This window comes from Pelodiscus sinensis, chromosome 1 (genome assembly GCF_052426305.1).
Source record: "Pelodiscus sinensis isolate ZL-2025 chromosome 1, ASM5242630v1, whole genome shotgun sequence".
NCBI classification, from domain to species: Eukaryota; Metazoa; Chordata; order Testudines; family Trionychidae; genus Pelodiscus; species Pelodiscus sinensis.
In genome coordinates this window covers 161,984,038-162,272,395 of record NC_143052.1, presented here as the reverse complement: position 1 = coordinate 162,272,395, position 288,358 = coordinate 161,984,038, and the positions used below count along the sequence as shown (strand labels likewise).

At 43.0% G+C, this 288,358-nt stretch overlaps 5 protein-coding genes and 1 long non-coding RNA gene across 14 annotated transcripts; 2 read left to right on the top strand and 4 right to left on the bottom strand.

The window, feature by feature from the left end:
* Positions 1 to 45,323: 45,323 nt before the first annotated feature.
* C1H3orf38 (chromosome 1 C3orf38 homolog) lies at positions 45,324 to 58,864 on the bottom strand. Its single transcript, XM_075908747.2, has 3 exons — positions 58,608 to 58,864; positions 52,077 to 52,297; positions 45,324 to 46,193 (listed from the first exon to the last, which is right to left on the bottom strand). Exons 1-3 carry the CDS (start codon positions 58,729 to 58,731, stop codon positions 45,588 to 45,590), a joined length of 951 nt encoding a protein of 316 aa, XP_075764862.1. The 5' UTR covers positions 58,732 to 58,864; the 3' UTR covers positions 45,324 to 45,587.
* Positions 58,865 to 64,704: 5,840 nt separating this feature from the next.
* On the bottom strand, positions 64,705 to 128,273 carry ZNF654 (zinc finger protein 654). 3 transcript variants are annotated; one of them, XM_075908696.2, is made up of 9 exons: positions 128,080 to 128,273; positions 110,279 to 110,424; positions 101,412 to 101,493; positions 98,150 to 98,285; positions 90,383 to 90,405; positions 89,468 to 89,607; positions 76,687 to 76,828; positions 71,151 to 73,452; positions 64,705 to 70,179 (listed from the first exon to the last, which is right to left on the bottom strand). In XM_075908696.2, the coding sequence occupies exons 1-9, from the start codon at positions 128,209 to 128,211 to the stop codon at positions 70,172 to 70,174; spliced, it is 3,111 nt and encodes a 1,036-aa protein (XP_075764811.1). In that variant the 5' UTR covers positions 128,212 to 128,273; the 3' UTR covers positions 64,705 to 70,171. The 3 variants fall into 3 exon arrangements, with proteins under 3 accessions (XP_075764811.1, XP_075764804.1, XP_089629279.1); XM_075908689.2 differs by having other exon boundaries at positions 90,383 to 90,585; positions 128,080 to 128,271; XM_089773153.1 differs by lacking the exons at positions 101,412 to 101,493; positions 128,080 to 128,273 and having other exon boundaries at positions 90,383 to 90,585; positions 110,279 to 110,416.
* A 373-nt stretch (positions 128,274 to 128,646) lies between these two features.
* On the top strand, positions 128,647 to 132,395 carry CGGBP1 (CGG triplet repeat binding protein 1). 3 transcript variants are annotated; one of them, XM_075908717.2, is made up of 2 exons: positions 128,647 to 128,844; positions 129,801 to 132,395. In XM_075908717.2, the coding sequence occupies exon 2, from the start codon at positions 129,812 to 129,814 to the stop codon at positions 130,313 to 130,315; it is 504 nt and encodes a 167-aa protein (XP_075764832.1). In that variant the 5' UTR covers positions 128,647 to 128,844; positions 129,801 to 129,811; the 3' UTR covers positions 130,316 to 132,395. The 3 variants fall into 3 exon arrangements, with proteins under 3 accessions (XP_075764832.1, XP_075764821.1, XP_075764843.1); XM_075908706.2 differs by having other exon boundaries at positions 128,649 to 128,844; positions 129,796 to 132,395; XM_075908728.2 differs by lacking the exon at positions 128,647 to 128,844 and adding an exon at positions 128,981 to 129,211 and having other exon boundaries at positions 129,796 to 132,395.
* A 354-nt stretch (positions 132,396 to 132,749) lies between these two features.
* On the bottom strand, positions 132,750 to 230,531 carry LOC142819906 (uncharacterized). The gene is made up of 3 exons (XR_012897589.2): positions 228,681 to 230,531; positions 217,006 to 217,077; positions 132,750 to 136,269 (listed from the first exon to the last, which is right to left on the bottom strand). It is a non-coding gene; the product is annotated as an uncharacterized LOC142819906 (long non-coding RNA).
* Positions 154,409 to 183,469, top strand: BTLA (B and T lymphocyte associated). 2 transcript variants are annotated; one of them, XM_075908675.2, is made up of 6 exons: positions 154,409 to 154,637; positions 168,128 to 168,448; positions 170,057 to 170,092; positions 173,758 to 173,901; positions 175,494 to 175,540; positions 177,620 to 183,469. In XM_075908675.2, exons 1-6 carry the CDS (start codon positions 154,550 to 154,552, stop codon positions 177,959 to 177,961), a joined length of 978 nt encoding a protein of 325 aa, XP_075764790.2. In that variant the 5' UTR covers positions 154,409 to 154,549; the 3' UTR covers positions 177,962 to 183,469. The 2 variants fall into 2 exon arrangements, with proteins under 2 accessions (XP_075764790.2, XP_075764785.2); XM_075908670.2 differs by having other exon boundaries at positions 173,746 to 173,901.
* Positions 230,532 to 243,439: 12,908 nt separating the features above from the next.
* LOC102461625 (OX-2 membrane glycoprotein-like) lies at positions 243,440 to 287,948 on the bottom strand. 4 transcript variants are annotated; one of them, XR_331600.5, is made up of 7 exons: positions 287,380 to 287,940; positions 277,387 to 277,468; positions 275,173 to 275,499; positions 274,283 to 274,549; positions 268,665 to 268,775; positions 266,811 to 267,021; positions 243,440 to 248,228 (listed from the first exon to the last, which is right to left on the bottom strand). XR_331600.5 is itself a non-coding variant. In XM_006116828.5 (6 exons), the coding sequence occupies exons 2-6, from the start codon at positions 277,442 to 277,444 to the stop codon at positions 248,212 to 248,214; spliced, it is 780 nt and encodes a 259-aa protein (XP_006116890.1). In that variant the 5' UTR covers positions 277,445 to 277,468; positions 287,380 to 287,948; the 3' UTR covers positions 243,440 to 248,211. The 4 variants fall into 4 exon arrangements, 3 of the variants coding, with proteins under 3 accessions (XP_006116890.1, XP_014425839.1, XP_075764746.1); XM_006116828.5 differs by lacking the exon at positions 266,811 to 267,021 and having other exon boundaries at positions 287,380 to 287,948; XM_014570353.4 differs by lacking the exon at positions 243,440 to 248,228 and having other exon boundaries at positions 266,406 to 267,021.
* Positions 287,949 to 288,358: the final 410 nt, after the last annotated feature.

The following is a 288,358-nucleotide window of genomic DNA, read 5'->3' as shown; positions in this document are numbered from 1 at the left end:
CATGTCAACACTACAGAAATAACCCCTAAAATAACAAAACCCAAATAGTGTGTCCCCACCATGGGGAAGCCTTAAAATTAGTCCCAAGGCAGGCTCGTTATTGTGGATGCGCTACCTTAGAGCCCACCCCCCAGAAGCACTGGGCAGTAATTACGTCAAATTACTCAGGGGAGTAGTTATTTCAAAATAGCAACAGTGGAGTATCTACACTAATGCTATTTTGAAATAAGCTTATTCCCCGAGGAAAGCAGGAGTACAGATTTCAAAATAACCAGCCCATTAGTTCGAAATAACCCCCCTTATTTCAAAATAATAAGTGGAGAATCCACACCACCAACCCCTTTTTTCTGAAACAACTTCCTAGTGTATATCAGGGATAAGTATATACCTTCATACTGTTTGATGTTTAGAGTTTTAAATCAAGAAACCAGAATATTTTTAAACACAAGATTTTGGTTTACAAACCTCAACTTCATAATAACTAATCATCTAACATTGTTTAGTTGTAAGTTCCTTTCAGGCCAAACTTCAACTGCCTTCGCTGTAAGCCACAACTAGGACTAAGAGTAGTGACCCATGGAAAATGCATGCTAGTTGATCTAATTATTTTAAATGATGTCTTGCTGACCCAATAATTTGCATCCTTATTAAGATTAAGAGCATCAATATAAAGCAGACTTACATTGCTATTAATATAGCATTTAACATAAAAAGGCACAAGGTCTCTCCCTTGAATAGCTAATGGTATGCAATTGCCTATTTAATTCCGCCTAGTAAATGAGGAACCTTTGATATCTTCATGTGTTAAGGCTTTAGCTGGAAATACTAAGAATTTGTTTTATTGTTCATTTAGCTAATATGTAGTAGAAGTGTCTTTAAAAATTCAGTGTTGAGATCTTTCATACTTCGGACATAAGTTATTTATCTTTGTATTTGTACCTGAATGTTACACTATCAACTGAAAAATACAAAAAGCTCAGTTTTTGGGGAACTTCCTGAAATAATTAGCTCCATTTGACTGGGACCTAGTCCCTGTATGAACCAACAGGGGAAAACAAAATTAAACATTACCATCGCCACACCATATATTCTTTTAACTAGTGTTGTCAAATTAACCTTAAATGCATAAACTTCGAGTAGGACAAGAAAATAAAATACTGTTTAAAAAATAGAAGTGGGAGATTTCAAACATTTTGACTAAAAAAATAAATAAAAAAAATCAGAAGATGAAACACTCAGGCAAGAAAGGTTAGCTATTCATATTTTTAAAGTGATGTGAAATGTGACAAGCTTATCAATCAATAGAAAAGACCGCATGCATCTTCCCTTGCATTCATCCTGTACTGCACGAGGATGAATACAGTTATACCAAGTCCATTATTTTTGATTATAGTAATGAAAAGTGTCCTATTTAATAAAGTGAACATCAGCATCCTGAAGAGGTTGCATGTACATGCAATCCACAGCTATCCGTCTTCCATCTTTAATTTTAATTAACAAAACAAATGGACAGTAAATTCAAAGCAAAGAATCAACATTAATCTCTAAATCAAAAGGATTTACATTGAGATTACAATTAATCATATGCATGAAATATCGTATTTAATAGGGTGATGCCCTCAGTTACTTTGTTAAATCACTAAAACAATTCAATTTCCAAAATTAGTATTTGGATCCTTTCCAAACATATCCCATTAAGATTATCAATTCAGTAAGAACACTGACACTGAACCTTTGAAAAATAAACTCTGCAAAAACTTTTTGCATTTGACTAATGTGCTAGCATAAAATATTTACAGCCACAATGGCCCTCAACAAAAACAGAACCTAAACACCTAATGGAGGAGCTGTCGTGACCTCAAGTAGCTCTGTTGTTGATGGCACATTAATAATCCCATTGGGCTGTCTCCTCAAACATCGGACACATTTTATAGGACTAAATGTATCCTTCATGGAAGCCAATAAATGCCATGAATATCAATGGAATTCTAGCTACTGAAACCAGCAGTGTATTTGGCCAATCAACTGATAGGATTCTGCCTGTCTATTTAGTGAAAAATTGGGTCCATCATTTACTAATGTGAACCATATTTTAGCTCCATGTGCTATGTAGAATATTACATTGAAAAAAATGACCCAGTTACACACACCTCAGTGACACTAGAATTTAAACCTTTCATGTATTCATACCACTGTAGCTATCTGGTGCTCTGTTATCTTGGGAGCATTTTATTTTAAACCTTCCTGTTTTCCTGTGATCTTATCATTCAAGCACAACTGGGAGCATAGCTTTCTATGCTCTTTTTCCTTGTGTTACAAAGGCTAGTGCAATATCCTCATGAACTCTATTCTGTTCAGCAGAGTGGTGAGCATGACAAATACATGGAAGGGGGCTGGCTTTACCAATTGCCAATACAGGCAATTACTTAAGTCCTTCATATGTAGCGGTGGCCCTGGATAGCAAGCACTCACAATGAAGTTTTAGTTTCTAAGGAAGATATTAAAATAAGTCATATTACACTCAATAATAGGATCCCTGACTTCACCCAAGTGCCCCATAACTTTCCATTGCATCAATGCAATATCGTAGAAGGTTCGCATTGGAAGATACCTCAACAGGTCTAAACCCCTACTTGAAGCAGGATCATGTCCTACCAGAGCATGAAATGCGCTTCTCTTTCAGCCTTTGTTACCCTGCCTACTTAGCTTGAGCTTATTTCTGAAAGTTACAATGCATGGTAGCTGTGACATTACACTCCATATTACTTATGAAAATATGCTTATCATATGGGTATGACATAACAGAGATCTTACGTAAGCCATCTTGCATAAGGTACATTAGAAAGGTTATGACTGAATGTGAGTATCCAATTTGCATGCCTGTGTCATTTCTGCATCTGAAGTTAGGAATATTGACTATGTATCTGTATTTCAGATGGGTTACTTTGGGTGTCACCCACAACTAACCCTTCAGGTACAACAAAGAAAAAACCAAGCAGGGCTGATAGCCCAGTAGCCCAGACAATGGACTGTGAAAGACCACAGTCTTCCTGTCGACTCTCCAGTCAGTCAGTGAGTAATGGCTGCCACAGTCCTGCAGAGACAGGGGACCAGGTCACCTGGTACTGGATATCCTTCTTCCCTTTTTGGAATATCAGTGTTTTTTCCACTAGAGGACAAAATACTCCAGCCTTACATAAGAGCTATACAAGGCAGGGGATGACATGATCTCTCCACCCAAAGAGACATTGGAAAGAACACCTGGAGAAAAGAAACCAAGAGTGGATCCAAAGCTAGAATGACATCTAGCTTAAGAGTAATAATATGTGAATTTTCAATCCGCAAGCCAATGTAGTGGTCTTTCAAGACTTTCTGTAATCTGCATGCACCAGCATCTAAGGCAAGGGTAGAGAACTGAAGTCCTTAGCTTGCCTGAGTCCAGTCCCTGATGCCCCGGGCTCCCTCCTCCACCACCAAGGGTCACATTAGTGAGGGCTTGGTTGCTTCTCACTTGTGTGCAGCCCCCAACTAATTTTTCTGCCAGTCAGTGCCCCACCTCCAACCCAAAAATAGCTTTCCTCCCCATGGTCTAGGGCAGAGCTACTCAACAAGCAGCCCGTGGGCCACATGCAGCTCGTAGCCCATTTGTTTGCAGCCTATTGGTGGGAGCCAAAACAAAAAAGTAGTCAGTATAGTGATCGTCTGTTGATCTGCACTTTAGTAGTTAAATTCCTGGACTGTCATGTGTGTGGAAATCAGGTAAATATTGCATTTTATTAGTATCAGCACAAATGATTTAAATGGAGCCTGCGTATTGTGTAGATTTGCCTTAATCTTTGTATTCATGCCTGTCAGTGTGAAAGAAGCTATTTGCATATATATTTGCATGTACTGGTAACCACACTTAAGTTGCGGCCCTCAGCATGTGCTGTGAGTATCATTGTGGCCTCCAAGGCTTCCAAAGTTGAGTAGCCCTGGTCTAGGGTGAGGAATTACTATTGGTAATCAAATTCCTTTAATGAATCGAGTTTAGTTTGTGAACTTTATTTCTATTTGCTACCATTGTAACCACTTAAAATCCACCTTTTGTAGTTTAGCTTATTCCTTTTTTATATTATAACCTTATTTGTGCAATTCTAATTGGGGATAGAGGAAGGGTATGCATCTATGCATACTGTCCTCCATACTGAGGGAAGAGGTGCATTTTACAATATACTTTCGGTCTGCACTCCAAGGAAGGAGCGGGAATCTGAGTGCTGGGACAAGTCCCTTAAGATGAGCCTTCACAAATCTCAGTGTCTGGGATTCTGCAGCTAGGTGTGGTCTTGCTTGTGTGTGCTGGTGAAGGTTTAACAGCCTGGTTCAGCAAGAGACAGGCAGAAGTGGCAGTCTGGGTACCCTAACAGGCAGGCTCAGTGGTATCTTAGAACACAGAGCATCCCAAGGGTGTAGCCTGACATGGTGGTCAAGGTTTTTCTGATCATTTACAATCTGTTATTGTACTCTTACCACCATGCCTTTTGTGATGTTGGACAGTGGATTTGTAGAGTTATGGTGGTGATACAACTTTACATTATCTGATTGAAATAGTGGTTTCACATTTAGACTTAAATTCAAACTATTTCTGCTGGAAAAGGTAAGTTTTTACTATCTGACAACTTGGGTAACGAAAGTTAGTTTTTTACTATAATTTATTCCTGTTTGGCTTGCAGAGTCTGCCACCTACCCTCCAACTCAGAAAAACTGAGCTGGATTCCACGCCCCCATGTATTCCATCAACAGCCTTCTTTGTTCAGTTCCAGTCAGTTACAAATTGCACCACGAGCAGCGGAGTGACATAGGCATCAACGCGCATAACATGAACACAGTGGGGTATAATGATGAGGGCATCATTTGGCTGGTAAAGCTTGGTATGTAAGTTATAAAGAATCCAGCTTGAAAACCCCCCTTGGAGAGTTTGTGGGAATCAGGAGGTTGACAATATGCCAACCTTTTCTCCTCTAGGTCACCATAGGACATAGCAAGTAACAGTTGTTACCTGGGTCATCTCTTTGAAGATACCCACAAAGAGTCTCAAGTGGATAAAGCAACACACACTGTTCTAGTTCAACTATTGGCAAATTCTCGGAGGCACAAGGATCTTGCACAAAAGGGCTTCTTTGTGCAAAACAGAAGCAGCTACACTGCTTCTTTTTGCCCAAAAACCCCTTGCGCAAAAAGCATCGGCAGAAAATATACTAAAGACATCACAACTCATGCGAATGAGTCTGTCATTAGCATACTCTCTGCTGCAAAAACTTGTAGTGTAGACATAGCCATAGAGTTTCTCTCTGAAACTTCAGTTTTTTCCAGTTGCTCATAAAAAAGGTAATTAAAGTATTGAAACCAAGGGCTTTTAATAACATCTATTCTGGAAGTTTTCAAAAGGCATATGAGAAATAAGATTAATTACTACTACTTGAGCTGAGCCATAGAAGTATTTAAATCCCCTGGGAAATTTGGGTTTTTGTTTTTCAATATTTTGACTGAATCCTGATTCAGGATGAAAGCTTTTAGTGGAATGCAAAGTTCTGAAAAATTTCAACTCAGAAGTGTTTTGTGTATCTGTGCTGCCATACAGGCATTGCAATTTCAGGTTCCCCAAATCCCCATTCTCTTCAGCAGGACTGTGCCTCACAAGGTTTTGTGAGGCTGATCTACCACAGTTCCTCACATGACAGGAAAATACAGTTCCCATGAGGCACCGTGAAGACAGATGGAGAGACTAGTGGCAGTTGGAAAAAATATATATTTCCTCCAGGGAAAATTCTGCCTAAAGTCTTTTTTTTTTTCTTTTTTTATTAACTGTAGACTACTTCAGTTTTTAAGAAGCCCTGTTTTCCAATTGGAAAATTAGAATTTTTTTGCCAGCCCTAATCATGATAGTAGTTACATAGATGCATCATATGCTCTGTGGGCATTGAACAAGTCAAATCACTTATGGGCACCTGAGAAGGACAAGTATCCACAATACCTTTCTTCCAAAGTACAATGGGCTTTATAGTCATCATCATAGCTGGCTAGCTTGTTATCAGGTACCCATACCACTTAAAGTTAGTTTTCATAATACCCCTTCTCCAGAGGTGTTTGCCACCGTGCCCATTACGCTAATACTTTGTTATTCTTTTTGCTACTGTATTTTGTCGCAGTGAAATAACCTAATGCTCTGTCTTCGTTCTGAAGTGTCAGCTGTTAATTAGAATGCAAGTGATCCAGTCATACGTTAAGTGGCATAACAAGGCCACTGCCTTGCTTTTACTCCCACACCATACACACAGGACGTATGGCAGTGCTCAAGGAGTTAATGTGAAAGCATCACTGCCAATGGAAGAGGAGGAAAGAATAAATGGGCTGGTCTTTTAAGTAAGACTATTCACGCTAGCTCTGCCGCTTGTCGCATAGAGGCATGAGCACAGCACTCTGGGGTGCCTTAGAAATCACAAATGAAACAGTTCAGAATCACTAGTTGCGTAGGAACAGCACAAGAGACATGAAATCAAGGCTCTGGTAACCCTTACTTTAAAGGGTCAGTGTGGTCTAGTGGGCACAGACCTGAGCTAGGTGTCACAAGGCCTTGGTCCTAGTCTTAGCCCTGCCATACAATGCTCTGCCAAACCTTTTTGTGCCTCCATTTCCCCTCCTAGCCTTTGCCTGCCTTTTGTGTTGATGCTATAAGCCTCTAGGCCAAAAGTAGCTCTCTCACTGTTTAGGTGCAGGGGCCTTCATTGTGAACTCTGCTAAAGAGAAATTATTCAAGTCCTCAATTGCCTTGCCATTCACTTTCACTCTAAGCAGTTTCATATGTTTGGAGTGTTGTATAATTTGATAAAAGAAGGAGCCTTTTCTTGCTAGCTTGAGGAAAGGAAAGAACAGCTCTTGCGCAAAAAGCTGGCACTAATTAATTATGCAAGTGAGGATCAGCAATATTCCATGCATAGCCACATTTGCATATTTCTTGTGTAAAATGGTGCAGTATAGACAGTCTTCATGTCCAAGGAATATGATCCTTCTTCAAAATGGAGGAGGCCCTGCCTAGAGTAGAACCTTGCTTAAGAAATTGAAAGGACCAATAGACAAGAACTAATCCACCCAACCTTTGCCAGGCAGCCTTATATATAGGGCCCTTCACATACTGAAGTAAATCTGCACACAGTTTACAATTCTCTTCTCCCTCCTCCCCCTTCCTGCCCCCCCCCCATCATACATTCCCTGCCTTTAAGGGAATTCCATTTCCCTCACACTTTTTGCCCCAGAGCAGCAGCTTTCCCATCTTCCACAGCTTCTAAAATCTGCAATAAAAAGGGACTCGCCCCAACACATGGGTACTCTCTTCCCAGATTGCCCCACAGTTAAGGACTCCAATTCAGTTCTTTCAGCTTCCGTGCATGGACTGAATGGTAGGATACATGTCAATGAATAGCATTTACTCCCTTGCCCCCACCTTTCATCACACCCACTCTTTTGACAGGAATCCAGCCTCTTTCTTACAGTCTCTCATCCCCCAACTTGTTCTCATTTCACAATGCCTTAGCCTATACCAGATGGCCCCCTCTGCCAGAATGCAAAGAGATGTGTTACAGGATCATTGCCATAAACTAAGGAATTAAGAATAAATAATCCATTAACATGCAAACCAACATTGTATGGTATTTAGAGAGCTGGAGAGATCATCCACTCCCACAGTTTTAGACTGAAGAAATTATGAAGTACTCGCAGAAGGTCAGGGGAATCCAGAGCATCAGAGAACAAAGAAAGACTTGAAGAGATCACAAGATACCCTCCATTTCACAGAAAAAGAGTATAATGAAGAAGCTGATGCAAAGTTTATGCCTTAAGGGTCTGTGAAGGCTGTACAGTGCAAAAACTGGAATAGAAATAGAGGGAAGATATTTCCCTTCCAGTAACATGTATTACATGATTATTGAATTGGTAGGATTTATTTTTAATGAATATTATACTTTTGTTTTTTAAATTGCTTTGGTGGGGAGAAGAAGAGAAGATGACCCTTTCACAAATACCTAAACTCATTCAAATCTGCCCTCAAAAACCCCATTCACTTCAATAAAACCTTCACACCACAGGAGCACGTATTCTCTCAAAACACACAAAATCATAATGGGGAAAAGATTTTGAAAAGACCTCAGTGGTGGCCTAATGTTGCTCATGTTGAAATCAATATGGCTACGAATACACTGGCCCCTTTTCCGAAAGGGGCATGCTAATTTTCAACTTCAGAATAGGGAAATCCGCGGGGGATTTAAATATCCCCCGCGGGATTTAAATAAAGATGTCCGCCACTTTTTTCCTACTTCAAAGTAGGAATAAGAGATCCTCCGGAATAGGGCTTTATTCCGGAGGATCGGACCAGTCTAGACGCTTTTTTCCGGCTTTTCCCCAAGCCGGAAAAAAGTGGCAGACATCTTTATTTAAATCCCGTGAGGGATATTTAAATCCCCCACGGATTTCCCTATTCTGAAGTTGAAAATTAGCATGCCCCTTTCGGAAAAGGGGCCAGTGTAGATGTAGCCTATAAGTATTACAAGAGGAGCAAAGGTAGGCCAAGATTAAGCACTGCAGAAAATACCACACTAGCGCAGTGTAGTTATGTACACAGTTTGTGGAATCTGTTTGGCATTAAAGTTTAACCTAACCTGAGTTGTTGGAGTTAAAAAAAAGAAGCCAAACAAAAAACCACGCCTGCCTTTTAATGTAAAGTTGCAATTTTTCCCATACCAACTCCCCTGTGTTGAATGATGTTCTAAAAATATACCAAGACAGTGCTAATGTTGAAGCATTTCCTTCCCCAGCTGGGCAGAGGTATGATCTGTTTCTCACGAAGGACTGACATATGGTGCTGATAACTCTGATTATGTCAACGTTTATTAGTTAAGTAAAAATCACAAGTCATCTTTAAAGAAAGGAACCCAGATGCCTGCAATTAATATTTCCCAATCCCACTGAAGAGACTGTAACTTAATTCCTAATGTCTTTACTTTAAAGGGCTCAAAACTCACAAATTATGTCATTAGGAACAGCAATGGCTAACAAGAGGGTTCAGTATGATGTATTTTTGTTAGCTGAGGCTAATTGGAGCCAAATGAATAGAACGGTGCTGTAAGGGCAGGCAGCAAAAAGATCCTTGGGTCTCTAGGAGCTGAAATAAATTAGGGCAATCAGCAATGTATGCAGAATTCAGCATGTTCAATTAATATTAACAGGCTAGCAGTCAACTGCAAAGCTCCACCATTACAGATGAGTTCTGCTGGGCAGCAGATGTTTTATTACATTGTATAAACACAAACAGCACGGCCAACTAAGTCAGATCAAATAGTAGGCAAAAGGCAACAGCACATAGGGGCTAATGACATGTATCACAGGGGGTCTTTGCAAAGCTGACTGGTATGCATTTGAAGAGCAGTATCATATTCTTTATTAAGTAGAGTTTGGGCAAAAGGGGGAAGGAGAGGTGAAGATAGTAAGGAGGACAGGAGGCAACTTTGTCACTTATGGTCAAGGCCAACAGTGTGTCTTTGGCAGCCTGTGTGCTTGAAAACTGCCACCTGAACATTCAGTTATTTGGTGGAGGATCTGATTCAACCTCTTCTTGCTGTGTATGCAGCATGACAAATTAACTGTTACAGTAACTAAAGTCACTGCATTTGGCAATTTTAGCTTTCAGATCTTTCTGAAGTATGAAGAAACAACTTGTCTTTCATCTCAATCGCCTCCAGAAGACTATTAAAGGTTTGGTGTTCAAAGCCCTCGTTTTTCTCCTCTGCTAGCAAAGGAACCAATGATTACATCATAGACAAATGCTAAGGAGGCTCTCTATAGAAGAACATGTTTTCACAAGGCAAAACTAATGTTAGTAGTTTAATATTAGGATTTAAGGGTTGTACATTGTTGCATAGATCATAATCCTGAGGTGCAAATGTGTGTCAAGTTCCCACTTCCTACAGTGTTTATTAAACAACTCTTTAATTGGAGGGAAATTTATACAAATTGCTAATATTATTTTGTGGAACTCAGCCCAAAGATTTGTATGAATGTTACCATGAGAAGAACAGCAACAAGACCTAATAGCCACTCTTGTGGATGGTGAGGTAATGTGGCTTTTATTCATACTCATTGATGACCAGTATATTTTAATAATTACTTGAGACAAAAGTTACAACCCTATCATTTGCTAGCTAAAGCATGGCTACACTACAAAAATTAAGTTCACCTAATTTACATAGACTTACTGCCACTGCAGTGATTAAACCACTTTTTGCATGCCCACACTACCCACCTCGTGCCAACAGTGCATATCCTCACAAGACATGCTTGCACCAATTTAGCAGGTCAATGAGGGCTATTATGGAATGGCTTCTGAAAGTCAACAATTGTCTAGACAGATGCTGCGCCAGCCTAACTTCATTGACCTACATTAGGTCTCTTGTGTAGGTGGAGATGAGTAAGTGAAGTAGGTGCTGCATTTTAATGTAGACACTAAGGCTGCATCTAGATTGGCATGATTTTCCAGAAATGCTTTTAATGGAAAAGTTTTCCATTAAAAGCATTTTCGGAACAGAGCGTCTAGATTGGGACGGATGCTTTTCCGCAAAAGCACTTTTTGCGGAAAAGCGTCCGTGCCAATCTAGACGCGCTTTTCTGCAAAAAAGCCCCGATCTCCATTTTCACAATCGGGGCTTTTTTGCAGAAAACAAATCTGAGCTGTCTACACTGACCCTTTTGCACAAAAGCTTTGCGCAAAAGGGACTTTTGCCTGAATGGGAGCAGAATAGTATTTCCGCAAGAAGCACTGATTTCTTACAGTAGGAAGTCAGTGCTTTTGCAGAAATTCAAGCGGACAGTGTAGACAGCTGGCAAGTTTTTCCGGAAAAACTAGCCAGTCTAGACACAGCCAAAGGATATGTCTAGACTGCATCCCTCTGTCGGCAGAGGGATGCAGATTAGGCAGGTTGACATTGCAAATGAGGCAGGGATTTAAATATCCCGTGCCTAATTTCCATACAAATGGCCACCACATTTTGCCAACTCAGCACTTTGTCCGCAAAAAGCTGCAGTCTAGAGGGGGATCTGTCTAGAAAGAAAGCCTTTTTTGACAGATCCTATAAACCTCCCTGCAGGAGGCATAAGGGATCTGTCGAAAACGGCTTTCTTTCTCGACAGATCCCCCTCTAGACTACCGCTTTTTGCCGACGAAGTGCTGAGTTGGCAAAATGCGGTGACAATTTTTATGCAAATTAGGCACGGGATACTTAAATCCCTGCCTCATTTGCAATGGCGACCTGCCTAATCTGCATCCCTCTGCCAACAGAGGGTTGGAGTCTAAACATACCCTTATAGAACTAGATGGACAGAACTCTGCAGTGTATGCCAGAGCTGAGTCTCTATTGTGAGTCAGCTTTGCTTTCCATCAATAATACCAGGATGGCTTCCGCCACCTTCTTTACTGACTGATGAAATCAGGATTCTTCAGATGAGAGAAGCAGCTGTAGGAGCAGGAAGACAGTTTTTTCCTGTGGGCAGTTACTAGTGTTCTTGCTCCAGCAGACGGCACATTACAACATGGAAAAAACATCATTCGGGATGGGAATAACTTTATCTGCCTCTTCTGCACAGGAAGATCTGTTACCGTAGCTTATTTTTTCCCCCACCCATTCCCAAGAAAAGGGGTAGACCATACCATCTTCCCCCTAGGCTCCGCCAACAGTCCAAGAAAAACAGTAGTTCTGCCACTTACTGTTTGTCAGTATAACCCAGAGGAGAACTGATGACTACATTAGTCTCTACCAGGATGATCTATCTTGTTTTGACATATTTTAAAATTTCCCTTAGAGGATACAGTGTATGATCATTTTCAACAGCATTAATGAACAAAAATCCCCAGAATTCCCTCCTTCCACTGCTTGGGCAATGTGTTGCTGCCAGGTCCAGACACAAGGAGCTCAGGTTGCAAACTTAAACCTTAGCTGAAGTACCTGGTTTGTTCTCGAGGTACTCGTAGCAGTGGTTTCTCACAGCATCACTGTTGGGTCTGAAGGGGGAAAGATGCCAGAGTATTCCAGAAATTATATATAATTAATGAGGTGATCAAGGCACCATAACACTTAACAATGAAGTGGCTGTGAGCTTGAGCGACATTATCATGTTCTTCAGCACTGATTCATGAAGCTAATTACATTACTGAACTCACTCTCTCCATTAACAGCACTACCTTGAAACCCATACAACGCCAAAGGTGGTGTTATATCGTGTAACAAACGTCTTTCGAGTAGCCATAAGACAGGTGAGGGAATACCTTTTAGCGGGCCAATTTCTGTCAGTGAGAAAGATAGGCTTTCCAATAAAAAAGCAAAAAAGAATTACTGTTCACCAGAGATGATTATCTGTTGTATGATTAGGAGGCAATCTGGATTTCAGTTTATATTTGCAAGCCACCATTTTCTTTCTTCCTACAAAGTGCTAGTCAACATTTTTTCAAATTGGGTAGTGAACCAACAGACCAAATCCAATCTCTCAGACCACAATGCAGATTTCAAGCCTCTTTTTGTACTAGGCTTCTCCCCCTTCCCCCGTCTCCCATCCCTGTCCCCGTTTCCCAAAGGGAACTCTGGGGAAAGCCAGACTCTGATCATCAATTTATACCACAGATTTCAGACATATTTGGATCCCAGGGTTGTAGCTATTCATTTCAGAGACATGAAGTTCAGTCCATCTTTTCTTAGCCTATGCATTGGGACAGTGATTATGAAAACTAGCATAGCACATTTTAAGGAAATACACTCATCTCATGTTAGTGAGAATCTAAAAGTACTTCGTTCTGCTTTACTCTTCAGTTAGCTGAAACATTTCAGAGTGGATTTAAGATTATACTTGTGTTACTAACAAATAGCATACCTATACCTCTCACAAGGAGAGGAGAGAGTCAGATTTCGTGAAGTCTACTGTTACCCAAGCTTTTGATTGTATGTAGAAAATGCTTAGGTATCATGACTGGCAGCAGTATAACCACCAACATGGATAATATGTTCCCAAACAAGACCTTTACAAAGTATTACCAAGCAACATAATATAATGGAAAAAGCTAATAGCAAGTTTGAACACAACATATCCATTCCATTTAAAACAACTCTACTCTTCAGCTCTTCCAGTTATGTAGCGTTTATACCATGCCGTGAAGGGCAAGTTCAGGCTATTTTGAACAAAGATAGACTCAAGGTAAATGCTCCCCTTTGTCCCATGTTTAGCCTGCTTAACTTTGAGGTGGAATGGGTGATATTTAAGCCAAATTTCAGGACCAGCTTTCATCCTTAACCAAATGGACCATCTCACATTGCAATAAAGTCACGCTTTATTAAATCTCAGAACCCACTACTGCCTCACTTTCCCTCCTTCCACAGGAAAGTAACTGGTGCTTTTGAGTTACTCCCCCAAACCATATTGTTACTCTTTAAAGTGCTGCATAGTCCTGTCTTTTGTTTCAGCAAGACCAGACTAACACGGCTACATCTCTGTTACTATTCCCCCAATGTGTGACTGGCTTAACATAAAAAAATTAGAATTTGAGCTTTCTATGGATTCATTACAGGCGTAGTGAACTGAAGGTTTTTAGAGCCATCTCCTCAATGCAGTTAGCTCTAGCCAGGCATATCCTTGTGGTCAAGGTGGAGAGGGTCCAGTCCACCTTGTCTCCCTATCCGGCAAAGCAGACTCATTTTTATGGACAGCCCTGTCCCTGCATTATCTTGTGATGCATGGTCACCCTCTCCAACCAAGGCAAAATAAATCCATTGCCATTGAGACATAACAAGGAAGAGGTGAGTTTGAGCCCACCTCTCCTTAAAAGGCCAGGCCAACTTGTGACACCTGCATGTATAGGGAGCATAGTGGGAATTCGTATAGCCTAACCTTCCCCCAGCCCCAAAGGAACAAACTATGTGGGGTGGAGACTCTGAAACTTGATGTGAGAGAGAAGTGAAGAGGATGTGCTGCAGAGAGACCAATTGTTGTTTTGTATTGTCATTTCCCTTAAAACCTATGGAATTTGCTGCACAAGTTAATGTGGGGTATTGCAACACTAAGGCTGTGTCTAGATTATATCCCTCTTTCGACAGAGGAATATAAATTAGACTCTTTGAAATTGCAAACAAAGCGGGGATTTAAGTATCCTGTGCTTCATTTGCCTAATTGCATCATGGCGCTTTTTCGAAAAAGCGCTATTTCAAAAGTGAAACCACAGTTTAGATGCAATTCTTTCGAAAACAGCAGGCTTTTTCGAAAGATCCTGTACTCCTTAAAATAGGAGGTTTTCATGATCTTTCAAAAAAGCCTGCCATTTTCGAAAGAACTGCGTATAGACCGCAGTTTCACTTTTGAAATTGCCCATGACGCAATTAGGCAAATGAAGCACAGGATATTTAAAGCCCCGCTTCATTTGCAATTTTAAAGGGTGTGTCTCAACTACAGGGGTTTTGTCGACAAAAGTGGCCTTTTGTCGACAAAACAATACCTGCGGCTCCACTACCCCCGAGTTCTGTCGACATAATGTCGACAGAACTCGGCAGTTTTGTCGATGGCGGTAAACCTCATTCTACAAGGAATAACGCCTTTTGTCAACAGAGTTCTGTCGACAGAAGGCGTTATTGGATCTACACTGTCCTTTGCGTCTACACTCTCATGCTGACAAAGCGACTTGCTTTGTCGACAGAACTGGATGTAGTCTAGATGCTCTTTGTTGACAGAAGCCTGTAGTCTAGACGTTCCCAAAGTGTCTAATTTATATCCCTCTGTCGAAAGGGGGATGTAGTCTAGACACAGCCTCACTCCTGAATTTCCTGCCTACCGACACTTGGGTTGCTAAGCGTCCAGTTTTCATCCAAAACCCCCAGTCAAAATGGGACCCTTGCGAGGCCAGTCAGCACAGTTGGCCAGGCTGTTAAAAGCCTGTGTAGTCCCCTTACTAAAGGGGCCTCTATTTTATTCTGAAAAGACTCTGTGTGCTACAATCCAGACTACAATTCCCATGAGCCCTTGGAAATAAACAGGAAGGAAGGACTCTGGGGAAAGAGAGGACTGCTCTCTCCAGCTGTGTCTACACTGGGCCACTTATTCCGGAAAATCAGCCGCTTTTCCGGAATAAGCTGCGAGCTGTCTACACTGGCCCTTGAATTTCCGGAAAAGCACCGACGCTGTACTGTACAAAATCAGCCGCTATTCCGGAAAAACTATTCTGCTCCCGCTCGGGCATAAGTCCTTATTCCGGAACACTGTTCCTGAAAAGGGCCAGTGTAGACAGCCCAGTAGTCTTTTCCGCAAAAAAGCCCCGATCGCGAAAATGACGACCGGGGCTCTTTTCCAGAAAAGCGCGTCTACACTGGCCACAGATGCTTTTCCAGAAAAGCAGCCTGCCAATGTAGACGCTCCTTTTCCGGAAAAACTGAAAACGGAATAGTATTCCGTTTTAAGCAGTTCCAGAAATTCATGCCAGTGTAGACACAGCCTCCATGTGCTTGAAGAAGAGGCCAAGCAGTCTGGGACTGCCTTGGAGTTTGGAACCAGAGGGGGAGCCAGGCTGCTGCCAAGGACATGGATCCAGTGCAGGGGCTATTGGAGTGCAGCTACTGGATGCCTGTTGGAACTGGGAGTTAGCAGGCTGCCTCCTATAGGCACAGCATGAGGCAGTAAGTTTGGGCCTTGCTGGAAGAGTGCTGCCTGGGACAGAGCTGCTGTTTAGCCTGGATCAAATCCTCACTACAGCTGCAACATCAGCGCGCCCACGCAAGCAAGTGTCTGGGACTGAGTCTAGGGGTGTGCACACTCTGGGGTGGAGTCACTGTTGTCTAGCTATATAAGCTTCAATTATTGATGTGTGTTTGTTAATACTATTCCTTGCTAATCTGTTAATCCCTATTTATTCAAATTAAGTAAAGATGGTTTATTTTAAAGTGTTCTATTAGATGTAAATGATTTGTAGTTGTTCTGGAATTAGATCCAGATTTATGTTGGAATGAGTATATTCCTGGAGGCTCTCAAAGCACCAGTGTGTGTACAAGGCCAGTCAGGTGGAGGCACCGCCATTTTACATTCATTGCCAGCAAGGGACTGCAGTAAGGGGGTGGATAGGGCTTTCCCCAACTAGACACCATCACCACTGGGGTGCTCAGGATCTCTTTTGGGTTAAAACACCAGGCGCCCAGGCACACCTGTGAGTGTGACCTGCTCCCCAGTAACCCGGGGAGGAAAAAGGGGGTTACACCTGGTTGGCTTCAGGAGAGTAGGCAGGATCCATGCCTGGCTCTGCTTAGCTCCCAGGAAGTGATCAGCCTGTCTCACCAGTTCCTGGATAGAGGACTGGCTGGGAGGACCGTGCTGCTCCTGTCTTCAGGCACCACCCTGGGAACAGTGGTCAGTGGGAGCTGCGGGGGGCAGCATCTGCAGGCAGGGGGCAATGCACAGAGCCACCCTTCCATCAAGGAGCTGGATGGACATGATGTCGCTTTCAGGAGTCACACAGACTTCCTTCCTCCCCAAGAAACGAAGGTGCTGCCTGAGGTCAGAGTCACTAGACCCAAACCCCTTGGGCCCAGCCAAGAGCAACCCTGCACCCCAAACCCTTTATCCCTTTCCTATGCCCCTCACCCTCTCCTGCACCATTCCTAGGCCCTCACCACATCCCAAGCCACTCATCCCCCCACCCATCCTAGAATCCACTCAGCCCCGACCCCTCCCACATTCCAACCCTCTGCCCCAGCTGGTGAAAATGAGCAAGTGATGGAAAGGGGGGGTGGAGCAGAAGTTCAGTTTTCTGCTATTAGGAAGTTGGCAACCCTACCTACCACCCTCCTTGAACGGGGTGAGGATGTAGGGGATAAGGTCAATTAACATCCCTGGCAGGGGATAGTCCTCCAGACTGATAGCCCAGGAAAATGAGACTTTAGGGACAAGAACCTAGTGCACTTTTGCAGAAATGAAACCCTCTCTTCCTTAGTTTAGACTCATTTTCCATAGCTGTCTCATCTACCATTGGGGGCAGGGAAGAAAGAGGGCTCTGTGCTTTAATTTCTGCTTAGCTTTCATGCCATGTTGCAGTTTGTCCAAGCTATTGATTAGACAGCCCTGAGTAGTGATGCATCATCTTAGGTAACAAGATACTAGTTATATTTTGGCCAGTTAGCACATTAAATACACACACCTTCATTTTATGCTGAAAAACACTCTACAAATATTAACAAGTTAATACTCAACATTCCTGCCCTTCCCTTCTGTAGCCCCCTTCCAACAGGCTTCCTCTTGGCTGTTTTTTTTTTCCTAGAAACCCACCAACACCTCCCTCCACCTCTGCCAGTCCTTTGTCTTCCTACATGTTTTGCTCAATCTCCCTGTTGCAGGCCGTTTTGTCTTCTCTCAAGATCATTCCTCCTACCTTCACCTTCAGTCATCTGTTTTTCATTACCCAACCCAGCTGGGGCAGCAGCAGGAACACTGAATATCCAGATGAGCAGGGGGAGGATTCAAAAAGGATATGGGGTGGGAGAAAGGTGAAAATGGGTATCCAGTGGGAGAAGGAAAGAGAACTGCAGTGGCACACAAAAATGAGGGCCAAGAGAAAAATATCATGAAAGAGCCAGGGGTCAGAAGAAGAGGACACACTATGCTAACTGGAAAACTTGTACTTTTTCTCCCCTTATCAGGAAGTTCCTGTGTGAGGCAGACTCTGCTTGTGGTTATGTGCAACTGAGCACTAACCATTGCAAAGAACAGCTAGAAGCAACCTCTCCATATTTCCTTGAAGATTTAAAAAAAAGATAGAAGTGATCAGTTTCTCCCCCCTCCCCTCCCTAAAAAAAAAGCTATTCTCATTGACCTTTCTTAAAAAAAGTGGACATTTAGGGCAAAATGCATCTTTTAAAAAGATATTTCAACCAGACCTGAAAAGGAAAATATCAGGTGCTCCCTCTTACTCTGCTCAATGGCAAAATGAAAATACATGCACAGCCACCACAAACAATCAGAAAAACACAAACTAAACATGTCCATATAACGGTTTGGAAAAAAAAAATTTTTTAAAAGAATTAACCCTTTCAGAACAGAGTGAAAATGTAGTAGTTCTCTCCTCTTCCCCCCCAAAAAAGTGTTGCCCCATCTCACACCAGCTGTACTTTTTACTATCAATACAAATGACAAAATATTTTTCTCTCTTAGAGGCCTTCTTTTCTCATTGTTTGTAAAATACAAGAACGCTATGGGAAGTTGGGTTCCTTATCTTTACAAGTACAAGGACTAGCAAGTCTGTCTTTGCATACTTCACAGCAATTGTGAACTTCTCCTACAGCCTAAGTTTCTTGACTTTGACTGGAAGGCTCACTGCCACATGCTGTGTGAACATACTGAGGCAATCTGTGTCATGGACCAGGACTCCATTATGCAATATGTTCTACAAACAGAACAAAAAAAACCCCCACACATCCACAGTCCCTGTCCCCAAGAGCCTACAAACCTTAATTTCTAATGTTATTATACCTCACAAAGCTGCTGCTTTAAAAGAAAAGAGAAGAAAGAAAAGAAAATTTGAAGGATTTTTTAAAAAATGGATCATGACTTTTTTTTAAAAGGTTTACAAACTCTGGGATGAGTTCCCCCATCCCTTCTTCTAACCACACTTAAGTAATAGTAAGAGGAAGGGAGTGAACAGAAAGCAAGAGGAAAAGGGGGGAAAGAAAGAGAAATAGAGAAGAAACTATAAGAAAAAAACCTACCAAGAAAAAAATACCTTTGAGAGTTCCTGGTTAACTGTCAGCATCACTCCAATAGCACCACTATGCACAGGGAGATCTCTGTCAAGAGAGTTGTTGTCCAGGAACAAGAATCAAGTCCATTTAAAATGAGATAGTTCAAACTCTGGGAGAGAGAAGGCAGGCCAGTAGAGACTCAGATCAAACACACTACTTTGGGAAATGGCTGAGAGGTGTAGGGAAATAGCTATCTTTTCTAAAGATAGAAACCAGACATTCAAATCCCCATGTAGTCTTAAGGGGAAGGGGTGCATGTGTGTAAAAATTGCCAGTCTTTGAGACTCTATGACCCTGGGTAACTAATTCACTATAATCTCCCCCTATCAGGGGACTCTCCTTATAAAGCTCTTTGTTTTAAGATTTCACCTACTGGTCATGTTCTGCCTCAGTTATCTCAATTCTTTCCACCTGTTTGGATGTCAGCAGCAGGAAGTAATCAAGGAATTAACTCCCTGCCCCCAGTGCTAGTATAAGACTTCTGCAGCCTCACACACACCCCTGCACCGGAGATGGCTCCCTGTTGAAAGATTTCCCAGGTGTCTTTCTGCACAGCTGACTTCTAGGGCCCACAGCACAGAGTATGGTCTGCATTCTGTCCGGATGCTGCCACTTTATTTCATGTTTATATTCTGATCACACACCGGCACTAATTACCAAAAAACCCCACAACCCAACACTGCTCCAATTCATGCAGGATATTCACATCAGCAGTGACAGAAAGGCTTTTATTATTATTATTATTGAGGACTGAAAAAAGTTATAGTTGGGAACCTGGATGCATGAATTATGTGTGGCAGAACTGAAGCGGGTGTGCTTTCTTGGCTGAACCTCTATATGGAGCAAGCTAGTGGACTCTGAGGCAGGGGATTATAAAATTAGTGGTTCTGATTTAAACAAAGAACTGATTATTTAGGTCAGAAGATCTCTGTCCTAGCCCCATCCCCCCATAATAAATATCTGCATGTTGCTGACTCATCACAGTGGCCAATATACAAACTCACACTTCCCTCCCTTTGTATTATACAGTGGTGTGCAAGTCCTTTGGGCTGGCCATGCACAAGCCAAGTTATCACTCTTCCTTAGCAATAATTCTCACATGAAAGGAATATCGTGATGAAAATGTGAGGTAGGAGGCATCAAGGTGAAAATTCTCCAGTGGTGAATTCTGCTTCCCCACGTGGAAGTTGTATAATTCAGCATTCAGAATTAATTGTCAGCTTCCTTTCCACAGCACCAGCACAACTAGGATTTTGCAGCAGGAGGAGGAACACCTTGTGAAAGTTAAATGAGCAGATGCCAGGCTGATACTTCAAGTAATCATTTTTCAATTTAACTTTCATTTAAGTAGTTGCACATCATGTTAGCCTGTAGGGTATAAGCACTGTCACAGGGAGATAGACCAGGTACTTAACAGTTATTCGATCTAGCAGAGAAAGGCATAAGATCCAGTGGCTAGAAGATGAAGCCAGACAAACTAGGACAAAAGACATTTTTTTAAAATGAGGGAGATTAACCATTGGAACAAACTTCCACAGGAAGTGGTAAGCTTCCCCTTTCTTGAGGTCTTCAAATCAGGGCTACATGTCATTCTGGAAGAGATGCCCTAGTCTAGTGCTTTCCAAATGGTGTTCCGTGGAACCCTGGGGTTCTGCAAAGTGAAAATAAGAGTTCTGCAAGAAAATTCTGTTACAATAACATTTTATGATTTTTAAAAAATAATTAATATTTAAGTATTTATGAATTTTATTGAAAACAATTTTCATGTGTTTGACACAATAAGTGTCCCTGTGTAATGCCAGCTTAGCTAGAGAGTGGGGACGATGATGTTGCTACTCAGCACTGTGTGCAGTCAGTCAGTGGTACGATCGCCTGTTAAGTGCCACAGTAAATCCCCGTACTCACTCTCAGGGAGCGTGGATCACGTGGGTGACTGAATATGAATATACCAGCACGAAGTAGGACAAAGCGGAAGCTTCAGCTGACAAACCAGCTGCTTGTATGGGAGTGCACAGGCAGTGCTCTCACGAATACTTTACTTCAGTATAGTCGTGTGATTTCTTGTATTTAAAAATTTAACCGTGACAAATATAAATTGATTCTGATAGATTAATCTATGTGCAATTAAACTAAATGTTGATCTCATGACCTTGTTTAGCATTGGTTTATTATTATCCTTACTTATTTGTGGTCTACTTTTTCAGCTCCATATATAAGACTGTTATTAGGGGTTCCACAAAATTCTTTCCAGTTTAACAGGATTCCATGGCCAAATAAAATTGGGAAACACTTCCTTAGTCAAACAAGTCAGTGGGATCAGTACAGGAATATCTGGGGATGTTCCATGGCCCTATGTTGTTCAGAAGGTCAGATGAGACTCTCTCATTCTCCCTTCTAGAGTTAACCTTTATCAAGCTATTGATCATTGTCTAGATAATGATAACAGGGTGCACACAGCCAAACCCTCTCCAAATAAGTCTCAGAAGGCTTTAGCATGGTGTAAAATCCATGTCCTTTATTCCTTCCCAATTTCCTTACCACCAGTGTCCAGATAGATACCATTTCACAGGGTTTTTCTCCATTCCCAGGCTAAGTCAATAACCAACAAGGAGGCTTCCTCCTGATTTCTCTCCAGTTGGCCCCTTACTGCTTTCTAGCTCCCTCCAAGCCTTTGCCAACACCTGCCACCCTGAGGAGCCAGAGGCTACAATCTTCAGGCAGGAATCAGGCTTTTTCACCTGCCCCAATCTGTTCCTCATGACTGCAGCCAAGTTACTGCTACCACAGTAACCAAAAATGGAAAAGAAGAGCATCCCCCCCAGGAGCTGTAGCCACAGAGAGAGTAAAGAATACCTTAGCAATATATGATTCTGTAAAAGAACAAGCCTCAATAACGCTAGAAATGTCACTAGTAGTATCCAATATGGACTCTTACTTGCCACTGTCTTCTCCACTGTTTTTATACATAGCCCCAATTGCTATCATTGGGTAAGTTATTATTATGTAAGATAACTAATTGTATCTGCTAAAATATACAGGCAGAAAAACATAGCAAGTCACCTTGGAGGCAATGTTACAGAGCAATTATGTACACATGCTAAAAGAGGTCATTCTGCAACTGGTTTGATTTGCTTGCTTTGGCTGGGTGGACAAAATCCTACAATTGGGCCTACCTAAAAGGTGTGTTCATCCACCTTCTTTCCACTCTCTCCAAAGGAGGACACCAGACAGTGCATTTTGCCATGTGCTGCTGGTATCATTCCAAATGCATTCTCCTCTGCTTACAGAAAACAGTGACTTAACAGCTCAGAGCATCAGGATGCATGAATACAAATAAATAGGAAGCATGGTAGGTGTGGAGTCAAACTCAACTGACAGATTATGTTGTGGGAGGAAGGGGAAGCTGCTGTAGGGAGAACTTTGAACCATGTTTCAACTAACCAGGTCAAGGGACAGTCAGAAGCAGTTACAAAAAACACAGTTGTACTTGTAGAACACAGGGAAGCTCAAATCTCATTTTTTGCCTTTCATGTTAAGCAGTGAAACAAATGTGATCAACAATCATAGATAGCAGTTATCTTTATCTCATTCTAGCAGTACTTATTGTGAGATCTCCTTAATTGAAAAAAAATCATTTCTTTTAGACTTCGTATGTTTTGTTTCATGGTCCTTTCTGTAGGCTGTTTGGATTTGTCAGCTGTCTCAGAGCCTAGCCCAATAGCCTTGAATGTGCTCCTCTAAACACAGCTGCAATACAAATAATAAAAGGATTAAATTCTGAGAGGTTCTGAGCACCTGCTGCGGAGCCACTAGCCCCTTCCAAAAAAATCAAAAAGATGGTCAGCGTCATTTAGAATTGGATCCAAAAGCCTTATACTGTTTGGACAAAATAAAGTGTAACATTCAGGACACATCAAGTCTGACATATTTCAAACATTCTTTAATTGCCTAATAAATTGTATCTTACTATAAATTTGAAAATGACTGTTAGAAAAATTGTAAAAAAGATGAATGTTCAAATGTTTGCTGTAAGAAGAAGGTAAAAACCTCAGAGGTGCATACAGTCACTTCAGTAAGATGCTGTATGCAAAGTGGTGTAGGGAATTTTGCCATGTAGCTCCCATGATTTTAATAGGAATCATATGGTTAAAAAAAACGTGCTTTGAAAACAGGAAGATTCTGAGGCCTGTTACCAAGGATGCCAAATGCACAAGCATATCTGTATTGCACACAGAGAAAAATCTAAGCCACACACAGAAAAAATGTGTGCCATATGCATTTATTAGTTTAAATAAGAAAAATAGAGCCCTTTCTTTACAGGCTGTGATATATTTGGCAGGGGAAAAAAAATCAGTGTGCCTAGTGACAGACCCTGGATTGTGTTGCAATAGCGCCACACAGTGCTTACAACAGAAATTATTTCTAAATTCCAAAGGCCATGCCAGTGTTTTCATTGCAAAGAGATAGTACTGGGCTCTAGGGCAGAAGAGGAATAGCATTCAGTTCTCTACATACACAATCGTCTGTTCAAGTGTTCATCCTAATAAGAACTACCAAGTCCTTCAGTATTTGTGTAGAATGCTCCAGATGCTATCAGAAACAACAGATCTACCTGCGTGGGAATTTCTTAGAGTACTTTTCACCAAGACCGTGAAAGCTTGAACAAAGCTGTAATGTAGTCCTCTGTCCTTTATTATCGCATCCTTCTCTTATCCTACACTATTTTCTGTTTTTCCTAGTTCCCACTCCACTATTCTACACCAATTTACAACAAAAAAAATCTCGCACACAAAATTGCTCATTTTTGTACAAGTCTAGCTGTAGTTTGCAATTCCTCTTTAGGAATTACAGCTTGCCATTTCACCATCAACCTTTATAATTCAAGTTGGTCCAATAAAAGATCTCACTCACCTTGATGAATATTATCTTACCATAAATGACACACAAGATACTTAGTCTGACCTCTGTTTAAACTATATTGAAAACTACTGTGTGAACCAGTGGTGGGCAGTCTGTGGCCCATGGGCTTCATGTGGCCTGTCAAAGTTCTACGTGCGGCCCACGAGATATTTTGTTTGCCATTGACAGACTCCGCTGGTTTCCATCTGCATGGTAATAGTGGTAGGAAAAAAACTAATGTGACCAATGTGGTAAAAGAAAGGGGACGTGAAGTGAGCTGTGTGCTGATTGTACACGTTGACTGACAGCCATGCACTTGCTCTGCATCCAAAAGTTTGCTAAAGGTTCAGTCAGCACATCCCACAAATGTTAGGTACACAACTGGCAAAATTCTTCTATCCCAACCCTACTGGTTATGACAAACTTGCTGTCACTGAAGTGAACCAGAGCCACTCAAGCAACCCACTCGCTAGCCTAAAGTTTCCCCATCACTCTCCTTTGCAGCTGTGTCATTCCATGTTTTTCATCCGTACAGTTATATCCAAGATGTGACATCATAAAAAGGGGGCTTGACAGGACAATATTCTTAATGCAAAAGAAATCTCACATCACTAAATACTTTCTCGGCCTTGTTTAGTAGTTGTGTCCCTCATTTTGTATCTTTGTCTGGTCATGAAAGTGAAGAAGAGTGATGTGGATATTCTGCTGATTAGCAGGTGTAAATACTCTGTTTATTCATAAAACACCTATGGACTTCATGGTCGTATGTAACACACATCAAAAATATCCCAGCATCCAATCCTGACTGTGTTAAAGGAATGTCTCTCATAATTGTAGTATGTCTAGAAGCCCAACAGCTATTGTCTGGCACTCACATCCACAACACTGCATACTTACATTATGTTTTAGAGATTTCAGCAAGTCTGTCAGGCAACCACTTGTGCAGGACACATTACATACATCAAATCAAAAGTCAGCACCATATTGCAAACAGGCAAAATCCCCCATTAAGGTCAATGGAGTTGTGCCCATTTATGTTGGCAGTCAGTATGGCCCATTCTGCTTAATACTAACTCCTTCCTCCCCCCCCCACACACACACACATCACTAGATGTTAAGGCATTCCTCTCCGCTACCTCCTCCTCTTTCAGGATAACAACACAACACACTCTTCTTACTCCTTCTTCATAGAGCTGCACACTTGTGTCATCTTGTTGCCTTCCATAGTTCCTTCCCTGTATGATCAGCTATTTTTAGGTTTCAAAAATAACAAACTCCCTAAACCAAGATCCCAGATAACTTTCAAACTTTAAGAAATAAAAAAGCTCAAATAGAAAAAGAAAGGTCAAATACGTCCAATGACTGAATTTTCCTCCCTTTCTCCTCCTCTCCCCACTGCAGTAAAATAAAACACAGCCTGGATGGCCACAACAAACCTCTACTGCCTGCTTAAAGACTAAACGAGGGACAGTAAGTTGATGAATTAGAGCAATGTCTCAAAGTGTAAAGACTCATGCTAAAAAAAGAACTTTAAGAACATGCAGAGTATTCTAATTCCATACCTGCACAAGCTTTAGTCTGCCATGCTAGTTGATTTTATTACATTGTTAGTGTTCATCTTGAATTTAGTTTTCCACATCCTGAAACACAGGAATGCTATTCGCAGATCTCGCTACAGCTGTATAGCAATTTGGCATTGACTAGGTAAATGGCTGAAATTGGGCCAGAGCTCTGATGTTTGACTTTTTAATATCTTTGAGAAACGGAATAGCTAGAAGAAAACACCATTTTCCTCAGCCAGTGCCATTGCCAGCTTACTCTCCAGGGTCTCTTCTGATGGTGGTCCAACATGTCCCAAGATGGTGAGGATGCTTTCCTATCCCTCCTCCTTATGGTCAGTCTTAGTGAGAGCCTCTTCCAGCTGTTTCTGAACCATTTTTCTGGCATCACTCCCTCCCCCTGCTTAGAAGTTAATGAGAAACTGAAGATCACAGATTGTATTGGAACTCTGCACCACTGAAATCAATTAGAGTTTTTCCATAGATTTCAGTGGGAGCAGGATGAGCACTAAAGTCTTCAGAGCCAATACTAGTCTTATTCCTCACTCTTGCAATCTTCATGTTGATAAAAGCACTTTACTACCATTAAAGTCTGTTTAAAGAAGGCAGATTTGAACATCCTCATTTAAAATGTACTTATATTAATCCTCTACATCAACAGTATGTGCAGAAAACCATTCTGAGTTGGGTCTTTGATCATGCTCGGGTGCATTAGTCTATTTTATTGATCAAATAATCACTATAACACAATTGTTTTTATAATTGAAGAATTTTCATTGATTTCTTTTTTTAAAGGGTAATAACCTTTAATTGTTATTATGGGTGAACTTCCCTGTTGTTTTCTCTCCATGGGATGTATCAGTTATTGGACACATTGCACCTCTTATCTGATTCTTGTCTCAAACGCTCCCTGTGTATGTCTCAGGCTTTGAGCCATCTACAGCTCTCAGGGTGCAATTGTGGCTATGTCTACACTCGCGGCTTCTTGCGCGAGTAATATGCAAATGAGGCTAAGCGTGGAATATTGCCGAGCCTCATTTGCATACCTAATGAGCTACCATTTTTTTTCAGAAGAGGCTCTTGCACAAGAAGGAGCATCTACACTGCCCCTCCTTGCACAAGAAAAACCCTCTTGCGCAATGCTGTTACACCTATTACTTGACAGGAAGAACGGCATTGCACAAGAGGGTTTTTCTTGCGCAAGAAAGGGCAGTGTAGACGCTCCTTCTTGCGCAAGAGCCTCTTCTGAAAAAAATGGTGGCTCATTAAGTATGCAAATGAGGCTCGGCGATATTCCACGCTTAGCCTCATTTGCATATTACTCATGCAAGAAGCCGTGAGTGTAGACATAGCCTATGTGTTTTTGTTTTTTTTTCATTTTCAGGCTGGGCTCTAGTTGCAGTCCTCTGGTACCAACCATGATTGCCTCAGCAGACAAAGGCTCAGACTCTTACTGCGCTTGCACAAATATAAATAGCAGCATAACCATGGTAGCACAAATTGAAGCAGAAGTGTGGCTGAGTCACAAGCTAAGTGTATGTGTGTATACAAGCAGTGGAATCATACTCCAATACGCATCTAAGAGAAACTAGACATGAGATTGTAAGAAAGGTGTCAGTAGGTATTAAAAGCAAGGAGCTTATCAGACTAATAATTTTGGGAGAGTGAGGGAAATAGAAAAGTGACTGGATTAATTTACTATTTAAATAAAACAAATGTGGCCTAGGGCTCTTACATAGACTGAAAGGATCAGAAAAGATGGATAACTTCACTTAACTTCTAAGACAGACATTGCCAGTACTACAGCTGGACCAAACTTATTTTCTGTCACTTCCAATGTCAGGGTTTTTGTACATCTCTGGCTGAAAAAGGTAGAAAGCTGTCAATAAACAATTTGGCATTGCATCTTGAGAACATTGTTTGGCAAACACCCATCAGTTCAAATATTCCACAGCATAAACATGTAGAAATTGGAAGAGTAGATTTAGACAAGAGAGTCAATAAGTGTAGGGGAACCTGGACTACACTGCCTGGCAACAGATGGTGATTCTGCCTTTGACACAGTGCGGCTCCCTAAAAAGCAAAATCCAGGTCTGTCTCAAGTCTGGTGCACATAAGCACGCAGGCATGGTTTGGGAGGGAGAAGTTTTGCGAGGCAGGAATGTTTTGAACAACAATGCAGATTAAGCATGGTATGTGAGATCACGTCAAGAACACATGATAAGCAGTCTTGTCCTGGCACTTCTGTTTCTGATAAGCAAACATTACAGATGCAGCCATATAACTGTCAACTACGCACATAGAAGCAACATCCTGAGTGACAGGATATACTCCAAATAGGGCATTGACGTATCTTACACAATACATTATCAACTGGTAAATATTATTAGAATGACCAAGTCTTGCTTTGCTATAAGATGGACATAGTAAGAACAATCGATGGGAGGGAATGGGCAGGACTGACTCACAGGTCCTGCTCGATGTAACTAGAAGTAAATAGGCCCTTTACACTGGCGACACAGTGCATGGAGTTCCATTGAGTGGGAAGAAAAGGAACCACAACCTCCTGCCTGGCACTGTAGGTAGCATACGAATGAAGTGTAAGTGAATTAGGCTTTATTATTGTATTATAGTAGATCTTTTATTAATTGTTTTTGCTTTGCTTTGCACTGTATTAATTGCTTTAGAATTTATATTATTTAAGGTTTAAATTGTATAGTACTTTTTTTAAGGCTTGTAAAACTTAAACAACTATTTTAACTGCTAAAAGCTTGCAATAAATAAGAAAGTGGTTAAGAATCCCTGGAGTGTCCTAGTTTCCCTTGAATCTAAAATAAATCGAACCACACAAGAAAAAAAACCAGATCCAAAACACAACAGCAAATTGCATAAATCAAAAAGCATGAAACCAAGAAAATAGATTTGAAATTAAGCCACACTAAATACTAACCAGTTGACATGAGTTTCGGCACTCTATTTCTAAAACAAGATTGCAACTTAAATAAAAAAGTTGACCATGAATAGTTAGCTGGAAAATTAGACTTTTTTTCAACAGCACTAAGCAAACTACTATGACTTGGAAAATGAAGCTTATACACCTATGCTTGATTCAGATGTTTATTCCAAAATTGCATGTGATTAGAAAAAAAACCCATTTGTGTTGCTTGTAAAAGTATATACCACAGCATGCACAATTTACTCTTTGTACCACTCCGCTTGAGTTTCTCAGTCTTTCCAGACACCCGTAACCTTTTCAGGAGTCTGATTTGTCTTAAGTAACCTTACATTTCACTTCACTTAAAAAGAATTTTTGTAAGTAACAGCACACTATTACTGAAAAATTGCTTACTTTCTCATTTTGACCATATAATTATAAAATCTAATGGATTGTAAATATTGTACTTACATTTCAGTGTATAATATATAGAGCAGTATGAACAAGTCATTGTCTGTGTGAAATTTTAGTTTGTCCTGATTTTGTTAGTAGGTTTTTTTATGTAGATTGTTGTAAAACTAGATAAATATCTAGATGAATTGACATACACCCCAGAAGAGAGGGTTACATTAATACCCTAGTTGAAAACCACTGCTTTAATGGAACTGGCAGAGTCCTTCTGACATGGTTCAGATTTTTCAGATCAGAAACTGTAAAATTTTCAAGAGTACTCACATGACTTGGAAAGTCACTGTTCAACTTTTATCTCTAGCCACATAGTTCTGTCTGTTTGTGTAATATGCCTCCGTATTTTTCATGTCTTGTGCCTGAGCAGTCCAGAAAAACAAAGTCATTTACTTATTGGACATTATATAGTAACCGAGATTAATGTTATGTAAAGGGCAGGGGAGAAGAAAGAACCCACCAAATCTGGCTGAAAATGAAAACACTAAAGATCTCAGCCCATACATACCTACAGTAGCAGAAAATGTGTGTGCATCTACAAGTGTTCAAATCAGATATATGCTCATGAACATAACTGGCCATATACTAATTCCAGTTAGTTAGCATGCACACAATTGCTGTGCATGCTAACTGAAAACCATGCCTATGGAACAATACTAATAATATAGCAAATAAATGCAACTGTCCACTACAGTTAAGAATCTCACTCTCTATCCAAGGTGTTACATGACAACCATTTTAGTACAGCTGAGTACCAGGGAATCAGAACTTAAGTAGACTCTGATTTTCACCTGCTCATAACTTTCTAAGTAATAACATTTAAAATAGAAATCTTTCAAACTCTCATTCAGCCCAGTGTTGATTTGAGAAAATTTGAGCAAAAACTTTGCACTTGATTATTAATTCTGTATTACTTTTACTGCAGCCCCTTTTCATTGTGGGTTAGTCCCTTTCATTGCCCCCGACCTCCAAGAAAAGCTTAGATAACTATTCCATATGCTTCAAATATCTGCTTTCAATAAAGTGGTTCTAACTTTCAGTAAAATTCAAGAATAGGTCTGCAGTATAAGCAGAGCAGCTGGTCACCTAGGCAAACAAAATATTAGAGGCAGCAAAGCAGAACATTACATGATTTTGTTAGAATGACTGCAGATGGGTTAGCGCACACACATTTGCTGATTTGCCTCAGTCCTCCTACTAATGCTTTAGCTATGGAACTCAAAACTCAATTCTAGGCTTGTAGGATTGAGATCTACAGTAGCTCTGAAGCAAATGTTTACCAAAAATATAACACAAACTTTAAAAAAACAGATTTCTGTGCAGGCACAACACTTCTAAATTTTCTTCTCATTTGTACCCATGTAGAAGAGTTAAAATAAAGAAGAAGGGAAGGCTCCCCCTCCTATACTCAAAACAGAGTGCAATTCTCTTGTCCTCTCTGGTTTAGGTTACCAGTACTTACTACATCTACCCCTTCTCTATGACAAGAACTTTCTCTTATATTTCAATCTAACAGCCATCCATGGAACTCAGAGCTAACTTTGGTAGATTTAATCCAATTTTACAGTGGAGTAAGAGGAAAATCAGATCCAGAGGTTCTAATGAAATTTTTATGTTTCTGCAGAGATTCTAACCTCTACTGCAAAGGGAGCCACCATCATAGGAATAAAAAGAAACAAAGAAAAAATAATAAGAATTCAGCCTACTCACCAGCTGAAAGCAGGAAGGCACAGTCCACAGTAATCAGATGGCACTATAGCTAAAACTACCTGTTGCTCCTAAATGTAAAAGGCTAGTAACTAGAAAGGGATGTTGGGAAAAGGTTTTAATAAGAATATGTAGGTAATTTGGGGAGTTTGGTACTTGGGGATGGGCTTGAATTAAAATTTTTCTGGAGCCTAAGTCTTTAGGTGTGAGATAAACAAGCTTTCACAACTGGAATGTGGGCAACAGCTTTGAATTTGAGTCTTCCTTTTAAATTTATGTTTCTGGAATAAAAGCTTAACTGATGTCTGGCCTTTCCACTGTTTGTTGTTCCCACAGTTTATTTCTCTCCTCTACTGTAGAGTCACTGGCATTTGTAAGCAGTGTGCCCCCTAAGTTGCAAGACAACCCAACTTCACAGGTGATTCATCAGCCCCACCTCCTCAGAGACTCAGGGTTCTGTGCAGGGAGCTGAGTGACTGGGTGGGGCTGATAAATCAGCTGGGAAACTGTGCTGCCTCCCAGCTTAGAGGGAACACTGCTTGTAAGCACTACTACTGCAAGAAGCAAACCCTTTGGCTGTGTCTAGACTGGCAAGTTTTTCTGCAAAAGCACTGACTTCCTACTGTCTGAAATCAGTGCTTCTTGCAGAAATACTGTGCTGCTCCTGTTCAGGCAAAAGTCCTTTTGCTCAAAGCTTTTGCCCAAAAGGGCCAGCGTAGACAGCTCAGATGTGTTTTGCACAAAAAAGCCCCGATTGCAAAAATGGCGATCGGGGCTTTCTTGCGCAAAACCGCATCTATATTGGCACGGACACTTTTCTGCAAAAAGTGCTTTTGTGGAAAAGTGTCCATGCCAATCTAGACGCTCTTTTCCGCAAATGCTTTTAACAGAAAACTTTTCCGTTAAAAGCATTTGCAGAAAATCATGCCAGTCTAGACGTAGCCTTTTTGTGTGTGTGTTAGAAGCTCTGGTACAGCTTTTTCATTTTAATGGCATGTAATCACCTTAAATCTAGACAGCCCATAATATTGGGACTATTCAAAGTAACATCACTGCATTGTCCTCTCTGACATGAAGAGGAAACCTGCCTGATACTATTCCCCAATGTGAACTCCCCTGGAAAGCAGAATCAGAGTATGCCCGGTGTCTGTCACTCTTGTGTCTCGTGATATTTGGTGTTTTTCTTGAAGTTAAAGGTCATGGAGTCAAAGGATTATGTGAGAATCTCAGCTTTGACATTGGTACCTGGAGACTCAAGAAGATGAAAGCAATGCTCTTATTATTAAATATGTTTTTAATTTTATCATTTTAAGAAATCTCATGATTATAAGACAATCTCATGATTTTCGGAAGCTGGAGGCTGTAATTGCCATAAGCCTCGTGCTTTGAAGTCACCAGTGCCCATCATCAAAAATGGAAGCAGCTATACAAGAAAGGCAGAGTTCCTGGACTTCCTATGAGGACAAAGGAGGATAAAGCTACCTGATCTTTAATTCTAAAACTTCTCTATTTGGATCCAACCAGAACTCATTTAAGGCATATCTGAGCATTCTGACGTGAGACATGCATAGCTGTCCAAAAACATTCTTTAGAAAACTGCAGTAACTCAAAGCAGCAGCATAGAAACTGTCACTAGCATTTCATTTGTATAGCTGCTTCCATTTTTTGATGATGTGCACTGGTGACTCTGAGGCCTGGTCTATACCCAGGCCCACTGACAGAGTGTGGAGGATGGGGAAGAAGCAAAGGGGGTAGCTGGCCTGGGGGGCCTAACAATTAAAAGGGACCCAGGGCTTCCCTGGGCCCTATAAATCTCCGTTGGAGTGCTGCACACGCCCTGTGGCTGAGGGCTAAGGCAGAGCATGCCACGCTCTGGGTCATGGCTGCCTTCCCTTCTCTGGGCTCTACCTGCAAACATTTCTTTTTGCTGTTTCTTTTCAAGGAGCTGTGAAAGCCAGATCTTCACTTCTCTCCCCTCAGAAGCTGAGGGAGTGGCACACAAACATAGGGACCTGTCCTGGAGATATTCTCTGCCCTTTTCCCAGTCAAGAAGCACAACTCAAGCAGAGATAACAAGAGCTCTGACTTGAATTCATATATTGAGTTTGCTGCTATCTGCAGCAGACTGATGAATGGGTGACAAGAATACACAGCAGTCCGATATTTTCAGAATAGGATTTGAAGGTATTCGGCCAATCTAACAACATTGTTACCCGTACTACTTGCCAAATGCAGATATCCATTCACACATCTTTATTGATAAGCTAGAGGCCAGCCAAATGGGGATGGTAATCTGTGCTCATTTCATCTGCTCTACAGATTGGCTTTACCGGAAGGAAAACCTTTGAGTCTTCTTTGGCTTCTTATTGGCAAAGGATTAATGTTGTCGCACAATAAGCAGGATATTTTGTCTGTACCCATTCTGAGCTTCACACAAGACCTTCCTGGCCTGCCTCTGACAAGCTGCACCGGTTCTGATACTGGTTGGGTTGCCCCAGCCTCTGTTGGGCTGCTGTGGCTCCAGGCCCCTTCCACCAGCCCTCTGTGTTCCCAGGCCAGCTGGGCTTCCAGATGCTGACCCACCTGCCCCAGGGCTCTCTTATCCAAGAACATTCATGGTCTTTCCAGGCTAAGGATGTTGCTGGACCAGAGAGTCCTTGTTAAGGGAGTGCAACCTGTATTCGTATTTGAGAAAGCTGGTGACTAAGCAGTCATGGGAACAACATCTTTTATTTCTTTTAGTCACACATAATTAGACTTTGTTGACAGTTGGGAGTTTTAGAATATTCCTATGAGTTCTAACATTGACTCTACTATACTAATGGTAGCCCTAGTGTCGACAAGATTTTTGTGGTTTATTTATCTGTATGTGTATGTGGGAGTGATTGTGGAATCCTATGAAGAGCCATGGCACTAAGAGTTGTACAAAGCTTACAGTACATTTCCCACTGTGTGAAGTAAATCTTCTCCTCTGTAGCAAGTCTCATTGCTGAAAATGGTGCAACATCTACCACCCAATCTAAATGGGGACACTCAACAGAACAAATGTTAGCAAACATATAAAACGTCTCAAATGTTTCCTTAGCACAGACAGGACTTCAAATAGAAGAGCTAGTCCAATCTCCATGGGCCCTTGAATGTTGATGGGGCATGGAGACTGACTTCTCTGTTCCATAGACATTCTCTGTTGAAATTGCCAACAAGTGAGGCAATTAGTGGTGATACATTTTTATAATCTACACATCTGTCCAATAGGAACAAGACTGGCCCCATTATCTTATCTCCCACAGAATATGATAGAGAGTGGAGACAACATATGATTTGTGGTTACAATCCACCTGCTTTGGATTCGAACCAACTATAATTGCCCACCATTGTCAAATCCAGAGCCCAGCCCAGCCCAAGAATTTAAAAGGGGCAGTACTCAGCATCCTATTGCAAATTCTACACATCAAAGGCCTGATGCTGAGTGATTTCCACTGCTATTGACTTCACCATGAATTTAAAGTGCCAAGATGCTCACAGGCTTGGAGACTTAATTACAACATTTGCTATTTTCATTTAAACTAGCTCCCTGGGAGGCATGCCATCAATTTCCTTGGAAATTATAACATATTACAATACTTCTGAAAAATGTTCTATTCATGTCAAGTAATTGTCTGACCCATGCCATGCCGTGTGAGTAACGCAAGACAGAAAGTCTATTTCAGTATTAAAGCTTTATTGTGAAAATGCAAGAATCAAACGGATTAAAGAAAATCCTGAAGTTCAAGGTAATGCATCACACTAAGCAGCAGAATAGGGTTTTCTCATCATTGATAGTGTCAGTACTTGAGGCATTGTGTAAATAGCTCTAACCGATAATTACTGAAAAGATGTTAGAGAAGACCAATCCATTACAATAAAAATCCAAACCATTGTAACTATTCTTTAATACCTGAAATCAGGGCCAGCAATAAATAATATTAATATGCCGAGAAAAGAAATTAACAGGTGAACAAGAACTGACATCCTGTCTCATGCCTATTGCAATTGCAGAAGAACTGGCAATTACTGTGTTTGAAATGAAATCCTATTGAGGAAACAGCTGGGGAGTGGGAATGAAGGCTATTGTTAAAATAAAAGATTTAGTTCAATATAGAGAGAGACTGAACTGAAGGGTAGGTCCAATTAATTAGTCTACCATCTGAGGATGTAATACAATTTTAACATATTAAGTGCCACAGATGGTTCACACCCAGAGTCAATGATTTTTAAGCAGAAGACATTGTACAGTACACAAACTTGAACGATGGGAAAAGAGCAGAAGCCAGTGATGGGGGAGGCTGGCTTAAAAGCTGGATCCCTCCAGCACCATCTCCACAATATGGGGGGCGAGGGAGACAGACAGAGGAGGCATAGGTGCAAGCGGGAACTGAAGCAGTCCCCACTCGTACCGGGTCCCGACTGCTGCACCTCTGCCTTTGAAATGCAGCAAGAGTCACCCCTTAGAAAGGAGTTCAACATTTCAAAGGCAAAGGCGAAATGGAAATAGTGAGCGCCCCCTCCCCTTTTATCAACAAATCAATTACCTACTCAATTGAAATGTAACATCCCTGATTCTGGGACAGGCTATGTTTAAACTACAAGGGACTCTAAGAAGTCAGCACTGCTCCCAGGACTCAGGCAGAAGACTACAAGACAGAAGAACTGCTTTCCAAGACTGTGCTTAGGGAAATAGACTGGGAAAGTATTCTGGACTCTGATCAGACTCCATACACTTAAAACACGCAGGGATCTAGCAACTGGATTCCCCTCACAGCATTCAAGGGGGAAGTCAGCTGGGGAATCCCAGATGCAGCTATGGCACCCACAGAATCATATAATCATAGCATTGTGGGCCTGGGAGGGACCTCAAGAGGTCTTTTAATTGAATCCCCTGCAATCAAGCCACACCTACATATTATTTACACCAACTCTCAAAGGAGTTTGTCTTCTAACATGCTGTTAAGAATCTCCAATGATGAAGCTTCCTCAGCCTTCCTTGGCAATTTAATTCAGTGCTTAATTACCATAAAGTTAGTTAGGAAGTTTGTTCTAATATCTCCAGTGATGGAAATTCTGCAACCTCCCTAGGCACTTTATTCCAGTGTTTAAGAAAAACTTTCTAACTGTCAGAGTCACTAATGTCCAACCTTAACCTCCCATGCTGCACTTTAAGCCTGTTGCTTCTTGTCCTAGCTTCAGCAATAAAGAACATTTTTTTGTCCCTTTTAGGTACTTGAAAACTGCTGTCTTACCCCATCGGTTTTCTCTTTTCCAGACCAAATAAACCCAATCTTCCCTCATAAGTCATGTTTTCTAGACCTTTAATAATTTGTTGCTCTTCTCTGGATTTTTTCCAATTTGTTCACCTCTTTCCCAAAATATGGCTCAGAACTGGACATAATGCTCTAGAGTTGAAGCCAATCAGTGCAGAGTAGAGCAAAATGACTTCAGGTCTTGCTTAAAACTCTCCCAATAATACCTCCCAGAATGATGTTTGTTTTTCTTGCAACAGTGTTATACTATTGACTCATATTTAGCTTATGAGCCACTATGACCCCCAGATACCTTTCCTCAGTATTCCTTCTGAGGCAATCATTTCCCATTTTGCATGTGTGCAATTGGTTGTTCTTTCCGAAATAGAGTAGTTTGCATTTGTCCTTACCGAATTTCATCCTATTTACTTCAGACCATTTCTCCAATTGCAACCCCTTCCAGCTTGGTATCGTCTGCAAACTTTATAACCGTGGTGTCCAACCCACTAGCCCCATCTCACATGTAGCTATTTTGGCCACTTGAGCGTGGCTAGTTCACTATAACAATCACTACTGCTTCAGAATTGATTGACCACCACAGCTTTATAAGGAAGATATGTCAAGAACTCCTTGGTAGCACATACCATAGAATTTCTCTTATATAAACTCACTGCAGATTGAGGAGTTCACCAAAAAAAGTTCATAAAATTGAACATCTCAAAATTACAGTGGGTATGGAGCCAAGGGTACAGTAGGGTGTTACACATCACCTTCTTGTCTTTCAAACCACTGCAAAGTAATTTTCAAAACATTGAAGGCATCTAAACATCAATGGAATTTCATCTACATCATTTCCCTTATGCTATTTCCTTTCCCTTCCTCAGTCAGAAAAAAATGGTTCCAATAACTGGTTATTTGTAATAACGTTCTACTGTGCAATTGCAGTGTCATGTAACCAAATCAAATTATAGTCATTACATGACAATTCAATAGTCTTCAGGGGCAGGGGCAGCAACCAGTACACTCCCGGCCCCACTCCTGAAGAGCCCTGACTCCCTTTTTATCTGAGGCAGCAGTGTGGGGTGGCAGGAGGAAGCCAGTCCATGTGGGGAGCCAGTTAAAAAAAAAAAATCAGCTTCCAACATAGATCAGCTCCTACCTTCCGCCCTGCACTGCTGCCTCTGCTACAGAGACAGCAATGCAGGGTGGCAGCAGCTCCTGCCCCCGAGGGGTCTAAGCTTCCAATGGACAGAGACTGCTCCATGGCAGCAGTCCCTGTCTGTGGGAAGTGTCAGCCGACGGTCAGGGCAGTGTGTGTGGGTATGTCTTTTAAGTCTTTAACTGCTAAGACACGAAGTCTCGTCGCAGCGGGCAGCCCAGAAGGCTGAAAGGAGCTTCGAGTGTTTAACGTCCGTGACTTTACTGCTAGGACCAAGGTCCCGTCGCAGAGGGTAGCCAAACAGGCTAACAGACGCCTCAGTGTGTAGGAAGAGCTTATTACACTTTAGATTTTAACTGCTAGAACACAAAAGTTCCTTCGCAGCGGGCAGCCTGGGAAAGGCTGGAAAGGTGCCCTAACGGATCTTGTCACCTGGGAGTGACACAGATCCAAACGCCCAAGCTCTCCTTATGTCTGTCCCTTTATGACCGGCTGAAGTTCTTTTAAATTGTGCTTGGTTCTATCACAGCAACTGAAGGAGTCAGGTTAAAAACTTAAACAGTTACAGGTTTATTAAAGGAACTTATAAATCATATGGTTACAATGGCTATTGCTCTATTTCTTAATTATTAGCAAAATATAGATCTTAAAATGGTTACAGGAAAAAGGTAAAGATAGAAAATAGAAAAATAATGGTACCAAGTGACAGCTTAATCTTTAAAGAGCTCTAACATTATGTATATATACTTAAACAAAGGACCACATCCAGGTACAATTTTTACCTTCTTCTGTGCCTCTCGACTCCAGCGTGTCAGGCCAGGGCCGGTCTCTCAATTCCTCGGAAAGACGAATACGAGGTGGGCGTCCCCTCTGGAACCTCGGGAGGTCAAACACCAAACCCGACCAGCAGATAGATGGTAGATTGACACACAAAGCAAATGTGCTGCTGGGCTCATCTTTATACCCCTGGGGGCCCGTATTCTCTTTCTTATCTTCAGAGGCCAAATTTTACTGGTCCATTTTGTGGTGCCAGTTCTTACAAGCAGGTTACAAGTTAATTTACACTTGTAAGAGAGGAAGATAACTAAATTAGGACTGCCGGATGTTCTGTTAGGCGGGAGATTCCTTCTCCCGTAGACAGGTATGTGTTCGTATCAATATAAGTTTCAGTCAAAGGCACAATGTACAGCCTCTTAGTCAACAATTAGTTCGACCACCCTCCTATCTCTGCTTACAGTTAGTCACGGTCACTGAGCCAGCATATCTAAACCTCCTGCTCCAAAGTTTTCAAAGAATATGCTGTTTTCCAGCTCTTATGTGCCCTGCATGGTTTTAAGCAGACAAAAATGGATGTTAAAATGAGGCTTTATGTCTAGCTACAGGAAGCTTCGACCCACTGTGGACAGGGGCTGCTTCACAGCAGCCTCTGCCGCTCCTCCCTCTCTCCCCCTGCTGCTGCCTCTAATAGGGCAGGCATCACCATGGAGCCAGTGCTGAAGGGAACCAGCTTTTAAGCTGGCTCCCCTCAGCATTAGCTCCTGCCTGCTTCCCCTGACTCTGTAGGAGTTTGCAAGGGGTGGGGGGAGAAGAGTAGCAGGCAGGTCCACAGAGCTGGCACATGTGGAGAACTGACTTAAAAGCTGGCTCCCCACCTATATTGGCTCCTGCCTGCCCCCCGTGCTACTGCCTCTGATAAGCAGCAGTGGGAGGGTCAGGGAGGCAGGCAAATCCAGTGCTCATGGGGAACTGACTTTTCGGCTCCCATTCCCCCCCACCTTGCTACCTCTGTATCAGAGGCAGCAAGAGGGGCAGGGAGAATCCATATACTCAGCAGGATTAACCACTATGCCCAGGTTTATTGGTTAATTGTGTAATTGTCTACAGGTTGACATCCCTATATTCTACTGCATGTCTTTTACTGGTAATTATTGTATTTAGTGACATTTTAAAATTCAGTAAAGGCAAGAAAGTATTTCAGAATAAAACTTATGCTGCAGGACAAGATCATTTTGAAGCACCAATACTAACATTGCTGCACACACCAGTCTGCTAGTTCCTCCTATATTTGATTGCTTAACACTTCCCATTATAATTATTTCAATGTTTTTTAGGAATTTCTAGACAGCCTCAGTCTTCCTTGATAGCTCATATTTTCTAGACCTTTAATCATTTCTCTTGCTCTTTTCTGGACCTTCTCTAATTTCTCCACATCTTTCTTGAAATATGGTGCCCAGAACTGGACATAATACTCCAACTGAGGCCTAATCAGTGGATAGTAGAGCAGAAGAATGACTTCTGGGTCTTGCTCACAGCACTCCACATAATGCAGCCCAGAATCATAGTTTTTGTTCTTTTTTTTTTTTTTTTTTTGCAACAGTGTCACACTGTTTTAGCTTGTGGTCCACCATAACCCCTAGATTCCTTTCTGCAGTACTCTTTCCTAGACAGTCACTTACCATTCTATATTTGTGAAACTGATTGTTCCTTCCTAAGTGGAAGACTTTGCATTTGTTCTTATTAAACACCATCCTACTTATCTCAGATCATTTCTCTAGTTTGTCTAGAACCTATCCTCCAAAGCAGTTGCAACCCTTCCCAGCTTGGTATCATCTGCAAACTTAATAAGCATATTGTTGATGCCATCACCTAAATTGTTGATGAATCAGTCCCAAAATGGACCCCATGGAATTCCACTTGTTATGCCCTTCCAGAATGACTGAGAACCATTAATAAATCTCTGAGAATAGTTATCCAGCCAATTATGCACCCAACTTATGGTAGCCCCATCTAGGTTGTATTTCCCTAGTTTATTGATAAGAAGGCCATGTGAGTCCATGTCAAATGCCTTACTAAAGTCTAGGGATACCACGTCCACCACTTCCCCCTTATCCACAAGGCTTGTTCTCTTATCAAAGATTCATTTGACATGACTTGTTCATTACAAATCCAATAGCTATCCTATTGCCACCATGGTTCTCTACATTCAGTCCTGACGCTGTAAACCTACCAGGAATCAGAGTTTAAGAAATGTATTTGTTACCATGTCAGTTGAAAAATTGTTGCCTGGCAGCACTGTCTTTGGCAGCTGTCACAGATAACATTTCCCTGCATGACCCTAACACCATGTTTCCAGCTTATCACAACTTCACTTCTTTGACCAGAAGAGAAGGGAAGGTTTTCAAAACAGTGAGACAGTGTTACGTTTTTTTAACCAACAGCAGACAGTTTGCCTCCAGACATTCTTTCTTAGTGGGATAGAAATATCAGACATTTGGATCTCTGACAAACTGAAAAGATAAAGCAGACTGTTGCTCGTACAAGGAGACCTAATCCTTTTCTTTTGATAAAGCCTAAACAGATCCTGTCCTCTTCCTTGCTTCCTCTTTAATGTCAGCACAGAGGATTTAAAGTGAGCCAGAAATACAAGCCGATACTGCAACTGCCACAAGGTGTCACCACGCTACCATTATACATATTGTAAACAGCTGAAGTTTCTATTATTCAAGCTTACTTGATCTCTGTTCAGAGTGGAGGAATGGTGAGTACAGCACAACTGTTATTTTTAGTTTACGTTAGGCCTATCTTGCTTAATAGTTCTGACATCTGAAAACTGAATAAAAATCTTTGGTAATAGAGCAGCCTAATATTCAGTAATTCATTGCCAATTCGTTTATAGATCAGACTGTAATTTAATTCAAGACCAATTAAATTAGTATAACTATCTTCAAATCCAGGTCAGTAACAATTTCAAAATGTTACAATCTTAGATGAGCTTCAGGAGACAACAGGCATTTTGTGGGCATAAATATTCCATCATTTAATCATTTCCCCCTTCCCTATAGGATAAGAACTATTGTAACAGCAGCACATTGATCCCTACCCTATTTCTCATGGTTGGTGGCATTTTAGTCTATCTATATAAAAACTGAAATATCAGATGTGCTCTTAATTAGAAAGTAACCTTCCTTGGCACATGAATGATCTCTATTTTATATCTTCACATCCATTTCCCCTGATGTTGCTGTTACTAGTCTGTGCTGTTCAGTGTCCTGCAACTCTGGGATCTGTTCAAGTCCAGCCACGTTTTCTAAGTGTTGATCATACAAGATAAAAAGAAAACAATTGTAACTCCATAGTTTGTACTAGTTATAAAATATATAGCATCCTCTTTGTTTGATGAAATCCATGCAAGTACGGTATGGAGAAAAGGTTCATTTTATCTAGTGCTTCAGCTTTATTATTCAAAACAAAAATTTGAAATCACAGCAAAGCACCTCTCCTCCCATCCGTCCAAACAACACAGCTCTTGAATGCTGTTAGTTTAGCATGAGCCACCAAGAGCTCTGATTCTGATATTTTCCCCTCTCAGTGGACAATGAGCTCTTTTCAGGATGTTTTCTCTCAAGAGAGCAGAATAACAGCTGTAAATTTGAAATATGAAGGGCCACTGTAAGTGTGAGATAGCCAATGCTACCATATGTGAATGGTAATGACAGCGCCCGGTAGAAGCGTGTATGACTGAAATGTGATGTCAGAATCAGGAAAAATGACTAACTCTTTCACTTTAGTTGAAAGGCTAAAGGAAAAAATGTTAACTGAATTGTGCACTTACAAAACCAGTGCTTTGGAGATAGCGCACTGACACACCAACAGTCCAGGAGCAAGCTCATACCAAGGCCCCTATGCCACACTGAACACTGACAAATGCACAGCTAGAAACCAGTCTGATTCACTTGTGCACTAATACAGGTTGCACCTCCCAGAACCGGCACTCTCTGCTCTGGTAGGACCGTGGATATTCATGGATCAAAGAACTGGTAGCCCAGGGGCAGGAGGGCTATCCAGAAGCGAAGCAGGCTGAAGCAGCAGGATGGGGAAGCGGCTGGCAGCAGCCCGATGAAGAGGGACTGAAGCCAGCAGCAAACCCTGGCAGCCTGTGGCAATGGGTCCAGATCAGCACACAGCAGCACAGTACCGGGCCGGACAGCCCATGGCAGTGTGGGGCCAGATCCAGAGCCCCAGGCAGCCCACAGAATTGGGGCTACAGATTGCAGGCTACCATTGCACAATAGGTCAAGCTCTTGGCAGCCTGCAAAAGTGGGGACAGGGCCAGCAGCAGTCCCCAGCAGCGTTATAGTCCATAGGAGCATGGAATCAGAGCCCATGGGCTGCTGTGGGGCCAGACACCGAGCCCTTGGCAACTGAGAGTGGAGCTAGCCACAGCCCCTAGTAACCCATGGCAGTGGGGCTGGAGCTGAGCTTGTGGCAGCCCATCAGTGCAGAAAGCCCGGAAGGCAGGCCAGCCAGAGCAGTGGCAGTAAGGCTAGCCAGGGCTGGGAGTAACGGGGGAGCTGGCAATGCTGATGGGCTGTGGCAGGGAACCTTCCCTGGTTCAGGACTGGTCAGGACCCAAGGGTGCAGGATCAGGGAAGTGAAACCTGTTTTGTTAAAACAAATGTTAATTTTATAAGAATGTGTGTTGCATTTGAGTTCTATGAAAAGTTGCTACATAGATTAATCTTTCTGATAAAAGATTACCTTACAACATGGGGAAACACGTTAGGTATTTGCCATGGAACTGGAAAGCTCCAGTCCGAAAAAAAAAGAAAACATTACAAGTGTGAAAGTTTGCCACCAAAAGTATTATTTTCTGCCCCAAAAGATCAGATCTCTACTGACAGACAAAACACTGTGGAACATGAGTGGTCAAAAGACTGTATGTGTAGCTTCCTTTTTCCCCCCACATGCCTACAAAGAGGGGATGAACACAAGCCCTCATCACATCAGTTTGAATTCTCAGGGGCGGAAGGAAGAAGAAAATACAATTACCTGATCTGCAGGAGCTGTATCACTGTAGTGCTTGGAATTTGGAAAGGGCATTATTATTAACCTGAAGCAGAAATCCCCAACCTGTTTAGCTTGGCATAACCCTGAAAGACAGGTCGAGCTTACATAATACAGCAGCTTCTATTACCTTTTAAAACCTATGACTATAATTCATTTGCATATAAACAATGAGTAGTCCTGTGGCACCTTAGGGCATGTCTACACAGCAAAGTTATTTCGGAATAGCAGCCATTATTCTGAAATAACTATGCGAGTGTCTACACAGCCATTCTATTATTTCAAAATAATTTTAAAATAACAGGCAGCTTATTCCGAAATCTCATTCTACGAGGAATAATACCTATTCTGAAATAGCTATTGTAAAATAAGATGCGTGTACATGCTCCACTGCTGCTATTTCAAAATAGCCCCTCACCAGGGCCATTTTAAGTTATTCCTCGAGATTCCATGTCTACATTAAGGAAGCCTGCCTCGGACTAATTTTGAGGCTTCCCTGCAGTGTAGATGTGCTATTTTGAAATAAGCTATTTCGGAATAACTATTCTGGAATAGCTTATTTTGAAATTCATGTGCCGTGTAGATGTAGATTTAGAGACTAACACATATATTAGGTCATGAGCTTTCATGGGTAAAACCCACTTCATCAGATGAGTTTAACCAGCTTTAAACTTGGAAATCCTTCTATTATTTTCTTTTCCCAGTTTATACATCTTTAGTTAATCACAGAATTGGCTATAAGCATTATCTCTGGTGAAAGATCGAAGGTACAGCAGATCCACAGTAAATGACTAGTCTTTACAGACTGGAGGTAACTCACTGTGATCTTGGAGTAAGGGACCATCTATCAAAGGCAGATTTACGTGCAGAGCAAGAGAGCCGGAGTGCCAAAGAGGACTGTCTGTTACTCCATCTTAAAGCTGTTAGAATGCTTGAAATTCACACTTGATACCTGGTTGTTTTCTATAATAAGACTTCACCAACCACTTTCGGTTTGTGACTTAGTTTCCAACTGTTTGTGCTTCGTTTTTACCCCATGGTCATGAGCCATTTGAGACAACCTACTTGTATCTCCACATTCACGTCAATTGTCTTTCCACAAGGTCTGCAAAAAGACGTCTAGCAAAGCTGAAACTAACAGCAGACAGACCTACGAAGAGAAAACGCAACATACTCGACCTAGGGACTGTTGTTCTCTGCTTTCCTCATTCCCTCTTCTTGGGAAAAGTCAAACACTAGAATAGGAGCACAAAATACTTCTAATGTTAAGTTCAGAACACTCTTCAATCACATTCTTGTTACAGGGCATTTCAACAAATTTAATTATTAAACATGAAACAAATAAAGACATCCCATAGTGCCGTATCCCTCTCATCTGAAGTAATTTGTGCATTGTCTGTAAATGTGAGTAAAGTCAGTTGATAAAGCATACATTTTGGCATAATTTTAATTTATCAAGGAGAACCCGTTGCATTTTGAATGTAATGTTAATAAAGTCATATTCATATTCATTAATACATATTTAGAAATTCAATGTATTTTACCAAGAAGCGAAGGTGAACACATATTTCCTATAGAAGTATACGGCACAAGAAGCTTGCTTTAGTTAATATTCAGAGAGGTAGCGGTTCTACATAAGTTGAAAAAGGCACTGTTGAGTCTTTGGTTTTCATGGTTATTTCCTTCTTTTCACTCCAAAAGCCAAAATCATAATCATGTAGAGTCTTCCCCTACCTTTGATAGATATGCATGTCACCCACATACTTCAAACTAGCAGATAACACACAAAAGGAAAGGAAACCATTTTACAGGAATTTAAGGAAAAGTAGCTTGCTTAGAAAGTCATCAGTATCTCAACAGTTTACTAGGAAACATTTCAAACACTGTCCTTTACTCATATAATCACATTCTTTTTAAACAAACGGTGAAAGGAAAACTAGAAATTAGTTAGCTCACAAAAGTGAGCTTGAGAGTTCTTTTTGGGCACCATATCTATCTCATGTCTCCCTGCTAATTTTTAGTTTTAATCACATTTAAGCATTTCTTTAAAGTGCGAGTTTCTGTCCCATGTTGTTTGAAAGACCAACCAAATAGGAAATTAGAAAAATAATGAAAACTGAGTAGATAAACAACTATCAAATACTGAAGGCAAGTAAACAGAGAAGATTTTATGTGGTCTTTTGTGTTACTTTTGAACACATTAACAGAGAAGCATAGTTATTAAAGTTACCCACATTCCCTTTAACCGCTGAATGGCTTGTGGGAGTGGAAGAGAGCTTATCTGGAAAAAACCTGACATATCCAGTTTAACACTTCTGCACTAACTGGATACAATTCTTGATTTTGAGAGGACAGGAATTACCACATGTAAACTATTACATTAAACACTCCTGTAAATTGTACACTATTACCTATCAAAGCATTTGCTTAATGTGATGTTTATACTGATTGACTAAATTCCTTGATACACACACATCCCACCCTCGTTCCGGAGAGTCGGTGCAAGAAATGGAAGCAATGGCAACCATCTAATTTTGGGAAGTGGGTGTTGTAGTTTTACACTGCAGAGGTGAGGGAAATGCTACTTGAAAATGAAAAGTAAGTGACAGCACTGGAAAATTAACTATTAATTCAGAACACTGGCAGCCGCACCTCTTTTATTACGTTCTCTATTTTTTAGTGAAGAAATCAATTTAATGACAAAGAGGCAAGAAAGTTCACTCCATACATTCAGTGTTAGTATGGAAGACGGATACCCAAAAGCAGTCGGTCTTTAAGTGAATTTCACTCAGTATTTTGGCTCGCGGTCAATTTAGCAAACTTGACTCAAGAAATAAACATCACCACAAGTCTGAAGTTATTCAAGTATGCACTAGAAGTGCTGTATTGGTTTTCAAACAGCTGTTATTCCCCCAATTCTGTAAACACATTGCTCAGAATTTGAGGTTCAATTAAGCTCAGTTCTTTCCCATCATATAGCTCTCTCAGTTCATTCGACTCATATTTTATGGAAGGCTTTTGCACTTGTGTCCCAGGCTCCAGAGCATTTTCTCCAACTATTTTAAGATTCACTAATTTTATTTTCCAGGTATTCTCTCTAACTGGACAGCGGATGAGTCCAAAGATTTGTTCAAAGATGCCCAAGCAAATGTTGCCTCTGTGTACTGTGCCAGCTACTGCCACCACTACTAACCCATGTGGAGAAATTACACACTTTAGTCCACCAGCACCCAAGTTGGGGTTCAATAAGAGATACTCTTCTTTCACCAATGAGAGTAAACGGAGGCTCACCAATTCTGCACCAACATATTCTTCCATGTTTTTTTCCAACGTATTGTAACAAAATTTCAGTTTGACATCCTCCCAGAAATGCTGTGGTCCCCATTGTTCATCAGATTGTCTTCCCAAAGGATGCTGAGAGTTCAGAAGTTCAAAGAACCACAGACAAAATTCTCTTCCTAGGCTGTGCCAATCACCCTCTTCCTGTTGCTTTTGTCTTTGCTCAGAGCTCTGCAATCAAATAGAAGGGAAAAAAACATTCACTTAATTTTCTTAGAGGCTTGCTACTTACTATACACGTCTTTAATACAGCTGTGCTAAAATTTAGTTTCCTATTCTGCACATTCCTGAGTTTTCCAGACAGAATGCTGTAGAAGGAATCGAGCAAGTCAGTCAAACCTAAACCTCTCCTCTTAAATAATAAAGATTCTACATGCTTGTCCATAGCAGGTGCCGAAAGACCTCCTTAATACGTGCCTTAGAAATAACTGAAGTAATTTTATTTTAACAGAAATGAGAAAGGTACTTACAGTTGGTTTGATGAATAAGCTCAAATATAGTCTGTGGATGAAATCCTAGCTCAATTTAAGTCAGTGGCAGTTCTGCCATTTACCTCAATGGGGCCAGGATTTTTCAGAGTGTTTCTAAAGAGTATGATTTAGTCTTGCTGTGCAAAAAGTAGTTGTCTGTACAAATATATTCTAGCTAATACTTGCACTTAAAACTTCAGATTATGGCACTGCCCTGTCAAACCAACATAAAATATAGAACTAAATGCTTAGTTACAATACACATCTTCAATGAATAGACCATTTCTTTGGAGCAATGGTAGCACTTCTCATACTGAAGGAGGCCACATAGTACACGCTGAACCTCCGAAATCTGGGACACTCTGGTCCGGCAACATCCATGGTCCAATAGGACCATGGACGTGGTTGGATCAGAAAGTCCCAGTGCCTGGTAGTGCGAGCCCCGACCCAGGGGAACCCAGCTGGGTGGGACAGCAGTGGGACCAGCAAGCCCAGTCCCCAGTAGCCCTGGCTGGGTGAGGCAGCAGCAGGACCAGCGAGCCCCATCACCGGGAAGCCCCAGCCAGGCAGAGAAGCAGCAAGGTAACCAGTGGCAAAAGTGGGGAAGCCGGTAAGTCCCATCCCCAAGGATCCCCAGCAGAGAACAGCAAAAGCCAAGCAGCTGGCAAGCCCCATCCCCAGGGATCCTCAGTTGGGCGGGGGAGAAGTGGGACTGCTACAGCTGGGGAGCTCTGTCCTTGGGAAGCCCTGTCCCCAAGGAGCCCCCAAGGGTCAGATCCCAAGAACAAGTCCAAGTCCTGCAGGCTGGAGCCCAGTGGCAGGTGGGTCAGAGCAGAGCCAGCTGCAGGGACAGGGGAGTGTCCTGAGAGGCCAGTGGCAGGGTTCTTCCCTGTTCCGGAAAATTCCCTCCTTTGGGATGGGTCAGGGCCTGAGGGTGCCGGACAGGAAGGTCCAACCTGTAGTTAACTCTATCTTCAATATCTCCCTTTACTGTATTTGTCTTTGAGAAGTACAAGCAAGCTTCCTTTACACTTTGGATCTTCAAATGACCAGATGGAAACAATCCTGATCCATATTAATAATTTTGTGTGTGTCCTTGATGCAATATTTGAAGCTGCTGGAGTATATCCAAACCTGCCTGACATCTCAACCTACAGCAGTAGCAATTGCTAACAAAAAAGAAAAATCAGTAACCTAGGAAGAACTGCTAAGAGGATTATTGAGATATAAAACTTCTCACCATTAGGTTATCTACTTGAGCCTAGATCATTTTGGTTAGTGACAAAGTCAATACCAATGGAAAGCTGTCTGGTCACCTATGTGAGGAGAGCCTGGTCTTCACCATGTTTCTAATAGAAAAGTGTCCAAATCACAGAAAACCATCACCACACTTGGCATCCTTGCTATCTCTGGAAAGAGGCCCAGGACTAAGATGTCAAAGATTCTAAACTACCCTTCTCACTAGATGTGTGCTCTTTCCAAAACAGGGTTGAGACACTGATGGAATAGTGTTGGAAAGCTTGCACAGACTCTCCCAGTGCTCTACCCACCTGCTCTGAAGACAGGGAGAAGACTTCAGTCTCCAAGAGAATCATTATTGCACCCTAAGTCTACTGGAAAAAATACTCAGAATATTAATCCAAAACACAAACATTGGCAGCATGGATATAAAGAATAGCCTGAAGAGATCAACACAGCTCCTCTCACAAACTGAATTTAAACTTGTTTAAAAGTCTCAAAGAAATATGGTCCAGTAGAAAGAGCAGAGGACTGTGTTAAAACTAGATTCTTCATTACTTCATTTAATTTCTGTATCCCTAATTTCCTTGTTTTTACAGGTGGGAAATGAAACATGCCTGCCTTTGCAAAGCATTTCTAAGATCTACAAGGAAAGAACTGATGTAACTGAAGTATTATTTCCTTGAAGCAACCCAGTGAGGCTGTAGTCTGTCCTGCAAATGCAGCTGAGAATGATGGGGACGAAGAGAGAAACTAAGAAGCTGTACATCATCCATAGCAAGCGGAATATCACAATGAGGCTGCCTCAACCACATAACTAAGAACAAATGTGAAAAGGACAGTACAAAACCAAGAATAGAAAGTTGTTGAGAATGGTACTGTGGGACAATGAAAATTAGAACCCCTAAATTGTGTCTGACACTATGTGCAGAGGAAGAAGAAATATGAATACTTAAATATTTGGGAAACAAGTTATTTTTAAGTACAGATTGACAGGTTCCTTTAAAAAGGTACATTTGGTTGATACCAGGATTCAGAAAAAGAAGTTCTGTAAATTAGACGAAAAAACACTTTCCCTGATAAAGGGAGAGTCAAGGGAGTATGTGGAAGAGGACTAGACAGTAATCCATTTATCTCTTAGGTATGCTAGTGCACCTCTCAAACCAACTTTGTTCTTAGGGACATATCCTTTACTTTCCCTTGCAATACAGGCTGCTTTTTTAACTGAATTATTTTAGAATTCAACTTTGTAAATAAAAAACACCTTAACTCTCCACTAAGTTCTAGCTCAGTGATGCCAAGTATCACATTACAAACAGGAATTAGATCCATAGGATTGTTCATTCTTTTGTCTACTTTTCTCAAGTGAGATACCAACAACATACAGTTCATCTCCATCTTCTGGTACTTCTAATTAACACGTGCCTTAAAAGCAGGTCAAGCCAGAAGCAAGTCCTACTAAATATCTGCTATATTCATGATCAATAACTTCTAGAATCAAGTATTAATAATTTGAAGACTTGTGTTTGAATTTCATATTTTAAATATATCCTCCAAATTTATGATACAGTAACTTCTCACCCCCACTTCTGCTGCAACAGGTAAATGGAAGGAGAAACCTGACCATAAAGCACATAAAGTTGGATTTCCCATTCTTCCTGTATTTTCTCTTAAGTATATAACTAGTTTTTATTTTTACTGTTCTAATTTCTAGTCATCTATCCTTCATTTTCTTAAATATAAAGAATTGTTTTCACTCTTGCTGATTTATAGAAAGCAATACTAAAATACTGTCAGAATGACACAAGTCTTACAATGTGGTATATTACTGAGACAACAGAACTACAGTAAACTTCCGATAATCCGGCACCTTTAGGACCCAGGGAGTGCCGGATTATCAGATATGCCAGACTATCAGAAGGGGGGGCTATGAGGGGTCTTGGGTGGGGTGGAGGGATGCTACCCCAGACCCCCCCCCCCCAATACCCTCTCTTCCGATAGTCCGGCTCTGCCCCAGGAGTCCCTGATTCAGCCGCTGCTGGTCAGTTTCAGCAGCGGCTGAATCGGGGACGCCTTCAGCAGAGCAGCTGGGGTGCTGCTGGGTTGGTCCCGTAGCATCGACCCTTGGCGCCACGAGACCAACCCATCAGCACCCCAGCTGCTCTTGGGGACGCCTGGGGCAGAGCAGCTGGGGTGCTGCCGGGTTGGTCCCGCAGTGTCGCTCCTTGGCCCTACTGGACCAACCCGGCAGCACCCCAGCTGCTCTGCCCCAGGTGTCCCCAAGCCAGCCGCTGCTGAAACTGACCAGCGGCTGACTCCAGGAAGCCCGAGACAGAGCAGCTCTGCCCTGGGCTTCCTGGAGTCAGCCGCTGGTCAGTTTCAACAGCAGCTGAATCGGGACACCTGGGACAGAGTAGTTGGGGCGCTGCCGGGTTGGTCTGGTAGTGCCAAACCTCGGCGCTGCGAGGACCAACCCGGCAGCACCCCAGCTGCTCTGTCCCAGGTGTACCAAAGTTAGCTGCTGCTGAAACTGATCAGGGGCTGATTCCAGGAAGCTGGGGCAGAGCAGCTCTGTCTTGGGCTTCCTGGAGTCAGCCGCTGGTCAATTTCAGCAGCGGCTGAATCGGGGACAGCTGGGGTGCTGCCGGGTTGGTCCTGCAGCCCCGAGGGGCAGCGCTACGGGACCTACCTGGCAACACTCCAGCTGTTCTGCCCCCGGCTTCCCCGATTCAGTCGCTGGTCAGTTTTAGCAGTGGCTGAATCGGGGAAGCTGGGGGCAGAGCAGATCCAATGGTCCGGCTGCCCGGAGCACTTCCGGGTTCCTGATGGTGCCGGACCATCAGGAGTGCCGGACCATCAGATGCCGGACCATCGGAGTTTTACTGTACTAGGTTTCTTACCATGTCCCATCTTCTGGGTTTGTCTTTTGGACTGTAAATTCTGTGAGGGCAGTGAGAGTTTTGCACAACAACAGGCATACTTTTGTCACTTACACAACAGCATTTATAGATAAGTTATTTCCCTCACAAATAGGAGTCAAATTTGCAAATCAGTAACTACACCACTGTTTGACAGTTGGGTGAGATCCATTATGTCTGAGTCACATAATTACTTTATAGTAATTATGGCAACCTGGAGTTAGAAAGGCCAGGTCCAAAAAGAGTAATAAGCTAAAAACAAAAAAACAAACAAATTTATTTTTCAAAATACAAGGAGGAAGTTCCGATCACCCACAAGCATGCTGCTAATGAGGCACACCTAGTCACATCATATTAAGCAGAGATTAGGAAAAGGCCTGTTCAGCAGCAGAGGACGAGTACTGCCACTAGTCCTAAAGTTTCACAAAAGTTTTTAAATATCCATCGTGCATTTCATGCTCCACTTTCCACAGGACAGGACAAGAAAATGGCCTGCAAAAAGCTTACAGCTATTTGAGCATAAATGATCTATATCATGTGACCTATTACTCAAAAATTCAGGGCAGCAGTGTTGTTTTGGTACTAGTGTCACTGGACAAAGTTTGAAAACAATGGTTGTTTTTTTGTGGGGGTTTTTAAGCATGGTTTGTTTTCCCAACAACAGAGGCTAAACTTTCAGAACATTTGTTATCTTGAAGCTTATGGGACTTCCTATGTCCATTTATTTTGTAGCAGTCACATGTCCATTTCTTTGAATTATCCAGACTCTGAAGTACGATTTTGTCTTAATTCATGATCTAACTATTCCACTCATTGCAATTCAAAGTCAGTTACATTTTAAGTAAGTACTCAGACACTACAGGCAGTCCCCGGGTTACATGGATCCGACTTACATCGGATCCCTACTTACAAACGGGGTGAGGGAACCCCTCACTAGCTGCTTCCCCCCAGCAGACCAGGGAGACGCGAAGCTAGCGCCCCCGCAAGCAGACCAGGGAGACGCAGAGCGGCTTTTCTCAGCAGACACCTCAGCTTGAGAATAAAGGACTGAGTGAAGTGAGGTGTGGGAGAATAAAACTGAGCTCTGGAGAAATGTTTGGCTAGAGTTTCCCCTACAATATGTACCAGTTCCGACTTACATACAAATTCAACTTAAGAACAAACCTACAGTCCCTATCTTGTACATAACCCGGGGACTGCCTGTAATGAATGAAGGTCATTTTATCTAAATATGAGATTCAGATGCGCAAAGATGAAAGGATAATATTTTTTAAGTGAAACTTTTAAACAAAACAAATTCAGTTCCAACTACAAACACAGGAAAACTCAACCATTTCAGTTTGGCTGGGAAAAATACAAGGTCAATGAACTTACAAGCTTGTTCTACACAGGCAATATTCCTAGGTCCTTCAGCATTTAGAACTCACCTGTTGATTTGGTTTACTATCCCCTGTCTCTGCAACACATTCGGTCAGCTGCCCATTCCAATATTGCTTTGCACGATGAATGAGCTGGTGTTTTTCAGAAGAAGGTGACATAATGACTCCTTCTGTTGCCAGGTACTTAAAAATTATTTCTCGATAGACTTTTCTTCGTTTCAAGAGTTCTTCTACACTTTGACTGTAAACTAAAATTGCATGAATGGCTTCTGAAAATAAAGAAAGTTAAGTCAGCAACTGCTTCTTTCATTAGAAAACCAATTGTTGATTTGCTGACTAAAGTAAACTTTTTAACGTGAACATTTCTCTCAATGAAGACAAGTATCAAATTTACGTAAATAAAATTCAAATGTATTCTGCGAACCATATGCAAAAGTCTGAACGTTATCTGTTGTCTCAAAGGTCTAACAGAGACTGATACTTGAATCAGGCCTAATCAGCTGAAACTACAGCATAACAGGTTGCAGGGCTCAACTGAAGACCCCCAAAAAGCAGCTGAGTTCAAACCAAAACTGATTAAACACAAAAACAAACATAAAAACAACTTGCCTCTCCATAAAGAAAACTTCTTGAGTTTTTTTAAATTTTGATTAAAACAAAATATTTGTCAACTCTAAAGGATTTCCTCTCCTGCCCCATTTTTTGGGTAAAGCTCAATTCCTAAATATATTTCTAAAAAAATCAAAAAATTGTTTCAAATAGTCACTAGTTTTGATTTTTTTTCAAGCAATCTCTTTTTTTCCCCCAGACATAATTAATTTGCTAACAGTTTTGGTGCTTAAAATTGTATTTTTTGGCAAAGTGACTATAGTAAACTTCCAATAATCCGGCACCTTTAGGACCCAGGGGGTGCCGGATTATCAAATATGCCAGACTACCAGAATGGGGGGCTATGAAGGGGGTGGGGTGGGGGGGATGCCACTCCAGACCCCTCATAGCCCCCTCCTTCCAATAGTTCGGCTCTTCCCCATATGTCCCCGATTCAGCCGCTGCTGGTCAGTTTCAGCCGCAGCTGAATTGGGGACGCCTGGGGCAGAGCAGCTGGGGTGCTGCCGGATTGGTCCGGTAGCGCTGCCCCTCGGCGCTGCGAGACCAACCTGGCAGCACCCCAGCTGCTCTGCCCCAGGCGTCCCCAAGAGCAGCTGGGGTGCTGCCGGGTTGGTCCCACAGCCTCGAGGGGCTGCGCTATGGGACCAACCCGGCAGCACCCCCGCTGCTCTGCCCCCGGCTTCCCGGATTCAGCTGCTGGTCAGTTTCAGCAGCGGCTAAATCAGGGAAGCCAGGCACAGAACAGCTCCAATTGTCTGGCAGCCGGAGTACTTCCGGGTTCCTGATGGTGCTGGACCATCAGGAGTGCCGGAGCATTGGATGCCGAACCAATGGAGTCTTACTGTATTTGTTGGAAAAAAATTCACTAAGTTCTAGATGAAACACAAACAACACAAAAAAGACAAATGAGTACAAGTAGGATCCTACCAAATTCATAGTCTTGTTTTGGTCAATTTCACAATCATAAGATTTTTAAAGTAGGAAATTTCATGATTTCAACTATTTAAATCTGAAAATTCACAATGTTTTAACTGTCAGACAGTCAAAAGGTTTTTGTAGGAAGGTTGCAGAATTACTACCCTTACTAATGTGCTGCTGTTGATGGCAGCACTGCCTTCAGAACTTGGCATCTGCTGGGGCCAAGGGTCCAGTTCTGAAAGCAACACTGCTTCCATGAAGAAGTAAGGATGGCATGGTATTGCATGGTAATGCCATCTGCACTGATGTCTTCAGAGCTGGGATCTCACCCAGCAACTGTCATTTTAGCCAAGCAGCTCTGACTGCAGTAGGGTTGTCAGATGGTTTAACAAAAAAATACTGAACACACCCCGCCCCCGAACAAAAAATACTGGGAAAAAATTCTCTCAAGGAAAAAAAGGAGGAGACCAAAGCTGTTAAGCAAAACAGTAAAAGGAGGCTGTCCCTTTAAGATGACCAACATCTTGGGCATCATTTTTAAAAACCTGCAGCTCCACCTGGTAAGCACAGGGAAGCCTGGGGAAGGGGGGGAGCCAAGGGAGGGGGGAGCCAGCAGGGGGTGGGGCACAGGAGCGGCTTCATGAGCCACACTTTTGGGAGGCAAGAGCTGCATGCAGCTTGCGAGCTGCAGGTTGGCCATGACTGGCATTGAGGGAGGCATCACGTGGCCAGCTCCCTGGTATCTGCTGGTCACATGGGCCAGAACAGCGTGTGCTCCGCTCCCACCCCTCCACTAGCGTGGTGCCCAGCAAGCGCCCCCTTATGCCCCCTGTGACAAGGCGTTTGCTCTGCACTGGCCCTTTAAGGGCAAACCCCAGCCCAGAGCAGAGCCTGGGAGTTTAGCCCCAGCTGAGGCTGCATTAGTTGATTAGGGCCCAGCTGGGAGCTATATAAGAGGATGGGCTGCTACTCCCCAGGAGGGTAGTGAGTGCCTGGCTGCTGGAGGAGTAGGATGCTCCCTGGAGCTAGGGCAGGGCTCAGGGAGGCAAGGCAGGGCTAGGGGAGCTCTGGCCAAGCAAACCCCCAGACTGCAGGGCCTGAAGCACAGCCTGCAGAAGAAACAACAACCCCCAGAAGGGGGGCTCAGAGACTGATGTGGGCACTGCCGGAGGGCAGTGTCCTGAAGTGAACGCCGTGGCCTGGAAGAAAGAGGTGCGACACCACCCAAGGGAAGGCACCCAGCCAGCAGAAGGAGCTAATTCCTAGGACAGATGGCAGGGGGTGCTGTGGTGGTGAGTCAACCTCCTCACACCCTCCTTCATGATGATTCAGCCATGCTCCTCGCTCTACCGCCCCTGCCAGATGTGACAGGAGAAAATTGTCCCCACCGGGCTTCCATCCATTTCAGATGTTTGGTATTTCATGTTTGGGAGGGGGTGTTGTGTGGGTGTTTTTTTTTTTTAAACCAGATGGAGCCCACAAATACCAGACTGTCTGGGTGAATACTGGCAACCCTAGACTGCAGCAGCTCCAAAGTAAGGATAGCAATACCAAACCATCCATGTTTCATCTAATTGTGAAAGTGACTTTAGACTTACTTCAAGTCATCAACTGCTGTAGTATCTTATGGATGTGGGAGAAGGAAGTTTGGGGTATTGAGCTCAAGTTAACATCAAAGCCTACTTAAACATTAACCCAAATTAAGTTTAGTTAATGCATATCAGGGAATATATGCAGGGTGTAGCCAACATGTGCAGGCAACATGAAATACATTGCTCGCTACTTCCTGCTGTAGCTAGACTTTCCAGATGGCTTGAAAGTGTAGCCCCACTTAGAGTACAGTCTAAGCATGGCAAGATAAATATCCTAAAAGCGTTATTCTTTTTGGCAAGCTCAAATAAAGCCCCTTTGGCAGTCACTGGACATCAGAAGAAATAGAAGGCTCTAGCTAGATGCTCTGCTTGCAAATAACATGAATATTGTATGCAAGCACAGTTTGAGCCAATAGCGCTGTTACAGCTGGGTTGCTTTTGCAACTTCTAATAATAGGGACGTACCAAATTCTCAGCTGTGAAAAACATGTCACAGATGGTGAGATCTGGTCCTTTGTGTAATTTTACCATAAATTATAAAGATTTCACAATGGGCAGGTGAGGGGGAGCCCACCATTGCATAAAATGGGGGGGGGGTCTTAACCTAAAGAAAAGAAATATCAAATATGGCATTTTTCTACATCACTCAATGTATCCCTCTAAATATTTAATATTTGGTTATTGTCTATCCCACTGAACTGCGTTCTGTTACTTGCTGGCAGAATCACCATCTAAATTCTGATTCTAGAAACCTGCATTGTTGACACACAAGGCAGAACGTTTTCTTTTTTAATCCCAATTTGAGTTCACCAGAACTAGTAGTTAACCAAAAGTTATCTTTTGTAAATTCATACGATTTAAATATGGAAGTCATTGAGGCCAAGCAGATATTAGAACATTGGGATTTCCTTCTTAGATATTATTTTCCTTTAAGGTTACTGTAAAAAATTAAATTTATGTAGGCAAGTAAAATAATTATACTTTGTTTAGAAACTCAGCTGTTCAGAAAGATCATAAAAGGCCATTTTATGTTAAATGTTTCTCTTTCAACCTTGTAGTTATACTAGGGATGTTAAATATCAGTTAATTGAATAGCCGAGTAATCTCATGAATATCTGTCGACTATTCTATATTTTCCAGAGGCCGAGCCAACAACCAGTGTGCTCCAGCCCCACTCCCAATGAGCCCTCTGCCACTCCATGCTACTGCCTCTGTATCAGAGGTAGCAGCATAGGGTGCCAGAAGGGAGCTGGTCTGCAAGGGCAGCCAGTTTAAAAACCAGCTCCCCTCGCGGACCGGCTGCCTGTCACCTTGTGCTGCTGCCTCTGATAAAGAGGCAGCAGCACAGGGTGGAAGCAGCCCCTGTTGAGGGAAGAAGGGGCCTGAACTCCTGGACTCCGTGAGCCAGAACTGAGCTGTCCTGCTTGGTCAACTCCTAATACACTTGAAATGCAGAGCCACAGCAGAGGTAGGTCCCAGACCCATCACAAGCCAGGACTGGCCTGCTAAAAAAGTTTACTGTTAGGGAGAGGGAAATGCATGTAGTCTATAGCATTGACCTCTAAACTTTTGCTTATGAGCTAATTGACTACACTATTACATCCCTAACTTATACTGTTGATTGCTGGAAACTTGAAGTAGCCAATGTTAATTCTAGCTAATGTTTCACATCAAGCACTTTAGTGTTGAACTCAGAACACCTTATATTTAGAAAAAGACTTTTACTAATCCTTACTATATTGGACAAATTCAAAGCAACAGTCATAAATGAAAATGCGTCCACAGAAGGGGTGGAAGATGCACAAAGCGACTTTGCCCTATGAACTAGTAACTTATTTACCACCTGACTCTGCATGTCTCTTTCAACAACTGAGAGCAGTAGTTACTCTTGCCAGCAGCAGCATTAACTGGTGTTTCAGTTAGCTGCAACCCCTGTATGCCTTGCCCACACCTCCAACTTTTAAATAACTTGGGCTCACATGAGACACACTACTTACACATGAGGGCTGTGTCTAGACTGGCCAGTTTTTCTGGAAAATCAGCCACTTTTCCGGAAAAACTTGCCAGCTGTCTACACTGGCTGCTTGAATTTTGGCAAAAGCACTGACTTCCTACTGTAAGAAATCAGTGCTTCTTGCGGAAATACTATGCTGCTCCCGTTTGGGCAAAAGTCCCTTTTGCGCAAAGCTTTTGTGCAAAAGGACCAGTGGAGACCGCTCTGATTTGTTTTCCGCAAAAAAGCCCTGATCCCGAAAATGGCGATGGGGCTTTTTTGCGGAAAAGTGCGTCTAGATTGGCACAGATGCTTTTCAACAAAAAGTGCTTTTGCAGAAAAGCGTCCATGCCAATCTAAACGCTCTGTTCTGAAAATGCTTTAATGGAAAACTTTTCCGTTAAAAGTATTTCTGGAAAATCATGCCAGTCTACATGTAGCCCCTGTGATTATCTTGGTAACTGATTCAAAAGTCTGAATGCTCCCCAGAGAAAAGAAATCCACGATTTTATTCACTGAAAGCTGATTTTGGCAGTAACATCTCGTGTTGGTGTACAGAGCCTAGCATAACCTACTACTGATGCCGTTTGGATGCTAGCACAACACACTAATAAAAAACAAGCTAATCCACAGAAAGACCCATGGAAGGAAGACACTCTAAATAGGGATAAATCCAATCAAGCCTTGAGTGCTCACAAATGATGTAACTTTAGTGTCATTGAAAAAAAGCTATATAATTTACCTAATCAGGAAAATAATAATTATTGTCTTTGAACATAAAATCAGAAGGCTACTTGCATAATGCAAAAAAAAGGCCTATTTTACATGTTGTCTCCTTATATTCTGCTCCATGTTTAATAAACACTGCACCTGACTATGATTATTTAATGAACTGCATCATCAGTGACTAGGTAACAATGACAGAGATGTAGCCGTGTTAGTCTGGTGTAGCTGAAACAAAAAACAGGACCATGTAGCACTTGAAAGACTAACAAATATATCACCTAATAAACCATCTTGTTAGTCTTTCAAGTGCTACATGGTCCTGTTTTAGGTAACAATGCTATATGCATAGGAACCCCCAAAAGTTTCACCCTCGTCCCTGCCCTCGCTCCCACATGATCTTTTAGGCTGCTGGAAGCCGCCAGGCAGGCGACTAGACAAAGCACAAAACCCTTCCGGAATTATTCCTGCAGCACAAGGACCTCGCCATGGGGCTGAGGGGAGCAGCGGGGCTGGGCGCGGGGCTGACACAGACCAGTATTTACTTTGTGGAACAACGACGCCCGACGCGATGGGCGAGGCGAGGGCCGGGCGCCAGCTGTGCGGGGGGAGGACGCAGCAGACACAAGCAGCCGCGTTCGCTTCCCGAGAGCCAGGCGGTGCCCACCCAGACCACAGGGGCGTGGCTAGCGCTAGGCCCCGCCCCCTCCCCGTCCCCTCCCAGCAACTAGCCCCCGGCCCCACCTTGTCGGTTCTCCGGCAGCACCAGGCGGTTGGTGATCGTGTCCGCCAGCGCCATCAGCTCGCCCGTCTCCAGCCGCTCCAACAGGCCCCGGCACCCGGCCCGCTCCCGCTCGCTCAACCCCATCGTGCCCCCGCCCCGCGGCAGCCGGCGCCGGGCCGGAGCCAGGCCCGGCTCGCGCAACCCTGACAACCAACTACCAGCGGAAGAGATGAAGCGTCCGTCGCCGTAAACAGGCCCTCGTGGGCCGCCTGGGAGCGTCAGCTATCGGGGCCCGGCCGGAAAAGGGCCCCTGCTGGCATTAGGGTTCCGCCCCCTTTCTCTGTCCCGCCTCTGGAGCGCAAAGGAGCTGCTGGGGGGGGGGGGGGGGGCGGTGCGGAGAGGGGTGAGGATGCTTTCGGGCGGGGGGGGGGGCGAAGGCAGAAGACAGCTCCGGCGCTGGGTCAGTGACTAGGGGTGGGGGAAGTTACAAATGCCTCATTGAAACATGAAACAAACAACAGGACTATGTAGCACTTTAAAGACTAACAAGATGGTTTATTAGATGATGAGCTTTCATGGGCCAGACCCACTTCCTCAGATCAGATACTGGAAGAATATAGTCACAACCAATTGTGACAATTTTCTTCCACTATTTGATCTGAGGAAGTGGGTCTGGCCCACGAAAGCTCATCATCTAATAAACCATCTTGTTAGTCTTTAAAGTGCTACATTGTCCTGCATTTTGCTTCAGCTACCCCAGACTAACACGGCTACATTTCTATCATTGAAATGTGGGGGAGGCAGGAGGGGGGCAAAGCAGAGACACCAACTCTGACCCCAACCAGGGCAGCTTCTGCCACAGGATAAGGGGGACACGCCCCCCTATCGCCTCCTGCCCCCAGGGGAATCAGCTCAGCCTCTGCGCAGAGTATAGAGAGGTTTAAGGACAAAGAGTTGGATTAACTATGTCAATGGAAATAGCTCTCTCACCTCACTTAGCCAAGCGCAGCTGCCCCGCTGTCACAGCGTACACAAAGAGAAGCCCGATGATGGCCCTCTCGGATCCTTTGGTTATGGGCTGTGCCCACTTTTACACAAAGGCAATAGGCAGGCAGCAGGCACCCTAAATGCTACCACCCTCACAAGGAACTTAAGCCACAGGATAGTCCAGGCCTCTGTTTGATTCACCTCAGCCTCTTGACAGCTGCTCACAAGGAATGCATATGATCATGGTCTGGTTTTCTCATGTGGCTGCTGGTCCTGGCCTTCCGGCAGGAAGAGCCACCTAATGATGATAGGCTCTGAAGTGGCATAGCGAAGCCTCTTTTTCATTTGTGTGTCTTGCCAGTTCTCACTCACATGAATAGGGTTTAATAAATCATTATGTGGAGTGGGGAAGAAATTTTCCCCAGGTCCAAGTGACAGTGACTTTCAAGCAGCGGGTTGCCTTTCACTTTATAGGACGAGCTGTGTCTCATTTAAGCATTTTGTTCTCTTTGCAGGGATCGGAGGTAGTGGTGATTCTTGCTCCCTGCTCGTTTCTCTGCTTGTTGCACAGAATGTCTAATCTCCTGTGGGACATACTACTTCTATGCTCTGATTTCAGATTCTGGGGTTAGTATGTAGACTGTAACATACAGGAGATTCAAGAGGATAAGCAGGTGATCCCTTCTCGCCTTAACCTCTATGCCTTTGGATCTCACTGGACCTAACCTTGACTTCAAGGATTTCCTTTCAAGTATAAGCTCCATATCCCTGCAGTTAATGCCTCTTCCTAATAAATTAAATCATTTTTAAATCATATACATAGTCTAATGTTAGGGTTACCTAATGTCCTGTTTTTAAGGAAAGTCCTATAGTTAAGCACTCCAGTAGCTATCCCTGCTTTTTCTTAAACAAGCAAAGTGTTGTGTGTTGCCCAGCTGCATGCTGCCCCTCCCCCCATCAATAGTGGTGAGTCCTATCCCTATCACCAGTGAATAAGGAAGGAAAGGAAAGGTTCAGTGGCTGACAATGGGGTATGTGTGCAAAGCTGCTGTAGCTTTGCCTCATCACCACGCAAGTCTGGCTGCTCCTCCTGGCAGCCTGTCAATGCAGTCACAACTACGCACTGGCTCTTGGCCAGCAAGGTCCTACCTCCCAAGGTCCTACCTGCTCAAGTTGCAGTTGTTTGTGATAGTGGGCATCAGCCAGTAGCGTGTTGCCTTTGCTACCTACCAGCAGCCCTTTACATACTCCCCCTCTCTTTGCCCTCTTCCTAGTTTGCCCCTTCTTCCCTCACCTGCAATCCCATGGCTCCACCCCCTCCAGCTGGGTGCATCCCACTTCCAGCACTGTGAACAGCCTCCCCTGGTTGAAGTATTTGGCTCACGAGCAGCATGGAGTGCAGGCTCCTTCCTTCCCGCATTCCTCCTACATGGGTTGGTGTACCAAGAAAGCCCCAAACGTAGCTCAGGCTGTTCAGCAGGAGGCAAGCTTTGCATGTGTCAGAGTACACAGAACTGTCAAGAGGAAGCCTCTTTGCCCCACAACGAAGCTGTGGAGTTTGGGAACATATTACTTTCTTAAAAACCTCTAAAATTCTCTAAGAGTTGCATTGATATAGAGCTGAAAATCTCAACTACCAATTGTACAGAATATATAAAGTTGTTATGAAAAGCAATTGGGAATTTTGAAATTGTAACTCCACAACCAAACTGTGTACAATATAATCCATATAGCTCCTCCCATATTCGAAGCACAAACTACTTTTCAAAGCCTTGTGAAGTATATATGGTTGAAGCCTAAAATCAAAACTATGGCAAAGACATGAAGGGTTGGCCCTAGGATAGAGGCAGTCTGTCTGAGGCCAAATTAGAATTCAACTCCCGATTCTCCATCCTATGTTCACACCACTAGACCAACATCAATCTCTGTAAAGTAGATCTGTTCACACCTGTCCAAAAATCATTTCTCTTACTCAAGATGTCCGCTATAACCCATTTTCCCGTCAAGTCACCTATTTCAGTGTGCTCTCATTATACAGCATCCATACAAAACTTAAATAAGCAATCATTCTATGAGACAGCATACCCTAAAAGCTTCTGTCAGCATAGCTGTGTCTCAGAGGTGTGAAAAATTTACACCCAAGAATGTAATTGTGCCACTCCCCCTACTGTAGACTTGCTAAACCAATTGAGGAATTATTCTGTCAACCTCTCTACATTTTCTCGGAAAGGCAAATTAACTGTAGCAGGGACAATCCTTCCGAGAGTATGAATATTGAAGCACTATACAAACACAAGATGTGGATTAGAGTATAGCGTGCAAATACAAACCAGACTTGTGGCATAAAGAAGTGAAAAGTGGTGATATGGAGAACGTGCTCAGGTTTGGGGTTTTTTTTTTAATCATATACCCCTCAGATTACCTGTATGATGTTCTTCTGCCTGAATGACTAGAGCTGAGTCAAAGGGGTTTTTAAAGGAACCTAACTGGAAAATCAAAACAATGACACCTAAGATTCTTGAGGAAAAGCAATAGGAAAGGGTTTATTGGAGAATGCCAACTAATAGGCTTTACCCTGAATAGAGTAGTTAACTCCTCCCATGGTTAAGACTAGGATAAAAAAGGATCCAAAGCCTTCAAGAGTTCTTGGGAAAGTGATGGGAGGAGCAGGGCTTTATTCTGCTCTGACAGTGTCAAAGGCTTTAAAGTAGGTACCAAATTTAAATAAAAATTGAGCATAGTACATAGCAAACAATTTATGCTAACCATAGAAATGTAGAACAGAAAAGGGATTCAGCAGGTTTGCGTGTACTATATTTCTTTGTTTATAGAAAATCATGAGATCATATCAAAAGCCTTAGTAAGGCAGATATATCACTTCCACATCTCCTGTCTCCATAAGGCTTCTTACCCTGATAGAGAAATGGCACTGAGATTAGCTATCTTCATTGTATGTACAGAATGGAAGGTAAGAGTTGGTATGGGAAGTGTAAATCACTTACAGTCATTAGATAGATTGATAGCAGATAGGTAACAGTGAAAACATTAACATAAGGAGAGTCACTTGTAAATCCTGTGCCCACCCTATTAGTATTAAGAACCCAATAGGAGGCTACTACTGAAACAGAGAACCAAGATCTGTCCATAAGGTTTTCTCCTCACCATTTGACTGACATAAGAATGGCCATTGGGTCAGATCTATGTCCATTTAGCCTACTATCCTGTCTTCCCATAACGGCCAATGACATTTGCTTCAAAGGGAATCAACTTAACAGAGCAATTATCAAGTGATCCATCTCATGTTGTCCAGTCGTATCTTAAACTACAACCTAAAGGAATAAAACAGAAACAGCAAAGGTAGATGAGGCTAGCAAATCCTGGGGACATCCTAATTCCCCAGGAAGACTCTGATTCTTCTGATCCCACAGAGAAAAGTAGCTGGCAGCCTCTTCAATCTTCAAGTCTTTGACCTGTGTCCTCATATGGTATCTATTGAAGGGAACTACTGCTTATCAAATAGGTGTAGAAAGATGCTTAGGCCTAAAGCAATGGTTCTCAAACTTTTTGGCCAGTGGCCCACCTGGCTCAATGCAAACCTTTCCATGGACCACCAGTTGCTAATGGAAACTCACTGCTAATTACATAATTATGCTCAAGCCATTTTACTAGTGCTGCAGCTGGGGAGAACAGTTTAATTTAACCAGTAAGAAAGAATATTAAATTAAACCGCGTAAGTGCTTTAAGTTTCTCATGTTCATTTATGAAACTTCATTTTAAATAAAGGTTTCAATGTTTTCTTGATGGTGAGGCAGGGAATCCTTTTCGGATCAGGTGCTACTGATGCACAGAAAAATCAGTTGGGAACTACACAAGTGAGAAGCAAAAACCGCCTCCAAAACCCCCCAAGCCTCACTAATATGGCCCCCAGTTGAGACACTTTACTCCAGTGGTCACCAACGCGGTGCCTGCGGGGTGCCATGGTGCCCGCTGGGGCATTTGTGTGCCCGCTGAAACATCTGGACTGGCCCTGCCCCCAGCATGTGGCACATGCATGGTGCCGGCCCAAGGCGCGTGGGCGGCCCCTACCCCTGGGGCGCGGCCCATGCGTGGTGCCGGCTCTGGGCTCAGGGCGCATGGGCAGCCTCCACCCCCAGGCCCGCAGCACATGCACGGCCCCGCCCCCGGAAGCACCGCACATGAGCGGCCCTGCCCCCCGACGCCCGGCAGCCATGAAAGGTTGGGGACCACTGCTTTACTCCTTTGGCACTCCAGCCCCACGGTGGGAGCGGGGAGGACAGGGAGGATGGAGGTTCAGGGCTTCCTATGGTCTGGATTTACTCTTCTGGGGTTCTGAAATTAGTGGATTTTGTGGAACCACCTCAGGCTCTGGGGTAGAGACAAAATTGAGGGGTTCGATGTGCAAGGACAGTGCTGCTAGTGAGTGGGTAGGGATGGAGGTGTGAGGTCTAAGTGGGAAATGGGTGCAGAAGCAGGCTGGGAGTAGGGTGTCTGGCCCAAGAGAAGGTGCAACATATGGCTTAGGAGGGAAGAGTGCAGGAGCAAGATGGGGGTGGAGGGTCTGGACATGACAGAAAGGGCAATGCACTTAACTTGCTTTTATGCCCTGCGCCGCTCCTAGAAACTGTATTCCAGGCACAGCTTCCTGCTGCTCCCATTGGCCAAATTCCGGACAATAGAAGCAGCAGGGAAAGCCTCCAGGCAGCGCATCAATGCACTGCTGTTTCCCCAACCAGGGGAGGGGGAATGGCCGCACGCGAAGCTCCTTCTGGCTCTGCTTCCTCCCCTCAAGGTGGATCAGGTGGATTCCCCCCACCCAGAGGAAAGCCAGCACTGACATTCCAACTTTGCAGGGAGGAGGGCACAAGGCTGGAGCACCAGCACAAGGTCCCTGCTATGGGAAGAGGGAGCGACTCAAGGGTGAAAGGGGTGTGTGACTGAGCTCAAGCCATGGACCACCTGAAAGGTGGCTGCAGACCACCAGTGGTTCATGTATCGCAGTTTGAGAACCACTGCAATATAGTATTACACTGCGTACCAAGTAACAGTAGATACTGTGGTCAAATACTTTTATCAGGCAGGTTCCCGAACAGATTACAAGCTCACTTAATATTAACAACAAAGACAATGTTTTATTGAACAATCTATGTACAGTACAAAAAGGTTTTTAAAATGAAACACTACTGTTGATTTATTGCAGTTTGATGGCTCAGTTTTAATTTGTACTCTTATATAAACGAAAAGTAAAATAATTTAACATTCAACAAGGAAGCACAAATTTCCTTTCTTGCTGAAATTTTAATAGCTTTTACAAATTAACAGAGTCCCAAAATGCATACACTGCATTTAGTCAGAAAGGTGTTATACAGTACCAAATAAATTAAAAAAGTAACACTACTACCCCTTTTAAGTCTTTCATCCATATCACTGATGTTAAACAATAAAATAAATGAGTACAGCTGAACCTTCATTGTGATATTAAAATCACAAGTTTAATGTTATAAATTACCCAAACTATACAATTTATAGGTTTTTTTAATGAATATGGCTAAATAACCCAAGTACCAGTAACCTTTCCCCATAGATATGACCATTTTCAACCTACACTGCACAATTATTGTAAAGGGTGCCTATCAAGCAGCAACTTTTGAAAGTTAGGATTTACATGACCTTTATAATGGAGCGTGTTCAAGGAGTAACAGATGAGCTCTACAAAAGGAACTGCCAAGTCAAGCCCACTTGGAGGAAGATGATTAATATATGACAATTTTCACAAAGCACACAGACATTGACCCAGCAAAGCACTCAGATGCATGAACAACATTAAGCACACCAATACTGCCATTAGCTTCAATGGGACTATTTGCATGCTTAAAGTTACACACATTCTTTGCTGGATCAAAGCCATGTACCAATATTGGAGTAAAAATAAATTCTAGATTAGGAACTTGTTTAACCCCTGGAAATTGCAAACTCAATTTAGGATGGTGACTTAAATGCTTCTCAATCCTATAAAGCATGTATAATAATCCCACACATTATAAAAACATTTTATTTTCAAATTATAGTTGCTTAATATTGCAACTGAGTATGGAAACGGGTAACATTATACAAAGGGATAGCTAAGCATATTTTGAACTAAAATCAGCACTTCAAAATGTTACCTGCCACTTATTCCTTTAAGTAGGGCCCTGCCTAATTCATGGTGCATTTTGCTCAACTTCAGTTATAGGATATTAAAAATCATAAATTACGTTTCTGTTATTTAAATCTGAAATTTCAGTGCTGTAATTGTAGGGGTCCCAACCCAAAAAAACTTCTGGGAAGGGGGTTGAAAGGTTCTGGGAGGTAAGGATACTGCTATCCTTACTTCTGTGTCATTGCAGGTGGCAGCAATGCCATCACGGCTGAGCAGCTGGAGATCAGTGGCTGCTATGCAGGATCCCAGCTCTGAAGGCAGTGACCCCACCAGCAGGAGCACAGAAGGAACGATGACATGGCATGGCATTGCCATCTTTACTTCTGCATTGATGCTGGAAGCACAAAAGAATGGGTGGGAATACTGTGACCCTCCCCCTCCACAACTCCCTTTTGAGACAGGACACCCAAGTTAAGAAATTCTGGTGAAATCTGTATGGTATGGGTATAGCACACAAGACCAGATTTCAAAGAACGAGCAGGAGGGAGACACTTGGATTTCATGGTCTGTGGCGCATTTTTCATGGCCGTGAATTTCACTGGGCCCTACCTTTAAGTGTCTGCCTAAGTAAAATAAAATCTAGAGTTTTCAAAATTACGTATACTGAACATGTGATTTAAGATGATGGCTGTGCGCAACAAGCATCTTCAAACAAAAATGAGCTTAACAGGCAGAAAAATTATGGTCACAGTTTTATGCATGTACATAGATGCACATAAGCGACACTTTAAACCAAGAAAATACAAATCCCAATCATGTTTTTAAAGCAACACGTAGAGCTGTAATAATGATGAAAAGCAATGATTAAGTACACTTAGAGTTTTAATACATACTAATCAAGTTTTCAAGTTTCTATAACTTAATACTCTAAAGTTATTTTTTTCCAGATGTATTTAAGCAATTTAAACAAACTGAAACTAAAAAATAAAGGGGAGCCTGGGAATATTCCAAAGAATATAACCAGGCTCTTAAAAGTTAATTGGTAGAGACTTTACAATAGATAAGTGCAAGTAAGGAAATACATTTGACTGACTTATGTTCCCTTGGTTTCATTTATTTTAAAAAAAATCAATTTTATACATATGATGCATTTTATATCTTGTAAATAAAAGATGCATTCTTTGGTGCCTCAAATGTCATACAAATCTTTCTAGATGTACCCCAAACATTGGTATTAATGTAATGCACACATACCTGTGATCATAATTTTATACCCGTTTACTTTTGGCTAAAGCTAAGTTAAAGAACCATTTTTCTAAGATTCAAAAAGTAATAATCTGAGTTTGCATTCTTTTTTTTCCTCCAAGCAAAGGAAAATGGAGGGAGAAGTTACACGAACATCTATTTGATTTCGCAAGGGATTGCTAGCAGAGTCCTTTTTCAATTATAGTGTTTTAAGTGCCAGAAATATTTAACAACCTACTTTACAATGAAACCCTTGTTTGCAAATGTAAGCTGTAGCTACAACAAACAGATCTCGTATCCATATTTTTATTGTTAGCAATTCTTAGGTAATCTGCTGAGTAAGTGAGCTGGCTGCCTTACTATACTGTAAATATATTGTGATGAATCATTCAATGAGCAAACTAATTGAGCTGGGAAAGCCCTTGTGTTGTCCTACATTACTGTGAAAGTTTGACTGACGCCCACTATTTTCATCAATGATAGCTTCCACCACTCCGTACCCAGCCATCTAGCTAACAGCAACAAGCAGGGTCTGAAATGAATTTAGTGTAATCTAAAAAAGAAGCAGCACTGTTAGTGGGCAATTTATCAATGAGGTTGAAAATCTGAGCATTTGCAATATCTCCTTTGATGAAAACTCAAGAATGCCTGTTTGTTTTGTGTCTTTAGGTCTATTAGACACAGGCAACATGTGGAAATTTTCCAGCCTTACAGATTCATTCTGGATGTCATTTTTATCAGCAGCCAATTGTTGGCCCAAGGTTATATTGCTTTTTTTTTATTAACAAAGTTCTCAGAGAGACTCCTACTCACTGTTATACTGTTTAAGGCTGATCTGTTAGATTTTCCCTACCCCTTCTCTACATGACAGAGCATTACTTGGTAAATCAAAACTCAGGGCTGGTCTATACTACAAACTTAGGTCCACATGTTCAACTTTAGGTTACATTTGTAACAAGTGTGTGCACACTACCCAGTCCCTCCCATCGACCTAAAGGGCTGTTAAAATTGACCCAAGTACTCCACCTGAAGGAGTATAGTGTAGACCTGGGTTCAGGTTTTACTCAAGGGGAAGGCTGAATTAAGATAACATATCTGGAGTTGGGTAATTACATAGCTGGAGTCAACTTACCTTAAGATAAATTTTCCCGCTGTCTCCACAGCGAGAGGTGACAGGAGAAAATGCTCCCTTTGGCTTCTCTTACTCCTTGCAAAAAAGCAGGAGTACAGGTGCCAATAGGGATGCATTTGGAGTTTGATTTAGCCGTTAGACCCACTAAATCCAACTCCTGAATAGATCGTGGCAGAATCGATCTTTGCTTAGTGAAGACATAGCCTGAGGCTACATTCACTCTTCAAATTAAGGGCAATGGAAACACTGCATATTGTAATTCAATTTCTGGCCTCCAGGTGATGATCCAGAGGGCTCCGCTGATCTGGCAAGCACTTTGAACTCCAGTGCTCTTCAGCCAAGTGAGCAGAAGTAGTCCCAGGAACTTCTGAATGTTACTTTCCCACTGGAGCAGCATATAGAGCTCACCAGCACAGGTGAGTATGTATGCCCAGGGTCACAAATGCCTGCAGCACAGAGAGTTCAGGAGACAGTGGATCTGACTACTGGGGAAAGGGGAAAGAAGGGAAGAGCTCCAAACCAGAAAAGAAATTCTGGTATCTATGCTAAAATCGCACAGGGTGTGGTGGTGTATAAGGGCTACACCTGGAACACACAGCAATGCCACATAACAATAAAGGAGCTTAGACAAGCATAACAGGACAAGGCTGATTCTCAGCCACAGACAGTTCTGATGACATGTACCTATATAACCACCCACAGCTATGTTTTTATCCCATGAAGCATTGAGACCTTAGCCCAGAATTCCAATTTTCTGCAGGGACTGTGGAATAGCTACCCCCAGTGCATCACTCCTTGAGTCAATGCAACCCCCGGGCAGTGATGATGTGCTCTGTCAGCCAAAGACACCTAGTGGGGGCATGCAAAATTGCATTTATTAAATCAGATGCTCAAAGTCAAATTAAACAAATTAACCTAATTTTGTAGTGTAGATTTGCCCTCGATGCTCCATCACTGTGATACTACGAATTGAAGGACTTTTATGTTTGGGGATTATTTTAGTTCTATACTCCAGCTCAAATTTCTTCACTCTACACATTTATTTTTTAGCCTTGATTTTGATGCATTACTATGACCAGCTGTTTTAGACATATTACTTGTAATAAATCTCTCAGGCTACCTCCACACTGCAGCACTATATTAGGATACCGGAGCTATCCCAAAATAGTTATTCCACATCTACAGAGCACGCCTGTTATTTCAAAATATAACAGGCTCGCTATTCCAATATCCCTGTAAACCTCATTCCATGAGGTATAAGGGATGTTTTGGAATAGTGTTTTAGTTCAAAATAAGTGTTGTGTAGACAACACCAATTTTCGAAATAAGCTATTTTGAAATAACATTGAAGAAGATATGCAATTTGCCTATCTTATTTTGACCTACAGCGCAGTGTAGATGCACCCTCGGTGTTTGTAATGGACTTATTTAACATTTCCAAAAAGTCAATATGTGCAGTTTCACCATGTACTTTGGGCTTTAAAACACATCTGAACTGTGTTTTTGTTCAGCTGATATTTCCAATATCAAACTGTTGATGAAAATTTCCTTATGTTCTATACATGAACATTTTGGCTATTGGAACCCACTGTCAATTTTAAAATTTTCCCTACGCTCTTCCTTTTGAATTCTAAACACAAGTTTAAATGACCTCCAAGAGTTTTCATTAAAAACAAATTGAGAGCACGGAGAGGAAAGGTTTCCTCTTATTACAACTTTTAAACCAGTGGCACATTTTACAGCAGTGTTTTCTTAAGTACTCATGCCAGACACACTAGATGGTACTGTTGTTTGATCTGGGAATTCATGGGGCTTTCTAGATAACTGGTACTTTGGGGACTTTGTAGAGCAACCTTTCTGGATTCAAAACCTGCACAGCTCCTACTATTCCTCTGAGTTCTGTCTAGAAAATGTGCTTTGTCTTGTATCAAGGTCACGTTTTTCTTTAGTAACTGAAGTCTGCTTTATGATTAAGGCCATCTGGGAAACAGCAAACTGATGCTTCTTCATGTAGTGTTCTCTCACACCACTCCTCAATTGATGCATCTTCCCACAACATTTAATCAGGCACCTGTAAAACAGATCATGTACAGGTTTCATTTTGTTCCCATTCAAATAGTGCTTTAATTTGGAATTTTGCTTGAGTTTGTCAATATGCTTAGTTTTGAACATGCAAGCAGAAAATGCATAGGATTTAACTACCCACGTCTATCTTGTCTGAATGCTCTCTCATCAAAGCTATCTGCTGATGTGCAAATCTCATTTCTTTTCCTAAATACTTAGGTTGAGTTTATCGTCCGATCTAAGTTCCTCCTAAGCTGCATGATCTTGAAGCAATATGCAGGTGCTCAGGGCTACGGTGGAGAGAAGTGCCTCTCCATGCCAGCCCCAGCATGGATCTGCCCTGGACTTGCCGTGGCCACTGGAGAGGAGCCTCAGACCTGGCACAGACCTGCTGCAGCGGGAGGGCCTTTTTCCCTAGCTAAGGTGCTGCTGTAGAGGGAAGAGAGCTGCAGGGAGTCTTCTGTCACCACTGTAGCCCCTGGGCGGCCTGCACCCCAAGCCCCTCCTCCCCAGCCCCACCCCATACCCCCAGTTAGACACCACCTCTTCCCCTGCAGCCCAGCCTTCTGCCCCAACCTTGAGCTTCTCAGCTCTGGCCCCACTAGAGAGCCTTCACACACATACCCAATGTCTTGCACCTTTCCCCCCCTCCCCATTCTAAGTCCCTCAACCCTGAGCCCACCCCACCACTTGAATTTTATTACGTGCACGAATACGGAAATCATGATTCATTCTGTACATGCGGAGAAAAATGTAACTGCTTCCAATTTATTAAAATACTTTGTTTTTATGCAGGTAATTACCACTCAATTCAACTAGTTTTTTGGGTTTGTTTTTTTAAGACTCTAGCATATTGAAATTGGTTATGTGCTCTATTTATCTTCCCTTCCTCTCTGTCTGGAAGTCTGACTGTTTCTAAGGGCCATTTCTCTGTTAGTTTCTATCTCTAAACATATCTAGAAGCCTTTTAAGACTTACTTTCATCATCTGAATCGAATCCAAAGAGCGTCTGACATTTCTTTTGTGCAAGGTGAGCCTCAAGTGCTTCTGAGTTACAGTAAATGGTCAGGCAGTTCCCACATCTAAATCTTTCTGTTGATTTGTTACTAGCTTTATCTTGCTCAGAATGGGCATCTACTTTATCAGTTACAGTTTTTCTACGTTTTGGCATGCTAATGTATCGTTCATCAAGGTAACTCGGAGGCAACGGTCTAATGTATGGTTTTGTCAAAATTAAGCCATATGAAGTGTTTTCTGTTGTCTGATTTGGTTTGGAAGGTGACTGAGATACTGCAACAGAATTATTTTGTGGTATATCATTGCAATTCTGTAAAACTGGTATTGACCCATTTTCTGTCCTTGTTTCATCTGCCACTCTGTCCAAAGCTGCACCTGCTGAAGTTGAACAAGTCTGTTCCAATTCACTGTGCCCATTGACCAGTTGGTCACGAACATTACAGTTTTCAGAATTTGGCTGTACTATAGGCATCTTTTGGTCTATCAAGCTTAAAACTGTAGCAGTAACATCAGATGAATTTTCATTCCCATTCTGAATTACACTGTATGTTTTCTTCTCAATACTCTGGATATATGTCTTTGGTTCTGTAGAGTCTTTCCTTGCCTTCCAGGTTGGAACTGGTAAATCTACAGTTTCTTTTTCGCTACTAGATGCATCTTTTTCTTGGAAACCACCAACTGACTCTGATAGAGTATCTGAAGAACTTTCTTCATTTACTTTAGTACACTCAGGTGTTTTGTTTAAATAATGCTGAGCCTCATGTTCATACAGCAAAGGAAGCTCTTCAAAAAGTTCGCAGCACTCTGCAAAATTGCACTGAGCTTTAAAAACATTGTGACTTTTTGTATGCTCTGCAAGCTCTGTGGACAGCTTAAATCTCTGATTACAGTTAAAATGTAGACAAAAGTAAACGTTTGGATATACGTGTCGCTTCAGATGGTCTATGAAATGCTGAGAATCTGCAAATTTTCTCTGACAGAACCGACATTTTCCTTTATTCCACTTCATTATATGCTGCTGTACCTTAAGATCAGCTGGGTGAGCTTTTCTTGCATGCTTATTGAGAAATCTTATTTTTTTAAACACTCTAATGCAACTGTTGGCAGGGCACTTGAAGTTACCTTCTTGATCCATAACATCCAGATCTTTTTGAGAGCATAAAGCTCCATTTACCTTATGAAGTATAGGAGACTCTTGACTAGGGCTATCGCCACCCTCAGGCAAAGTCTCCATAGTTAAAGGCTCAGGAGCATTATTTAAACAGCTGTCACAACTGCCATTTTCAAGAATATCATCCTGTATGCATACATCATTTTCAGCCACATCCAATACTTGGTCATGGTTTTGTACTTCTATCTCAGTACTGGGATCTGCTGCAGCCTCTGGTTCATTATCTTTAGAACTATTGGAATTCCCATTTTCGAAAGAGACTGATGCCTGAGAGCAATTTACTTCATTTAAAGCAGGGGTTTCCGGATCATCCTGATGGGTAGCAGCAAGATGCTGTCTTTGTATTTTCTTAACATGATTCCTTAAGTGTTTCAGCATGAGTCCTCTTTGCCGAAACTTCCTACAGCATATTACACATGAAAAACTGCCTTTTTTCTGGTGAGCCTGTGCATGCCTCACAATATGACCACCAAGAAATTCTCTATTGCATAATGCACACCGATGCCTTGGTACATTATGATCCATTTTAGATAATCCAAAAGCTGCATGGTTCTTTCTTGCATGACCTTTGGATTGGGCTCCAGAGGGGTCTTCAGGGTCAAATTCCTCACTACTTAGATCTGCTAAAGAGACAAGATCTTCACTCAAATCCTGATGTTCCATCGGCTTCTTTGTAGTGGCAGTAGAATTTTCCAGTGTACTTTCACCTAAGCCAACAGATGCTTTATCCCCCAAAAGCGATAAACAATTCTGCTTGATCATCAAAAAATTCCAAAACTCAGGATCAAAAAACAAACCTTTCTTCAAAATTGGAAGCAACTCAAAACGTACACGATTTTGAACAGAACTAGTGTGCTCATTATACTCTTCATCTGCACATTTGTATAGAAGTTCAACAGTGTAATACGATTCTATGGTGCGCTCAAGAAAAAAAATTGAAAGCGCACAAATTCTGAGTATCTCCAAATCATTTGGCAAAAAATGAGCAATCGTTTTATATATGAGACATTTCATGACTGGATCTTCACGAAGGTCCAACTGCAAAGCACATCCACATATTTCAACGCAAATCTGCAAACCATCTTCCCCAACCTACAGAAAAAGAAATTAAGATTCATTATACAGCTCCTGCTTTTGTTGTTGGCTTGTGACAGGCAAAATATTTTGTCTGAAGGAAAAAGAAAGAGCAAACAAAAAAATTCAGTTCTAAAACAATACATTTCAACGTATACTAAAATATTCAAAGACAAGTGGAGTTGTTAATATAAATGTTTAAGTTTGTGAAGTATTCCGAAAGCAGATTTGATTAAGTGATATGTAAATAAAGCAATAAAATACATTATAGCTTGCATCTCTATAAACCAGGACACTCTGGCCCAACAATCAGACTTTGGATGTTCTAGTATCAGAGTCACAGTGCAGTGTGTGGGATGGGATGGGGAGGGTGTGTGTGGGGTGGGGAAGTCCAGCATGACGCAGAGGGGGCCGGGGGAGACTGGGAGCCCGTCATGTGGCTTAGCTGGACTGCAGATGGGAGGGGGTGGGAGCCCAGTGCACAGCCCAGCTGGGCTGCCAAGGTGGAGGGAAGGCTGGAAGCCAGGAAACCTGGTGAGCAGCTCAGCTGGGCTTTCCGGGAGGGCATCTGGGAAGCTTGGCATGAAGTCCAGCTAGGCTGCATGAGGGAGCTGTGAAGCTCAGTGGAGTGGGCGGGATGGGAGGCAGGGCAGCCAGAAATGGCCTCCTCTGGTCTGAAAAAATCCCTCATCCAGAACCAATCAGGTCATGAGGGTGCCAGACCAGGGAGATCCAACCTATACAGCTAAGCCCAAACATAACATTTGGTTTGCATTGCAGGCTGAGTATCTAGTGCTGTCAATATAGCTTCAGATATTTTTACACTGCACATTGCTATAGTCAAAAAGGACAGCTGGAGAATGGTTTGGGCATATTTTAATTACAGTGTAAATAACTGCATGCAAGGGAACATTATGCAAAGCACTATTCTGCTCCCTGTATCCTGTTTAATCGCTCTATATTTCACAGTATAACTAGGCAGATTATAAATGTTTGCACAACTTCTAAGGAAAGAAGAATACAATGGAGTGTTTTCGTCAAGATTTCTAAATATGTCTCCATTTTGACTCACTTAACATATATATACACTGCGTAAAAAATGAAAACTACAAATGTGGGTCTAACTTTTCCAAGGTGACAAGTGATTTTGGGAGCCTAATTTGACATCTAGCAATTGCCTGACATTTCTGAAATGGTAAGCTATCACCCTGAAAAATACTAATTTAAAATATAAGCTAGGCCCTCACCTGTATTTCTGAACATTCATAAATTTCACATTTTATCTGACACACAGTTACTTTAAATAAGGGATTGTGATTAATGAAAAGCCTGGGAACGAGTTTTTATTATAGCTATATGTTGCATGCACCTTCAATATCGATATATTAACAAATACACAGATAGTCTCATATTTGCTGCAGCATTTAAAAATCTAAAAAGCAGGTGTTTAGCTCAATCTTAACAGAGCAATGCCAGATTAACCTAACCATGAGGAAAAAAATTATACTATTTTATTGCAGTGCAAACAATGAACGTTATACACAAATGAAGCAAATCTGTTATAGTACATTAAGGTTAGTAAATTTAGATGAATCAACTAATTGAATAGTTGAAGTAATTTGCATCCACTATTCGATTTGTCAATAAGGACGCCTCCGCCTTTGAAATGTAGCAAGAGCCCTGGTGGCTCTTGCTACATTTCAAAGGCCGAAGCACCACAGGGAGCACAGCCAGGGGGGCTCGAGCAGTCCCCTGCTGGCCTCATGCTCCCTGCTTTTGAAATGTACAAGAGTCCCGGGAGGGCCTCTTGTACATTTCAAAAGCAAAGTGCCAGGAGCATTGGACCAGTGGGGGACTGAATCCCCCGCGCTCCTGGCAGCTCTTTACTTTTGAAACGTGCAAGAGCCCTGGTCTTGCTACATTTCAAAAGGCAGAAGCACTGCCAGTTCCCCACCCCTTCTCCCCAGAAGACGGTGCTGGGGAGGGGGAAAACAGACTTTTAAGTTGGCTCCCCCCAGCTGTGGATGCTGTTCCACTCCCCCTTGCTGCCTCTCTCCGATAATGAATATAGTATGGGCCTTGTCTTAGTGGAGACTCTCGTGCAGATCACACTTCCTGTCATTTGAGACTGCCTGGATCATCAGCTCTCCTACTGGCAAAGTAATAACATCCTTGTCAACTACACCAATTGCTTTCATTGCAAAAGAGTATTAGAAAAAATATTTAGAGTATTTCTGGCTCCTTTTAATACAAACTAAGGAAACAGCCATGTAACTAGCCAGATGTTTGCAGAACACCAGTAAATACTGCAACAGCCACTTGTAGTGGATGGATAACAGTTTGGCAACCAATGATTTAATTGATACCACCACCCTTTAGACAATTCAAAATCCATATTTGCCCCAAAAAGGAAAATATATAGTTTTCTCTAAGGAAGTGTACCAAAAAGTTTTAGGAGATGTGCTCTTCTGGAATTAGGGTGCCAATAGACAGAGGACAAATGAGAGGCTTAGTGAAAGCCTTTAACAATAAACAGTGATATATTTAATCCAAGTGAAAAGCAATTATATAGAATATACTATTTAATCAAAATGACAACAGAATCACAGCCAATGACGAAACATTAAAAACCATTGTTAAATGAACTTATACAAAAATACTAAAGATCAGCCAACCGTATCTTTTAGATGAGAAATATACATGTACAATTTTTCTCCTTCCCATTTATTGAATCTATAGATGCTTTGATCATTTAGATCACTGGACCTTTAACTCCTCTCTGAATGCTGTTGACAAGTTACTTGTATTGAGCTATTGACATGCTGAGTTCTAGTATCCCATAGAGCTTATTGTAGAGTGGCTGTTGCTGAAGAAACTCCAAAAGGAACAGAGTTTCAGATTTCTGCATGCAAGCATATTACTCTTGTTGCAACACCTAAGACTATGAGAACTGTAAAAAGTTATACAACTTTTTTATAGTTTACTTTGTACATTTATTTATTGTTAAATGTTGTAGTGTCACTTTGCCCTTTATGTGGGCTCCTCCCAACCTGGACAAAAATATGAGAAAAATTCATTTAAATAGTAGGAAAAAAAACCTAGTTTTTTGGAGCCTCACTAAATTTGAGATCTGTGTTGTTTAGCTATCCTTTTCTCCCTGCTTTGCTGCAATGGCTCACCATACAAGAAAATGAAATAGCAATGAGCAAGTCAAACTGGTAATACAAGAAATTACAAAAGATCACCACTTACTTCATCCTTAATGACTTTCATGAAAGGGAAAATTACTCTGACATTCGTAGCTATCCTTAAAAGCTGGTAGCACTGATCAACAAATACTTGTTTCGAAGGGTTAGATTTAAGCTGCAGCTTACTCCACATAAATATCAGGTCCCTATAAATATAAAAACAAAAGTTGTTAGGCTATGGTTGAAACTGAGCTGTCCCTATGATAGGTGTGTTTCCGTGGACAGCTTGACTATGCATATTATCTGGATGCCAGTAATTCTGAAATGATATTCATATGTGATGGTTAAAGACCAAACTAATTAAAACCACAAATATATGCAGGAAACAAGATGGAAAGTGCCATTTTATGACTTAAAGCATTGATGCATCTGCTTATCACAAATCTACTAAGATATGCAATAAGATTAATGGATCCAGTTGAGTATCACAGAGAACTGGACATCAAAACAAAAAGCTTCTAGCATTTAACTAGAACAAAACAGAAAGCTCCTAGCATTTACCTCCCCCTAGCCAAGATTGTAGGAAAAACGACTGTCATGATTGTCATGCTAATATACTCTGGGATTAAGTTACACTCAATGTAAGGCGGGGAAGCTTTCCAGGGCATAAAAGTCTTAGGGTAACAATACTGTAGGATAGTAGGGACATGCTCTCCTAATAATGGAATGGATCAGTCTACAAGTAGGACCCTAACAAATTCACGGCTTGAAAAAGGAGTTATGGACTGGGTTTTTTGGACACTTTTAACCTATCCTATAAAGAGTTCAAGAAAGACCACAGCATGTCTCAAAGTGGAGGTCCCAAAGTTATCGTGCAGGGTAGGGGAGGGAAGCGCATGGTGTTGCCACTCTTACTTCTGTGCTGCCTTCAGAACAGGGTGGCTATAGAGTAGCATCTGCAGGCTGGCTACTCAGCACTCAAGACAGCACGCTGCTAGCAGCAGCACAGAAATAAAGATGGCAATACAATACCATGCCATCCTTAATTCTGCACTGCTGCTAGCAGTGGAACTACCCAGCTCTGAAGTCAATGCCGCTGCCAACAGAAGAACAAAAGTAACGGTAGCAATAACACTACCGCCTACAACAACCTTGCAACCTCCTGCACAACCTCTTTTGGGTCAGGGCTCCTACAATTACAACATCATGAAATTTCAGGTTTAAGTATTACAATTCATGATGTTTATATTTTAAAAATTCTATAACTGACATTGTCAGGGCCCTACCTATGAATTACCATTAGAAGATACTGATGTCTCTCCATGTGCATGTATATATCATTACTGTATCAACCTTTTCCAAACAGTGATGCCTTCTGTACTATGCAGTGTGATTGTAGCCATATTGGTCCAAAGGTATTAGAGATGAGGTGGGAGAGATCTTTTTTAGGACTTGTTTCTGTTGTGACACACACAATCTTTCAAAACCTTCTCTATCACCAACAGAAGATGATCTACCTTGTCTTTTGTACTAGCCTATTTAACCTATATCAGGTGCATAGCAATAACCGGCCATTTGTTGAGATGCATGTTATGAGAAGTCTGGTCTGCATGTTCAGTACGAATAGGGAAAAATGTCTCTTGCCTTTACATGCAACTTGAAGTCTTTGATCTTATCCATCCCACAGTTGCGTGCCAGGGAGTGGAATCTCATGCAGAAGGAAATGATATTTTTGTTCTCTGGTCTGAACTATGTAAGTGCACAGTTCAGTGAACATCTAACGGGAACGTAGATTTACAATTTACAGACCAGTAGGCAGTGGTAGAAGACAGGGGCATCAGGAAATAAAACAATTTCTTCTATCTTTAACTATGGAGTCACTACTGTGACTATTAGGGATGTTAAAATATATTTAATTTTCAGCAGTTACACATTTATATACTGGGGTGCTGGAGGGAGCCAGTTCTCGTGGAGAAGTTACTCACCCTGCACAGTAATAATGGTTCTTGGAGATATATATCCTTGTGGGTGTGCCACTCAAGTCTCGGTGCATCCTCATGCCAGCGAGGGGAGATTTTTGCCTAGCAGTGCCTTCACATGTCGTGCACGTGCAGCTGCCATCTCATGTGGTTTTCATCCATTGACTGCACGCATGGCATGAGTGTCCCTCCATGCCTTTTCTAATGGAAACTGTTTAAGTGACTCCAATGCAAAGTGGAGGAAGGGAGGGTAGCGGAGCAACCACAGGGATACACATCTCCAAGAACCATCATTACTGCACAGGATGAATAACTTCTCCTTTGAGTGGTGTCCCTCTGGGTGCTCCGCTCAGGTGACTAGCTAGCAGTACCCACTGCTCGCCGTTATAAGAGGAGGCAAGGACCACATCAGTTAACATGTGGTAGGGATTATGCTGCAGAGCATAATGTTGTGCAAAGGTGTAAAAGGAAGACCATGTCTCTGCACTACATATATCTGCGAGGGGTACATTATGCAGGAAAGCAGTTGACGTGGCCACCGCACAAGTGGAGCGTGCTGTGGTTCCCTCCTATGAAGATGGTAGGAAGAGTATATGCAACTGGCAGTCCACTTGGAGACGCACTGCGCAGGCTGTTTCCCTGTGGCGGCTGGATATAGAAACAAAAAGTCTGTCCTATTATCGGAATTCCTTGGTCCTATCTCTGTAGAACGCAAGGGCCCATCTAGCATCCAAAGTATGCAGCATCACTTCCCTCAAGGAGCTGTGAGGTTTTAGAAAATAGGTGGAGAGGTAGATGGGCTCATTGAGATGGAAGTCTGATAACTTTAGGAAGGAACCTGGGGTGAGGTCTAAGGGTGAGTTTATCCGCAGCAAAAATACTACAGTAAAACTCCGTTGGTCCGGCACCATCAGGATCCCGGAAGTGCTCCAGGCAGCCGGACCATTGGAGCTGCTTTGCCCCCGGCTTCCTCAATTCAGCCGCTGCTAAAACTGACCAGCGGCTGAATTGGGGAAGCCAGGGGCAGAGCAGCTGGGTGGCTGTCGGGTAGGTCCCATAGCGCTGCCCCTCGGGGCTGCGGGACCAGCCCGACAGCACCCCAGCTGTCCCCGATTCAGCTGCTGCTGAAACTGACCAGCGGCTGACTCCAGGAATCTGCTCTGGGCTTCCTGGAATCAGCTGCTGATCAGTTTCAGCAGCAGCTGACTTGGGGACACCTGGGGCAGAGCAGCTGGGGTGCTGCCGGGTTGGTCCAGTAGCGCCGCTCCTCGGCGCGGAGGGACCAACCCTGGCAGCACTCCAGCTGCTCTGCCCCAGGTGTCCTGATGTAGTCGCTGCTGAAAATGACCAGCAGCTGACTCCAGGAAGCCGGGGGCAGAGCAGCTCTACCTCGGGCTTCCTGGAGTCACCTGCTGGTCAGAGCCAGACTATCGGAAGGGGGGGGGTCTATGAGGCGTCTGGGGTGGCATCCCCCCACCCCACCCCAGACCCCTCATAGCCCCCTTCTGATAGTCCGGCACCCCCTGGGTCCTAAAGGTGCCGGATTATCAGAAGTTTACTGTATACAGATGATGAGTCATCAGGGCTGTAATTTCACTTACCCTTCTTGCAGAGGCTATTGTCACTATGAAGGCCACTTTCATAGCTTGGTGTTGTGGTGAAGGCAGCAGCTTGTGGCTCAAAGGGTGGTCTTGCAGTATGCCAAGCACAAGGTTTAAATCCCAAGGTGGCACTGGCAGGCACAAATTTGGACCCATCTTTCTAAACCCCCTAGGAAGTGCTTTGTGATAGGATGCGCAAAGAGCAAGAGGACATCCACTGGTTCATAGAAGGCTGTGACAGCAGACAGGTGGAAGTGAATGGAGGTGATAGAGGTGCCATCATTGCTAAGGTCCATGAGATATTCCAGTATGGTAGGAATTGGAGCAGTGTTTGGCTGCAATTGATGATGGCAGCACAACTCTTGAAATCATCTCCATTTGTTTTGATAGGTATACTTCGTAGAGGAACACTGACTATTTAGGAGGATTTGCTTTACTCTGAGCAGGTAAGTTCTTCATTTTGTAACCATGAAGAACTGAGTTTGAGGGCCCCCAGATTCGAGTGGAGAGTTTTGCCTTGATGTTGAGTCAGTAAGTGGGGACCAATGGGTAGGAGAATCGAGGGAATGATTGATAGGTGGTTTAGGTAAAGAAACCATGGTTATCTTGGCAAGCAGGGCACTATTAGAATCACTGTGGCTCGGTCTATGTGACTCTTGTTGATTACCCCAGAGAGTCAGTGGAAAGGCATACAAAAGGAGAGATATCCAGGGTATGGTGAAGGCATCCCTCTCTGATCTCTTGCCTCGACCTGCTCAGGAGCAAAAGGAGGCGGCATTTGTGGGTGGCTGCTGTCACGAATAAGTCTATGATCGGCAGGGCTCGCCGATCGCCCAAACCCAGCTCTTCCGGGTTGCAATCTACTCGCCACAGGTGAGTAGATTGTATTATTTGTTGAGCCCTGATGATCAGGAACACCCATTGTTGGAAGACTGGGAAGATGACACTAAGCTGAGCTCCCACTTGTGATGTTCCAAGAAATGGCTGCTTAGTGATGTTCTGTCGGCCTGGTACGTACATGTACGTTGGCATTGTCGTTCTTCAGGCATCAGTTCCAGAACCCGACTGCTTCTTCACATTAGAGAGCGTGATCAGGCACCTCCCTGCTGGTTTGTGTAAAACAGAGGGTGTGCTGTTTGTAAGGAAACACACAGTTCTGCCCTGGATGAGGGGAAGGAAGTGTGCACATGAACTGTGGATGGCTCTGAGTTCCAGGAAGTTGCTGTGAAGCTGCATCTCTGATCATGACTTTCTGCCCTGGAGTGACACTGAGTCGAAATGGGCACCCCAACCTAGTAGTGGATGCATCGGTTGTGACGACCACTGATGGATCTGGGTGATGGAATGGTACACCCGTGAGGAAGTTGCACGGGTAGGTCCACCATTTGAGAAATTGGAGGACTAGTGGAGGAAGTGTAAGTCGTTTTGCAAGGCTGTGTCAGCTGGGAATGTAAACAGATGCGAGCTAAGTGTGTAGGCAGCTCATGTGTAACATTGCAAGGGAGACAACCAATGTAGTAGCTGCCATATGTCCTAAGAGCTGAAGGCTTATGAGTGTAGCTGTGAAGTGGGCATGTATGACTCTGTTGGTAAGGTCACAATGTCTGGAACTGATGTAGTGGAAAGTAGGCTCTAGCAGTCACAGCATACAGGAATGCCCCAATAAACTTTATCTTCTGGGTCGGCTCTAGGGTGGGTTTCTGAACATTAACGAGTAGACCCAGGCGAGAGAAGCAGTCCTCAGTGGTATTGGGCATGATTAGTGTTTGAAGAATACTTGATTAAGCAGTCACTGAGGTAGGGGAAATATGACAGCCAGAGTTTTGGAAAATACCTATGGACCGTGGAAAGTCTAAAAGGAAGGACTTGATACTGTAGTGGTCTTTGCCTACCATATATCAGAGAAGCCTCCTGTGTGCAGGAAGTATTATATGAAAATATGCACCCTGAAGGTAGAGGACTGAGAACTAGTCCCCCTCATCCAGTGCAGGCATAATAGTTCCCAGAGTCACCATTTTGAACTTGTTGCATATGAACTTGTTGAGCTTCCTGAGATCTAAAATGGGTCTCCAACCCCGTTTTCTTGGTGGTTAAGATGTAGCTGAAGTAAAACCCTCTTCCTTGAAATTCTGGGAGGGACTAGCTCTACTGCCCCTAAGAGGAGTAATTTTTATATCTTTGCTCGTAGAAGGGGCTCATGAGAGGTGTCTCTGAAGAGGGAAGGGGATTGATGATCCAGTATTGATGATCTTGAGGACCCACTTGTCTGTAGTGATGAGAACCCATTGATGACTAAAGGGTTTCAGTCAGTGATGGAAAATAGGGGTGGTATGCACTGGATCAGTGGGATAGTCGCTCAGACCCTCAACCACATCTTCAAATTTGCTGTCTGGTCGTAGTGGATTGGTTGTTGAAGGACTGGTTGTGTTGCGCCCTCCGTTTGCTGGAGCGTTATTTCGGTCTGTTATATGGTCTTTGCTGCTGTGTCTGTTAGTATCTCTTGGTTTCTGGTATGGTGTATACCTGTGCCTTCTATTAAGTGGGGCGTACATGCCTAAGGTTTGCAGTGTTGTGTGGGAATCCTTTATTGACTGGAGGACTTTGTCCACTTTGGCAGCCAACAGTTGGTTCCTATTAAAGGAGAGGTCTTCCACCTTCATCTGCAACTCGCTTGGGACTCCAGAAAATTGCAGCCACGAAGCCCTGTGCATGACTACCGCAGTCACTGTAGCCCTGGCTACTGTGTCAGCCACGTCCATAGATGCCTGAAGTGCTTTTTGTGCTATTGATTGGCCCTCTTTCATTATGGACTAGAGCTAGGGCCTTTTGCTCAGGAAGGTCTTGCAGGAGCTCCTGTAGTCTAGTACAGTCTAGTCTGACGGTTAGTGTGGAACAGTTAGCCAGGAGAGCAGTGTAATTTGATATCTGGAACTGGAGAGCGATAGAAGGGTAGACTTTCCGGCCAAAGATATGCAACCGCTTGTGCATCTTCTGCTGAGACATGGCCTTGTACTGAGACAATCTAGATCTGTGATGGATGGAGTCTGCGACCAATGAATTTGGATGGCAACGTGAAGAGAAAATCCATGCCCTTAGCTGGGACAAATATTTTCTATCTGCTCTTAGTAGTGGGGATAGGAGGCTAATGTTTGCCACCATGCCTCTGATGTTTCCATAACAGCCTGGTTGATGGGTAACACTACTTTAGAGAATGTCACTGCTTGGAGTATCTTGAGCACTTTGTGTTATTTTTCTGTACTTCCTGCAGTGCAATGTCCTGAGATTGAGCAATGTGCTTGAATATGTCCTGAAATTGCTTCAGGTCGTCAACAGGTGGAGAGGATGACAAGGGGAAGACCGCCTCATCTGGAAAAGAGAAAGATTGGGGAACCCGGGAAGAGCTGTCTGAGTGAGGTAGGTCGTCATCTTCATCCACTGGCTCAGTTTGGGTTGTTGCAGAAGGTGAGTGTGGAGGACGAGATGGTGAGTGTGCAGAGGTGGCTGGAAAACACAATGCTATATGAGCTGGTGTAGATACTGCCGTCTCGCATGAACAATGACAGTGGGAGGAATGGGCACAATATTGGTTCCATGGTTCCCAAGGGGGCCACTGGAGTTGGAACTGATGAGTTGGGTAAGGCCAAGGATGATTAAGCCACAGGTATTGCAGCGGGTGGTGCGACGGTTGGTGCCGAGTGGAACACTATGAAGTCACTGAGCCCTTTGGGGAGGAGAGCTACAAGGAGAACCTGCTCTCCTGTCCAGTGCTGTGGCCAGTGCTCGGTGCCAATGGTGTAGAGGAGTAAGATATACGTTCTGAACATTGTTGGTGGACTCGGTTGGCAGATTCTAGGAGAAGGTGAAGGTGTGCTCTGCACGGTAGAGAGGATATATGGGACTGTGGTGCTCAGTGCTGTGTGTTATTCATTTTATGAGAAGCCTTCTTCGGCTCCAGTACCGGAGCGTGCTTCGGTTTCAACTGTTGGGAACCGAAATTTTCGCTTGGTGTCAAGGTGCCTGTCAGCGCCGGGGGCGGTGACATGTCAAATTGTTGGTGCCGATGGAGAAGCGGCAGCAGTCAGTGCAGAGGAGCTAGACTTCCTCTTTGGCTCCAACTCCTCTCTCTTCGTAGGTGCTATCTTTTCTTATGCACAGTGCTGCCAAGTAGATGGCACTGGCAAACAGGCGGCCCTGGACGTGGAAGACTTAGACGGTGCCGGAGAGGCCTGGAACAGACCGAAGACTCTTGACGGTGATGAATTAGCCCTCTTACGAGGTGTTAACTGCTTCGCCAGTTCAGTGGTTGAAGGGATTTTTCCTATAAGAGGTTCTTAAGTCTCATTTCTCAGTCTTTTCTGGCTCCAGTCTTCATGTTCTGGCAGCGTGGGCATTTCTGCACCACATAGCCTTTGCCAAGACATTTTATGCAGGATGCATGCCCATGTGCTGCAGGCATTGAGTCCATGAAAGTCACATTTTTTTGTAACCAGGAGAGTCTGGCATTTTGAACAGGACAACTTATAGAGTTAAAAAACTTGGAGAAATAATAAAAGGGGAAAAACTGGGGAAACATTTATTTTTAAACTAAGAAGAACTAATGAACACTAAGTATAAAATGACAAACTAGTAATAAAACTACACTATTTTTATCTTTTCAGTCAGAAAGGAAAGCACTACCATGACACAGTCTTCTGGCAAGGATGGTAGAAAAGGAACTAAGAGACACTCACACTGTGCACGCAATCAACAGATGAAAACAGCACGAGACTGCAGTTGGACACATGAAGGCACTGCTAGGCAAAAATCTCTGATGGCTAGCACAAGGACCAAAAACTGAATGGAGCACCCACAGGAACCCCACTTGAATGAGAGACAATTTTCAAGCCAGCTCCCCTTGAGCTCCAGCTCACTTTCTCCCCTCCCACCCCCCTTCCTTCAGCCTCAGACAGCCTCTGTGGGAGGCAGCAGGCTGTGTGTGTGTGGGGGGGGGGGGGGGGGTGGCTTCAAGGGATTTGGCTCCCCACACACCAGCTCCCACCTTCCCCCCTCCAGCTGTCTCTGATAAAGAGGCAGCAGGGGTCAAGGGTGAGAAGGGGTGCTTGTAACTGCAGGTTAACACATGAACCCAGGCTTATCGGTTAATTGTGCACATGAGTACATGTTAACATCCTAGACTCCATGACAGATGCAAGATATCATAGATTCAATGTAAAAGAAAGAACTCTAAAAATGAAGTAGAAGGCATCTATATCGCATCTATATCTCAGAAAGATGTTTTATATTTCCAGAACAAACCTAAGCAACAACACTTAGTCAATAATTGAAATCATTTCTCTCAACTCTCTTTCAAATCTCATGTATTAAGTCTAAAGCCAAGATTTGTTGAAACTCACCCTGGTGTGAAATGAGCCCTGTCATGACCAAGTTGTAGTGCTGCCAAATCAACAATGAAATGCCATCAAGCCATCTGGATTTTTTTCTATTGAATTCCACAAGAATGTAACGAATTACTATCAACAACAACAACAGGTTTGACTTTCTAAAGCCTTTAATCTGTGCCAGATGTACATCTAGAAAGCTTTGGATGTCAAGCTTGTGAAGGAGAGCCTCACTAAGCCAAGAAAAACATTGCCAGGATTAACCAACTATGCTAGAACTGTAAGATCACTTGAGGTGTCTCGACTAGGGATGTCAACGTGCAGTTGATTACACGATTAACCAATAAGCCTGGGTTTACTGGTTAATCCTATCAACTACATGCACTCCCCCCCCCCCTCCACTTAGTTTAACAATCTTTGTATAATACATGAAGGCAGCCAAAAAGAGAGCCTGACCTGATAGTAGCTACTTTATTGGAACAGTGCTTCTGTGCATAAAACTTCACAGGGAAAAACTGCCTTAAGGACTAAAGATGGATAAACCATTCATGTTCAGCTCTGCCAAGATCATGATACCCTCACAAATATATCAAGCCACTTGTAAAGTTTGAGAGCGCACTAAGAGAGAGAAAGCAGTTATCTTCTGTGTGTTCTAACAGCTATTTCAATTTTTCACAAACATTAAGGGAAGAGGGAGAAGAAAGATGAATAGCTTGTGCAGGAACAAGTATTCATATGAGCATTTTAGCACAAACTTAAAACTTTTTCCCTAAAAACTCCTATGAATACCAAGAATAATACTCCTTAACCAGAAGCCTCCAGACATTTATAAACCCTGAAGGTAAAATGTTCAAATGCACCTAAATGACTCAGGAGCCTAAGTCCCATAGTCAAGTCATTTAGCCACTTAGGAACTTATGTCTAACTACAAGCGAACAGGATTTAGACTAAGCAGGTAGGTAACTTCTGAAATTAAACTACTTGAATTCTTCTCAAACGTTTTATTCCTAGCTTCTAATCCTCTCTTCTTGGGTGCCAGACTGACAATGAAGGTAAACACAGGATATGATGCAGAGCTTCCCTGATTCACTGATCAAATGTGGCCAGACGTTCGGCCGGAAGTAACCAGTTATCACCATCATCTAAGCCCTTTGCTACCCATGTTAAAAAGAAAGGCAAATGTGACCTATTTCCAGTGCACATACAAGAACACAAAAGATGCCAACTAACTACCTCGGAATCAAATATCAACAGCAGATCAGATAAAAACATCAACTGCAATTTTTCATGCTAAGCAAGTGACCATGAGAAACGAGGGATGTAAAGGAGTAGTTGACTACCTGATAAGCCTATGCTTATTGGGTAGTCAAGTCGACTATTCGTATTCCCCCACTTTGCTGCCTCTGTATCAGAGACAGTGGCGGGGAGCCAATTCTAGGGGAAGCAGTCTTAAAAGCCAATTCAGCCCAGCAACATCTCCATGGTGCCTCCTGGTCAGTCTGCTGTGTCTGGCTCCTACTGCCTTATAAATTGCAGAGCTGAAGCGGGGTTTGTTCTCACACCTGGCACAAGCTGCAACTGAGCCAGGCTGCCTATTGACTCCTCAGTTAAATACTCACTGTGGCAAGGGCTCCTCTTTCCCAGGCCACTAGCTGAGTTGGCAGCTTGCCCCATTCCCCAGGAGTTGGGGCTTGCAGCTGGTTTCTGAGATAGGAAACCCAGCCACTTCTTCCAGGACTCCCTCCCTTGCTATTCCTGCTCTAAAAGCTGTTATGGCTTACTCTCTCTCCCCCCTCTACCTCTCCTTACATCCTCTCACTCTCCTCCCCACCTTCCAACTGGGGAGGCTTTTACAGGCCTATGGAAGGCCTGAAAGTGGAGTCAGATGGGCTCAATTTGCCTGGGCAAGCTCCCTACCAGCTGTTTCTAATCCCTCCATTTCTATTTAGCAGGCCTTTTATCTTTTGGGCTGCCTTTCTCCCACTCTAACAGCCCTCTGGCCTGACTCTGCCACACTGCTTTAACACAGAAGTGTCTGTGAACAACCAAATCACAGACCCAGACGGTGTGATCATGTTCTGTTAAGCTTTTTATGTCAATATCCTGGTGCTTTGTTTGAATCAGGATTATCTTGCTATACCAGGTCTCCTAAGGCCCTTTAGCGTATCAAAGACTGCCCTCTCTTCCATAACATCTACCGTAAAGTTGTGAGTATACAGCGCACTTTTTTCCCATTTTTTTTAATGTCAAAGTCATGGTGCACATTATCCATAGGAGTTTTTTTTTAAAAGTTTTATACTCACCCTCGGCAGGCACAAACTTGGGGGGGGGGGGGAAGGGGGGAGAAGCTGGGCAGGGGAGGCTCCCCCAACAGGCGCGAGCTCGGAGCGCGGACAGCTGGGTGGGGGAGATCTCCTCCCTCCCCCCCTCCCCCCCCCCCCCCCCCCGGCAGCTGAGAGCTCAGCATGCACAAGCTCATCTGGGCAAGGGGACCCCACGGCAGGCATGAACGCAGCTGGGCAAGGGGTTCGGCGGCAGGCGCAAGTCCCTTTCTTCCTATGCATATCTTAAAATCTCGAGTATAATGGGGGTGCGCATTATAGATATGAGTTTAGTTTATTCAAGAATTTTGACCTTTAAAAGGCAGATGCGCATTATACATAGGTGCGCATTATACTCAAGATTTTACGGTATATGCAGTTGTTCCTGGAGAGAGTAAATGCAGCTTTGTGTACAACACCTATATGTGAATGTTTTTATTTCAGGTAGGATACATCTATATGAGCTACAATTTGCATCAGTAGACTTTGTGCTTTAACTGCAGCTTAGGCTGGTGGCTATATAAGTGAGTGGTTTGCTTTCAGAAATCTCAGTGAGCTTGCTTCAGGTGGATGTGTCACAGACACTGACAATAAGTATGTGACCATCTGCCCAACATCTGCATTATTGTTCTTAAATATGTGCGTTGGCCATGGCAAATCCTCTTTGCTAGATCAATAGTGCACTGGATTCTGATTTGGAGGGGGAGGGGTGAATTCTTGCTACACGTGACAAGCTATCAAGGCATTCCAGTGGCCTTGGAGAAAAGCTGAGACTCGGGGTACTTAATCTTGAACTTTATTGTCTCCAGCCTTCTGAAAATGACACTGAAATGTTGTCCATGATCACTTAACTTTTGAACAGTGAAGAATAATTCATGTGTATGTAGTGAAGACGGCTATGCATTTCATAAATAGCATAGCAATTATATGCCCCAGAACCTTCCAAAATTCAGAAGCGACTTATGGATAGGAATGCTGAAGCAGCAGAAAATGGTAAAAAAACATGTTGCAATTCTGAAGAATATGATAAAGCATCAAGCACCTTTGCTGCGATTTAACAATTCTGACCCTGAATTCATGAGTGAATGAGGATAACGTATAGTTTTGAAAGCTGCCTATGTACAGTGTCTAACCCAAAGATCAACTATACATAACATTTAAAAAAATCTTAAGGTAAATAATTCCTGCTGCCAAATTTACAAGAGCCATAGGGGCTGATTCCAGCAAATATTTTATTTCTTAAAAACAGATCTAAAAAACCAAACAGACCAAAATATTCATTTGTAATCATGAATTGTTGGTAAAGTTGACATTTTATCTTTGTTTGGACACCAAAAAATAATTTCAGGTTCATAATTCATTTCAACTTTTTGCACCCACTACAAGGACTGCCTCCCATGAATAACTACACAGAGGGGCTAGATATGCATAGCATGCATAATAGAGAAGTCAGAAGAGTGACAATTCCAGTTTTAAAGTTTAGTTGCATCTTCAAGTTAACACTTTATTCCCATTGTGCCAATAACCCTTTATTTTCTATGCTGCTTCACCAGAAAAAGTATTTACCAGATACAATACATGTCCCCATTTTGGAGCTGTGGGACCAGGAACGATTCACACAGCTGTAAGGCAAAGGTAGTCTTCCCTTCTTTTTCAGTGTTGCAGATGATCTCAATTCCACTCTTGCAGTCAGTCCTCAGTAAATGCTATGCAATTAAAATAAGAACAGTTTAGATAATCTGCTAATACACAAAATTGATCAGACCTCGGTAAGCTAAAGCAGTCATTGAAATATCCAGGAATTGCTATCAATAGGGATTATGAGGCAATTACTCATGTTCTTCCACAGATAGTCATCTAACACAAATCTGTTAGACATTATCAGATATTTAAGGTAAAGTTTTCAACAGGATTTAGGGGTTTATATATATAAAACCTATTCTTTCCAGGCACTGTGTTGCATACAGCTCTGGAAGCCTAAAAGTCTTATCTTGATTTTGACAAACTAAACATAAAATGCACAAATTTGTACATGTACTATCAATATTAAAAGGAGAAACATATTGAACTATATAGTGCCATTTCACATTGCAGCAAAAACAAAAAATCCCCCACCTTTTAAAAGAAACTGGACAAGGCACAAAGAATTGAACTGAAAGTAATCTAAAATTAACCTCTACAGTAGCCCTGTTTTATAACAGCTATTCTACTCTGAATCTGTTATTTTGAGGATACTTTGAGAAAATGCTGCCTTTGGGTAAATGTTAACAACCAGTGAAGTTTTTAGGAGTTGTACATTCAGAATAGAGGGCAGACTTTAGTCCTCAGAAAATAAATTTTAGTGGATAACGGTCAAGTCACCTGCTGTTCTAACATTTATTTGTACTATAAATAAAAAATTGTATATGTTTCTCATAACTATATAGGATAAGAGCATAATAAATTGTCAGAGGTATAAGAATGTACACTGACACACAGTACCTCCTGGAATAGCTGGTCTTCTACTGGAGACATATAAAGACAGGTGAAAAAAGCTTGATGGAAATACAAATCTTTACTGATTTCTGGATGATTTATGCAAGATTTGATAAGAGCCATTGCCTCTGGGATGCGTTCACAGGCAATAAGATATCTGGCACGTAGTTCAAAGAATAGTGGATTTTCAGAGCTTAAATATTTGTTAACTGTATGGAAAAGAAAAATTAAGCAGCAATTAGAATCTCAAGTCCTCATAAAAATATTTAAATTACAAACAAATTTATAGGACCTTATCAACAAAGTTGTATAAAATACTGTCTGAAAACAAAACCAACCATAGAAGCACCATGTTCTGTAGCCTTCTGTTTGGAATCCAAGGAATTACTATGCTGACCTGACTAGGGTCATGTCTTCACTAGCCATGCAGATCAATTTTCTGGCATACTCGTTAAAACCCGCTAAACCATCTACTGACGGTAGTTTTGGTTGGTGCCGGTATTCCTCGCAGTCATGACAGGTAAGGGAAGTGTAGACCTTCATCTGTGAAGATGGCACCAAGCTCAGCTTAAGGTAAACTGACTCCAGCAACATATTTTATGAAGCTGGAGTTGTGTACCTTAACCCAACCTTCCAGGTCTAGTGTAGACCAGGCCTACTGGTCTTAAAGTATCCTCTCTCCAACAGTGACTAACACCAGATGCTTCAGAAGAACTTGTAGGTGACCTCTTTTCCAATGGACAACCTGCCTTAAATTCTCAATTACTGAGGGACAGTCTTCATTCGTGGATATATTTGTTTTCTGCAATCCACTGTATAACTTTTTATGAGTGATGTACCCAAATATTTGAATGCCAATATCTAAACTGCATTGTAAAATTAAGTTCCCTACATTTCGGTTATTGCTGGTTATGTATTATATGTATCTTATGACTTAAAACAAACTTTGTATTTGTGGAAAATTTAAGCATATATCAAGATGCACTGACACTCTTCTTAGCCTATGTGTTATGTAAGCTTTTAATATTAGCTTTAATAACATTCTAAAACCTTGCAATAGGCAATTATGGGTTAACTTTACTCAGACTTTCTACCTCATCCCAAATAGCCATGAAGTTTGAGGCTATATCTTCCTTCCAGGCCACTCTTTAAAACAGGTAACAAATCTAGATGTTCCTGTTATCCACAGAAATGGGAAAACAGGGAATTGAGAAGATATTCAAATATAATTTAGCTTCAGTTCATATACTGTGTATTTTACTTTTTAACCTAAGTGTGTTTTACCTGCTTGGAAAGACAGGAAACTACAGCTCTGACTCTTTAAAAAAAAATCTGGCCTACATTAGGCTCTTGCAATAAATAAGCCATGGGGTGGAAATGTTTTACAGCTGAAATTCTAATGATAGAGAAATGCATTTAAATAAAAGCTAGAAACTTCCAGAACTCTTGAAGCTCAATGATCCCAAAAAATACATTCCAATAAAACAACAATCATCAACAACAAAAAACACACATACACCACACACCAGTAATGCCATAGCTTTTAATCTACAATGTTATGCTGTGGACACCAGATGTAACAAATCACATGGCAATTCCAAAGCTAACCAACGACATCAGCCCAGCTCTACTGTCAAAATGCATTCCTATTTGGAAATATAGGATAACCTCAGAGTTTAGTCAACATAGTTCTCCCATTAATATCAAGCCACAATTAAGTCTCATTCCTTCACATATGTACAAATGATGCTCAGAGTTTAGATTAAATTAATCTCAGCCTTAAAGGTGCATTAAATTACAAAGAGTGTGTTACAATTTACTTTCAACAAGGAAAACTGCACTAGAATACTACATTATATGCAACACAACCCAACTAAAGTTCCAGTAGAAACCTCAGCACAGATTTCTAAAGATTTTTAGGAACTTAAAATGCAAAACACCGCAAAAATTCAACCGTCCCACCCACAACTGCCTTTAATAAATCTGCCTCTTTGAATACTAATTTTCAATCTGAAGATTGTACATTTAATTTTTTTAACTTGAAATAGGAAAAAACCCTTACATGTGTTGACAAAAATTTAAAAAAGAAACACTTGCAATGTAGCAGATTTTAGATCATTAAGTCTACATTAACAGATTATTTCAACTTCAAAAATTTAAGTCTCATTTCACACTAAAAAATATCCTAGAGCGATACTTCTAGTTTGAAGAGCTTATGTTGCACATGGTCTTCACCTACATTGTGAGTACTCCGGGGCATGAAATACGTTTGTTACAGGTCTTGAACAATAAGGCTGATTTTAGAGGGATTCTTAGGCACTATCAAAATACACAAATAGTTTATCATAAAAATCAAGTAAATTACTTAGTGCACATAGTTGTATGACATAAGGTTATGTAATGCAAGTAAAACTGATTCAACCTCATTTTAAAAAAACAAACCAACTAACCAACCTGAGGTCCCTAAATGAGGAAGTTATGAGGAACTGAAAAAAGGAGTGGGAAGGATTTGAATGGAAGGCACAATTCAATCATGAACTACAAGCTATTGCAGCCTGCCACTAGAACCAAAATCACTAGTATTTCCATTAAATTAAAAATGGATGATGGAACTACTTGTGTAATGATAAATCTGTATGAAAGGCAATCCAATCTTCAACCATCTATTTTACATGCAGGGAAGAGACCCTGACAAGTTATGTGATTTCATATTTACCTCCTACCTCTGCTCATGTCAGACTTGTAAGTATAATATACTGTACATTACCCATTTTCACTGAGTAAGGAATGGAAAGTCTACAGTACTATTTCAGCTATTTACTGAGTTTCCTTTTCCAGATGATATAGTCATGGATCACCATGCTCCAGCATCCAAAAGCGTAGAGTTCAATTTTACAGTAAGAACCCTTGACTGCTCGTTCTCACCTACATGGGTGCTGATCCAAGTCACTTCTGAGTGCTTTTCAGCAATCACTCCATTCCCCCTCCCCCTTTCCTCTCCTCTCTAGCATAAAGGACACTACCTTCACAGGCAACAATACACATGCTGCTGATCTAACCTCCAAAGCAACAAATATTTTCTAATTACAGGCATAGCATTTGAACACACATACTGTTAATTTAAGAAAGCTTAAAAAAAATAAAGCAACTATTCTAGTCCAGAGAAGACTACACATAATCTTGACTGAATTTACTGGATGTTCTGATTATAAAAATTAAAGCCTGGCAGCAGAAAGCTTTTATATCAGATAATCTCTGCCCCTTCTAATTTTCACTTCTGCAATTAATGGAAGGCTGCTTTGGATACTCACTTTTCTCAGTTTCCAAGCAAGTACTTCTTCAGTTAAAAAAGAAAACTATACCTTTTTCTATAGCTTGCCCTCCTGCATGGCTATCTGAAAATATTGCTGTTTTTTTTAAACTATGTATTTAGAGAGTTAACAAGTTTACAAATCCTTGCCAGGTAAACATCGGAAACAAAACAATCATTGTAAGAATTGAGTTTTCTTTTACAAAAACCAACCATGCTGGAATATAGCCATCAGATTTTTCCATTTAATAGCATCATTACAATAACCATGGCATTTCAAATGTATTAAATTGAGCAATTTGTCTATATACAGGTATGTCTATTAAATGTTTATATAAAAAAACCTGGATTGCGATGTGGTGATGTTTGGAGGGTAATGGGCACGTGAATGTACAAATTACTGACAAATAGGTAACCAAATATCTAAGTATCTACCTCTCCCCGGCCTATTTTTATTGGGTACATAATTGGTGTGTTATTTTTCCATAACCACAAGCTCTCATTTTTTGAATCATTCTGAAATAGTTGAGCTATTTTTCTTTGTCCATGAGAGGCTACCCATAGCTAAGCAGCTACTAGCAGGAGAGATTAATTCTTCATGTTCTTGTTTGAGACCATTCCCACTTGGAAGACCAAGGAGCATTATCAAAGGACCATTTGGCAACTAATATCCAACAAGTTATGATAGTTACCCACTGTACTCCCATAGTCTCAAGTATCAAGACAAGTCCATCATATATGAATAAAATCTCCCTTTCATCACAATTTCTCTAATATTTATTCCAATTTGGTCTATTTATATTTTGTAATGTAATTGGCTTGAGGTACCACCAAAACTGTATTTAAAATATATTTTCTTTTATTGTACTGCAGACTCGTGTTGCTGCACCTCATTTCCAGAGGAAATCCTCATTCCTTTGGCACGATTTGTCTATATACACCACTTCCACAACATGTCACATGTGGACACTACTAGGAAATTGGTCTGCTCAGATTGATATATTAGTTACTATTTGTTTCCTAATTGACTGATGCTATTGCTTCCATGAAAGTTTTTTCCTCTATATATATTTAAAAAACTCTGTTCCTGCAGGACGACAGAGTGACATCACCACATCACTCTGCGTTCCACCTCCTCCCCCCTCTCCTAGCACAAGCCCGACCTTGCTGTTTCCCCTTGCTATTTGGAATTGCTATATTAAACCAAACCTCTACTCTCCTTCCTCCACCTCCACCCCCACCCCACAGGGCTTTCAATGCCAAGAAGCATGGCACAGCAGCCAGCAGACCCCACATCACAGCCATGACAGTCCAAGGGCGGGGGAAGTTACAGTGCTCAGGACAGCAACCCGGAGACAGGTGCTAGGAGCGGGGCTCCCAACTGGGCTTGTGTGCTAGCAGCGGGCTCTTGGGGGCTTCCCCATTGCCAGGCTCTTGGGAAGCCGGAGCATGGTGCCCGACCGCCCGGAGTCCAACTGCCACATGGAGATTCACTCCCTACCCAGTGGCTGCACTTACTGCAGTTACCAGAATACCCCCAAGCCACCCTGGGGAGCCTCCGCATCAACCTGTCTGCTCCCTCCCTTCCGTTTCTGGTGGGCAGCCAGGCAGCCCTGGGCTCTGCAGGCAGGGCTGGAGCAGTGAGCAATGCAGGCAGGACTGCATGGGGGAGAGGTCACGACAGTGGTCCTTCACTTCACACTGCTGCTTTCCCCATCTCAGCAGGATGCAGTGCCCCAGAGCCCCTCGTGCACACAGCACCATCTGCGCCTCACTGTGCCCCATGCGGGGCAGGCAGGCACCCATAGGACCTATGCCTCCCTTGCTGCTAAGGTTAGAGCCAGGTCTGGCATGTGCACAACAAGAGGGTAGGATTGGGTGGGGGAGAGGGAGAGAAAGCGTCTGGGCTGGTGTGGCGGGGGGGTGGGGGGAGGTGAGGGAGAGAAGAGGCCTGACTGATATAGCAGGGAGAGAAGGGAGAATGTGGGCCTAAGCTGAAGTGGCAGGAGAGCGAGAAGGGACCCAAGGCTGGTGCGGCCACAGCCCGGCCTTCCATAGTGGCCCGGGGAAGGTAGAGAGAACTAGGGTTGCCTCACGAGAGGAGGTGGTGGAGAGCACAATGACCAAATGGGAGTTGAAAATGCAAGAAAGTTTGTTTTACTTTTCAGACCTATAAATAAAATTTAGGTGTTGGTGAGATCACTAGATTCTAAAATCTTGATGGACATGATGACCAGAAACAATCAGTTCATTAACTAGAAATAATATTGCCTTTGATTAATATGTCAGTTTGAAATGCAAATAATGTTTGATCAACTTTGTAATATTTATCTAATACCTTTATTTCATAAAAATATTAGTATTGTTTCTCTCCATTTTTAAATTGAACTTGAATTTCCAACAGGAGCTTAATATAAACCACTAGAAAAAAGTTAATTTAGTAAATAAAAAATAAATGACTTGCCATTCTGTAACAAGAAAAAGCTGCAAAAATTAGGCATCTGAAAAAGTGATAAATTAAGGTAACTAATTATTTAACTAAAATTCTCCTGGTTAGCAAAAAGATGTACATTTAGTGTGAAGGGCTATATTTAGTTACAGATATGCAGGGCTCGACAAATAATGCAATCTACTCGCCCATGGCAAGTAGATTACAACCCGGAAGAGCCGGGTTTGGGCCATCTGTGCATGCGCAGATCGCCGGACAGCGCGGTTTGGCGAGCAGGGCTCACCGCGGTTTGGCGAGCCCTGCAAATATGTTTTAACCATCGCCAAATGAAAAAAAAAATCATCAACCTCTTTGGGAAAATACAAATTCAAAGCAGGACTTTAATAGATTATTAAAATCAAGATTTCCAGCTTGCTGAGATAAATATAGAACAAATATTTTTGCAGTACTGAATTGCTCACGCTAGAGACTCAAGAATCTTTGAATGCTCATGGAAAGCTGTCTCCAGAAGATTTGGGCTTGAGAGGCAGCCAAATTTAAGTAGCAATAAAATATTTTTTCTTTTTTTAAACAAGGAGATATTTCCCTAAAGTAAACAGCATAAGCACATGCTACCACCTCAAAGATAGATGGGTGACAGAAATCCAGTAGAAAAAACACACTAAAATACTTAGCAACAGGAAGGAATGAAGATCCAGCCTGCAGTCTTCTTAAGTAAAAGAATCATTTAAAGGCTACAGCTAATTTTATCCTGTGAGAGATCAACAACCTGGTACCAGGAAAACATGCTGGTGAAAACTTAAATATAATAGCTAACTGTCTGAGGTGCTGGATACTATTCAAGCAAATAAAAGAGATAGCTCTTAACGGGAAAGGACTGAGCTTTTCTTGAAGACCAAGAATTTACATCAGGCAGCCTGAAGTGTCCAAAACTGAAGTGTTATATGTGATGTATTAGAGCTTTCTGCCCCCTCACAGCATCCTGCTGATACTATAAAAAGCCAGATTCCTTTGGACTTCTATTATTTCATTTACAACCAGATCACTTCAACCAGAAATCCTGATCGAACTTGCAGTGTGATACAAGACTGTCCAATGACATTTCCACCCTACTCCATCAATCTGTTTTCATACAAGTTTACCTATAATGAAAGATACACTATTGACACCTCTGAAGAACCCAGTCCTTTTGTCCACAGATGTGGAGAAGCTTTGACTTGTGTACCTCATTATCTTTCTAAACTGTCTCTACTTCGTTCTGTATCTATGTTTGAGGGGGTAGTTCAATTTCTAGTGAACTATAGAAAAATGGTGACATCCTTCAGTCTATCATACTGAGCCACTTTTGAACTAGCAGCGAGGAGTCCTGTGGCACCTTATAGACTACACTTCAGTTAGTCTATAAGGTGCTACAGGACTCCTCGCCGCTTTTGCAGATTCAGACTAACACAGCTACCCCTCTGATACTTTTGAACTAGTAAGCAAGAGGCAAAAAAGGCCATAGACCACTGCTAGTAGACCACATTCCCCAGGAGATGAAAGACTTCTTAAAATGTAACTTGTTAAATATAGTTTAAGAGTAGAGGTGGAAACTTTTCACATCACTTCAAATCCATTTTTTTAATAAAACGATAAGTATGTCAATTTTATTGATGTCTTGTCTTCATAGAAATGGAATGAAAAGCTTGTCCCTCTTCTCCAACTCTAGAGTTGACAGGTAAATAGCTGGCTCTACTAATATTATATGTAATTACTTCAATTAATAAATCTGACATCAACATACATCAAAGAAACTAGCTCATTTCCCACAGGGTGAGCAAACAGTGAACAATTTTTTATAATTAGTATCTACTATATAGAACATCAAGTACATTATATCAAAAAGTATAACACAAGTACCACTGATACCATACTTTCTCGGTTAGTATAGCACCAATATGCAAAAGTATCTCAAAATACTTAAACATGTATGTCTTAAAGTCTTTTAAAAATGTATGTATATTAATTCAAGTACCTAACTCCTGAGATACAGGCTTTGCTTTAAGAACAGCTTGTAATACTGGATCTTCCCAGGGCCCTCCGTCTCGGATGATTCGAGTCACTAATTCCAGATTCACATTTGCGTATCTGCTGAGGAGGTTCTGGCATTCCTAGGAGTAAAAAAGTACAATAGTTTTAGAACTGCCAAGAAAAGATCTGGCTGACCTGTTTTAGTCACTTAATGGCTAAAAAGCAAACTTCATAAGAAAGGTTTGAAAAAGTTATCATACAATATACAGGCAGTCCCCGGGTTACGTACAAGATAGGGACTGTAGGTTTGTTCTTAACTGGTACATATTGTAGGGGAAACTCTAGCCAAACATTTTTTTTAGTTTTGGATAGCATAGGGAAAGGTTAACTCCCCTCTAATGTTTGTTTTGCTGTCTGTTCCCCTGTTCAGAAGATTTCAATCTATTTCTGTCCCTGTGACAAACTCAGGACTAAAGGAGTAACTCATCAAATACCAAACAGCTCTGCACCATGCTTTGAGCTAATAGCTTTATTTCCACACACCACCCAGGGTTCTAGGAGGAGGGTCCTTTTTTTGCTAACACAATGAGGCCAGCACTTTGTTTGTTTTGGTGGAGTCTTTGTTTGCCCAGGGAGCCCAGCATGTATAGGGGGAGGAGGGGCGGAGAGGCTGCTTTTGTCTGCTGTTCTGCAGCCTGTTGCTCAGGGGAGGGGGCAGCCTGTTGCTGGCAGGGGGGGAGGGGGGAGGCGTGCAGGATGCGAGGCCGCGGGGGGGGGGGGGGGCAGCGGGCGTGGGGAGGCACTTTTCCTCTGCCCGGCAGCTCTGCGGGATCCCTGTCCCTGTGGCCAGCTGCTGCAGGCAGAGACCAGTTGGAGCCGGCAGAAGAGGAGGAGGAGGTGGATTCTAGGACCCAGGTGAGCGAGCCCCGGGGACGCTGCTGCGCTCCGGGAGCCCGGCATGTATAGAGGGGAGGAGGGGCAGAGAGGCTGCTTTTGTCTGTTCGGCAGCCTGTTGCTCAGGGGAGGGGGCAGCCTGTTGCTGGCAGGGGGGTGGGGTGGGGCAGCGGGCGTGGGGAGGCACTTTTCCTCTGCCCGGCAGCTCTGCGGGACCCCAGTCGGAGCCGGCCCGAGGAGGAGGAGGATCCTAGGACCCAGGTGAGCGAGCCCCGGGAATGCTGCTGCGCATGTGCGGGAGTTGCCTCACCCCGTTCGTATCTAGGGATCCGACGTAAGTCGGATCCACGTAAGTCGGGGACTGCCTGTATACAAAATATACCCATTTCAAGAAGTGTCTCTTTTCAAGTAACTTCTGAATTTATTAAATTACATATATGTTGACTGGAGCTGTATATTAAAACCTTAAAAGCACCCCTCTAGCTGTTCTGTCATCTAAAGGTTATACACAAACCTTGGTCAACATTCTAACAATGCCATCAATAAGTATATGCCATTTCCCAAACATCTAGGAAGCTGCCTAGTTCTAGTCTTCAATGAGAGGTATTTAAGTGGAACATATATTAGGGCAGTCTTCAGCTTGTAAAATCAGTGCTGATTTATGCAACAGGTGAGGCTATAGCCCAGTAATACATTCTACACTCTAAGTTAATTTTAATGGCAGAAGTGGATGAATGCAGTACAAAAAGAAGTTACCGTGTAATCATGCAGTCATTATGGAACGTCTTAAAGCATAGGTTTTCAAAAGCTTGTAACTCTTACCAAGCCAAGCTTATTTACCTCTAAATGTCTGCTTATAGTAATCTGATATTAGCAGCAGCAGCCACAATTTTTGTGCAGTCCAAGTTATTCCTTCCTTGTGATTTTCTATGAAAAAGTAACCTTTGACACCCACATCAATTAATAGCTTACCTCACCTGATATCCGTCATCCACAAAAAGAAACAAGATATAATGGTAAAGAAAAATGTAATCTCAATTTCTTTTCAGGTCACTCTATTCAGGAGGATTGTGTCACCATTACATGTTATCGCACACTGATGTGATTTTGGGAAAATTCATATATTTCAAGCAAGTTAGAGAATTGATTCCAGGCATTTACAATTCACTACTTCAATGTTAGTTTGTGATGTGGGTTTTTTTATAATACTTTATTCAATTCACTCCTAATTTGTCTATTATGTTTGGATGAGTGGTGTTTGATGATCAAGGAACTGAAACAGATGTCTTTTCACCCGGACAACTTGCATGTAGGTGTTTGTCTGAAAAGAAAATCTTACCAGTTCCCTCGCTATTTGACTATTGAGCCACTTTGACTATTAATGCATTAATGATTTAAAAGCAAAAATATAAAACTTTAATGTGTCAAAATGTGAAACAAATGATAGGCAAATAATTAAAAAAAATCAAAAATCAAGAAAAACAAAAAAAGCAAAAGTTTAAAAAAAGCAATTTAAGGTAAAGAAAAAAAGGCCCATATTTTATCAGTTTCCTCTTATATCCCCTTTATATGTTATAAATTCTTTAGGGCAACGATCTGTCTCAACTTGAATCTGACATACCAATCATGCCTTTGGTTGCTCTATATATTAACAGTCCCATGAAACTTAAGCAGAAGAGACTACACTACAACATACTTCATTCTTTAAGTGTCTAAACCATTTCCTTTTCCCTACACAGGATGTGCCTAGATAATTCATGTCAGATGGATAATGAGAACATTACAGTACAATTATAAGGCAGTTACTAGATGTTAGCATCCTCTAATCCCAAACATGTAATGAACGTTAACATGAAGAATAGCCCTAATCAACAGAAGACAAGAGTTTTTCTTTTTCAGTCCACTGTCTAAAATTGTGGATGAGGAAACAAGAGTTAAGTCATAACCTGAAATACGTGATTATTTGAATGAACTAAACTCTGGCCAGATACTTAAAGGACAGATGTCAGAAATGAGTTTGATGACGGGCTCTTGATATGAATTTTTCTGTCATCTTAAAGTAAATTAACAAAACAGGACCTATTAAAAATCTGTTCATCAATACCAAACTAAGACTGTGCTCTAGTTTATTTTGGCTTTTGATAGGAACAGTAGTTTCAATGGGAAATGTTCCTCTGATACAATTACAGAAGAGGCGGGAAGTGTAAATAAAATGGTTTACTATCTTTTTTCACTATATTCAAGTGTTCTACCAATGCTTGCATCTTCTAACACACATGAAAGCATAACTTTCTACAAACAGGTTGGTCGTCAAAAAACCAAAAATTGCGTTTTTACAAACAAACATAAAAGCAAACAGCAACTGATATTACCTGGATTGAACCTAGGATATCTTTTAAAGGATCTTCATAGAACTCATCTTTTCCAAAGAAGAGCAGCAATTCAAAAAAACTCCTACAAACACAAGTAATGACAAGTCAAAAATCAAACTAAACAAAGGCAAATCATTTCAGCTATCTTCAGAGCTAGGGATCCTGAAATTATCTACAAAAACCTATTACAAACTGTATTGAATTTCACAACAATTAAAATAGAGTAGTGTTTTCCAAAGCTCTTGCCATTGGCCTGACTGACTCAATTTATACCAACAGTAAGAGTTAAGCAAAACACGTTCCACATTGAAAATCCCCCCCGCACTGCATGAAAGCTATCCTCAGTTCTGCACCAGGTAATTCAGTATTTTTGGCTGTAAATGAGAAACGCTGGTCTTGTCCACTTCTAAGAACTCTACTAACTACTCTAACTCACAGGACTGTAAAAATCACAGGTGGTATGTAAATGAAACCAAATTAAATAGAGATTATTTTTAGTTCAACTGTGTAACAAGCATCACTTTTCTGAAGCATTAAGTTAAATAGCTGTTGAAAGTAGGAAAAGAGAGTGAAGATTCAATACTGCCTCAACTTTTGGATCTGAAAACTCCCAACATGATTATATAGCTCAGTCCCCTTGTTTTGCTAAATAACCCAGGAACACGTGATATTTCTCAGAGCAGAGGAAAAAATCCTTTGGGGACAAAAAGTGTTTTTGACTTGGTCTATCAAGAGGATGCTACAATATAAAAACAGAACTGTGCACATCACCTTTAACTTAGTTTCTGTTTACTCCAGTCATGTGATATGGAGATGGACATTAAACAAATTAGCAATTTCAGTTTTCACAAATGCTAGAACAGGGCTACTCAAAATGCAGCCCGCAGCCCATTTGTTTGTGGCCCGCAGTATGGTTTGGGTTTTACACCAGGCTTAAAACAGCCTATGGGTGGGATCCTTTGAACATGGCCTACACTGAGAATACACTCCACAGCAGCGAGGCGTCTCCCAGGCAGGGTGAGCAGTGACTCAAGCAGTCAGGCTGGCTGGTAACAATATGTATAGGCAGGGCCGGCCCGAGCCATTTGTGCACCTCAGGCTCCAGGGGCACAGCGCTGCCCCTGCTAGTGCAACACATGAGTGGCTCTGCCCCCCCGGGCGCCTGGTGCTCCCCGCCCATGCATGGCCCCGCCCCAGGCATGGGAAGCATGTGCAGTGCTGCCTCCGCCCAGCCTACAATGGGGTGTCCCGGGCGGTAGCCCAGTCAGCCTGTACCTCGGGCCGGCTCTGTGTATAGGGTGTAGGCATCTCTAGCCCCCGGGGAGGAGGTGCTGGGAGCACTGTGGCACTGTGGGAAGTCCTAGCTGCTGAGTCTTGTGGGCAGAGCCTGAGAGGCGTCAACTGACTCGCATTGGTCACATTTGGGTCCGGTGGTGCAGCTTAAGGCTTTATTTTTGTATTTATGCCAGTCAGTGTGAAAGAAGTTATATGCATATATATGCAATCACACTTAAGTTGTGGCCCTCAGCATGTGCTTTGAGTATCATTGTGGTCCCTGGCGCTTCCAAAGTTGAGTAGCCCTGTGCTAGAATATACTTTTATGATGCAATGTCTAGAAGATAATTCTATTCCTTGTGAAACATACAAGCCTTGCAGGTTAGCCTGACATTTCACATAGGACTTTGGATAAATGGAGACTTAACCCTTAACATGTTCCTTTATATTAAATGTGCAAGTCACAAATAATTTACCTTCTCACCCACAACAAGCTTTCTATTCCTTATTTTTTTCTTGTCATTATGAATTTATTAATTGTCAAGGTCATGTGTGAGTGAAACTGTTGTACCAAAAAGACTAAAGAGTTGATCATTTGTTTTGTTGTCTATGGAAAACTTTTTAAGATGGTTTTCAAGAGTGATGATATAAAATCTGAAGTGGCATGTCAGTGCACACAAAGTCTGTAGGTCTTAATTCAGGCCTAGTTTCACTGCTCCTCCCTATATTTGTATGGTCTGTATATCTTACCTCTCACTCAATCCCTTTCTCACAGATTTGATTAAAAACAGTTTTGAAAGGAAAACTGCTGAATAATAAGATACTGTGCTCTACATCTCAATTCCTCACAAATCCTATAGCAAGTCACTAGCTAGAAGTATCCCACTTGCCACTGAGCAGAAAGACAGTAAAGTATCCCATGGCAAAGCTCCTGCGAGATGCAGACTAACTTCCCTTCTGAAACAAAATGGTTGGAGTATGGCTAAGCACTGCTCTACCACTAACAAATTTAGCAAAGCATGCTACTTAAGTGGATTTCTGTAGGGATCTACTACATTTAGTTCTAAATAAGAGTCACTAAGGGCTTGTGTACACTAGGAAATTATTCTGAAATAACTAAAATTGAAATAATCCCCAGAATAACAAAAATTGAAATAGTGTTATTCCCTGAGGAAAGCAGGAATACAGCTTTCAAAATAACCACCCTATTATTTCAAAACAACAGGTTAGGTAGTGTGGACACACCACTTATTTCAAAATAAGGGGAGTTATTCCAAAATGACTCTCTGATATAGCCCAGGTCTAAATCTTTTTAAATACCTTAAAGATATAAATCAATGTACAACAATTTACCATCTTTACTGCTAATACAATTCTGTCATTTGAAAAGGCAAGAACAGAACTGAAAATCACCCTAAGGATTAGAAATCACAAAAAAAAAACCTCTAGCAGAATGATTCAAAGAATATCAGAGGTTGTTATGGAAAAATGAATGCATCAATGAAGAACACAGCAAAACTGACAAATGTATTTGATTTACCATTTGTTCAATGCTGCAACCAACTACATTCACCATCAAATAACAGCACAATTGTTCAATTTTATTTTAATAATATTTGATAGACATGCTTGGTCTGTTAAACATGCAAGCAGAAATTCCTATGAATAAAAGCATTGGAAATGTATCATGTGCATTGTACTAACATACTGTAACCTGTTTAACCCTATTAAAGAGCTCCAATGACTATATTACTGTACAATCTCTCAAAACGAAAAGCCTATAGTTGTGATGATTATTTTGTTTCTGATATTCACATGGCAAGAACCTGTAAACCTGTTAAAACTTCCTAAACCATAAAAACAAATCCATAAAGGCTTCCAAATCAGGTTACTAACTAGTATGAGTAAATTTCTAGCAAAAGGACTGCCATCAATATTTGCTAATTAAGATTCATTTACATACAAATTTCGAATGTCTATCTTTTGAAGTTCCAAAAGTAAATTCATAAACATAGTACACCATCACTATAACCAATCCTCTAGCCCCCAAGTAATTTGTTCATCATAGTCAGGAGTTTGCTATAGCAAAAGAGCCCTACCACTTACAGGAAAAGGGGCAGTAGGACCCATAGCTCCTCCAGCGCTGTCGTAGGTGGGCTCTAGCGACCAAGTTCATTATAACCAAAGGTTCGTTATTAGGAAGGGCATTATAGTGAGGATGTAATGTACAAATCCAAGGTAAATATTTGCAGAACTTCAAAATCTGCAGTCTACTTCCATGCCTCTGCTACTGCCCTCACCTTAAGGCCAGGTCTTAAGACCCATATCAGTATAATCACATCACTCAGGAGTGTAAAACAGCCACACTTAACTCCCCCATGTAGACAGTGCTAAGTCACTGAGGTAGCTGTGTCAACAGGACAAGCTGTGTCTCAGAAAGGTGAGCTCACTATACCAATAGGAAAGCTCTCCAAGCAGCATGGGAGCATCTACACGAAGTGCAAGAGCGATGCAGCTATGTCAATGCAGCATTTTAAGTGTAAATTCTATCCTAAGATTCTGAGCAGTTTGATTCTGCTTTCACAATCTTTTGGGAACCAGAAGATCTGCCAAGAACAATGCTCATATTACATGCAGCTCCAGATTGGGAAAATTATGAACAGCACCGGAGTCAGATAAAATTATTCACAGAGGATGCAAATTCATAATAGTTTGGGAAAGGGAATAAAGTAATGAAGGCAATAAGTGTATCAGCCACAAATCTCTGGAGCACAGCCAGAGTAGCAGAGGTTCTCTCTCTTATAGCCAGATAGCTTTACATACCCAAGGCCAGACACAGCTTCTTTTCGCTTAGAGAAGCGAGCAAAAATGGACTTTGAAGTTGATTAAAATTTACTAGCCACAGGCTGCCATGAAATATTAAGGCCCAAACATGGCTTCTGTGCAAGTCCCAGCATCCTTTGTCTTTACTGCTGCTGGCGGTCACAGGGGACTCATCTTAGAACTCACTGGTGGAGCAAACTTATCCCAGACTTTAATACTTCCTCAACATTTATTTTTCCAACTGTAAGTAACAGATAAATTTTAAGTAGTGAAAGGCAGAGTTTCAGAAATTGTAAAGCAAGTAACATGTCTTAAAAGTTTTGGTCATCTAAACAGTTTATAAGTTACCTAGAAAATAACCAATTTTAAAATTCACTTGATACAGAGAGTATTTTTTGAAATTCAGTTTCCAAGATCTCCTAAAGTTAAAGCAAATTATTTTACTCTAGCTTCATACACTATACTGCTTGAAAGGAAGCAAGCAAATGCCAAGAAGATCTAAAGGGAACAGTAAAGGCGTGTCTACACTCAAGGTAGCACAGCTATATTACCATAATGTAGATACTTCTACATGTACGGATGATATCATCAAGCAGCAAAAGCTAGGTTGATGAAGTAATTCTTCAGTCAAATTAGCCATGTTTACACTGAAGGTTAGGTCAGCTTAATTAAGACACTGGAGGTATGAATTTTTCACACACTTGAGTGACAAAGGTAGGTTAATCTACACTTTTCATTTAGACCAGGCCAGGAAACGTATCTGTAAAGAACCCTTCCAGTTATATTCCTTATTAAGAGGAGAACATGATCTACAAAATAGTGGTTCCCAACCTTTTTGAGCATACCAATTCCCTTTTCAATCTGTTAAAATTTTACAGACCCCACCTAAGAGGAGTGTCGGAAAGTGGCAGCCAGCACGTCCACATAGGTATTTTGAATTTGTCAAAAAGAAGATTTTATACATCAGGGATAGGCAACCAGGCCCTCCTTTACCTCAGTGGGCCTCAGCAAGCCCACAGCCCACTGGGGTTCCACCTGGAGTCCTATGGTCCCTTCTTCTGTCCCCCCTACATGCCTCTCACACTGGGGCACCAGAGCCCTGCACGTTCTGCTCTTCACCCTCCCTTCCAGCACTTTCAAAGAAGCTGTAAATCTCCTGATTCATACTACGCGTCCCTACTCCTCCCTCTCCCTCTCAGAGTTGGAAGGCCAGAAATCAGCTGTTCAAGGTGTTCCATCCCTGGGAGGGGAAGGAGCAGGGATGGAGTGTGAATCAGGCAATTCCTGGCTCAAAGTATTGGATGGGAGGGGGAGGAGCAGGAAGTGCAAGGCTCCAGTGCAAGAGGCATGTGAGGTGGGGAGGGGGGGGAAGCACGATGGGGTCCACAGAGCTCCAGGTGGTACCCCAGTGGGCCATGGACTGTTGAGGCCCACTGAGATGAAGGAGGGCCACTCATGCAGCTGCCGCAAGTTGCCCATCACTAATAGGTATGGTCAATTTTTTGCAACCTTATTTTGTATTCAAAGCTGTAGTGTTCATTTGCACAAGGGCCCTTCAATCTCAATCATAAAGAAAAGTCTGATCAGCCTTGCTGATCAAAAGAACAAATACTTCCTGCGGCCCACAAATTTTCACTGACAATCTGAAGTGAGGAAAATAAGTTTAAGTAACACATTTTACTTGCAGCAGAAGTCTCGTCAAATTGTCATGGGTTATTTGAAAAACTACCAGCCTCTGGTACTCACAAATTCTTTGGGAAAGTCTACACTAACTTCAGCAGCAAATACCTTCATTTTAGTTTTTAATAAAAGTGAATTGCAGATCTGAATTTCACATTTGTTCACCTGCAAAATGCGATACATGCTTACATCACCAAGCTCGGATGGCCATGTAAAACAAGACTGAAAACTTCCTTCCCCATCAATATTAAAACTCGTATCTCTTGATTCCCCAAAATTTGATCTGATAAACCACATCATCTTAAATACAGGTATTAAATTCATGGTGTTCATTTCTATTTGTCAAACCATCCTTTCAGATAACACAGGTATTACAAGATACTACTTGTATATGCTTGTTTACTAGTGACCCCAGTACACATCTCTTGTATTAAAAAGAATATAGATACTGCCTCATTTATTATAAATAAGTTTCTTAGTAAGTGCAGGGAGAGAACAGGAAGGTCCTGCTATCAGTAGTTTACCATCTGGTTACCATGGAAACCTTGCTCAAGTATGGAGCAAGCCCAAATGGGATCAGGCAGACTCATGTTCTCTCTTTCTCCTTTAAGAATTAGAACTTTGTTTTAGACTTTCCTAAAAGACTGAGACTTCAACACCCTTAGGGCTAGCATACTTCAGCAATGTTTCCTTGGTAACTATTATGCCCATAATCACTGTGACATCACAGCAAAACTAAGCTAACCAAAATAGTTTTGGGGGGGAAAAAAGGCTTTGTTTTGTGCTCAATGCCCCTCAATTTCGTAAGCTGGGGCAAGTAGTAATAAAAGAAAATCCATTCCCAAACTCATGTGCATAGGTTTAACATAAGGGGTGATATTTGATGAAGAAACTCTTTTCCCTCCACCCTCTAAGACAGTTGATCCCAAATCCTGATCAGTACAGGTTGAACTTCTGTAATCTGGAATTTGGTCATCCAGTAACATGCATCGTCTGGCATCAGCAGTGACTCAGAGTGCTCCAGGACTGAAGCACTCAGAGAAAAAACAGCACCAAGCTTTCCCCTCTGTCCCCTTCCTTCTCTGTTATGAGAGCATGGCTTAACAACTCTTTCTCTGCCCTCCTAGAGCTCTCGGAGAGCCTCAAATCAACTAATTTGTGGCAGTCAAGCTCAGGGAAGAGGGGGACAAGGTACACTCAGCAGCTTCTCTCCTGGGGTCCCAGCTGCTGGCTGCTATGGTTCTAGCTTGGGACAGATAGGAGTGCAGACACAGTTAAGGGCTGGTACTCCAGATGGTTGCAGATGATCTGACAACTGTGACCGAGCAAGGGGGCTGGCAGCAGGCACCTAAAGGGGCAGTGGGGACCTTAAGCATGTTGCAGCACCCCCTCCCAAACCTAGCTTCCTGAACCTTTGGAGACCCACTGGCACTTTGTATTGACCGTCCCTGGTTTCCAAATTTCTCTCCTTAGGCACGGGTCAAGTCGCATGGGTGCTAAACTAGAAAGGTTCAACCTGTACCTACTTTAGACAAGTCAGACTCTAAATTTGACGTCACAGTCAAAGATCAATTGTGTTGTAGTAGTACCCAGAAGCCGCAATCAAGATCAAAACAACACCGTGCTCTGTGCTGTACCAACACATATGAAGGTATTGTCTATACCCTGACTAAATTTTTCTAATGTTTTTTGTTTACACAAGAGTCGTAGTAGCTACTAAGCATCAACCATGAGCCTGGTCTTAAAACAACTTGAATCATGTGTCAGAAAATAACTGATCTTCTCTAAACGGAGATACCATGACTATATTCATTCTATCCCTTGGGCATAAGGAGTTTATCCTTGGGTACTTGACCACCATACTTAGATTGATCTAATTTTTTTAGTTTCACTCAAGAAGTCATCATTTTTAACAGTTTTATTTCCACATAAGAGAGTCAAATCTACTCTTCAGTTTCAGTTTAAGTATATCATGAATACACAAAATAAAAGCTGCGTGTCTTCTGGGATCAGTGCTGGTAGTTCAAAGACTAGGTAAAAAAAGATGGGTCTGCCAGTTCACTTTGAAGATACACACAGGAAAATACAGAGATGAATAAAGCGTGTTCCCCTATAGGTATTTTTCTAACCCTCAGTTCGTGAAGCTAAAAAAACCCACAATGGGATAATTAATTCTGACCAAATAAAATTAGCATCAAACTAACTAGGAGCAGTTAAAACCAAAGCTCAGCAAAATAGAGCTGTTCCACCTGCTGGACAAAAAGTTAACACAAGAGCTAGTTCCTAGTACATATTTATTAAATCAATACTCCTCTCTCCACCTACAGATGAGAGAACCAATAGCTATGGAGCTAAGCTATAGGATACAATAATTGTTTGTTTTTAGGTATTTTCAAGTTTTTGGCATCTACTTTACAGAGTCAGACAATAAATGCGATGGTGAGGATTTTGTTTGTACAAATTAACAGGCTAACATTTTTATCAAGTTCAAGACACGTACATTATCCCTGGGAAAATCTTTTCCTCAAAAGAAAAATATTTATCTTATACAATAAACGTTTAACACGAAAGTTTTTTTGTTGAAGATTCAGATTTAAAGTAATAATTTCAACAAATATTTTCCTGTTTCAAAAGCCTTAGGCCATTACAATAATTTTTAGTTCATTTACTTTTTGCATCTCTCTACTTGGGCAACAGAATTGTACCAGTCAATTTCACTTCTGTTCAGAAACATTTATAACCACAAGATTCGGTTTGCAAATATTTCAGTAGAATATAACATTTAAAATTGTACTGGAAATATTAAAATTATCAGAGGCACACTTCTATTGTTAATTAGTAGATTTTGTTAAAAGAAATGGTACAACACTTTCACAAGTTTGACAAGAGCATGTTCTTTGAGTAAATGTAATATAAAAAGAACAACCTAAAGTCACACCTTTCAGAGCTTCAATTATTTAATTTCCAGGAATAACTTTGTTCTTATGCATTTACAAAACAAGACCTCGTGACATACTACTTTCATTGCAAAAATAGAATGCTGGCTGTCAGCCTATAGATGGAGTTAATAGGAAAAAGGGTGTACTTACAAAGCTAGGCTACTCAAGACATATTGTACGTGCTCACATTCAGCTGGAAATGATACACAGGCAGACGTGAAACAACAAAGAGCTGTCTGAAGCACCTGAAGCTGAGGCAAAGGTACCTGCCATCTTCCAGCATAGTCTTCAACAATCTATAGGGAAAAACACATCTGTATTACAATAGAGAATGTTTTTTCGCCAAAAACAGTAAAAAACAGACAGTTTAAAGCTTAAGTAGCATGTTTACTAAAGGTTACCAATATAAAATCACAACAGGATGCAGCATTTTAAATGTTTTATAAATGCAATTTTTGTTCATCTTTTATTTTATTAAAGAAAAAACATGTAGTATGAAGTCCTATACTACGTACACCACAAAACGTAGATCTAAAGTAATTTGACTGACTCTTCTCAAAAAGCAATGGAGGAAGAAAGCTTCTTGTCACATGATGTCAGATTAGCAATTATGCTCAATACTTAAATACAACGTATAGCCAGCAATTATATTAAGACCTACCACTTCAACTGTCAGTAAGTAGGAAAAAATGGTTTGTGCCCTTTTGCTTTTTATAACAGACAAAGGCTAACGATACTCGGAAAAAATAAGTTTTCTATTGACATTCCTTATTGTCAAGAGCAAGCCTGGACATTTTCCCTGAAAGACAATTACACAGAAAATTGTAAGTCTCACCACTCACTGAAAAACAAGGGTGATTAATTTTAGATAAAGGGGTTTTCTTCCAAATTATATTGGACATTTAAATTAACTGTTTACTAAAAAACCCCAAACAGGATAAAAGACTTTTAAAAGTTGGTTTAATGGTAAAAAAAAACAAAAACAGAAAACTCTTTACAAAGGAGTTTACAGCTTACATGTAAACATTTTTTCTTTTCTATGTCTCATTTAAACTTAGACTGACTGACTACTCCAGTCACATAGAAGAAAAAATTCTATAAGAGAAAGTAAAACAAATGTGTAAGTACTTAGAAATATATATTGCTAGCACAGTGTACTTTTCTGCAAAAATGACTTTCCCAAATTTGAAGTATATAGAAAATAAAGGTTTTGACAGGTAATTGTATTAACCATAACACACCTCTTAAGTGTCCCTGAACATACAGTGAACAGGCTCTGTTTTCTCAAATCATTTCTTGTATGTTTAGCCAATGCATTATCAACAGGTTCATCATAAACATGAAAAGAACACTAGTGTATGCGTGCACACATATACTCCTCCCTTGATAAAATAGTTTAACACATCAGTTCAAAAATTATCCTTGGTTTAACTCCTCTGGATAATGGGGTTATCCTGATTGTGTGCATCTGGTTTGTGCCTGCATGCAACGTGTTTAGAACTTAAATACTGAAGTTTAAGTAGTCTTGGCTTTTCTTTTTAAACACTAACTTTTACACTATTACACTAGTAAAATGCAAACAATCCAAACTAAACTCAAAAAACTAAAATTGTTAACCCACACTGCTCTTTTGTTTGATATTTGTAAACTAAGAAAGCAGCTCTTATTTATAGGGATAGAAATGTAGCCGTGTTAGTCTGGTGTAGCTGAAACAAAATACAGGACTATGTAGCACTTTAAGGACTAATAAGATGGTTTATTAGATGATGAGATTTTGTGAGTCAGACCCACTTCCTCAGATCAGATAGTAGAAGAAAATAGTCACAGCCATATATACCAAAGGATACAATTTTAAAAAAGTGAACACATATGAAAAGGACAAATCACATTTCAGAACAGAGCATCTCCGGACCAGCAGCCATGCAGCACCCTTAAGGCAGGCTGGGCTTCCTGCCTGCAGTAGCCCCGAAACGTTTAAAACCGCAGACTGCTCCCTCTATGGGGCACTCAGCTCCAAGAAGGGGGAAAAGGCATACGCTGACCCCATCCGCTAAGCCTCTCTCTCAGTTCCTACTGGAAAGTTGTTTCCAGCCAATAGGAGCTGAGAGATTGGCTGGGTCAGTTCCTATTGGCCGGTTGTTCCCGGCCAATAGGAGCGGAGGATTAGACTGGGGGGCAGGAAGAACACATGAAGCCTCTCCCTCTCTCCAGAGGAGAAAGCCACATGGAAAAGTTCTCTGCTTAAAGCAGCAGCAGCCGTGTGCCCCAGGGTCCCGGCAGAATGATCCATGAGCTGGACCCAGTGGCTTGGCAGGCCAGATGTGACCCGTGAGGTGTAACTTGCCAGCCCCTGTTACAACACCAAGTAGTAATAATGAGTAATACAAATAATTTCAGTAACCAATTCTACAGCAGGGGGACAAGGATAATACACAATAGTGTTCTCATTTACCGGTGTTTACAATTATGCTGTTGAGGGGAAAAAAAAAAAAGTATTTCAAATTATAATGGATAATTTAAGACTTGATTTACTTTATTTTTATAGCCTAAAATAAAAAAAGTTCAATTTCCTTATAAATTTTCACTTATGCCCTCACTGCTATCTTCAGGAATTAAGAAATAGTATTGTAAAAATTCCGACTCAGCAGGCAGTATAGGTCAAGTTCTAATCCTAAACACAGAAGCCTCAATTAAGAGTTAATGCTACTGAAGTCAATGGTAATATTCCACATCAACACTAATCTTTAATGGAAAAAAGAGTGTTCTAAGTTATCTTGTAAGGTAAGCTTAACATAAAAAAAGAGGCAGTAATATCTGATGGGGCCCAGTAAATTCAAGATTCAGAATACTGTGATTATTCTGAACCAGTAATTCAAAGTTTTGCTGGGTTTTTTATTTTTTATATGTAATTTGTTTTCTGTATATCTTATTCTGTGCTGCAGCTGCAATTCTTTCTGACAGTGACATTATTTTAACCTGCTATTCTACATATAAAGAACTAGATGTTCCGGTTAATCAATTTCTCATTTGCCAGTTAAAATAAGACACTCCTTTTATTGTTGAAAACAAGTGTAGTTATAGGCCATTCCGAAGAAAACAAATTATACAACTGGATGGATGCAGACCCTAAAGGCATAAAAAAAAAATATGGCTTGCTTTTTTTTAAGCTATCCATATGTGTATTGGCAGGAATATTTTTCTTGGATCAAAGTTAAGTTTTTTTCAGTGAAAACGAATTTGGATTTCAATAGTAGTGGCATTCTAGCTGTATGAAAGAGTAAAATAATTTCTCTCCTTACCATATTAAACTTCTCTCAGGCTGAGTTTGGATTATTTAGGGAAGGAGCTGCTGAAATTTTTGTAAAGTTCACTACTATATACACAGAGTAACTGATTTTACCAAGATTACTCCAAATCAAACAAGATTGCAATGAGATTGCCAGTTTCTAAAGGGTGAAACATTTTGCTATCCCTTAGTTTGTTTTGACAAATATCATAGAGAGTAAAATAAATGCACTATCCATTACAGACCCTCCCTTCTAGATGTACATAATTCACCTAACATTAATTCAGAGACAAACTTTGCTAGGATGCAATTAGTTATACAAACAACCAAATAATATAAAGAAAGAACTCTGACAAACTTAAAAAAAAAAAACCCGAGAAACTTCAATTTAAAAGACATTTCAAGCCATGCCAACATTCTACACATGCATACTTGTGACTCCACTAATAACTATATCTCTGCCCACTAGAATTATTCTGGTAAGTAAACGTTAGCCCCACCCCAGCATTTAAAGGCACACCGTGAAGAAGAAAATTCACTCTACGTCATTATTTCTAGTTTTATTTGTATTTTATGTGTTTGAGAGAACTTTGTGTATAGCCAGTTTCACATTTCTCCTGTAAAAGCAGTTTTTTGTTTGTATACATCCTTCCAAGAGCAATAGAAAAAAATAAATATTTTTGGATGATAAAAACATGACCACAAATATTTGCAGGGAGAGTCTGAGATTCTACTTTGACTACTTTTTAGATATAAAATACATCTTCACTACAATTCATGTTGTACAACATCGAAGTATGGTAAATTGACAAACTTTTTTTTTTTTTTTAAATAATCACTAAAAATAGCTAGAGGGCTGTGCCTCCTGCTCATTATGTTGTCCAAGCCCCTTTTCTCTGGGGGTAGGCATGTCTAGCTCTCCCCAGGGCCGCAACAGCCAGTCTCTTCCCACCCACCACGGCTGCCAGGGAGGGGACAGCTGGAGCTGCCCAAGCCTCAGTATTTCATCCCCCGCCCCTGGTGACAGCCAGTCCTGGCCTATCGCCCGCCTTCCCCCCCACCGGCTTCATGCCTGCCCATTCCCACCCCTGGCCGGAGCCAGCACCAGCCTCTTACCTACCTCCATCCCTCGAGCTACCACTCTTGGCCACAACCAGCCCTGGCCTCTCAGTCCCCCACCTCTCCCAAAGCACAAGCCGCAATCTCTCTGCCCCCCTCCAGCTGCCGGAGGAGGGCTGGAGCAGAGCTAGCCACAGCAGCTAGGGTTCTCCCCAGGCTGCTGTGGAGGGATGGGGAGGGCCAGCCAGGTCAGAGGTGTGGTGCTCAGGATGCGAGTGGGTGGGGCTTCTTCCTGTGGAAGTCACTCTGTCGTCCTGCGGGAAAAGTTTTTGTATAGATACACAGAGAGAAAATTATCTAAATGTGCACTACCTTCTTCAGGTTCTCAAACAATTCTGTCGCTGCCAGTGAAATCTTAAAAGACAAATATATGGGGCTCAACCACATAATCTAAGTAATGGTTATATAGAAACATTTGCTTCAGAAAACTGTATTACAGGTTTACAGGAGCGGTCAACAAGGCGCTCCCTGTCGACCAATCCGCGTCTTGACTTATGCGCTGTGCCGACCATCAGCTGAGCCGGCACAGCGTGGCGGCCATTTTTATTTTAATGAAGCCGGGGATATTTAAATCCCCACTTCATTGACTGTCGGGTAGCCTATTTTACATGCCTCTGTCGGTAGAGGCATGTAATCTAGACATACCCTTAGATTCTCCAGTGTAAATGCAGATAGAGCTTCTAGTTTTAATATAAACCAGCTTCCAACTGTCCAAAAGCCAACTGTTAGTCCCTTAGCATTAGGCTACAGATGTAAAAGACTAGGTAATCCTTCTCTGAGCATTCACATACAGAATGCATAACTGTACATTAACAGGCAAATTATCGATATCTACCAAAACAAAACAAAAATGGATTTTCCTGATATAAGGTGAGAAAAATTTGTTTCCGTGTGCTAGCATTAAATATTAGTTTTATTAGCACCACCAAAAACGATTTACTTCTTGAGAGTTTTGAATTTGAATCCATAATTTGTCAGCCCTTCTCAAAAATCTAAAGCCTAGAATTTCACACTTATAAGAGCTGGTTGATAACCATTAAAATATTTTACATTAACAACTTATGATAATTATGCCCTGATGATTCGTCATTAACGTAGCTCCCCTGAAACTGTGCATGTACTTAGGCAATTTGATGTACTACACATTGAGTAGTAGGGGTATAAAATACCAGTTAATCAGTTAACTGGTTAAACATTAGGTTGACGTAACGTTTAACTAGTTAACTGACTAAGGGAGAATCCAGTCCCCCAGCCTTTGGGACTAGAATTATAGAATACTAAAACTGGAAGGGACTTCAAGAGGCCATCAAATCCAGTCCCCTATCCTCAGAGCAGGACCAAGCATCATCTAGAGCAGTGTTTCTCAATCTTTTTTTTTTTTAAATCAGGTACCCCTTTCAAAAAAATTATGAGTACCCCCAGTACCTACAGTTCTCAGCGATACAATTTTTTTTCCTACTACAGTAAAACTCCGATGGTCTGGCATCTGACAGTCCGGCACTCCTGATGGTCCGGCACCATCAGGAACCCGGAAGTGCTCCGGGCAGCCGGACCATTGGAGCTGCTCTGCCCCCAGCTTCCCCGATTCAGCCGCTGCTAAAACTGACCAGGGCTGAATCCGGGAAGCAGGGAGCAGAACAGCTGGAGTGCTGCCGGGTAGGTCCAGTAGCGCTGCCCCTCGGGGCTGCGGGACCAACCCAGCAGCACCCCAGCTGTCCCGGATTCAGCCACTGCTGAAATTGACCAGCGGCTGACTCAAGGAAGCCCGAGAGAGCTGCTCTGCCCCAGCTTCCTGGAATCAGCCGCTGGTCAGTTTCAGCAGCAGCTGACGTGGGTACACCTGGGACAGAACAGCTGGGGTGCTGCTGGATTGGTCCCCGCAGCGCCGAGGTTTGGCGCTACCAGACCAACCTAGCAGCGCCCCAGCTGCTCTGTCCCAGGCATCCTGATTCAGCTGCTGCTGAAACTGACCAGGGCTGACTCCAGGAAGCCCGGGGTAGAGCAGCTCTGCCTCTGGCTTTCTGAAGTCAGCCGCTGATAAGTTTCAGCAGCAGCTGACTTGGGGAAAACTGGGGCAGAGCAGCTGGGGTGCTGACGGGTTGGTCTCGCTGCGCCAAGGGTCTGAAACTGACCAGCAGCGGCTGAATCGGGGACTCCTGGGGCAGAGCCGGACTATCAGAAGGGAGGGCTATGAGGGGGTCTGGGGTAGCATCCGCCCACCCCACCCCAGACCCCTCATAGCCCCCCCTTCTGAGAGTGCGGCATATCTGATAATCCGGCACCCCCTGGGTCCTAAAGGTGCCGGATTATCAGAAGTTTACTGTATTTCAACACATTTGTTTAAACAACTTAATTGTAGCTGGGCAGCTGATGAAATTTTTGGGTGTAAAAAGTACAAAAATAATAAAATGCTGTAAAACAACACAAAAATTCAGTTTTCTCCAAGTTTCAGTTGTGTTGATGGACTCCTCCAGACCTCTCTCAAGTACTCCTAAGGGTACTCGTACCACTAGTTGAGAAACACTGATCTAGATGATCCCTGATAGATGTCTGTCTAATCTCATCTTAAAACCAGAAACTGACAGACTCGAGCACAATTTGAACTCTCAATCCCTGGTTTACAAGGTCAATGCTCTAACCCGTCAACTATGGAACCTTGCCAAGGTTGTGTCAAGAGTGGAATTTCAACCCTCAACTGCTTTTTTTGGAAACCAGAACACCCCAGTAACAGAAACATAGCATACTGAATCCAGCGCCTTAAAGCCATCGGCCATCCTGACAGTGAACCCCGCCCCCCACACCCCGCTGGAGCAGCCCCTATTCAGGGCAGGTTCTCTGCGGGACTGGAGCAACCCTATGCCCGAAGCAGGCTGGGAGCTGCTCCAGCCTCCACCCATTATCCGGTACCGGCAAACATTACCTGTTTAGAGTGATGCTTACTGGTTAACTTTTCACATTCCTATTGGATAGTGAGCGTTACCACACACATGAACTCTTTCTGCAGGAGAACTCTCTCTTTGTAGCAGAGGAAGTCAGATCTGGGTCTCATTTTCCTCCAATACCAGCAGTCATTGCTGCTCCTGGCCCGGGAGAAAAGCTCTCAATTGCTGGTTCTCCTACTTAAGGAGATGCAGCTCCCTTCCTCCAGCAGCCACTGCTGCATGTCCTGGCTGAAGGGGAAAAACGGGTGAGCTGTAGTGACAGAAGTGCTTTCAAGACTTGTTTCCATTACTGGGGGACTGCAGTGATCAATCCACATCTAGTGAAAACCCACTAAATCAACAACTGATCACTCTGCCCTTGACTCCAGTACTCCAGCAAAACAAATGCCCTTACTCATCTTGGCAGCAGATTTTTTCCTGTTGATCCAACTCCATGTCAACCTTACAGTAAATAGATCTAAGCAAGGTTGTGAGTTACAGTATTAACAGAACTAAATTGTATCATTTGTATCAACTTTTCCCTCTACTGCAGATCTGCCCTGAGGTTTGATTAACTGCTTCCCATTAGACCTTCAGGCAAGAGGAGTCAAATTTTAAGCTTCACCAGTTGTGGTACAAAGAATGTTAAAATGTGGGTATCAGGCTAATTGTATAGTTGATATACTGTGTCTTGACTATACGATTAGTCGATAGGACCACTCTGCAAAGTCTCAGCAGGGATAGCTCCAGGAGCCAGCTGGAGCCGGCTCTGTAAGCCAGCTGTACTGCGGCTCTGGGGAGCAGACAGCACCCTGGAGATCGTGCTGGGGGGGAACTGGCTTTTAAGATGGCTCCCTCCAGCACAGGCTCCTGTCATCCCCACTTGCTGCCTCTCAGCAGAGGGAACACGGGGGTCTGCTTGAGTCCCCAATGGCCTTTGCTCCCTGTGTGCTTATGCTTTTGAAATGAACATTTCAAAGGCTTAAGCAGCCATAGTGGGGGCTGGTGTGAGAGGGGACTACCTGAGTCCCTGCTTAGGCTGTTTCCCCCCACACCTCCATGGAGATGGTGCTGGGGGGAGCCGGCTTAAAAGCCGGCTCCCCACAGCAGCCTCACTCTGACAAAAGCAGCAAGGGAAGGAGGGGGAGGGGGAAGTGACTAATAGAATCACTACTCAACTATCTGATAAACATATGCTTATCAGATACTCTACTAGTTTCTTGCACCCCTATGTGCAGTGCTCAACAAACCATTGATTCTACTCGCCCATGGCAAGTAGATTTCAGCCAGTCACTCCGTGTGCCCCATTCACCGGCGCTGCGTGCATGCGCGCGCAGTGTTAGTCTGGCGCGTGCATGGTGCCAGGCTAGCGAGCAGTCCTCGCCGTGGTTTGTCAAGCCCTGCCTAAGCGAAATAAATAAAGGGTAAAGCTCCCAGTGCCACCATTACAGTACAGAGGAAGAATACAAAATATTAGCATAGGGGTAGTGTATTTTTTGTCAAAACTAAATTTCACGAGCAAGATACAGTCAAGGTCCAGACTCCCACTCCAGCTCTCCTGCTTTCACCACCCACGCCTTCCCTCAAGTAACCCAATTGCCTGCTGGCTTCCCTACCCAGCGAGTAAGAAGACCCTATTTCTCTAAATTGAAAAGAGGATGCTTGATGCTCGCATAAGCTGCCTGATTTTTCCTGCCCCACAATTCCTCTGTGTCCTGACTGAGCCTAACAGCAGAGATGAAGGTAGGGGAGAAGAGATGGATACGTGCTGCGATCTGGGCAGCAAAGCAGAAGGTGAGTGTGTCAGAACTTCTGAGCTCAGTGCTAACTAGTAAAGCAATTGGACTATGATCCAGCTAGTGGTAGGATGCCCCTTCGGGAACTGGGATAGAAAAAGTGCAAGGAGACGGCCCCAGCTAGCAGGCGGGACGAAGAAGATTCCAGATACCAGCCCTCGGGGATGTGGGGGAGGCTGGGATGTGGCTAAAATAGGTGACTGGAGGTCGAGTGGAAAGGTAAGAAACCAGTTGGGGCAAGAGGGAGGGACTGAAGCGGGTTCTGAGAACTGGGCCTGAAAGATGGAGAGTGGGGAGGACACAAGGCCAGGGTGGGGGATTCCAGGGACCTCTCGGAAGTAGGGGCTTATGATTAGTAATGGGGACCGCAAAACTAGCACATGGGGGGGAGGTTCTGGGGATCTCTCAGGAGCAGGGAGCATAAGGCCAAAGTGAGGGATATAAAGTTGCCCAGTACAACCCAGGGCCCACACGGCACAGTTCAATTGCCCAGCTGACCTTGCTGCCTCCAAGGAAAGCAGACAAGAGGTTGAATTACGGTGAGCACATGGCCTCCCTGGCTGGAGGGAACATGTGTAGTACAGACAGATAAGGCTGCGTGCATGCGTGCATGCGCAGACACCCTCCTGCATTCTTTCCAGCTTACCCTCTTCCTCCACAACTGTGCTGCTGCCAGTGGGGTTGAGGCTGCACAAGAAGATGCCTGGGGACACACCACGCTTCACAGTCTAGCCCAATCACTGGCCCCCTGCTGGGGAGGAGACAGTCAGCCAGCAGCAGACACACTTCCAGTCAAAGTTTGGCCTCCGCCCATGTGGTCACCTGAGAAGCATCTGGCAGTCCAGATTTGGCCTACAGTTAGTTCTGCACCACTCCGACTCCGTCCCCTGATAAGCACCTGGTGGGGTGGAGAGGACAAACACACATTTTCTGACCTTGCTCCTCGACCTCACTTCCCAGTAGGAGCACCTGGGGGCGGGGCAGAGCACTCCTATAACAGCCATACAAGGCACTGAGACTACTTCCTGCTGCTAAGGTGCAGATGTGAATACACATAAGGGGGGAGCAGATTGTGAATCGGATGCACGTTGTTTCTAGTATTCTGGATGCGGATCCACATTTAAGTCTGCACAAAGCTCTAGGCTTACAGGAAAAATGAAGTAGAGGGTATGGAGGGACTGCAATGAGAGAGAGTAATAGGATAGAGAGAACAACTGAAAGGGAAATTTATAAACAAGGAAAAAAGTGGATATGAACAGTACAGAATGTGAACAAGGATGGGAGGATTGAATTTGGGGAAGCATAAGTAGGAACAAGTGAAACAAGTGAATAACTTGGAATATGAATAGGAAGAATTAAGGGATTATGCTCTCACATACTGTATTAAACCTTTCCAGCATAAAAACATGTTTAGGAATCAGCAGTAACTACAGTTAGGCCAGCTTTCCAGCTAAAATCCCAACAAAAGAGCCAGCCAAACAACTGTGCACAAATGTAGTTCATAGTGATTTTATTTTTCATAATAACAGTGATTTGCACAAGGTATGTATGTATCTGAGCAAGGAGACCAGAGTTCTACTACACTGAGCACCCTCAGCATGTCACTGAATGATTTTTTTTTCCATTTGTAAAACAGGGCTGCTAATGTACACCCAAACTGTCATTGTTTCATGAAGTGGTCATATGAAAAAGAATTTGTAATGAGCATTTTAAAACAAAGTGACAAATCTAAGTGTAGAAGCAAGAATTTGTAAAATTTAAAACAAAAAAAAATCCCTTGAGAATCTTAAACATTTCCCGGAAATGTTTGACACAGGCAGCACTAAAAAAAAGAACATTTATTGTAAGTGGAATGAACTTCATTCCTTTTTACTGACCAACCTAAGAAAAATGCAGTTAGTATGTGAATTACAGTGATAGTTTAGATGAATTTTAATTCAATTGGCTTCCAATAATCTGAGGCATTACACAGAAGCTTATTTGCGTAACAAGATTTAGTACAAATGTATCAGATCCATTCAAAAATAGAATTCAATAATACTTCCAAAATTCACAAAATTGGCTTCTATGGGACATCTACATATGAAAGTCTGAAAACCAGGCCCTACAGAACAAGAAAATCACATTAACCTGAATGGCTATAAGAACTTGAATAGAGTTTGCATGATCAGTCATAATTCAGAGGTTAAACACTTATGAACAACTTTGAAAAAAAAATAAAGGTTGTACTGCCCTTAATCGAGACACCCTGGTCTGGCAACATCCGTAGTCTGTCACAGACCACAAGTATTCCTGGATCACAGAGTGCAGGAAAAAGGAAGTCTGGCGGTAGGACAGGAGCATGTTAGGGGGCACTGGCAACCCAGTGGAGGGAAAAGGGGGAAGGGAAGCACAGGAGGAAGTTCTGGCCCCAGCAGCTGCCAGGGATCTCTGTCCCCAGAGATCCAGCCATGCAGCTCCGGCCCCAGTCGCAGAACCAGGTGGCTGCGGAGCTCTGGCTGTGGAGTTCCGTCCGGGCAAGAGCAGGTCCCACAGTATCTGGAGCAGTGTTTCTGAACCAGTGGTATGAATACCCTTGGGGTACTCAAGAGAAGTCTGGGGGATATGTCAATGCAAATTAAATTTGGAGAAACTGAATTTTTGTTTTAAGTTTTACAGCGTTTTATTATTTTTGTACTTTCTACATCCAAAAATTTAATCGCCTGCCCAGCTATGATTAAGTTGTTTAAACAAATGTGTTGCAACGGTAGACAAAAATTGTGGGTCTGAAAACTGTAGGTACTGAGGATACTTATAATTTTTTAAAGGGGTACTTTATAAAAAAAGATTGAGAAACACTGATCTAGAGAGCCCCATGGGGGGAGCCCTATCCTAGCTTCATCTAGTAAATATCTGAATAAGTTTTGAGCGAGACTTAAAATAAAATGTAGTATCTTTACACAACTATATAGACAACTATATAAACCCAAACACCAAGTACTAGTTATGGTGAACTTAAATGTAAGTTAATGCATATGCTGTAAACTGATCTACAGAGCTCCCTTAACTAAGTCATTAAATAATAGATGAGCTTTCCACAAGTATCTCTTAAGACAGAAAGTATCTCTCTCACATGTATGCACATTAAGTGACCTGAAAAAAAAATTGTCACAGCAACATTGAGTAAAATCAAAATGTTACTATTCACTCCCACGGGCTTACGCACTGAGCTGATAATACATGTCATGGTATTTTTTTAACCATACATGCAGTAAGCTGTCAAGGTATTTCCATTTTTATTTGCATCCATAGTTCATCATTAAGGTGTGTTTTCAAAGCAGCAAACATTGGAAGTACTCTTTTTTTTGGACAGGATAACATCCATAAAGACTCTTGTAACCCTCTAGAGAGTTGCTTTAACCTTTTGCTTTAGTTTATCATTTGTTGGGGGCCACCATTTACTGCCTTGCACCCAGAGGTAATAACCTGCAAATGACTGCTGTCACTGAAACAGAAGTACTCGACAACAAACCATCCGTTAATGACTTCAAATTCTGTATACACTATTACTAGTATTTTAAAAAGCTCTTCCACAATCAGTTAAAAAGGTGCTATTGATGTGCCATGTATAATATATCAAGACGACAGTCATATCCCCCCACATTTCATGAAAACTGGCTTATGAATATGAATAACTCAAAGATGCTGTAGGCAAAATAACCTGTATGACTTTTTAAATATACCTCTGATGAGTAGTATCTTATTTGTGCGCTTCTATCATCTTTGTATGTGACATTAGAAATACGAAGTGTAAACCTGCTTATTAATTTAGAATTTATAGTGAGATCCATTAGTGGTACTTATGAACTTAATGGCCTGGTGGTCAAAATAAACTGTGGATGGTTTGTTTTTCCTGTAAGACCAGATTGTGGTTAGCCCTGCCAGCACCGGATGCTAGAACCCATTCTTGTACTTTTTCATTTAAAGTGAGACGAGTTTGAATGAACACAAAAAATTCTTGACTTGGGCACAACAGATAGAAAGGGGGAAACCAAACAACAGGGAGTTGCCAGACACCAATAGTCCCTCACCAAACAAGATTCCTGCTAGAAATATCTACGACTGAATAGGGGGAAGGCCTGGGCCCAAGCTAGGAGGCTGCCCTAGTTTTTGTACGACATGATTAGAACAATTGTTAGGGTAAAACTTTGCATATAACAAGATAGAAGTTGCTGGTATGTATTATTTTTTGCTTAGTTAATTTGATCCATCTCATCACTTTCAATCACTTAAATCTTACTTTTAGTTTATTATCAAACCCAGTGGAAATAACTGTTACTGGGGGAGGGGGAGCCACGCTGTGCATCTCTTTCATTGATGAAGACAGAAAATCTTACAAGCTTTCTTTGTGTAGTAAAACTTTTAGACAGAGTAAGACTGATTTATTTGGGCTTTCAGACTCTTGAGGGTTGTTTTCTTGGGTTCTATCAAGTACCTATAGCTGAGCGCTCCCAGAGTTGAGTTGGTTCAACATCTGTGTTACTCTGGTAGAAGGCTGTAACCTCAACTCCATGCCTATTTCAGAGATGGTCATTTGCAGCCTGTTCTGATATGCAAAAGTTTTGAATGAAAAACCTTTACTTTTATACAGTAAGAAATTTATAAGTGGCTTTTCTTGAAGTCAGTACATCATACTTTCTTTGTACAGGATAGCTGTCTAGAGGCAACCCTTTACAAGTAATTAATTGCCATAATTTCACTGTTCATTTAGGACCACTCAATTAACTGTCTTATGTTCTTATAGATGTGTTTGTCTTACATTATATTCTAAATATATTCTACAAAGCTTAAAGTGTTAGTTGTATATTCCCTTGTTTTCTAACAATTTGGAATATAAGTAGAGACACGTACCAACATAGAGAGAGCTGTATTTTATACCAATTTAATTGATATGGGTGAATATTACAGTAAGATACACCAGAGTATGGCATAATAGGGTACTAGTGCAGGCTGCCTAATAGGCTGTCTTGGGAGCACTGAGAGGCAGAAGACTGAATACCTTCAGCCACCCAAGACAGTCAGCAATTGCCTATTAATACATAATCTGGATGGCTGAGTGCTACTGAAATATGGCTCATTTACTTCACATTTAACTTATTTTTTTCAAAAGCTTTTAATAATTGTTTGTAGGTTTAAGTAATACACCACCACCACCACCACCACCTTCCCCCCACCCCCGGCTGTAAAAAGTACATCAGAATGAAATAAGTTTCCGTGGTCTTTTTTAAATATCTATTCAATGGAAGCCCATTTACTCTTTCAGCAGCAAATGTTGGTTTCTTTTATAAAAATAAAGTCTCATGGTGTGCAGTCCTCTCCACCTGCACAGATCCTTTGAACCCTGTGGAGCCCCTCAAAGAATCATGACCCACATGTGAGATATTAAGCATCAAACTACAAACTTTGGCACAAGTGCCAGAAACAGCCACCAACTCCTTTGGCAAAAAAATTTTCAGAGAAGGGGACAGTATAAACTGTCACTGTCTACCTCATCCTCCCATTGTCCCAACCCTCCCAAGCTGCACTGATATTCTTTGCCCAACATTCCCCCTCTATTCCATATAAGGGCAGAGATATTTTATGAGTAAGGCGAAGGTTACCAATAAGATCCCAGCTGCAATTCACTGAATGCTGTTGTGCTGATGCACATTTATGACATCATGAACAAATATTAAAACCAATTATGTCATTTTAGAGAATCGAGCTACACAGACACACTAATCTGTTTTTATCCTATTAAAATGAAGGCACTCATATCAAGAGAAGCACTATTTGATACATAACACACGGATATCTTGTCATAACTGCCTCTTCAGGCACCATTTTATATTGAAATTCCAATACAATAAAGCAGACTTCAGAGTAATGCACCTTCAGAGTAATGCACCTGTCTGAATACATGGTACTTCTTTATAATATACCTCTACCATAAAAATCAGTTGCATATATATTCCTCAGGTTGCATAGAAGCATTGTATCTGTACCAAGAATGTTATCTGCTGATGCTTACTCGTACCACCATTCATACTAACTTTTAACCTAATTATTGAAATAGTTACTTGATAATTTGGAAAGAAACAAATAGCTTCCTTTAGCAGTTCAACCTTATCACATCTTTTCTAGCAGTTACCCACACACCTGCTTCTTCTCTTTGACTGAAGTACAGAAACACTGATGTTAATTAAATTCCACATTACTAAAAACTTTCAAAAGGAGAAGTACAACTTTTTTTGGTACAAAAAGGAGGGCAGGGTGTTGCGAAACCTCCCGTCTCTTGTTCAAACTTAATCAGCAGAAGACTCTGATTAGAAGCTTACAGTGTTGTGATGGGTTCTGAGTTAAGTGAAGAGAAAACAGTTTAGAAAAGGAAGCAAATATCTAAATAAGGAAAGTAATACCAAAGTAATATTAACAAGACAATGTTTTAGTGAGATTTAAAGGAGACAACAAATTGAGAAACAATGTTCCTCATTGGAATCTAGAAAAGTATTAACAGGACAACAGTACACCCCAGTGTTCTCATTATTTATTGGTAAGTAGTAATGCTGCATATAGACAGAGGTTGAGCACTTGCATACACTGGCGCTGTCTACACATTGGCATGATTTTGTGCAAAAGCGTATGCTTTTGCGCAAAAACTTGCTGCCTCTCTACACTGGCGGGGAGTGCTTGTGCAAGAACACTGACGTTCTAATGTATGAAATCAGGGCTTCTTGCGCAAGAACTATGATGCTCCCGCTCAGAATAAGCCCTCTTGCACAACTTTTCTTGCGCAAGAGGCCAGTGTAGACAGGCAACATGAATTTCCTGCACAAGAAAGCCAGATGGCTAAAATGGCCATTGGAGCTTTCTTACGCAAGAGAGCGTCTGCACTGGCATGGATGCTCTTGCGCAAAAGCACATCTTTTGTGCAAAAGCACATGCAAGTGTAGACATTCTCTTGCGCAAATACTCAAACGCAAAAACTCTTGTGTTAAACGAGTATTTGCGCAAAATCATGCCAATGTAGACATAGTCTAGGGATACCTGCACCACAGCAAACCTCACTTCAGACAGATATTCTGCACTGAATTATTAATGAAAACTTGCATAGTGACTGAAGGAAAAAAAACTGAATCCTTTCCATTTTCAAATTAGCACTCACCTAACTGGAAAACTGCAGGTAGTTTTTCCTGTATGCTTTAATTGGACATAGAAAAGTAAAGGTCTAGAAAAGTTTTGGAAAAACTTTAGTCAACATAACTGCAGCAAAACCCAATGGTCTGGTGGTTTAAACACTATGTTGGTAATAAAATTGATTATACATCTTTGTATCCAAGTTCCCTCTCTGGTCTTAGCCTCTCAAGTTGCCTATTAATTCATCACCATAAATGGGTGGATTGAGAGATTAGCATATATATCAATATCACCACACCAGCACCTTTTCCTGACATAAAAGGTGCATTATAAAACAAGTTTAACAGGAAAGATTAAAAACTAAACTTCTATACTTGATTATGAAGTATACCATGCCCTGTCAAAATTAACCCACCAATTTAAATCACAACTTGTGTCTGAATATTTACTACTATTGTTGCAAGCAACCGTTAAATTATTATTACTAAATACCTGACAGATCTTTCTGTTTGTACTTTGGAGGCTGCGTATTGGCAGTTCATGTTTACACAAATGTTTGAACAGATATATGGCTGTAAAACCACGACCAAACTATTTTCAACTCATTTGTTATTTTTATTTTACTGCCATAGCACACAGGACTCAAGTTATGGTCTCCAGAGGTGCTTGGTTCCATTCAAACACTGAAAAATTGGGCAATCCCTGAACCAAAGAACTTACACTTTAAATCACAAGACAATGTCAATTTGGTGTCCCATTCAATACAGCAACAGGAAAGCCAATTACTGAAACAAAGTATCTGGCATTCAACAGCTGAGAGAATATTGAAAATTTGGTAAACCACAACCCTCCCTCCAAATCTCCACAGATCTATGTCATAAGTTTAGAAGTGAATCAGTTTCCAAAAAGGTTTTAGGCCAGATAATAGATACTGAAGTGTCACTTAAATAGGACAATTCTTCCTCAATAGGTACCAACTAGTGTCCAATTAAAGCACACAGGAAAAACAATCTGCAGTTTTCCAGTTAATTCGTAGGGAACCTACTTGGAGATCAATGTCAGAAGCAACCCAAACATTAGGAAAAGCGTTAAGAGATACACTGGGAGAAATGTTGCATTTACCCTCGTATTTCCTATTGACAGGCCGTCTCAGAAACCTACTCCACTGCCCCCAGTCACGCAAATGCCACACAACCCATTTGGCACCCCCCCCCCCCCAACGCAGAAGAAAACAACCCAGCACGTGCTGCCACTTCGCGGGCGAGGGGGTGCGCACCCCAACCAGGGCTGTTTGTGGAGACCCCGTTTTCTCCCCACGTCACCCCCCTCCCCGGCATCCGGTCCCCCAACGCAGACACACCCGAGCCCTCACCCCACCCAACCCTCCAGCGCTCAGCGCCCCCCTCCGGCCCCGCCCGCACCGGCGGCAGCCGCGGGAGGAGGCCGCGCACAGAGCGGGGAGAGGGGCCGATCCCGAACGGGGGATGGGAGGGCGAACCCGCGCGGCCCGCTCTGAGGACGGGCCCCCGCCCCCTTGTCGGGCCTGCGGGAGGAAGCGAACCGAGCCGGCCCCAGGAAACCCGCTTCCACCCCCACTCCGCGCGGGAGGGGGGGGGGGGTCGCAGCGGCCTGGGCGGGGGGGGGCGAGAGGAGCGGCCCGGGGGCGGGGCTCACCTGGCAGAAGCGGCGGCAGTAATACTGGCTGCTGAGCGCGGGAGAGACCCCGGCGGGGAGGCGCGGCCCCGCGATGGCCTCTAGCTCCTCCCCGAGCCGCTCCGACTCTTGATCACTCTCGTCTTCCGCCATGCTGCTCCAGCCGCCCTGCGCGTACCGAGCCCCCTCCCCCGCCCCGAAACACCGGATGGCCCGCCTCCTCGCCACCTAGCTCACATCCGGCACCGCCCACCGCCCGCGATCTCACGGGCTACTGAACGTGCCAATCATTTGCTAACGGGCGGGGCAGAGGAAGAGCAGCCAACGACCTCTCACCCTTAACTCCTCCTTTTGCCCCGTCTTCGTTCGCCTGTACTTGATTGGATGAAAGCTACCTTCCTTACTTCGGTTCAGCCTTGTGATTGATGCGAATTGAAGTCAATCAAGCGCAGTAAACTTATTGCCAAGTGGTGATTGGGTCCGGTATCCGTCCATCCCAATGAGCGCCTCCCACCCCCGTATCTAGATTGGCGAAAAGAGCTCTCAATCAGGCACATTATCCCCGCCCCCAAATTTGTCAGTGGAGGGAAGCTGTGCCCATCTTTATACCGTCGAGCAAGGCGACCAGTCCTTCGCATGTTTCTGACTGTGACCAGCTCACTGATTGGAGCAAACGTTGCTAGGTTGCTAAGTCCCGCCTGCCGCGACCGGTTGGGCGGTAGATCGATCTAGCTGGCGGCTGTGCCGCGCCCGCTCGACAGGGGGCGGAGAGCGGAGCCTGCGCTGGTGAGAGGGAGCGGGGGGGGGAAGGGAGAGCTGCGCTCCCAGCCGGGCCGCTTTGTAGGGGACCCGCGGCTGGGGCGTGTAACGGTGCCGGGGGGTGGGAGAAGGGGCGGGGCTGGCCGGGGGGGGGGGGGGTCGTTGTGTGTGTAACCAGGGGTGCGCGGGCGGCTGCACTGGGTGTGTGTGTGGGGGGGGGGGGGGTGTCAGCGAGACCCGTGCCCGGCCCCGACACCTCTCCCCGCCTCCCAGCTCTCTCCAGACCCTGCTTCGGGCTCACGCCCCAGCCCCCCGCTGACAGCTGCTGCACCCCGCTTTTGTAGCAGCGCGCACAACTTCTTGGGCAGGGCCCCTGCAGGCTGAGCGGCGGAAGGTAACACGTGTCTGTGCGTTCATCTCCAGAGAGACATCAGCCTTCAGCTGTCACTTCAGACACCTAGGCTCCACTTTTGCAGTCAGATGGAGGCACGTTGGCTGTTGCCTTCCGTGGGGCCCTATGCAGGGCTAGGGCATGAGAAATGTCTGCCTCAGCAGGAATCACCATTACATAAGGCTACGTGTCTTTTTCTTTATGTAATTTTGCCTCCGCTCATCGCAATTTGTCTGTGGTTCAAGATAAATGCCATGACAGCCAGTTGGTGTAAATACATTTTAAAATAGATAGCTGTAGGGCTTTGTATCTCCCACCGGCTATTAAGGTGCTTATTAAACAAATCTGAGTCGTAACTAAAACTTGCGGGATGTCAGCATTTGCATGGGGTTTTTAAATTAGCTCAGAGTTTTTATATGTAGTTTCTTGAGTACACTTTTCTTTCATTGTCTACCTGACAGTCATAGCTAACATGTACAATGTTTTGCACATAGTTATTTCCAGAGTGAGGAAAATACATTTAGATGCTTAAATGTGGGGCCTAGAAAAGTTGACTTATACGTTTCTCTTGTTTTGTTTTTAATAAGCTTAGTGAAAACAACAATGGAGCGATTTGGAGTGAAAGCTACTCCTTCTCGTAATCGTTCTAAGACGGCTTTGTATGTGACCCCTCGGGATCGTGTAACGGAGTTTGGGAGTGAACTGTATGAAGATGAAGGAAAATTATTCTGTACTTCCTGCAATGTCGTCCTGAATCACGTTCGCAAGTCTGCAATCAATGACCATCTCAAGTCTAAAACTCATACTAAGCGGAAGGCAGAGTTTGAAGAGCAGAGCGTCAGAAAAAAGCAGAGGACTCTGACTGCTTCTCTTCAGTGCAACAGTGCTTCTCAGACAGAGAAAATCAGTGTCATTCAGGACTTTGTAAAGATGTGTCTGGAAGCTAACATCCCACTTGAGAAAGCTGACCATCCATCAGTGCGGGCTTTCCTATCTCGCCATGTGAAGAATGGTAGTTCCATTCCAAAATCAGACCAGCTAAGGAAAACGTACTTGCCTGATGGATATGAGAATGAGAACCAGCTCCTCAGTGCAGAAGACTGTTGAGAAGAAGACTATTTTCAGAGTGGATTATTAAAGTTACATATTGATGGTGTGGTTTATTTTTATATTCATGCATACACAGTGTTATATATTAGTGTTACAGCTTTTTTATTACTGTAAAAATTACAGTCTATCACTAAAATTAGTGATGTACCACAGACTCTTGATAGCTCTGCTGTAGCGTTTATATCCACCATGAATCAGAACCCATTTTCAAGGTAAGGAACATTGTATTGCTGACTGTGTAAAGACCAGCCCTAAACTGTGACATTAACACTTAGGATGGAGGACTTTTCCTGCCAATTCAATCACCAAATGACATCTTCATTACACAAGGAATGACAAAACAGCAGGAATTACTACAGTAGAGCTATGGACCATTTTTGTCCTATATTACATTTCTATCAATGACCAGAAACAAGTCCTGTACCGTTAGAGTGAAAAAACCTATATAATGGCCAAAAACATTGTAACCTGCCCACAGAAGCAAATTTCAACTGCTAGTAGATCTTGACTTGTACCTGACAACATGGAGACTTAGATCTTTTTTAAAACACTTTTATCCTATCTAACGTAATTGTGGATAGTCTCATCTATCTAAATACCTAATTATGAGTTCATTTTTATCTTACAGCAAGGAGTGCCATGGGTTTGTTATTCATTGCATAATACAAAAAGCAGTTTCTAATCTCAGTTTTAAATTTGCTGTCTTGCAATTTCAGTGTGTCACCTTATAGTAAGCTGTTAAGCTAGTGTCTGTGCAAAGTGCCTTGTGCAGCTGCTGGCCTATAAAACACATGCTCAATCAGAGTCCCTAATATAGTTTGCTGCGGGTTTTCCTAGCGTAAGTGAGGAAACAAAACATCTTATTTTCAATCTGTTAGCTAAAGACTAGGGCCCAGCTAGAACTAACCAGCCCACGTCGTTCAAGAGATCTACTTGAGAATGGGATCAGTTAAGCTCTTGCACTTATACCCTGTTCCTGGGTCTTGTGCTTGTAGCAGACTGAGTGACATAAATGTGGTTTAAATGTGAGGTAAGCGTACCAAAAAGGATGCAATGGTAGAATAAGTACAGTCTGGGTTACAGTTCCATTTCCAAGCCAATGCTATGCTTGCTGGATCTTTAAAAAGTGAATTATTTCAGTAATCTGTATGTGTGTGTCTAAACTGCATTCATGGTACCATTTTCACATCTTTTTGGAGAATTGAGTGTTATGCCTACAATAAGTATGGTGGGAGCCCTCAACTTTAGCCTCCTAGAAAGCTCTTGGGTGAGGAGAGAGAATTTTGTGCAGAGGCAAGTAACACAACTGACTTTTCTGCATGCTACTCCTGGACTGTGAAATGATGAGGTGCCGATCATTTCCTAGGCAGTGCAGCATTTCCTTTCTTACCATAAAGGTAGAGACATAAGTATGCTCTCTTTCATGTTTGGCTCCTATTTTGCTGCTTATTCCCTTTTTTGTTGTTGTTTTCCCTAACTTTTTCTCATTTTTCTTTATTTTGGAGTGCTGACAGTAGTGTTCACTAATGGTGCTTATAGGTATAGTTGTAGAAGGATGCAGACCTTGGTTGGTTGCTTTATGCAACTCTCAGTAGTGTGAAACACACATCAGCTTGAGGAAGAAAGGAAAGAATTTAATGCTGACTGTTTTTATGCAATCTTCAAGGACTTGTCAGATTAATGGCTCATAACAGATTGTACTAACACAATTTAGTTATTTCTTCCTTTGCAATTGATTGTGTGCTGTGCAAGGTGTATTCGTATAGAAACAATAAACTAAATGAATAACATGCAGGCAATTTGTTGCGCTGGTACTGAACCCCATTGCAGCTGCAGAGGTTCAGCACAGTTTTCAATACCAATTGCTGCCTTAGGATTTCTCCTGATCTTGGATGTCTCAGTTTGCCTTAACAAATGTGATTAGCTGTGGGATGTGCTTGTTGCAGCTTAAGATCATGCATTGTTTAGGGCTGGTATTGTTTCCTATAAATCCTCTTGGGTATGTCTACACTACCCTCCTAGTTCGAACTAGGAGGGTAATGTAGGCATACCGCACTTGCAAATGAAGCCCGGGATTTGAATTTCCCGGGCTTCATTTGCATAAGCGGGGCGCCGCCATTTTTAAAACCCCGCTGGTTCGAACCCCATGCAGCGCGGCTACACGGGGCATGAACTAGGTAGCTCAAACTAGGCTTCCTAGTTCGAACTACCATTACTCCTCGTGGAATGAGGAGTAACGGTAGTTTGAACTAGGAAGCCTAGTTCGAGCTACCTAGTTCGTGCCCCGTGTAGCCGCGCTGCATGGGGTTCGAACCAGCGGGGTTTTAAAAATGGCCGCGCCCCGCTTATGCAAATGAAGCCCGGGAAATTCAAATCCCGGGCTTCATTTGCAAGTGCGGTATGCCTACATTACCCCGCTAGTTCGAACTAGCAGGGTAGTGTAGACATACCCCTTAAGACACATGAATATAAGTTACCAATAGCATTTTCTATCTTAAAAATGATAGTATTATTCTGTGACAGCTTCTCGTGTCAATGGAGTAATACTACTTGTACCTCATTATTCAAAGATAGGCATCTTTGAATTAGTTTTCTACTCCATCCTTACAGTTGTAGTTGGATCACAAAAAACAGTTGAAAGTATTGAGAAAAGAGCTGAAATATGAATTATTGACGTCAGCTTTGTATTAAAATAAAGAATTTGTTGTACAGACTAATGGAACAAAAAAGGCCATTTCAAGTCTTGTGTTAGAAGAAACAATGTGAGGGACAACTTTGGTAAATGCATTGTTTTTCACGTATCTAAGGGTGCATCTACACAGCACTGTAACTTGAAATAAGATACGCAACTTGAGCGATGCAAATTGCGTATCTTATTTCGATGCTATTTCAAAATAGCTTATTTCATCATTTGGCGCTGTCTATACTGCTCCAAATTTCAAAATAAAGCACTATTCCGAAATCTCTCTTATTCCTCGTAGAATGAGGTTTACAGGGATGTCAGAATAGCGAGCACAAACTAACAGGCTTTCTGTGAAGACATAGGATAGCTTTTTCAGGATACTCTGGTATCCCAAAATAGCAGTGCAGTGTAGACGTATCTTAAGAGATTACTATAATGGAAAATAAAGCATTAGCAATATTATTAAGATATAAAGTGTATCAGGCTTTTAAAACATTGTACTTGTCTATATAAAGGGATACAAATCTAAAATTAGACTTCAGTTTACAAGTTCGATGTAATTCTTCACAAGCTTTCTAGAATACTCCAGTGCCAATTTTTCTTTTTTAATGAAAAGTCAGTGCTAGGAGCACAGCTTTTGTAACAAAGTTTATGGCTGTACGGATATATTGGTGTTATTACGTTTTAAGAAAGTTTCCCAAATAATTGAAATACTGTGGTTGATAGAAATAATAAATTGACATGTTAAATACAAGGCACATACAGTCTGAGAGATAATGAAGACTTCATAGTGAAACCTTTCTCAAGCTTCACTGTAGCTGTACTAGTGCAAAAATTATAATATTTTTTCTCTCTTGATTAAACTTTGTTTCAGAAATAGCAGACATTGCTCTTTTATGGCAAGTATTAATAAACAAAGCATTTAAAAGTACAAATGGCATTCCAGGAAAATTTGATTCTAGAAAAAGAGTGACAGGCAAGTGATGAGTTAATTTATTCTGCTTATGTAATTCTAATCATACTACAAAATGTGGATTCTATTTTAACCAAACTGTCTATAAGACATGCACAGTAGTTTTCTTTTAAAATGCAAAATCCCAGATATCATCTGCACACTTTTGTCATGTCCAGATAAGATTTTTGCCCTTGTCTAATAATACTTGATTGGGTGGGGGACAAATTTCATACAAAATTTCAGCTGGAACTCATTCCTAAATCTGTATCCCAAGAATTCAGTATTTAATGACATTTTAAAATCCCATGGGTGTTCCTTACTTCTGCAGAAAAACATTCTTTTCACAAATGCTTCCTGAAAAAAGAGATCTTGGTGGGATGGTAAAAACTTCTATTTTCCAATTTCCTCCAATGTGGTGGCATTCTGGATCTGCTGTAAATGGCTTTGCCACTATTAAAATGTTTGATGGTTGTAGTTGGGTTTTTTAACCTTGTAAATAGGCTAGATTAACTATTTGGCAGCTGAAAACTATTTTGTAATACTTTTTGAAATCTGGCTTTTAGAAATGTAAGAAAGTGGACAAAACCAATACTCCATGTTTCACACTCGTTTGTGTGTTTATGTACCAGGGTTTTTTGTTTGTTTGTTTCTTTTTTGTTTTTTTGTAGTTTGTGGCAGTTTGTGAATTACCGGAACACAAGAGATGTAAGTGACTAGTTGCCTATCTGATAAACCTATGCTTATCGAGTAGTCACTTGTCTGGGGGGCATGGGAGGCAGAGGCATAGCGGGGACTGGGAATGAGCCTAGTGACTCTAAATACATTTAAAAATCAGAGGCGCAGCTTCTGGGACCGAGTGTGAGCTGGGACAGCTTATTCCGAGCTCATACTCAGTCCACCCGCTGCACCTCTTCCTTTTAAACGTATTAAGAGCTTGGTGGCTTTTAATACATTTAAAGGGTAGAACCGCAGCAGGATTAGCTCCTGGGCCGGGAGCTAACCACGCTTTACAGTTTCTACCATTATCGACTAATCGAGTAGTCTATGGAAATTCCATTGACTACTCAATTAGCTGGTTAAATACAATTTAACATCCCTACAGGATACAACAAATAAAGTTATTGATATTTTTTTAGTTCTAATTAATTATTTTAAAAGCATTTTGAAGCCTGTAATTTGACTAGTCACTAGTTCGTAGAAATCATGAAACATTTCACAGAAGGAGAAAGGTTTTTCAATTGAGAGAGAGAGACTTGGTATTGCAAAGTATGGGGCATTGTCATGTCAGAAAAATTCATTAGCCTGAAAAAGATTGTTTTAGTCTGCGTTTATTTTATTTTACTGATTCTATGGAACTGAACAGTAAAGCACTCCAGCCCTGGTTTGTTGGTTTATTGACTAGTTTTCAGAGTGGCTCTGGAAGTCTGGCAGTGAGATATATTCCTCAGTTATTCTGTTCACTTTGTACTCTTTGCTAACTCATTCCCTCAAGCATGTAACTGAGCACTCATTATCTTTGTAAGATGTTAAAGTTGTGTGTTGAACTCAATACATTTTTTAACCAAAAATAAAAAGTTGATATTACCACCTGTTTCAATGAACTGTTACATATGATATTCTTGAGTCACAGAAAGCTTGTGGTGATTACTAAAGAGGTCCTCCTATCACTGTTGTTATTACTGAAGATTATAAGGCTTTTTTCACAAGTGGATGTTCAAGGAGAAAGGATAGCCCAGTGACTAGAGTGCTAACCTAAAACCAGGCAATTGCAGATCTGGGTCCAATTCCCTGCTGTGCATCAAACTTCCTCTGTAATGTTGGACAAGTCACCCACCTAGTTTTGCCATGCCTCCTACACAGATATAACATAGCAATAATGGGTGTTGAGGGGATAACTGCATTTAAAAGTAAGAAGTGGTCAGATAACTTGGTAATGGGCCTTAGCAATAGTTCTTGGTTTCTGTAAAACAAATACATATAAACTGCATTATCTTATAAAAATTCATCATGTATAATGCTACTTATAAAGATACAAAAATAAATATAGAACAAACCAGAATAACTAGATGCATAAGTATTTCCAGGGATAATAAAATATTCTTGTTCAAGTGATGTTCCCGTGGGTGCGCCACACTTGTGTCAGGCTCATCCTGGCACCACAGATCGGAGACTTTGAGAGCAGTAATCGGGCAGGCTGCGCATGTGTGAGCAGAGAGCGGCGCTACTGCCTTTGAAGTAGAATGCGCAGCCTGCTTCTCCTCAGTTCCTTCTTCGCCGACAGACAGAGCTCAGTTCTGTCCTCCTCAGCATACTCTGCAGGACAAAGCAGACCCATCTTATCAGCTTAGATAGTCCTGAGGCACTAAACTGGACTACCTTCTTTTTACACAGAAAACAAAAACAAACAAACAAATAAGCCACTGCCACCAGCTTTTACCACCGTGCAGTAGCAAGCCACAGCAAGCAAACAAAAGAAAGGAAACAGAAACCAGCGACCCACAAGCAGTCTCAGCTGCTTGTACAGCTATAAATAGCTTCTGGAAGACATGCCAGACTCTCCTAAGAAGAAAAGATGCAGCAAATGCTGAGAATTTATGCCAGCCTCTGATACCCACTGTGAATGTATAATCTGTTGGGGGACACACATATACCTCAGAAATGTGTCCATTGCCATAGCCTCACAACCAGATCTTGCAAAGAAAGTGAGCTCACAGTGCGCATGCAGTCTATGGATAGAGCCCTTATCAAAGGAGCAATAAGGGCTTGAGCGTAACTTCTTCTCAGGGCAAACATCCAAGCCCTTCTCCTCAGAGAACATGCTCAAGAAACTAGATCTTCACCAGCCAGCTCTCTCCCCTCAAGAATTAGCAACGGAGATGAGCCAGGCACTTCAGGCACAGCAAAGTCTCAAGCCTCCTCAATAACGGGCTCAAAGATGCACTTGAAACAGCCCTCAAAATCAGCTACCACAAAAAAGGCACCTAGCAAGGGCCCTGTGGTGACAGAGGCACCACTGGCATTAAGGGTACCTGGCTCACCACAGGCACACTCAAGATCCCCAGCACATTGCCAGCCTATGGCACAACATTCGCTTGTGGCACAGAAAACCAATAGGGCTAGCTCCAGCTGCATTACCAACATCCCCCATGGCACACTGATTGGCATTACTATGATACTCATCGCAGCCAATGGTTCCCCTGTCATTACTGGGCACCACGACACACTTCCACTACAACACCTACACCTGCACAAAGATCACTGCCCTCCATGCACTCAGATGCATCACATTCCCCATCTAAGAGGAGAGTCCAAACAGGAGGACTCTGTATTGAAAGTGGTCTGAGGCTACTGTGAATCGTAGGAAGCACCTGTGTGCAGGGTGTATTGTGAGGTGAAAATATGCATCTTGAAGGTCGAGGGCTGTGAACCAGTCCCCCCTGTCCAGTGCTGGAATTATTGTGGCAAGCGTGACCATTTTGAAGCATTGCCTGCAAAGATATTTGTTTAATTGGTGCAGGTCCAAGATAGGTCTTCAACCTCCTGTTCTCTTTTCAGTAAGAAAGTAGTTCAAATAAAACCCCCTCCCTTGTTATTTTTCAGGGTCCCACTCTATGGCTCCTATTTTAAAAAGGTGTAAAACCTCCTGGTGGAGCAGAGTCTTGTGAGAGGGATCCCTAAAGAGGGAAGGAGAGGGTGGGGAGGTTGGAGGAATAGCCGTGAAAGGGTTAGAATAACCATGGCTGATGATTTCTAGGACCCACCAGTCTGTAGTGATTGCTCCCCACTGATCGTAGAAGGGGCGCAAGCGGTGGTGAAATATATTGTGCTCACCTTTTACTGTAACTGGGGGGAGGTCGGGCAGACCCCTTAACCAGATTTTCAAACTTGCTGCCTCGAGGCCTGGGTTTGAGAAGAGCGGTTGTTTGAGGCTCTCTTTTGTTGGTTTCGAGGTCTGAAGTGGTTTTGCTCAAAGGGTCGGTATTGGTGTTGTCTAGTGAATATTGTGCCCCTTTGATAGGGTGCGTAGCGCTTTCTTTGGTAAGAAGGAGTATACCTCCCCAATGCATGAAGGATAGCGTGCAAATCTTTGCTGGGATGTAATGCTTCATCGGTACCTGCTGCAAACAATTTTGCTTTGTTGAATGGCAAATCCTCTACTTTGGCCTGGAGATCCTTAGGGACTCTTGCTGCTTGCAGCCAAGATGAACGTTTCATCACCATGGATGTCACAGTGGACCTAGCTGCAGACAGCGTCCAGGGCTATTTGCAGCGCCGTACAGGATATAGTGTAACCCTCCTTAATGATTGCCTTGAGGGTATCCTTAACAAGATTGTGCATGAGTTATTTGTTAATTTCGTGTACTTGTCAAAATCATTATTTGCAAGCAGTGCTGTATAGTTAGCTAAGCTTAACTGAAGGGTTGATGAAGAGTACACTTTTCTCCCAAACACATCCAGGCATTTATGGTCCTTGTCCTGTGCATGTATTTTGTGTTGTGAGTTCTTGAACCTTTGATTGGCAGTGTCAGCCACTAAACAGTTTGGCTGAGGGTTCAGGTAGAGAAAGACCATGCCTTCAGATGGCATGAAATACTTCCTATCAGCCGTTTTATTAGTTGGAAGGGCCATGGCAGGTATTTGCTAGACTTCATCAGCTGTGTTAAGGATTGGTTCATCTAGAGGCAGTGCGATTTTGGACTTTGCAGATGGCTCTAGATTCTTTAGGCGTTTGTGTTGTTTCTCCTGGACCTCTGATAAAACTACCTCTTCACTGGTAGCCACCCTTTTAAATAGGTCCTGGAATTGCTTGATATCATCAGTGGGTGTTGGGTCATTTGGAATCACTGCTTCATCTGGAATGGAGGATGAATTATCGTTCAGTGCTATATCAGATTGGTGCATGGTTGGGTTATCCTCAGTCTGTCCTTCCTCTAGAGGGTTCCCCTTATCCTTCCTTTGTTCCAAGGGTATGAGCTCTGTCCCTCTGGAGGCTGGTGGTGGTGGCTGTTCCTGGGGAGGGGCTTGGGCCCTTGAACTGTGGCTCTGGAGGCAGGTACCTTATCCATTGTGTCACTGAAGGAGCCCCCCCAACCTCCCTACAATCTGGGCCACGCTTATATTTCCTTTGTTCCAAGGGTGCCAGGTCTTTTCCAGTTCTCGCCACAATCTGTAGCAATTGATCGCAGCCCATTGTCCATCTCAGTGGGCACTTCTACACAGTCACCAACTGTGGAGCACCAACAGGGACATCACTCAAAGAAGAAAGCGAAGTTACTCACTTTGTGCAGTAACAATTGTTCTTCGAGATGTGTGCCCCCATGGGTGTTCCACTACCTGCTCTCCTCCCCACTTCTTTGGGCAATAATAGCAGTCCATGTGGGCATCCAAGAATAAACAGAGGAGAAGCGGGCTGCACACGCTACTTCAAAGGCGCATGTTGTAACAGAGACTGGTTCCTACAAAGTAACCAAGCCAATGTCCAAGTGTGTGAAGCAATGCACAGTAAATGCAACAGTTTGTATATTAAGGAAGAGGTTTGTTGTGTATCTTTAGATGTATGGTATGCCTTATACCCACCCATTTTGCTGGAGTCTGATCAACTCAGTGTAGCTTTGCTGCATGCCAGATAAAGATATCTGAATGACAACGTCTGTACTCCAACTGAATTGGAAAGCCAAGTGGAAAGCAGTATTGGCAAGAATCCCAACTTGTAGGTTCCTCTTTCTGCTATCAAAAGCAGTCCCTGAACCACCATCCCCATCTCAACTGAACACCACTAAGGCATGGTCTACACTACATGGGAAGTTCGAAATAAGATACGCAACTCCAGCTACGTAAATTACGTAGCTGGAGTCCTCGTATCTTACATTGTGTTTCCATGCAATCCATATTAGGGATGTGAAGGACTAGTCATCTCGTCACTTCCCTCCCCCTTGCTGCCTCTATCAGAAAGAGCTGGGGTGTCCCCAGGCTGCATGCAGCGTTTTAAAGTGGCAGTACCATGTGGAGCCCGGATCAGCTGAAGACTCCCACTCTGACCCCAGGCTCCATGCAGTGCTGATAGAGGCAGCAAGGGAGGTGGGGGGGGGCAGGGGGGGAGCAACTAGTTGACTATCCAATAAGCATTTGCTTTTCAGATAGTTGACTAGTCCCTAATATCCCTACCAGAGAGGGAGCTGGGCTACGGGTGGGTGCTCTGCACCCACTAATTTTTCCCCATGGGTGCTTCAGCCCCAGAGCACCCATGAAGTTGGCGCACAGACACATTGCTGAAGGCATTCTCAAACTCCATAGCATGACATGATTATCAAGAGAAAGCATGACATGATTATCAAGACTGACTTTACATTTGTTTTTTCAAGTGCCCAACCAAACAGTTGGTAATTTATAAACGAATTGAAGGAATACCATCTCATATTCTCCGGTGACACTCCTCTCCCACTGAGTGCATACAAGCAAAATTTTAAATGGACTTATAGGCTGTTTCATGCCAGTGAGAAACACTGCATGCCGGGAAGAAAAGAACAGCTTTAGCTGATCCACTGACTCATCTATGCTAAAGAAAAAAAACTTTAGGAAAGGTGTACTTTCCTACCATTATGCTCTGGCAACATGAAAAATTGATTCTAAACACTGAACTTTCTTGTACATCCCTCAGTTTGAGCCTTTATTTTACCTATCTCGTCTGTCCTTCACTGTGCCAAAATAGTTCCTTCAAAATGAGTCCTATTTTGGAATCCAGCTTTGAAACAGTACCCAAAAACTGAAACCGCCTTTTCTTAGATCCATTTTAGTCGACATACTATAAATATAGTACACTAAAATTATTTGTTTTAAATAACTCTCTTACCCTTCCACCATTTGTCAAGTCTCTGTGGATGATATGTCAGGAGAGAGATGTCATTACTGAGGAGGGATTTGCAGCTAGTCATGGACAATAGCAGTTTTATTTACCTTTTGAAAGGACTGTGTCTGAGGGTTTCTGATCAGTCCAGGTCCACACAAAATTCTTGTTTATCTCCTGCTTTTCCATAGCTCTTAGTACAATTATTAATACATATAGAATAATTTCAATAATTCAAGTAAGGTATCTTATTAAATATTCAGAATTGTTGAAGTACATTTTCTATGCAGCAGCCCCTTCATGATAACTCCCAAGCCATTCTAGATTTAAAAAACTCACAGAACCTCTATGTCACTTATGGAAATATTGTCAGAAAAAAATCACCACTCTCAAGTCTTATATGTTACATGCAGGCTGTTCAAGTGTCTGGGTTTGTAAACCTACAGCATAACACAGTTGTAACATACTCATGTATCAGAGTTTGACTCAGCCAGGGAAGATACCACTCACCTGGAAATACAAACCAGATGGTTTATATCTACCTAAACTGGGATCAAAGTGGTCACAACTTTTGGGCAAGAAATAGATAGAAACTGAGATAAGCTGGCTGATCCCATCAAATTTCAACAAGAGCTGTAACAGAGGAGGGATTTGCAGCTAGTCATGGACAATAGCAGTTTTATTTACCTTTTGAAAGGACTGTGCCTGAGGGTTTCTGATCAGTCCAGGTCCACACAATATTCTTGTTTATCTCCTGCTTTTCCATAGCTCTTAGTATAATTATTAATACAAAGTGATTTATTAGGGTATGTCTACACTACGTGGTTCTGTCGACGGAGCCATGTAGATGAGTTTTGTAGACATAGCAAAATGAAGCGGTGATTTAAATAATCGCTGCTTCATTTACATCAAAATGGCTGTCGCGCTGTGCCAATCAGCTGTTTGTCGGCACAGTGTGGTAGTCTGGACTCTTGGCGGTCGACATCAAAAGCCTTTGTCGACCGCCCCAGTAAACCTCATCCCACAAGGCATAACGAGGTGGTCGACAAAGGCTTTTGATGTCGACCGCCGAGCGTCCAGACTACCGCACTGTGCTGACAAACAGCTGATCTGCACAGTATGGCAGCCATTTTGATGTAAATGAAGCGGCGATTATTTAAATTGCCGCTTCATTTTGCTATGTCTACAAAGCTCATCGACATGGCTCTGTTGACAGAGCCATGTAGCATAGACATACCATTAATGAGCACAACACTCATGTCTACACAGCAACGTTATTTCAAAATAACAAAGTACATGTCTACATAGCAAACCATTATTTCAAAATAATGTTAAGATGGAGGACTTCTTATTCCGACTCCCGTTACTCCTCGTGAAATGAGGGTTACAGAAGTCAAAGAAAGCGTGTTCTTCCTTCAACTTCCTGCTGTGTAAAGACCACCAAAAGCCACGCAGTTGACATAGCTGAAATTGCATAGCTTATAACTTGTGCCCTGCTGTGTAAACATGCCCTCCGTGTTAAAAAACAAGATCGTAACTCAATTGGCAGCCCTGTTGGGGTAGAACAATCTCTTCATACAGCTGGGCCTCAGAGACTAAACCTCTGCATCTTTGTTACATTTCCTGGTAGCTGGGAAAACAGAGACAAGGAATGAGAAGTCCTAATTCCTGGATCATGATAATGTTCACTACACTAACATCAATCTGATCTGTAGAAAAAGGTTCTCTGAATAGGAAACAAACAAATTTACACAAACAGATTCAGATTTGATCATCAAATTACCTGCTAATGAAAACCGGCTGATCCTTATTTGGGTTGAATTAAATGTTTCTTTCAATGCTCACAGGCAGCAAATACGGGCCTTTTCCCTCATCAGCTGATAGTCAACTTAATAGACAAGAATGAGTCTGAAGCCCTCTGGTAAGTGTAGGGCAACTTCTCGGTTTCCATTCCGAAAAAAAAAATTGACAAGTTGTCTTGGAATGGGGACTGTTTTGTATTACTGAGGCGTTTCTGATAATGGCTATGATTTCTGAAGCCCTGAATCACTTACCCAAGAGAAGTCACTAAGAAATACACTGCTTGTTACATCAGCATTGCCTTCTTTGCTATCTGCTCCTCAAATGCTGGTAGTCCCTTGGGATTCAACTACTAGGGCCTGACCATGAAATATAGTCTGAAGCTACTGCAGGTATGTCTAACAGAATGTCTCTTTGAAATTGAGTGCCACCTAGTGGCATGTTTTCCCATGTGATACATAGAGAATCATAGATATGTAGGATTACAAAGGACCTCAATAGGTCATCTAATCCAGTCGTCTGCACTCAAGGAAAGACAACTATGTAATAACTAGACCTTTCCTGCCAGGTGTTTGTATAACCTGTTCATAAAAAACTCCAGTGACAGATTCTACAACCATCCTAGGCAATTTGTTTTATTCCTTAGTCACCTTGTCAGGAAGTTTTTTTCCAATATTCAACATACAACTCCCTTGCGGCAATTTACACCCGTTTCTTCTTGTCCTATCCTCAGTGGTCGATGAAAATAACTTTTCATTCTCATCCTTGTAATAACCTTTTATGTATTTAGAAACTATCATCACCCATCTGCCGCTCACCAGTCTTCTCCAGACTAAATAAATCCATTTTTAAAATCTTTCCTCATAGGTCATGATTTCTATCTAGTCCTTTAATCATTTTTGTTGCTGTTTTCTGCTCCAATTTGACCACATCTTTCCTGAAATTTGGCACCCAGAACTGAGCACAATAGGAGCTCTTATCAGTGCAAAATAGAAGCATTATTTTGTGTGTCATAATTACAACATTCCTGCTGAACCATCCCTGCATGATTTTATGCTTTTTTTTCTTGCCCAACAGTATTACTCTCTTGGCTCATACTTAGCTTGTGAGCCACGATAACATCCAGATCTCTTTGTGCAGTATTCCCTCCTGAGCATCCGTTTTCCAGTTTGTGCAATAGATTGTTCCTTTCTAAGTGAAATACTTTGCATTTGTTCATATTGGCATCTTCTTTGATCACATTCGCCCTTGACCATTCTGCCATGGGTGACCCTAAGGGAGTACATGACTACAGGCAGCGTCGCTCTCAGGGGGTCATTGGTACATGAGAGTCTCTCCACCACTACAAGGTGATGATCCATGGAGAGTATCACTATTGGAGTCTATAGTGAGGCAGCATGGCCTCCTGATGACCCAGAAGGAGAACTACCCCTAAAGACTCCTTGGTGGGTGGGGCCAGAGCCCCCCGGCCCTGCCCACAGGAAGCAGAAGGGCGGGACCAGAAGTATAAGAGAGGGAGCTCCCAGCTCAGTTGGAGCCCACAGCCGAGCAGAGAGGAGGCTCAGCCACAGCTCCAGAAGCAAAGGAGAACCTCACCCTGCCATCCCCAGCAGAACAACTGGGTTGGGCTGCTGGGACCACTGCCATGCCCCAAGGACTGCTCCAGGCCACCGCGATCACTGTTAGAGCCCAGTGACTGTGGGAGGCTGCAGGGACCCCTGCTAAGGCCCAAGGCCTACCCTGGACTCCCAGAACCCAGACCGGGCCCAGAAGAATGGGCTGGGCCACCATGACCTCTTCTTGAGCCAACCCAGGAGGAACCTATGGACACCCTACCAGCTCCTTCGACCCCCGCAGAGCCTGCCAGCCAGACCTGGAGCAAGATAGGCCCCCAGGAGGGACAGGAAAGCAGAAGAAAGAAAGAGAAAAGAAATAAACTTGGTTCAGTGTATATATATATATATATTTTATAAGTGAATGAGGGCACCCCACTTGTTCCCAAAGTTTATAGCTAAATCACCTTACCAAAGGTGATTTACAATAGAAATGAAGCAGTTTGACTTTAAGAAAACTATAATAAAGTAACTAACTTACAACAGAGAGACAATTAGAGTGTACACATAAAGAAAACACATTGCAGGTACAATTCTCACCCCTGCGTTCCAGACTTGGCGTGGCCAGCGTCTTTCTCTCAATCCCTCGGGAAGAAGTAGGGCGAGGTTGGGCGTCCCACGGACCTCGGGAGACAATCAATACCTGCCAGCAGGTGTAGGTGATTGGAGCTCAAATTGGCCGGGCAACTCAACCCTCTTTATACCCCTTGGGTCACATGGGCTTCTTCCTGGTCTCAAGTGGCCAATTAGGAAAAATGGCTTTGAATGCCAAGTTTCCCACGAAGGGTGCAAAGCATAATTCACACCTGGGAAGATGCAGACAATGGGCACCTCTGGTATGTGATGGGCGAAGATTCCTCTCCCGAGACAGTGCAGGCATGTCAATTACTGATACCAGCCATCACAGCGACGGGAGGCCTCCCAGTCGTCAGCTAGCCCATTTACTGTCTGGTTTCTGTTTATGGTAGAGTCAGGGACAGGCACCACACCTGCGTTCCCAGGGCATCAAAGGCTGACTGCCTTTCTCTTGCTCTCTGGGGGGGGGGGAGAAAAACAAGATGGGGTTCGTGGAAAAACAAGATGGGGTTTGTGTCTGGCTACACCCCCTGAAGGGAGAAACCACCTGTGCCTGTCAGCTCTCCACCAGCAAGGAGACCTGACCCCTGGCTCAGCCTGCAGACAGGCCTGTGCCCTGGGACCCTTTGGGATTACTTACCTGTTTCTTTGCTTGCTGCACCCTGATCCTAGGGCTTGATTTATAAACCGCTTGCCTGCAGCCCCACCCTGAACCAGGGCCTGGGGTTATGAACTGCTACTCTTTGTTCACTCCTCCCTGACCCCACGATGGGGCTCAGAGACTACTTGTAGGCAGGCAACAAGCCGCCCACAGCCTGAGACCATTAGCGTCATGATGGACAATATTGCCCCTATGTTCCTCATCATCAGGCACAGCAGAGTGAGTTCCCATTCTCTATGTTTGATGGCACTGAAATAATGGAACTTGTGTATCCAACATGGCATCCCCATCTCAGTTGCATACTCCCTGGATGCCAGAACACCACCGTGGACTCCTTGAGCAGGAGATTCTCCCACAATCATGAGTGGGAGCCAGATACATGAGTCCTTCACCAAATCTTCAATTGCTGAGGAGCGATTCTCCACCACACATCTTTTTCCCCACACCGGAGAATGCTTACTGCCCTCAGTTTTGCTGAAGAGCGGGCTTAGGACATAGATCAGATACATTCCTCAACACGTGAGATGCACTTGCTACTCCCTTCCCCTTGTGTTCTGAGTACTCCACCAGATCCAAGAGGACTGAGCTTATGTCATCCTTATGGTGTTTCTAGCCTCTGTTTGTTAGAGGCTGGAAATGGATGACAGGAGAGGGATCACTTGATTACCTGTTCTGTTCACTCCCTCTGGGGCATCTGGCATTGACCACTGTCAGAAGACAGGAGACTGAGCTAGATGGACCTTTGGTCTGACCCAGTATGGCTGTTCTTATGTTTTCACACTTTCATTTAAGATCATTGGACTGTTTGGATCCTTTGCGCACTATTGGGTGCTTGTTTGCTTTTACACAATTTGAAAACAAAATAATAATTTTGGATCATATCCTTATACTTTTATAAAATGGCTAAAGCCTCTGGGATACTTTTGAGCACTTCTAGGATCTTTATCAAAACTTTTGGTAGAGCTTAGGCACTGTTCTCCTACTTTGGGTAACTTTTTGGCTTATTGTTGTATGCCATTTCTATGATTGAGGGAATTTCTTTGGAATTTTTTATGTTTGGCTATTAGGGACATTATGGAGGAGTTGGGGGCTGTGGCTGGGTACTTTGTGGACTGATTGAGGCTCTATTTTAAAATTTATTTTAGTACAGCAGAGAGTCTTTTTCTTTGTACTGTTTAGGGATGGTCTTTTCCAGGCTATTTTTAAAGTGTCTAGTAACTAGCATTTCACTGCCTTTTTTATTTAGCTTATGGAAAATGGGTTTTTGAGGGCAACATCTTGTGGATTGTTTATTTTGTGTGGCTTGGAGTATTTGGGGAGTTGACTGTTGGGTAGTATTTCTCAGGCAGATTATTGGGGATTGCATTGGGATAGGTGACTAAGACAGTTGTGGAGGATCTCTCTCCATGGCTTATGCATCAACTTGTACAGGGGCTGGCATTTGATTATCTCCTAATTTGATCCATTCAGGGCAATTTTTGGACCATCTGACCATCCTGAGCCATTCCTGGACGTTGTTTTTGACTCTGGCATTTTCTAGATCTTTTGAGCCTCTAAAATTAAATTATTGAATTCAATGAGTGTCTTTTAGAAAACAGCCTGTGAAAGACTAAAAAGGAAAGATTGCTCCCCTTGTGCAGCAACTTAGGTTCTTTGAGATGTCTCCCTATGGGTGCCCCATTACAGCTGCAACAGCACCTCCTGCATCAGGGATTGCAGATCTTTTGAAGAAGTGCCCATCGGATTACACGTGCATAACTCCCGATTCTGTGCCCTGAGTGGGACATATATAATATAGTGCTGTGTAGTCCGACGACTACTTCTCTGGTGCAGAGCTTGTCTTTCAGCTCTGAAGTCAAGGGGAGGAGGGCAAGTAGTGGAGCACCCACAGGAACACACATTGCAAGGAATCTCAGTTACAGCTGAGGGCAAGTAACCTTCTCTTCTTCTTTGAGTGCTTTCTTAGGGAACGTCACTGTAGGTGGCTATAAAGCAGTGCTCCCCAGTTTGAAGGCTGCAGCTTCAGAACTGCTTGTACTATGGATGATAGGACAATATGTTCTAGTAGAGTATTTGATGCAACATCCTAAGTAATAGTGTAGTAACAGCAGAGTAACAGTAGAGAGTGGGCAGAATGTGCTTGAGTTGGAGGAGGAGATAGTTGGTAGGACTGATGTATACACTGTGAGATGTCAGATATTGCATAGAAATGGCCACGCCTTTCCATCTTTTGACCACTGAGAGAAATAAGTGTGGCAATTTCCCGAAAGGTTTAGTTCTGTCCAGGAAGAGAGCTACTGCTCATGTGATGTCCAGGATGTGCAACATTTCCAAAGCCACATAACAACCAACAGCTGGCAAGAAGCAGGGAAGATGAACAGGTTGACTTAGCTGGAAAGAGGATGGTACCTTGGGTAAAAAAAAAATCGGTATGTGGAGGTACTATGACCTTGTCTTTATGGAAAAAAATTGTCTAGCATGGGTGTGCCATAAATCGGGTCGGCAGCCTATGGCTTGCAAGCCAAATATGGCTCACTAAAGAGCCTGATATGGCTCTTCTGGAGCCCCAACTCAGCCCCCCCCCCCCAGTTCTCCCCACAGCAGGAATCCAGTGCTAGCACTTCAGCCTTATGGCCCCTCACAAGATGGAAGCCAGAACCAGATTCCTGCGGGATGTGGGAAAGGGGGGCAGAGAAAGTCTTGAGCTTCCCCACTGGATCTGTCATGTGAGGAGCTCCATCATTTCTGGCTCCATGTGCAGCCCTTTTCCTTCCCCTGGCCTCTGGGGAATCAGGAACCAAAAATGGCTTTGCACACACTGACCTTTTCTTTCCTCTGGGATACAATTCCTGGAGGCTTCCCCTGCAAATCCTTCCTGGAGGCTTCCTTCTGTCTAATGGGACTAGCAGAAAGTGGTGTTAGCGCCTACAACACTGAATGAAAACAAGTGCCCCCCACCACCTCATGCCTAGACCCTGAACCTTCACCCTGCCCCCAGCCTCTGCCCTCTCCCCCTGGCCAAACACCCTGTCCCCAGCCCACTTCTGCACCCTGGACAGGCACCCTACTCTTTGCCTTTTCGTGCATTCTATCTCCCACCCAGACCTCACACCCTCACACCCTCCTTTACCCAGTCTCCTGCCCAGATCCTGCATCCCCATCCCTATCCCATTCACTGGAAGCCATATCCCCCGCACCTAACCTCTTATTTATGGCCTCACCCCAGAGCCTAGGAAGCCCCACAAAATCCACTAAACCTAGAAGCCCAGAAGAGTAAATCCGGCCTGAGCCCTTGAACCTCAGTCCTCCTTGCTCCTCCCCCCACCATGTGGCTGGAGCACCAGGGGAGTGAGGTGTTTCAGTTGGCGGTTTTGGGGGGTTGTTGGGTTGTTTTTTTTTTTGCTTCTTAGTTGTGTGTTTCCCGACTGATTTTGCTGTGTGTCAGTGGCCCCTGACCCAATAAAAAGGTTCCCCACTCCTGCTATAAATAGTGTCAAAACCTTTTGTGTTGGACATATTTTACTTTATTTAAAAATGAAGTCTGGCTAACAAGCCCTGAATTGGGGCCCAGGTCACATCTGGCCTCAGTGTCATAACATTCCTGCACCCCTATACACATCAACCCTTAACCCATTATACACCTGAACCCCATACCTTGAGTCCCTCATACCCCTACACCCTCAAACTCATGCTCCCCCCCACATCCCCAGTCCTCTGCCATAACACTCCTGCACCTCACACATACCCCATCCTCTGTCCTGAGTCCATCATGCCCCACATCCCCAAACTTCTGCACCCCCACATCCCCAGCCCCCTGCCATAAGACTGCCTGAATGTGTGCATGAAGCTAAATTTGACCAGTTATGATGTAAACTTCAAAGAAATGTGTGAAAAGATGCAGCAACAGAAGTCCCATTAAATAAAATCTGTGAATATAATGTTTCTTTTATGCTATTATTAACATTGTCAATTATCAATATAACTAGTTGTATATTTTCAGTCATGCAAATGGGCATTCTTATACCGCTCTTTGCTGACCACTTGTTCTGAATTTTGATGCAGTTTGGCTCTGGTTTGAAAAGGTTGCCAACCCCCAGCATATATGTTCCAATTTTGCCAGCCTGGCAGGTGATAGTGATAGTGACACAAAAAACTGTTTTCACAGATAAACTGTTTTCAGAGAGAAATTTAACCCTATCTAAAACTCATAGAAATGTCCAACTTGTGAGGGCAAAAAGCTGCCCCAAAAGGCATTTTCAGGCTGAGTGTGGCTTGCCAGCTGTTCACTTGAGCCCTGCATTCATGACACCATTCAATTATATTATTTTTTCTCTTTTGTTAGATAATATAAACTTTGATTGGAAAAGCAACGGTAAAACAGTAATACCATAGATTACACTTCCTTACCATCTATTTGACTCATGCAATAATATGCACTTGCAGTATATTATTCAGCCACTAGATGTCTTTGTGAACCGCACAGAATTAGGACCATTCATTGTTTAAGTTTTTTCAGATTGGATCTTGTCACTGGTTGACAAGAGAGGAAACTAGTATTGAAAAGCTAAGTAGAACCCTGCTGTGTGTCTTCATACTTTGTGGCTGTTTTCTTTAATAAATGGGCCTTGGTTAGGTTGTAACTGAGATTACATACATCAGAACATTCCTCAGATGCACATGAACAAATTATATGAATCTATAAATCACAATGAACTGAGCTAAGAACTTTTTTCATTAAGTCTCACGTATTTGTAACATAGGAATAAATAAATTGCACCAAATCCTGTCCTGCTGTCTTTTCATGCTGATAAATGTATTAAAATCCAGAGCCGGCAGTGTTGCTTATGGGCGAAATTGCCTTACTATTTCTCTTAGAAAACCCTTTTTATTCAGTTGCTTGTAACCATGCTAAAACTTCATGCTGAAATCTCTCAGGTTGATTTTTCAGAGACGTTTCAGCTAAAAGGGTTGTTATGTTTGAGACTGAGATTAGAGGAAAATAAATTGTTTACCCATGTTAAAAACATTTTACAATTGTTTAATTTAGGTTCTCTACCATCTCGCTGCTTTGAAGTAATGTCTTGAATTTTGGTGCATCTGTGGGCATGGTCACCCTCCTACCAGGAATATGCTTTTGGCCATCTCTGTGAAAATTCATCCAAAGTGGGCCAATGTAAAAGCTTCAGAAAAACCTGTGTTTACACATACTCCGAATCAGAGCTTGGCAGCTATATTCTCTGAGGATGCCATTTGTACTTGGCATGAGGAAACCTAAGGTTGATAAATGCAAAGTAATGCACATTGGAGAAAAAAAATTGATCACTCACATACCTTACAACATTCTAATATAGCTGTGTCAATCCAAGAAAGGGACCAGGGCATCACTATAGATAACTCAGTGAAAACCTCTACTTGGTGCAAAGCTCCAGTCATAAAAGCAAAAAAGATATTACAATGAGTAACAAATGGGATGAAGAAAAATATCAGAAATATTAGAATGCCTTTATATAAATCAATGCTGAAGCCTCGTCTGGAAACCGTGTGCAACAGTGATCATCCTGTCTCCAAAACACATATTTCAGAACTAGAGTAGTTTCAGAGAAAAGCAACAGAAATGTTCAAAGTCTGGGGAAAAAATCTGTCCTGAAAAAAAGATTAAAAATATTGATAGTTTGCCTTAGAAAGGAAATGAATAAGAAAAGACAAAAAAATATAAAATAATTAATAGTCTAGAGATGCTAGACTTGGAACAGCTCTTGTCTCAGTCTCATAACATAAGAACGGAGCGGATTTCAGTGGAAATAAAAGGTGGGGACTTCAGAACAGATTATTAAAATATCTGCCATAGGAAGTCATTGTGGCCAAGAATTTAGCAAGATTCAAAAAGTAAATGAATGATTATATGGACATTAAGAATGTAGTTGTTATAAATAAAGTCAATGAATGCTTTGGAAGGGATTTTAAACTCCATGTCTCAGAGTTTAAACTAATCTGTAACTATAAAACAGATAAGACTATGATTATCCTACATCTTCTAATAGGAGGTTCTTACACCTTTCTCTGATACTTCTGATTCTAGCTACTGTCAGAGACAAAACAAAAGACAGGACTATGTAGCACTTTAAAGACTAACAAGATGGTTTATTAGGTGATGAGCTTTCGTGGGCCAGATCCACTTCCTCAGATCAAACTGTGGAAGAAAGTTGATAAGACCATATATACCAAAGGGATACAATCAAAAAAAGTGAACACAAATAAAAAGGACAAATCAAATTTCAGAACAGAGGGAGGATGTGGGGGGGAGGTTAATGTCTGTGAGCTAATAATATTAGAGGTGATAAACGGGGAAGCTATCTTTGTAATGGGTAAGGTAATTAGCATCTTTGTTGAGACCCAGTTGTAAAGTGTCAAATTTAAGCATGGATGACAGTTCAGAGGTTTCTCTTTGAAGTCTTGTGTTAAAATGTCTTTGAAGCAGGATGCAAGTAGTCAAGTAATTGAGACAATGCCCTTTCTGGTTGAAACGGCAAGAAACTGTTTTTTCTTTGTGAAACTATCTGATATCTGTTTTGTATGCATTGATTCTTTGGCAAAGTGTCTGAGACGTTTGTCCAACGTACATAGCAGATGGACACTGTTGGCACATGATGGCATAAATTATGTTTCTGGATGAGCAGGAATATGTGTTCTTGATCTTATAACTGAATTGGTTAGGTCCAATAATGGTGTCAGCAGAGTAACTATATGGACAAAGCTGGCAACGGGGTTTGTTGCAAGGGAAAGTTCCAGGGTTGGTATTAGTGTGGTATGTCCTGTGGATGTTGGTAAGAATCATCCTGATGTTAGGTGGTTGTCTATAGGAGACTATGGGTCTGTCTCCCAGAGTGTCTTGGAATGTAGTATCCTGTTCCAGTATATGTTGTAGTTTATTGATAATGTGTTGGACGGGTTTAAGTTGGGGGCTATAGTTGATGACAAATGGTTTTCTTGGGTCTGTCTTGAAGTAGATGGTTTCTGGGTATTCATCTGGCTCTTTCAATTTGTTTTTTTATTTCTCTGGGTGGGTAATTGAGGTTTATAAATGCTTGGTAGAGATCCTGAAGTTTCTGGTCTCTGTCAGTGGGATTAGAGCAGATGCGGTTGTATCGAAGGGCTTGGCTATAGACGATGGATCGTATGGTGTGTTTTGGATGGGAGCTGGAGGCATGTTGGTAACTGTATGAGTCGGTGGGTTTTCTGTAGAGAGTGATATCTAATTTACCATTGGTGAGTTGTACTGTGGTGTCCAGGAAATGAATCTCTCGTGTTGAATAGTCCAAGATGAGATTGATGGTGGGATGTAGGTTGTTAAAGCCTCTATGGAATGCCTCCAATGTTTCTTCGCCATGGGTCCAGATCATAAAGATGTCATCGATGTAGCGTAAGTAGAGAAGGGGTAAAAGAGGACAGGATCTCAGGAAACATTGTTCTAAGTCAGCCATAAAGATTTAGCATACCGTGGGGCCAGAGACAAGATACTGGACTAGATGGACCTTGGGTCTTAATGTTCATTATTTTTATGTTCATGCTCCATCCCTTTACAGCCGTGATGTGTGCCTGGATGGATGCATGCTTCATCTTCATCTTCCGTTAATTATGGACTTAATCAAGATATGGGGTGGTTGAACCTTTATCAGTGAAGGTGCTAACTACCTTCTGAATGGTATCCTTCCTGCCTTATCCATCCGCTGACTTTGCTCTTTATCTACTCAGGTTTAGCACCCTTTCTCCTGATACTTTATGCATTGAGGTAGGGGGGTGGGCAACAGAACATCTTTCTTCCCCTCCTGCCCCCTTCCCTTCTCCTATTTATTTCGAGTTTCCTTATCCTCTAATCATAACTCCGGTCATCTGAAGAAGGGGGCTGTGCCCACAAAAGTTCATGATACCATCTATGTGTTTTGTTAGTCTATAAAGTGCTACCAGACCATTTGCTTGCTGTTTTTTTTCTGTAACAGACTAACTCGGCTACCCCCGAAGCTTCATTTTCATAGAACAAATGAGTGCACACCATCTCAAGGGTTTCAGGGACAGAGCAGGACTATCCTTTTAACTGTTGTTCTTGCAAGCTGGGGTCCTCTGCCTGCTGGAAGTGAGAGCGGGGAAAACTCTTTCCTGAGCTTTTAGCGAATCTTGTGCTGGTATCCAGGCAGTAAGGGAGTGAAGGAGGCACCTGCCTGACTTGAAAGCAGAAGGGGAGAGTAGGTTGTAAGACTCACAGGGCAGTGATGAAGGAAGTAGTCAGAACTGGAGCCAGTTTTGAGGGGAAGCAGCTGGCAAGGGAATGGAAGCTTGTTGGAAGTGGCTGATGGATACAAATGGGATTGGATTGAGGAAGGGACTATGGGCCTATACAAGAGCTGAAGAACGGGGTCCTGTGGGGAAAAAAATAGCACGTGTTCATGTAATTACAGGTTATACCATTATGTATATGTACAAGGGAGCCAAACCAGAAGTTGCATAGCCAACCTTAATTCTGGCATTTCCTAAACTGAGCATTTCCTAAACTGAGTTACTCACTTTGAAGAGAAAACGTAATGTTCTTTTAATGTTAGGTTTTTTAAAAATGTACTATGAAAATAAAATTCAATAAAGAAGTGATCCAAAAAGACTGGAAACATTGTGGGGGAAGAAACACTATTGTGCAGCTGTTAGTTTTGAATTTACTTATGTTTATAAGACTGAAATCTCCTTTACCGTTGAACTAACTGAGGATTTTCTTATTATAGTTTTAATTCTGTAGTTTCACACTCTGCACTGAAAAGGCATTCTGGGGGGAAAAAAAGAGAAGTTTTGCAGTTCAGAGATTTTGAAAGTAAGCAAGTGGTGATCATGACATAACCACATAAAAGTTCACCACGTAACCTGTCAGATTTTTGCAAATTATGTTACGGAAATCTTCTCCGCCCTTTTCCCCACCCCCAAACCTCCTTCCCTGTCTAAACTCAAGAGAATCAGCTCAGAGACAGCATGGGCAGTTACGGAGGGCTGTAGGTGGCTATACAAACTGCACTTCTTTAACCTCAGAGGACTCTCTCCCATCTCCACCATGCCAATGAAATGAAGACTCCTCCAGGCATGCAGGCGAATAGAACTGTTCTACACATCCTTCTTTTGGTGTTATCGCTGGGTAACTGTAAGGGTGATGGTAAGATGCTTTATCAATCTATTGTGACTTTAGTTAATAGCCTTCATAGAAAACCATGTACCCAAGGGATTTTCAGTGCAGTCTGGGTGAGGAGAAATTCATCTTATGAAGCTATAGTAGGCTGGATAATGATGGAATAAGATATAGGACAGAAATCTAATATGGTAAAATAAAAAGCAAGTGGATTATCGGTAATAAAACCAGGCCTCTAGGTTACTGTCGGGACTGAAATTCAGCTAATTGAGACTGGGCTCTTTCCAGTTCTTGACCAAAGCCTATGCCAGCTGTGCATGGATAGAATCCAAGCACCTTGTTAAAATCCTGGGGTCTACCAGCTGTGGGCTGACTCCATATTGCTGTCAGAGTGCTTGCATATCCGCACCTAGTAATTAGCAACCCGGCTTCAGTTACATGTTTCCCGCTGACAAAAAAAAAGCAGGGAGGGGAGGTTTGGTATCCCTCTTACTTTCTCCAGTCGTATTGTTGCCGTTAATAATGCTTCTCCTAACTTATACTGGCAAAAGGGAGAGTTGATCCCTGTATTTATAAGGGCAGTGTGCCTAATTCATCCAGGGTAATTTTTCTGAGGTTAGTGGTGGCTATGGTGATTATGTAAAGAGAGGTTCTGGGACTCATAAAGAAGAATAGCCCTTTAAATGTATCCTTCGGGTTTGTGGTTAAAAAAAACCCAAAGTCAGTGATGAACAAGATAAGTACATCCATTACAGCTGTTCATTGCCTCTCATGGGTTTGTTACTATTAATTCAGTCTAGATTAGTCCATTCCATTGGTCCCAAATAGTGTGAAATTGTGCAGATAACATGCTGTGAGCATTGAACTGATTTTGAATAGCTGTGCTATGTTAGCTTTAAAGTTGTATTTCCACCACTGCTATACTTTACTACACAGTACTCGCTGATCATATTGATGTAAAAATGCCTATTTAATAGAATGAGACAATGATTAAGAGTAAGTGCATGTCATTAGCAATTTAGCCACAGATCGGGGGAAAATCAGAGGTGGAGTAAAAAATGTGCCCCGCCTAGTTAGCACAACAGTGGGAGCTATGCGATTGACTCTACCCATGACTCAGTGTGTGACCTGAGCTTGAGCAAGTCCCTTGAATCTTTCAGTATCTTGTATTTAACTCATTGTAAGCTAACAACTATGTGGCTGAAAGATTCTGTGAGTTTCTACAACTATTTCCCTAAGGATTTCGTGGAAGTCTATTCTTCCTTTCTTAACCTTTCTTGCTGAACTTCACATTACTCCGCCACCCATATCTGGCAATGTCTCTCAATCACTTTTCTACCTCATTTCACATAGTCCATTCATTCCGAATTTATCTGCCAGGCCTCTACCCTTTCCAGATTTAAATCTGTCAAAAATCCATTTCTGCTAGGCTGGCTAAAATTAATCTGGTGTCCATGTAGAAAATCCGTTTTTGTTCCCCTTCCTTGACCTACATCTAACATGGCCTGTCTATCCTTTGACCTTAAGTTCCTCAGAGCAGGTCCATCCCATTTAATATACTTGGAAAGTGTCTTCTACATCATGCATACTATCTCAAATAAACAACAGAAAGGCAGGAGAAATACTACACAGTGCTTTGAAATGTTCAAAGTAGTCTCTATTTTAATCTCAGGGATTCATAACTTTCTGACACATTTACATTTTGGCCCTGAATTTCTTATGCATGTTCTTTGCCTAATGGTGCACTTGTCTAAAGGGTTTAAGCCAAACTGCCATTTTTGAGATAAGATGGAAAATATCTCCCCTGCCCCCCAAAAAAACATGTACAAAACTGACCCTTTTTGACTTTATACAGACATCTTTGAAACGTCATGTAGGAGTTAGAGAAAAGCAATAACTTTTTTAAGTTTGAAAAAAAGGCATCTCACAAGCACAAAATTAGAAGCAAGTGGAAAATCTATGAACGTGCTCAGCACGCCTCTATTATTTTTAGCCTAATGGAACCTCGCCGACTTTGTGACATGTAAGTGTATTTTTTTCCCACCCCGTCTAATGGGCACAGTGGCTGCTGCTTTCAAGTAGCTGGAGAGGCAGTCTGCACAAAGAATACTATAAATAAGAGTCCTTCCAAAAGTATTGCCTTAACATCAGGAAAAAAAGCTTAGATGGAAAAAAATGAGAGACTTGTGGGTTTTAGGTCATACCAGTATGGCTGCATTGCACATTACTCTGTGAATTCTAAACCTTTGATTAAAAAAACCTTATTATCAAGCTGCAGCCAAAGAGATCTGTTTTTACGGTTGACACGGCCTTTCAGAGAACTTTCACCAGCCAGAGAACAACCACAGTTATCGATCAAGCACCTTAGGAGAAGGTGACTTTTAAACAGTAATTGCTGTAATTTTTCACAAGAAATTTCTTTTTGTACATAAAGAAATACATTAATGAAACATTAACGTTGCTCTGGTAAAATTAATGGAAAAAGACAAATATTAAGTATGTAGTGACAAGTTACCTACACCATGTTGCAGATGTGGAATATTTGTGACCTTGTAAAAAATATCGTTGATATTTAGCTATACGCTACATTTGTGCAACCTGATTGAGATAATTCTGTGGTGGGAACCTTAACATTTGTGTGCACTCGTGTCCATTAGTCCACTTCAAATGTCAAGGAAGTCAGCTATTCTGCAATGCTCCTCTCTTTGATTGCAGATAACAGCAGAATCAGATTTCTCATACACCTCTCTTTCTCTTTTTAAAGGGGAATTTTATAGACCTCAGCACTAATCATTGTGTACCCCCAATTTTCACTTCCTTTAAAAGCCACTAGTTTACAAAATTAGACTTAAAAATATAAGTGTCACAGTTGTTATTACTCAGCAATTGGTTAATTTCTCATTTTACCATATAACATATTAATTGGAATCTGAATATTGTAGTTATATTTCAGTGTACAGTGCAGTATAACCAATTATTTTCTGCATTAAATTTTAGTTTGGTACTGACTTGGCTAGTGCTTTTTTATGGAGCCTGTGGTAAAACTAGGCATATATCTAGGCGAATTGATAAACTTAACTGGAAGACTGGTTAAGAATCACTGCCTTAAACCAAAATCAGAGCAGTTTATGTTAGTCAATCTTACAGCTCTGACAGGTAAGGGAAATCTGATGCTTGAAATTGTGTCACATCAATTTCCTGCTCCTGAATGTTACAGTTTCTGAAAATTGGTTGTACTCTAATACTTTTCTCTTTATAGAGAGGAGAGACCACCTAGTAATATCCTTTCGGGGCAGATGGGTGAAGTACAGGGAAAAAATATGTACAAAACTCTGACTTTCTGAGGCATGGTCTACACCACAGAGTTAGGTCTATGTAATGTTGACCTAGTTGTGGGAACATTTTCACTTCAATGTGGCTTTTGATGAAGTACATACCTCTCTAAGGGTACGTCTACACTAGCACCCTAGATCGATCTAGGGAGGCAAATGAGGGCGACCGAAATTGCAAATCAAGCCTGGGATTTAAATATCCTGCGCTTGATTTGCATGTTCCCGGCCAGTCGCCATTTTAGAAATTGACTAGCCCGAAGTAACTGCCCGCGTCTACACGTGGCAGTGAAACAGGATTCCGATTTAAAGCCCCTAAAGCTGGTAAACCTCATTGCAGGAGGAATACCAGCTAATTCGAGTTAGGGCTTTAAATCGGAATCCTGTTTCACTGCCGCGTATAGACGCGGGCAGTTATTTCGGGCTAGTCAATTTCTAAAATGGCGACTGGCCGGGAACATGCAAATCAAGCATGGGATATTTAAATCCCAGGCTTGATTTGCAATTTCGGTTGCCCTCATTAGCCTCCCTAGATCGATTTAGGGGGCTAGTGTAGATGTACCCTAAGGCACATACTACAGAGTTAGGTCAACTAGCAAGGTAACTCATGTTGACCAAATTCTTCAAGTGTCTATACTAACATGTCACTCCTGCCAATGTAACTCATCCACTACACTGACTTAACTCCACCTCTGCAAGAGGCATGGCACTTTGGTTGATGTAATTAGGCTGACAGTTTTAGCATAGACTCTCCATTGCTTATCTCAACTTTTGCTGGCTTGCAGAAGAAATCCCACAATAGTCTATCCTGAAAGTTAAATCAGTGCAAGTGAGATCAGGCACCACTGCCACAAGGAGTGTAGTTTGGACATGCAAAAGTGGTTTAATGACTGTGGTGGGGTTGTATATCAACAAACTGAGATTGACGTAATTTATAGTATAAACATATTTAATGCCAATTTAACCACCACCACCTCTCTAAAACTGCGTAGCGTCACAGTCGATATAATTAGATCAGTGTGGTATCAGTGCAGATACTATGTTGCTTATCATCACTGTTACTGGCTTTCAGGAGCCATCCCACAATACCCCACATTAACACAATTGATACAAGTGCTCTAAGTGAGGATATTCACTACTGATGCAAGAAGCCATGTGCACACATACACAAATGAATTAATAACTGCAGTCGCTGTATAGTGATGTAAGTTAACAAATATGTACTGTAGACACGGCCTGAATCTTTCTAAAGTGTCTCTTGCCAGAGTTCCTCTGTCAACACTTACAGCAGGACTGTTATAGTGGTAAATGAAGATGCTACCTATGCTGTTTTCTCCCATCAGTGCAGGTATGCCACCTCCCCAAGAGGGGATAGATATGTCAACAGGAGAAGCTCTTCCATTGACATAGTACTTTCTATACTAGGAGTTTGGTCGGTAGAACTGTGTTGCTCTGGAGTGTGGAGAAACAGTTATACTAACATAAGTTTGTCATGTAAACCAAGGCTGAGCATATAAAGAGGTTTACACAGCAAGAACATGCATATTCAGCTAAAGAGCTGGAAAACCTATTTTCCAAATGTAAGGTCATCCAATCCCCAAACTTTTGTCCCAAACTTTATGTTAATGTGTGATTTTACAAAGGGCCATTGTTTTGTGCCCTTTCTTGTATCTTTAGGATGATTAAATGTGGCCCCAGCATTTTTCTCAACAAAAATATTCTTGCTTTTGTTCTGGCTTAGAAATAGTAATCAAGTCATAGAATTTAAGGTCACAAGAGACCTTTGAACCCTCGAGACGGATCTTGTGTAAAGCACCGACCACCAAATACCCACCCAGTCTGTTCTTAGAAACTAAGCAGCATCAAGTCTAGTTAGTCCTCAGATCGGAGACCACTCAAGTACTGGAAAACTCAGGAGGAATTGCTCTTCCCCTCTTAGTCAGTACCCTAGAATAGAAGTAGGTATTACTATCATTGTTCTTTTCTTTAAATAAAAGGCAAAAGCAGCTACTGGCCAGGTGTGCTTCTAAAAGGGAGGGTTTTTTCAAAGAGCAGGGTTCTTGGCTTCACGGTTGCTGGATTCTTATGTGACTCTGAGGTAAACTAGCATCAGCTCTTAAATGAAAGATCAGGATGCTCAATTTTTGAGCACAGTATTCGTACCCATGTAGAGTGTCAAGATACCTCAACTAATTTGATTCCACCTACATGATTAATCTTACACACGGTTCTCTGGTTCTTCTTAGTGTTTTCCAGAACTAAACAAGGGCAAACAAGACTTGAATTTCTAATGTAAACAAAAACAAAACAAAACTTTAAAAAACCTTTAAATTATAAAGGATTGGAAGGATGATTTGAGAGGAAACATTTATCTCAGTGACACAACAGAAAAAAAGACTAGCCTTATTTCTAAAGAATCCAACCTACACAGAGATTGAATCAGAGAATCATACAACACTAGAACTGGAAGGGACCTTGAGAGGTCATTGAGTCCAGTCCTCTGCCCTCATAGCAGGACCAAGCACCAACTAGACCATCCCTGACAGATGTCTATCTAACCTGCTCTTAAATATCTCCAGAGATGGAGATTCTACAACTTCCATAGGCCATTTACTCCAGTGTTTAACCACCCTGATAGGCAGGAACTTTTTCCTAATGTCCAACCTAAACCTCCCTTGCTGCAGTTTAAGCCCATTGCTTCTTGTTCTATCCTCAGAGGCCAAGGAGAATAATTTTTCTCCCTCCTCCTTGTGACACCCTTTTAGATACCTGAAAACTGCTATCATGTCACCTCTCAATCTTCTCCTTTCCAAACTAAACAAGCCCAATTCTGTCAGTCTTCCCTCATAGCTCATGTTCTCTGGACGTTTTAATCATTCTTGTTGCTCTTCTCTGGACCTTCTTCAATTTCTCCACATCTTTCTTGAAATGTGGTGCCCAAAACTGGGTATAATACTCCAATTGAGGCCTAATCGGCACAGATTAGAGCGTTTGCTCACAACACACTTGTTAATGCACCCCAGAATCATGTTTACTTTTTTTGCAACAGTGTTACACTGTGACTCATGTTTAACTTGTTGTCCACTATGACCCCTAGTTCCCTTTCAGCAGTACTCCTTCCTACACAGTTGCTTCCCATTCTGTATGTGTGAAATGGATTGTTCCTTCCTAAGTGGAGCACTTTGTATTTGTCCTTATTAAACTTCATCCTATTTACATCAGACCATTTCTCCAATTCGTCCAGATCATTTTGAATTATGACCCTATCCTCCAAAGCACTTGCAACCCCTCCCATCTTGGTATCATCTGCAAACTTAATAAGCATACTCTAAATCATTGATGACAATTTTGAACAGAACCAGTCCCAAAACAGACCCCTATGGAGCCCCACTTGTCATGGCTATAAACCACTAATAACTACTCTCTGAGTATGGTTATCCAGCCAGTTATGCATGCACCTTACAGTAGCCCCATCTAAGGTGTATTTGCCTAGTTTATCAAGAGCATAATGTGAGACACTCAAATGCCGTACTAAAGCCTAAGTATACCATGTCCACCGCTTCTCCCTTATCCACAAGACTCGTTATCCTATCAAAGAAAGCTATCAGATTGGTTTGACATTATTTCTTCTTTACAAATCCATGCTGGTTGTTACCTATCACCTTATTTTCTTCCAGATAATTGCTGATTCATTTCTTAATTATTTGCTCCATTATCTTTCCTGGCACAGACATTAAATTGACTGGTCTGTAGTTTCCTGGGTTTTTCTTATTTCCCTTTTTATAAATGAGCACTATATTTCCCCTTTTCCATTTTGGCTCTCTATCCAAAATTTAACAACAAATGGATGGGTAGCACTTTATGGACTAACAAACCATGTAGTTGGTATCATGAGCTTTTGTGGGCACAGCCCACTTCTTCAGATGACTAGAGTTTTGAGTTTAGGATGTGCAGACCCAAAATAAAATAAAATAAAATGATCTAAAAGCATCTCAACCTTTTGCAGCATATGTTATCTGAGGGCGATAAGGACTAGTTTGATGCTCAGGAATGCATATTTTTTTCAGTTTCCTTTGCACTTTTGGAAGTCAGAACTCCAAATACAGGCAGTCCCCGGGTTACGTACAAGATAGGGACTGTAGGTTTGTTCTTAAGTTGAATTTGTATGTAAGTCAGAACTGGTACATATTGTAGGGGAAACTCTAGCCAAACATTTCTCCAGAGCTCAGTTTTATTCTCCCACACCTCACTTCTCTCAGTCCTTTATTCTCAAGTTGAGGTGTCTGCTGAGAAAAGCCGCTCCGCGTCTCCCTGGTCTGCTGGAGGGGGAGGGGTGCTAGCTTCGCGTCTCCCTAGTCTGCTGGGGGGAAGCAGCTAGTGAGGGGTTGCCTCACCCGTTTGTAAGTAGGGATCCGATGCAAGTCGGATCCATGTAACCCGGGGACTGCCTGTACTCAAAAGTGCATTTCTACTTAGCTTTCCAAGACATGAATTCCTCTACATCCGAATGTCAGGTTTCAAAGCCTCAGCTAATGACAATTGAATTACAATCCACTTGCACATCTACAATATCATTTCTGGAGTTAGTTAGTTACATCACTAGTATTAACTATTTATAAACTACAGCACAGGAAACAGACTGAAATGGCAAGATTCTTACAGGAAAAGGAAGGTGAGCATTATTCACTCACAAAAATACTTTTTAGAGTACATGTAAACTCTGCACAACTGCACTAAAATTCAGGTTTCCCTTTGTTAATTGATACCCCAGATTCCAGTTAATACAGAAAAAGTCTCCCACTGTCTGGGATGGCGTGTTATAGGTACTTAAACCAAAATATAGCAAAACCCTGAGGCGTACCTCAGACCATTTTTTCTCTGGGTCAGAGGCCACTACTGTTCTTTAAAGGGAAGCTGCAAAGAACTTTTCAAACACTGGCATGAAATATTTGTTCTGGTTTGTATTATTATTGCTTAGTTCTTCCGTTAGGAAAACCTGCAATGTCAGTTCTGATTTTCACTGGCTTTGTGGAAGGGCCTTTGGGAGGTCTCAAAGCACAGTCACTGTGGGTTTAACTGAAGGAGAGAGCATGCTAAATTTGAACAAATGCTTCCTTTATCCCAAATGGTTAATAATTGCCATTAAATAGACATTAACTCAAAACAAATTAGTTTTAAATTAGCTTAAATAAGTTCTAAATTGTCTTCCACTGCAGTACCTCAGTTTTCATTCATCTGTATCTCAGATTTACCATTGCACTAGCTCTCCACTTTTCAATAGGATATTTCAACCTGGGCAGGAACTGAATCTTTAATGCTGAAAACCCAAGCAGTAGTTTTTTTGTTTTTACACACAGTTTAACTCACAGAAGTCTTTCAGGCTAACATTATGCAGCATTGAAACAAAAAAGGGTATAAGTAATTTTTTTCCCCATTTGCAGATCACTACTAGCACCAGCTGGGTGATCTTCAGCAAGTTACGTCGCGTCTCTGTGACTCAGTTTCCCCATCCATTAAATGGAGATAATGATACTGGACTCTATAGACAAGTCTTTTGGGGTCTGATGATGAAAAGCACTATAAGAGCTAGGCATAATTTTATAACATGGGCTGAAGAAGTGGCCATGGGAAAGCAGTCTTGGACTGTGGAGAGTTAGTTCTGTCTCTCCAGCATTCTCATCACTGCAGAAAGCTTGATTCTTGTGGTTTCCTACGAGAGACGCTAAATGAGCAAATAGCAGTACTTACATTGCAGCCATGGGGAAGTTCATGTCTCTGAACACTGAAATCAGAAACTACATTGCCCACATTCATCACTTTGTGCCTTGCCTGAAGAAACAGGATTCTGTAGGCAAAGAGATTGTTTCATGGCGAGGGCTTTCTGCTGCCCCAACATATGCTATTCAAATTTTTAAGATAAAGATGTTCTGTAGTGTGTCACACACACTTTTTTTAAAAAAAAGAGGGGAAAACTTGAATCACATTCTCATTGCTGAGAAGAAGATGAAAACATTTTATTCAGTCTCTCTTTTGAAAAAAACACCTTTTGGACAAGACAAAGCACAAAAACTCTCAATGCAAATGGAATTTTTTGTAAAGTTTAAAGCAAGTGAAACATTTGTGTTAAGCATAGAAGGGTTCCTTTTGTTTTAACTGAGAGCATTGCAGGGAGTTTACCGGGTACTTGGGGGGAATTTCCCTCCATGATCATCTATGTAGGCTGGTTGCAGTCGGTCTGGAAAAGTGAAGTCCTCAGTTTAAAAGCAGGTATGGCACAAGCAGCAGAATTACACGTTTATCCATGTTTCAGGGCAAACACGCCTCTGTCTCAGGAACTCCCTTGCCTGGCTTTGGCTTGGGAAACCCCATTCAGGAGTATAGCTCAGCACCTTCCATACCTCTTTGCCACAACCCAGGGAGGTCCTTCCTCTGCCGCATGGTATTTTGTCCAGTCCAAGAGGAGTATTTGGGTGATGTCTGCTTTTTAGATGTGGATGAGAAGGAATGTGGTTTTACTAACATTTATATGAATTTACCTAAATTGTTCCTTAGTTCCTTCTTCCAAGAGTCCCCTCAGCTACATAGATCAATCCCTTAGAGAGAGTTTCTAAAATGTTAATTGGGTGATTCTTCCTAAACGAAAAGTGATGTGTTTATTTCTATTCCACCATAAAAGTACAGGATGATTTGCAGATAATACCACATAGCTGCCCTGAGCAGCTCAAGAACTTAGGTCCTATTCCTCCAGCAAAGGCCCTACAGGCACATCCCCTAGACTTCTGTGAAGTGCATTGTAGGTTTGGGCCCTAACTTAGGAGAATACTTGGGGTTTGTTTTGAAGCTCCTAGAAAAAAATGAGTTTTGAGAAGAAAGTGGGAGGAGGAGGGGAGCTGGTTTACGTTACTGGCCATGGACAGCTATTTGGGTGAAGGATCACACATTTAATGTGTTGAGGGAAGAGCCATCAAGTATATTGCTGTATCAGACAGCCTTACTGGAGTAATAAAAAAAATAAACAAAAACAACAAACAAAACCCAGCAAATTTAACATTCTGATATAGGCATCAGTCACACTCAGTGATAGCATCGAAAGAGCTGCTTGCAAGGCTTGATCATAGCAGGCACTTCTGGAGGGTTATTAGCAGTTTTAATTGTTCTGATTGAAACTTCTGCTTTCTAAATCTAGCTCTTTGTTTCTATTTTCAGACTATTCAGTCACGTGCAACTGTTGTGGTATCTGTATGCCCTACACACGGACAGCCTATTTGTGTTTTCCTTTCCTCAGAAATTTGGACAGGTCTGAGCTATAGACACAGATGATGATCTCACTTTTTGATTTAGGCTCCATTCCTGCAAACATTTGCACATATGCTTAAATTAAAAGCATATATTTAACCCTATTGAATTGCATGGGACTAGGGCTGCATGCTTCTATATATATCTGTGCGTGTGCGTGTGCGTGTGAGAGACAGAGAGAGAGGTTACAGGAGAATATTTAAAACAACAGATTCATAGTTGGTAGGTTTATAATATCAATGTTTTCTGTTTCAAGGTCCTTGTTCTCAGCATCTTCCATGTGCCTTAAAAAAAGGAATCTGAAAACACAGTTGGCAATAGCTGAACTCCAGTATTTGATTGTTAGCTATTTAAGACTTTATTTTTATATACTGGTTGGAACTTCTTGGTCCAGCAACCTGAGGACCTGACTGGTCCCGAACAGGGGAGTTTGTCGGACCAGGGGAGGTCAATTCTAGCCCTCCTGCCACTGGCTCCCTCAGCCCAGCTCTACTCCTGGTGTGAGCAGGACTTCCTGATGATTCCCTGTGAGGGGGAAATCTCGTTCCCCTGGGGTACAGAGCCCCCAGAAGGGTCCGAGGCCGGAGGTCAAATCAGTGAGGCAGGAGAGAAATCTAGAGGGAAAAACTTTATGATGCATGCATGCAGGCTGTCACACCAAGAGTGAAAGCAGCCCTGAGTTACAGGTTTTTGGATCCTTTATACAGAATGCTTAGACAGTTCAGTTGTGGATTGTTTTTCTTTAACATATCAAAGTCTCAGCAGAAGTACTCTGAGACTTCTGTTCACCCCAGGAGTGCTAGAAGTAAGTTTTACAAAACAAAGGCACACGAGAATGTGGAGTGGAGAAGTATACAAGGCAAACTGTGACAAAGATAAGGGTTTACATGACAAATTGTGACAGACTAGGAGTATCCATGAACTTGAGATAAGCATTTGTAAGGGTCTTTGATTAGAGCTAATTTGATTTCTCTCTGTTACAGGGAGAGAGGCCTGGAAAACTTTTAAACCTTTACAGCAGTTTTCTTTTAGAGAGTTTTGATTTCTGCACAGTCCCCCCTTTAGACACAATTGGAGTTATTTGATTTTTCTCCCACACCTGTCGGCTGACAATAGCAGGGCTGATGGCTCCACTGCTGCCAGACTGGCAGGGCTGCCAGGTCCCCTGCTGTTTACCTCCCAGCTGGCTTCCTCCATGCCATCAGCCCTGCCACCATGCTGGGCTACCAGCCCTGCTGGAGCCCACCGCTGCACCAGCTCCACTGGGATCCCGGCCCTGCCAATTCCCAGCTGCCGGCCCGGCTGGCATGCTGGCCTCCCAGCCACATTCCCATGGCAGGGCTCCTAGCCACCAGCCCTCCACCAGGACTCGCTCTCCCAGCTTAGAGAGATTCAACCTGTACGACACACTGGAGGCATGTTGTCACTGCTAAACAAACCATCCGCATCTGAAGTAAATCCCAGAGTAGCAACAAAGTCTGAAATTAAAAAGGGATGGGCCAAAACCCTCACACCCATAATCATGTCCCTTCAGCCTGACAAATAGGATTCCCAATTCAGGAGTAATATATAAGGGTCAAATGGGTTTAAAGGAAACTCAGCTAGTACCACTTTCACATTCTTTCAGCTCAGCAAGTTTAGACTCATTTATGTATCCTTTGTAAGGGCTTGTTTACAAAGGGTGATTAACACCACAGCTTTTTGAGTTTATCTGCTTTGAACACACTTGAGTACCCACAACACAATTTATTGTGCACACTTATTCTGCACTTACCACCACGTCTGGATTTCTATTTCAAAATTAATTACACTTTGCTGAGAAAGTGAGTTAATCCAGTTTATTACTCCTGTGTACACCACACTGTTCTCAAGTTGTGGTGGGAGAGGTCCAGGTTGGATATTAGGAAAAACTATTTCAGTAGGAGGGTAGTGAAGTACTGAATGGGTTACCTAGGGAAGTAGTGGAGTCTCCATCCCTAGGGGTGTGTCTAGACTACAGGGTTTTGTCGACAAAAGTGGACTTTTGTCGACAAAACTATACCTGCGTCCACACTACCACTGAGTTCTGTCGACAGAACTCAGCAGTTTTGTCGACGCTGGTAAACCTCATTTTACAAGGCATAACGCCTTCTGTCGACAGAGTTTCTGTCGACAGAAGGTGTTATTGCATGTAAACTGTCCTTTGCGTCTACACTGCCATGTCGACAAAGCAGCTTGCTTTGTCAACAGAACTCAATGTAGTCTAGACGCTCTTTGTCGACAGAAGTTTTGTCGACAGTATCTGTCGACAAAACTTCTGTCGACAGAAGCCTGTAGTCTAGACGTACCCTAGAGGTGTTTAAGTCTCGGCTTGACAAAGCCCTGGCTGGGTTGATTTAGTTGGGATTGGTCCTGCTTAGAGCAGGGGGCTGGACTTGATGACCTTCTGAGGTCTCTTCCAGCTCTATGGTTCTATGATTCTATGGCAGCTGTTCCCTAGGCCATTTCCTCAAATGATCCGTCCCAGTACTTTTCCTTTGGTTCCTACTAGGCAGACCTCAGCTTACACTCACACAACTCTTTTACACTGTACTTCCTCCTTCCTGTCCTTCACTCTTTTCCTTCTCACTTACTTGCCGGGGAGGGGAGGTGAGAGAGACCTTTTAAAGCAGCTCCACAAGTCTTAATTGGCTGCAAGCATTTAAATTAGCCTGTAGCTCCTAGCAAGCTCTAATTGACCCCAGGTACCTGCTTGATTATGATGCACTTAGGCTTGGCTTTTTTTCTTTTTTTTTTAACTCAGGGAAAAGAAAGTTGTTCAACCCAGCCCCAGCATGTTTTCCCTCCATTAGTAGGTGGCAGCCAGCTGATCTGGGTAGATCACCAATTTTTCAAGTTTTTCTTCTCTTCCAGAGCATGTGACTACGAACTGTACTACTGAACTTCAGGTTATAAGAGGTTACAAATTCCAGAGCAAATCTGGGGACTCCCTCACTATAACGTGTCCCGTGAAGTACTGCACAGAAAAGCCAACCATGACCTGGTGCAAGATAAAGGGGCAAGAATGCTTACGTCTCAATGATGGGCCAACAAAAAATGCAACCTGGATACAACAGAATGTGTTTTCTCTGAAATTTACACTGATTCATCAGAACGACAGTGGATTGTACCGTTGCCGAGCTACTGTGGGTGGTGTCAGCAGTGAGAGTCATGCAGTAGTAGTTATTGTTTCAGGTAAGCATAGAGGATAACTAGTTGTGAAGGGGATTCTCTTTATCATAACTGATTCTAAAGGTTACAAACTTATTCTAGTGGGAAGCCTTTTTCTACAAACATACTACACAGTGGCACACTCGTAAGCCAAGCAGACTGCTAGACATTCCTAACCTCCCACATTCTGTTCCTGTTACCATGTTCTCTCTTTACAAGTCATTGAGAAGAAATCAGGAAAGACCACAGAGGATTAGGAAGAGAAAAATACATTCATAGAGGATTCTAAAACTCTTGAGATTTAGGTATGATCTAGAAAAGGCCTAGAAATAAGACAGCCAAAGCCAAAGTCAGAAGAGGTACAGTGTGGTCACAAGTGGCATGAATCTGTCAAGGTGCATGTTGTTGGACAAGACCAACACAGTACAAGGAATGAAATGGCTTGGAAGAAAATCATGCAGAGAGCAAAAGGAGCATATGAGTTTGTGCTACGCTCTTGGAGGCACACAATACAGGTGCAATCCTGCAGTAAGAGGAATAGGATATTGTTGGGGCCTGCGGTAGGTGGTTCCCAGAGTAATTCATGCAGCTCAGAGATCTGCTATAATTCATGGCAGCCCTATCCTGCTTATTAATAATTCTACAATCAGGAACTGCTTAGTATGGCTCTAGGAGAGCCCTGACCCAGTCCAGCTGTAAAGCTGTCTCACACACTGCCTGGACCAGCATAATTCTCTTTTATGGTCCATGTTCACTGTAGAAGCAATGTATATGAGGTCTGATGAAGGTGAAAATCTCTCATAACATTTATGGCTACACTTTGCAAGGAGGTTTAGCCTGTGCCCACCTTAAACAAATCTCTTGATATGAGCTGAACTCTAGTAGAAAACGTTGAACAAAAGAAAAAAAGTTGTCACCATGTATTTTGAAAAAGTGACGTACTATTTGCTGATTTTTTTTAAATCTCAAATAAATCTTCGAATAAAATGTGTGGCTGTGTTAGACTGGCCAGTTTTTCCGGAAAATCAGCAGCTTTTCCGGAAAAACTTGCCAGCTGTCTACACTGGCCACTTGAATTTCCGCAAAAGCACTGACTTCTTACTGTAAGAAATCAGTGCTTTTTGCAGAAATACTATGCTGCTCCTGTTCTGGCAAAAGTCTTTTTCTGAAAGACTTTTGGACAAAAGGGCCAGTGTAGACAGCAGAGATTTCTTTTCCACAAAAAAGCCCCGATCACGAAAATGGCGATCGGGGCTTTTTTGCGGAAAAACGCGTCTAGATTGGCCATGGACGCTTTTCTGCAAAAAGTGCTTTTGCAGAAAAGCATCCTGTCAATCTAGACGCTCTTTTTCGAAAATGCTTTTAACAGAAAACTTTTCTGTTAAAAGCATTTCCGGAAAATCATGCCAGTGTAGACGTAGCCTGTGTGTGTGTGTATTACTTAAGAGACAAGTGTTATACCCTCCCACCTACTGCCTTTTTTCTTGTTGTGTTGTTTCCCTTAATTGAAAGTAGAAGTCATGTGGACTTTGCTGTAAGGTTGCTCATTGAGTATGGAGGACATAACCTGAACATAAAAGTTTACCAAGTTCTCAGCTCTGTTTCAATTTTTGTCATGCTTTTCTTTTTCAGAAGTGGCTACAGATGCCCCCACAAATCCACCAACAAGTAAGTTCTGATCCTCTCTCATAGAATAGAGGAACTACCTACTATTTGTATGACTGTGTGGGGAGGGTCATATTTTTGCACATACTGGACTACTGTTTAACCTCATCACCAAATCACTGTTACACCATGGGGTGATTGCTTCGCTTGGAACTAAATGCCCATCACCTATGCCAAAATCCCCTGCTTCTTCCCTCCCCAATTCATGAATATATCAGCCAAAGTGAGAGAAAAGCTAATTAAATACAATAGCATAGTGTAACAGACTGTTTATTTCATACACATTGCTGAACGTCTCAGACTGTGTAAGACTTGTTGGTCATGTCACTCATGCTGTTCCAGGAGTCACACTGTAGTCTTTGTATTTACAGTGAAAAATACACAAGTCACTAACAACAGATTCTTCTACTCAGGTAGCTTTTTGTTACAGGAGATTGACGAGTTATTTATATATATGTATATATATATATATAAAGACTTTATTTAATATCCAAATGCAAATAAGTATAATTACAATAATAGGAAAGTCAGAAGAGTATAGAAAAAATTCCTTACAATCTATATTTTCACAACCATGTGGAGATCATGAATGATGATGGAAAGAATAGTAAGCAGAGAAGCACTGTAAATGTGAGTGATGGTAAGGTTTCTAGCCCAATATTCCAATTAAGGAATCACTGAAAATTTTTTATACACCTTTCCATTACACCCACATATGTATGGATCTATATCTGTTGTCTCAGTTCTCTGTCCTTCTCTAGCATGCCAGGGGGCAAATGTTAAAAGTTCAGGCTGCTTTCATAGCCAGTTTGCATCAGTTATTTTCACGTTAATTTCAACCGGTAAACTAGTTTTGCTCCATATACCAAAAAGCCCCTAAAATGCTATTATTTTAAGTTTAGTGTATTCCTTTGCAGTTTACTTGTTGACCACTACATCTCTAAAAATTGTAGGTTAAGTACTTATGCTTAGTATTTAGACCTTATGCTAACTATTAGTCTCTGTTGGATGTTAAACTTGCTGCAAAAACTATTTATACATTTTGGTTTTTTCCTACTAGCATTACAGCTTTACTAATCAACATTTATAAGCATGTTAGTTTTCTTAACATATAGATATATGGGTTGAACGTCTGTAGATGGATACTCTTTTGTCTGGCAACATCCGTGGTCTGGGAGGACCACAGATGTTCCAAGACGAGATAGTTCCAGTGGAGCTCTCCTGCATGCCTCAAGGGGCCAAAAGCTTGGCTCCCTGCAGCTGGGCTGCTGAGTGCACCACAACAGGACTGACTGGTACACCCCAGCAAGGCTGCTTGGCGGGGCTCAGAGCACCCCAGTGGGGCTGCCCAGCATGCCACAGCAGGACTGTGCAGAGCACCCCATCTGGGCTGCCCAGGGGGCTGGGAGCCCAGTGCACCACAGCAGGGCTGCCCAGTGGATTTGGGAGCTTCTTCAGGGACCAGAGTGTCCCAGGGGCTGCCCAATGTGGCAGGCAAGGGGGGATAGGGACCGGTAGGGCAGTGGAGACTGCAGTGAGTCCAGGATTTGGGGGCCAGTAGCGGGGTAGAGGTGGGGGCAGATATGAGCTCCTGGTCAGGCAAAATCCTTTATCCAAGACTGGTCAGGTTCTGAGGGTACCAGACCAGGGAGGTCCAACCTGTAGTTTAAACACAAGCATAAATCTTCCAAGACCAGTTCAGGGCCAATGGTCAACAGAATGTAAACACATCTTAAAGAGTGGGTGTGGAGAAGAATTACCCAAAGCCATAACCTGTTTAGTCTGCTTAGCCTATTCAGGGTGTGATACCACACACTATGAAGCATCATACATTGTTTACCAGCGATGCACAGCTGTGACCTCATCAACAAAAGAGGATCTGTGTACCCCCAAAGAGGATCTATGCACCCTAAAAGAGGATCTATGTAGCCTATACTGCCCCCCCATGGGGTTTTGAAAAAGATATAGCAGAGAAATAATCTTTACTATTGTTGTCACCTTCATTTAAAATACTGTTCCCTTAAAATATTACAAGCAGCAAAGGTACAAAAATCTCAGTGTTCTCCACCAATCTGGTTCCTTTGCCAGCCTATCTCCTTTCTAACCTTTGTCCCCCGCCATCCCTTAAAGAGAACCCACTGCTCCTGAGTCTATAGTGGGGCACCTCCATATGTTCTTGGATTTCTAGAAGTGATGAGCACACAGCAGCTCTTATATAGTTGAGTGGGAGCTGCTAGTTTCTCAGGATTTCTGAAAATTAGGATAGTGCCATTTTAGGAGCCCATCTTTCAGCATCCATTTCTGAAAGGCTTGGGCTTTGAGTATGTAGCACTTTAAAGACTAACAAGATGGTTTATTAGATAATGAGCTTTCGTGGGCCAGACCCACTTCCTCAGATCAAATAGTGGAAGAAAATAGTCACAGCCATATATACCAAAGGATACAATTTTAAAAAAATGAACACATATGAAAAGGACAAATCACATTTCAGAACAGAAGGGGGATGCGGGGGGGGGGGGGGGGGGGGAGGGGAGAGGGGAAAGGAAGGTGAATGCCAGTGAGTTAATGATATTAGAGGTGGGGAAGGGTAGATGTCTGTGAGTTAATAGTATTAGAGGTGATAATTGGGGAAGCTATCTTTGTAATGGGTAAGATAGCTGGAGTCTTTGTTAAGTCCCCTGCGAAGAGTGTCGAATTTTAGCATGAATGCCAGTTCAGAGGATTCCCTTTCAAGTGCAGATTTAAATGTCTTCTGAAGTAGGATGCAGGTTAGCAGGTCATTGAGACAGTGTCCTTTGCTTGTCATTTCAACCAGAAAGGACACTGTCTCAATGACCTGCTAACCTGTATCCTACTTCAGAAGACATTCAAATCTGCACTTGAAAGGGAATCCTCTGAACTGGCATTCATGCTAAAATTCGACACTCTCCGCAGGGGACTTAACAAAGACTCCAGCTATCTTACCCATTACAAAGATAGCTTCCCCAATTATCACCTCTAATACTATTAACTCATAGACATCTACCCTTCCCCACCTCTAATATCATTAACTCACTGGCATTCACCTTCCTTCGCTCCCCCCACCCCCCCGCATCCCTCTTCTGTTCTGAAATGTGATTTGTCCTTTTCATATGTGTTCATTTTTTTTAAATTGTATCCTTTGGTATATATGGCTGTGACTATTTTCTTCCACTATTTGATCTGAGGAAGTGGGTCTGGCCCACGAAAGCTCATCATCTAATAAACCATCTTGTTAGTCTTTAAAGTGCTACATAGTCCTGTATTTTGTTTCAGCTACACCAGACTAACATGGCTACATTTCTATCACTATTGGGCTTTGAGTTTAGTTGAGAAAAAATATTAAACAGAACCCCGCAAGTAAGATTTTTCTAAGCTGCAAAAAGTCCAGCAAATGAAAAGAGAAGAGAATCTGAGGCAGAAAATGAAACCTCAGTCTCCCTATGAATTTCTGCCAGCCCTTCATCCCTCATAATTCACTAAATTGATTCCCATCGAATGTTTTAAAACTCTTGGTTAACTAGCCTAATTCAAGGTTCTCTCAAAAATGTGCAGTGAACATAAATTAAATTAAAAACTAATTGGATGGCTCAGAATAATCCAGCCAACATCCTACAGCGTGTACTAACACATTTTAGAGGACTTTTCAGCTACCACTAATGTCACAGGAGATCCTCAACGACGTGAAGACCACAATAAGAAGTGGATTATTTATATCCTATCATCTCTGGGAGGATTGTGCCTCTTCATCCTTATCTGCTTATGCCTGTTTTGTTGTCTGCGCAGGCACCAAGGTGAGCTCTCATACTCCTTCCCGTTCCCCCTTTTGCTGCTTTTCCTGGTTTGCTTTTCCTGGTTTCCATTGTTTAAAATGTCTCTTCTCTAAGCATTATTAAAATGTCTGAGAGTCACCTGAGACAGGTGAGCTAGAACATGGCCAAAGCCTAGCCGGTTAGTCAGGGCTGGATTACCCAATAGGCAGACTAAGCACGTGCTTAGGGCACCAGCAAAGCAGGGGCACCAACAAAAATGAGATTTTTCTTTTGAAAAAATTTGATATTTTAAAAAAAAGCATCGAAGTAGTCATCATGGGAAAAATCAGAACACCGCAGAACGCTCTTTTTCTCAGCTGAAAAGAATAAAAAAACCCTCAAAGAACAACAATGTGTCAGGACAGACTTGATTCACTTTCCCTATTGTATATGGATGCGGACATGCTTCATCGAGTCAGCTTCGATGAACTTATCCAGAATTTTGCAATCAGAAAATCTAGAAAGAAGCTATTTTAATTTCAGCATACATGTAAGTTTTGTGTCATTTTGAAAAATAAAATTTTATTTTACAGTATAGTATTGTTTTTATTTTGAATTACATATGGGGGGCACCATAATCTTTTCAGTACTTAGGGCTTCTAAAAGTCTTAATCCGGCCCTGCTGGTTATGATGATAATTCTTTGGCAGTTTTATGTGTCTTACTTGCCTCTTTCATCTAGGGATAGTGGAATAGGCTTGGATAAAACAAGAACCCATCCAAACCTAAAATTACACTGCTACGATAGTTTGAAATACTGTGATTTTACTCACTTGCTCCCTCGCTTCACCCCTATTTTACAGTTAAAATACTAAACAAGTGTCTTAGCTGTTTCTGGTCATTACTGGTCCCTTACTATAGTTCATAAAGAGTGGCAAGTTAACCCTGCAATCCTGATCAGTCTCCAGTTAATTACATTCCTCTTGTATTTTCAATTAAAAACAATATTATTCTCCCCTTACTAAGTTGTAGAGTTACAGGCTGTTACGAAGATTCTATCTTCCACCTCAGAAATGGAACCCACAGTTCCTCTGTGTTGTAGTTTCAGTGGTAGAAATTAGTGGCTTATTTCCCTTACCTATTGCTCAGTGGCTGTCTGAAGGTTCGGTGGTTTATTCTGGAAAAATGCTTTAAGACTTTTCAGTGAAAGCTGTTATAATTGCCTACTAGATGACAAGTTTATTGTTTTCCATGCCTGATGCTTATGTCTCGTGTGTTCTTGTTTATGACTAGAACGGCCTCTCCTCCAGTTAATCTAGGAGAATTTCTCTCCTTCCTTTCCACAATAAACTAGAAAGATAGTTTTTCACATTTCTGGGGCGAGGGAGGGACACAGAAACATTCTAGAATCCTCAGCTGTATTTCGCAATATACTGTAGAATATGTTTACTACCCTTTGTCAAAAGAGATCTTCCTGAATCCAAACTGGGCACACACTGACTGGATTTTCATGTTGAGATATATCCAGTAAAGAAAAGGATATTTTACTGATAACCGTAATCTTTAATAACCAACAAAGTTATTCTTAGTTATTTTATTGATACACTATCTTATTTTTTTTCTTTTTCTCTCCAGTGAAACCCAAGACGACCCTAGTAACCTCACAGCAGGAAATGAACATGGTGTGTTTGAGTTCTGATATACCAAACCTTGTCATACCTTCTATTACTAATGAGTGCTGATGGCATGTTTAGTATTGTGCACACATATAGGGAGACAGTCCCTAGCTCATGGAGCTAGTTGTCTAAATAAAAGGGAACCTCCTTCAATCATGTAACACCACAAATAGGCGGAAGGTACAAACTTCAAGCAAAATAGTTTTGTTTTGCTAGTCCATATTCTATAGTTGCTGGATTGTAGCTGTATATGAACAGGTGGATGAAATCTGCTATGAGTAGGATTTTGAAGGGACAAAGGGATGGCATTCCAAGTATATGGGAAGTATGGAAAAAGATGCAAAGATTATAGTGTGGAAGAAGATGCAAAGATTATATAGATGGGGGTATTAGGACCAGAGCCTGAGAGGAACACAGATAGTAGAAAGGGGAATGGAAAAGCAAAGTAGAGAATCTGGTAAGGCTCGAGTTGTGTAACACAGTGAAAGGTAAGGACAAGAATTGAACTAGATATAGAAAGTGAAAGAAACATTTTTAAAAATGGCTATGTGTATTACCATAGCACTTGGGAACTGGGTCACGGACACTTAGTGCATTGCACTGGGCACTGTACCAAAAAAAAAAAAAAGAGTCAGTCCCTTCCCTAGTCTAAATCAACAGATGGATACTGACAGGGGCGTACAAGGAAATGATTAAACCATATTCACGAGTATCATAGGCAAATGCCTAAAAGCACAAAAGAGGCATGGGGCAGCGATCTGATCAGAGTAGCAAGTGAAAAAGTGTTAGCAGCAGCATTTTCTGCAGACTGTTGGGGGATTAGAGGTGATAGAGGCAGCCAATGTGGAGTAGACTGCTCAGGCCAAGTGAGAGAAAACAAAGGAAGGATTGAGAGGGAAGAGTAGATGTCAGAAATGTATAAGAGGAACAGATAGATTTGGAGAAAGGATAGATTTGAAGAAAAGGAAAGACAGGAGTCACATTGAATAACATTGCGAGGTTGATACAGAGGATGGCATAATTGTCAAAGGTGATAAAGAAAGAAGGGAAATGGCTGAAGAGAAGAGAAGGAGACTTTCAGTTTTGTCATGAGCTTGATTTGTAAGTGGAACAGTCCAGAGATGGTGTCACTGTGAGACTGCAACGAGGGGGAAGAAGGCAAGAGATTTGGGAATCACACACCTAGTGATGGTAGCTGAAACTGTTGGACCGATGGGGCTTGTCTTGTGAGAAAGTGCAGAGGGGTATGTGGAGGAGACAAAGGACAAAACCCTGCTGAGATATGAGGAGAGTGGATATGATACTAGTGGAAAAAAATAAAGATGTTGGAGAAGGAGAAAACTGAAGCCCAGGGAGAAGGGCCAAAAAACAGAGGGAAATGGGAGTAGAGAAAAACGGTCCTTACAGGTGGTCAGCGTGAGGTCATGTGACACTTACTAGGAAAGCACCAGAGGAGTTGAAAGGCCATAAACCAGTCTGCACAGGATTTAACCAGTTGTTACAGGAGAAGAGATTGAGATAGTAGGAGCAGATGTCCAACTCAAGAAGGGAGATGGAATTTTAGTGGATAGGCAAGTGGGGTCTAGGAATGGCTTCTTTAAAATAAATATGAGTGAACTTGTAAGCAGAGAGAGATGCTGGACAAGAGAAAAATAAATGTAAGATGAAAGGATGAATGAAGAAGTGACAAATAAGGAGATGGGTGATATGCAGGGAGGGCCATGGAACAAGTAAGTTAGGAGAGTAGTTCTCCTACAACCCTCTCTCCATGTGATATCACCCTGAAACTGATGAGCTCACATGGAGAGAGTGTAGGAGGAGGAAAAGAAGGGAGACAGGAAAGAGTTTGGGAAGGGCAGTAAAGGTAGAAAAAGACTAAAGATATAGTATACTCCAGGAAACTGGCTGTCCACCTCTGCTCCAATATTTATCCATAATTGTAATGCAATTTTGTAGTGGAAGATCCCACCTGAATGAAATCTTAAGCTGTATCTCTGTCATGTCTCTCATGCATGCTTTGCCCAGACTACACATATCTAATACACATTTCCACACAGAGCTGAACACCCTTCTGTTCTCTTGCAGGTCCACAGGGTTACAGGTTCTCAATGCCACACCGACAGGCTCCCACCCACCCCCTGTGAAGAATCTGCACTTTACTATTGCTCCATGGCTAGCCAGCACCAGCCAGCGAATGACAGCACCATTTATGATAAGCATATCCCACACTGGAACAGTAGCAGGGCCGCAGCAGGCACCACCTGCGAGAGTACTACTGTTGGTCCCTACCAGCCCTCGCCGGAGAGCCATGATGTCCTTGTTTATGCTTCACTAAACCATTCTGCTATGATAGAAAAGCTCCCGAAAAAGGAGCCGGATGTGAAAATCGAACTTACAGAATATGCCACAATTTGTGTGAAGAAATAGGTCCACGTGGGGGGAATTCTGAATTATTTTTGTTGAAGAAAAAGATTTGAAGATTCCGCTTGAAGAACATATTTAAACATAAGACTTATGCCCCACTGGGAGGTGTTCTGTGAATATGAAGAATATATCAATCTACTACTCATCAAAAAGAAAGCTGATTTTTTTTTTACTACTAGTTTGTCACTCTCAACCAGCAGCCTATCCCTTCAGTAAGGGTCGAGTTATCTAGATAGTAGGAACAAAATTTAAAAAGATCATATTTGCAGTGATGGACAAGTAAATAACCTCATAGATCCTGCCATCTGCCGTCTCTTTCAAAATCTTATTGGAAACATTATTTCCCAATTTTTAATACCAAATGATTTCCTTCCTTCTCTGATTTCACATTTAACTGTACTGTTTGTTTATGTAGAGAACCTGAGATATAACTGTATAAAAAACCAAGATGCATTGTGCTGCTGAGGTGATAGGCAATCAGGAAAAAGGGCTAAAGGTATATCTACACAGCAAAGAGAAATTCTTGGCTGGCATGTGTCAGCTGACAGGCTGTAGGGCAGTTTCGTTGTTGTGTATATTTCCAGGCTCTGGTAATGGCTGAGCTCTGGGACCCTCCTATTTTGCAGGGATCTAGAGTCCAGAGTCCAGCCCAAACTCAGAATTCTACATAGCAAAGAAACAAGCCCTATAGCCTGAGTCAGCTGTGCAGACATACCCTGAGTATCAGTTTATTTATTTGCTATAAACTTTTCATTTGTAAACAGGCTGATTTTTAATTTATTCACTTTTCATAATTATTTGATGAACAGTTTATGTGGTCAAATTTGAGTATACAGATTGTTCACAAATTTTTCCTTTTATGTATTTAATACTAGAAGATTTAACCAGCGCTGCTCAGATTCTTAACGCGAGCTTTTTTTGTTTTTGTTCTTTGGGGTTTTTTTGTTTTGTTTTTTGATTTTAAAAGAAACTGAAAATGTACATTCTTCATTTAAAACATTACTCTGGGGTGAGGGGATGAGGGGCTCAGTATGCAGACCACCCTGGGAAGAGAGGACGATCCCAGCCCTCTCACTGCAGCAGCTTGGGGCCAGGTGAGAAGCACCTCTCCATGGCCACTGTAGCTCCATTGGGCACAGCCCAAGGAGGGGTGCATGCATGTTCCCTGGCTGGGACAAGTTCAGGTTCATCTACACCCTGTGTTCCCCAGAGAGATTAAGGAATGCAGCAAACTGTGCACTTTCCCCTCACTCCCTAACAAAGGGGAACAGCCTGCAATGTTCCTGTATAAATCAAGGGGGGGGAGAGGAGCTTTTAGTCCCCTTAACCTCACTATAGAGAACCTGGGGATAGCTCAGTCCCCTTTCACCTATCTGGTGTGTCTGTCTATTTTCTATGCAGTTTTATGAGAAGCAATCGCATTTCAAACACATCCCATTATCCTGGCACAGCCAAGCCCTTGCTTTAAGGTAATGATAAGAGGAAGCTGTGTGCCAAATTTGCTGGACCTAATGCTTAGGGGGAGTTCTTGAACAGAGAGACACACATTCTCTGAATATATAGTAGACTAGAAGACTTACTTGGCATAACCCAGGTCCTTAAGAGCAGGAGGCTGGTAGTGTGCAGGGCAGCGGGTTAGGAGGCTGGAGATGTGGAGGAGCGTGGGGAGGGGGGGGATGAGGAAGGGCTCAGGACAGGGGGTCCCAGCTGATGGAGCTTTCTCTCCCCTCCTCTGTCTGTGGGGTCTTTTGTCTCCCCCCAGCTCCCTGGGTGCTGCAGCCAACGGTCAAGGGGGAAAGGGTTTGGAGCAGCAGTGGAGGTGCATGTTGCCTACCGGTCTGGTAGCAGGTAAGATGGTAGAGTCCCAGCCCTGCCAGCCCCTCTCTTTGTGGTGCAGCTGCCTGCAGTGGTCTCTCTGCAGGATGGCTCTCTCCTGTAGGCTTGCTGTCCCTAGTGGACACACTCAGTATCTTGTTCCTCTTCTATGTGCCCTTTCTCCCCCCCCACCCCCCATGTTAAGGAAAACAGTCCCATTCCCAGCATTTCTTGGCACTACCAAAACCTGGCCTTACTTTAATTTAGGAGAAGATGAAGTTGCATACCAAATGTGATGGTCCTAGCTCTTACTATTTAGAGGGAGTTCTTGAACAAACACTCACAGATGGATAAAAGCACCTTTCTAAAACATATAGCTAGATTTTCCATCCTGCAATTCTGATTGGTTATTTAAGTCACATGATTCTGCTCTAATTCACCAAGCAAAGGATGGAAAGTTTTTAAAGTGGGTAACAATGAATTCTGAGCAACAAAATGTCTTACTCAAGCTTCATCAACTTTTATTGGCAAGTCAGTGTGGGTAACTGTACAAAGCTTTTCCTCAAACACTTGCACAGACAAAAAGCCAATCATGTCAAACTTTGCGAATACAAAGGGGATAGCCAACTGCAATTTTAAAATTGAAACTATGTTTGCAACATTGGTTTAAAAATTGGTTTAATTGGTTTAATGCTACTTGATCAGTTCTAGTTCAGATACTTTGCATCTGGTGCTTCAAAAAAATGTACTCAGGAGGAAAATTACTCAGAACAATATTTGTATCAATAGTTTAGTGCTGCAACAATAAAAGTCTTCTAACTTGGTTACAATTCAGACCACAATTCAAAAGGAAGGATGTACTACATCTGCAGTGCAAGAATAACACACGAGATAATTTGTACTCAAGTTAATGGAAAAGATAAATGCTTGTATCTTACTGCTGTACTATGCCAACCAGCATCGCAGAGATTAACAGGTTCTTGATCATTCTTTTCCATTGCTAATAAAGAATATTTATTATTCTTATGGTTCATTTAAGTTCTGTGTTAATTCCACCTGCTTGAGCTAAATCTTCTGTACCAATGCTAACAAAGCTCTCACTAGTAGGATGTGCCCACAAAAGTTCATGATACCATCAACATTTTTTGCTAGTCTCTAAGGTGCTGCAGGATCATTCATTGCTTTTTAAGTTTTTACTGAAGTCAAGGGTAGTTTAGCTTGCACAAAGATTGCAACACAAACACAAGCCATAGATCACAAATGGAAACAGTTCGCCAGGGTTAGCCCCGGTAGCCTGCTGCCACTATATTAGCTTGTACCTCTACAGGTATCAGTGACTGCAGCTCCTGCTGGCTGCGGGTTGCCATTCCTGGCCAATGGGAGCTGCGGGAAGCAGTGCAGACCGGGACACCACTTCTTGCAGCTCCCATGGTCTGGGAAAGGTGATCCACGCCAACAGGAGATGCAATTGCCTATACCTGTGGAGGTTCAGGTATAAATAGCAGCGGCTTGTCAGGGGTTAATCCTGGTGAACCAGATCTGGCCTGTGGGCCGGTATTTGCCCATCCCTGCCATCGATCATTGCTCTCCTGTGTTAAAACAGAGGTGAGCAATCACGCAAAGTTAATTTATTTTCCCCAAGGATTTTATTTTAAATATTCTTTTTTTTATTTTGAGCCAAAGTCTGCTCTGACTAAACAAAATCTATTTTACCCTGGATGCAAGGCCACTGAATTCAGTGGACTATCATGGAAGAAGGTTCACGCAGTATCAGGTGGTGGCTGGCATATGAGAGTCTCAAAGACATCTGGTATTCAGGTCATGAAAATAAAATGCTTTACAAGAGCTACAAGTAACTATAGTGACCAGGCAGCAAATGTGGAAAACTGGGACTAGGGTCAGGAAGGGAGTTAGGGAGGTGCCTATATAAGACAATGGATGGAATAGTGGGACTGTGTTTATAAAATTGAGGCATCTAGCCACCCTGCTAGTAACTATCACAGGAGGCATCATTACATGCTTCTCTGAAGTGAGTTCTGCCATGATCATCTCGGGGTGGATGTGAATTAACTGCCATTACATTCACAGGCAGATGTGTGACTGGGAGTTGTAGGTTTGTGTGCTCCCTGCAGACTCAGGTTTGATTTGGAAAGTTAGATTTCTGCAGATAAACAGGAAGTGTCTTACCACCAAATGTGCTAGCTGCAAGCAATAGTAAAAGGAGCAGGCATGCACTTACAATGGGTTCTGTTTTTAACAGAAGACCAGACATCCTGAAGAAGTGAAACAAAGACCTGAGAGTATTTACCATTTAAGATGAAAATAATCTGTGCAGGTAAAATGCTCTCTGCTCAGCCTTCAGGGACCTTTCTTCTGGAAAAGACTGGAACTGATTTCATTTTCTCTTCATCCTGTGTATCTTGGCAACATGGTTCATAATCCATAACTAGAAGGACTAGTCCATTCTCTGGTTCAGGAATTAATATATTCTGTTCGAACACATGCCCATAATACGGTGATTTATTTGAGAATTCAATCAATTATTTTTAGGACTCATTTGAGAGCATCCGAGATGGAAGTACTTACGTTTTTAAGGTTATGGCTACACCACAATTAAATATATGTGTGACTTGCGCACGACAGGCAACTCATACTCACGAGGTTCAGGTTACGAAGTTATAAAACTGCAGTGTAAACAGCAGGGAATTTTGGGACCACAGAAGGGGGTGGGTGAAGGACCCCAGAGCCTGAATGTCTACACTTCAATTTTATAGCCCTGCAGGCCAAGCCAGACAAGCCTGAGTCAGATGAGTTTAATTGCACCTTAAATTACAGGCACAGCACCAGCAATGCTAATGCAAGCTTCTTCCAATGTGTCTGATCCAAGTCCTTCAACATGGACTTGGGCCAGATGGTAATTTATGAACTTGTCAAAATATGGAAAAATCAAAAAGATTACAGACCATGTCTTCTTAGCATTCATCTTACACAGCTACTGTAGCACATTAAAGTAGGAAAAAAGAACCTAGGATCCATTCCATACCTGACCGGCCTTCCTAAAATACAATGTGCGGCAGTATTGCATATATCAGAAAGACAAAGGTAGGTGAGGTAGTAGCTATTATTGGGCCAACTTTTGTTAGCGAGACACAAAACCAGCTTCTCAGCTTACATTACACAAAGTCCAAACCTGAAAATCTCTGTCTAGCTATAAAACTTGTCTCTCTCTCTCCAACACAAGTTTATCTAATAAAAAATATTACCGTACCCGCATTGTCTCTGACATCCTGGCTACAACAACACTGCAAACTGCTTATATTATGCATTCTTCTTCTTGAACTTCCTGGGTACTAGCAAGGTTTGCAACACACACGCGACATAGATTGTGTATTCAGACAAACCCAGAAACACACATACAGAGATGTATTTTCCCCCTCTATTACAGCCATTAAGGCCTATGGAAGTTATAGTGAAGTCTATGGAGTTGAGCATGTGTCAGTTAGTTCAGTCCTGCTCATCACTTTTCATGACAGTCCATAGACCTGATTTGTACAAGAAGAACTTGTAGTTACAGTATAAGTGAAAACAGATCATCCTGGGAACATCTAGCATGGTATGCCACCTTTTAGGTGGCTTATGTACTATGCAGCAAATGAGCTTTTAGGACAGGGAGTAAACCACATATGCCACCTCTTAGCATTTCATTTTCCCTGTTCCAACCCAATCAAAAACTTTTTTACTGAGAAAAAAATACTCTCCATAGTGAGGTACATACCGGTGTGTGGATTTGCAAACCCAAAGGTTTGTCAGACCTAGGACTGTTTCAAGTGAACGTGAACCACAAGTTCCCTTTTCTCCTTGCCAAGTCAAGTTGTTCCTCAATGAAGCAGTTCTCTGAGGGAGCAGCAAGCTCTGTCTCTCCATCAACCTGAGCTGCAATAGTCTCTCTCCCCCTCATTATAGCCTACCTACAACACAGAGCAGGCATGAGGCCAAAAGTGATAGCCAGAGATGCCTGCATAGCAGAGTTTGCAATTCCTCAAGAGGAAGCAGCGTCTCAAACTCATAAACCTTTTGTCAGATCAACCACACTGGACTAGGATTCCCACAGCCAAGTTGTGCCATTATGGGCACAGCATAGTCACACACAAGTGAAAGACACATTAAATATTCTTACTGGAAGGTTGCAACAAGCCTACTTTATGGCTATGTCTACACTCGCGGCTTCTTGTGCGAGTAATATGCAAATGAGGCTACGCGTGGAATATCGCCGAGCCTCATTTGCATACCTAATGAGCCACCATTTTTTTCAGAAGAGGTTCTCGCGCAAGAAGGAGCGTCTACACTGCCCCTTCTTGTGCAAGAAAAACCCTCTTGCGCAATGCCGTTACACCTATTACTTTACAGGAAGAACGGCATTGCGCAAGAGGGTTTTTCTTGTGCAAGAAGGGGCATCTACACTGCCCCTTCTTGTGCAAGAGCCTCTTCTGAAAATAATAGTGGCTCATTAGGTATGCAAATGAGGCTCAGCGATATTCCATGCTTAGCCTCATTTGCATATTACTCATGCAAGAAGTGTAGACATAGGATTCTGAATTCTAAGAAATAGGCTAATACAAGAACCCCAAAACAGAGAGAGATAAAGCAGGCTGCTCCCTGAGATGCACATCTCACCCAGCTTGCTCTAGGCTAGGTTTCAGTAGACCGATATTGATCACATGCTTTCCTAAAGAGCCTCTAACCTGCAAGTAGGACCCAGACACCTGTAATCCTTAAAATTTTCAATCCACTCCAGGCATGTCAGAGTGAGCGGAGGGCCATGAAGAGAGGGAAACAAAAGATGCCAGAGGGCTGGGCAACCAGGCTCCTGCCTGGGCTTTGTGGCCCTTACTGCACCCACACTGCTATCTAGCCCATTTCCCTAGCCCCAGTTATCAGCTAGCTTCAAAGTTCTGTGCATCTCCACACTCATCAAAAGATTTTCCGCCGTGAACAGCATAGTGTGACCGACTGCTGGCTAAGCTAGAGCTCTGCTACTGCAGCCTGGCTGAAAAGGCCAGTTACAGCCAGCTGAGTAAGCCCCACCCTGAAGGGCTAATGGAAGCAGTTGTGTGTCTCATTAGCCAGAGGGCTAGATTAGGCAGCCAGAGGGGAAGTAGAGAGGGGGGAGCCAGAGAGTGGCTGAGTGTGCGCGCCCCAGTCAGAAGATGATAGCTGAGTTAGATGCTGTGAAAACCAAGCTCTGTAAATAGAAGGTAGTGGGAAGTTGGGGGGGGGGACGACATCAAAGTTGTTGCCAAAAAAACCCCCAAAACAGTTGTTGCCAAAAAAAAACCCAAAACACACACACACCGAAAAAAGAGTCACGACCCCTTTAAATCCCCACACACTCCCTCCGCCCTCGCCAGACGTGGCAGGGGAAGAATGTCCCAAGCGGCCTTCCGTCCGAGAAAAACAGAAAATACCAGACATTTTACATGTCCGGTATTTTCTGTTTTTTTTTTTTTTTTAAAGCAGACACATGCTGCAAATACCGGGCTGTCCGGTCCAATACCAGACACCTGGCAACCCTAAAGAGAGGAGAAGGGGTGGAGAACCAGAGAACTGGCTGCATATTAGAGTTGTGTACAATGAGGTCCAGGGACTGCAATTAGCTCCACTGGTCTGCCCAACTCCTCACTTCTATTTCCCACACCCCTTACTCGCTTGGATTCCATTAGTCAAATCTCCAGTCTCTGCCCCACTGGTCCCCTACTCTGTTGACAATGTTAAATGGAAATAGGAACAGCGAGGGAGATAGTGAGTGAGCATAGGGAGGAGGGTCTTGAAGAGTTTAGAGGGGCACGGGTGGGAATGTGCCAGGGGATGTGGGGAGGGTGTGCAAGACACTATAGTGGCGGTAAGACTTCAGGGGAGGGAAGAAGGAGTGAGCAGAAGGGGCCATAGGGAAGACTCTCTGAGATAGGGATACAAGAATATAGAGGGCAGCAAGGTGGACTATCAAGAACAAGCAGAAAAACAGGTGGGAAAGGCCACAGAATTGGGTCAGGGCTTGCAGGTTGAAAAGGTCCCTTTATTGATTTTTAAATAGCAGCAAAATTCATCCACAAAAACATGACATTAATTTAGTGTTAAGTTTGCTCAAGTGCAATTCTTACCAATACACTAATCAAAGAAAAATAAAAATTAAGGATAGCTCTGGCTAAGGCAACATTCACAACCCCACCAACTTCAATTTACCTTTGTTACTCTAACGCCAGAACACCTAAAACCTCAGCTCTATCAACTGCACAACAAGCTCCCTTTTCAGTTTCATCACACGGACAGCCACAATTTAAACTCTCAGTTCCTCACGGCTGCATGTAAACTCTGAACTCTGGCCTCAGACTTTTCTCCATCAACAAACATGACACTGAAGATGTACTCAGAAGATCTCTCACACCGGTATTCTGACTGCACATTTGAGCATGACTACAAAGACGTGGATGTGTACACTGAGTGCAGTTATATGTTAACATTAAAATAGTTTGTTGTAGGGCAGAGTGTCTGGATATTATGACATGTGACTTTTAGTTGTATTAGCAGGGGCTGGTATGCGAGTTAACGTTGCCTTAAATGTGGCCTTTATGTTTCATACTTGCACTGATAGGAAATAGAATTAAGTCTGATCAAGTGTACGTTAATGGTGCAAGATATACGAAATAAAAGTAAGCTTACCTAAGAGTTTTGAGTTCTGTTATTAGATATTTCTCATCAACCCAATGATATGTTTGGCTGCTTTTCACATTGCTTTATATGCGTATTATGCTTCAGCTAGTTTTTAAGTCATATGACCGTAAGAGGAATAATCTTTGCACGCTAGACTGTGAAGTGTCAGAGCAACCCATATACAGTGTGGTTGCACTTGACATTCTTTTAACCAAGCTGAAAACTTGTGCTGTTTTCTTTGCAGCAACTTTTGCTTGTTTTTACTGCTATGGGTTTTTTTTTCCAGAAACATTAACTTTACATCTGACAGTGAAGCTCAGATAAATTTCCATATCACTGCTGTTACAAAAAAAGAAAGAGACAGATACCTTGAGGAAAACACTGCAGCAGAACATATACATCATTGGTATATGTAAAAGGAACATTAAGATTCTGTGGCCAGCAACTAACTGCAGCAAAGGAACACTCTCACATCCCAGCTGCACTCTGCTTAGGAAGGCTGTGGTCTAGTGCCCCGAGAATAATATTTGTAGCCAATAACTTCCAAATTCCAGTCCATGTTGGATTGAGTCTTCTTGCGGCTTTCAGCAAGTAACTTAGTCTTAGATCCTCAAAAGTAATTAGGTGTCTAACTCACATTGCTCTTGAAAGCTGAGTTAGAAACCTAAAAGCTTTTTCAAGGTGTGGGTCTTAGTTTGAGTTTTCCCAGCTGGAAATGTAGATACTACTACTTGCTGTGCATTACCTGCCTCCCAGCAGAGAAAGTACTTTGTTATTAGAACTCTCATTACTTGTACAGCATTTTGTCCACAAAGCCAGCCCCACTGGACAGACATTTTCTGAGCCAGGCCTGGGATTTTACAAAGTTCAGTCTGCGTTCATTAAAGACCAGACTCTCAGCTAATGTACTGGAGTGGATCTCCATTCAAGCCAACGGAGCTAGTTTATCTATGCCAATACTGACATGACTCCAGATTGACACCTCTATTGACAAATACCCTTTAAACTGAGTACAGTATCATTTCCCACAGATTGGTATTTGTGTTCTGAGTAATTCAAGTGGCTCATTTCCTTCCTTCCTTGCAGCTCCCATCTGGTGCTCTGGGACTGGAATATTGTCTCTCTCTTTTTCTGATAAGTCTTCACTGCAGAGTTAGTGGGGGTGTTGCCACAAACGGCCCCTTCCATCCATACAGAAAACCTCTAAATAGAGCTTGAGGGTGCTTGAAGCCTGCACTAGCAGTCCATGGCTCAGCTCAGGTTTTGCTTTAACTCAGATTGGCACCCCACCTACTTTGCCCAATAGACTAATCAAGCTCAGGTACTGTTAGTCCTACTGGATTATCCCATATTTCCACCTGGATTGTACTTTCTTGTGTAGTGTCTCCTCTGTCCTGCACTGTAAGTCATCTATGGTGGGTCATCATTTTAATCCCACATATGCCTGCTCTAGTTCTGCTATACTTCCACAGCACTTATTACTGAGGTGCCATTCAATAAATCCTCCTCCAACGCTGCCTATCAGCTAGACATTGACACCAGCCTGCTGGAAAAGCTGTGATGTGATTTTATTAAGACCCATAACTTGAGGAAATGGACTCGCAAGGTCATTTTTATGTTCAGTGAACAAGAAAGAGAGAGAAGCCAAGCAGTCCGATGTCCTACAAATTACATTGTGCTTTGCAGGTACAATTCCTTAACATTTTCATTTACAGTTTTTGCTGCCAAATGCTGTTGAACAACATTAATGAACATCTCCATCTGGAAATTAGTCACATGAAGCATTGTGACCTTGTCACTCTCCCAGACAGCAGCTTCATGCTAGTCAGGAGACAGTCAGGCTATCCTGCTAGTGAATTCAAGCAGGAACCAGTTGAATGCACTCCCAAGAGTGATAGATATCTCACCAGAAACCATGCCACTACAGGCTAGTACAGAACCACTGTGGACGCAGTCACACAGGTCTGGCATGGTTAGGGATTTTCAGTGGAGATGTTCTGCCCTGGCTAACTCTGTAGGGAAGGCAAACCCTTCGAGATGGGATTTGTTGGCCTTCAGACTATGCTACAAGGCTTGTCTATTTAATATGATTTTTAATGGATGATTAAAACAGGGTCATTTTTATTTTATTAATGGCAATGTATATCTCTTTAATATCTGTTAATTAATACAGCAAGTCAGCTGTCCTGGAGATTTATCTTCAGTAAAGATATTTAAATAAATCTGCTTTAGGCCCTAAAGCCATTTGGAGATGTACTTTCAATACATGTTCAGTGCCTGCCTTGGTCCAGGTGCTGCTCATTGCTCTCAGTGGTTGTTGTCTGGATGAAGTGACTGAGTTTAGCAAAGCCATGAGCTTTCTTGAGGAAGCCAGATTTCATCATGACAGCCTCAGCCATGCAAGGACAGCGACGCGTGAAGTCACTTTATGTAACTGTGGTTTTGGTGATACTATCTAGCCTCAGCCCAAGACCTCATAAAGCACATGCAATGGTCTGTTATCTAATGTGGCTGTAAAATCCTTGATGTCATCTGTCACTTCCTCTTCTCTAGACAGGCCATACTTTCACAAATGCAGTAATGATAGACTTCCTTAATGCACCCCATCACCTTCTCACCTTTAGCCCATCACTAAGAATGGTTACACCCACAGCTTCTCAAGTAATTGACAGATGGGTGGTTTAATTTTAGAAAACTACTGGTACATAGTAGAATGAAGGCTGAACAGAATGGTTTCCACCTCACCCTCTGCCCTCAGTCTCCTTATAGCTCTAAAGCTTTAAATCTGAGCATAAAGAAAAGCTGAGTCACAAGTGTTAACATACTCCAACACCCCCATTTATGAGAGAGACAGTGGAGAGCCACACTCCACACCCTCAACCTCACAAACCCAGCGACACTGGGAGCCTCACTGTCAAGACATTGACAACCACCTGCTGCTCTCTAACTGTTCCTCATAGTGAGGAACAACAGTTATTGAATGAAGCCTCTGCTGGAATGAAGATTACCACAGAGCTGGATTAATCCGTAGAGGAGCATTTTAACTTCCCAGGACATTCAGTAATGGATTTGAAAGTAGCCTTCCTTCCACAAATAATTAACTACTTGATTACAAAGGGAAATAGGGGAACTTCTGTTCATTTGCAAATTCAATAAAGATTTGAACTGAATAAAGATTTAAACTAGTTAATGCATTACAAAGGCAATTTTCCCTCTCTTGATATTCATATCCACCATCAGCTGCTGTGAAAGAGCCACATCCATCCAGACTTGATTAACCTCATTAACATTTGACAAGTAACTTCTTTCTTTTGTTGTACTTATATGAGTACATATATATATACACACAATCACGCCTGCTTTTCTAATTTCCACTTCAATTCATCTGATGAAGTGGGTTTTACCCATGAAAGCTTGTGCCCTAATACATCTGTTAGTCTGAGTCTTCTTGTGCAAGAAGCTTTCTGCAGAAGAGATCTTCCACAAAAACGTCTTGCACAAGAGCACTTCCACACTGCAAAAGTGCATCAAAAAAGCAATGTGCTTTTGTGCAAGAGCATGTCTAGACTGCATGGATGCTCTCTCGAAAGGAAACTCTGATTGCTATTTACAGAATGGCCACCAGGGCATCTGTGCTTTTTCTGATTGCCTCTTTTTGCGCAAAAAACCCCCATGTTACCAGTCTCCACACACCTTTTTGCGCAAGAGCTCTTGAGCAAAAAGGAGTTGTTATTCCTCGTAGAATGAGGAATATCTATTGCATAAAAACCCCTCCGTTCTTTCAATTTTCTTTGTGCAAAAATGCGCTTGGAGTGTGGACACTCCATGAGTTTTTGCAGAAAAACTGCCATTTTCCCACAAAAACTCTGTAGTGTAGACATAGCCTAAGGTGCCACAGGACTCCTTGTTTTTTCTGATAAAGAGAGAGAGAGAGAAATTAAATTCCATGTGGGATGAGGGGCTTGATTCAGTACTCTCTTTCAGATGAATATTTCTGCTGGATCTGCAATCTGGAGGGCTCTCACGGCTATCAATCCTGCATCTTTTGCCAGCATAAAATTCACCAAAAATCTCCCCCAACACACCAACCCTGCCCCCCCACCTTTAATAATAAATAATAATATAAACATAGGCATTATGAAATGACTCTTTACCCCTGTACCATATGCATCAGTCTTGGACCTGACTCAGCCAGTAACACCTGCTTTAAAGAGTGTTGGGAAGAGGAACTGCTACCATCACCCAAAACCCCCTATTGCCCACACAGTGAAACGTAATCACATTCTTTTATTTCAGGAAAAAGCTGTAAGTATATCCGTCCGTTGCCTTATAGAGAAGTTGCAGGGGATATACGAACACGTAAATTACTGGCATAACTTAATTCCTTGGTCTCTCCCCAACCTGAGTTTAGACAATGCAGCATCTCTTGTTTCTGAATTGCACTCACACTGTGTTTGAACAAACTCCATGGAAACTACCAATTTTTAAGTAGAAACAAATCATCTCAGCACTGCTGGAAACTTGCCTGCATTCACAGACGCCTCTGAAAACTTGACCCTATTTTTGGATTTGTAGCCTGTGTGGGCCTGACACATAGTAGTAATTATATAGGCTTTGTGTTACAGACTTTGTTTTATGTGTGTAAGGGGACTGTTAGCCCCTTACTAAAACTCTGTGGGAGTTTTTGGTTCGCCAGCTCCCAGTATCAAAAGAGGAAGGGTCCATGAGAAATCAGGGCCCTGAGACTGACAGACCCCAGAGACAATGGAAAGCAGCCAACACTCCAGCTCAGCCTGATTGACAGGTTGGACAGGTCAGTGAGGAAAGTAGGAGGCCAGGCCCCATCCTCCCTGTGAGCTGGGATTTTTCTGGGTCTCTCTGAGCAAGGAGAGAGCTGAGAGACAGCTAAGAGGAACAAGCCGTGCTGAGGGGCAGTTTTTCAGCAACAGAGCCAGGCACACACAGTCCAAGGAGCGCAGACCCTGTGTTGAGCAGCAGACTGGCAGTGCTCAGAGAGCCAAAAGGGACAGAGAAGCAACGCAAGGAGCTGGAGACTGGCAAAGCAGCACAGCCTGCAGCTGGGTGTGGTGAGCAGCTGGGACCAGCAAAGTGCGGGGAGAGGCTCTGGGCAGGGAGATGTCACCAGCCAAGAGGCCCAGCAGGCCAGACTGGGAGAGGGGTCTGGCCACTTAGAGCCTGAGGCTGTGTGGTCACTGCCAGAGCAAGTGTGTCCAGCCTGCAGCCCCCCTGCAGCACATCCAGGGCCTCTAAGAGGCCTATAAGGAAGAGACTGTGAACTGTCCTTACACTCTGCAGACTGCTGTTTTGACGTCCCGGTGCTACAGAGCAGGACTGTGTGTTCTCATTTAACCATTCTCATTTTCTCTTATTCTTTTCTCTTTAATCAGTTGATGTTTAATAAATTATATTTGCTTTGAACCTTATGAAATGATCACTGGGCCAAGAAAGCATCCAGTGTGAAGAGAGCACCTCGGAGTGGGGACACCCTAACTCCTGCCCCTAGTGACTACAAGGTCGGGGATTAAATCCCAGGAAACCTGGGCCCAGCCTTGTTGGGGTTTCGAGGACTCTGCTAGTCCGGAGAGTGGAGGGGGAGCCCTCAGGATCAGGGAGGCCGTGGGGTAAAGGAGCAGGGACTCAGATCCTTTCGCTGGTCCATTTCTCCGGGGTGGTATAGAAGCCAGGAAAGTTCCCCACAATAGTGGGACCATTCCCCCGCTTACATGTGGTTATACAGAGTTTGTTCCATACGCTTTGTTTTAGAGCAGCAGCTAGGTATTAACATATATTTTGTATTAGGTATGATAAGCTAGTAAGAAATATTTTTTTTTAACTTTGTAAGTCTATAAGAAATCCTGCCTGTTCCCTTTGTAAGAGAAATTGCTTTCTCTGAAATGAAATGTCCTTTGTGTAAGTGAGGAATGTGTGAAGACTCCAGCACCAGATGATTAGAATGGCGAACAAGGAATTGGGAAGTCAAGCCTCCATCAAATTCAGGATGACCAAAGAAGGGCAGAATTGATTACTGTGAAGCAAAAGGTATGCATCTGTGAATGAGATCTGTGACCAAGATAAACCAGCTAAAGTCACTCCTGGAATCTGATGGAGAATGACAATGGAAGAAGCCTTGAGGTAAACACCAACCAACAATTAGATGACTGCAGCATGACACTGCAAAACCCAGAGACTAAAGTTGAGACTTAAAACCATACTCTCAGCAGTCACTTGATAATGAGTAGGATGCCTTCCTGCCACCCTCCTATTTGTGGATCCATATATGGCTGACCAGCCCGATTCTGGAGCTATAGGGGCAGGCGCTGGTGGCTATTGGAGGGACATAGGGGAGTTTTTGCCATTATTTTCTCCTTCTCCAGATCTCCTCATCTGTGCTGCGGTGAGACCTCTCAAATTGTGCCATCCCCTCACAGATTACTGCTCTCCTCTGAGGATGGTCCTGGGCAAGGTTCTTCCAAGTGTATACACCGATGCCACACACCTTTGTCATGCTTGCTTGCAACATGTCCTTAAATCACTTTCTCTGGCCTCCAGCACTCCTCAGTCCTTCCTTCAGCTCGGAAAACAGAATCTGTTTTGGGGGGTGCTGATCAGGCATACAGACCGCATGATCAATCCAGCGAAGTTATTGGTAATGTTGATAGCTTCAATGCTGGTCATGTTTGGCTCTTGCAGGATGCAAGTGTTTGCGCGCCTGTCCTCTCAAGAGTTATTTAGGATTCTCCTGAAGCAGCATCGATGATATTGTTCAAGTGCCTTCAGATGATGCTTATATGTTGTCCAGGTTTCACATGCGTACAGCAGTGTTGGAACAACCACTGCACGGTAAACAAGGAGCTTTGCTCTTGCCACTGATGTCCCAGTTCTCAAAGACCCTTCATCTCAGGTGGGAAAAAACAGAACTTGCGCAGCTCAGGCGATGCTGGATTTCTGCATCAATGTCAATTTTGGTGGAGAGATGACTTCCAAGATATGGGAAATGCTCATTTCCCAACAGTTCTCCACTGACTTTCATAGATGGTGCATGAGATTGTCCTGGCGGCGAGGGTTGATGGAGCACCTTGGTCTTTGTGATGTTCAGTGTAAGGCTGAGATTCTCATACACTTCAGCAAAGGTGCTTCAGATGGTCTGAAGAGCTACAGGGGATAAAGCAGCGACCATATTGTCATCCGCGTACTGAAGCTCCATGATCGAAGTTGTGGCAGTCTTCTTTTGGCCTTCAGTCTCCTGAGGCTGAAAAGCTTCCCATTAGTTCTGTAGATAATCTTCATGCCATCTAGAAGCTTTCCATCAATGAGACAGGGGTTCATGGCAATGAAGATGCAGAACAGTACTGGGACAATGACGCAGGCTTGTTTGACTCCCATTTTGACCTCAAAGGGGTTGTTTTGGGATCCGTTGTTACTCAGCACTGTGGCAGTCATATTGTCATGAAGCAGCCTCAGGATGCTCATACATTTTTTAGGGGCAACCGATCTTTGAGAGGATGGTACACAAGGTGCTACAATTGATTGAATCAAATGTCTTGGTCAGGTTAATGAAACTCATGTATACGCTTGATTTTGTTCGCAACATTTTTCTTGCAATTGCTGAGCAGTGAAAATCATGTCCACTGCTCCTTGGAATAGTCGGAAGCCACACTGGGATTCTAGAAGAATTTCTTCTGAGAATGCCAGGAGTCGATTGGCAAGGATTTGAGCTAAACTTTTCCATGCCATTGCCAGGAGGGAGATGCCGCGATAGTTTCCACAGTCTGATTTGTCACCCTTCTTGAAGAGACTGACGATCAGTGTGTGTCTGAATCTGTGCAGTATCTACTCCCTATTCCAGATCTTGAGAATCAGGAAATAGAGTTTTTTGTGGAGCTCTGGCCCACCTTCTTTGAAGGCTTCGGTGGGATTCCATCTAGTCCAGTTTCCTTGTTTCTCTTCATTGTTTTAATGGCAGCTTGGACCTCATTCAGATTAGGAGGTACTGCAATATCATCCCTAGGTGGTTGCTGAGGGATTCGGTCAAGGGATTCTGGGACTATGGTGGAAGGGCGGTTCAGGAGCTCATAAAAGTGCTCCTTCCAGTGAAAACAATGGTTTCATTGTCTTTCAAGAGTTGGGTACCATCCTTTGATCTCAGGGGATTAATTCTATGGTTTCTTGGTCCATAAGCAGCTTTGGTGACATTGAAAAAACCTCTTGTATCGTTGATTTCTGCGAGATGCTGGAGCTTTTGTGCCTTCTCAATCCACCATTGATTTTTCAGAGTCCTTTTTTTGCACTGGACTTCTGCCTTGGCCTTGGCATGCGCTTCTCTCTTCATTCTGCAGTTGATGTCACTTGACCTGAAAGTTGCCAGGACCTGAAAGTTTTCCTTTTTAACCCGATCAGACATTCAGTTTCCACTTCATTCTCATCAAACCAGTCCTGATGCTTCCTTCAATTGACACCAGTATTCTTCCATGTCTTCAGGGTGTACTGTTGGCAGCTTCCTTTGGAGCGCTATCTGGAAGTGACTTTGTCCAGTGGGGTCCTTCAAACCTTGTACGTTGATCTTTCTTTGGATCAGTTTCTTCTTCTGAGTTCTCTGTTTGGTGACAATCCTAACTACCATCGTGGATCGGGTAAGGCAGTGATCGGTCCAGCAGTCATCAGTACTAGTCAATGCATGCATGAGAAGTACACCATGCCAATCCTGAGAGTGGGAGATGACATAACCTATAAGGTGCCAGTGCTTCAATAGAGAATGTTTCCATGAGGTCTTAAATTTGTTCTTCTGGCAGAAGAGGGTGTTCTTGATGACAAGCTTGTGTTCCAAGCATTTCATAAGGAGGATCACTCCATTGGAGTTTCTATTGCCAATTCCTTCTTTTCCAATGGTGGTCTGCCTGAGGTCTGTGCCTCTTCTGACCCTGGCATCGAAGTCTCCCTAAAGAATAGTTTAGTCTTCTTTGGGGATGTCTTTCAAGACTATGTCCAATTGGGTGTAAAACTTCTCCTTCATATCGTCTTCAGCGTCTAAAGATGGTGCATAAGCACTCACGACATTTGCCTGTTGATTTTTGTCAAGCTCAAACGGAGAGTCAGGAGACACTCATTGATGCCAATAGGGACTTCAGATAGGATATTTGTCAGTTCATTCTTGACAGCAAATCCTATTCTATGAATTAATTTTTCTTCCTTTGGGGTTCCTTTCTAGAAAAAGTTGTACCCTCTGTCTTCTCTTCTTAGCTATCTTTCTTCTGGTCTACGCTTTTCTGCCATGGCAGCTATGTCGATGTTAAATTGTCAGAGCTCGCAGGAGATAACTGTCGTGCATCTTTCAGGTTGTCCACTTTCTGGATTGTCCATTAAAGTCCGAATATTCCATGTTCCAAAATTTAACCTTTGAATTTGACTACATGGAGGTGAACCCACTGGACAAAGTAATCCAGTCGGGGGGCTGAGGTGGACTATATTTAGGGCACTTTTTCTATCCCCCCCCCATATGGGGTGAGCAGAGTAGATCCTAAATAGGGATGCCCAGTCATAGATGCAGCTGCCGGATCATTCTACCACCTCAGTCCTTAAAATGGAATGACTGATACACAAATCCACCACCTATGTGCTGGTCCATGACTAAAAGCTTCCAGATTTCACAATTCTGCTCCCATCACAATTCGCCAGTCACTGTAGGCCTGAAGTTTAGGAGAGTAGTGCATAGGAAGACACTTGTGTCTGATTTCTTTTAACGTGGGGGGACTTTTACACTGCAGCCACCACATGATCCTTGATGGATAGAAAGCCTGGGTCCAATGGTATGAAATCCACAATGATTGGGAGTCTCCTGTCTGCTACAGCCTTCATCCACTTTCACAACTGTTGTAGCATAATCCTTGCTATCCTCTGACTATTCTGCCTTTGAGGACTTTTAGGATCGTTCTTCATCTGGTCCCTCCCCCTTGACCTTGCGCCATGGGTAACCCTACTGGGAGTACAAGACTCCCTACGGCATCGCTCTCAGGTTCATTGGAACGTGCAAGCCCACTCACTACTACTAGGTGACAATCCGAAGAGTGAGATTTGTAACCAAAGAAGTGGGGTGCATAGCCATAAAGCTCTGTGTTAGTCCTGTGAAGACAACTGTGGACCATAAGACCACAGCTAACAGAACCTGGCTCCTTCCTCATGCCCAGCCTAGTTGGCTACTAGGTTGGCACAAGCACCAATAAGACTGGAAACTATGACACAAGCTGCAGGCCTTGTGCATGTGAATAAGGGCTATATTTTCAATAAATGTGGTTTATTGCCTTTTCCTCCTGAAAAAGATCCTGTGTGCTTCTTATGAGTATAACATTTTGGGTGGAGAACCCAGGCAACAAGTAGCTCAATTCAAATGCATAGCTACTGTTGGGCTGCTAAGTCAACAAGTGCACTTCTGAGCCACACATACAGACATGCCACCATGCAGCTTAGGTTCCTTGATATACCAGGGAGCACATCTAGGGCTAATCTAGACTACAGGGAATGGTTGAAAGAAGATATGGAAATTCCCCAGGAATTTGCATATCTTCTTTCAATTGCAATTTTGAAAGCAGAGCTTTCGAAAGTGAAAGTAATTAAGACACGGCTTTTTCGGAGAACCCCTCCCTTTGTCAAAAAGCCGTGTAAACCTCCTCTTTCGAAAGTGCTATCAGAAGAAGATATGCAAATTCCCATGGAATTTTCATATCTTCTTTCAACTGTTCCCCAATGAGCCCCTACTCTACACAACACAAAGACACGTACTGGCTGAATAATATACCTCAATTGCACTTATTGCAGTGCTCACTCTTTCTCCCCTCAACTGCCAAGGCTACTCATTGAATTGGTTGGAGGCATGATCAGAGGGAAACAGGCTCTGTTCTCTCCCAAGCCAGCTAGAGAAAAAGGAAATTATCTTCATAAGAGAACTCATAAGTAAAGTTATCTTACCTGAGCATCCCTTCATAGAGACAAAGGGAGACAATAGGGAGGACAGCCTCTAATCTATCAGAACAACTTGCTGCTAAGCCAGCAAATCCCATTTCCACCCTCTGCACACTACTTCCAATCTATGTGTTGGAGAGTGAGGGTGTGTCTACACTGCACCATTATTTTGAGGTAACTAGCGTTATTTTGAAATAACAATGTGAGCATCTACACAGCCATTTCATTATTTGGAAATAATTTTGAAATAATGGACTTATTCCGAAATCTGTAAACCTTTCTACGAGGAATAATGCCTAATCCAAAATAGTTATTTCTAAATAAGGCACGTGTAGATGCTCCACTGCTGGTATTTCAAAATAGCCCCTCACCAGGGCCATTCTAAGTTATTCCTCCCCAAAGCCTCCTGGGGCTGCAAATTAAGATAGCACATCTACATTAAGGAAGCCTGCCTCAGACTAATTTTGAGGCTTCCCTGCAGTGTAGATGTGCTATTTTGAAATAAGCTATTTCAGAATAACTATTCCGGAATAGCTTATTTCAAAATAGCTGTGCAGTGTAGATGTCCTCTAAGAGGCTTGCTTGTTATTTCAGTTAGAGGAAGTTAGGTTGACAGCTAGTAGATATTACAGCATCATCTCCTCTCTAAAGAGTAAGACCCTACACAAGTCAAATTAATACCACATCAGCACTAAGGCCTCAAATTATGAGAGACTTCCACTTATTCCCTGTCTGAGAAATATAATCATTTGAATGATATATCAAATATATATTTATATATAATTAATATAAAACATGGATTTTATGTGAAGTATCAGATATAGTAGTAAAATAGGGGAATTGATCGAATCTAGGATTATAAGTACATTTTTATTAAGGGATGTCAACTGTAAGGTAAAATATCATTGGGTAAAATACTGTAAATGGCTTACCTAGTGCACAATCCTGTTAGAAAAGAAAGAGGAAACATTCATAGTGATTTATTTTACATTAAATGAAGAATAACGCTAATCTCCTGTACTGAAAGAGTTGGTGCGTAGAAGGAGCTGAAACCAAATACTGTGACCACTTAGTGGAATATTGTAAAAAGAAATGTAACTAACTGTTTGGTAAATAGGAGACCCAGCTCAACCATACATACCAAGGACAACAGAAATGGAATGTTTATATAGCTTCCTGGTCTGTTATAGAACAACAGTTCTTGAAGTGACTTTTCATTCTATAATGGACTGTTAAAAAAAGTTTCAAGAGACTCAAAGAATATGGAGGAACTTGGTATAAATTATATGAACTTTAAACTGGACATTTCAGAAGCAAGCAGAATTGATGGAGAAACTGTAAACTTGAGCAAGCACAGCTATCAGGAAGGCTGAAGGATGCACAGCAAAGGGGCCCATGCAAAGTGACTTTGCAGAGGTAAGTTGTTAACCACAGCAAAGGAGCTTGCAGTCAAGGTGTCTCAAGATGGGTGGGCCTAACTTGATTTATACAAAATGACATAACAGGATGCCTTACACAAAGAGAAAATTCGAGTCCCAGTGGCAACAATTTAAAATTTGATGTCTCGTTCCCTGACCTGACTCAATGGTGAGACAGCATGGCTCTCATCTTGGTTGGCCATCGAGCAACACTGGAATCGATAACTAACTGGCACAAGTGAGGCCCTGCTCTTAGGGATTCAGTCAAAAATCCAAACAGAAACTACCTGCCCAAGATAATAAGTGAACATAAGTGTTATTTTCTGTTGTGGCTGTGTGTTTGGATTCTGAAAACTTGAATGGTTAAATCATCTTGTTTTCTAGTTTACATTACTCAAAATCATACTCCAATGCTATTTTTTTCTGGTTAAATTAGTTGTTACTGCTAAGAATATTTAGTAAAACTCTATAAAACTAAATTCAGCTCTTTAGTCCATTTCTTTGGTTAAATAATTAAAATGTTTAAAACTCTAAGAAATGTGGTACAGGAAATAATATTTAAGTAGCTGCTGAACTAAGGTTTCTTTAATACCCTATCTGTCTTACAACAGTGTGTTACATATCACTTCTCTCTTTGCTCCCAGACACAGGTATCTTTTGATGGCTGGTTAGATGAGTGGGGGGTATTTCCATTTCCCTGCATGTGCACTCATCTGCTGATATTGCTGGTTACTCTACTTTCCTTTGATTTACATTCAATTTTTTCAGAATAGTCACACACACAGTTTTTATTACAAACCACAACCGACTCAGTATCCTTCATGATTAAGGAGAGGAGCACCAGAATTGTAGACCAAGTTCTTTTCTTTTCCTTGAGTTCAGAAATTTTGGGTGTCTTGAAGTGGGAACTCAAGCCCACTATTTATTTAGGAACGATCCCAGAGTGTAATAGGAGATTTTACCCATCATTGTATACCAAGTATTTCCCCAGTAGAGACAAAGGCAGAGTGAGATGCCAAGAGGCTGGTTGAGCTGAAAATACTTAAGTTGAGACAAAAGACATGAATCATTACCTGATACACTTATTAGCTTGGGTGCCAGGAAAGATGCTAACAGATGGGTTTTGCCCACAAAAGCTCATGATACCATCTACGGCTACGGCTACATTGGCATCCCTTTCCGGAAAAGGGATGCTAATGAGACGGGTCGCAATTGCAAATCCACGGGGGATTTAAATATCCCCACGGCATTTGCATTTACATGGCTTCCGCTTTTTTCCGGCTTGGGGATAAGCTGGAGAAAAGCGCCAGCCTACTTTCAAGTAGGAATAAGAGATCCTCCGGAAAAGGGCTTATTTTCCAGAGAATCACGTCTAGACTGGCGCTTTTCTCCGGCTTATCCCCAAGCCGGAAAAAAGCGGCAGCCATGTAAATGCAAATGCCACGGGGGATATTTAAATCCCCCGCGGATTTGCAATTTCGACCCGTCTCATTAGCATCCCTTTTCCGGAAAGGGATGCCAATGTAGACACAGCCTACATGTTTCGTTAGTGCTTAAGGTGCTACTAGACTATTTGTTGTTTTTTAAGTTTTTCAAGTTACAGACTAACTTGGCTACCCCTCTGAAGTTATTCAGTCATAAGAGAAAAACAGTAAGTTGCAGCATTTATCCCGTCTTAGCAGTTTTTTCCGAAGCATATTTCATCCTTGTTAAATTCTATTTCCTATGTTTCATAACACTTGCTTTATTTAAATCCTGTTGTACAATCACTAGTGGACAATCACTTGAGACATTCTCGAGAGAAGGAAACTAAAGCAACACTAGAAAGGGTGAAGTGGAGAAAGAAATACCAACTTGAGCACTTAAAGGCAAGAGCCAAAAGGGGTGGGACCACACACAGTAGACCTCGGGTAACAATAAGCAAAGGATTATTATTTTCTCACTGAAGTTACATGTTGTGTGTGGTGGATTTTGACTAATTCTAAAGTGAAAGGTTGTGTTTCCTCTTGTGCCCAACAGGTGGCAGGAAAGCACATAGATTCAGAGCTCAGGACTAAGTTCTAGCTTATTTTTATATTAAGCGCCATGCTCCTGCTAAGGAATTCATGCTCAGACTTTGACACCTGCACAGGGGTTTGGTGAATTCAGGTTGCACTTTGCAAAAGGGCCTGGACCTATTCGTAGCAGTAAAGTCTAAAATTAAAGCTAAGTCATAATGACTCCATAGGCTTATTTATTGGAAACCACTGACAAGTTCCCCTTTCTGTGATACTTTAAGGGAGTTTTTATTTTAAAAGCATTTCATCTTTTGGTGTATTACTGCACTATGGGGTAATACCCATGAATACATAGAGAAAGAGGAATGGTTTTCAACAGTTCTTTAGAAAAAGAAAAGGATGTTGGGAGTTTGTGCCACATCTAGCCATGCAATAAGATGGAAATTCCGTAAGTATGGTGTTTCACTTATAGGGAGTTGTTTCTGAGTTTGGGGGACAGGGGAATTTAGGACCAATAAGAGCTCAGATACTAGGAAGTTTAAACAACTGCTTTCTTTGAGTTATATGAAAAGTCGCACTTGTCAACCTTCCCCACTCTTTTGTCCTGCCGAGCTGGGTGTTTAGAGAGAAGCTCACATTAAATGTGCACAAACCAAAATTAAATGGATCAATACAACCAGCACTATTCAAATGCTGCAAAGATAGCATCTCCTCCCCCTATAAGAAAAAAAGAAGCCTGTAGTTTGCATTTGAGTTGCTTTTATTGGTTTACAGAAATCTCCACATATAGCACACACAGTTAATTCTGCCAAGAGTGTTTAGTGCAAAAATATTCTCTCGTCTTCTGAATTTTGAAGTGGATTTAAAGTTGGTGAAAGGTGCCACCTTAGCCGACTCAGACTGAATAATCCTCTTTGTCCACACAAGAGGTACAGCATAGACAGAAGCACTGCAAATCTCCTCACACAGCCAAGTCCCAGTATGCCTCATTCCTGACCTATGGGAACCCTTTTCCAATAGTTCCAGTCTACTCTACAGCCTGTTCTATTTTGGCCCTCTGTGGCAAGAAGAATTTAGGGTTGGAGGGTCCATGGCAACTACTAACCTATGAGAATAATGGATATATTTTGGATAGGTCAGGTGATAGCTCTCAGACAGCAATAACCTACTTATCTACAGATACGACCATATTCAAAACCCATTATTTCTATACTTGAGATTTTACCTTCCATTCAGTGATTGCCAGTTAGCTAGAGGTAGTTAATGTATTTGTGAAGGCTGGTGTGCATACTCCTCAAATGTTTGTAAAACCCTAGTGGAGACAAGACACCGGTAATTTCTACTGCAGTAGCTAGGTGAAGTGAATACTATAACCCCTACCCATGGTTGAGCTTGCCTGCCTACATCATGAAGATGACTACTGTGACTTATATCCACTGAGATTTTAGGGAGAGGGAGCCCATGAGCATTGGTTATATTGCTGTAAACATATGCTTTTGGCAGGGAAGGCACAACCTTAAGGCTAGTCTACACTTAAAAAGATCATTAGGATTAACGTTTGATGTTGTAGCAACCTGCAGAGGACTTGAAGGGAGGTGCAGGGGTTGCAGGAGGGAGGAGTATGCAGACGGTACCAGGAAGCCAGACTGTATACACAGGGCTGGAACACTAGTGAACATCGCAGAATCTCTGTAAATAGTTCTGTTAATAAAAAAGCCACTTTAATGTTACAAGCATACAGTGGGGGTGTTTGTCCTGTGGGAATCCCCTACACAATTCAGTTTGAGGGCCCCTTCCTAGCACTACGAGGAAGATAGCGTGTAATGGGGGAGCTGACAGCAGAAAATCCCTCCCTCCCAGAGCCTCGCCTATCCCTGATACTCAGCTCTGTCTCTGCCTCAGGGCTCACCCCAGACTTTCAGCAGCTCCAGTCCATGCACCCTCTACCCAGGCTGCCCACTTGGAAGCTCAGAAGATGGGATTACCATGAAGGCAAAGGGGCTGCCTGGCAAGAGAGCACAGGGACTGCAGCTGATGGCAAGGAACTTCTGTTTGGCCCTCTGAGCACCAGCTGTTCCTTCCTGCTCCCCACTGTGAGGTCTGTGGCTAAGGCGTGTCTCAGCCTGGGAATGCTAGGCTGAGACCTGGCAGGGAAGAACAGGTTCTAAAGCCACCAGAAGCGCAAGGTGGATCTGGAGAGAGCAGTAGCCCTCACAGTAGAACCCCCAAGCACGGGGGAGATTGAACAACTGATACACAGTGGCCATACCCTCAGGGCCAAATCTGGTTTTCAGGAGACTCCTTTGCTGCCTTAAAGACCCTCGTGTTTGTTTGGATTGTAGGTGCCTCATGCAGCTATTGCACTCATGGAGTCCCAGCATGTTACTAACCAGGGTACAATACACGAAACAAACGTTGCAATTTAAATCACAATAAGTTTGCCTAAGCAATTCCAAGGATGAGTCCTCTTATGCCAGAATTAAAGTGACTTAACATGTTTAGCTGGAACCAATAAACTAAACAGGAACAAGCCACTCACATTCCAGGGTAATGTGTTCACATTTGGAATTATTGAGGAATACCCGTTTCTCAACCGCTGTTCTTGAAAAGCTTGATTAGTCCTCACAAATGCATCAGATACTTCAGGGTAAAGGGTCATTACATGAATCCGAGATAAAACAAAGATCTTTCAGAATTCCTAGCCACTCCATCCCAACATACTCAAAATTTCAATGAAAGTGACAATTCCACAAAGACTTTTTAAAAACAAATGCTTGTGACTCGAAAGAAAATTCAAACTTGGTCCCAAAGATTCTGTCAATAAGTTACTTATTAGGGAAAGTCATGGACTACTTGGTCTCTCTTGTCTGTGCCTCTCTCCATCCTTCTCTGTAATCCTATTTTTTATTCCTTTGTAAATTTAGACATTTAACCGTAGATTTTCCCCAGAGAAGATAATTACATCTGTGTGTGTCTCTCTCCCCTATCAGTATTTAAATTGCTCTGCTCCAGCGTAAATGGTCAGAAACAAAGCCAAGTATTTCATCACTGAAGTCTCTTCCTTCCAAGTTTCTGTTATGTTTAAATTTATTTTTAACCAGAGTAGGAAAGTGGGGAAATGGGGAAACAAAGGTCAAGAAATTCTAAAGAAGTCAACTATCCTGAACTCATATGGGCATAAGCTAAGGAAGATCAAGACACACAACATGGATACAGTGATGGCATTGTTCACAAAAGCAGAAAAGAAAGTCCAGACTGTTAAATCCTTGGATTTCTAGCATTTCACAAATGGCCACTAAAGTGAATGAATAATAATGTGCCCTGTCTGTACCTGAGACCAACTCTAAGAGCCTCTCCTTGCGAGTAAGCTTTACTCTAACAGTTGGGTTTGAATCCTGTTTACCGACGAGACCCTCCTTCAATATGGTCAACTTATTATAAATAGTGTGAAACACTTCTCTACAACAACCACAGGACATACCACACTAATACCAACCCTGGTACCTTCCCTTGCAACAAACCCCGTTGCCAGGTTTGTCCACATATTCACTCTGCTGATACCATTATTGGACCTAACCAAGTGAGTTATAAGATCAAGAACACATATTCCTGTGCATCCAGAAATATAATTTATGCTATCATGTGCCAAAACTGTCCATCTGCTATGTACATTGGACAAACGTCTCAGACACTTCGTCAAAGGATCAATGCCCACAAAACAGATATCAGACAGGATCACAAAGAAAAAACAGTTTCTTGCCATTTCAACCAGAAAGGACATGGTCTCAATGACTTGATTACCTGCATCCTGCTTCAAAGGCCTTTTAAGATTATACTTGAAAGAGAATCCTCTGAACTGTCATTCATGCTTAAATTCGACACTTTATGCCTAAGTTTGAATAAAGACTCTAATTATCTTACCAATTACAAAGATAGCTTCCCCAATTATCACCTCTAATATCATTAGCTCACAGACATTTACCTCCCCCCTCCCATTCCCCTTCTGTTCTGAAATTTGATTTGTCCTTTTCATATGTGTTCATTTTTTTAATTGTATCTTTTGGTATATATGGTTGTGACAATTTTCTTCCACTATTTGATCTGAGGAAGTGGGTCTGGCCCATGAAAGCTTATCACCTAATAAACTATCTTGTTATTCTTTAAAGTGCTACATAGTCCTGTTTTTTGTTTCTCTACATATTTGAGCCTGGATTTGTTTAAAAGTGTTTAATTCTCCTTCTAGTTCTGGGATTGTGTTCTACCTGCTTGTGTAGTGCTCCACGAACCTTAGAGAGAGACAGTGAGAAAGTGTTTGGGAGGGGTTTTATTGACCCTAACCTTCTGCTGTACCCCTTTGCTATATAGGCAAAAGCTGAAGTCTCTCAGGCTTATCCAAGTCTTCTATCATCTCAATCCTGAAAGATCTCCATGGGATGAGTATTTTTCTCCCCAGAGGCCTGGAAAACAAATACCCCAACAGCTGCCTTTGGGATGCCCCACTGTTATTGTCCTCACATAACAGTCTAGCATCACATCAGCTCCTTCAATGATCAGTCATGAGCCATTTTCCCCATTGCTACTATAATTTCCACAGATGTTCCTGTGCTCTCAGCTGCCACTGCCTTATTTGATTTAGTAAAGTGAAGGCCTTTCCTTTACTAATCTTGAGGAAAAGGTTTCCTCAAAGAACTGGAGAGTCTTGGTGTAGACCTGCCTTTGCCCTAGGGACTGGCAGAGATTGTGGCTTTTTTGCCTCCCGCTGTCTTTTGGGGAAAGGGAGAGAGAGCAGGTCTCTCTAACAGAGCATGGACTAGCTTCCCATGAGAAAGGATAGAAAGTGAGAGATTAAGCAGAAGAAAGGGAAGAGGGAAAAGGAGTCAGGACTATGAAATAAATCTTTCCCTGTAAAATCAGAGGTTTCCTTGTTCCTAGGAGTGCCCGAGCAAAGTGGGGCTTCCTAGCTCCAACTGCGCAGGGGAAGGGCAGGATTTGTCTCTCCTCTGCCAACTGTTCTGGTGGTGGGAGGGGGGGGGGGGGAGAGAACCAGACCACACACACCTAAGTAATTCTTCCTCCTGCAGGATGCTGTCTGAAACAGGGAAGCAACCTGAAGTTTCTGCAGCTCTCGGAGACTTGGGGAGTTGGATCACATCTTTTCTGTGCTGCTAGCAACACCCCATTAAGGGGGGCTCCTAGCTCTGCCTTGTCCATCTCCTGCATAGCTGCTGAGGGTGAAGAGAGACCAGACAGATTTCCCCCGCTGCAGGATGCTGTCTGGAACTGGGCAGTAACCTGAGCTTCTTACAACTGAGTATGGGGTACATGTTGTAGCGCTTTCTGTCGTTGGGCTGAGAGTGAACAAGTACTGTCCTTCCCAGGCCAGCCGGCAATAGCAGCAAGAAGCCACTAGCTGGGGCACTCCCAGCAGCCTGGGGGAGATCAGACCCACCTCTACCTCTTGGAATCTCCAGCGGCTGCAGGGAGCTCTGTGGTTGCTGCCTTCAGACTCCAACTCTGATGGAAGCACAGCAGTGAGGGTGGCAATCCCCTAACCTACCTCCACCCCTCACAACTGGCTTGTGACCTAATGTCCTTTTGGGTCGGGACCCCATGGTTACACTATCATGAAATTTCAAGTTTAAACTGCTGAAAATGTGACATTTACCAATTTTCAAATCCTCTGACTTTGAAATTGGCTATAAAGGACTTTGAATTTGGTAGGGCCCGAGTAATGCACCTATATGTCCGTGCACCTGCTAGTGTTGCTGTATGAGTAACATGCTTTTTTTAAAGCACAAAACGAGGGGGGATAGGAGAAAAGCTCAAGTGAAATTTAAGATGTATCGTTCATAACAATATTTTCTGACTCCAGCCTTTAACTTTCATCTTCTCTCACAAATCCTAGGAAATTCCTTGGTAACACAACAGTCAGTGATTTGATACAATAGCTTGCACAGCAGATCAGAGATTGCCAGGAAGAGCAGTTGCAGGAAAATGTTTAATTGCAGCCTTATCTTGGACAACCAGAAAGAAACAAAATATAAGCAATGAAGTAAAATCATCAAACTCCATCTTTTAAAAAAGGCACTTGCCAACTATTTATTTCTGCTTCCCTATGAGATAACTTGCTATTAAAATTGCCAGACTTACAGGGGCCATGAATTTTGTTTGGGGAATCAATGCCAAAAAACATGGTTTCATTTCGTCCATTTTTTAAAAAAGGTCATCCTTCTCCTTCCCCCCCTCCCACGCTCAAAATCACAGAATGTGGTAGGAATTGATGGCATTTGTTCTCTAAGAGCAGCAGCTGATGTTTCTCTGACTTGCTAGGGCCCCCGTCAGCTCAATTCTGATCATAAGGAAAAAAATCACCTCCTAATTGAATTAGTCATGGGGGAGTTTAAATTCTAAGGGTCAAACTCTGCTGTGATTTACAGCCAGATAAGTCTATCACAGTGAGTGGGGTTGCACATGAGAATCTTTGGCAGAATTTGACCCAGGTGGTACAAGGAGTATGGTAGTTATGGGTCTTCTTTCTACCTCTACATCAATCTCCGAATTTCAGTTGAAAGAACTCCAGGAGGGAATAATACCACTTAGCTCTTATAGAGCAATTTTCAAAGTACTTTACAAAGGAGGTCAGTATCATTCTCCCCATTTTACAAATGGGGAAACTGAGGCCTAGAGGTGTGAACTGAGGCTTAGAGGTCTGACCTTGCCTAAAGTCACCCAGCAGGCCAGTGGTGGCCAGAAGGAAAAATTCCTTCTGAGTCCCTGTAGCCAGACACAAAACCCCATCTTGTTTTTCCACGAGCCCCATCTTGTTTTTCCCCCCCCAGAGAGCAAGAGAAAGGCAGTCAGCCTTTGATGCCCTGGGAACACAGGTTTGCTGCCTGTCCCTGACTCTACCATAAACAGAAACCAGACAGTAAATGGGCTAGCTGATGACCCGGGGCCTCCCGTCGCCCTGATGGCTAGTACCAGTAATTGACACGCCTGCACTGTCCCAGAGAGGAATCTTCGCCCATCACATACCAGAGGTGCCCATTTGTCTGCATTTTCCCAGGTGTAAATTATGCTTTGCACCCTTCGTGGGAAACTTGGCATTCAAAGCCATTTTTCCTAATTGGCCACTTGAGCCCAGGAAGAAGCCTACATGACCCAAGGGGTATAAAAAGAGGTTCAGCCGCCCACCCCATTTAAGCTCCAATCATCTATACCTGCTGGCAGGTATTGATTGTCTCCCGAGGTCTGTGGGACGCCCAACCTCGCCCTACTTCTTCCCGAGGGATTGAGAGAAAGACGCTGGCCACGCCAAGTCTGGAACGCAGGGGTAAGAATATATACCTGCTATGTGTCATTAAATGCATGCAAAATAAAGAGCTCAGAGAACCAAAGGGTTTCATGGTACCTGTAAGTGGCTTATTAGTGTAATTTCTGTCCTGTCCTTTGTAGTGGCTGTGTTATCTGTAACACAGTAGTAGCATTTAACAACTAAGTTTACCCTGTAACAATAAAATAGTAACTGTTTAAGTTTTAACCTGACTCCTTCAGTTGCTGTAACAGAACCAAGCACAATTTAAAAGAACTTCAGCCGGTCATAAGGGACTCACTGCCCTGACCGTCGGCTGACAGTCCCCACTCCATGCCTATGATTCCTATGTTCTGTTCCTCCACACTGGCCAGTGACTAGTTGACTGAAACTTTTGACAAGTATCTTAACCTCTCTAAAGCAAAATATACATGTTGAAACTCTGTTATCCAGAGTTCTCAGGTCCGGCATTGTCCAGTAATCCCTGTGAACACGGTTCACCAGGGTTAGTCTCAGACAGGCTGCCATTGGCTTTACTTACCTGCAGGTCCCACTGCTTGCAGCTCCTGTTGGCTATGGATCACCATTCTCAGCCACTGGGCACTGCAGAAAGTGGTGTCCCAGCCTATGCTCTTCCCACAGCTCCCATTGTCCAGGAATGGCAATGTGAGGCTAACGGGAACTGCAAGTGGCGGTACCAGTACACATGCAGGTAAATAAAGTGCTGGAGGCCCGCCAGGGGCTAACTCTGGCAAACCATCTCTGTCTTATTGCCCACTTGGGCCCAACTGCAACCTCTTTACTTTTACTCTATCACAAGCTTCTTCTTTGCAGACAGTAGCATAAACAAGGGGGGGGGGAGGGGAAGAAGGTGTAAAAAAAAAAAAAAAGTTACATTTTATGTCCTAATATTGAAAAATCTCAAAGGAGACTAGAATTCATAACTGGTATCATTGCTCTGAAGGATAGAAATATGTTTAAGTAATCAGTGGTTTGAAATTAATAATGCTTTAATTAGAGATAGCTAGTTGATAAGAACATAATAAGCCGTACTGGGTCAGATCAGATCAGAGTTCCACCTGGCCCAGTATCCTGTTTTCTGATAGTAGCTAATGCCAGGTGCTTGAGAGGAAATGAACCGAACAGGTAATCATCAAGTGATCCATCCTCTCCAGCTTCTGACAGCTCAGAACATGGTTTTGCTTCCATGCCCATCCTAATAGCCACTGATGGACCCATCATTAATAAACTTACCTAGTTCTTTTTTTTTTTTCCCCGAATCCTGTTATAACCTTGGCCTTCAAAATATTCTCTGGCAAGGTTGTCTGTGTGTTGTGTGAAAAAAAAAAAAAGTACTTGTTTTCGTTTGTTTTAAAACAGCTGCCTTTTTATTTCAGTTGATAACCCCTAGTTCTTGTGGTATGAGACACATTAAAATACTTCCTTTTTTGTTACTTTTCCACACCATATTTCTCCCTAGTTATCTCTTTATCAAACTGAGAAGTTCCTGTCTTATTAATCTCTTCTTATATGGAAACTGCTCTATACTAATCAGTTTTATTGCCCTTGTCTGACCGGTTTCCAATGTCCAATGTATTTATTTTTTTATTTTTGGGGGGATGGGGAGACCAGAGCTGCACACAGTACCATGGAGGCAATATGAGATTTTCTGTCTTATTATCTATTCCTACCTAAGGTGCACAGGGTCTTTTAGATGATCATGATTAAAAATGCTTATTTAAAATGTTTTTGTAAGACCACCGAGCCTTCTTTCTCTAGGGCTCCTCAGCAGTACGATCCATTTAAGCCGAGAGAGCCCGATCCTGAGCTGGCATAAAGTGGCGTGGTGCCATTGAAGTCAAGGGGAGCAATGCTAATTTGCACCAGCTGGGGATCCAGGTTAAGAGACTATGGCCTGTAAACCCAGAAACCATGAAGGAAAGAAGAAACCAGATGGGCTGGGAGGAAGCTTGAGTCAGACGTGTGCACCATTGCAATGAAAGCCTTTCCTTAGCCAGGTCCTTGAGGTGCCTCATTTTGAAGCTGTCTGATTCCTTCCTTCCTGTGGTATTGTTTGCCAGCTTTCCAAATGATATTTATTTTAAGCATTTCTTTGTTTCAGTAGTACAAGGCCTGTCACCTCATCAGATTTTCCATATTTAACAGTGAGTCAAGATACGCACCTACAAAGCCTGCTGCTGCCAGCCATGATGGTATTGACTCAAACAGGCATACTTTTTCCTCTCACTCAGTATGAATGAATGACCTATGTGTCAGGGCAGTGGTTCATAGCATGCAGCACATTGTAATGCCCTTAGGATCGAGGATGTCTTGACTGACTCTGAGTCCTTCCCTCCTCTTCATGATCACGTAACATTCTTGTGGTGATTAAAGCAACTGTTTACATGAAAAACATGTGATCTTTTAATATAACTAAGCAGCTGTAGTCCCAGAAAGAACCACAGGAGTAAAGCCTGCTTTCTGTGGACCAAGGATTAGAATATGGAAACAGAGCTGTTCGAAAATTGGAATTTCTACACCATAAGAAATTCCAATTTTAAAGTGTGTTTTCCATTTCAAATTGGGATGAAAAACTAAACTATTGACAATTTTTCAGAGGATGGAGGATAATTTAAAAAATATTGATGTGGAAAGGTTGGATTTTGCATCGGTTCAACATTAATCTGTGTTTGCTTGAGATGTGATGGGCGCCCTCATCTCCCATTTTCTTCTTTTGATACAGGAAGTAATATTAAGACTGCACAGGCACCCTTATTTCTGTCATTTCCTATCTTCAGAGTGATTGGCTTTACAATCCCAATAGTGTTCTCTTAAAGTAGTTTGTGTGCATGCATTATATATGCTAATCATAATTGTTCATTTAGGCTTTGTCTACACTACATGTTTTGCTGGAAGAGACGAATGCAAATGAAGCGTGGATTAGCATTTTCTCGTGCTTCATTTGCATAATCTCTTCCGGTCCTTTTTGCATTTTCCCTGGGAGGCATAAGGATCTTGCGCAAAAGGGAAACATCCACACTGCTTATTTTTGCGCAAAAACCTCTTGTGCAAAAATGGACCAGAAGAGATTATGCAAATGAAATGCGAGAAAATGCTAATCCGCACTTCATTTGCCTTGGCTCTTCTGGCAAAACGTGTAGTGTAGACATAGCCTTAATTCATAATGCCTCCTTGTGTTTTCCTCTTTACAGGCATCATTTACTCTTGATGCTCTTAGTCTTGTGGCAAGGGCACAGAGAAAGCCACCACAGTCAGAGGGAAAATCTCCATACAGGATCAGGTGAGCAGAACAGAACTTACTGTAGGTATATATCTTTACCAGGCCATCATTTCTAAAGTGAACAATCCCAGTATCTTCAGTCTCTCTTCAGATCTCCAATCATTTTCAACTCCCTTTAATTCTGCAGTGTTCTTTCTGAGATGGGGGTAACTAGTGCTGCACAGAGTATTCTGCTTAAGGCAGCACCATTGATTCCTATTCCTTGTGTAACTGGGAGAGGAAAAGGTTTCAGGAGCAAACTGTATCTACATGAACACACCTACTCAGCCTCGATATCTAGCAGAGAGAAGTGTTGCTCACAGTGAACAAACTTTGGCTGAAGTTGCATAACTTCTATTGGCTTTAGCTCTGCTGTGTAGATGTGCCCTAAAACCTTAGTTATCAACATAGCCATACGAGAATCAGAATTTCTCTTTTGATAAAAAAATCTTATCCTAACATCACATGCAAGATATTTTAATACTGTAATTTAGGCTACGTCTACACTGGTGGCTTCTTGCTGGGCGTCTACACTGCATGCGTGTTCTTGTGCAAGTAAATTTACAGCATCAGAAAACAGGGCTTCTTGCAAAAGAGTTGTTCCTCTCCCCACGAGGAATAGGCCCTCTTGCACAAGTGCTTTTGCACAAGAGGGCAGTGTAGACAGGCAACATGAATTTCTTGTGCAAGAAACCTCTATGGCTAAAATGGCCATCAGAGCTTTCTTGTGCAAAAGAGCGTCCACACTGACATAGACGCTCTTGCGCAAAAGCACATCTCTTGCACAAAAGCACATGCCAGTGTAGACGTGCTCTTGTGGAAGACTTTTTGCGCAAGAACTCTTCAACAAAACAGTTCTTGCACAAGAAGCTGCCAGTGTAGAGGTAGACTACATCCTATTTGTGGAGAAAACTATAGCTAACAGGTAGGAAATTTCTTAGTATTTGTTCTCATTTTGAGCAAGACACACAATAAAAATATCTGGTTTGCTTGTTATTTTGCATTCAAACATACTCATTTGAATGTAGAAACATGCTTCAGTTGAACTCAATACTCCTATAGATCATTTTTGTCCTTGTAATTTTAAATATGTCTTTATTTAAAAATAATCTCTCCAGTTTCCCATGACTACTAGCCAAATCATGCATAATATATTGGATAAGAAGCCTGTTTTACGGGGAATAGTGACTCAGTTCAAATCCTTGAGGAGTTTGTTTTGTTTTTTTAAGACATTTTTTCCAACCAGCCCCATGACTTGTACTCTTAGTGTCAAAATTAGCCACTATTGTTTGGCACTTTGTTACTGTTACACAGACTCCACATTTAGAAAAACACATTTAAACTACTTTTAGTTTGTGCAGCAAAATGTAAGAAAAATTCACTGCAATAATTCTGCCTGGGTATTAAATGGAAAGTAGCCAAAATAAGAACCACAGGGTCAACCCTTTTTGAACTCTGTGGGATGTTTAATCTGCAGTATCTGGATGCAAACCTTCCCACTGTGATTTTGGTTGTGACTAGATTATTTTTTGGTGAAAACTAATCTGACAGATATCAAACAATTGTTCTGCCAAGAATTTAGTTAAAACAATGACAATATATTCAGATGACTGTATCTTGGGAGGGGGTTGGGGGGGTGGGGGTTACCATTCAGGACAGAGCAGTGCTGGGCAGGCTCAGAGGAGCATAGAGAGGCAGCCCAGCCTGATAACTGCCAATCTGTGCTCTTGATACAGGGACCAAGAAGATGCAAGGGCCAGGGCCGGCCTTAAGCTGATTCAGCCGATTCGGGCCCCGCGCCACTGCACCCTGAAATTGGCTCCCTCAGCTATGCTCGGTTCCCCCCCTTCCTCCGCCCTTACCTGAGCACACTGCTGGCTGCTCCTGCCATGCATGCTGTTTGCAGGTGGGCGGGGAGATGCCCGGGATTTTAAAACTGGAAAGTGCCACGCCGCTGCGGCACACACAGTTTGCAGACCGGCCCTGCAAAAGGCAGGGGAGCGGGGGGGGGCAGGGGCAAGGGCTTAGATGGAGAGGGAGAGTAAGGGGCTTGTATGGAGGGGAGGGGGAAGAGAGAGGACGAGGGAGAAGAAAGGGGAAGGCACCAAGAGGCAGGGTGGAGGTGAGACACATGCCAGGGTGGCAAGTACAGACAATGAGGAAAAGGGTAGGAGGGGGCTAGAGAGAAAGGGCATCGGGGGCTAGAGGGGGAGGTGCTGGGAGAAGGCTTGAAAGAAGGGGTGGGCATGAGAAAGGTGGGGATGGAGCAAGACGTGTGAGGGCACAGAGGGGCAGGAGGGGAATGGGGCAGAGGGTGGTGAGCATCAGGGAAAAAGAGGGCAAAGGGGGAAGGGGCAGTGAGGGAAGGGGGAGCACCAGGAGGGTGCAGGGCTAAGGGAAGGTGCAGGTGCCAGGGGATTCTGGGGGTGAAGCAGAAGGGTAGACACCTTCAGGGGAGGGACCAGCACCAGAGGAGAGAGGCAGGGCAGGTGTGTAGAGGGAGGTGTTAGAAGAAGGGATGAGGAGGGGTAACTCACCTGATCAGAGTGGGGCTACTGGAGGAGCGGGGAGAGAAGGGCTGGTGGAGGAGGACAGGTTGCAGGAGGGCTGAGGGCAGTGAGAAGGGCAGGAGTGAGGACAGCAGAGGAGGGTGAGGAGTTGGGGGGGAGCAGGCACCAGGGGAGATGATGATGAGAGGAGACATGGCAGCAGAGAGAAAAGGTAAAGGTTGATAAAATATTTATTAATAACATGGTATGCTGCCCACTTCCAGTTTGTTTGCTCCCCACACTGCAGTTTGAGTTTATGTGGGGATCAACACGTGGCCGGCGAGTGGGAGCCAAAACAAAAGTAGTCAGTGTAATGATCTTCTGTTGATATGTGTTTCAGTAGTTAAATTCTTGGACTGTCATTGCTCATGAAAAGTGCTGTTACATGAATAGAAATCGGGTAAATATTGCATTTTATTAATATCAGCGGAACTGACTTAAATGGGGCCTATGTGTTGTTTAGATTTGCCTTAATCTTTGTATTCATGCCTGTCAGTGTGAGATAAGCTATTTGTATATATTTGCTTGCATATGCAACCACACAAGTTGAGGCCCTCAGCATGTTCTGGAAGTATCAGTGTGGCCCATGGGGCACACTTGAGTTGCCCTAGCTCATCCCTGACAGGTGTCTGTCTAATCTAGTCTTAAATATCTGCAATTTAATTAAGCCCATTGCTTAGGGGTCTGCAACAAGGGCCTGCTTTGGTAAGCCCTCTTTTTGGAGGTGAATGTGGCAGCACTGAGACACTACCCAAAAGCAGGAGCCATGGACACTAACTGCAGATTCATGGGACGGCTCTCACAGATCTTGCACATGCATAAGATGATAAATCTGCAGGAGGGGTGGCAGAGTGAAGGGGCCAGAGGGGTCAGTTGCCTTTGGGAGAAAAATAATATAAAATTTAGTTAAAAATAGATGTCACACTTTTTAAAAGGAATACCATATGTCCTGCCTTTTGTCTATTTTTGTCTCTTTAGGCCCCCAGTTAAAATTTTCAAAAGCACTTGAGTGACTAAAGTCATTTTTGAAAATTGGACTTGGAAATCTAAGCTCAGAGTTTCAAAGGTAATTAAGCTCCTAGAGAGACAGTTGCCAACTCGGATCTTCAAAGATATCTGATCTTTACACACCTTTGAAAATCTGGTCATAAGTGTCCTAGTCAGTTCTGAACATGAGATGTAGGAGCCCAGTCCTTGGAGTGGGGAGACTTGGAGCTGGAGAATGAAATGTTGTTATCCATATTGTAGGATTAAAAGACCTGAACTTAATATGACCTGGCTTAGGGTCTACCATAACTTGAACACTAAGCAGAGGATAGTGAGTCACATCTATCTGAATGTCACAGAAAACAGGTTTTATTTCTGGTGGTGTAGAGTATATTTGGGAGTCCTCAATTATATCTGACACTTTACATCCAGGCTGTTTCTAAACTGGCAAGTTTTTCCGCAAAAGCACTTGCTTTTGTGGAAAAACTTGCCAGCTGTCTACACTGGCCGTTTGAATTTCCGCAAGAACACTGATGATCTTGTGTAAGAAATCAGTGCTTCTTGCGGAAATACTATGCTTCTCCCGTTTTGTGCAAAAGGGCCAGTGTAGACAGCTGGCAAGTTTTTGCAAAAATGGCGATCAGGGCTTTCTTGCGCAAAACCGCGTCTGGATTGGCACAGACGCTTTTCCGCTAAAAGTGCTTTTCCGCAAGAAGTGCTTTTTCCGTTAACAGCATTTGTGGAAAATCATGCCAGTCTAGACATAGACCCAGTGTTTAAAGGCAGAGCTGACTAGAATCAATTGAGAGTCCTTGTCTTGTCTCAGTGATCGCTTGAGCAAAAATCATTGATAAAATCTTGTGTAGACTGACCTTGGACTCAACATGCAGGCAGTGTGTTGAAGAGCAGTGCAAAGGAGGCAATGATGGTGAGGTACCATATTACCTAGTGAAATCACTGGTGCTGAAATCACTAAGGACTGGAATTTGACCACACAACTGACACTATCTTAACAAAGACTCCATTTTTGCTATTTAAAAAGTAAATCAATGTAACAGAAAACTGCAATGCTCTCTAACTTTTTAAAAATCAAATTTTAAAGTTTATTGAAAAAATTGGATAGTTTGCAATTGAAAATATTTGACCTACACTTAAGGCAACTGATTTAATTTTGTGTAAAATTTTGCATAATCAAGGATTACTTTTTTTTTTTAAATGTTCAATTATATAGATATACATTTTGATATCAGATCTACTTCTGATGTGATATTTGTGTGTGGTTGTGGTTTTTTTTTTTTGCTCAACAAAAAATCCTGGGCTGTGGGTCCTGCACTTCCTAAAGCCAGCCCTGGCAAGGGCTATAGGGACTGAAGGCAGTAGAGGGAAGAGGAGGACGACACTATATGGCTGCAATTTGAGCATCAATGGCTTTGGGCCCAGAGTATCGTGCATGCCTGGGTCCCCCTTGCACTACACTTCTACAGAGTACCATGGGTATAGCCAAGACAGACTCTGCAGTTTGTCCCTGTGGAAAGGGTCTAGGCTTAGAGGCTGCATTGGCCAGGGAGATAGGTGCAGAGTTCCCCGGAATGGGGGAGAATGAAGTTGGAGGTACAACAGAAGGATCATGCCCTCAAGTGGGCACAGCAGTCCAGGGAACGAGCAGGTCTCACTACGGATGGTAGAGATAGCTGAGAGGATAACGGATGGCACAGCAGCTAAAGGTAGTAAGCACACTACCGAGCCAATTGGACCAAGCCAATTCCCAAGCTGACCAGCAGGAGGCACTGTGGTGGTGTGTCTGCACCCCATTACAGGTGCACATTGTGCTTGTAGGTTACACAGCTATTTGTTAGACAGCAGAAGAACATTGGGGGTTAGGAGTCCACAAGCCTGAGTCAAGGAATATATGTCATGCCCTCCAAAAGCCACTAAATTTGAAAGCTCTGAGCAGGCTGCTGAGGTCCTGCTGTTTAATGAAGCATTGAGAGAAAAAAATTACTGTACCTGAGCTAACCACAAGGACTTCAGCATGGTTCCGTGCAAACAAAGCAGCAACAGGAAGTCACAGGGGCACCTCTGGAAATAAAATACAATAGCAGAAGTGAGGTTAAGATTAAATACTCTAACAGCTATCCTATGGGGAGGAGGGAAGGTGAAGAGAAGATGGCAGCTCTTGGTGGTGAGAAGACACACTCTGGTGAAGACGTTTCTCTCTCTCTACAATATAGTTCATTAGAAGCAGCCAGCACCCTGAACAGCCCTACTCTACCAGTCTCCTTCTGGTCTTGTGCCTAATACACACCTCACACACATCCCTTGGCTCCACAGAAGAATGTATGTGTGTGTGTGTCTGTGTGTGTGCACGCGCACATGCACGCATGGGTTTATTTGTAGCTGGGAAGGAGGGAGGTTTGAGGGCTATGAGAAAACATGTGCCTTAACCAGGGCTGGATTTCCAATTAGGCACGTGCATAGGAGCACAGGCATTCTAGGGTGCTAAAGGTTAAATGTTTCATTTTTCACCAAAACAAAGGTCAGATGTAGGTGGGGGAAAGGGAGCACTAACGATGCTGTACCTAGGGCATGTAAGGTGTAAATCCAGCATTAACCTGAGGTTTGGCAAGAATGGGGAAGTCTGTTAAAGGTGATTGAGAGCCATGTATTTTGTTCTGAGGGTGCTGGAGGGGTGTGAGTGAGATTTCTCAGACCGCCAGCTCTGAGAAATCACAGCCACTGGTGCCCCAGGTGTCAGAGACACAGACAGCCCAACTGTGGAAGTTACAACTGCAGCAAATAGATTAAAAAGCTGACCCTCCCTGGCCAGTGTGGAGACAGGCTATTGATTTACCAAGACCCACTGCTTCTCAGGAAGCAGGTCAGTGCTTATATTACGGAAGTTTTATATGAATGTATTTTCCCCAAAATGGCAGAAGGAAGCTGAAGGAGAGGAGGAATTCACCTCCCGGGAAATGCTCAGGCATGTCAGGCTCTCTTTTGAAGTAGATTTTTGCCTCAGCACCTCTCTTTCCATGGCTTCTGCTCTGAAGACACCAACAAGAGGACCCCTCCGAACAGCACCTACAGCCTGTGCCCCAAATACAGGGAGCGGAAGCTGCAGTTGGATTGATTTAATTTTTTTCTTAAGACAGCCAGCCATCTGGACTACTCTATTAAACAAGTATTTCACAGGTAGGGTTCCCCACACTCACCACTGCTTGTTTATTCTGCATAAACACTGCAACAGCTAATTTATTTCTAGTGAGGCTCTTTTCCTAAGCAATCTTGTAGATTTTCACAGCTTCTTTTCATCCATGCACATCCTTGAAGTATTTTACAAATTGTCACAGGACACGCTCTCTTTCTCTCTCTAACAGTTCAATGAATAGGGCACCGAAGTCCAAATCAAATTCTTCGCTTTTATGGGAAAACATATCACAAAATAAAAAGGCAGCATGCTTCGTGGACTAAGCACAATGTGGTAATGAAGACCCTTCTTCCTTTCATTCTAGTTTTTCCTCAAGAACTAGCCACTTTCTTCCTCTTCCTCCTTCTATGTGCATCACCTGGATCTGAGAGGATAATGAGTCCCAGATGTATTTGCCCCAAATCACTTAATCATACCCTGGTTCCAGATCGGACAGATCTCAAGGTGTCTCATCTTGCCTCCAGCTACAAGGCCATTGTTCAGGCTCTACACCCTTCTCAAGATCCAAAGAGTTGGTATATCTGATGACATACACTACAGGCCAAATTCTCTACCACTGCCTTCAATCCCACTAAGGTAATTAGAAGAGAAATTGGCAGTTGATACTTCATCATCAGAAAACACTTCACTATCACCATATCCTTATGAGAATTAACAGTTCTTTTTCTAACATGACATTTAAAAAAAAAATACACAAAATGTTTTTGATTAGATCATACTGTAAGTGAATTTTCTCACAGAACTTTCCCCCAAGTAATCTCACATCAGTTTGATCTGTGCCACTCATAGGAAAAGAGAGATTTCTACATAGACAGCATACAATATCAAAAACACACAGGAAAAATGGAGCACTGTCAGCAGGAAATAGAGTTATTAAGTGAAAACTCATTTGTATATTTTATAACAAGAATGAAATTCCCCTGTTCTTTTAATTACTTTTTCCACAGTTGTTATCTAGTAACCCTGTTTTTCTTGATGACAGAATATGAGTCATTCAGATGAGACTTGGTAGTGAAATGTCACTGATGGCGCATTCTTCAATAGTTTCCTTTGTAGCCATCTTTTGATCTTGTTTAGGACATGCCTCCTTGACAAATGCATTCACCACTCTCTGTACATGTCTTTGCTGGTTTCACTAAAAACAATATTTTTACCTTTAATTTCTGTAAACCTCACCTGATGGATCTGCAGACACATACGCTCTTCAAGGTCCATCTCTTCATCCCATATTTGTCCTCTGCTGACCATGTCCTGTATAAGAACCCCCTGTGAGCATTCTCCCCCACCCCACCAAGTGCTTCCAGATAGTCACAGCTACATGGACATGAGATCGCAGACGTGCCTGTGAATGTCCACTAAGCCCACGGGAGCTCTGCTGCACTGCTATTATATGCAGGGAATTGGCATACCCAACATGGGATAGCATCTCCCTATCTCCAGTGCACCACCTGTGAGTTCTGGAGTATGGTAGGATACTGGACCTGAGGGAAGTGGATAGAAAAAGACAGACAGAATGTGAGAGAGAAAAAGAGTGAATAAGTGGGGAAAGGTGGAAATGATCAGGGAGATAAGAATGGAAAACCAAGGCAATGTGAAGAAAGGAGGGAAAAGACTAAAGTCTGAGGAATTAAAGAAATAAACCAAAAATAAGTGAGAAAGTAAAAAGAAACAGAAGCACAAAATTAAAGGACAAATCTTTTCCTCGCCTCCGGTATCAAAATCCTTCTGTGCACATCTTTCTGCCCTTACCCAACACTGTTCCATACCCTCATCAACACAAGCATCCTGATTTTTCACTAGTCATGTTTTCTTACCTAACATACCAACCTGAGTTTATTTCTCCTCTTACACACCCTGAACTCTCACACACCCTGAACCAAGAGATAGTGGGCCACACAATAAGAACAACCCTGTGCCTCGTCTGGGCCCTGACCAAATTCACTCTCCTCAAAGTCCTGTCTTCAGGAATTAAACCCACCATTAAGGACAACAGCTCACAGTGGTACTCTAACACATACAGCATGGTACAGTTCCACCATTGTTTTGAATCTAGTTGATTGAGTCACAACCTCAAAAGAGTTTCTGACTGGGAGCAGCAGAGACTGTGGCCTAGTTCCTGACCTCTTCATGTGAGATAATTTGGGAAGGAATGAGCCACAGCATGGAAAGTAAGCAGAGTAAACTTTCTCATAAGTTTTACCGTGGTATGACTAAAAGGGTAGTGGTTGCTTGGAGTATTTCCCTCATAGTTAGATAACAGAAGAAAAACAGGATCTCTGATTTGAACACAACTGGAAATATTCCACTAAGTGGTGTCTTTTGGCAATGGTTATGGAAGCTATTATTTACTTATCATAGAATCATAGAATCATAGAATAATAGGACTGGAAGGGACCTCGAGAGGTCATCGAGTCCAGCCCCCCGCCCTCAAGGCAGGATCAAGCTCCGTCTACACCATCCCTGACAGATGTCTATCTAACCTGTTCTTAAATATCTCCAGAGAGGGAGATTCCACCACCTCCCTTGGCAATTTATTCCAATATTTGACCACCCTGACAGTTAGGAATTTTTTCCTAATGTCCAATCTAAACCTCCCCTGCTGCACTTTAAGCCCATTACTCCTTGTCCTGTCCTCAGAAACCAAGAGGAACAAATTTTCGCCTTCCTCCTTGTGACACCCTTTTAGATATTTGAAAACCGCTATCATGTCCCCCCTTAATCTTCTTTTTTCCAAACTAAACAAGCCCAGTTCATGAAGCCTGGCTTCATAGGTCATGTTCTCTAAACCTTTAATCATTCTTGTCGCTCTTCTCTGTACCCTTTCCAATTTCTCCACATCTTTCTTGAAATGTGGCGCCCAGAACTGGACACAGTACTCCAGCTGAGGCCTAACTAGTGTAGAATAGAGCGGCAGAATGACTTCACGAGTTTTGCTTACAACACACCTGTTGATACAACCTAGAATCATATTTGCTTTTTTTGCAACAGCATCACACTGTTGACTCATATTCAACTTGTGGTCCACTATGACCCCTAGATCCCTTTCCGCCATGCTCCTTCCTAGACAGTCGCTTCCCATCTTGTATGTATGGAACTGATTGTTCCTTCCTAAGTGGAGCACTTTGCATTTCTCTTTATTAAACCTCATCCTGTTTACCTCTGACCATTTCTCTAACTTGCTAAGGTCATTTTGAATTATGTCCCTATCCTCCAAAGAAGTCGCAACCCCACCCAGTTTGGTATCATCTGCAAACTTAATAAGAGTACTCTCTATCCCAATATCTACATCATTGATGAAGATATTGAATAGTACGGGTCCCAAAACAGACCCTTGAGGAACTCCACTTGTTATCCCTTTCCAGCAGGATTTAGAACCGTTAACAACAACTCTCTGACTACGGTTATCCAGCCAATTATGCACCCACCTTATCGTGGCCCTATCTAAGTTATATTTGCCTAGTTTATCAATAAGAATATCATGCGAGACCGTATCAAATGCCTTACTAAAGTCTAGGTATATGACATCCACCGCTTCTCCCTTATCCACAAGGCTCGTTATCTTTTCAAAGAAAGCTATCAGATTAGTTTGGCATGACTTGTTCTTCACAAACCCATGCTGGCTATTCCCTATCACTTTATTACTTTCCAAGTGTTTGCATACGATTTCCTTAATTACCTGCTCCATTATCTTCCCTGGGACAGACGTTAAACTGACTGGTCTATAATTTCCTGGGTTGTTCTTATTCCCCTTTTTATAGATGGGCACAATATTTGCCCTTTTCCAGTCTTCTGGAATCTCCCCTGTCTGCCATGATTTTTCAAAGATCATAGCTAAAGGCTCAGATACTTCCTCTATCAGCTCCTTGAGTATCCTGGGATGCATTTCATCAGGACCTGGTGACTTGCTGACATCTAACTTTCCTAAGTGATTTTTAACTTGTTCTTTGTGTATCCTATCTTCTAAACTTACCCTCTCTCTGCTTGTATTCACTACGTTAGGCACACCTCCAGACTTCTCGGTGAAGACCGAAACAAAGAAGTCATTGAGCATCTCCGCCATTTCCAAGTTCCCTGTTACTGCTTCTCCCTCCTCGCTAAGCAGTGGGCCTACCCTGTCCTTGGTCTTCCTCTTGCTTTTAATGTATTTATAAAAGGTCTTCTTGTTTCCCTTTATGCCTGTAGCTAGTTTGATCTCATTTTGTGCCTTTGCCTTTCTAATCTTGCCCCTGCATTCCCGTGTTGCTTGCCTATATTCATCCTTTGTTAGTTGTCCTAGTTTCCATTTTTTATATGACTCCTTTTTTATTTTGAGATCATGCAAGATCTCCTTGTTAAGCCAAGCTGGTCTTTTGCCATATTTTCTATCTTTCCTACACAGCGGAATTGTTTGCTTTTGGGCCCTTAACAACGTCCCTTTGAAATACTTCCAACTCTCCTCAGTTGTTTTTCCCTTCAGTCTTGCTTCCCATGGGACCTTACCTACAAGTTCTCTGAGCTTATCAAAATCTGCCTTCCTGAAATCCATAACCTCAATTGTGGTGGTCTCCCTTCTACCTTTCCTTAAGATCATGAACTCTATTATTTCGTGATCACTGTCCCCTATACTGTCTTCCACTTTCAAGTTCTCAACTAGTTCCTCCCTATTTGTTAAAACCAAATCCAGAACAGCTTCTCCTCTGGTAGCTTTTTCAACCTTCTGAAACAGAAAGTTGTCTCCAATGCAGTCCAGAAACTTATTGGATAGCCTGTGCCTCGCTGTGTTAGTTTCCCAACATATGTCTGGATAGTTGAAGTCCCCCATCACCACCAAATCTTGGGCTTTGGATAGTTTTGTTAATTGTTTAAAAAAGGCCTCATCCACCTCTTCCACCTGGCTAGGTGGCCTGTAGTAGACTCCTAGCATGATATCACCCTCGTTTTTTACCCCTTTTAGCTTAACCCAGAGACTCTCTACACAGCTATCTCCTACGTTCATCTCCACTTCAGTCCAAGTGTGTACATTTTTAATATACAAGGCAACCCCTCCTCCCTTTTTTCCCTGTCTGTCCTTCCTGAGCAAGCCGTACCCTTCCATACCAATATTCCAATCATGCGTCCCATCCCACCAGGTTTCTGTAATACCAATGATATCATAGTTGTATTTATTGGTTAGCAATTCCAGTTCTTCCTGCTTATTACCCATACTTCTCGCATTTGTATATAGGCATCTAAGATACTGATTTGATCTTGCCTCCCTGTTGTGCCCTGACCCTCCTTTCTCCTTGCCATTATAGGCCGTAGTCCCCCCCATTTCCAACCCATCTCCCAGTCCCGCACATTCAGCACTTACCTGTGGGCTTTGCTCACCTGCCCCCGACAAACCTAGTTTAAAGCCCTCCTCACAAGGTTAGCCAGTCTGTGTCCAAACAAGGCCTTCCCGCTCCTGGAAAGGTGAACTCCATCTCCGCCAAGCAGTCCTTCCTGGAAGAGCACCCCGTGATCAAGGAAGCCGAATCCCTCCTGGCGACACCATCGTCGCAGCCAGGCATTCACCTCCAGGATGCACCTCTCTCTGCCCGGGCCCCTACCTTTGACAGGAAGGATAGAAGAGAATACCACCTGCGCTCCAAACTCCTTCACCCGTACTCCCAAAGCCCTGTATCACCATACTGAACATAACTTTATATGCATCTATGCAAAAGAAGGAGATGCAACAAGGTGTCCATGTTATCTATCCATCCAGGATATCCAGCTAAGCTGAGGGAGATTGTTGCCATCTCATCATTCTTTACAAATATATCCTTCCCTTCTCATTTCCTTCTCCTGGTCATCCATCCACCTCACCTCTCCCCCCCACCTCCTCCTCTCCCTCAGAGAAGGGTAGTACCTTTGGAGTTGGATGATCTATGGGCTGAAATTCATGCTGTATCTGGGATGAGCTGCTGAGGGATGGGGCAATGATACCAGTTCCCTTGTGCCGGGAAAACGATGCCATGCCAATATTGTACATGGGATTATTGATATACCCTGTCAATTAGACTTCAATATTTTTTATTTATAGATGATAAATGGTATCTGTGCAGATAAGAAACTGTTAGTGTGGTCATTAAAAATGTAATTAAATATGGAGTTCACCAAGTTAACAGTCACATAATTAACAAATATATAAAGCCACACTGGTTGTGGTATAGAACATTGAGGTACCTGCTGATAATCTTTTTGCCATCCTGCAAACAATACCATTCATTCCAACTCTTCATTTTCCTTTCTTTAGCCAGTTTCTAAACTTCCTTACCGCACTGCTACCAAATTTTCTTAACAGCCACTTGCTGTGGACTTTGTCACCAGCTTTTTGACAAGCCAATAAATTGTCATATTTAAAGAATTCTAGAAGGTGTTAGAGAGGTGTGATTTTTCTTTATCTCTACGTGTCTTGCAGTTCTATTAAATGATCATTTCTGACATTATTTGGTATGAAATTAAAGTTCACTAGGAGGAACAAAACTTTTTCCTATCTTTACAAAAAGAAGCTTCAGGGGGTAGCCGAGTTAGTTTGTACAGGATAAACTTAAACAACAACATATAGTCTGGTAGCACTTTAAAGACTAACAAAACATATAGATGGTATCATGAGCTTCCCACGGTTGAAATTTTTCCCAGCAACTCGCCCACTTCAGTCTTGAATTGTTTGATATACATCATATGGCTAAAGTAGTATGTTGCTCTTTAATATGTCACTTTTTTCCAGCATTGTTTGACTTAGAATTATAGAATTGCAGGGTGGAAAGAGACCTCAAGAGATATTTTAGTCCAGCCCTCTGCATTCAAGGAAGGACTAAGTATTATCCAGACCAGCGGCTTTCAGTTGGGGTGCTGATAGCTCTAAATATAGGGGTATGCAGATATCTTCCAGAGGGTACATTAACTCATCTAGATCGTTGCCTTGTTTTACAACAGGTTACATAAAAAACTAGTAAAAAGTCAGTACAAACTAAAATTTCATATAAACAATGACCTGTTTATGCTGCTCTATATATTATACACCAAAATATAAGTACAATAATTATACTGTATTCCAGTTGATTTATTTTATAATTATATGATAAAAAATTAAAAAGTAAACAATTTCTCAGTAACACTGTGCTATAAAAATACAAAATTATCATGTCTGATTTTATAAACAAGTAGTTTTTAAAGTGAGGTGAAACTTGGGATACAAAAGACAAATCAGACCCCTGAAGGAGATGCAGTAGTCTGGAAAAGTTGAAAGCCACTGATCTAGACCATCCCTGACCTGTGTTTATATAACCTACTCTCTTAGGGTACATCTACATTTGCTCCCTAGTTCGAACTAGGGATGCAAATGTAGCCGACAAAGATTGCTAATGAAGCAAGGATTTAAATATCCGGCGCTTCATTAGCATAATCTCTCCTGTGAGCTATTCCTCTCACCATCTGATTCGAACCAGGAAGTGCACTCCATGATACATCAGTTCAAAACAAACCCCTTGGTTCAAACTAACGTTACTCCTCTTTTTTTGAGGAGTAACGTTAGTTCGAACCAAGAGATTTGATTCAAACTAATGCATTCCAGAGTGCACTTCCTGGTTTGAATAAGCTGGTGAGAGGAATAGCGCACAGGCGAGATTATGCTAATGAAGCATGGGATATTTAAATCGCTGCTTCATTAGCAATCTTTGTTGGCTACATTTGCATCCCTAGTTTGAACTAGGGAGCAAGTATAGATGTACCCTTAGTCTGTAAAAGTAACTTAACTGGTATCTGTAGTCAGTTTGCCTGCCCGGAGGAGTTCCTCCTCCTCCGGCTCAGTGGGCGGCCACTCCGCTCCACTGCACGGCCCCTTTAAGGCCAGCCCTGTTAGTTCACAGGGAGTGATCTGGCTCTTAGTTCAGGGGGTGACAGCAACAAACCAACACTTTCAGTTTATAAGGGGTGGCCAGGCCCTCAGTTCAGGGCATGGCAACAAACAAACACTCACAGTTAGGGAGTTCCTTGTTCAGGAGGGGTGCAGGCTGATCGCCTGTGGCAGTGGCGAGGGGGGGAGGCTGCCACCCAATAGGTGGGTTGCGGGGGGGGCGCAGGCCCACCCACTCCACTGAGCCCCAGCCCAGGGCCCTAGGGCAGCAGTGCAGGCTGCCAGGGCTCAGCGGGAGCTCCAGCCCGAAACGCGCTGGCCTAGGGGCCTTTAATGGCCCCCGCTACCCCGGGCCACTTCCGTTCTCCCCCTCAGATGGTACCTGGGTGTCGGGTGGTGGAGGCAGGGACTCCAGGAGAGTCTCATCCCACCGGGGCGCTCCGGTCCAGTCCTTCGCTGCTTGTAGGTCACTGGGGCTCAGTGGGGCTCCAAGTGCCGGCAGTGGTGGGCGGTTGGGCCAGGCCTCCGGGTCAGGGTCCGTGGCAGTCCCCGGCGGGGCCTCCAGTCGAGGTAGCTGGGGCCACAGCTGGGGTTGCTTCCCCCGGTCCCGGGGCAGGTGCTGGGGCACAGGCTGGCCCTGTGGCTCCTCCGTTGCATCTGGGAAGGTAGGCTGGCAACGCAGGGCCTCTGCCTCCCAGGCAGGAAGCCGGTAGTCTACCCCTGGGCCCTGACAAGTAGGAGGCCCTGGCTAGGCCTCAGTCCCCACTCCCCAGGCTGGGAGTCCAGGGGAGGCCTCTAGCCTCTTGGCAGGCTCAGCCTTACCTGAGGCTGCTGCCTGGGCTTTTATAGTCCTGGGCCCACCCCCTGGCTTCCGGTCATGTGACAGAGCAGGGTTAGCCTCAGCCCAACATGGTGGCTGGAGGGGTCCTCCTCCTCCGGCTCAGTGGGCGGCCACTGCGCTCCACTACAGTATCACTCAGAAAGGATTAGATCACCTAAAAGGTTTACAAAGACATCACTTAGCATCTCTGCAGTACTGTTATTTTCCCTTATTGCTCCACTGTTTGCTCTAGTAAACTCACCAACACACTGATTCTCTCACAGGGTTTCTTCTTTTGATATACTGAAATAATTTCTTACTTATATTTATATTGCAACCATCCAACATGCTATGGGTTGCATGTAAATTCTATCACTGATTATAGAGAGATATTTTTTAAAATGGATGCAGCTACCTAAATTATGCGAGAATTATATAGGAACAAGTTCCATAACAGACTAAGTAGTGCTGGGTAATCCTAAGAGATTGGGTTTGTGTATTCAGCACACAGAAGCTTTTTGGAAGTATCTAGATGCAGATCTGAACTTGTCAGAATCTGCAAAATTAGGCTATACATTTCACAGCAGGCTTCCTAATGCACTTTATGATACAATATTTACTGCTTCCAATCAGGCTGGAAAATCCCATGAGAACTGTCCCAGTATTTCAGCATGTCAATTTTTGGTGGGAACCAAGAGACATCAGTCATCCTTATGACAGCAAAAAAGTAATGATTAAATAAAATCAATGAAAGAAGCTTGAAAAAGCAACCAATAACAACTGCACCATTCTCAGGTTTGTAAAACAGTCACACCACAAAGAGGACAAACATTCTAAGTCTTTATATGCATCACTGGCTTAGTCCCTGGATCACGCAGGAAATTTGCATGGCATCCTGAGCCAAGAAGAGAACCCAAAATACTTCACTATGCTCAGAGTCAATAGGGTCAGTATTAGCCCACATAAAAATTGCACATGTTGCTGCCCCCATACGTGTTTGGATATTGCAGTAGCTGATTTTTATATTGGACTCACTTATTTTATATACACACACAGCTGGCTAAGCCACACAATTTGTGTCTTGATGTAAAGTTCAAGCTCAGATCAGGGGGCTAGCTTAGGCAAAGTGGTGCTTGTTCTTTTGTGAGCAACACATAATATTGACAGTTTCATATAAAATCCCTTCAGAATATCAGTTAAAAAGGGGTCCACAACACCTATGGGAAATGCTCGTCTGCTAAGATGCAAAAGCCAACCTAGCTGAGGTTGTGCAAAGAGAAAGTACCTTTCAAAGACCTGTAAGGACATGAGTTAATAATGTCAAGAACAGCTCCAGGTAAGCTCAAAAGCTTATTTCTCTTGCCACCAGAAGTGGTCCAATACAAGTTATTACCCCACCCTCATTCTCTCTTCAATGACTGGCTGGCATTTATATGACCCTTTAGTCCACTGATTCCAAAATGCTCTAGAACCTGATTTCATCAGTTATACAGAAAGGTGGGATCTTCATTAAAAAAAAACCAGCAGTGTTCTGCAGTAGAAGTGTCACTGTGCTTACTCCACCTAATAGATACCCTCTCCTTTCTGCTGGTGAAAATAAGGAAGGACAAAGATTTCCTTGATCTCAGTACAGCCTTCAATAGAATGGATGACTCCATCCCTCAGACTTGTCTCCACAGTCCAAGGATGGGGAACCTTTTTAGGGTCGGGGCTGCTGACCCACAGGAAAGAAAAAATCACAAAAGCGAGAAGCAATACATAAATAAATACCCCCTAACAAGCAAAAAGCAAACACATACCTTACTGCTGTGGCTCCCGACTGAGAAAAAGAAAGACTCTCCCCACATTTTCCTCTCACACTAGAGCCTGGGGGGAGGAGGGGCAGCATAGTAGATTTGTGGGGGGAAAGAGGTCACACGAAAGTCATATGTGAGTCCTGCAGCACAGCAGGCCTGGGATGAAAGTTTCCATCCCTGCTATACTCAGTTTAGAATAGCCTGGGACCCTGCAAGCCCAAACAGCAGCTGGGCTTTATCGGCTCTAAGAGCTGGGAAACTACTGAGCAGTAAACAAGTTTGACCTCAGTCTCAGCTCATAAGTGTGATAAGAATGGCGTTAAGCCAGGCACACCCGGTAAACAGCTAGAGTATAAAACCTGCCGGGGGTCCCGCTCCCCTACGAGTTCCTTCAGAGACCTTTTTCCTGGGAAGGTGCCCTGGGTCCCCCAGCTGTGGCCTGGTGCGAGGTGACTGGAACAGAACTCCCCACAGATCTGCAGGGGCATAAGCATTTCCAAGTTCCTGTTGCTCATTTATATGTATTGCTTTGCCTAAGCTAATTATTTGGATTAGTTTGCAGTAGTTGTGTATTTGCCAGTGTTAAGCCTGTAATGGTACTGATGTAGTGAGATTTATATTTTGCGGTAGCTGTGTAACCATTGGACAGTATTACAGTTGTCTTTGTAGTGAGATGAATAAAAGCAACTATCTATCCCTAATCGACTCTGTCTTGAAACAAATCCACAACCCTGCTAGGCACGATGCCCTTGTGACTTGGCAAAAGCCCCTAGAGAGCACTTTACTATAACAGCTGGGGAAAGGCGGAGGAGCAGCACATGGATCTAATCCAGCTCTGGCTTGTCTAACTCAGTTCTGTGAGGCTTGGGGAGTGTGGTTGTGATGGCAGGGCATGGGGCTGGAGTGCCAGCATGAGTTCTCCAATAGGGTTACCAGATGTTTCAACAAAAATACCCGACACACTTGACATTACATCACAATTTACTTTACATCTTACTTAGAAAATACTGGACATTTATATTTTCTCAATTTGTTTCCCAAACAGAAAGTTCAAATACTGGACTGTCCGGTTCAAAACCAGACACCTGGCAACCCTATTCCCCAATGCAAGGTGAGGGAGAATTCTGAGTCTCGGGCACCAGAGTCAAGCAAGCCAGAACCAGATCCAGTCCTTGAGCAGCCGTTCCCCCTCCCTGCAGGCCGTAGACTATGCAAGCATCTTGGCTTCCCTTCTGTTGTCTGCTCCCATTGATGAAGCTGCATTTTCTTTTTGTAGCTATTGGAGTCTGCCTCTGTGCCAAGACATCTTCCTCTTTGCAGTGCCAAGTCCCATCAAGTTCCCCATGCTTGCTGATTTCCTTGGTCGTCTTGAGGAAAACAAGTATAGAAAGAGTGTGGAGGAGTAGGGAGGAAGGGACAGAGAAGGAGAGAAACATCCTAAGAATGCTGTGTACACATTGTATCCACTGCACACACAGTGTCAGTTTAGCGTCTGACCTTTTATTTTATAGCTAGAACACAGGACAGGCTTCAATTTTAAAAAGGAATCATTTGTTTTGCGGGGGAAAAAAATCAAGTTTGTGACAGCTTATAATTTTTTTCCCCATCCTGAATTTAATCCTTGCACTGCAGTTAATTGACAGTTGCCAAATTGGGAACAAAATATGCAGCAAATGACACACACACATTTTTTAATTGATAGCCTTTTGACCACAAAATAAAGTCAAAATAAAACATTATGGAACAGTTTGACATGGTTTTATCTCATAACGGGGTCTCATATTAGGGGTTTCATGACAAATGATATAACAGGCAGATCACAAAACTATTCAAGCAAACAATCTGGCTACGTCTACACTGGCCCCTTTTCCGAAAAGGGCATGCTAATTTTCCAGGTCGTAATAGGGAAATCCATGGGGGATTTAAATATCCCCCACGGCATTTAAATAAAAATATCCGCCGCTTTTTTCCGGCTTGTAGAAAAGCCAGAAAAGAGCGTCTACACTGGCCCCGATCCTCCGGAAAAAAGCCCTTTTCCGGAGGATCTCTTATTCCTACTTTGAAGTAGGAAGTAGGAATAAGAGATCCTCCAGAAAAGGGCTTTTTTCCAGAGGATCGGGGCCAGTGTAGACGCTCTTTTCCGGCTTTTCTACAAGCCGGAAAAAAGCGGCGGATATTTTTATTTAAATGCCGCGGGGGATATTTAAATCCCCCGCGGATTTCCCTATTACGACCTGGAAAATTAGCATGCCCCTTTCGGAAAAGGGGCCAGTGTAGACGTAGCCTCTAGGTTTTCTTCTTTAAAAAAATGGAAAAAGCTACATGGTTTAGCTTTATCCCCAACTACAAACACTCAACAGATGCCACATACGACATAATGTTTTACATTGTTTGTGGTCTACAATTACTGTCTCTTTTTAAAAGATGGACAGCTTGGTTTCTCCCTTGTTTTGTTAAATAAACAACACTGTATACTTTTAATTAGCAATTCTGCTTACTGGCAGCAGGCCAGAAAGTCTCTGAGATTTTCCATTGTATGTTATCTAATCGAATATCAGCCTTCTGGAAACAGACAAAAGGAGGATTGTTGATCCTAGCCTACTAGCTATCCCTCCCCCACTCTCCCCGGTGCCACCAGTCCTCTGTGAGATAGTCCAAAGCTAAATAGAGCCTTCACCAAGCTTGCTGTTGCAGCTCTAGCTGCTTTCAAACTGTGCTGAAAATGAGGAACTATATGCCTCTTAGAAAGGATAGCCTTTACTGCTTATTGGATTCTGTACCTGCCATTCCATTGATCGGAGGAACTCTCTTAAACATTTGCGAAAGTACCCATTTGACAATTTTGCACTAGTTTCAGTGGAAGATACACATCTACATCACCTAGCCAGCTCTGCAAATCTCAGCTAATTGTGGCAGAGGAAGAAAGGAACATTTCAGACCTCGTACAGCTTCGTACATAGAAACAACGGACTCTAAGGAGAATGGTAGTCCAGAAAAAAAAAAAGTCTGCTGTGCCCTAATTTCTTTTGTGTGCCAAATGGTTGTAACAATTGTAATGTATATGATCAGGTCCCTCTCTGGTTTTCTAAGACAGTCCTGCTAGACTGCAATCATGTAGGCTTCATAAATATAATACATAAAACATTCAGGACAATTAGGCCTTCTCCTCAGCTGGTGTAAAACAATGTAGCCCTTTCCACTTTCACATAAGGCATCACTGAACAATGAGGCTACATCTATATTGGCAAGATTTTGCGCAAATACTCTTAAAACAAGAGTTTTTGCGTTAGAATATTTGAGTAAGAGAGCGTCTACACTGGCATGTGCCTTTGCGCAAAAGCATCCGTGCCAGTGTAGATGCTCTCTTGCGCAAGAAAGCTCCGATGGCCATTTTAGCCATCGGGCTTTCTTGCGCAAGAAATTAACGTTGCCTGTCTACACTGGCCCTCTTGCGCAAGAACAGTTGCACAAGAGAGCTTATCCCTGAGCAGGAGCGTCAGAGTATTTGCGCAAGAAGCCCTGATTTTATACATTAGAACGTCAGTGTTCTTGCGCAAGTACTCACGGCCAGTGTAGACAGGTGGCAAGATTTTGTGCAAAAGCAAATGCTTTTGCGCAAAATCTTGCCAATATAGATGTAGCCTAAAAGTTTCAATTCATTTCACTGGTGTGGGAACAAACATTTCTGTTTCCTGAAATCCATACAACATTCATTTCAACACAAAAGACACTGTAGTGTAGTCCAGCTGCTAGGAACAGCAATCCCCATAATCTTGCTTTCTAGGATCATTTTACCTCTAGTTTACTGACAGTTAACAGCACTGCAGAAGCAAGAACTACAGTATTTGCACGAGAAGAAAAAAAAATGATGAGTGTAATACACTGCTAAACCACAAACACTTAATGTCATAATATCAGTCTATTAAATGCTTATTTTGACTGTACTGATTGCATTTTTAGTCATTGTCAATAGTCACCCTTTGTGGTTTTTTAAATTTAAATAATTATGCTGTAGTATAGCAAGCTATCTACATGTGTAATGAGACAACCAAACAGCATATCATTCCCTGACACAGTGAAAAAAAAAAGTTCAGTGATCAATGACATGTTCATTCTTTCACAAATGCTAAGAGAATTTTTCCCACAATACAACTAACATTCTAAAAATAAAAAAAGTGTCAGAAGAAACAGACTGGAATCCCTTATATTGACTTTTAGGAGCCTTTCCTCCCTTGCAGACTGTTTAATCCCTTTTTAGGTTTAATACTAGTTTAACACATCTTACCCTAGTTTCTTTTGCCAGGATTAATAGAGATGTGTCTGAAACAGCCTCTGTAAGGAGCCAGTCTGAGGGTGTAACGGGCTGATGAATTTTCCCAGCTGTGGTCAATTGAAACATTCAGACTTTGCAGCACATGATACTGGGAGAGTTCTCCTGAGGCCTGATACCTTGTGCAGAGGATGTGATCATTACCACCTGGTACAGTGAGGACAAAGGTGATACAAACCCTCACCGTGGCCAAATGGTGGCATACAATGTTTGTTTTGCACAGGTGTAAATAGCAATTCAAAATGCTACACCTGTAATAGGCACAGCACTGACCTTAGTCTGCTGTGCATGGGGCTTATCTAAATTAGAGCCTCCTCCTCAGGCTACTTAATGGGCTGCATGCTGTCACCCTGCCCACAATATGATCCTCCTATCCCCAGGCCATCCCCTGCACACTCCTATGCCAGCACTTGCAAAAGAGTTCTCAGAAAGCAGCTTCATGGCTGTCTTTCCTAATTCTGGTGCTAATGGCGTTCTCCCTTGGGTAGAGCCAGGGTTTTTAAGAGCCACTTTCTATTGCCTTGGACTTTTCACATGGTGTTTTTCACTCCAGGAAGCTATATAATTAGCACCGGATGCATGCCAACAAAGGGCTAGTTTGGTTGTCCTGATAGTGGATGACTTCATCCCCTTGTGTTGTACAAAGAGGTGTATGTGATACATATAGTGGTGGTCAACCCATGTCATAGCCCTTTCCACTTCCTTTGTGAGCAATCCTCCCAGTCTCAAAGATTACAGTCACGTTATGGAACTGAGTTAACCCTGGTATAACTAACTACACTGAAATATAAAAACAACAAATGGTCTGGTAGCACTTTATAGACTAACAAAACATGTAGTTGGGATCATGAGCTTTTGTGGGCACAGCCCATTTCTTCAGATGACTGGAGTTATGAGTTTAGGATGTACAGACCCAAAATAAATAGGAGAGGGGAAGAGGAGGAGAAAAAGGGAAAGGGGGTGGGAGACAGGGAGCTAGAAGTAATCAATAAGTATCTGAATATTGGGTAGTTAAAATGAAGCAGATAAGAATCAAAGTCAATAGATAGTATCCTTCCTAACATAAGAGTCTACACAAAGAGCTGTTTGCACTTTCAATGGCTGTTAAGTTGGTAATGTCCCAACCAACTTTCCTCAGGATTGAGTCCATTAGCATGTGAATTGAATTTGCGGATGAACTCTAATTCCAATGCTTCCCTGTGGATCTGGCTAGTAGAACTGGTTTGTGACAAGTAGTAGACTGAAGTATGGTTTCTCAACATGGGTATGTTTTCCCCCTCCCCAAGTTAAAAGGGAGTGAAAAAATACTTTGGCTGCCTAGCCCTGTTAAACATGATTATTGTTGTAAGTCCCAGTAATACTTGGGCTAAGTCGCTTAAGAAAATGTCAGACTCTTAAGATGCATAGGGTACATCTACACAGCTTGCTGCAGTGCCTGGCTTGCCAGACCTGAGCTTGCATCGTGGCACTAAAAATAGCTGCGTAGATGCCATGACTCAGCCTGCAGGTTAGGCTCTGAAGCCTGTGGGCAGGGGATGGGATTCAAAGAGACTAAGTTGCAACTTAAATGTACTATCTACACAGCTATTTTTAGGATGATAGCCTGAGTCTCAGTTTGTTGACTTGGTCTGGGAGGCTCACTGCTGCAGGGTGCCAGCTAGATGTGCAGATGTACCCTGAGGGGCTTTTAAACATTTTATCCCTAGTGAATACAGGACCAATTGTCACATCAACATTATAAACTCAGTCACTTTGGCTGTGTCTAGACTACATGGCTCCATCGATGGAGCCATGTAGATTAGACAGATAGGCAAAGGCAAATGAAGCCGCGATTTAAATGATCGTGGCTTCATTTAAATTTACATGGCTGCCACGCTGAGCCGACAAACAGCTGATCAGCTGTTTGTCCGCTCAGCACGCTAGTCTAGATGCTCCCCTGCTGACATCAAAGCCCTTTGTCGGCAGCCCTGTTATTCCTCGTGGGATGAGGTTTACCGGGGCTGCCGACAAAGGGTTTTGATGTCGGCAGGGGAGCGTCCAGACCAGCGCGCTAAGCCGACAAACAGCTGATCAGCTGTTTGTCGGCTCAGCGCGGCAGCCATGTAAATTTAAATGTAGCCGCGATCATTTAAATCACAGCTTCATTTGCCTTTGCCAAAAAAACAAATCTACATGGCTCCATCAACGGAGCCATGTAGTTTAGACGTACCCTTTGGGAGACTTCATTACAACACTGCTGCAGGTTGTAATGTTCATGAACTGCACTAAGCTTTGGACATTATCCTGTTTGGGGAACATGCAGAAAAGTCCCATCTACTCCAGAAATTGGAACTATGCTTGTGTGACTGCTTTGAACTCTCTTGCAATAATCTTTGTACAACATATGCCCTACGAGATATTATTTGAAAAGTAAGAGCTTGCTAGTCAACAACACCATTATGAATGGTGTGGAGAAATAGAATAGTGACATTATATGAAAAATAGACTTAGAAAATGTTATTCATTCCTTCACTAATATAATATATAACACAAGATGTAGGCATACACTGACTTTAGATAGAGGCAATATGGTATTTTGTCTTAGTATTTATTCCTTTCTTAATGATTCCCAATATTCTGTTAGCTCTTTGGTGTTTAGACTGCCACTGTACATCGAACAGATGTTTTCAGGGAACTATCCACAGTGATTCTAAGATCTCTTTCTTGAATGGTAACAGCTATTTTAGGCCCCATCATTTTTTGTATCTATAGTTAGGATTATATTTTTTCCATGTGCATTACTTTGCACTTATCAACACTAAATTTCATCTGACCTCGTCATGCCCAGTCACCTGGTTTTGTGAGATTCCTTTGTAAGTCGTTGCAGTCAGTTTTGGATAGTCACTGATCACCCCTTTTTCAAGAACATTTGTAACTTTCACAGTAGTGATCCAAATGCAAATCCCAGCAGACAACACTCATTTCTACTTTTTTTCTCCTATCTTTTGATGATGATGAATCCTTCAATTACTTGATACAGCCTTTTGTTATTCTTAATCGCCCTGCCTCTCTCTTTTTATAATAAACTCCCTGCCCCAAAGGCAAAGTTTCAAGCAACTCAAACTCTGTTGTAGTTAAGACCTAAGCTGGAGTCAAGGTATACAGCTTTAAGCAGAATACAAGTATGAAATCCAGGGGTTCCAACTTTCAGCATGGCTAGTGTCTCCTCAACCCCCCATAAATGGCACCCTTAAACAAATGGAAAGAGAAGAGATGAAATGAGGCTCCCAAGGAAATAATGTGATTCCCAATATTACGTTTTTGTTCTTTAGAAAGGACAAGCACTCTTCATACAATATTAACTACTTCCCTAATACAGTAAAACTCCAGTTGTCCAGCATTCAGTGGTCCGGCACTCCTGCTAGTCCGGCACCACCTGGAACCCGGAAAAGCTCCAGGCAGCCAGACAATTGGAGCTGCTCTGCCCCGGGCTTCCCCAAGTCAGCCGCTGGTCAGTTTCAGCAGCGGCTGACTTGGAGAAGTCTGGGACACAGCAGCTGGGGTGCTGCCGGGTCTGTCCCGCAGCGCCGCCCCCCAACCCTCTGACCCCACCCGAGACCCCTCATAGCCCCCCCTTTCGATAGTCCAGCATTTTTTGCACAAGAACTCTTCTGCAAAAGACTTCTTGCCCAAAAACCCTGCAGTGTAGACATAGCCACAGAGAAGAAGGAACTGAGGTTTGGAAAGAAATCTGATTGTAAAGAGGCAGTTAAGGGAACCACATCTACAGAGAGCTGGTGATGGTTTCCAGCTATAGGCCAGTAAGTTAGGGTTCTGGAACAGGTACTTGACCCATGACAAAAATGGCTTTGTCTTGAGAATGAACTGGCATCTGGGCAGGGCCGGCCCGAGCCATTCGTGATCCCCGGGCACCGGGAGCAAGGCGCTGCCCCCAGGAGTGCAACGCATGCGTGGCCCTGCCCCAGGCATGCGGAGCATGTGCGGTGCTGCCCCTGCCCAGCCCGGCAGCCCCTTATAACGGGGTGTCCCGGGCGGTAGCCTGCCTCGCCTGTACCTTGGGCCGGCTCTGCATCTGGGTTGTGATGCGGACACATGAAGTGCTCACCAGCCTGCAGGAAGTGAATGCTGCTGATTACTTGGGGGCAACCAGGAAGCACCGCTCTTGTCTTTTGTAATCAGAAATACTTCACTGACCTTTCGGCTCTAGACTATTTTCCTGGTGAACTGTAAAATCCAATGACTGACTGTTCCTATACAAGAAAGAGCCCACAGTGTTTGGGACAAGAATACCCATGCTAACCCTCCTTTCTGGGCTAAACTCCAACTTTGATAAATTAAGGATAGCCTTTGTTAAAAATACACATCCTGTTGGTATTTCTCAAGTTAACTCCTCACTTACGCTCTCACATCCTAATTGTAGTGACACTGACAAAGACTGCCTGTGGTATTCCATTCCAATGCCGAGTGGATTTTAGTGAGTAAGTGGGCCAGTGAGGCGGGAGGTGGGGGGGAGTCAGGGATCATGGCAGTAGTGTGGAATGTCCGGATCACTGCAGGTGAGGACAGGAAGGGGAAGAGACGAGATTGGAAAAAGGTAATGAGGTGGAAAGGGCATTGTGTGGTTATGCAAGGGCTGAGAGGAGAGATAGTGAGATGTTCATGCTTGTTCTTGCTTGGAAGCAGAAAGAGATGCTGGTCTGTGCTGCATGAGGAGCTGAACATAGTACACATGAAAGCAGCACATTCACTTAAAAAAAAGTGACAGAAATGTAGCCGTGTTAGTCTGATGTAGTTGAAACAAAATACAGGACTATGTAGCACTATGTAACAAGATGGTTTATTAGATGATGAGCTTTCGTGGGCCAGACCCACTTCCTCAGATCAAATAGGGGAAGAAAAGAAAAGTGTGTCTTTATTTTGAGCTGGCGATGTAAACACCCTCCCTCTTCTCCCTCCCCCGCCAAATTTAGCTTTTCCCTTGCCTGCTGGGGGTTCTTTAACAACTCTCTTTAATCATCAGTGGCATATGTAGAAATGGAAATCATTATCTCCAGCAATGACCTCCACTTTCCTGCCTTTAGATCTCAGTGTAACAGCATCCCTGAGCAGGCGTCAGTCACAACGACTGAAAAACTGAAAGGGGAAATATCTGTGGGCAGACACCAGTGTCAAAGAACAGTACATTTACTGTAATTGAAATAAACCACTGAGGGGAAAAGACAGTGAACAGACTAATCTAAAGCTTCTGAGCAGTAAACATACTGTCACCTAGAAAAGGAAGGGTGGAACAGTTTCTTAAGAGAGAGTGGGGAAGCTCACAGGAAGGGGGACGCTTGTGTAAAGTCAGATCTAAAGAAAGGAGCGATGGTCAAGCAGACTTTTCCTAGGTCACTTGGTGCTTGCTATTTATTGGCCAGTGCACTTCAGCTACTGATCAGCAGCCTCTTTTGTTGATTCATTCCTACCCTCCTCTGGGCAACTCATTGTAGTATATATGCTGCTCTGATTACACACCTTTGCCACATGCACTTCACCTCTAATCCATAACACCCTCTGCTCTTTTAAACCAGAAAAAAATATTGAGAAAAGTGTAACAACAGACAACAGGGGAAAGAAAAAAAAATTACACTCATGACTAACTGCATGGAATCGTAGACTCACAGGCCTAGGAGGGACTGCTAGAGTTATCTAGTGTAACACCCTGGCCGAGATGCAGGATTTGTTGTGGCTATACCAGATGGCTATTTAGCATCCTTTGGAAAAACCTCTAGCAAAGGAGCTTCCTTAGGCAGTCTGTCACATTGTCCTACTGAATCTGCTGCTGTAATTTGAACCTATTGCCTCATAAAGTCTCAGAGGGGTAGCTGTGTTAGTCTGTAAGTTTAAAAACCATGAGTAGTCCTGTGGTACCTTAAGGTGTGTCTAGACTACAAGGTTTTGTCGCTAAAACTAAACCTGGGTCCACGCTGCCTTCGAGTTATGTTGACATAACGTCGACATAACTCAGCAGTTTTGTCGATGGCTGTAAATCTCATTCCACAAGAAATAACTCTTTCGTTGACGTAGTTATGTCGACAAAAGGGCAGCGTGGACACAGGGGAAAAGTTATGGTGACAGAAAAAGCCTCCAGAAAGGACTCCTGGTGGACAATCTTGCCACAGTTTGCAACTCTATTGTTCCTGCCTGCAGCCATCTTTAAAAGGCACAGGCACCGAGAATCAGAAGTCTGGCTGCAAGACAGCTCCAGCCAGGATCCTGACTATGCAGCTCTTCCCAGTAGGGGCAGTCGGGAGACATGTCTCAGGGACAAGCACCCCCTCAGGAATCCCCTGGCCCTTCCAGGGAAATATCCCCCCAGGAATCCCGGGGCACTAAATGGCGGGCACCCTCCTGGTCTGGCCCCAAGATTAAAGCCCTTTGGGAGCTGTGGGGTGAGGAGGAGACTCTTCAGCTCCCACAGGCCAGGCACCAGAACGTGGACATTTATGCCAGAATGGCAAATGGCCTGGCCAGAAAAGGCCACCACCCCCACACGGCACCGCAGGTCAGAGCCAAGGTGAAGGAGCTGAGGAAGGGGTACGTCAGAGCCCGTGAGCGCAGCTCCCACTCCGGGGAAAGGCCACACTCCTGCGCCTACTATGACCTGGGCAGGAACCTGGGGGCAGAGGAACCCCTGCCCCCCCGAGAGGCTTGTGGAGTCTGGCTTAGAGACCCCTGTGTAGCAGCGGCTGCAACTCCTGCCAGATGACCCAGAGCTCCAAGAGGAGGAGGAGGAGGAGGAGGGGGACAGTACCTGGAACACCCAGGAGCCAGATGCCCAGACACAGGAGGCCTCTCAGGAAACTTCGGCCACTGGGGAGGGAACATCAGGCGAGTGCTGTGAGGGTCCAACACACACAGGGCAGGGCAGGTGGGAGCAAAGTGCACGGTGCAGTACTGTGACATGTCATGCTGATCACAGACTGGGGGAAGGGGAGCACACGCATGGCCGCCCTCAGGAAGAGCTATCCTACCCCTGCACCCTCATGGCTGCTAGGCACCACCTGCTCCTGCAGGCACTGATGCCAGGGGCAGGCATGGGTCAGGGATGCCGGGATTGCCTCACAGCTGCAGGTCTCTCAGCAACCTGGGCCATGGGGTGTTTGCGAGGGGGGGGCAGGATGGTGGCCTGCACACCTTCTGGGCTCCAGGGAGGCCGTGGCTGTGGGGAAGGCCACACCATGCCTTACTGAGATGCACATGAGCAGCCTCTGACCCTAGGACAGGCACTGCCTGCTGACAAGAAGGAGGGCATGCCCTCCCAGGGAAAGGGTGAGTATGCATGACTGACGACTTTTCCCTTTTGTCCTCCACAGCCGGACCAGCTGACCAGGAGTGGGGAGCCACACCTGCCCCACCACCCAGACAGCCACAGGGAACCTGGTGGCACTGGCGCACCTAGCTGGACCTAGGTTGCAATCCACCCATAACTCCCAGATCCTTCTCAGCAGTGATACTGCCACACTGGTTTTCCCCCATATTGTACTTGTGCATTTGTTTTTTTCTTCTTTATTTGCCTTTGTTGAATTTTATTTTGTCTATAATCTAGCTCTGAATGTATCACGATCCCGTGGAATGTATCTATCCAAAGTGCTAGAAAGTGTTGGCAATAGCTTTGTGTCCTCTGTGAATTTGATCAGTATCATACATCCAGGTCATTAATAAAGGGCTGTGTCTACATTGGCACCCTTTTCCGGAAATGCTTAAAACGGAACAGTTTTCCATTATAAGTATTTCCGGAAAAAGCATATCTACATTGGCAGGATGCTTTTCCGGAAAAGCACTTTTTCCGGAAAAGCGTCCGTGCCAAGGTAGACGCGCTTTTCCGCAAAAAAGCCCCGATCGTCATTTTCGCAATCAGGGCTTTTTTGCGGAAAAGAAATCTGTGCTGTCTACACTGGCCCTTTTCCGGAACAGATTTCCGGAAAAGGACTTTTGCCCGAACAGGAGCAGCATAGTATTTCCGGAAAAGCACTGATGATTTTACAGTAGATCATCAGTGCTTTTCCGGAAATTCAAGGGGCCACTGTAGACAGCTGGCAAGTTATTCCAGAAAAGCGGCTGATTTTCCAGAATAAGTGGCCAGTGTAAACACAGCCAAGATGTTTAATAACACTTGAGTCAGAACGGATCCCTGTGGAACTTCACTCTTATTGCTAGGTCATTCAAAGATAATGTATTTAGTAATCCCTCCCTTCAACCCTATATGATGGCCTACAGGTAGTTTACAAAGTAAATCAACAAGAATTTGTGTAGACTTCTAAAATTAAAGTGATGTTAAAAAATTGGCCATGGCATCTTGCTCCCAGCACTCTCTAAACTACCGCCAAGAGGAGAGTAACTAAGAGCACTAGGAGCCTTTTTACACTGGTGCTTTATAACACTATAACTTGCTGTGCTGGACAGGGGCAGGTGTGTGTGGATTTTTTTATATCCCTGAGCTAGAAAGTTGCAGTGCAGAAAAGTGAAAGTGTAGTCTTAGCCCATTTCAGACAAACTTAGGCTTTGTCCACACTACACAGTTTTGTCAGGAAGTCAACTTCTGTCAACAAAACAATGGACACACACACACACACACACACACACACACACACCCCAAGCTACTTTTGTTGATAAAACTGTCTTGCTTTGCTGACAAAATAAAACCAACTCAACAAGAAGTGCAGCGCTTTCTGTGGCAAAGTTAGAGCAACTAAGCTTCAGTGTGAATACTGCGTTCATTACATTGGCATACCTGGCCTCCTGCAGGCATCACACAACTCTTGCCTTGACTGCTCTGCTGTTTTGAACTCCACTGCATGTAGCTACACAAGTATGTGCCTCTCCCCTTTCAGGCCCCCAGGAGCTGTGGAAATGCCTCAGCATCCGGAGCTCACACAGCAACTGCCAAGTTGAGCATGACAACAGCAAATGCACTCTTGCCGGGACAACAGCAGACCAGCTTGGTCTGTGGGGAGGGGAGGCTATGGGAGAATTCGGAGGGAATCACAGAATCATTTATGTGGAATCCTGCTCTCCCCAGATACTAGGATCACAGCAGCAAGCAGGACTGCCTGCTGTGGGGGCAGGGAAAGAGACTGGATGATAAGCAGTGCAAAGCCAAGGATCAAGGGCTGAAGTAGGGGGTGACCAGCTCCCTGGCTCAGGATTGGTTGTTCCTAGGTCCTGTCTGAATTTAAAGAAGCTTCAGGGGGTAGCCGAGTTAGTCTACAGGATAAACTTAAAAAACAATAAAAGGTGTGGTAGCGCTTTATAGATTAACAAAACATGTGGATGGTATCATGAGCTTTCGTGGGCACAGCTCACTTCTTCAGATGACCAGAGTTGAGTTTGGGATGTGTAGACCCAAAATAAATAGGGGAGAAGGGAGGGGGGGGGGGAGGAAAAAAAGAGAAGGGGTTGGGGAAACAAGGAGCAGAGGGAATGAAAATATTAAAGGGAAAAACAAGTAGGCAGAGCTGGTGTCTATAAGCAATGGAAGATTGGATAGCTAAAAGGAAGCAGATAAGGATCAAAGGGAACTAACAGAAGAATCCACACAGAGAGCTGTTGGCATCTTCATTGAATGTTAGGTTGATAATGGCCCAGCCATCCACGGTTTCCATTGAGAAGATGATGATAGGAGAGAGAATTGAATTTGTGAATGAATTGTAATTCCAATGCCTCTCTGTGTATTTGACTAGTAGAACTGGTTTGTGAGCAGACAGCCACTTGGAGATCTTTTAAAGAGTGATTAGGTATTTAAGGTCCCTTGCAGGCTTCCACCTTCTGCACTCAAAGTGCCAGAATGAGGAAACTGCCTTGACAACTGCAAACGCAGCATTTTCCAGAGGTTCAAGAAGCAAAACAATTTCCCCCCTTCAGTGATATTTTCAGGTAGTGCCCAGGACAAAATCTCCCCACATCTCCACCTAGCTTTTTAAAGGGAAAAATATTAGTATTCCACTCCATAACTGAATTTTCACCATCACAGAAACATTTTGAGTTAGATTTTTCCCCTTCTCAAAACTTTTGAACTAGGAGTTAAATGGGGATCAGCTCACAGCAGCTGGAAGCATCAGAACATTTGTGTGGTGGGTGCCAGAATCTAAACTTAATCTCCTATTAAATGAAGGTTAGAAGCCATCATGGCTGTACAAATAACCCTAGTTTGACAATTAATCCACATGACTGAATCTCCAACTGCACAGAGATACTTTAAAACCATGCTGTGGCTTTGGGTCATTTCTAACTTGTGGATAATGTCAGCCTACTGAGGTCATTAACACAGCTCCCTGCAGCAGCTTGGTGTATGTTTCAGTCAGGTACCAACCTGCTTGGCTTGATTCTGTTTTGCTCAAATGGGATCACAGTATCAAATGGCATGCAAGGTACGCAGAACAAATGCAAAGCCTTTAATTTTCAATATAGCTTTTTATTTGGTCTCTTTTCAACATAGCTAGAATACTATGATGAATAAACAGAGTTAATGCATTAGTAAGAGAGGTAGCTTTAGATGAAAGAATCATGAAGCAGCAATAACAAAGTCCCTAGCACAATAATAACTGTCAACAACTCTCTCTCATATCCTTACAGACACACAGATAAATACACATTAATGCACATAAAACTACACGTATCATAGTATTGAAACAGCTGCAGCTCTGGGAAATTAACACTGCTCCCTTGAAGAGATGCCTTTCCTCCCACCTATGGATTTGAACTTTGAATCTGAAACAATTACTTTAGTCTCAAGAATCTCAGCTGCTAAGTGTGTCCTATTGATTTAATAAATATGCAGACAAAACAGAAGAAGTAGCTGCAATATTCATTGAGACATAACAGTAAACAGAGGGCTGTTTAATGACCCTAATAATGCATGAGACCTGGCCTTGGAGTCAGAGGAGCCCAGCTGTCAGGTAACAGGAATGTGTATATAGTGTTAGCAGATGCATTAGTGATACCAGAGACATCCTGCCCATTGGACATTTTGGACAGCTACCCCAGGTCCTATGCTTTGGGGGGCCCTGCAGCAGCTGCCTCTACTATCCTATGGACCATAAGATGGTCCCCCATTTTAGCTATGGCAGCGGGACCCAGGGAGGCCTGGGAGATTATCGGGGGGGGGGAGGGGAGGGCATGAGGGCCTAGTGCCAGGGCAGCAGCAGGTGTCAGGCCTTCCTTGCAACACTCACATGGCAGTGGAAAGTAGGTAACTCTGGCTTCAGCCCCAAAATGCTGCCCTGTATGATGCAGGGATTGGGGGAGCAAAGGGGAGTGGGCTGGGGATTGCTACTTCCTGTCGCTGTGGTGAAGCCGAGTGACCTGGCTAGAGGGATGGGTGGCAGGGTGGTACAGGCTGATGGGCTGCTCCAGCCTCTGCTGTCATGGTGAGTGAATGTGGGGGGGGCCAACCCCTGCTGCCACCTCACGCTAGACCCTCTGGCGTTATGCTTATAAGAAGCACATGGCATCTCTTTCCGGGGGGAAGGCAATATGCCACCTTTATTGCAGCTACAGATACAAATCAGTATATGCATTCACACACACACAGGGTGCATCTACACAGCACCCTTCTGTTGGAATAAACTACGCAATTTACTAAGTGCAAATGGCATAGCTTATTCCGTGTCTAGGTTGAAAGAGCTTATTTTGAAATTTGGCACTGTGTGGATAGTGCCAAATTTCAAAATAAGGCACTATTCTGACGAATCCCTTAACCTTTGTGGAATGAGGGTTACAGGGCCGCCGGAACAGTGCGCCCGCTATTTTGGGAAATAGCGGGAGCATTTAAAGACACAGCGTTGCTATTTTGGGATACTTCCGGTACCATAACTGGTGTCATAGTTACCAGTATTACTGACCAACTAAGCTGGTTTCAAGGATGGCGCCGGGTTCTGTCAGGTGTGGTCTGGTGCTCCGAAATGGTCTTCACAGGACTACCCTAAAACTTCATGGCTACACATCCTGCTATTATGGTTGTAAGTCCCAGCTTTAGTCTCTGGGTTTTGCAGTGTCATGCTGGAGTCATCTAATTGTTGGTTGGTGTTTACCTCAAGGCTGCTTCCATTGTTATGCTCCATCAGATCCCCAGAGTGACTGCAGCTGGTTTGTTTCATGCCTTTTCCTTTAGAGTAATCAGTTTTGCCCTTTTTTGGCCATCCTGAATTTGACCAATGCGTAAGTTCACATCTCCTTGTTAACCATTCTGGCCACCTGGTGCTGGAGTCTTATCCTTCTTGTCTTCCCACATCCTTGACTTACACAAAGGACAGTTCACTTCAGAGAAAGCAATTTCTCTTACAAAGGCACAAGCAGGATTTTTTACAGACTTACCAAGTTAACAAACAATTTTTAAATAATATTGAACAAACTTATAATACCTAATACAAAATATATTTTAATAGCTTGAAGTTATATTAGAACATAAGAATTCATGAAAAGGTTTTTTAGGAAAAAATTTACATAAGAATGGTTATACTAGGTCAGAACAAAGGTCCATCTAGCCCAGTATCCTGTCTGTGTTCAGTGGCCAATACCAGATGCCCCAGAGGGAATGAAGAGAACAGGTAATCCTCACTTGATCCCTCTCCTGTCATCCATTTCCAGCCTCTGACAAGCAGACGCTAGGGACACCATTTCTACCCATTCTGGCTAATAGCCATTGATGGACCAACCTCCATGAGAGCAGTTGCTCTAAAACAAAGCTCATGAAAGAAAATCCAAATAACTACATAAAACAAAGCTATAAAATGAAGCCTACTACATTTGTCAGTAATCCTCTGGCTCACGTAACTCAGGGAAGGGGCTTTGGGCAAGGGGTACAAATGGAAGCAAGTAGAGTGGATTGGGGCAGGAAGAGGCGAGGCAGGGAAGGTTTTCCCAGGATAATGGAAGACAAGATGAATGAGATAATACCTTTTATTCAACCATCTTCTGTAGTTGGGTGAGAGAGAAACTTTTAATCATATAGAAAAATTTCAGGACCTGAAAAAGAGCTCTGTATGTATACTCAAAAGCTCGTCTCTCTCATTAACAGAAGGTGGTTCAATAAAAGATTTTACCTCATCTATCTTGTCTGTCTCACTTCCTCTCAATATACTACAAAGAGCTACTGTTTTTATAAGAACAGGAAGTTATGTCTGTCATGGGTGAGACCTGCAATTGGCTTGTGATTATTGTTATAGAAAAGCTGTTAAAAACCAGATTGGTAAGAAAGAAAAACAGATAGACTAGGGCAGGAGTGTGGAAAATGGGAAAGTAATCAGTCGTTAAAAAAGATCCTGAAGACTACTTATCTGTAAGCACATAGTAGTCCCAGTGAGTTCAGTGGGATTATTTGCATGCTTAAAATTAAGTACATGCTTAAGAATTTTGATGGATTAGGTCCACCATGAACACACATGCATAAAACCCAATGCAAAAATAACAAAGAACCATGCACATCTTTGGGGAAATATTTTGAGATGTTCAGTTTCTTCAGCGCTTGACCTTTTCTTTAACTTGACCTCTTTAGAGAGAAAAGCTTGGAATGTGCCACTTTTCCTTTAACATGCCCCTGCTAAGATCAGCCCTCCTTAACCAAGTTTAAATGACTAGGCTGGAATATGCTGAACCTGAATAATCTTAAAACAAATTCTAAAATGCCTTAACGTTAGAAAAATCCTAATGTTCATGATGGATAAGGTGATCAATTTTAAATTGCCATCACTTCCATTTTTCTTCCAATGTGGCTTACATTGTTAATACTCAGCTAGCCCTGCAGACCAAGCCAGATTCATGGCTGCTAGCCCCAGCATAAAATTTCTGATAAGAAGTTCTGAGCAGAAATGTATTTTTCTCATTTGTACAACTCAAAAATGGTCAAAGTAGTTGAATGAACAAAGAAGAAACAAAGATCGGGCTGAGACCCAAACTAGAAACTTTTAAATCAAATGAAATGTGTGCAGATGAATGAAACAAAGGGTGTTGAAATGAATACTGGATCTCAGTTGGTAGTGATGGTGCATGCTGAGCTTATCTAAAGGGCATGACATATGGAAAATCTATTTTAGGTACACTTTTACATTAATGTTGTTGAATTCACACTAGGCACAGCCATAAGGCAGGTCAGAGCGTGCTGTGTGATGTAATATTAACAAGTTGGATGTTACCTACAGGCTATGTCTACACTACAAGCCTCTTCCGCAACAGGAAATGCAAATGGAACACTCATTTGCATATGTCACACTCTCGTGCATTTCCTCCTCAGATCCCTTTTGCGCAAGAGATTTTTGTGCAAAAAAAAGCTGCACAAAAGCCTTTTGTGCAAAAGGGATCCGAGGAGGAAATGCAAATGAGAGTGCAACATATGCAAGTGAGCATTCCATTTGCATTTCTTCTTGCAGAAGAGGTTCGTAGTGTAGACGTAACCCATAGGTGAGGAGTACTTGCCCTATACAAAAGCATTTAGTTATTCTGTATAAACAAATCTGCAAATGCAAAGTAGAGAGATCTAGCCGAATAGCACACAGGCACCCAAGGAAGCCATTGTAAGGACTAGTCCAAACATACTGGTCATTTAGCAGGCAGTAAATTAGAACACTAGCTGGAATTTCTAAAAATACAAGAAGAGACATGATGGGTGGAAACAGAATGAAAAAGGAGCAATGAGAAACGTCGGTACTCCTATTTTGGGATTTTATTTTAATTCCTCCTTTCTTCTCCTCATTTTCTCACTTTGGAAATAACTTATTCTGTTTGTTTTTAATCCTTAAGATACTTTATTTTTTAACTTTGCGATGGCTGCTCTTTCTAATTTTGTCTTGAAATCCTATAGCTCTTTCCCAGCTGGATCCCTGTTGTAGATCAACAGCAAGGGGAGGAATGGAAGGAAGGGAAACAACAACCAGTCTTATGAATGAATTTCATGGACAGATTATCCAGATCCATCATACATTCATTACTGAGAAACCTGATCAGCTAGATAGGAGGGAAGAAGCAGTTAGATAATCGTCATCTGTCTCTGTTCAACTAGACATTAGGTTTGTCCCTTATATGTCTGAAGCTGGTATCAGGTTTTTTATATCCTACGATTGAGTCTAGGTTGGCTCACACTTCCCTTTTCTTGATGTTACTTTCAGACCACGCCAGGTCACTGCTCCAAATGTTGAATCAGGTTTGCAAAGGAATGATCCAGGAGACAGATTAAGATGCTCTAGATTCTAGAAAAGAAAAAAAAAAAAGAACAGAAAATCGTGTTGATTGTTTAAAGCAAGAAAAGGGAACTAACTGCTTAAAATAAAGCAGCAACTGCAACAAAAGACGCTCCCAGTCACATTATATTGAGTATCAGACTTATGCACAGACAAGCTACCATCTAGTTTGGTTTCCACCTTTATTTCCCTTGCTTACCAGGGAGCATACCTCAACTGGAAATCTCTGTGGCACCAACAGACATCCAATGCATGAATGTGGGATTTTAACCCAAGACCTAACAATAGGGGCTCCAGACTGTTAGCTCAAAGACTCTATAGGCTCAAACTATTATGAGGTCCAGCCATGAGAAGCAGATAGCACCTTAAGGAGATACGTTATCTGTTCATGTTTGGGTGCTAGTTTGCTAGATAAGCAACTGCTTATCTGTTGTCAGGTCTCCCGGTTTGTGCTTCACTATACTTTTGACATGAGTCTCCTAGGTGTCAGGTTTACTATTTTCTCCCCACAACAAGGACTCTTAAAGGGAAAGCCTTCTGGAGGCTAGGTTTCGTTTTTATGTTTTCTAACTAAAGAATGTGCATGCCTTGAGAATCTGTTTCTGAAAGAAGCTCAGAAGAGATTATTCAAAAGCTAATACTCATAACCATCTTACGTACCAGTTATTTCTCTTTTGATACACTCTCCCGCTGGAACGCCATCCTTTTCTAGAGATTCATAATAGCGGTGACAGTGGGGTTGCTGCTTTAACTTGATGAAGCATTTCATGTGTACAATATGTAAGCGGGCAAATGGTCCCACTATTGTGGGGAACTTTTCTGGCTTCTATGCTACCCTGGTAAAATAGACCAGCCAAAGGATCTGAGTCCCTGCTCCACTTCTTTTACCTAAAAGCCTCCCTAATTCTGAGGGCTCCCCTTCCACTCTCCTGAGTAGCAGAGTCCTCGAAATCCCAACAAGGCTGGGCCCAAGTTTTCTGTGGCTTAATCCCCGACCTTGTAGTCACTTAGGGCAGGGGCTAGTGTTCCCCCACTTCAGAGTGCTCTCTTCCCACTGGATGCTTTCTTGGCCCACTGATCATTACATACAGTTCAAAACGAATACAATTTATTAAACAGCAACTGATTAAAAAGAAAAGAATAAGGAGAAAACGAGAAAGGTTAATAAGAACACACAGTCCTGCTCTGTAGCATGGGGACATCACAAACAGCAATCTGCAGAGTGTAAGGACAGTTCACAGTCTGTTCCTTATAGGTCCTGGGGCTCTCTCTCAGGCCCTGGCTGTGCTGCAGGGTGGACTGCAGGTTGAACACACTTGCTCTGGCAGTGACCACATGACTTCAGGCTCTAGGTGGCAGGACCCCTCTCCCAGTTGGGGTTACAATCCTTCTCCAAGACAGGCCTGCAGGGCCTCTTGGCTGGTGGCGTCTCCCTGCCCAGAGCCTCTTTCCCCCCCTTTGCTGGTCCCAGCTGCTCACCACACCCAGCTCCAGACTATGCTACTTTGCCAGCCTTCAGCTCCTTGCGTTGCTCCTCTGACCCCTTTGGCTCTGATCGCTGCAGGTCTGCTTCTTAGCACAGGGTCTGCGCTCTGTGGGCTGTATGGGCCTCTGGCTCTGTCACTGCAAGTCTGCTCCTCACCACAGCTTGCTCTTCTTGCTGCTCTTTTAGCTCTCTCCTCTGACTCAGAGACCCAGAAAATCCCAGCTCACACAGCACCTGGCCTCCCAGTTTCCTCATTGGTCTTTCCAACCTGTCAATCAGGCTGACCTGGAATGTTGTCCTTGTGAGTCGTAGGGCCCTGATTTCTCATGGACCCTTCCCGTTTTGGTATTAGCCAACCAAAAACTCCCACTGAGTTTTAGTAAGGGGCTAACAGTGAGTAGTTACCAGCATTGGTGTTTGATTCCTGACTGGAACACCTAACTGAAAAGGGATCCTGACAACTCCAGTTGGCAATGACAACTGGGCCGTTAAAGGTCTGGTTGGCCCAGGGCTAAGGCAGGCTTCCTACCCGCCCTGGCTCTATGCAGCTCCCACAAGTGGCCACCAGGTCCTTGCAGCCCCTACGTGCAGGGAGGCTCAGCATTGTGCAAACACCCCAAGTGCTGCTCCTGCAGCTTCCATTGGCCAGGAACCACATCCAATGGGAGCTGCAGGAGTGGTGCCTGCTGGTGCAAGGGCAGCATGTGGAGACCCCCTGTCTGATCATACATCTAGGGCCCACGGGGACCTGGTGGCCACTTCCTGGTAAGTATTGCCAGGACCTCCCCCACAACCCTCTACCCCCACCCAAAGCCTCCTCCTGCACCCCAAGCCCATTATTCCTGACCCCACGCCAAGCCCCAACTCTTAACTGGAGCGCTCACCCCTGCTTAACCAGTAACAAATACCAGCTGTCCGCTCTCCAGCAGCATGAATTCAAGTCAGAATAAAAATAAAACCAAAACCAGATATTTAAAATGTTAATCAGTTTTCTTTTTTAAAACAAATTAAATTAAATTGGAATTGATGGCGAGCTGTGTTAAGGCCTGTCACAAGGCTTGCTGCTTCCCGATCACTCTCTCATGGCTGGAGATCACCAGGGGCATCATAGGATTCATGGGGCCCTACATAATACTGTTAAACAGGTGCCCCTATGCCCGGCGGGGATAGGGGGTCGGGAGGGAAGAATGATGATTTTTTTTAGAGATGTGATTTTTATAATCAGGCGGGGGCCACACTCAAGTGAAAAACAAAATAAATAAATAAAACCTCACTGACATGGCCCCCCCGACTGAGAAACAGAAAGACACACTCCACAATCTACTAGGTGGGGCCCAGCCCTGTGGTCATGCAGCAGGGGAAGGCTGGAGTGCTGGTGCAGGCTTCCTAATGCTAAGGGGGCCCCTGAACCTCAGGGACTGGATTCAGGCAAGGGCCCCAAGTTCCCCACCCCTGCTGTAGACCAACACCGTAAATTCAGTAGGTGACAGTACATACTTGGGGTTGGCAAATGCCTGTTAAATGGCTTCATTACCATTTGAATGGCTCTTTCACAGGTACTATGTCTGCTAATAGCTCTGGCAGGTGTTAAAGTTCAATAGATCTTCTCCAGAGGAAGCAGACACACCAAACAGGGACAGGAACAGGCTTTTGGATAGACATTAAGACCCAGGGGTGCTCCACATTTTCAGGTGCCCTTTTCCATGTATGAATAAGGACAGCCCTGGAGATCACTCTGCAGCACCCCACCATAGTTTTTGCCCTCTTTGAGACCCCTTGCATTCTGGACCCAGGTTTTGAGTTACCACCACCCAGGCCTGCTTTAACAGAAGCAGTTCACAACAATTCTTAACATCCCAAAATGACATTCACCACCACAACAGAAAAGTTCGTACTGAACTGTGGCTGAACTTTTCAGTTTGTATTGAACTACATCACCCCCAGAGCTCTTATTCTGTCCCACTCACTGCCAAGCCACCTAGCTCCTTTTAGTTGGAACTCAGCCTTCTGCTTCTGGCCTCCAGACCCAGTCAGTGTTTCCCACAGAAGGTTCCAGGCTGTGGCCTCCAAAATCCCCTGAGGTCAGGTGTTTCCTGCAGAAGCCTTTCACTTCCTTCAGTTTCCTGAGTTCTCCCTCTGTGCTTCCCTTGAACTTCCCCCTTCCCCTCCTCCAGCTCTTTGTGGGGAAAACACCTGTTTTCTCATGTGGCTCAGTCAGTCAACAGGGTGTATTACCCCAGTAATCCCAGGCCCTCTAACCTATAACAGGCAAGCCACATAAGGCTGACACACACAATAATCCATTACAATCATTTTAAAAGTTATATGCTGAACCAGTTCGCCCTCCTCATTTCCATTGAGGACTGAGTCCAGTGTTTTGGTTTATATACAGAACCAATCAGGGGGCAAGACATATTTAACAAACATTTGAATGCCAGCTTTATAAATACAGCACAAAATCCAATTAATTTTTATATTATTTTCAGTCTTTAGGAATGAGTGATCTTTAGTCATTTTCTTATTTCCAATTTTTAGTAGTTTCAGCCAATTGTGCACAAAAGATCTGCAGAAACACTTTGTTTCACTTTTTTTGTTATGTAATCTATCCATTTAAAGTTGATTTATTTAACAAAGTAAATTTTTAAAATGCTGATTGACTTGTGCATTTTTAAATTCAATTCCAATTTCCATTCAAAAGCAGCTTGAGAGAAATAATGGATAAAAAGTTACCTGGTAAATAAAAAACACTTTTAACAATGACAAAATGAACAAATTAAGACTCTGAGTATAGAGGAATATTCAGACTCTTAATTTCTGAAGGATGGCTACATCAATATTTATGGCTATAATGTATCCATTTTTTAAAAAGCCAGATCCAAATTAATGTAAAAGTTATATTAAATTGTAATTAATCATATCTACATGTGTGTGTGCGCCATGTTAGTAGCAGCAAACAACTCCTATCTCTTTCATTTCACCACACAATGGAGGCCAGGACTGGGAAACTGTATACAGACTGGGAACAAATTAAAGATCTGATTTAGGAGTTATTGGGCAAAACAAACACTGCCCCATTCTTTACAGTTTGCCCTGATGGATTAACCTCAGTGTGGTCCCCCTGGGACTCCAGTCACAGCCCTAGACTCTTAACTGTTATTTGCCCCACCCAAGAGGCTGGGAGCTATAAACTATTTAATGGAGCCCGAGCCTGAGCCCAACTACTTTTGATTTCTTTAATGAGGTGGAGTGGCCTCCCTACCCACCTGAGAGTGAGGGACAACTACCCCATCCAAACAACAACCAGATAGTGCCCAGTTGTGCAAACAACTTCCTGGGTTTAAATAGAAAGCCCAATCAGAAGTCCTAGTGTTCCCTCCAAGCAAGGCCCAAGGAGGCCTCCCTCATATAACTGCAGTTTCATTGTTGCTCCACTTGGTTGGTTGATAGCAAATTGCTGGCTGAGGGCATGGAGATGTGTTTCCTGGGAACCATGCAGCCCCAGGTTTAAAAGATATGGGATTATAACATCAGGCCCCCATGGGGTGATGCAAATTGACCACCAGAAAACAGACACCCAAAATCATGAGTCCATTTTAAAAATGTGGCCATGATTTTTAAGTTACTCAAGTAACCTGATATGACAAAACAGTATTGCTGACCATCATGAAAACAAAGAGTACTGACAGAATTTCAGAGTGTTCTGGAGCCCATCTCACAATAATGCAAGAAGCTCCAGGCGCCTTGCAAATTGTTGCCCTGCCAGAACTCAGCAGTCTCTCCTCTCTGCTCACCATTCCCACAGGAGGGGAAAAGGTGTAAAGAGCCCATCAGTTCAGTGAGGCTTGTTCCCTTCTCCCCTTCTGTGAGCAATATGCATAACTGTGCCTCTGCTCCTCCCCTTCCTCTTGCAGCGTCTAGCCTGGGAACAGGTGTGGGGGGGGGGGAGGTGAAGACACCCTTGGAGTTGCATCCCTTAGGGTGCGTTTAGACTCATTCCTCTTTTGAAAGAGAAATGCAAATGAGGGGAATCAAAAATGCAAATGAAGCACTGATTTACAAATCTTATGCTTCATTTGCATAATCTCCTCCGATTGCTTTTTCAGAAGAGATTTTTTTTTTTTGAAAAAATAAAAAGCAGTCCAGACGGGGTTCTTTAGAAAAAAAAAAAAAAATTTTCCCAAAGAACCCTTATTCCAGAAAAAATGAGGTTTATAGGGTTCTTTCGAAAAAGGGTTTTCTTCTCAGAAGAACCCTGTCTAGACTGCTTTTTTTGTTTAAATCTCTTCCAAAAAAGCAATCGGAAGAGATTATGCAAATGATGCACAAGATTTGTAAATCAGCACTTCATTTGCATTTTCGATTTCATTCCTCTTTTGAAAGAGGAATGTAGTCTAGATGTACTCTCTGCCTGCATCCCTCTGCTGTCCACCCACCTGTGGTCAAAAATCCTAGGTGGTACCGTAGTGTTTAGGAAAGTGGGCAAATAGTAATACAAACATTGGAAAAGGGCAGCAGGAGCTGCCAATCAAAAGATAGAAAACAATAATATTACTTGTTTTAAAATCTCATTAGTTTGTAGAGCTGCGTCCCTTAGGGTTTATGGATTTTGATCTCTTGAGGTTACCAATAGTAAAATATACACAACAAAAAGACATTGGTCAAAAGCAAGTAGAGTGAGAACAGCTTACAACTACATCAGATAGTTCCTGTACTGAGTTGATGTCTGATCCACTGTAATATTTGTTCCAACAATAAATTACTTATTCAGAGGGAGACCCACCTTTAGATAAGAATAATCTACATACGATCTGGCAGCCCAAGACTGTCCAATAAAATAATCTAGAGATTTTACTGTCTTCATCGATTTTCACCATTTATACAGATAAAAAAAGAGACCAAAATGACATGATTACTTCCTGACATAACAGAGCCAGCATTAGCATTTCAACAATCATGTGCAGATAATTTCTGTGAGGAATTAAATAGGGTTTTGTAACAGTGAAGCAATTGTTCATATGTTAAGGTGATGTTAATTTTTACCTGCATGTCAGTAAAATACAGCTTTTCAATGGCTAACTACTTTGAATGTGGCTAGAGCAGAAAGGAGTTATTACAATGCGAAATGACACACCCATGTGTGTCGGGGATGATACGTTAAAGCACTTACAGTGAAATTTCTGCCCTCTCCCCATATAGAGGGCCAACAAAAAGCTCATTTTGAATGCTATGTACTGTACACAAGATAATTATTCCCTCATTTACTAGAATACCATGTAGCTGGGAGCACAACAGACTGTCTCATATATAATAGATAAAATCTGAACGGTTTCACTGATGTGCCTACACTTAGAAACACACAGCTGCATATGCAGCCAATAGAATTGGTGTTAGTTGTACTTGGAGTTCCTGGAAACTAATGCATTTACACTCATTAATGCAGTGATCATGAAATGGTCAATTTCAGGATCCTGACCAAAGGAAGAAAGGAGAGCAGCAAAATACAGACCCTGAATTTCAGAAAAGCAGACTGACTCCCTTAGGGTACGTCTACACTACAACGTTAATTCGAACTAACTTAGTTCGAATTAGTTAATTTGAACTAAGCTAATTCGAACTAACGGATCCATACTAAAAAACTAGTTCAAATTAGCGTTTTGCTAATTCGAACTAGCATGTCCACATTAAGTGGACCCTGAACCAGGGTTAAGGATGGCCGGAAGCAGTGCCGGCAGGGCATCAGAGGAGGACTTAGAGCGTGGAGATGCTGTCTCAGGCTAGCCGAGGGCTGTGCTTAAAGGGTCCCGACCCCCACCCCGGACAGACAGTTCTCAGGGGTGCCCCGCTTGCAAAGCAGTCCTGGCTTGGATTGCCCGGAGTACCCACACTGGGCACATCACAACACTCGGCCATCAGACCGGCTGCACTTGCCACAGGCTGCCATCTGGGGAGAGGCGGCAATTGGGGGGCTGCAGGAGAGCTTCCACCCCCAGAAGCCCGCAGAGCCAGCCCAGTCCTCCTCATCGGGAGCTCGTGCCCCATTCCTCCCTTACCTCCTTCCACTTACCCTTCCCTAGCCCCTCTTCTTGATGTACAAAATAAAGGACAATTGTGTTCAAAAATGGAATCTGTCTTTATTGAACAAAACTGGGGGAGACTGGGAAAAGGAGGTGGGAGAGGGGAAGAGAGAGGCTGGGAGAGGGGAGGGCAACTAAAATGATCAGGGGTTGGGAACAGGTCCCATATGAAGAGAGGCTAAAGAGACTGGGACTTTTCAGCTTAGAAAAGAGGAGACGGAGGGGGGACAGGATAGAGGTCTCTAAAAGCAGGAGTTGGGTGGAGAGGGTGCATCAAGAAAAGTTCTTCCTGAGTTCCCATAAAGAAGGACTAGAGGACACCGAAGGAAAGGAATGGGTAGCAGGCTTCAAACTAGTAACAGAAAGTTGTTCTTCACAAAGCAAAGAGTCAACCTGTGGAACTCCTTGCTGCAGGAGGCTGTGAAGGATAGAACTAGAACAGAGTTTAAAGGGAAGTGAGATCAAGTCATAGAGGTTGGGGTCCATGGAATGGTATTAGCCAGGGGGTAGGAGTGGTGTCCCTGGCCAAGGTTTGTGGAAGGCTGGAAAGGGATGGCACGAGACAGATGGCTTGGTCACTGTCTTCGGTCCATCCCCTCCAAGGTCCCTAGTGTTGGCCACTGTCAGCAGACAGGCTACTGGGCTAGATGGACCTTTGGTCTGACCCAGGACGGCCATTGTAAGCTCAGGGCTTAGAGTCGGGGGTCTCAGTGGACCACCTTGATTTTCATGCACACCTGCTCCTGGGTGGCCAGGCTGGCAGCTCTCCTGCCCTAGATGGCCACTTTCCTGTGCCTAGTGCGGACATCGTGGACGAGGTCCATGATGTCCGCACTAGCCCAGGCGGGTGCCCGCCTCTTGCGGTCCCGGGCAAGCTCCCGGGAGCCGCCAGCCTGGTCCCGGGAAGAGGGGGAGGGCTGGGGGGCATCGGGTGGGTGGCTCGATCCGTGCCAGGTGCAGGGTCTGCTGGCTGGGTGCTGGCAGGCTTGCACCTGGCACGGGCACCGTAGCCAGCCCGTGCCCCTTTAAGGGGTCCGGGGCCAGGAGGGGGGCAGACAAGTTTCCCTGGTGTTGTCCAGAGTGGCCACCAGGGAAACCTGGGGAGGGCTAGCCTCCCACTAGTTCGAATTAAGGGTCTATACAGCCCTTAATTCGAACTAGTAAGTTCGAACTAGGCTTAATCCTCGTGGAATGAGGATTACCTAGTTCGAACTAAGCGCTCCGTTAGTTCGAATTAAATTCGAACTAACGGAGCGCTAGTGTAGCGCCTATGAAAGTTAGTTCGAACTAACATCCGTTAGTCCGAACTAACTTTGTAGTGTAGACATACCCTTAGAGAACTGATAGGCAGGATCTCCTGGAATGCTAATATGAAGGGGAAAGGAATCCAGGACAGCTGCTAGTATTTTAAAGAAACCTTATTGAAGGCATAGAACAAAAGCAAATGTAGGCGACTAGATTGGCTTACCGGGAAAATCTTTGGTGAGCTTAAACACAAAAAGGAAGCTTACAAGAAGTGGAAACTTGGACAGATGACTAGGGATGAGTGTAAATACATTGCTCAAGTATGCAGGGGTGTAATCAGGAAGGTCAAAGCCCGACTGGAACTGCAGCTAGCAAGGGATGTGAAGGGTAACAAGAAAGGTTTCTACAGGCATGTTAACAATACGAGAATGATCAGGGAAGTTGTGGGACCTCTACTGGATGAGAGAGGTAACCTAGTGACAGCCGATGAGGGAAAAGCTGAAGTACTCAACGCTTTTTTTGCCTCTGTTTTCATAGACAAGGTCCGCTCCCAGACTACTGCACTAGGCATCACAGTATGGGAAGGAGGTGGTCAGCCCTGGGTAGGGAAAGAACAAGTTAGGAACTTGACCCATATGTCCCTGTCTGCTCTTAATACATGCTGAAAAACCAGTTTGCTTTAATGAACAGTTTACTAACTTGTTTCCATATTCATAGCAGGTCTTCTTGGGCTTCTCAGCATGTTCTGGCTCTTATCTCTTTTTCATATCACTGTTTTCCGAGGCCAGGTACTTCACCTGGCAGCACAAGGGCAGCTTCTGAAAATATGCATTGGTCACCTGACCTTCTGGGATAATCCAACAAACCTGAATTTTCCATACTGCTGTTGGTCTTTTGGCAAGGGCTGGATGAAATATTTAAAAAGGGTTCTAGAGGTGATCCTGGCATTTACAGACCAGTAAGTCAAATGTCAATACGGGGCACACTAGCTGAAACTATAGTAAAGAATAAAATTGTTAAACACATAGATGAACATAATTTGTTGGGGGAAGTCAACATGGTTTCTGTAAAGGGAAATCATGCCTGACTAATCTGATACAGTTCTCTGAGGGGGTCAAAAACCTGTGGACAAGGGAGATCCAGTGGATATAGTGTACTTAGATTTCCAGAAAGACTTTGACAAGATCCCTCACCAAAGGCTCTTTAGTAAAGTAGGTTGTCATGGGATAAAAGGGAAGGTCCTCTTATGGATTGATAGCTGGTTAAAAGACAGGAAACAAAGGGTAGGAATAAATGGTAAGTTTTCAGAATGGAGTGAGGTAACTAGTGCTGTCTGCCAAGGGTCCGTACTATTCAACCTATTTATAAATTATCTGGAGAAATGGGTCAACGGTGAGGTGGCAAAATGTGTAGAGGATACTAAACTTCTCAAGATATGAGCAGATTATGAAGGCCTTCAAAAAGATCTCACTAAGCTAAGTGATTAGGCAACAAAATGGCAAATGAAATTTAATGTTGATAAATGTAAAGTAATGCACATTTGAAAAAATAATCCCAGCTATACATACAATATGATGGGGAATAATTGAGCTATAACTACACAAGAGAGAGATCTTGGAGTCATTGTGCATAGTTCTCTGAAAACATCCACTCAATGTGCAGCAACAGTGAAATAAGGAAACAGAATGTTAGGAATCATTAAAAAAGGAATAGAGAATAAGACAGAGAATATTTTATTATCTCTGTATAAAACCATGGTATGCCCACATTTTGAATACTGCATACAGGTGTGGTCCCCTCATCTCAAAAAAGATACATTGGCATTAGAAAAGGTTCAGAAAAGGGCAAATGATTAGGGGTTTGGAATGGGTCCCATATGAAGAGAGAATGAAAAGACTGAGACAAAGAGGAGACTAAGGGAGATATGATAGAGGTCTACAAAATCATGACTGGTGTAGAAAAAGTGAATACGAGAAAATTATTTACATCTTCCCATAATATAAGAACTAGGGGTCACCGAATAAAAGTAATAGGTAGCAGGTTTAAACTAAATCACACAGTCAACCTGTGGAACTCCTTGCCAGAGGATGTTGTAAAGACCAGGACTTTAACAGGGTTCAAAAAAGAAGTAGATAAAAAATTGGAGGATAGGTCCATCAATGGCTATTAGCGAGGATGAGTAGGAATGGTGTCCCTAGCATCTGCTTGTCAGAGGCTGGAAATGGATGACAGAAGAGGGGTCACGTGATGATGACCTGTTCTGTTCATTCCCTCTGGGACATCTAGCATTGATCACTGTTGGAAGTCGGAATACTGGGCTAGATGGACCTTTGGTCTGACCCAATCTGGCCATTCTTACGCTCTTATGTAATTTTTTCCCCCAAAAAACCTTTTTTCAGACTGACAAACAATTCATGAATTTGGGTTGATTTTGGCAAGCAGTTTTATTCAAATAACTAATTTGGGGAAGTTAATGTTTCATTTCATCATTCTGAAGTGAAACCTTTCAACTTCTCCATTTCAGAATTTATCTGACTTTTAAAGCATTTAGAAGTGGTTTCAAAAATCTTGAAAAATTGAAGCACTGTTTCAGATTGACTTGAAACTAATTATTTTTCAAAGCTTTTGGACCTGTATACAAACTGATTATTCAGTTCATCACAGAGTCCTGTCTCCTACACTGCTTCTGCTACTTTCCTTCCCAGCACACTCTCCAGAAACCTCTCCCACACATTTAACACTTCACTCCTACTCTACCCTTTATAAGATATAACCCCAGCTGTTGCAGGTTCTCTGGAGAACCTTTTAGTGCTAAAAGGGGGGGGGGGGAAGGAATGAAGACCTAGTACAATTAAGGATATATATATATATATATATATATATATATATATATATATATATATATATATATATATATATATATATTATACCATGAAAAACTGAGTGAACAATTCCATAAGAGAGAAGTCAGGTAGGATTAATAATGAATGCACTGAAATAATGGCTGTAACCCATTCTGCATGACGCAGACAGACAAACAAAGGGTTAACAAGCTGATACTGGCAGATGTATGAGTAATCCTGCATTCATAATGCTTCTTTTAAAAAAGTTAACTCTAAGAACACATAGAGAGTATGAGACAGTGTATTATTAAACCAAGAACAGTTCATAAAATGCTCTTACTTCTGTGTTGTGCAATGTAAATCCATGGTTAGGACTGCGGGAATTTGACTACCTGAATTACTGCAACATTACCCCTTAAGTATACCATATGTCACTAAGAGGACTGTTGTCATGGCTTTTTTGTTGTTGTTGTTCATAATATTATTTTCACATGGAGCCAAAATAACCGACTGTGGCAAAATATATTTCTGGAACTGCAGGTTATTCATCTGTTCATAATCAAAACATTCTCCCTTTTACAAGAAAGCCACACCAGAGTAAACTACAGCAATTCTAAAACAAGATTCCTGGGTCAGGACTCTAATGGCAATGAGACATTCTGACTGGGATATTCTGCCACCTCAAAACCTCAAACCTCAAAATTATTATCATTGTTCTTTCAAAACTTTACAACCCAACACTAGCTAAATACAGTGGGTATTCCTTTCAGGTGAATTTCCCATGTCAGATCATTCTCAAATCAGAAACCCAAGCTACCACTTCCAGTCATGGGCAATTACTATGGACCAGCAGGAATGTCACACCAGAAGTTAATCAAGACAGTGTGTTCCATTGAGTGAGGTTCAGCTGATTAACCAGACAGATAAAATAAGAACATAAGAATGGCAATATATTACAGGTTGGACCACCCTGGTCCGGCATCCTTGGGTCCTTAGTGGTCCTGAAGGAGGGATTTTGCTGGATTGGGGTGGTCATTTGTGGCCTCCCTGCCACTGGCCCCCCAACCCAGCTCCACTCCTGGCATGGCCTCCCCACCTGCCTCCAGTCCCACTGCCCTGTCATGACATCCCACGGTCCTCCTGCTGGGGCTCCCAGCTCTGCCGCACTACTGGCGTTCCTAGCTCTGCCAACCTGCAGTCCTGTCACCGGGATTCACCACCCACCACCACCACCATGGCAGACTACTGCTCAGCCACCGGGGTTCCAGACATTGCCAGCCCTACCAGGACATAACCAGCCCTGCTGCCGGGGCTCCTGGTCTCACAATCCCATTGCCAGAGCTCCTGGCCCCATCACAGCAGACTGCTGCTCCTCCACCAAGGCTAATGGTCCTACTATAGCAGAATGCTGCCCCACCGCAGTTCGCTGGCATTCTGGCTGCCCTGCCACTGGCCCAGCTTGACTCCCGTGATAGGGCTCCCAGCTGCTGGCGTCACTGCAGCAGCCTGGCTGAGCTCCCGACCCCAAAGGGCTCCTGCGTCTGGTCCTCCTCTGAGTCTCTCTGGTCCAGCAACATCCATGGTCCTGCTGGGCCATGGATGTTGCCAGACCAGGGAGTTCCAGTTGAGAGATGCTCAAGCAATAGTATGTATTCATAGTACTGAAGAGCCAATTCAATGGTTCTGAGTGATTTATTTTTAAATTCAATTTCACAGAAAAGTTCAACATTTCAACTTTGCAATCCCATTCAGAATAAAACGTTGTCGTTTCCCATATCACAGGAAACCCTGCTTTCTGACTTTCTCTAGTATTTTTGGTATAGACAATAATACTTTCTGCGCTAGATACACCTGACCAGGTAAGCCTTCTTGGAGCACCTAACAGCCACTGGATAAAAAGAGCCATTAACTTTTCCTCATTTTCAGACCTTTTTGCTTACAAATACGAACTTGTTCAACTACCCGCAAAGCTAAACGCATACCAGAATACACAGCAGGTGCCCATATGAGATCATGCATGCTCCTCTCTTCTCCTGCCCTGTTTAAGTCAGCTGTGTTGTCCTTTTGGCAATTCCTGAACTAGCACATGCATCTCCTGGTATGTGTACGCTTCAATAAGAGATTGGCACCATAGCTGTGACTGGGCCAAAGTCAGCTGATTTGGGCTCATGGGACTTGTGCTTAGGCTGTGTGGCTAAAAAAGTCAGGGTAGATGTTCAGTCTCATACTAGAACCTGGGCTCTGAAACTCCACAATCAGGTTGCTCTCTGAACCCTAGTTCCAGGCCAACCCCAAACGCTACATCTTAATTTTTAGCCTTACAGCCTGAGCCCCACAAATGTGAGTCAGGTTCTGAGACTCAGCGCTATGGGATTTGTACTACAATGTCAACCTTCCCAAAGTGTTCTCAGCCAAGATCTTACCTATGTAAGATCAGCTCCCTCTGAGAATCTACCATGCCTTCAGGGAATGATGTAAGTCTTTTAACTAATTAGGGTTGAACAAGAGCCTGCTGTAGAACAGTAATTGTAGTAAATCATCCTTCTTTGATGTTTTGTGTTTCTTTTTAATTATGATAATGTACCCAGGGACAATAGCGGTGGATGTCATGGAAATATTTAACTAAGAGCCTCTGGGGGCAGAGAGTCTGTTTTACAAATCTAGGGACATGTCAAGCACTCCCCCACTCACTTCATCTGCTTATGGAAAGCCACTTGCAAATGTAGTTTATAAATGACTGACTTGCATAGTATCCTATGCTACATCTCTGTTACACTGACTTGCAAATGCTATGCCCCCAGCAATGTAAGAAAGACAGCCTGGTATCTTTGTTAATCTCCAGTGCCTCTTTTTATGTACTTATTCTTGCTAGAGCTATAAAACACAAATTCTTGCTTTTGGCAAAATTAGAGTGAGGAAAAATTTCTCATCACATTTTGATGAGAAAAACCAAAACTATTTTCATTCAGGCCTCATATCTGCTTTTGGGAAACATGAGGCAGGTTAAAAGCTAGTTTTGCACAAAAAAGTGTGGAATCACTTTGGTGGGGGGAAAAAGCAACATTTTTAAAATTCATAATTTTGCCTTTGGAAGGAAGTTTGCCATTTTTCCAGCAAAAAAGAAGTAGGTGAAAAACTTTGTCTTGAATCAAATTAATGAGTACACAGATAAAAAACTGTTGTGTACCTTCTCATAACTGTTGTTCTTCAAGTTGTGTTGTTCATTACTAAAAATGCGTGACCATTCTGCCAGCTAAACTAATAGAGATCCACTTTCTTGACACTACAGTACAATGAAATGATGGACAGATTTCTATCACCCTATACCAGAAACCTACCAACTGCTACACTTACCTTCATGCCTCTAGCTTCCATCCCAGACACATTTCCCAATCTGTTGTATATAGCCAAGCCCTAAAATACAACCGGATTTGCTCCAATCCCACACACAGAGACAAACATGTACCATCTTGTTAGTCATTAAAGTGCTGCATAGTCCTGTCTTTTGTTTCAGCTACACCAGACTAACACTGCTGCATCTCTATCAAGATTTATATAGAGCATTCATAAAACTGAAATATTCATCCGGAGAAGTGAAAAAACAGATTGACAGAACCAAAAAAGTACCCAGACATGAACTACTTCAAGACAGACCAAAAAGAGAAAACAACAGAATTCCATTTGTCATAATCTACAGTCCACAATTTAAACCCCTCCAACACATTATCAACAATCTACAACCTATTCTGGAAAATGACTCATCACTCTCAAAGGCCTTGGGGAAAAGGACAGTCCTCGCTTACAGACAACCCCTAGCCTCAAACAAATTCTTTCCAATAACTATGCACCACACTTCCATCATAATCATCCAGGAACCCACCCCTTCAATCAGCCCTGGTGCCAACTCTCCCTACACATCTACACTAGCAATTTCATCACTGGACCCAAGCACATCAGCCACCAAATCAGAGGCTCATTCAACTGTACATCCACTAATGTGATCTATGCCATCAAATGCCAACAATGCCCCACTGCCATGTATATTGGCCAAACTGGACAATCTCTACAGGAAAGAATTAATGGACACAAATCAGATATCCAAAAAGGCAACACACAAAAACCTGCTGGAGAACACTTTAATCTACTTGGACACTCATTAATGGATCTCAAAGTCACCGTTTTGTTCCAGGCCAATTCCACAAGCCAAATACACAGAGAAGGATTGGAATTTAACTTCATTTACAAGTTTAATTCTCATCCAAATAGTATGAACAAAGGACAGTGTCTGACTCACACACTACCTTCCATATCCTATGACTTAACCTACAAACCAAACAATGGAGGTGCTAACTGTTTTTATCAGCCTGTTGTAACTATTTGAACCATCTGCTCACCATCTCTCTCTTTTTATTTTTTTTCCTCCTTTCCCCCTCCTTTTTTCTCTTTTTTTCTCTCCCCCTCCCCTTCCCTTATTTATTCTTGGATCTGGACTTCTAATACTCCTGTCATTTGAAGACGTGGGTTGCACACACAAAAGCTCACAACATCATCTACATGTTTTGTTAGTCTTTAAGGTGCTACTAGTCTATTTGTTGGTTTTTTAAGTTTTTAAAGGGAATAATGTAGTCCTAAATCTGCATAAGAGATGTGTAACCAGCAGCTGTAATTTTCTCTTATTCCTTGTTAGGCAATAGCACAATCAGAACAGAAACTTAAAAAACAGACATAACATAGTAAGTGAAATAATGTTCCTAAATAACGTAAGGAGGCATTTGTTTAACCATAGCATGGACTCTGGCGCATTGGAATATTGGGATTTAAGAGGGCTGACAGCAGCAAAACAAGCTCTAAAAATGAGGAGGTAAATATTAAGATACCCTTAAGTAGACAAGAATTTACAAGACTGGTCACAAAAGAGCTTGCAAACAATGACAAAAACTATGGACTAAGGAAATAACAGGATAAAGTATGGTATATACTAAAGAGTTGAAGGTAATACTGATCTCCACAGTCATAGAAAAAGTAGTCATTTTTTAGAGTGTTAGCAGATCTTTGTGCCTTAAATGATACATTGAGCTTATTAAAAGACACAAAGATGGGCCAGGTAAAACAGGCAAAACCAATGAAACTGCTGATCATCTTCTATAGCTGGGGTGGGCAAGATGCAGCCTTTTGATCTGGCCTGCCCTGCAGAGACCCAGAGGCAGGGTCTCTGCCTGCTGCAACCTGAAGCTGCTTAAAAGAGCTGGTAGCTCCCTCAAGGCATTGTGCACCCTTGACGGGGAGGGCAGCACATTTCACACACTGCCCCTGCCCCAGCCCTCTGACACGCTGAAGCCTGGAAGCAAGGGCACCATCCTGTGAATTTGTACAAGACCCTGCTTTCAGTCCTGGCTTTTCCTGGTTCAGAGTGAAAAATTCTCATTCGAAGGAGACAGGGTCACAAACTTGTTTCTCCTGAATGAGGCTATTCACACAGCACAGTGAATAGCATGATCTAACCCTGTGGACTCTTAACTCCTTGCTTCTTTTCCAAGCATGTGGGATCAATGGGATATAAATAGGATTTGTTGTTTTTTCCAGCAGGGATTGGCAACAATAAACTAGCATAATAAACTGCCCAGGCTCCTTACTAACCTGTTCTAGCCAGCACTTGTAAAATCAGCAACATATTGCAAAGGCAGCTGGAAGGACATGTCTCTGCAATGCCAGGTCCAAAGGTAACAGTTTTTGTTTGGTGGGTGTAAAATAAGAAGAAAAGAGGGGAAACGGGCAACAGTGAAATCTGAAGAGGATTCGTTACAAAACTGTGCTCACTTTGAAGTTTGATTATATCCTGAACATAATAAAAAATTACTGTGGGTTGTTCCATAATTCTTCTTGCCATCATGATACAAGCTCAAAAACAAAACAGAGCAATGTTTCACCCACCCCCACGATCTCTAATGGCCGGTGCACAGACAGCCTGAGATTTCAAAAAAACTACTATTGGCACTTCTGCCTCTCCCATCACCAGCAACAGTACAGATACAAGAATTAGATGACACCTCTCTTGATAATAGAAGAGGCTAAACAGAATCCTGCTCATGCCCTACTGCAATAATGGCTATGCAGGGCTCATGGCAGTGCAAACTGCTTTGTGCCGATTGTCTTAGTAGATGATGTGACTTGATGACATTCAAGGTGTTGGCCCGGTGAGTGACAATGCACTTTTGTTAATTAATTTGTTTACATCTGCATTTTTAATCCGTGTAGCATAAACAAAAAATAACCAATGCAATGTCAATCTGTTGTGTACCATCTTGTATGATTGACCCTCCAACTTCAAATGAAAATTAATTTAAGGGGTCACTAAAGAAAACTGTCTCAACAACTAACTCTTGGGGGGAGCAAATCACATATGAGAGGAAGAATCTTTTGGCAGTTATCAGTAAATAAATTAAAAGAAACATTAAAAGAAAACCAGATGCTGGAAAGTGAAAAAGAGTAATTAGAGTGAGCGAGCACTGCAGAGCATTTTACAGCATCAACAACTGTGGGGCCTTCCATCTGATGTTTATTAAAAGAATGGGACACACACAATCCCTCAGTTTGTCCCTTACAGAAAGGAATGTTTCAAGATGGTTAAAATGACTTTAGCAAAGTACTGTTTACAGAGGTCTTGACTCTAAGCTCTCCAAACTAGTGAATGTACAATTCAATGTGTTGTGGAAAACTATATAAAGAAAAGTGGGAAATTAACAGTCTGGGCAAAAGCAACATTTTAAAACGGTTCCCCTTACAATGTTCTGTCCATGTTTTCCTGAGGGAGGAGAAGAAAAATGCAGCTTTCCTTTGAAGAATTGTGTTTATTTGGGAGATTCAATTCATTTATTAAATTGGGAAGCAGAGGGACTTTAACCTTAGGAGGCAATGTCCATAACAATCCCATCATAGCACTTGCCTGCACTTGTTATAAAGAAGTGGTTTTTGCAGCGAGAACGTGCAAAGCCTGCACAGACCAATGAAGGCCAGAATCAGCTGGCACTGAGACTCCCTCTTGTCCACCTTGTTTCAAAGTGCTGGGATTTAGAGGATGATACTGTGTAAATTGGGTAGAGGGAGTTGTTTCCCATTCTTCATGGGATCCTAGGAAGACTGTGTGTGCTCTGCACCTGTTAAAAGATACCAAGGACTGTATTAGGGAATCTGATTAGTAATGAAAATCCAACTGGTTTCTAAAAGGGGATGTGTGGGAGGAGCAAAAAGGGTCACATTCCCCTCCCCAGGTGCTTGGGAGGGGGCACATTCAGCAGGGAACCACAGCAGCAAAAGAAGCAGAACGTGGGGCCACTAGGTAGCCCATGCTAGCAGCTCCTCTGGCACAGCTTTATCAGTTCTGTGCCAAGCCCCATCCTCTAGTGGGGCTGTACATGCCCCAGGAGATGCAGCTGAATGGAAGGGCTGGGGATGGTACAGCTGGGCCAAAGTAGGTGTTGGTGTGAGGCTGCCTGGCATCACCATTTTCTGCTCCATTCTTTCACTGCCATGGCTCCAGAATGCTCTGCAGTTCAGCAATCCGTATCCAGCATAGTAGGAGGACAGCGCCCCTGCTCCGGGTAATGTGCGATAGGGAAGGGATGGGGAGAGCACGGGGCCAATGCTGGGCAGGGAGGAGTCATGTGGGGGTCACATGCCCCCTTTGTGTCCCTCCCACAAGTCACATCCGGATGGTTCTGCTTTAGGCAGCCAATGTACCAATGTAGCATCACTCAAAGTAAATATGGAGTCTTGGTTCTGGACAGACAATGGAAAAGCTCCAGGAAACAGTTCTTCATGATGGCAAGTCGAAATATCAATATCATTGCAGAACAAGACTCTAAACATTCAGCATATGTGATTGAAAGCATGCAAGTGTTTGGAAGAGCATTTAACAGATCGATGGATTTTTAAGGCCAGAAACATAATTATCACCAACTAGTCTGATCTCTTCTACAACACAATCCTAAGAATTTCTCCCCATGATTCCTAGAGCTCTGCATGAAGCTCTTACCATGCACAGCTCTCTGCCTTAACTGGCTCTAGCTCTCTCCTTCTCCTCCCCATTTCACCCATGCTGCCTGCTTCCATGGACTAGAGCTAGAGAGTTACTTAAGGCTGCTACTGATCCCTTATCAGATTATCGCATGCACAACGTGATGGGATTGTTTGGTCCATTTCTCTCGGCATCATCTTTAAGGTGCAGCCTTGTAGGCCAGCTCCTCCTTAGTCCACCTAGGAAGACACTCAGCAACTCCTCAATCATATCCTTCTGTTGTCTTTTTAAATGCAAAAGATCACTGTGATCTTTGATGGTCCCTGGGATTCGGTCGTTGTTAATAAATGGAGGAAGAAGACAGCTGTTTCCTTCCTGAAAATCCTCTCTCATGAGACTTGAACTGGACTCCTGTGTAATACTCTATGAAGCCAATAGAGAAAGGAGGGTTACCTAATCTGTGCAGTCATAACTCTGGAAGTGTTGGGGTTATGCTTTGTTGTGACTTTAACTTAACTCCATTAATCTGGAATTAACTGAAATGAATGCAATAGCATATTATCCTCTCCAAAAAGAATTCAAAATAGCTCCCAAAATTATAGGAAACGGAGGCAACCTCCAAAAAACTTGGAAGTAAACCAGCAAATATACGTGTTGGCACCACTGGGTACCCTCCAGAAGGCACAATTTCTCCAAGCGGCCATATTACAAGTGCTTAATAACATGTGCATGGAAACCTCATAGTCAATCACCTATTGGTATCCACTTAAAAGAGTCACTAACCACTTTGCTTTTTCCTTTGTCTTCTGCAGCACACCACAGCCAGAACCACCACAATGAAAAGTAGGGCGAGAGCCACTGCAGTCACCAACCAAGGAACTGAAAACTCCTGACCTGTGGAAAATAAAATCAAACAAAGCAACTTCAGATACATGACAGAGTGGAGAGGGCATTGAGAGGAACTGGGCAATAGTGTGCTCTTTCCATTTCGGTCATCATCACTACTGCTGTTTGGGTTAAATAAGAGCAGAAATTATCCGAGTACATTTGAGAACACACATATCAAAGTACCAGTGGTGCCCATCTTCACCAATCCCTGCCCCCTGCAACATTCTCTGTTTCCATATCCTTTGCAAAAATCCAGCCAGCAAGGTGTAACCAGACACATTCCCCCAGCAGGGCTCCCTCTAATTTTTCCCATCCCTGAGAAGAATGAGTTGAGTTTTGTGCACCAATACAGAGGCAGTGTCTGACACATCACTTGTGTATTGCTGCACATACAAAATTCATATAGCGGGGCGGAGGGCGGCGGCAGGTGGTTCGTACGGTGGGAGGGAGGTCAGGCCTGGGGCAAAGGGTTGGGGTGCAAGGATGTGAGAGCTCTGACGAAAGGTGGGTCTCTAGGATGGGGCTGGTGATGAGGGCAGGGACTGAAGGTTGGGGTGCAAGAGTTCCAGCGAAGGCCATGGGGTGGGGCCAGGTTTGGAAGAGGTTTTGGGTGAAGGAATCTTCCCGGCTCTCTCTCCATGCCCTCGGTTGCAGAGTCACCTCTCCGCGCCCTGCCAGGGCTGAGCAGCACTGGCCATGGCAAGGCCGGGCCCAGGGGTATACAGCTGCAGCAAGAGCAGAGCCTCTAGGACCAGGCTGCCTACATCAGGGTCTGGGTGAGGGCCAGACTGCCAGGGCCAGGGCTACCCTGGCTGTGGAAGGCTGGAGGGTGGGCTAGGGTGGAGACTGGGGTAGAGTGGCTCTCCCCTTGCTGTCACAGGTCCCTGCCCTCCATGCCCCACATAGGGATGTTAGGAAGCGAATAATTAGCTAGTTGTGTAGTTGATAGAATTTCTGTCAACGACATGATCAGTAAATAAGGGAGGAAGCTTCAGTCCCAGCTCACGCTGAGTCTGGGAGCTACCCCCCACTGCAGCTCTGCAGTTTAAATGTAGTAAGAGCTGGGCAGGCAGGAAACATGGCTCCTGCTACATTTAAACTGCAGGAAGCTCCAGTGGGGGAAGCTCCCAGGGTACGTCTACACTACAGCGCTAGTTCGAACTAACTTAGTTCGAATTAGTTAATTCGAACTAAGCTAGTTCGAACTAACGCATCTAGAACTAAAAACTAGTTCGAACTAGCAAGTCCACATTGAGTGGACTCTGAACAGGGCTTAAGGATGGCCGGAAGCAGTGCCGGCAGGGCATAAAAGGAGGACTTAGAGCATGGAGATGCTGTCTCAGGCTAGCCGAGGGCTGCACTTAAAGGGTCCCGACCCCCACCCCGGACACACAGTTCTAAGGGGTGCCCCGCTTGCAAAGACGTTCTGGCTTGGAGTGCCCTGAGTGCCCACACTGGGCACATCACACCACTCGGCCATCAGCCCGGCTGCACTTGCCGCAGGCTGCCATCTGGGGAGAGGAAGTAATTGGGGGGCTGCAGGAGAGCTTCCAGCCCCAGAAGCCCGCAGAGCCAGCCCAGTCCTCCCCATCGGGGACTCGTACCCCATTCCTCCCTCACCTCCTTCCACTTACCCTTCCCTAGCCCCCCTTCTTATTGATGTACAAAATAAAGATAACATTTCTTCCAACATTGACTCTGTCTTTATTGAAAAAAACTGGGGGAGACTGGGAAAAGGAGGTGGGAGAGGGGAAGAGAAAGGCTGGGAGAGGGGAGGGCAACTAACATGATCAGGGGTTGGGAACAGGTCCCAGATGAAGAAAGGCTACAGAGACTGGGACTGTTCAGCTTAGAAAAGAGGAGACGGAGGGGGGACAGGATAGAGGTCTCTAAAAGCAGGGGTTGGGTGGAGAGGGTGCATCAAGAAAAGTTCTTCCTGAGTTCCCATAAAGAAGGACTAGAGGACACCAAAGGAAAGGAATGGGTAGCAGGCTTGAAACTAGTAAGAGAAAGTTGTTGTTCTTGACAAAGCAAATAGTTAACCTGTGGAACTCCTTGCTGCAGGAGGCTGTGAAGGATAGAACTAGAACAGAGTTTAAAGGGAAGTGAGATCAAGTCATGGAGGTTGGGTCCATGGAGTCCTATTAGCCAGAGGGTAGGAGTGGTGTCCCTGCCCAAAGTTTGTGGAAGGCCGGAGAGGGATGGCACGAGATAAATGGCTTGGTCACTGTCTTCGGTCCATCCCCTCCAGGGTCCCTAGGGTTGGCCTCTGTCGGCAGACAGGCTACTGGGCTAGATGGACCTTTGGTCTGACCCAGGACGGCCATTGTAAGCTCAGGGCTCAGTGTCGGGGGTCTCAGTGGACCCCCTTGATTTTCATGCACACCTGGTCCTGGGTGACCAGGCTGGCAGCTCTCCTGCCCTAGACAGCCACTTTCCTGTGCCTAGTGCGGAGATCGTGGACGAGGTCCACGATGTCCGCACTAGCCCAGGAAGGTGCCCGCCTCTTGCGGTCCAGGGCAAGCTCCCGGGAGCCGCCAGCCTGGTCCCGGCAAGAGGGGAAGGGCTGGGGGGTATCGGGTGGGTGGCTCTGTGCCGTGCCAGGTGCAGGGTCTGCTAGCTGGGTGCCGGCAGGCTTGCACCTGGCACGGGCACCGTAGCCAGCCCGTGCCCCTTTAAGAGGTCCGGGGCCGGGAGGGGGGCATAGAGTTTCCCTGGTGTTGGCCAGAGTGGCCACCAGGAAAACCTGGGGAGGGCTAGCCTCCCACTAGTTTGAACTAAAGGGCTACACAGCCCTTAGTTCGAACTAGCTAGTTCGAACTAGGCGTTAGTCCTCGTAAAATGAGGTTTACCTAGTTCGAACTAAGCGCTCCGCTAGTTCGATTCAAATTCGAACTAGCGGAGCGCTAGTGTAGCACCTATTAAAGTTAGTTCAAACTAACTTTGTAGTGTAGACATACCCCCAGACACGGTGCCAGACAGGACTGAGCCAGGCTTGCTCAATCCTGGTTCAATCCGGGCCCAGCAGCCCCTGACCAACGTGGGTCCCAATGGAACCTGCCCCCACCCTCCCGTTAAGGATGGGGCTGCTGCTGAAGCAGCCTGTGTTGGCAGCCAGCTTAGGCCACTGTGGACAGGGGCTGCTTCGCGGCAGCCTCCCCTGTCCCACTCCCCGTGCTGCTGCCTGACATGTTACCGGAGTTTACGGGAAGCAGCCAGGTCACTGCTGCGCCCTGGGGGGGTATTTGCCTCAAAAGTTGGTACAAAGGGGGCCATGTGAGATGTCAAATGAAAACTTATTGTCTACTGATTCTGTATATGCTCTTCATATTCCTGTATATTGTCTGTGTGTGGAGTTATGAATATGTACTCTGTATGGAGACTGGAAGTTTCTCTGTATGTGGTTGAGCAATGAGCTCAGCCTATGGACATGCTAATTAGCAAGGCTCCAGGGACAATTGGTCTCTTAAGTATCAGAGACCCACTTATGAAGGAATCTAGGTGCCTGGTCAGAGACCATGTGACTCTCTCCAGCTTGGAAGAAGCCAGGAGGGGATATACATAGGCCATGTGGCCGACTCCATTTTGGTCTTCAGATCTGCTCCTGACCCGAGATGTGGCCTCGCAGGGAATCATGAGCCGGAAAGAACTGTGGACCCATCCTGACATAGGATGTACACCAAAGACTTTTAAGCCAGCAGTTATAACAACTCTGCTGCGAGCCTGCATTGAGAACTGGGAGAGTCGATGCATGTAATGTATGATACTTTAACAACCTTACTCTCATGATTTTCTTTCTCTTAGTAATAAACCTTTAGATTTTAGATTCTAAAGGATTGGCTCAGCGTGATTTGTGGGTAAGATCCAGGCTGGTTTCTTGGAACCGGACAGAACTTGTTCAGGGAAGGTGAGATTGGGTTCTAAAACCCCTCACCTATGTATGAGGTCCGGAGCCATCTGGGACATGGATATCATTGTGGTGTCAAAGGGATTTTGCTCGTGAGGCTTCTGGCTGGCCAAGCAGGCAGCTGAAGTGCTCTGTGGGACTGGTTTGTGGCCTATTTGGAAAGGTCTCCAGTCTGTGGGCTGTAAAGAGCCCCGAATTTTAGCAATTCACCCAGAGCTGATGCCCTCAGCGGTGCCCAAACCCGGCCTGGTCCATCACACTGCCTCTGATAGAAAGCAGCAGAGTGGGGGAGGGAGGAGTCAGGCGGCATCACGAAGATAGTGTTGGAGGACCAATTTTTAAGCCCACTTCTCCCTCCCTCCGCCCAGGACCAGCTCCTGCTTCCTTCGCTCCCTTGATACAGAGGCAGCGGGGGGGGAGGGGGGGGGGAGGAAGTGGGGAATGTGAGTAGTCAAGAATGTGAGTAGTCAAGGGCTTATCAGCTAGTTGATGACTCAACTATTCACTTACAACCTTAGCCTCTCATGGAAACTTTAGGAGGTTTGTCACAGGAATCCAGGACCTAGTCACAGAAAGCATACATCGCTCTCCAGGGCACACAGGCTACATCTACACTGAACAGTTATTTCACAATAAACTATTCCACAGTAGTTTTTCCAAAATAGCTTATTTTGAAATAGCATGTCTACACTGCAGAGAAGCCTCAAAATTAGTCCGAAGCAGGCTTCCCTAATATAGATGTGCTATCTCGATTTAGAGCCCCAGGAGGAATAACTTAGAATGGTCCTGGTGAGGGACTATTTCCAAATAGCAGCAGTGGAGTAACTACAAATGTCTTATTTTGAAATAGCTATTTTGGAATAGGCGTTATTTTTCATAGAATGAGGTTTACAGAAGTTGGAATAAGCTGTCTTTTATCTCAAAATTATTTAGAAATAACAGAATTGCTGTGTAGACGCTCACACAGTTATTTCGGAATAACAGCCTGTGGTGAGTCAGCATGGCCTCTCCCACAGAAACCCCTTGGTGGGCGGTGCCAGAGTCATCCAGCCCCACCCACAGGAAACAGGAAGTGAGAGCTAGGGGTATAAGAAGGGAAGCTCCCAGCTCAGTCAGAGCCCAGCTGCTGAGCAGTGCAGAGGCTTTTCCCCAGCCTCAGTGTAGAAAGGCCCTGACATGCCATGATCCGGTGAATGACTGGGTCAGGCCACCCGGGCCGCTACCAGGCCCTGATCCCAGGCCTAGACTGCCCCAGCCACTGCTGGACCTAGATCCCGGGACATCTGGGCCCACTGATCTGTCAGGACCCTCAGGACTTGCGCGAGACCCCGCCGAGTGGGCCAGACCGCCTGGAACCTTGCCTACCCCAGATCCCAAGCCTATGGACACCCTGAACCAAACCCTAAAGCAGCACTGAGCTCAGAGCAGGAATCCTCTCTCTCACCATTGCACTTCCCCTCCTTTTGAGACACACACTTTCCTGTCCTCTTTCTCGGAAAGCCATTTCCCATTATTTCCCCATCCAAAAAATAAGGCTGAAGATATGCTAGTTCGAATTCTTGCAGCCAAGAGGACACTAACATGATTGTGCATATCACTTACTGACCCCTTTTCACTTTCACACTGTAGTCTTTGTTTTTCTCCATATGCTGTACTCTGCAAATCAGCTCTTGCCCGAGTAGGCTTGTAGAACTGTTGACGTAGAGTTTGCTGATGACTGATATTGTTCCATTGGCGTGCTGGACCTCCTCCGTCGTACCCTCAGCATTTGGCACAATCCAGGTGATCACAGGACGAGGCCAGGCACTGGCTAAACAGGTTGCTGTCAAGTTACCTTCAGAGACGGTATAATGGAGAGATCCTCTAAGCTCCTCTGAAACACAATCACAGTCATAAGGAGCTGTTGATCAAATGGAATAGCAACAAAACCAATAGACCTCATTACATTCTGACGCAGCCCCACAGGGAGCGGACACAAATAAGTCCCACTACCCCAGACCCTTGTCATGATTCATTCCCATTTTCTTTTTTCACCTATATTAAAGGGAACTATCATGGAGGAGTTAACTTCTTGTAAGATCCCAGAATTGAGAATTCCTACCAAGAGATAAATCACGTGGCCACCTCACAATGTCCTCCTAGCGGCTACCAGTAGTGTTGTGCCATGAGGAAGCTCACACTGCTGAGTCCTTGCTATAACTAAGATGATTCTGCAAGGAGGAACTTCTCCCTCCCTGAGTTTTAGCTGGCACTCAGTCTCCAGTCCACATGCATGGGCCTGCATTCAGGCTCTTACAGTGCTGGAATCCTGCTAGTAGTGACAGACAAGGTACTTGTCTAACACAGTTCCAGCCAGTACAGGCATGGTACTGGAGAGGGGAAGCTCCAAATGCTGGAGTCCTGGATGCAGCCGACCCGGGAAAGCTGTGAGCAAATGCTGCAGCTGGAAAACACCTTCCCATCCCATTAGAGATTCTTACGCACAATGAACCTTACCATAGACGGTCAAGCAGGTGTCTTGTGGGATGGGTCCTAAAGGATAGGTATTAAAGAGGCATTTATAACACCCATCATCCTGGATTCTAACTCGCCAGAAGGTGATGGCCGTATCATTCAGTGACAGACGTGTGAAATTTAATCGACCTCGGTATTTGTCAACAACATTTACTCCTCGTTGTAAACTGTACGTGGCCAAATTTTCATTGTTATTGTTATTTTTCTTCTGCCATGTAACTTGCAGAATTTCACGTGATCCCGTCAGGAGGCAGCTCAAAGTCACATTGCCACCCACCTCCACCACTTTTCTCTGCGTCACTGTGTCCACTGTAGCAATACAGAACAATATACAAATAAGACACATTTCACTTTTGCTCATGCTTAAAAGTCTCTTAGTGATTTTCCGAGCCAATTAACAAGCAGGGGTAAAATGGTGCTTTTCTACTGATCTCAGTGGAGCACTGTTGATTTACACCAGCTGAAGTCATTCTTTATTAGACCATCAAAAAGGGAAAGCCACTTACTGCACCTTCACACCAAACCCTCTACATACCTACCTCCACTTCATTAAATCTGCATAGGGCTTTGGGTTCTCCCAACTAGGGATGTTAAATATCATGTAATTGAATAGTCATGTAACCACATGAAATTTTAGCAGTTATGCGACTATTTGATAGTCCCCGGGCATGGGGCTGGCAACCAGTCAGCTCCCAGCCCTGCTCCCGGGGGGCCCTCTGCCACCCTGTGCTGCTGCCTTTCTATCAGAGGCAGCAGCATGGGGTGGCAGCAACCCCTGTCTGTGGGGGGATTCGAGCTTGCCATGGCTCACTGCGGATAAAGACTGCTCCATGGGATGCTGGAGCAGCCCCTGTATGTGGGGATCTCAGACCCCCATGAACAGGGCCTGCTGCCACAGAGTAGGGATGTTAAATTTCAACGAATTGACTAATTGAATAGTCAATGCAATTTGCATCGACTATTCGATTAGTTGATAAAGGTGCTTCTGCTTTTGAAGTGCAGGGCTTCCCCGGGGCTGTTGCTGTACTTCAAGACAAAAGTGCTGTGTGGAACACAGGGCCAGCAGGAGATTCAAGCAGTCCCCTGCTGGCCCTGTGCTCCCTGTGGCATTTCAAAGCAGCAGTGCCGTGTGGAGCCCGGGGTCAGCGATGGAGTCCCCAGCTGATCCCAGGCTCTACGCGGCACTACCACTTTGAAATGCCGCTTGCAGCCCAAGGCCAGCTGGGGACCCCAAGCTCTATGCAACGTTTCAAAGAGGCATCACCACTAGGAGGCCTGAATGGGGAACAACTCTGATAACCCCCAAGTTAACCTCACTTCCAAATTACTTACAAAAATCTACCATAAAAAGTGTCACAGCATACTATGGGTATGTCTACACTACCCTCCTAGTTCGAACTAGGAGGGTAATGTATGCATACCGCACTTGCTAATGAAGCCCGGGATTTGAATTTCCCGGGCTTCATTAGCATAAGCGGGGAGCCGCCATTTTTAAATCCCCGCTGCTTTGAACCCCGTGCAGCGCGGCTACACGGGGCTCAAACTAGGTAGTTCGGACTAGGGTGCCTATTCCGAACTACCGGTACACCTCGTTTCACGAGGAGTAACGGTAGTTCAGAATAGGAACCTTGTCCGAACTACCTAGTTCGAGCCCCGTGTAGCCGCGCTGCACGGGGTTCGAAGCAGCGGGGATTTAAAAATGGCGGCTCCCCGCTTATGCTAATGAAGCCCGGGAAATTCAAATCCCGGGCTTCATTAGCAAGTGCGGTATGCATACATTACCCCGCTAGTTCGAACTAGCGGGGTAGTGTAGACATACCCTATCTCATTTTTAAGCATACAATTATAAAATAAATCAATTGGAATATAAATATTGAATGTACATTTCCATGTATAGTATATAAAGCAGTACAAACAAGTCATTGTCTGCATGAAATTTTATTTGCACTGGACTGCATGACTGCTTTTTCCTGTAGCATGTTGTAAAACTAGGCAAATGTCTAGGTGAGTTGAAGTATTTCCTGAAAGACCTCTGCATCCCTCCAGAGGTACATGTAATGCTGGTTGAGAACTACTGTCTTAGAGGGCCCAGTGGCATAATGAACTATTACTTTTTTATACTGGTGAAACATCAGAAATCAGAGACAACTCCCAAACCTCTTGTAGAAATCTGAGAAGAAATTCCACTAGTCTCACCTTCCGCCCTGCACAGCACGATAGAGACCACACTCAAAACCAGACCTTGGAAAGTCATCTGAGAACTGATCTCTTCTTTCAGCTGGAGATGTGGGAGAGATTTGATACATGAAGTTATAGGCTTAACAGGAGCTCTATTTACAGTGCTAATGCTCCAGTTTATGGAGCTATGACAAGACCACTCTTGAGTGTAACAGGACCACATTTACAGAGTGAGTCCATTTTTATGGGTCTATTACACTACCATGTGATTGAGGAGTAGAACCTAGAAAGTTACCTGAAGTTAAATCTGTTTATTCTACCCACCCTCCACCCAAAGTTCAACATTTCAAATGAAATTTCAAACAGACCTCTTAAAGTTGCAACCCAAAAAAATTTGCACATGCACTGTACATGCAAAATAAGCATTTGCACATGCCAATCATGTTTGTGCACCCAGCACCTACATGCATCAAAGACAGGTGGGCCCAATACCAGAGGTATAATTGAAATGTTAGCATCTGCAGGCTTAAAAACCAGCTAGAAAGTATCGGGGATGGAGAGGGACAGGGATTTGATAGTTTTAGGACTTTGCTGGCATGTTCAGTTTTCTTATGATCATTTTATCTACCAGGGTACAATTATTCCTCATGGATTAGTCACTTTGCAGATCAGTGCATAAATTGACCACCAACTGTGATACAGGAAGAAATGTTTCCTCTACATTAAGGATGTTAAGAGGCAGGTAATTCACTAATCATGTAGTTCATAGAATTTTTATCAACTACAAGATTAGTCGATAAGGGAAGGTGATCAGTCACAGTTAGTGCTGGGTCTGGGACCTCCCCCCACCAAGGCTCTCCAGTTTAAATGTAGTCAGAGCCAGGCAGGCAGGCAACCCAGCTCTTACTACATTTAAAATGCAGAACCACTGTGTGGGTAGCTCCTGGACCCAGGGCAAGCCAGGACTGAGCCAGCCTTGCTCAGTTACAGCTTGTGCTGGGTCCAGCAGCCGCTGTCTTCAGGGGGTCTCAGCCTCCCCTGGCCTCACCCTGTCTTGCTGCCTCTATCAGGGGGAGAGAGGAAGGTGGCACCACAGATAGTGCTGGGGGGAAACCAGTTCCCGCCAGCACTAGCTCCTGCTCCCCTCCCCTTTGCTGCCTCTGATACAGAGGCAGCAAGGGACAGAGGGAAGTGCGTAGTCAAGTAGTAGATAAGCCTAGGCTTATTGGTTAATCAACTATTTGATTACATTCCTACTCTACATATAGTGCTAGTAGATGAGTCATCTCTGTCACAAATATTTCTAAGTCACTTTTACCTTAGTACCATAGTATCTAAGTGCTGCAGTAGTGTTTATACTAGAAATGGCTGATCACCAGACCCCGTTTTTCATTACATTTTCATTTAAAGAATCATTCTTTTTTGGTGAACATTTTCAAAATTGGTAAATTTTCAGCCAACTCTGGGGCTACCTCTAGACTACATGGCTCCGTCAATGGAGCCATGTAAAATAGTTTATTCAGCATAGTCAAAGAAGTGGGGATTTAAATAATCCCCACTTCATTAAAATAAAAATGGCCGCTGCGCTGTGCCGACAATCAGCTGATCCAGCACAGCGTGGCAGTCTAGACACGGCACAGTCGACAAGAGAAGTCTTTGTCGACTGATCCAGTAAACGAGGCATACCGAAGCGGTCGACAAAGGCTTCCCTTGTCAACCGCACTGTGTCTAGACTGCCGCGCTGTACCGGATCAGTTGATCGTCGGCACAGCGTGGTGACTATTTTTATTTGAATGAAGCGGGGATTATTTAAATCCCCACTTCTTTGACTAGCTGAATAAACTAATTTACATGGCTCCGTTGACGGAGCCATGTAGTGTAGACTTAGCCTGGCTTATACCCTGTGTTTAGCATTGGCCATACTGGAGACAAGATGTCAGACATGATGGATGAGTGTCCCTTATGGTTTCCCCCTTGAAAGACAGGGAGAAAGTGAGAGGCATACAAACACATGCATGTTTTCAACAGCATTAATAGCAAAGCATCAATACACAATACATTAAGCTAAATGCAGTCTTAATAGGGGAAAGAGAATGGCCTAAAATTGCACAAACTTTGGAAAAGTTTGGATCTGAAATATCTCCAATTAAAGCATTGTAAGGCAATATTTAACTGCTATTTCTCAGTCTGCTATGGTCATTCTTCCAGTATCACCTCACAGTTTTTAACAAATCACATGAGCAACAGAAGCCTCAGAAGTCTAGCAGACAAAGGTACAGTAGAATCTCAGAGTGATAAACACCTCAGGAATGTTGTAACTCTAAACAGTTTATAATACTGAACAATACATGATGGCTGTTCTTCCAAAAGTTTACAGTTAAACATTGACTTAAAACAGCTTTGAAACTTTACTATGTGGAAGAAAAAATACTGTATAACAAGATGCAAGGCTAAAGGTTGAAGTCCAACAAATTTGGAATAGACATAAACACACTATTTAAAAAAAAAAACAGAGAGAGTAATTAGACACCGAAAAAATTTACCTAGGTTAGTAGTGGAGTGTCAGTCACTGAAAATGATTAAACCAAGATGGGATGTTTGTCTAATAGATTTACTCCAGCTCAGGATATAAAACACCCTACAATAGTTAACCAATTGAACGTTTTTGTTTAACCAGTTAACCATCATGGATGAGGGGCCATTCCAGTCTGCCATGCCACAGGTGGGATCCAGCCAGCTGGACTTGCCCTGGCCATGGGCTGATACAGCCCATTGAGGGCATGGTCTAGCTGGCCGGGCCTGCCACAGCCGAGGGCTGCTCCAGCCAGCCAAGGGCAGAGTCTAGTTGGCCAGGACTGCTATGGGCAAGGTGCGGGAGCCAGACAGCTGGGCCAGTTAACCAAGTAACTTGTAAACAGGCCAATAAACCACTTTCTTACTGGGTAACAGATTAATCTCTTACATCCCTAGTTCAGGGTGAACACACATAAAATCAATCATTGAAAATCAGTTTTTTTATTTAAATCTGATTTTTTTTATTTTTTAAAAATAAAATAATAGATTTCTCATTTAAAAATAATAGTTACAATTAAATCTTATTACAAACATGATACACCTACGCTTACTGTCTCATAAAAATGAATTAATGGCTCTAGTCTGTATAGGCTAAACACCAGCTCTTGATTTTTGCAAGTTCTGTGCTTTCAATTTCTTACCAGACTAAGGGCATGTCTTCACTCGCCATGCCAGAGATTGACATTCTGTCGTTTGATTTAGTGGGTTTAATATAGATCCCTATATCAAACACTGGGTGCAGCTCTGACTGGCACCTGTGCTCCTCGTAGTCATGAGAAGTCAGGGGAGCATTTAGTTCCCATTGCTTTCTCACTATGGGAATGTTGCGAAGTTCAATTTAAGGTAAGCTGACTCCTGTTACGTATTCTATTCAGTTGACCTTGCAAGTCCAGTTATACCTGGCCTAAGATGTACAACAACTGGCACGCTGGATAGCATTGTTTTTGTTCTGTGCTTATGTGGTGGTGGACCTGGACCAAGCACAGCAGAATTAGTTAAGACATTGTCTATAAACAGAGACACTATATAGGAAAGGATGGGGGCAAAAAAGAAAGAAACATTGGAACATACCAGAAAGAAAAGGGGAAGATATAATTTAGCGCACACATAGAATCATAGAATACTAGGACTGGAAGGGACCTCGAGAGGTCATTGAGTCAAGTCCCCTGCCCCCACAGCAGGACCAAATACTGTCTAGATCATCCCTGATAGACGTTTATCTAACCTACTCTTAAATATTTCCAGAGATGGGGATTCCACAACATCTCTGGGCAATTTATTCCAGTGTTTAACTACCCTGACAGTTAGGAACTTTTTCCTAATGTCCAACCTAAACCTCCCTTATTGCAGTTTAAGCCCATTACTTCTTGTTCTATCCTCAGAGGCCAAGATGAACAAGTTTTCTCCCTCCTCCTTATGACACCCTTTTAGATACCTGAAAACGGCTATCATGTCCCCCCCCCAATCTTCTCTTTTCCAAACTAAACAAACCCAATTCTTTCAGCCTTCCTTCATAGGTCACGTTCTCTAGACCTTTAGTCATTCTTGTTGCTCTTCTCTGGACCCTCTCCAATTTCTCCACATCCCTCTTGAAATGCGGTGCCCAGAACTGGACACAATACTCCAACTAAGGCCTAACCAGCACAGAGTAGAGTGGAAGAATGACTTCTCATGTCTTGTTCACAACACACCTGTTATGCATCCCAGAATCATGTTTGCTTTTTTTGCAACAGCATCACACTGTTGACTCATATTCAGCTTGTTGACCATTATAACCCCTAGATCTCTTTCTGCCGTACTCCTTCCTAGACAGTCGCTTCCCATTCCATATGTGTGAAACTGATTGTTCCTCCCTAAGTGGAGCACTTTACATTTGTCTTTATTAAACTTCATCCTGTTTACCTCAGACCATTTCTCCAATTTGTCCAGATCATTTTGAATTATGACCCTATCTTCCAGAACATTCGCAACCCCTCCCAGCGTGGTATCATCTACAAACTTAATAAGCGTACTTTCTATGCCAATATCTAAATCGTTGATGAAGATATTGAAGAGAGCCGGTCCCAAAACAGACCTCTGTGGACCCCCACTAGTTATACCTTTCCAGCAGGATTGTGAACTATTAATAACTACTCTCTGAGTACAGTTATCCAGACAGTTATGCACCCACCTTATAGTAGCCCCATCTAAATTGTATTTGACTAGTTTATTGATAAGAATATCATGTGAGACCGTATCAAATGCCTTACTAAAGTCTAGGTATACCACATCCACCGCTTCTCCCTTATCCACAAGACTCGTTATCCTATCAAAGAAAGCTATCAGATTGGTCTGACAGGATTTATTCTTTACAAATCCATGCTGGCTGTTCCCTATCCTGAAGCATCCACAGGAAAAAAAAATAGGGGGTGCTCAGAACCCACCAGCAAAGATGTTCAGTAGCATTGGACCAGTGCCACAGATTAGCTGTTGGTGGGGCTGCTGATCAGCTGTTTGTCACCTAGGGGAGTGTGGAAAGCAGCAAGTGGCAGGCAGGCGTGGGTGCAGGAAAGGGGATAAAGGAGGGCTCCGGGAAGGGGAGTGAGGGTGTGGTGGAGTGAAGGTGGGGCCTTTGGGTGGTGCAAGGGTGGAACCAACAGCCCTATGGAAACATACAAGCTGGCACCTTTGTCACAAGGACACTCAGATTGGATCCTCTTCATTGTAGAACAGAGGGGCTAGTTAGAAGGACATTCTCTTTGAGGCACTGGGGTTCTGGATCTTGCTCCATTCCGGTGTCCTACGCAGACTGAAATCTGGTAAATGTTCAAGCATGCTACAAAAGATATTTATTTGTTTCAGCAGACTTGACGAAAGCTGAAGGCATGCTTTCTAGAAAAATGCAGGGACAGAAAAGAAGGGAGGGAGAGATTGTGTGTGACTAATTGGCTGCTTTCTACCCAATTGATTGTTTTAGTGCTGCTGAGATTTAATTGTATAAAACAGCAAGTTATAGTGCCTAGAGCCTGGATAGGCATATTTTCGTTATTTAAATAGGAATCAAGAGTGACTAAACTGCTGTTTCAATTAATATTCCTAATGTGCACTGAGGACTGCCAACATCAGTCAAACTAACTGATATTGTTCTCAGAAACAAGAAAGAAGATTATGAACTTTCAGCAAGATCCAAGGAAAGCACTGAAAAAGCAGAATTTATTTCCTTTATCCTGTTATTACTTTTGTTCTTAAGGAGGAAGGTTACAGTGTAAAAACAGAACTTCCCATTTCCAAAGAAAATCTTTAGAGGAAATGATAGCAAATGCTCAGATAGGGTATGTCTAGACTACATGGCTCCATCGACAGAGCCATGTAGATGAGTTTACTAGACATAGGAAAATGAAGCAGCAATTTAAATAATCACTGCTTCATTTACATCAAAATGGCTGCCGCGCTGTGCCGATCAGCTACTTCGACAAGGGAAGCCTTTATAGAAGAGGTTTACTGGAGCAGTCGACAAAGGCTTCCCTCGCCAACCGCGGCACATCCAGACTGCTCCGTTGTGCCACCAAACAGCTGATCAGCACAGTGCGGTGGCCATTTTGATGTAAATGATGCAGCGATTATTTAAATCGCCACTTCATTTTCCTATGTCTAGTAAACTCATCTACGTGGCTCCGTCGACGGAGCCATGAAGTCTAGACATACCGATACAGTAATGAACACACTGTCAATAAATGGTTTGTTAATATAGCCTCTTAGCCGTAGGCCACAGCACACAATATAAAGTAAACACATGTTTTAAAAAACACAGCTAAGTCAGTCTGCGTTTATGCTTCAAATGTACTACATTTATCCCTAAAAACTGGTTATGCCAGGGTCAAGATTAGATCTTAGATCAAGATTTTCCTTCTTATGGAACAAAACCATAAAAATAGACTCTACTATCAATAACACAACTAAATAAGGAATTTGCTAAACAGCAAATACCAGCCACATTTAGCAAGTCAGGCAATTCCAGCAAATGGAAGGAAAATAATCAACAGAAGCATATTTAAAAGAGTGCACATCCAACCATGTTTAGGGTAATGGCTAGAGGAAGAATTGCACATTGTGGTGAGTATTTCTATACCACTGAGATAGGTGCCTTCGATATACGATGTCCCATAGGCATGTAAGCATACAGATACATTTCCGGACAGAATAAAGTACTGGTAATTGTGTTTTAATTTTATGTCTGGTCTCTTCTGTGGCTGGTAATATTGATACAGATTGCATCTCAGTGAACTAGGATTCTCTGATCAGGCAACCAAATCGTGGATGTTCCAGGATCAGGGCATGCTATGGTGATGGGGGGCGGAAGTGGGTACCTGGCTCAAATGTAAGGGAGGGGAGGGACAGGAGCCTGGCGCACATCCCAGCTGGGCTAGGAGAGGGGGGAGACTGGGAGCTGGGAAGGCCAGCATGCAGCTCAGCGGGGCTGTGGAGGGTGGTGGGAAGCCTGGCACACAGTTCATCTGGGCTGTTGGGGGAGCTGGGAAGTCTGGTGCATGGCCCAGCTGGGTTGGGGGGAACAAAAAGCCCAGCACATGACCCAGCTGGGCTCCCAAAGGAGCCAGGAAGCCTGGTGTGGTGGCGGGGCAGGAGATGGGGCCAGTAGCAAGGGGGCCAGAAATGACTTCCCCTAGTCCAATAAATCACTCATCCGGGTCCAGTCAGGTCCCGAGGTACTGGACCAGGGAGTCTAACCTACACTGGTGTTAACCAAGGGAACTATAAGTTTCTGGGTGGCGATTAAGGTGTTCACTATGAACCCTAAAGACCTAAGTGGTCTCGACCTGGTCTTGTTCCCTACTGTGACTGGCCTCTGAACCTCTGCAAGAGGAACAGGGAAGTAACGGGTGAAGAAATTTCTAGTATAGTCTCCTGCTCATGTATTTACAGAGGAACTCAGGACCTATACATGTTTTTATAAAGAGAGGAAATTCACAGGGTTAGTGATGGTTACTCTAGTTCACTGAGGAACAGAAGGTTCTGCTGATGTCAGGAGGTTAATGAAATGAGTGAAGCACAATTCCAGTTACTCCCAACAGATTGGAAGTGGTGGTGCATTGAAAGGCCACCTTGGGAGGAAGTCAACAGAGAGCTCTTGCAGCATGCAGCGGGGGGATGGTGCGCTGGTTCTCCTGTTCTAATCTCTGAATCTTATTCATGCTCCCCACTGACTCTCTTTGCTGGGTGAGTGGGGCTGACGCATTTTGTCTTTGCCTCATCCTGGGACTCCTGCTAGTAGTTTATCATCTACTTCAGTGGTTTCCAACCCGCAGTCGAGAGATTCCCAGGGAGAGGGTCATGGTTCAAAGACTTTGCCCTTACCACAGAACAGTGGATTTCAAACTGAGGGTCCATGGACTTTTGGAAGACCACAGACTATATCTAAGATTTCCAAAGGAGTCTGCATCTTCATTTTAAATGTTTGAGGGATACACAAACAGGTTAAAAGGTTGCAAACCACTGCTCTACATAGTATGGGTTCTTATTTAAGGAGAGACTTGAAAAGTTTAAGAATTTGAGTTATCCCTGTTTGCTATATAAAAAGTGGTCTTTTTGGTTTCCTATTCTTCTAAAAAAAATCCTCTGGTGAATGGCTTTCTATATTAGAAACTTCAGGTCTTGTGTCCTAGAAGACAATATAGCAACCACGGAACTGACGACTTCACAAATCTGGAAAGGGACATATTTGATCACAAAACATTTCCAATCAAATAATTTAGTAGGTTTAAAAATCTTGATGGTTGTTTTTTTCTTGCGAACATCCATTCAGCCTGAAGAACTGAGAAAGGGTTTATTTGTTCTACACGGATTACCTCCCTCTTAAATCTGAGCCCTCTGACAAGTCTTGCAAAGCTAGACTTTATATGCCTGATAACTCCAAAGTTTTTTTAAAAAAGCAAATGGAAGCTCAACCCCACATCTGCTCTCTCTCCATGTCTTCTTTACACCAAAAAGAAGCAAATGGGTGAAGTTGCTTTCCCCTTCCTATCATTGTTAAATAAAAAGATCATTATACCATATACATATTTGCTAGATCTAGATATATATACTGACTTACAGCAGCTTTACCCCACACTCTCCTATTTACAAATTCTGATGGACAGATGGAATTACCACAACATGTGCAAATTACAATTGCAACAGATTTCAACCCCACAGATTTTCAGACACATGCAAATTGGTGCGTCATGGACTGAAATTAAATTAAGTTAAAATCTATTGTTCTTTGAAAGATCACTATTTTTTTTAACTCCCACAGTCAGTTGTGTTATTTATGGGTTTTTTGGAATAATCAATTATAGATTTAAAGAGTTTAAGGCCAGAAGGGACCATTACTTCATTGTCGTTTGACTACCTGTGAATCACAGACCATTAAACTGCAAGTAACCCTGTACTAAGCCCAGTAATTTGTATCTGGCTATTAAAGCTTACCTTTTAATAATGCATCTGGTCTAGATTTGTTTAAAGACAGAGAATCCCATCACTGCCCTTGGTAGTTAGTTCCAGTGGTAAATCACCCTCACTATTAAAAACCTGTGCTTTTTTTTAATATGTTGGGCTTCAACATCTAGACTTTGGTTCTTGTTAAGGCTTTCTCCACTAGACTAAAAGTACCCATGGTGTTTTCTCTTTGTGGAGTAAATAAGATGCAGTCAAATGGATAACTTCTCTTTAACCAACTCCTGAAGAAAAAAAATTTAGGACAGACTGGCAGCTGGTATAAATTGGTGTAACACCCTTGACCTCAGTAGAGCAAACATCAAAAGAGATCAGCTGAGTATCTGGCCTTCTGTTAATTAAGAAAAAAATCTATACAATTATTACCACACCACTCTCATAATTACATAGTTTTATGTGCAAAACTGTTTTACACACTTTGTTACATTTGCAACAAATCAAGAGCACAGAGAGCTGTTTTAAAGCATTATCTATGTTGCTGTTCTGAGAGTGCTAAGTTGGATGCTCAAATGAATGCTTTGAGGGGTGCTAACAAATCACCAGCCCTAACCCTGCAAGAAACAGATGTTTGTAGCTGATCTCTGATATAAGTACATTTACACAAATACTTCACATTTTCTACCTCTAAAAACGGTATGAGTGGCTAGCTTAAACAGCTATATCCTGCCAGCTAGACTGGATTTCACCCAGGATTGATGAGATTACCTGCAGCCTTAGGTTGTTTTTAACAGTTGTCAGACATCTCTCCCCCCTCCCCATTATGCTTTTCATAAACATCAGTCACCCCCTTCTCCTCCTACCCACCAGAGCTACAGCTGCAAAAGGAAACTTGCAGACTATAATATTGGTAGTGCTCTTTGCGGCGATTCCAGACACAGAGTAGCCCTTCTCTGAGGAAAATCTATGCCTGTTATTTCAACTTCCCTGCCATAAAGGAGATTGGATTACCAGCTCCTTGCTTTCCTCCTCATCGACTTCTCCTTGGGAAAAACTGTAGGTTGGAAACAGTTAGGAAGCGTTGAAATGAAATGCTGCTCCGCTCTCTCCAGGGAAGCGTTGTGGCTGGAGAACTTGTAGTTAGCTGATGAGTCTGTCCCCAAGGAGCAGAATAATGTATGTTTTCCAGCTATGTCAGCTGCTGCTGCTGCTCCTAGTGTGGGAGTGGAAGAGCTGTGCCTGTGTTAGAATGACTGATTCCTGTGCAGATCCCGTCAGGCTCTCAGATGATTCCTCGAACTGGGTAGCTGAGAGCCTGGACACCTATTCAACCCTCCCCTACCCGACTTCTGATTGGGAGGAGAGGGGGAGGACTCAAAACACTTCAGGGGATAAATACATCCTCCTTACTCAGGTGCTTTCTCATTTGTACTGGAGAAATACTAAATGCCTTGTATAAATAGATTACAATATTGTAAAGACTTTATTTCTAATGACTCAGGAACTTAATAGGAAAAGCTTTAGGGGGTAGCCGAGTTAGTATGTACAGGATAAGCTTTAAAAAACCAGATGGTCTGGTAGCACTTTATAGACTAACAAAGCATGTAGATGGTATCATGAGCTTTTGTGAAGTGGGCTGTGCCCACAAAAGTTCATGATATCATCTACGTGTTTTGATAGTCTATAAAATGCTACCAGACCATTTGTTGTTTTTTAAGTTAATAGGAAACACATTGCCAAAGGGAAAACATTTATTTCCTGAAAATACATCTTGGGATATCTTGGAGCATCTCTTAAAAAGACAACAATACCAAAGGTTTTTAAAGATCAATTGAGAAAACTAATTTCCCTGTTATTCCAGGTTTTAGAAGAATGTCTGAAGGGAAACTCAACTACTTTCAAAATGTAATATAAATTAAAATAAAAAAAAGTCTGTGTGTGTTTGAGAGAGACCGGTGTGATGTGGGAAGGATGATGATATTGAACAAAC

Excerpts from the sequence above, each read along its gene's own strand:
- CGGBP1 (XM_075908717.2), top strand. The coding sequence starts at position 129,812 with ATGGAGCGATTTGGAGTGAAAGCTACTCCTTCTCGTAATCGTTCTAAG.
- BTLA (XM_075908670.2), top strand. The coding sequence starts at position 154,550 with ATGAAGACTCCTCCAGGCATGCAGGCGAATAGAACTGTTCTACACATC. Across the intron at positions 168,449-170,056 it reads AGTAGTAGTTATTGTTTCAG|AAGTGGCTACAGATGCCCCC; the intron begins GTAAGCATAGAG and ends TTTCTTTTTCAG. Across the intron at positions 173,902-175,493 it reads TTGTCTGCGCAGGCACCAAG|TGAAACCCAAGACGACCCTA; the intron begins GTGAGCTCTCAT and ends TTTTCTCTCCAG.
- LOC102461625 (XM_014570353.4), bottom strand. The coding sequence starts at position 277,444 with ATGACTTTCCAAGGTCTGGTTTTGAGTGTGGTCTCTATCGTGCTGTGC. Across the intron at positions 274,550-275,172 it reads CACCTGCTTGACCGTCTATG|AGGAGCTTAGAGGATCTCTC; the intron begins GTAAGGTTCATT and ends ATTGTGTTTCAG. Across the intron at positions 268,776-274,282 it reads CAGTGTGAAAGTGAAAAGGG|GTCAGGAGTTTTCAGTTCCT; the intron begins GTCAGTAAGTGA and ends TATTTTCCACAG.
- C1H3orf38 (XM_075908747.2), bottom strand. The coding sequence starts at position 58,731 with ATGGGGTTGAGCGAGCGGGAGCGGGCCGGGTGCCGGGGCCTGTTGGAG. Across the intron at positions 52,298-58,607 it reads GCTGCCGGAGAACCGACAAG|AAGCCATTCATGCAATTTTA; the intron begins GTGGGGCCGGGG and ends CTTTATTTTCAG. Across the intron at positions 46,194-52,076 it reads ATAGTAAACCAAATCAACAG|AGCTCTGAGCAAAGACAAAA; the intron begins GTGAGTTCTAAA and ends ATTTGATTGCAG.
- ZNF654 (XM_075908689.2), bottom strand. The coding sequence starts at position 128,211 with ATGGCGGAAGACGAGAGTGATCAAGAGTCGGAGCGGCTCGGGGAGGAG. Across the intron at positions 101,494-110,278 it reads GTCTTGAGTAGCCTAGCTTT|GAGTTTTTTTGAATTGCTGC; the intron begins GTAAGTACACCC and ends TTGTGTTTGTAG. Across the intron at positions 76,829-89,467 it reads GGGGACATGTATTGTATCTG|GGACCTGATATTTATGTGGA; the intron begins GTAAATACTTTT and ends TTATATTTATAG.